The sequence below is a fragment of the Rattus norvegicus genome, chromosome 3, assembly GCF_021556685.1.
Source record: "Rattus norvegicus strain SHRSP/BbbUtx chromosome 3, alternate assembly SHRSP_T2T, whole genome shotgun sequence".
NCBI classification, from domain to species: domain Eukaryota; kingdom Metazoa; phylum Chordata; class Mammalia; order Rodentia; family Muridae; genus Rattus; species Rattus norvegicus.
This window is the reverse complement of record NC_141536.1, coordinates 45,392,053-45,680,410: the sequence shown is the minus strand read 5'-3', so window position 1 is coordinate 45,680,410 and position 288,358 is coordinate 45,392,053. Positions and strand designations below refer to the sequence as shown.

General features: G+C 39.6%; 2 protein-coding genes, 1 long non-coding RNA gene, 1 other non-coding gene and 1 pseudogene across 4 annotated transcripts; all 5 read right to left on the bottom strand.

Annotated features, from left to right (window-relative positions):
• Positions 1-37,853: 37,853 nt before the first annotated feature.
• Positions 37,854-37,959, bottom strand: Rnu6-249 (RNA, U6 small nuclear 249). Its single transcript, XR_015685208.1, has one exon. It is a non-coding gene; the product is annotated as a U6 spliceosomal RNA (small nuclear RNA).
• A 108,929-nt stretch (positions 37,960-146,888) lies between these two features.
• Tbr1 (T-box brain transcription factor 1) lies at positions 146,889-156,638 on the bottom strand. The gene is given in 6 exon segments (NM_001191070.2): positions 146,889-149,407; positions 152,384-152,445; positions 153,580-153,738; positions 154,284-154,405; positions 154,964-155,118; positions 155,693-156,638. Coding segments are annotated over 6 exon segments (2,046 nt in total). The 5' UTR covers positions 156,385-156,638; the 3' UTR covers positions 146,889-148,551.
• Positions 156,639-160,784: 4,146 nt separating this feature from the next.
• On the bottom strand, positions 160,785-253,516 carry Psmd14 (proteasome 26S subunit, non-ATPase 14). Its single transcript, NM_001025689.1, has 12 exons — positions 253,375-253,516; positions 245,206-245,340; positions 243,017-243,068; positions 199,417-199,488; positions 199,068-199,187; positions 196,321-196,391; positions 195,256-195,406; positions 183,377-183,484; positions 176,673-176,747; positions 175,050-175,175; positions 163,791-163,853; positions 160,785-161,177 (listed from the first exon to the last, which is right to left on the bottom strand). Exons 3-12 carry the CDS (start codon positions 243,062-243,064, stop codon positions 161,079-161,081), a joined length of 933 nt encoding a protein of 310 aa, NP_001020860.1. The 5' UTR covers positions 243,065-243,068; positions 245,206-245,340; positions 253,375-253,516; the 3' UTR covers positions 160,785-161,078.
• On the bottom strand, positions 212,764-215,585 carry LOC147995481 (uncharacterized). Its single transcript, XR_015683522.1, has 2 exons — positions 215,466-215,585; positions 212,764-213,821 (listed from the first exon to the last, which is right to left on the bottom strand). It is a non-coding gene; the product is annotated as an uncharacterized LOC147995481 (long non-coding RNA).
• On the bottom strand, positions 221,148-234,898 carry LOC103691831 (cation-dependent mannose-6-phosphate receptor pseudogene; annotated as a pseudogene).
• Positions 253,517-288,358: the final 34,842 nt, after the last annotated feature.

The window sequence follows — 288,358 nt, the reverse complement described above, 5'->3', positions numbered from 1 at the left end:
TAAAAACTCTGAGAAACTAACTACTTTCAATAAATCGATCACCATTCAATAGTGAATATCTCTCTGGGTCAGGTCACCCAGGAGGTACCCAGCTAAAAGTCTTAGCTACAGCACCAATTCCTGGACCCCTGTCTCTTATGGCCAGACTACTAGTCACATAGCACAAACTATGAAACCTTATATTCAAGGAATTACTTTTGCTATTGTACTCAGGAAAAGTTTAGAAAGCAAAGTAGTCATTTTTTATTCCTCTTTCATGTAAAGATAATAAAGTATACCTTTCTATTTGGCTTTATTTTCTGTTCCTACTAAGATCATATTGTTCAAGTCAATTACTGAAAGAACAAATAGAAACAGACTCCAAGAAAAGTCCTTTCTTTTGTCCAGTAAAATATTTGTCATATCACTCTTAATCTAATCATATTTCTAACCTCATACTTACCACATCTTAGTTTTATAAGGGATAATTTTCTAACCTATACATCCACATGCTAATGTATGTTATAAACTACTTTTCTAAACTTTTCATTTTGTTAAAGAATTATATTGAAAATACCTCACATACCTGTAAAAACTATTATTCAATTTAAGACAGAAATATTATGATGATTTTAGGGATAATTAATTGAAGTAATTAATAGCCTTACAAAAACTCCTCAAATAATATTACTTATAGTACTATTGCTAGCCTGTTTATGTAATTAATCGCTGTGTGTAAAATGTGAGATCCAATTGATAATCATTATTAAGTACCTATTAATGATATAGTATTATGCAGAGCTCTTGGGTCACAAATATGCATTTCTTGGTACAGAAAGCTTTTGTGTCTGGCAAAAATTAACCTTCCTAATTGTAGTGGTTTCAACAGGAAAGATCCCCCATAATCTTGGGTATTTGTACCCTTGGTCTCAGTTAAAGGCACTGTTTTGGGAAGTTGAATGATGCATCCTTGCTGCGGGAAGGTATGTCACTGTTAAGGCATCACCTCTCTCTCTCTCTCTCTCTCTCTCTCTCTCTCTCTCTCTCTCTCTCTCTCTCTCTCTCTCCCACCCCCACCCCATCCCCACCCCCACCCCCATCCTTCCCTCCCTCCCTCCCTCTCTGGTCATGATGTTGGTTGGGATGTGAGCTCTCAGCTTCCTGCTCCTGCTGCCATGGCTGCTGCTTGCTTTCATATCTCTGTCCATCAACATGGACTCTTTCTCATCTGGAACCATAAGCCAAATAAACTCTCTGTCCCTTCAGTTGATCATGGTGTTTTACCACAATGACAGAAAAGTAATTAATACACAAATATTATAATATTTAGAAAGGGAAGTCAAGTGAATGTGCTATGGGATCACTGCAAGTTTAGTCAAGAAAAATACATTTTCTACTTTAATCTATTTAACTTGCTCAACAAACTATATTTTTTAATTTTCTTTTTCTATAGCTGTCTCACATGATTTTTAAGTTTTTAGTCTTACTTTTATTTTATGTATATGGGTGTTTTACATGCATATATATCTATGTATCACATGTGTATAGTGCCTGTGGAGACCAGAACAGAGCATCAGGTTCCCAGACAGTTGTTCATCCCCATGGGATGCTAGAAATCAAACTTGGGTCTTTTGGAAGAGCAGCCACTGCTCTTAACTGCTGAGATAGCTCTCCAGATTCCACACGATATTTATCAAAAGACAGTAGTACTAAAATAGAGTACATATCTTGGTTATACTATTTATAAAGTGAGAATCAGAAAGGTAAAAACACTTAACTGAAAACCCCATAAATCTCTTTGACATTCATTCCCTTTGTAATAAAGGCAAAATATTTATATTCATAAATGGAACAATAGTTCTAATTTTAATCTGAAAAGCAATATTTTTCTTTATAAATATTATTTGAAAAGTGTTCACTAGCTTTAAAATTATTTCCCTAGCCAGTTTTAATATGCCCTATAATATAGCCACAATACATTATATTACCATCTGCACTAAATGCTATCCTCCCACTCTGCTGTGTTATTCTTACACCTAATCCTCTTTGTAACCCTTACACCTCCCACACTATCTATCCTAACTTCACAATTGTCAGAAAGGAAATGATCGTTTCATCTCACATACCATCATTTTCATCAAATTTTCTCATTTCAGTGATGTGGCCTTTAATTTCAGCCAGCTGACTGCTGAAGACAAGCTTCTCATACCATCAGTGGGATGGCACTGATGGTCTCTCCCAGACAGATGATTGCTATGTTTTGCTTTGATTCTTAGGCATACTGAACACATATATAGCATTCCAGTGAGAATATTAGACATACTCATGTCCATGATATTTTTATCTTCTGCAATGATACTGAAAAGACAAAATATCAAAACCTCAGATGGGATATATACTAATAGAAAGAAAGGTGTTGGGCTCAAGTGTTGGAACCAATTAATAGAACCAAAAACAAAACTCTTCAAGATCACAGACTATAACATAACAGTGGGCAAAAAGTTCAACACTTCTTCAGTGTTAGAGTAGGCAGCTAAGTATACAGATAAAGTATGGCAGATATAATATCATAGTACTGAACAGCAATTCATTCCAGCAATATCCTATTGGTACTGGATAAGTGACATAAACTTCACAAGCTAAGTACAATGTATTAAATGCATATAATTGATATTTAATATTAATAATATAACTAATTAGCATAGCATTCCTATCAATATACTTAAGCCCATGGAACAAACCTAGACCCATAGATAAGACCTATTACATAAATTAGAAGAAATTTGTGAGAGCTAATTTGATTCGTAAATCTCCTTTCCATGCAAAATGATATCTTAATACAAATTTATACCAGAAGGTGATGAAAATAGAGAAAGACGAACTATTCTTATAATTCAGAGGGGGCAGAAATCTACTATGTCTAAGGGAGGAGAAATAAGAGACATTGCAAAGCCTTCTTCATCCACAGAGAACTGATTAAAAAAATAGCAATTTTCTAAAGAATTCAATTCTCATAAAGGGATTATAAAAGGAATATATTTTTGAATATCTATAGAACTTTATCTATCATTTGGATGTCAGCCTGGTTGGATCTACAAAATCAAGCATACAATGCCCCTCAAAATGTTTCTATAACTATGAATGTGTATTTTATAGGTTTTTTAAATTTTCATATCTTTATTTTTTTAATATTTTTACATTATTATCAACAGTTTGCCTATCATTTGAATGCTTGAATTTCAAAAATAGTATCATGGAATTTCAGGACTTGTGATAGTTGTTTGTTTGGGCTTTTTTTTTTTTTTTTTTTTTACTGTCAACCTGTAAGATGGCTTGTGGTCACGTCTGTGAATAATTGTCATAATCACATTAATATATGTGGGAGGATCCATATATATTCAAACCAGTTCATTATCACTATTCCCTAAACCAAGAATCCTGGACTATATATAAGTGATTATAGTCAACTCAATAATAGTTATGTGTGTGTCCTTTGGTGCTTTCAATTATGGATGTGATGGACCAGCTGTCTCAAGCCTTGAAAGCTTGAGTGCTATGAAGGGCCATAACTTCCTGCTATGAAGGGCCATAATTTGAAATTGTGCAGTAAAATAAATGCTTCCTCTCCTAAGTTGTTTTTCCCAGGGTATTTTGTCATAGCAATATGGAAGGAAAGTAGGACAGTGCTCATATTTATTTTCTTTTTTATAATTACATAGTAGTTGTCTGTGAAGAGACAGGAAAAAGAAACTAGATATCCAGATGGTAAAGATCAAACTGGCCCCAAGAACTCAACACCCCTAATCTTCTGGAAGTAGTCGAATGGTATCATAGCCCCCTTCCTACTCCTGACTTTATTCAGGGTTTTCTTTCTGTCTCTCTCCTTCTATCCTTCTTTCTCTCCTACCTAATGTCAGGGAGTTGAAAGGGTAGAGAAGAGAGGTGGAGAAGGCCAAAAGCACAAAGACACACAAAAGTAGCCAAACATCTGGTTATATTACATTTTGTCCAACTAGTTACTTAATATGCCAGTATTGAATTTGTAATGTACCGTTAATGTTTCAACATGAACATGAGTAGGAATGTAAAGTAGCCTTACCTTACAATGTATGACATTCTTCTCCTCCTGCTTTACCCAACATCTTTGCTCCCTTCAATTTCTAGATTTTTCCACATTGCTGGTATCTACCATGAGATGACTGCAGGGCTACTAAAGGTACTGGCATCCAATATCAATTTACACATTGTCAGAGAAGTGTCATTTTCCCATTTTGTCATGTTCACACATGAGTTTAAGCAGCAGCACTTATGCCCTTAAACTCAGGGTACCAAGTATCCTTGGAATCTTCTTCAGCTACTACATTGAAGTTATTGATTTTTTCCATAACTAGATATGACTCCATTACGCCAAGTCATAGAAGTCAATAATTAAGAAAGTACATTATTCTCTCTTTGTTTAACAATTCAAAGTCATGACTTATCTAGGGAAAAAACATTGAGTATCAAAATGGCTTCTGTCACCCTTCAATCTCCAACTTTTAGGAACTCCTGAAACATTTCTAAATCCTAACTGAAATTCTAACCACATATATTGCTCTTCCTTCAACTCTTACTTCTTGGAATCTATTGTGAATCAAGACAGTCCACTGGGAGGGCGGTTTGAAACCTACAAGAAGACATAGGCATAAAAATATATTTTAAAAAACACTGTTCAAAGTAAAAGTATTTTCAATATACCACATTTCCAAATGTAGCCTACACCAGAGTATAAGTTATTCCTATGGTAAGTAGGAGCCTATAAACAAACTTTAAATAAGTTATTTTGCTCCTTTGTGAGTCTGGAAGACATATGACATTCTGGATAGTCTCCTAAGGAATCTACATAAATGGAAGAGATGAATTCTCCATCATGTTGTTGCAAATGCCATTCATGTTAATAGTTTACCCAAAACTAAAGTAGACCTGATAGGCCAATGCTTAGAGAACTGAAGTCCTGGCAAGAGACTGTAACTTTTGCTTTAAGAACGCATGTAAAAGATCATCTGGAAAGTTTAGAGGCCCAAAAATACTTCACAGAAAGTTAAAAGACAGAAACCAATGAAATTTTAGAGTTATTTCATAATTTCACACTTCAAAAACTTCAGGTTACATATGAAAATGGATACTGCTTATTTTGTATCTACAAACCCTTAAATTAGACATGCTAGCTGGGTTGTGGTGGCACATGCCTTTAATGCCAGCACTCAGGAGGCAGACACAGGTGAATCTGAATTTGAGGCCAGCCTGGACTACATAATTAATTCCAGGACAGCCAAGACTACACAGAGAAATCCTGTCTCAGAAAACAAACAAAAATTAAACATGTTAAATATATGGGCCAGCTCATGAGGAGGAAAAATCATACCTAGCCTTGAAAACCTAGTCAACTACCTAGGAATAGTGAAGAAATATATCATGGAGGAAAACCTGCAACCAACACAACCTCTAACTACATACTAAATATTTATCATTTTATACAAAGATGAGTGTAGTCTTCACCCTTTATCAAAGAAACCTCTCTTTGCAACAGATGGTGACCATTACAGAAAACTACAACCAATCAAAATGCAGAGTTTGTGGAGCATTGGTTCTGGAGCCAAGTCCAAACTTATACATCTACAATACAGCTCCTGCATATGAGACTCGGGAATCACTGCAAAAGAGGGGGCAGAAAGATTCTGAGAACCAAAGGATTAGGAATTTGTTGTGAGACTATGTCTCATAGAAATGTTAGAGAAGCTAAACCCATGAAGTCTCATCAACATGGCTGCCTAAATAAGACTTGAACAAGGATGACACCAATAGACACACCAAGGTGGAATGCAGAAAGTTCTTGAGGCCTCAACCCTAAACAAAGAGCTACAAGAAACTAAAGAATACTGAAAGCAGAAGAAATAGTCTTCCCTAGAGAAAAACATACCAACTGGTTACCCAATACCAAAGGGTCAGCCCTGAAAACATACATACAAATAACATTAAACATTTTTTCTTTTCAATTATTTATTATTTATTTATTCATATGTTCCAGATTTCATTCTCCTCCCATACACTTTCTGAATGTTCCATGTCCCATACCTCCTCCCTACCACCCCACCCCCCCCCAGCCTCCATCCCTGTCTCCACCAGGATGTCCCCAACCCACCAGACCTCCTTCCTGAGTCCTATAGTCTCTTGAGGATTAGGTGCATCTTCTCTGACTAAACCCAGAGTCCTCTGCAGTATATGTGTCGGGAGCCTCATCTCAGCTGGTGTATGTTGCCTCGTTGGTGATCCAGTGTCTGAGAAATCTCAGGGATCCAGGTTAATTGATACTGCTGGTCCTCCTACAAAGTTGCCCTCCTCTTCAGCTTCCTCCAGCTTTTCCCTAATTTGACCAGAGGGGTCAGCAGCTTCTGTTCATTGGTTGGGTTCACATATCTGCATGTGATTCTTTCAACTGCTTGTTGGGTCTTTTGGAGGGCAGTCATGATAGGTCCCTTTTTGTGAGCACCCCATATCCTTAGTAATGGTGTCAAGTCTTGGGGCCTCCCCTTGCACTGGATCTCACTTTGGGCTTGTCGCTGTTTCTTTTCCTTAGGCTCTTCTCCATTTCCATCCCTGCATTTCTTTCAGAGAGGAAGAATTATGGGTCAGAGCTTTGGCAGTGGGATAGCAACCCCATCCCTTACTTCATGCCATCATTCTGCTGGAGGTGGCCTCAACAAGTTCCATTTCCCCACTGTACGGCATTTCATCTAGCCCCCCGCCCCCTGAGTCCTGAGAGTCTCTCACTTCCCAAGTCTCTGGTACATTCTGGAGGGTGCTCTCAACCTCCTTCCTCCAGAGGTCTCCTGTTCCCATTCGTTCTGCTGGCCCTCAGGACTTCAGTCCTTTTCCCCCACCCAATACTAGACCATGTTCCCCTCTCCCCTACCCAAATCCCCTTGCCCTCCCCTGTCCCTCCCTACCCTGTCTTTTCCTCCCTTCCCCCTTGTGGTTGTTTTCTTCTGCCTCCCAAGTGGGACTGATGTGCCCTTACTTGGGCCCTTCAGTTTGTTGACCTTTTTGAATTCTGCGGACTGTATCTTGGGTATTCTGTACTTTTTTTTTTTGCTAATATCCACTTATTAGAACATACCATGCATTTTTTGGGGGTCTGAGTTACCTCACTCAGGAAGACATTTTCTAGTTTCATCCATTTGTCTGCAAAACTCAGGATGTCCTCGTTCTTAATAACTGAGTGGTATTCCATTGTGTAAATGAACCACATTTTCTGTAACCATTCTTCTGTCGTTGGACATTTCAGTTGATTCCAGTTTCCAGTTATCACAAATAAGTTTGCTATGAACATAGTGGAACATGTGCCCCTATGGTACAGTGGGGCATCCTTTGGGTATATTCCCAAAAATGGTGTTTCTTGGTCTTTAGGTAGGTCTATTTCCAATTTCTGAGGAACTTCGAAATTGGTATCCAAAGTAACAGTACCAGTTTGCAATCCCACCAGCAATGGAGGAATGTTCATCTTTCTTCACATCCTAGACAACATGTGTTGTCACCTGAGGTTTTGATCTTAGTCATTCTGACTGTGTAATGTGGAATCTCAGAGTTGTATTGATTTGCATTTCTCTGATCATTATTGCCTTTGAATATTTCTTTTTTTTTAACTTGGGGGTTTTCCTTTTTTTATTCTGAGGTAATTCACAGTTTATTTTTCTTTTTTAGTTTTATTATTAGATATATTTCTTTACTTAGATTTCAACTGGAATTCCCTTTCCAGGTTTCCTGTCCATAAGCCCACATCCCCACCCTCTCCCCCATATGGGTGTTCCCCCCATCCACCTACCCTACTTCACCCACCAACATTCCCCTGCACTGGGGGTCCAACCTTGGCAGAACCAAGGGCTTCCCCTTCCACTGGTGCCCCAACAAGGCTATTCTCTGCTACATATGCAGTTGGAGCCCTGGGTCAGTCCATGTATACTCTTTCAAGAGTGGGTTAGTCCCTGGAAGGCCTGGTTGGTCAGCATTGTCGTTCTTATGGGGATGCAAGCCACATAACCTCCTTCAACCCTTCCTCTAATTTCCCTAAATGGGGTCCTGTTCTCAGTTCAGTGATTTACTGTTGCACTGACCTCTGTATTGGACATGCTCTGGATGTGTCTCTCAGGAGAGATCTATATCCAGTCCGTTCCAGTATGCACTATTTAGCTTCATCCATCTTACCTAGTTTTGGTGGCTATATATATATGGACCACATGTGGGGCAGGCTCTGAATGGCCATTCCTTCAGTCACTTCTCTAAACTTTGCTACCATATTTCCTCCTATGGATATTTTTCCACTTTCAAGAAGTAGTGGGAGCATCCGTATTTTAGTCATCTTCTTCTTGAGCTTCATGTAGTCTGTGGATTGCATCTTGGGTAATTCGAGCTTTTGGGCTAATATTCACTTATCAATGAATGCATACCAAGTGTGTTTTTCTGTGATTGGATTACCTCACTCAGGATGATATTTTCTAGTTCATTTCACTTACCTACGAATTTCATGAAGTCATTGTTTTTGAAAGCTGAGTAGTATTCCATTGTGTAGATGTACCGTATTTTTTGAATCCATTCCTCTGTTGAAGGGCATCTGGGTTCTTTCCAGCTTCTGACTATTAGAAATAAGGCAGCTATGAACATAGTGGAGCATGTGTCTTTGTTGAATGATGGTGAATCTTTTGGGTATATGCCCAAGAGAGTTATAGCTGGGTCCTCAGGTAGTGGAATGTTCAGTGTTCTGAGGAAACTCCAGACTGATTTCCAGAATGGTTGTACCAGTCTGCAATCCCACCAACAATGGAGGAGTGTTCCTCTTTCTCCACATCCTCACCAGCATCTGCTGTCACCTGAGTTTTTTTAACTTAGCCATTCTGACTGGTGTGAGGTGGAATCTCAGAGTTGTTTTCATTTGCATTTCCCTTATGACTAAAGATGTTGAACATTTCTTTAGGTGCTTTTCAACCATTTGCTATTCCTCAGCTGAGAATGTTTCATTTAGCTCTGAACCCCATTTTAATAGGGTTATTTGGTTCTGTGGAGTCTAACTTTTTGAGTACTTTGAATATTTTGGATATTAGCCCTCTATCAGATGTAGGATTGGAAAAGATCTTATCCCAGTCTGTTGGTTGCCTTTTTGTCCTAATGACAGTGTATTTGCCTTACAAAAGCTTTGCAGTCTTATGAGGTCCCATTTGTCGATTCTTTATCTTAGAGCATAAGCCAATGGTGTTTTGTTCAGGAAATTTTCTCCAGTGTACATGTGTTCGAGACTCTTTCCCACTTTTTCTTCTATTAGTTTGAGTGTATCTGGTTTGATGTGGAGGTCCTTGATCCACTTGGACTTAAGTTTTGTACATGGTGATAAGAATAGATCAATTTGCATTCTTCTACATGCTGACCTCCAATTGAACCAGCACCATTTGTTGAAAATGCTATCTTTCTTCCATTGGATGGTTTTAGCTCCTTTGTCAAAAATCAAGTGACCATAGGTGTGTGGGTTCATTTCTGGGTCTTCCATTATGTTCCACTGATCTACATGTCTGTCTCTGTACCAATGCACAGTTTTTGTGACTATTGCTCTGTAATACTGCTTGAAGTCAGGGATGGTGATTCCCCCAGAAGTTCTTTTATTGTTAAGTATAGTTTTCACTTTCCTGGGGGTTTTATTATTCCAAATGAATTTGTAAATTGCTCTTTCTATCTCTATAAATAATTGAGTAGAAATTTTGATGGGGATTGCATTAAATCTGAAGATTACTTTTGAAGATATAGCCATTTTTATTATATTAATCCTGACAATTCATGAACATGGGAGATCTTTCCATCTTCTGAGATCTTCCTCAATTTCCTTTTTCAGAGACTTGAAGTTCTTGTCATACAGATCTTTCACCTGCTTTGTTGGAGTCACACCAGGATATTTTATATTACTTGGGATTATTGTGAAGGGTGTCATTTCCCTAATTTCTTTCTCATCCTGTTTACCCTGAACATTTCTTTAGGTGCTTCTCAGTTATTTGAAATTCCTCTGTGGTGAATTCTCAGTTTAGTTCTATACCTCATTTTTCTGATTGGGTTGTTTAGTTTTTTGGTGGTTAGCTTCTTAAGTTCTGTATATATTTTGGATATCAGCCCTGTATCAAATGTGAGGTTAGTGAAGAATTTTTCCCTATCTATATGTTGCAGATGTGTCTTATTGACTACGTCCTTTGCCTTGCATAAGCTTTACAGTTTCATGAAGTCCCATTTATCAATTCTTGATCTTAGAGTGTGAGCCATTGGAGTTCTGTTTCAGAAATTCTGCCCCGGGCCAATAAGTTCAAGGCTCTTTCCCACTTTCTCTTCTATTAGATTCAATGCATCTGGTTTTGGTGAGTTCTATATGATAAGAACTTCAAGTCTCTCAAGAAAGAAATTGAAAAAGATCTCAGAAAATTGAGAGATTTCTCCTGCCATGGATTGGCAGAATTAACATAGTAAAAATGGCCATCCTACCAAAAGCAATCTATAGATTCAATACAATACCCATCAAAATCTCAATACAATTCTTCAAAGACAGGGAAAGAAAAATTTGCAAATTCATCTAGAAAGGCAAAAAACCCAGAATAGCAAAAACAATCCTTAACAATAAAAGAATGGAGTTCCCTGCACCCAAATCACAGGGGAAAGAGGCTGAACACCAAGGAGTGCAGACATATTAAGACCACAGGACAGACTGCCACCTCTGCACACCTCAGCCCACATCCCTGGTCCAAGAGGAAACTGCACAGTGCTCTGAACACAGGGATATAGGAACAGACAGCCGCCAGTACACCTGGTTCTGATCTGTGCCCAGGACCGAATTGAACCAGGCAAACAGCTCCCTGGACCCAAATCTCCTGGGGAAGAGAGCTGGACCCTCAGAAGTGTGGATACTCCTGAGAAGTCAGAGGAGACAACCCTCCCCACAGTCAAGACCGAAGAGAGAATCGCCTTAGTACCAACTGTGCCCCCTGGGTGCAAGGTCCTACGAGCAGTCAAGGGCAAGACCCTTTGATTCCTGCCTAGAAACAGATGACAGTCTCCAGGAGTGCCAACACACCTGAAATCAGAACACCTGTTCTCAGAAAAGGCTGAAAGAAAACAGGAAAACAATTCTACAGAAGAGCTGACATAGAGGCCTACAGCAGGGTCAAGTCACTCTCATAAACAACAAGACAAGCAAACACCAGAGACAATCCAACGGCTAGATGCAATTGCAGGAACCTAAGGAACAGAAATCAAGAATATTTGGCATCATCAGAGCCCAGTTCTCCCACCAAAGAAAATACTGGATATTGAAACACACTGGAAAAGCAAGATTTAGATTTAAAATCATATTTTATGAAAATGATGGAGGACTGTAAGAAGGACATAAAGAACTCCCTTAAATAAATGCAAGAACACACAAGTAAACAATTAGAAGCCCTTAAAGATGAAACACAAAAATCCCTGAAAGAACTATAGGAAAACAAAACCAAACAGATGAAAGAATTGAACAAAACTGTTCAGGACTTAAAAAGAGAAATAGAAACAATAAAGAAAGCACAAAGGGAGATAATCCTGGATATAGAAAACCTAAGAAAAAGACAAGGAGTCGTAGATATAATCATTACCAACAGAATACAAAACATAGAAGGAAGAATCTCAGGAGCAGAAGATTCCATAGAAAACATCGACACAACTGTCAAAAATAATGTAAAAGGCAAAAAGTTCCTAGCCCAAAACATACAGAAAATCCAGGACACAATGAGAAGATCAAACCTAATGATAATAGATATAGAAAAAGTGAAGATTCCCAATTTAAGGGCCAATAAACACAATCAACAAAATTATAGAAGAAAATTTTACTAACATAAAGAAAGAGATGCCCATAAACAAACACAAAGCCTACAGAACTCCAAATAGATTGGACCAGATGTTAAAACACCAACTGCACAAAACAAAGAAAGAAAATTAAAAGCAGTAAGAGAAAAAGGTCAAGTGAAATATAAAGGCAGATCTATAAGAATTACACCAGACTTCTCACCAGAGACTATGAAAGTAAGAAGATCCTAGAAAGATGTCATATAGACCCTAAGAGAACATAAATGCCAGCCCAAGTTACTGTATCCAGCAAAACTCTCAATTAATATAGATGGAGAAACCAAGATAGTCCATAACAAAACCAAATTTACACAATATCTTTCTACAAATCCAGTCCTAAAAAGGATAACAGATGGAAAACTCCAACACAAGGAGGAAAACTACACTGTACAGAAAGCAAGAATATAATTTCCTTGCAATGAAACCAAAAGAGAGACAGACATACATTAATTCCAGCTATAACAATGAAAAAACAGGAAGCAACAATCACTATTCTTTAATATCTTTCAACATCAATGGACTCAATTCCGCAATAAAAAGACATAGACTAACAGACTGGATATGAAAAGAGGACCCAGATTTGCTGCATGCAGGAAACACAACTCAGAGACAAAGACAGACATGACCTCAGAGTAAATGCCTGGAAAAGAAATTTCCAAGCAAATGGCCCGAAGAAACAAGTTGGAGTTGCCATTCTAATATCAAATAAAATTGACTTTCAACCAAGAGTCTTTTAAAGAGATAAGAAAGGACACTTCATATTCATCAAAGGAAAAATCCACCAAGATGAACTCTCAATCCTAAATATCTATGCTCCAAATGAAAGGGCACCTACATACATAAAAGAAACTTTACTAAAGCTCAAAGCACACATTGCACCTCACACGATAATAGTAGGAGATTTCAACACTCCATTCTCTTCAGTAGACAGATCATGGAAACAGAAAGTTAAAAAAGACATAGTGAAACTAACAGAAGTTATGAACCAAATGGATTTAACAGATACTTATAGAACATTCCATCTTCAATGAAAAGGATATACCTTCTTCTAAGCATCTCATGGAACTTTCTCCAAAATTGACCATATACTCAGTCACAAAACAAGCCTCAACAGATACGGGAAGATAGAAATAATCCCATGCATGCTATCAGATCACCATGCACTGAGACTGGTCATCAATAACAACAATAGCAACAGAAAGCCCATGTATACATGGAAGTTGAACAACGTTCTACTCAATGACAACTTGGTCAAGGAAGAAATAAAGAAAGAAATTAAAAACTTCTTAGAATTTAATGAAAATGAAGATACAATATTCCCAAACTTATGGGACACAATAAAAGCGGTACTAAGAAGAAAACTCATAGCTCTGAGTGCCTACAAAAAGAAAAAGGAGAGAGCATATGTCAGCAGCTTGACAGCACACCTAAAAGCTCTAGAACAAAAAGAGGCAAATATACACAAAGGAGTAGAAGACAGGAAATAATCAATCTCAGGACTGAACCAAGTAGAAACGAAAGAACTATACAAAAAAATCAACAAAAGGGGCTGGGGATTTAGCTCAGTGGTAGAGCGCTTACCTAGGAAGCGAAGGCCCAGGGTTCGGTCCCCCCAGCTCCGAAAAAAAAGAACCAAAAAAAAAAAATCAACAAAACCAAGAATTGGTTCTTTGAGAAAATCAAAAAGACAGATTAACCCTTAACCAGATACACCAGAGGTCACAAAGAGTTGTTCCAATTTAACAAAATCAGATATGAAAAGGGAGACATAACAACATAATATGAAGAAATTTTTAAAAAATCATCAGAGCCTATTACTAAAGCCTATATTTAACAAAACTAGAAAATCTGCAGTAAATGGACAATTTTCTAGACAGATACCAGGTACCATAGTTAAACCAAGAACGAATGAACCATGTAAACATCCCCATAACTCCTAAAAAAAATAGAAGCAGTTACTAAAAGTCTTATATTTTTTTCTTCATTAAATTGAGTATTTCTTATTCACATTTTGATTGTTCTTCCCTTTCCCTGTTCCAGGACACCATCTACCTAACCCCAACCCCTCCCCTTCTATAAGAGTGTCCCCCTCCCCGTCCTCCACCGATTACCACCCTTCAACCAACAATCACGTTCACTGGGGGTTCGGTCTTGACAGGACGAAGTGCTTCCCCTTCTCTGGTGCCCTCACTAGGCTATTCATTGCTACCTATGAGGTTGGAGCCCAGGGTCAGTCCATGTATACTCTTTGGGAAGTGCCTTAGTCCCAACCAGAAGCTCTGGTTGTTTGACATTGTTGTTCATATGGGGTCTCGAGCCCCTTCAAGCTCTTCCAGTCCTTTCTCTGATTCCTTCAACGGGTGTCCCGTTCTCAGTTCAGTGGATTGCTGCTGGCATTTGCCTATGTATTTGCTGTATTCTGGCTGTGTCTCTCAGGAGAGATCTACATCAAGTGCCTGTCGGCCTGCACTTCTTTGCTTCATCCATCTTGTCTAATTGGGTGGCTGTATATGTATGGGCCACATGTGGGGCAGGCTATGAATGGGTGTTCCTTCTGTCTCTGTTTTAATCTTTGCCTCCCTATTCCCTGCCAAGGGTATTATTCTTCCCCATTTAAATAAGGAATGAAGCATTCGCATTTTGATCATCTGTCTTGAGTTTCATGTGTTCTCTGAATCTAGGCCAATTCAAGCATTTGGGCTAATAGCCACTTATCAATGAGTGCATACCATGTGTGTTTTTCTGTGATTGGGTAACCTCACTCAGGATGATATATTCCAGTTCCAACCATTGGCATATTAATTTCATAAAGTCATTGTTTTTGATGGCTGAGTAATATTCCATTCTGTAGAGGTACCACATTTTCTGTATCCATTCCTCTGTTGAAGGACATCTGGGTTCTTTCCAGCTTCTGGCTATTATGAATAAGGCTGTTATGAACATAGTGGAGCACGTGTCTTTTTTATATGTTGGGGCATCTTTTGGGTATATGCCCAAGTGAAGTATAGATGTGTCCTCAGGTAGTTCAATGTCCAATTTTCTGAGGAACCTCCAGACTGATTTCCAGAATGGTTGTACCAGTCTGCAATCCCACCAACAATGGAGGAGTGTTCCTCTTTCTCCACATCCTTGCCAGCATGTGCTATCACCTGAGTTTTTAATCTTAGCCATTCTGACTGGTGTGAGGTGAAATCTCAGGGTTCTTTTGATTTGCATTTCCCTTATGACTAAAGATGTTGAACATTTCTTTAGGTGTTTCTCAGCCATTCGGCATTCCTCAGCTGTGAATTCTTTGTTTGGTTCTGAACCCCATTTTTTAATAGGGTTATTTGTCTCCCGGCAGTCTAACTTCTAGAGTTCTTTGTATATTTTGGATATAAGCCCTCTATCTATTGTAGGATTGGTAAAAATCTTTTCCCAATCTGTGGGTTGCCATTTTGTCCTAACCACAGTGTCCTTTGCCTTAGAGAAGCTTTGCAGTTTTATGAGATCCCATTTGTCGATTCTGGATCTTAGAGCATAAGCCAATGGTGTTCTGTTCAGGAAATTTTCCCCAGTATACATGTGTTCTAAATTCTTCCTTATTTTTTCTTCTATTAGTTTGAGTGTATCTGGTTTGATATGGAGGTCCTTGATCCACTTGGACTTAAGTTTTGTACAGGGTGATAAGCATGTATCAATCTGCATTCTTCTACATGTTGACCTCCAGTGGAACCAGCACCATTTGCTGAAAATGCTATCTTTTTTCCATTGGATGGTTTTGGCTCCTTTGTCAAAAATCAAGTGGCCATAGGTGTGTGGGTTCATTTCTGGGTCTTCAATTCTATTCCACTGGTCTATATGTCTCTCTCTGTACCAATACCATGCAGTTTTTATCACTATTGCTCTGTAATACTGCTTGAGTTCAGGGATAGTGTTTCCCCCAGAAGTTTTTTATTGTTGAAAATAGTTTCAGCCATCCTGGATTTTTTGTTATTCCAGATGAATTTGCAAATTATTCTGTCTAACTCTCTGAAGAATTGGATTGGTGTTTTGATGCAGATCACATTGAATCTTTAGATCGCTTTTGGTAAAATTGCTATTTTTACTATATTAACCCTGCCGATCCATGAGCATGGGAGATTGTTCCATCTTCTCAGGTCTTCTTCATTTTCTTTCTTCAAAGGCTTGAAGTTCTTATCATACAGATCTTTTCCTTATTTGGTTAAAGTCACACCGAGGTATATTATATTATGTGGGACTATTATGAAGGGTGTTATTTCCCGAAATGTCTTTCTCGGCTTGTTTCTCTTTTGTGTAGAGGAAGGCTACTGATTTCTTTGAGTTAATTTTATACCCAGCCACTTTGCTGAAGGTGTTTATCAGTTTTCATAATTCTCTGGTGGAACTTTTGGGATCACTTAAATATACTATCATTTCATCTGAAAATAGTGATATTTTGACTTCTTCTTTTCCAATCTGTATCCCCTTGATCTCCTTTTGTTGTCTGATTGCTTCACTAGAACTTCAAGAACTGTATTGAATAAGTAGGGAGAGAGTGAGCAGCCTTGTCTTCTCCCTGATTTTAGTGGGATTTATTAAAGTTTCTCTCCATTTAGTTTAATGTTAGCAACTGGTTTGCTGTATAGGGCTTTTACTATCTTTAGGTATGGGCCTTGAATTCCAATTCTTTCCAGGACTTTTATCATGAAGGGGTGTTGAATTTTGTCAAATGCTTTCTCAGCATCTAATGAAATGATCATGTGGTTTTGTTCTTTCAGTTTGTTTATATAATGGATCACGTTGATGGTTTTCCATATATTAAACCATCCCTACATGCTTGGGATGAAGCCTACTTGATCATGGTGGATGATTGTTTTGATGTGCTCTTGGATTCGATTTACCAGAATTTTATTGAGTATTTTTGCATCAATATTCATAAGGGAAATTGGTCTGAAGTTCTCTTTCTTTGTTGGGTCTTTGTGTGGTTTAGGTATAAGAGTAATTGTAGCTTCATAGAAGGAATTCGGTAGTGCTCCATCTGTTTCAATTTTGTGGAATAGTTTGGATAGTATTGGTATAAGGTCTTCTATGAAGGTCTGATAGAATTCTGCACTAAACCTGTATAGACTTGGGCTCTTTTTGGTTGGGAGACCTTCAATGACTGCTTCTATTTCTTTAGGAGTTATGGGGTTGTTTAAATGGTTTATCTGTTCCTGATTTAACTTCGGTACCTGGTATCTGTCTAGGAAATTGTCCATTTCCTGAAGATTTTCAAGTTTTGTTGAATATAGGTTTTTATAGTAAGATCTGATGATTTTTTGAATTTCCTCTGATTCTGTAGTTATGTCTCCCTTTTCATTTCTGATTTTGTTAATTTGGTCACACTCTCTGTGTCCTCTCGTTAGTCTGGCTAAGGGTTTATCTATCTTGTTGATTTTCTCAAAGAACCAACTTTTGGTTCTGTTGATTCTGTGTATGGTCCTTTTTGTTTCTACTTGGTTGATTTCAGCTCTGAGTTTGATTATTTCCTGCCTTCTACTCCTCCTGGGTGTACTTGCTTCCTTTTGTTCTAGAGCTTTTAGGTGTGTTGTCAAGCTGCTGACATATGCTCTCTCCTCTTTCTTTCTGCAGGCACTCAGAGCTATGAGTTTCCCTCTTAGCACAGCTTTCATTGTGTCCCATAAGTTTGTGTATGTTGTACCTCATTTTCCTTAAATTATACCAAGTCTTTAATTTCTTTCTTTATTTCTTCTTTGACCAGGTTATCATTGAGTGAAGCATTGTTCAATTTCCATGTATATGTGGGCATACTTCCCTTAATGTTATTGAACACCAGCTTTAGCCCGTTGTGGTCTGATAGAATGAATGGGATTATTTCTATCTTCCTGTATCTGTTCAGGCCTGTTTTTATGACGAATTATATGGTCAATTTTGGAGAAAGTATCATGAGGTCCTGAAAAGAATGTATATCCTTTTGCTTTAGGATAGAATGTTCTATAAATATCTATTAAGTCCATTTGGTTCATGGCTCCTCTTAGTCTGTCTATGTCTCTGTTTAATTTCTGTTTCCATGACCTGTCCATTGATGGGAGTGGGGTGTTGAAATCTCCTACTATCTTTGTGTAAGGTGCAATGTGTGCTTTGAGCTTTACTAAGGTTACTTTTATGTGCGTAGGTGCCCTTGTATGTGGAGCATAGATATTCAGGATTGAGAGTTCATCTTGGTGGATTTTTCCTTTGATGAATATGAAGTGTCCTTCCTTATCTTTTTTGATGACTTTTAGTTGAAAATCGATTTTATTAGATATTAGAATGGCTACTCCAGCTTGGTTCTTCTGACCATTTACTTGGAAAGTTGTTTTCCAGCCTTTCACTCTGAGGTAGTGTCTGTCTTTGTCTCTGAGGTGTGTTTCCTGTAGGCAGAAGAATTCAGGGTCCTCATTGCACATCCAGTTTGTTAATCTATGTCTTTTTATTGGGGAGTTGAGGCCATTGATGTTGAGAGAATAAGGAATAGTGATTATTGCTTCCTGTTATATTCATATTTCGATGTGAGATTATGTTTGTATGCTTTTCTTCTCTTTGTTTTGTTGCCAAGACGATTAGTTTCTTGCCTTTTGTAGGGTGTAGCTGGCCTCCTTATGTTGGGCTTACCATTTATTATCCTTGGTAGCACTGGATTTGGAGAAAGATATTGTGTAAATTTGTTTTGTCATGGAATATCTTGGATTCTACATCTATGTTAATTGAGAGTTTTGCAGGATACAGTTACCTGGGATGGCATTTGTGTTCTCTTAGGATCTGTATGACATATGTCCAGGATCTTCTGGCTTTCATAGTCTCTGGCGAGAAGTCTGGTGTGATTCGGATACGTCTGCCTTTATATGTTACTTGACCTTTTTCCCTTACTGCTTTTAATATTCTTTCTTTATTTTGGGCATTTGGTGTTTTGACTATTATGTGACTGGTGGAGATTCTTTTCTGGTTCAATCTATTTCGAGTTCTGTAGGATTCTTGTATGTCTATGGGCATCTCTTTCTTTTTTTTTTTTATTAACTTGAGTATTTCTTATATACATTTCAAGTGTTATTCCCTTTCCCGGTATCCAGGCAAATATCCCCCTCTCCCCTCCCCTTCTTTTTGGGTGTTCCCCTCCTGACCCTCCCCCCATTGCCGCCATTCCACCACCAGTCTAGTTAACTGGGGCTTCAGTCTTAGCAGGACCCAGGGCTTCTCCTTCCACTGGTGATCTTACTAGGATATTCATTGCTACCTATGAGGTCAGAGTCCAGGGTCAGTCCATGTATAGTCTTTAGGTAGTGGCTTAGTCCCTGGAAGCTCTGGTTGCTTAGCATTGTTGTACATATGGGGTCTCGAGCCCCTTCAAGATCTTCCAGTTCTTTCTCTGATTCCTTCAACGGGGGTCCTATTCTCAGTTCAGTGGTTTGCTGCTGGCATTCGCCTCTGTATTTGCTGTATTCTGGCTGTGTCTCTCAGGAACGATCTACATCAAGTGCCTGTCGGCCTGCACTTCTTTGCTTCATCCATCTTGTCTAATTGGGTGGCTGTATATGTATGGGCCACATGTGGGGCAGGCTCTGAATGGGTGTTCCTTCAGTCTCTGTTTTAATCTTTGCCTCTCTATTCCCTGCCAAGGGTATTCTTGTTCCCCTTTTAAAGAAGGAGTGAAGCATTCACATTTTGATCATCTGTCTTGAGTTTCATGTGTTCTCTGAATCTAGGCCAATTCAAGCATTTGGGCTAATAGCCACTTCTCAATGAGGCATACCATGTATGTCTTTCTGTGATTGGGTTAGCTCACTCAGGATGATGTTTTCCAGTTCCAACCATTTGCCTACGAATTTCATAAAGTGGTTGTTCTTGATAGCTGAGTAATATTCCATTGTGTAGATGTACCACATTTTCTGTATCCATTCCTCTGTTGAAGGACATCTGGGTTCTTTCCAGCTTCTGGCTATTATAAATAAGGCTGCAATGAACATAGTGGAGCACGTGTCATTTTTATATGTTGGGGCATCTTTTGGCTATGTGCCCAAGAGAGGTATAGCTGGATCCTCAGGCAGTTCAACGTCCAATTTTCTGAGGAACCTCCAGACTGATTTCCAGAATGGTTGTACCAGTTTGCAATCCCACCAACAATGGAGGAGTGTTCCTCTTTCTCCACATCCTCGCCAGCATCTGTTGTCCCCTGAGTTTTTGATCATAGCCATTCTCACTGGTGTGAGGTGAAATCTCAGGGTTGTTTTGATTTGCATTTCCCTTATGACTAAAGATGTTGAACATTTCTTTAGGTGTTTCTCAGCCATTTGGCATTCCTCAGCTGTGAATTCTTTGTTTGGCTCTGAACCCCATTTTTTTTTTATTAACTTGAGTATTTCTTATATACATTTCGAGTGTTATTCCCTTTCCCGGTTTCCGGGCAAACATCCCCCTCCCCCCTCCCCTTCCTTAAGGGTGTTCCCCTCCCAACCCTCCCCCCATTGCCGCCCTCCCCCCATAGACTAGTTCACTGTGGGTTCAGTCTTAGCAGGACCCAGGGCTTCCCCTTCCACTGGTGCTCTTACTAGGATATTCATTGCTACCTATGGGGTCAGAGTCCAGGGTCAGTCCATGTATAGTCTTTAGGTAGTGGCTTAGTCCCTGGAAGCTCTGGTTGCTTCGCATTGTTGTACTTTTGGGGTCTCGAGCCCCTTCAAGCTCTTCCAGTTCTTTCTCTGATTCCTTCAATAGGGGACCTATTCTCAGTTCAGTGGTTTGCTGCTGGCATTCGCCTCTATATTTGCTGTATTCTGGCTGTGTCTCTCAGGAGCGATCTACATCCGGCTCCGGTCGGTCTGCACTTCTTTGCTTCATCCATCTTGTCTAATTGGGTGGCTGTATATGTATGGGCCACATGTGGGGCAGGCTCTGAATGGGTGTTCCTTCAGTCTCTGTTTTAATCTTTGCCTCTCCCTTCCCTGCCAAGGGTATTCTTTTTCCTCATTTAAAGAAGGAGTGAAGCATTCACATTTTGATCATCCGTCTTGAGTTTCGTTTGTTCTAGGGATCTAGGGTAATTCAAGCATTTGGGCTAATAGCCACTTATCAATGAGTGCATACCATGTATGTCTTTCTGTGATTGGGTTAGCTCACTCAGGATGATATTTTCCAGTTCCAACCATTTGCCTACGAATTTCATAAACTCGTTGTTTTTGATAGCTGAGTAATATTCCATTGTGTAGATGTACCACATTTTCTGTATCCATTCCTCTGTTGAAGGGCATCTGGGTTCTTTCCAGCTTCTGGCTATTATAAATAAGGCTGCGATGAACATAGTGGAGCACGTGTCTCTTTTATATGTTGAGGCATCTTTTGGGTATATGCCCAAGAGAGGTATAGCTGGATCATCAGGCAGTTCAATGTCCAATTTTCTGAGGAACCTCCAGACTGATTTCCAGAATGGTTTTACCAGTCTGCAATCCCACCAACAATGGAGGAGTGTTCCTCTTTCTCCACATCCTCGCCAGCATCTGCTGTCATCTGAGTTTTTGATCTTAGCCAATCGCACTGGTGTGAGGTGAAATCTCAGGGTTGTTTTGATTTGCATTTCCCTTATGACTAAAGATGTTGAACATTTCTTTAGGTGTTTCTCAGCCATTCGGCATTCCTCAGCTGTGAATTCTTTGTTTAGCTCTGAACCCCATTTTTTAATAGGGTTATTTGTTTCCCTGCGGTCTAACTTCTTGAGTTCTTTGTATATTTTGGAAATAAGGCCTCTATCTGTTGTAGGATTGGTAAAGATCTTTTCCCAATCTGTTGGTTGCCGTTTTGTCCTAACCACAGTGTCCTTTGCCTTACAGAAGCTTTGCAGTTTTATGAGATCCCATTTGTCGATTCTTGATCTTAGAGCATAAGCCATTGGTGTTTTGTTCAGGAAATTTTTTCCAGTGCCCATGTGTTCCAGATGCTTCCCTAGTTTTTCTTCTATTAGTTTGAGTGTGTCTGGTTTGATGTGGAGGTCCTTGATCCACTTGGACTTAAGCTTTGTACAGGGTGATAAGGATGGATCGATCTGCATTCTTCTACATGTTGCCCTCCAGTTGAACCAGCACCATTTGCTGAAAATACTATCTTTTTTCCATTGGATGGTTTTGGCTCCTTTGTCAAAAATCAAGTGACCATAGGTGTGTGGGTTCATTTCTGGGTCTTCAATTCTATTCCATTGGTCTATCTGTCTGTCTCTGTACCAATACCATGCAGTTTTTATCACTATTGCTCTGTAATACTGCTTGAGTTCAGGGATAGTGATTCCCCCTGAAGTCCTTTTATTGTTGAGGATAGCTTTAGCTATCCTGGGTTTTTTGTTATTCCAGATGAATTTGCAAATTGTTCTGTCTAACTCTTTGAAGAATTGGATTGGTATTTTGATGGGGATTGCATTGAATCTGTAGATTGCTTTTGGTAAAATGGCCATTTTTACTATACTAATCCTGCCAATCCATGAGCATGGGAGATCTTTCCATCTTCTGAGGTCTTCTTCAATTTCCTTCTTCAGTGTCTTGAAGTTCTTATTGTACAGATCTTTTACTTGCTTTGTTAAAGTCACACCGAGGTACTTCATATTATTTGGGTCTATTATGATGGGTGTCGTTTCCCTAATTTCTTTCTCGGCTTTTTTCTCTTTTGTATAGAGGAAGGCAACTGATTTATTTGAGTTAATTTTATACCCAGCCACTTTGCTGAAGTTGTCTATCAGCTTTAGTAGTTCTCTGGTGGAACTTATGGGATCACTTAAATATACTATCCTATCATCTGCAAATAGTGATATTTTGACTTCTTCTTTTCCGATCTGTATCCCCTTGACCTCCTTTTGTTCTCTGATTGCTCTGGCTAGAACTTCAAGAACTATATTGAATAAGTAGGGAGAGAGTGGGCAGCCTTGTCTAGTCCCTGATTTTAGTGGGATTGCTTCAAGTTTCTCTCCATTTAGTTTAATGTTAGCAACTGGTTTGCTGTATATGGCTTTTACTATGTTCAGGTACGGGCCTTGAATTCCTATTCTTTCCAGGACTTTTATCATGAAGGGGTGTTGAATTTTGTCAAATGCTTTCTCAGCGTCTAATGAAATGATCATGTGGTTTTGTTCTTTCAGTTTGTTTATATAATGGATCACGTTGATGGTTTTCCGTATATTAAACCATCCCTGCATGCCTGGGATGAAGCCTACTTGGTCATGGTGGATGATTGTTTTGATGTGCTCTTGGATTCGGTTTGCCAGAATTTTGTTGAGTATTTTTGCGTCGATATTCATAAGGGAAATTGGTCTGAAGTTCTCTTTCTTTGTTGTGTCTTTGTGTGGTTTAGGTATAAGAGTAAGTGTGGCTTCATAGAAGGTATTTGGTAGTGATCCATTTGTTTCAATTTTGTGGAATAGTTTGAATAATATTGGTATGAGGTCTTCTATGAAGGTTTGATAGAATTCTGCACTAAACCCGTCTGGACCTGGGCTCTTTTTGGTTGGGAGACCTTTAATGACTGCTTCTATTTCCTTAGGAGTTATGGGGTTGTTTAAATGGTTTATCTGTTCCTGATTTAACTTCGGTACCTGGTATCTGTCTAGGAAATTGTCCATTTCCTGAAGATTTTCAAGTTTTGTTGAATATAGGTTTTTATAGTAAGATCTGATGATTTTTTGAATTTCCTCTGAATCTGTTGTTATGTCTTCCTTTTCATTTCTGATTTTGTTAATTTGGACGCACTCTCTGTGACCTCTCATTAGTCTGGCTAAGGGTTTATCTATCTTGTTGATTTTCTCAAAGAACCAACTTTTGGTTCTGTTGATTCTTTCTATGGTCCTTTTTGTTTCTACTTGGTTGATTTCAGCTCTGAGTTTGATTATTTTCTGCCTTCTACTCCTCCTGGGTGTATTTGCTTCTTTTTGTTCTAGAGCTTTTAGGTGTGCTGTCAAGCTGCTGACATATGCTCTTTCCTGTTTCTTTCTGCAGGCACTCAGCGCTATGAGTTTTCCTCTTAGCACAGCTTTCATTGTGTCCCATAAGTTTGGGTATGTTGTACCTTTATTTTCATTAAATTCTAAAAAGTTTTTAATTTCTTTCTTTATTTCTTCCTTGACCAGGTTATCATTGAGTAGAGCATTGTTCTATTTCCAAGTATATGTGGGCATTCTTCCTTGTTTGTTATTGAAGACCAGTTTTAGGCCGTGGTGGTCCGATAGCACGCATGGGATTATTTCTATCTTTCTGTACCTGTTGAGGCCCGTTTTTTGACCAATTATATGGTCAATTTTGGAGAAAGTACCATGAGGAGCTGAGAAGAAGGTATATCCTTTTGCTTTAGGATAGAATGTTCTATAAATATCCGTTAAGTCCATTTGGCTCATGACTTCTCTTAGTCTGTCTACATCTCTGTTTAATTTCTGTTTCCATGATCTGTCCATTGATGAGAGTGGGGTGTTGAAATCTCCCACTATTATTGTGTGAGGTGCAATGTGTGTTTTGAGCTTTAGTAAGGTTTCTTTTACGTATGTAGGTGCCCTTGTATTTGGGGCATAGATATTTAGGATTGAGAGTTCATCTTGGTGGATTTTTCCTTTGATGAATATGAAGTGTCCTTCCTTATCTTTTTTGATGACTTTTAGTTGAAAATTGATTTTATTTGATATTAGAATGGCTACTCCAACTTGCTTCTTCTGACCATTTGCTTGGAAAATTGTTTTCCAGCCTTTCACTCTGAGTAATGTCTGTCTTTGTCTCTGAGGTGTGTTTCCTGTAGGCAGCAGAATGTCGGGTCCTCGTTGCGTATCCAGTTTGTTAATCTATGTCTTTTTATTGGGGAGTTGAGGCCATTGATGTTGAGAGATATTAAGGAATAGTGATTATTGCTTCCTGTTATATTCATATTTGGATGTGAGGTTATGTTTGTGTGCTTTCATTCTCTTTGTTTTGTTGTCAAGACGATTAGTTTCTTGCTTCTTCTAGGGTACAGCTTGCCTCCTTATGTTTGGCTTTACCATTTATTATCCTTTGTAGTGCTGGATTTGTAGAAAGATATTGTGTAAATTTGGTTTTGTCATGGAATATCTTGGTTTCTCCATCTATGTTAATTGAGAGTTTTGCAGAATACAGTAACCTGGGCTTGCATTTGTGTTCTCTTAGGGTCTGTATGACATCAGTCCAGGATCTTCTGGCCTTCATAGTTTCTGGCGAGAAGTCTGGTGTGATTCTGATAGGTCTGCCTTTATATGTTACTTGACCTTTTTCCCTTACTGCTTTTAATATTCTTTCTTCATTTTGTGCGTTTGGTGTTTTGACTATTATGTGACGGGAGGTGTTTCTTTTCTGGCCCAATCTATTTGGAGTTCTGTAGGCTTCTTGTATGCCTATGGGTATCTCTTTTTTTAGGTTAGGGAAGTTTTCTTCTATGATTTTGTTGAAGATATTTACTGGTCCTTTGAGCTGGGAGTCTTCACTCTCTTCTATACCTATTATCCTTAGGTTTGATCTTCTCATTGAGTCCTGGATTTCCTGTATGTTTTGGACAAGTAGCTTTTTCCGCTTTACATTATCTTTGACAGTTGAGTCAATGATTTCTATGGAATCTTCTGCTCCTGAGATTCTCTCTTCCATCTCTCGTATTCTGTTGGTGAAGCTTGTATCTACAGCTCCTTGTCTCTTATTTTGGTTTTCTATATCCAGGGTTGTTTCCATGTGTTCTTTCTTGATTGCTTCTATTTCCATTTTTAATTCCTTCAACTGTTTGATTGTGTTTTCCTGGAATTCTTTCAGGGATTTTTGCGATTCCTCTCTGTAGGCTTCTACTTGTTTATTAATGTTTTCCTGTGTTTCCCTAAGGGAGTTCTTCACGTCTTTCTTGAAGTCCTCCAGCATCATGATCAAATATGATTTTGAAACTAGATCTTGCTTTTCTGGTGTGTTTGGATATTCCATGTTTGTTTTGGTGGGAGAATTGGGCTCCGATGATGCCATGTAGTCTTGGTTTCTGTTGCTTGTGTTCTTGCGCTTGCCTCTCGCCATCAGATTATCTCTAGTGTTACTTTCTTCTGCTATTTCTGACAGTGGCTAGACTGTCCTATAAGCCTGTGTGTCAGGAGTGCTGTAGACCTGTTTTCCTCTCTTTCAGTCAGTTATGGGGACAGAGTGTTCTGCTTTCGGGCGTGTAGTTTTTCCTCTCTACAGGTCCTCAGCTGTTCCTGTGGGCCTGTGTCTTGAGTTCACCAGGCAGCTTTCTTGCAGCATAAAAGTTGGTCTTACCTGTGGTCCCGAGGCTCAAGTTCGCTCGTGGGGTGCTGCCCACGGGCTCTCTGCAGCGGCAGCAACCAGGAAGACCTGTGCCGCCCCTTCTGGGGGCTTCAGTGCACCAGGGTTCCAGATGGCCTTTGGTGTTTTCCTCTGGCGTCTGAGATGTGTGTGCAGAGAGCAGTCTCTTCTGGTTTCCCAGGCTTGTCTGCCTCTCTGAAGGTTTAGCTCTCCCTCCCACAGGATTTGGGTGCAGAGAACTGTTTATCTGGTCTGTTTCCTTCAGGTTCCTGTGATGTCTCAGGCAGGGGTCCTGCCGCTCTTGGGCCCTCCCCCACGGGAGCCCAGAGGCCTTATACAGTTTCCTCTTGGGCCAGGGATGTGGGCAGGGGTGGGCAGTGTTGGTGGTGTCTTCCGCTCTGCAGCCTCAGGAGTGCCCGCCTGACCTTGCGGTGAGGCCTCTTTCCCAAGGGGTCTGGGAGCAGAGAGCTGCTGCTGGCTGGGATCCGTGGGCGTGGGACCTCCGGCAAACACAGGACGTGCCCGGTCCTAGATGAACTCTGCCTCTGTGTGTCCCGATCTCACCAGGCAGGTCTCTTGCAGCAGACAAGTTGGTCTTACCTGTGGTCCCGAGGCTCAAGTTTGCTCGCGGGGTGCTGCCCACGGGCTCTCTGCGGCAGCAGCAACCAGCTCTTTCTTTAGGTTAGGGAAGTTTTCTTCTATGATTTTGTTGAAGATATTTACTGGTCATTTGAGCTGGGAGTCTTCACTCTCTTCTATACCTATTATCCTTAGGTTTAATCTTCTCATTGAGTCCTGGATTTTCTGTATGTTTTTGGACCAGTAGCTTTTTCCACTTTACCTTATCTTTGACAGTTGTGTCGATGATTTCTATGGAATCTTCTGCTCGTGATATTCTCTCTTCTATCTCTTGTATTCTGTTGGTTATGCTTGTATCTAAGGCTCCTTGTCTCTTCTTTTCCTTTTCTATATCCAGGGTTCTTTCCCTGTGTTCTTTCTTTATTCCTTCTATTTCCATTTTTAATTCCTTCAACTGTTTGATTGTGTTTTCCTGGAATTCTTTCAGGGATTTTTGTGATTCCTATCTATAGGTTTCTAATTTTTTACTTATGTTTTCCTGCATTTCTCTAAAGGAGTTCTTTTTTCTTTCCTGACATCCTCCCTCATCATAATCAAATGTGATTTAAAAACAAGATCTTGCTTTTCTTGTGTGTTTGGATATTCAGTGTTTGCTCTGGGGGGAGATTGGGCTCTGATGATGCCATGTACTCTTGGCTTCTGTTGCTTGGGTTCCTGCACTTGTCTCTTGCCATCAGATTGTCTCAGGTGTTACTTTGTTCTGCTATTTCTGACAGTGGCTAGACTGTCCTACAGGCCCGTGTATCAGGAGTTCTGTAGACCTGTTTTCCTGTTTTCTTTCAGCCAGTTATGGGAACAGAGTGTTCTGCTTTCAGGAGAGTATTCTTTCCTGTCTACTGGTCTTCAGCTGTTCCTGGGGGCCTGTGTCCTGAGTCCACCGGGCAGGTCGCTTGGAGCAGAGAAGTTGGTCTTACCTGTGGTCCCACAGCTCAATTTGCTCGTGGAGGGCTGCTTTTGAGCTCTGCATGAGGGTGGCAACCATGAGGGCCTGTGCTGCTTTTCCAGAAGCCCCCGTGCACCGGGGTCCTAGATGGCATTAGGTGTTTTCCTCTGGAGTAGGAATGTGGGCAGAGTATAGTCTCTTCTGGCTCCCCAGGCATGGCTACCTCTCTGAAGGTTTAGCTCTCCCTCCCACCTACTAAAAATCTTTGAACCAAAAAGAGCCAAGGTCCAAATGGGTTCAGTGCAGAATTCTATTAGACCTTCATAAAAGACCTCATATCAATATTGTCCAAACTATTCCACAAAATTAAAACAGACAAAGCACTACCAGATTCCTTCTATGAAGTTGCAATTACTCTTATACTGAAACCACACAAAGACCCAACAAAAAAAGAGAACTTCAGACCAATTTCCCCTATGAATATTAATGAAAAAATGCTCAATAAAACTCTTGCAAACCAAATCCAAGAACACATCAAAACAATCATCCATCATGATCAAGTAGGCTTCATCCCAGAGATGCAGGGATGGTTTAATATATGAAAATCCATCAAGGTAATCCACTACATAAACAAACTCAAAGAAAAACACCACATGATCATCTCATTAGATGCTGAGAAAGCATTTGACAAAATTGAACTCCCCTTCATGATAAAAGTCCTGGAAAGATCAGGAATTCAAGTCCCTTATCTAAACCTAGTAAAAGCAATATACAGCAAACCAGTAGCGAACATCAAACTAAACGGAGAGAAACTTGAAGCAACCCCACTAAAATCAGGGACTAAACAAGACTGCCCACTCTTTCCCTACTTATTCAATATAGTACTCAAAGTCCTAGCCAGAGCAATCCGACATCAAAGGAAGTCAAAGGGATACAAATTGGAAGGGAAGAAATCAAAATATCACCATTTGCAGATGATATGATAGTGTACTTAAGTGACACCAAAAGTTCCACCAGAGAACTACTTAACCTGATAAACAACTTCAGCAAAGTGGTTGGGTATAAAATTGACTCAAGCAAATCAGTAGTCTTCCTCTTCTCAAAGGATAAATAGGCTAAGAAAGGAATTATGGAAATAATACCCTTCACAATAGTCCCAAATAATATAAAATGTCTTGGTGTGACTTTAACCAAGCAAGTGTAAGATCTGTATGACAAGAAATTCAAGACTCAGAAGAAAGAAATTGAGGAAGATCCCAGAAGACAGAAAGATCTTCAATGTTCATGGATTGACAGGATTAATATAATAAAAATGGCCATTTTGCCAAAAGCATTCTACAGATTCAATGCAATCCCCATCAAAATCCCTACTCAATTCCTTATAGAGATAGAAAGAGCAATTGGCAAATTCATTTGGAATAACAAAAAACCCAGGATAGCGAAAACTATACTCAACAATAAAAGAACTTCTGGTGGAATCACTTTCCCTGACTTCAAGCAGTATTACAGAGCAATAGTCATAAAAACCGAATGGTATTGGTACAGAGACAGGCAGATAGATCGGTGGAACATAATGGAAGACCCAGAAATGACCCCACACACCTATGGTCACTTGATACTTGACAAAGGAGCTAAAACCATCCAATGGAAGAAAGATAGCATTTTCAGCAAATGGTGCTGTTCAACTGGTGATCAGGATGTAGAAGAATGTGGATCGATCCATTCTTGTCACCATATACAAAACTTAAGTCCAAGTGGATCAAGCACCTCCACATCAAACCAGATACACTCAAACTAATAGAAGAAAAAGTGGGAAAGAGTCTCGAACACATGTACACTGGGGAAAATTTCCTGAACAAAACACCAATTGCTTATGCTGTAAGATAAAGAATCGACAAATGGGACCTCATAAAACTGCAAAGCTTTTGTAAGGCAAAAGATACTGTCATTAGGACAAAACAGCAACCAACAGATTGGGGAAAGATCTTTACCGATCCTACATCTGATAGAGGGCTAATATACAAAATATACAAAGAACTCAAGAATTTAGACTCCACAGAGCAAAATAACCCTATTGAAAAGTGGGTTACAGAGCTAAACAAAATATTCTTAGCTGAGGATTATTGAATGGCCAAAAAAGCAGCTAAAGAAATGTTCAACATCTTTAGTCATCAGGGAAATGCAAATCAAAACAACCCTGAGATTCCACCTCAGACCAGTCAGAATGGCTAAGATCAATAACTCAGGTGACAGAAGATGCTGGTGAGGATATGGAAAAGAGGAGCACTCCTCCATTGTTGGTGGGATTGCAAACTGGAATCACTCTGGAGATTCCACAGAAAACTGGACATTCCACTACCTGAGGATCCAGCTATACCTCTCTTGAGTATATACCCAAAAGATGCTCCAACTTACGACAAAGACACATGCTCCACTATGTTCATAGCTGCCTTATTTATAACAGCCAGAAGCTGGAAAGAACCCAGATGCCCTTCAACAGACGAATGGATTCAAAAATATGGTACATCTACACAATGGAGTACTACTCAGCTATCAAAAACAATGACTTCATGAAATTCATAGGCAAGTGGAATGAACTAGAAACTATCATCCTGAGTGAGATAACCCAATCACAGAAAAACACATTTGGTATGCACTCATTGATAAGTGGATATTAGCCCAAAAGCTCAAATTACCCAAGATACAATCCACAGACCACATGACGCTCAAGAAAAAGAATGACCAAAGTGTGGATGCTTCGCTCATCTTAAATGGGGAAAGAAAAATATTCAGATATGGATATGGAGACAAAATTTAGAGTAGAGACTGAAGGAACTGCCATTCAGAGCCTGTTCCACATGTGAGATATATATAGATATATATATATAGATAGATAGATAGATATAGAGAGAGAGACAGAGAGAGAGACAGAGACAGACAGAGACAGAGAGAGACAGAGAGAGAGAGAGAGAGAGAGAGAGAGTGCTAGCCACCAAAACTAAATAAGATTGTTGAAGCTAAGAAGTGCATGCTGACAGGAACTAGATATAGATGTCTGCTAAGAGACACAGACAGAGCATGTCAAATACAAAGGTGAATGCTAGCAGCTAACCATTGGACTGAGAAGGGGATCCATGTTGGAGGAATTAGAGAAAGGATTGAAAGAGCTAAAGAGGTTTGCAACCCCATAAGAATAAGAATGCAAACCAACTAGAGCTCCCAGGGACTATTCCACTACCGTAAGACTATACATGGACTGACCCATGGCCCCAGCTGCATATGTAGCAGAGGATGCCCTTGTTGGGCACCAATGGAAGGAGAAGCCCTTGGTCCTGCCAAGGTTGGACCCCCAGTGTAGCAGAATGTACGAGAGTGGGAAGAGGGGGTGGTTGGGGAGAGGAACAACCTTACAGAAGGGGAGGGGAATGGGATGGGGGCTTATGTCTGGGAAAGAGAATAACATTTGAAATGTAAATTTTAAAAATCCAATAAAAGAAAAAAAAGAAAATAACCAATAAAACTATTAAAACTTCTAAATAAGATTCAATTTATTTTAAAAAATGGAATATATGCAACAATATTTTTTAAAAGAAGCAATAAATTTGAAGGAAAGCAACAGGGAGATGTACATGAAGACTAAAGAAAGGAAAAGAAAGGGGATGTCAAAAATTATAACATATATTAACTATCATATATATGGAAGATATTTATACTGGAAGAACTAGTATCTGTCTTTCTTAAATTAACTGGGCATCCTAATTCGTTATTTACTACCCTTAAAATTTTTATCCTCAGAAATGTACCATCAAGATTCTACAAAAATCCGTCAATACTTGCCTCTCCCACAGAGAACTAAGTTTCAAGAAATCAGTTTTGGTGTTGGATTGTAGTTCAGTGGGAGAACATATAAATAAAATGCAGAAGATCTTACATTCAATGTTCAATATCATTAAAAATCAAAAAATGAAAGATTGAAAAAGAAGAGAAGAAGGGAGGAAGAGAGGAATGGAGGGAAGGAAGGAGGGAGGAAGGAAGAGAGTCAGGAAGAGAGAGGGGGAGGGAATTGTGGGAAGGTAGAAAGAGCAAGTTTGGATAAACTGTATGATTAGTATGACTGAGACCCTGGGTTACATCCATAAATTCACAACACCAAAAATAAATTAAATGTAAGGGTGAAAGTCATATTTAACAGTTCCTCACATATGGAGAGTGTGGGAGACAGAGATTTAGAAGCTCAAAATTTTAGCCTTAGGGCTGGAGAGATGGCTCAGTGGTTAAGTGAACTGCTTGCTCTTCCAAGTTACCTGGGTTCAATTCCCAGCACCCTCCTAGCAGTTCAGAACTGTCTGTAAGCCCAGTTTCAGGAAATCGACATCCTCACGCAGGCATGCAGGCAAGCAAAACACCAATGTACATAAAATATTTTAATGTATTTTTTAAAATTGGCTTGTGTGATGTTTAATCTTGATTGCCAATTTGATTGGATTAAAAGGTACTTCTTGTTTAATTAATACAGTGCATCTCTTTTTCTAAAAGATTAACTACTAGAGTAGTGAATATCCACTTTCAGTGTAAGCAGTATGGCTCGATATGTTGGAAGACCAGTCACAATTCAAAGGAAAAAAAGAGAAATTAAGATAGTCTAGGAATAACCTCTTACTGCTTTCTGGCTGCTGTGATGTGAGCTGTTCTACTCCACCTCACTCTCCTTGACCTAATGGACTGAAACTATGAATATTTGTTCTCTATGTTGTTTCTTTGATACATTTTGTTATGACAAAAAAAAAAAACAGTCTAACACAACCTGACATGGCTGGAACTTCATGGAACTGTAAGCCTACCTCACAGTTTAGTTTCTTCCTCGTCTCAATATAGTTCCCTCTTTTTGCCTTTAAAGGGAATTGATCTTTATTGAACATCTTGCACCTCGAATTATATTTCAGTGCCAATTTTTCAGAGAACACAACCTAATAAAGTTGGTACTGGGAATGTTCTCAAAAAATGAACAACAAGATGAGGCTTTGGAGCATTGCCTGATCATGAAAATCCTGTGGCACATAAGTAGATGAAGCAACAAACAGAATTTACCCAACTGGAGACACTTGTTAAAATTAAAATGCTCCTTGGTAGTAAACTGGGGGGATACACTGATAGAAGAAAATGTACTATCATAGAAGAAATAGTGCGTATATGATGATGGAATTGTTTCTAAACCCCAGTGATCCTCTGAAGAAGATAATGAGAACATAAATATAATTGGAAACTGAAGGTCAGGTGTGAGAAATGGCTAGCCACTTTGGATGAATACAAAAAAAAATTTTAAAAATAATTTTTAAAAAAGCCAAGGAGATGGCTCTGCAAGTAGCCAGGGTATATACCTTGATGAAGCACACTATAGATAGTGTGAGATAAAATCTGAGAAAATTTACAAGTCTGAAAAACCAAGATTCATGCAATTGAAATGCCACTATATTTTCAGTGATACAGTAGTGAGGGGTGTAACCAAGTAAAAAAACAAACTAGAAAATGTTTTACCTTCTCCTAGAAAGAGAAAACTGTTGAACGTCAGGTTCTGGAAGCAGCATATCCACAGGTTGTTTTGATTTTTTTCTCTAATTGGCTATTTTATTTACATTTCAAATGGTATCCCCTTCCCCCATTTCCCATCCATAAATCCCCTATCCCATCTCCCCGCCCCCTTCTTCTATGAGGGTATTCCTCCACCCAACTACCCACCACCCACCCCCTTCCTGCCTCCAAGTTCTGACATTCCCATACACTGGGGGAAGGAGGGAGGGCAATACCGTCTTGAAAGGACCAAGAGCTTCTCCTCCCATTGCTGACCAACAAGGTTGTCCTCTGCGACATATGCAGCTGGAGCCATGGGTCTCTCCATGTGTACTTTTTGGATGGTGGTTAAGTCCCTTGGAGCACTGGTTGGTTGGTATTATTGTTCTTATGGGGTTGCAAGCCCCTTCAGATCCTTCAATCCTTTCTCTAACCCCTGCAATGGGAACCCAGTTCTCGGTTCAAAGGTTGTCTGCAAGCATTCACCTCTGTATTTGTCATTCTCTGACACAGCCTCTCAGGAGACATCTATATCCAGTTCCTGCCAGCATGCACTTCTTGGCATCAGCAATATTGCCTGGGTTTGGTGGCTATATATATGTGGGCTGGATCCCAGGTGTGGCAGGACCTGATTGGCCATTCCTTCACTCTCTACACCAAACTTTGTTTCCATATCTCCTCCTATGAATATTTTTGTTCCCCCATCTAAGAATGACTGAAGCATCCACTCTTTGGACATTCTTTTTCTTGAGATGAATGTGGTTGGTGGATTATATCTTGGATAATCTTAGCTTTTGGGCTAATATACACTTATCAATGAGTGCATACCATATCTGTTCTTTTTATGATTTGGATACCTCACTCAGGATGACATTTTCTAGTTCCACCATTTACATATGAATTTCATGAAATCATTGTTTTTTATAGCTGAGTAAGTACTCCATTGTGTAGATGTACCACATTTTCTATATCCATTCTTCTGTTGAAGGACATTTGAATTCTTTCCAGCTTCAAGCTATTATGAATAAGGCTGCTGCAAACGTAGTGGAGCATGTGTCCTTGTTATATGTTGGAGCATCTTTTGGGTATATGCCCAGGAGAGGTATAGCTGGGTCCTCAGGTAGTGGAATGTCTAATTTTGTGAGACACCACCAGACTGATTTCCAGAGTGTTTGTACCAGCTTGAAATCCCACCAATAATGGAGGAGTGTTCTTCTTTCTCCACATCCTTGTCAGTGTCTGTTGTCACCTGAATTTTTGATCTTTGCCATTCTGACTGGTGTGAGGTAGAATCTCAGGGTTGTTCTGATTTGAATTTCCCTGATGGCTAAAAATGTTAAACATTTCTTTAGGTGCTTCTCAGGCATTCCATATTCCTCAGCTGAGAATTCTTTGTTTAGCTCTGTACCCCATTTTTAATATGGTTATTTGGCTCTCTAACTTCATAAGTTCCTTGTATATTTTGTACATTAGCCCACTATCAGATGTAGGATTGGTAAAGATCTTTTCCTGATCTCTTAGTTGCTGTCTTGTCCTAATGACAGTGTCTTTTGCCTTACAGAAGCTTTGCAGTTTTATGAGGTCCCATTTATCAATTCTTGATCTTAGAGCATAAGCCACTGATATTTTGTTCGAGAAATGTTCCCAAGTGCCCATGTGTTTGAGGCTCTTCCCCATTTTCTCTTCTATTAGTTTGAGTGTACCTGGTTTGATGAGGAGGTCCTTGATCCACTTGGATATAAGCTTTGTACAAGGAAATAAGAATGGGTCAATTTGCATTCAGACCTCCATTTGTTGAAAATGCTATCTTTTTACCACTGGATGGTTTTAGCTCCTTTGTCAAAGATCAAGTGGCCAGAGGTGTGTGGGCTTATTTCTGGGTCTTCAATTATATTCCATCAATCTATTGCCTATCTCTGTAAAAATATCATACAGTTCTTATCACCATTGCTCTGAAATACAGCTTGAGGTAAGAGAGAATGATTCCTGAAGAAGTTCTTTTATTGTGGAGGATAGTTTTCCCTATCCTGGGTTTTTTGTTATTCCAAATAAATTTATGACTTGCTCTTTCTAACAGTATGAAGAATTGAGTTGGAATTTTGATGGGGATTGCATTGAATCTGTAGATTGCTTTGGCAAGATGGCCATTTTTACAATATCAATCCTGCCAATCCATGAGCATGAGAGATCTTTCCATCTTCTGAGATATTCTTCAATTTCTTTCTTCAGAGACTTGAAGTTCTTGTCATACAGATCTTTCACTTGCTTGGTTAAAGTCACACTGAGGGATTTTATATTATTTATGACTATTGTGAATGGTGTCATTTCCCTAATTTCTTTCTCAGCCTTTTTATCCTTTGAGTAGAGGAAGGCTACTGATTTGAGTTAATTTTATAACCAGCCAATTTGCTGAAGTTGTTTATCAGATTTAGTAGTTCTCTGGTGGAACTTTTGGGACCACTTAAGTATACCATCACATCATCTGCAAATAGTGATATTTTGACTTCTTCCTTTCCAATCTGTATCCCTTTGATCTCCTCTTGTTGTCCGATTGCTCTGGCTAGGACATCAAGTACTATATTGAATAAGTAGGAAGAGAGTGGGCAGCCTTGTCTAGTCCCTGATTTTAGTGGGATTGCTTCAAGTTTCTCTCCATTTAGTTTGATGTTGGCTACTGGTTTGTTGTATATTGCTTTTACTATGTTTAGGTATGGGCCTTGAATTCCTGATCTTTCCAAGACTTTTAGCATGAAGGGGTATTGAATTTTGTGAAATGCTTTCTCATCATCTAATGAGATGATCATGAGGTGTTTTTCTTTGAGTTTGTTTACACAGTGGATTACACTGATAGATTTCTCTATACTAAACCATCCTTGCATCCCTAGGTTGAAGCCTACTTGATTATGATGGTTGATTGCGTTGATCTGTTCTCAGATTCGGTTTGCAAGAATTTTATTGAGTATTTTTGTGTTGATATTCATAAGGGAAATTGGTCTGAAGTTCTCTTTTTTGTTGGGTCTATGTGTGGTTTATGTATAAGTGTGGTTTCATAGAAGGAATTGGGTAGTGTTCTTTCTCTATTTTGTGGAATAGTTTCTACAGTATTGGTATGAAGTCTTCTATGAAAGCCTGATAGAATTCTGCACTAAACCCATCTGGCCCTGGGCTTTTTTTTAAGTTGGGAGACTTTTAATAACTGTTTCTATTTCTTTAGAAGTTATAGGAGTGCTTACATGGTTTATCTCATTCTGATTTAACTTTGGTACCTGGTATCACTCTAGAAAATTGTCCATTTCATCCAGATTTTCCAGTTTTGTTGAATATAAGCTTTTTTAGTAGGATCTGATGATTTTTTTAATTTCCTCGGGTTCTGTTCTTTTGTCTCCCTTTTCTTTTCTGATTTTGTTAATTTGGATATACTCTGTGCTCTCTGGTTAGTCTGGCTATGGATTTATCTATCTTGTTGATTTTCTCAAAGAATGAGCTCCTGGTTTTGTTGATTCTTTGTATAATCCTTTTTGTTTCTACTTGGTTGATTTCAGCCCTGAATTAGATTATTTCCTGTCCTCTACTCTTCTTGAGTCTATTTGCTTCCTTTTGTTCTAGATCTTTTAGGTGTGCTGTCAAGCTGCTAGTAATTCTGTCTCCGGTTTCATTTTGGAGGCACTCAGAGCTATGAGTTTTCCTCTTAGCACTGCTTTCATTGTATCCATAAATTTAGATATGTTGTGCCTTCATTTTCATTAAATTCTAAAAATTATTTAATTTCTTTATTTCTTCTTTGACCAACTTATCATTGAATAGAGCATTGTTCAACTTTCATGTGGGCTGTCTTTTTTGTTGTTATTAAAGGCCAGCATTAGTTTGTGGTGATCTGATAGGATTCTTTTGTTTTCGAATGAAATGTTCTACAGATATCTGTTAAATTCATTTGGTTCATAACCTCTGTTAGTGCCTCTGTGTCTCTTTTCACTTTCTGTTTCCATGATATGTCCATTGATGAGAGTGAAGTGTTGAAATCTCTAGCTATTATTGTGTGAGGTGCAATGTGTGCTTTGAGCTTTAGTAAGATTTCTTTTATGAATGTAGCTGCCCCTGCATTTGGAGCTTAGATATTCAAGATTAAGATTTCATCTTGTTGGATTTTTCCTTTCATGAGTATGAATTATCCCTTCTTTATATTTTTTGAGGACTTTTGGTTGAAAGTAGATTTTACTTGATATTAGAATAGCCATTCCAGCTTGTTTCTTGGGACCGTTTGCTTTGAAAATTGTTTTCCAGTCTTTTATTCTGAGGTAGCATGTGTCTTTCTCACTGAGGTGTGTTTCCTGTATGCAGCAAAATTCTGGGTACTCTTTACATATCAAATCTCTTAGTCAGTGTCTTTTTATTGGGGAATTGGGTCCATTGATCTTAAGAGATAGTAAGGAATAGTGCTTGCTGTTTCCTGTTATTTTTGTTGTTAGAGGTGGAGTTATGTTTGTGTGGCTCTCTTCTTTTGAATTTGTGCAAGAAGATTACTTTCTTCCTTTTCTAGGTTGTAGTTTCTCTCCTTGTGTTAGAGTTTTTAAAACATGGAACTCTTCATGAACCTGTTTGTCATACTTCCTCAGGGCCATGCTAATCTTCTCTGTATCCTTCCAATTTTACTATATGTGCTGTCGAAGTGAGCACATATCCACAGTTTTTAAATGCTTCATGAGTCAATATATGACATAATAACTTTGAGAAAATACCACTATAATAAATACAAGCCAAACAACCCATTGCTTTGTTCATGCTATTCAATACATCCCATAGTTTTGTAGATGTCAGCAATGGAAAAGATGTCATAAATGCTTCTGACAGACTCAAGTAGAAACCGGTAAAACCATTACAAATGTTGAAGGAAGCCTTTTACAAACGCCATATATATATTAAAAGAAAGCATCATTGTCATTGGATCCTTATAAACAAAAATGTCTTATTTTGGAATAACAAGTATCCATGTGATTAAATACCTTCATTCATTAACTGAGTCCTTTCAGAAGCATAAAAATCTTAAAGTCATATTATCACAACAGTAAGTCACCATAAACAGAAGAGTAAATTCAGTGTATGAGCAAAGTTACACAATTAAACAAAATGATTTATTAGATAAATGCATTTTAGATGTCACAAAAAGTGAAATATACATACTAGAATAAAAAATCAGAAAATGTGTGTTAAATTAAATAACAGTATCTTTCTATGCAAGTAGCCACAGTATTACAATCCATTTGAAGATTTTTTAATGCCCATAAAAAAATCAGATGGTTTGAAAAACCCCTTGGGAGGGAGAGCTCATCACCCAGACCTGTGGGTACTCCTCAGACTGCAGGGCAGGAGAGAATGCCAATCCTGCCCACCTTTGCACACATCCCTGGCCCAAGAGTAAACTGTATAGGGCCCCTGGGAATAGTAAGATAGGGGCACTCAAGCTGCAGGAACCCTGTGGTCCAGACTGAGCCCAGATCTGAAGGGACCCAGTCAAACGGCCCCCTGCGCACAAATACCGTGGGAGGAAGAGCTAGACCTTCAAAAGGGAAGACAGGCCTGGAAAACTAGAAGAGACTACTCTCTGCCCATATTTCTGACTCTAGAGGAAAACAACTGGAGCCATCAGGGGACACTGTGCACAGGGAACAAGAAATAGGGGCAGGCACTTCTGGTTGCTGCCCTCACAGAGAACTGAAACCCAGACTTGAGGAAAGACTTCAGGCCTGAGACCAGAGGTAAGACCAAATTTTCTGCTCCAAGTGACGTGCCTGGTGGACTCAGGACACAGGCCCACAGAAACAGCTGAAAGCCAGTAGACAGGAATGACTACACACCTGAAAGCAGAACACACTGTTCCCATAACTGGCTGAAAGAAAACAGGAAAACAGGTCTACAGCACTCCTGACACACAGGCCTATAGGACAGTAAAGCCACTGCAAGAAATAGTAGAAGAAGGTAACACCAGAGACAACCTGATGGCAAGAGGCAAGCTCAGGAACCCAAGCAACAGAAACCAAGACTACATGGCATCATCAGAGCCCAATTCTCCCATGAAAGCAAACACTGAATATCCAAACATACCAGAAAAGCAAGATCTTGATTTTTAAATCACATTTTATCATAACGATGGAGAACTTCAAGAAAGACATAAAGAACTCCGTTAGAGAAATGCAGGAAAACAAGTAGAAGCCTATACAGAGGAATCACAAAAATCCCTGAAAGAATTACAGGAAAACATAATCAAATAGGTGAAGAAATCAAAAATGGAAATAGAAGCAATAAAAAAGCACAAAGGTTGACAACTCTGGATACTGAAAACCAAAGGAAGACACATAAAGCCGTAGATATGAGCATCACCAACAGAATACAAGACATAGAAGAGAGAATCTCAGGAGCAGAAGATTCCATAGAAATCATCGACTCAACTGTCAAAGATAATGTAAAGTGGAAAAAGCTACTGGTCCAAAACATACAGGAAATCCAGGACTCAATGAGAAAATCAAACCTAAGGATAATAGGTATAGAAGAGAATAAAGACACCCAGCTCAAAGGACCAGTAAATATCTTCAACAAAATCATAGAAGAAAACTTCCCTAACCTAAAGAAAGAGATGCCCATAGACATACAAGAAGCCTACAGAATGCCAAATAGATTGGACCAGAAAAGAAACTCCACCAGTCACATAATAGTCAAAACACCAAATGCACAAAACAAAGAAAGAATAAAAAAAGCAGTAAGGGGCTGGTTGCTGGAGCCGCGGAGAGCTCGTAGGCAGCACACCATGAGCAAACTTGAGCCTCTGGACCACAGGTAAGACCAACTTTTCTGCTGCAAGCGACCTACCTGGTGAACTCAGGACACACAGAGGGAAAATTCCTCTAGGACCGGGCACTTCCGGTATTTAGCGGGGGGGGGGGGGAGTCCCAAACCGCGGATCCCGGCCCTCAGCAGCTCTCTGCGCCCAAACCCCATGGGAGAGAGACCTCACCGCCTGGTCAGGTGGGCACTCCTGAGGCTGCAGAGCGGAAGAGACCACCAACACTGCCCACCCCTGATCACATCCCTGGTCCAAGAGGAAACTGTATACGGCCTCTGGGTTCCCGTAGAGGAGGGCCCAGGAGCAGCAGATCCACTGCGTCTGAGACACCGACAGAACCTGAAGGGACCGACCGGATAAACAGTTCTCTGCACCCAAATCCCATGGGAGGGAGAGCTAAACCTTCAGAGAGGCAGACACACCTGAAAAACCAGAAGAGACTGCACTCTGCACACATCTCTGATGCCAGAGGAAAACACCAAAAGCCATCTGGAACCCTGGTGCATGGAAACTCCCGAAAAGGGCGGCGCAGATCTTCCTGATTGCTGCTGCCGCAGAGAGCTCGTAGGCAGCACCCCACAAGCAAACTTGAGCCTCGGGACCACAGGTAAGACCAACTTTTCTGCTGCAAGTGACCTGCCTGGTGAACTCAAGACACAGGCCCACAGGAAAAGCTGAAGACCTGTAGATGGGAAAAACTACACGCCCAAAAGGAGAACACTCTGTCCCCATAACTGGCTGAAAGAAAACAGGAAAACATGTCTACAGCACTCCTGACACACAGGCTTATAGGACAGTATAGCCACTGTCAGAAATAGCAGAACAAAGTAACACTAGAGATAATCTGATGGCCAGAGGCAAGGGCAGGAACCCAAGCAATAGAAACCAAGACTACATGGCATCATCGGAGCCCAATTCTCCACCAAAGCAAACACAGAATATCCAAACACACCAGAAAAGCAATATCTAGTTTCAAAATCATATTTGATCATGATTCTGGAGGACTTCAAGAAAGACGTGAAGAACTCCCTTAGAGAAACACAGGAAAACATTAATAAACAAGTAGAAGCCTACAGAGAGGAATCACAAAAATCCCTGAAAGAATTCCAGGAAAACACAATCAAACAGTTGAAGGAATTAAAAATGGAAATAGAAGCAATCAAGAAAGAACACATGGAAACAACCCTGGATATAGAAAACCAAAGAAGAGACAAGGAGCTGTAGATACAAGCTTCACCAACAGAATACAAGAGATGGAAGAGAGAACAACAGGAGCAGAAAATTCCACAGAAATCATTGACTCAACTGTAAAAGATAATGTAAAACAGAAAAAGCTACTGGTCCAAAACATACAGGAAATCCAGGACTCAATGAGAAGATCAAACCTAAGGATAATAGGTATAGAAGAGGGTGAAGACTCCCAGCTCAAAGGACCAGTAAATATCTGCAACAAAATCGTAGAAGAAAACTTCCCTAACCTAAAAAAAGAGACACCCATAGGCATACAAGAAGCCTACAGAACTCCAAATAGATTGGACCAGAGAAGAAACACCTCCCGTCACATAATAGTCAAAACACCAAACACACAGAATAAAGAAAGAATATGAAAAACAGTAAGGTAAAAAGGTCAAGTCACATATAAAGGCAGACCTATCAGAATCACACCAGACTTTTCGCCAGAAACTATGAAGGCCAGAAGATCCTGGACTAATGTCATACAAACCCTAAGAGAACACAAATGCCAGCCCAGGTTACTGTATTCTGCAAAACTCTCAATTAACATACATGGAGAAACCAAGATATTCCATGACAACACCAAATTTACAAGATATTTTTCTACAAATCCAGCACTACAAAGGATAATAAATGGAAAAGCCCAACATAAGGAGGCAAGCTATACCCTAGAAGAAGCAAGAAACTAATCGTCTTGGGAACAAAAAAGAGAAGAAAACCACACAAACATAACCTCACATACAAATATGAATATAACGGGAAGCAATAATCACTATTGCTTAATATCATTCAACATCAATGGCCTCAACTCCCCAATAAAAAGACATAGATTAACAAATTGGATACGCAACGAGGACCCTGCATTATGCTGCCTACAAGAAACACACCTCAGAGACAAAGACAGACACTACCTCAGAGTGAAAGGCTGGAAAAAAACTTTCCAAGCAAATGGTCAGAAGAAGCAAACTGGAGTAGCCATTCTAATATCAGATAAAATCAATTTTCCACTAAAAGTCATCAAAAAAGATAAGGAAGGACACTTCATATTTATCAAAGGAAAAATCCACCAAGATGAACTCTCAGTCCTAAATATCTATGCCCCAAATACAAGGGCACCGACATACGTAAAGGAACCTTAATAAAGCTCAAAACACACATTGCACCTCACACAATAATAGTACGAGACTTCAACACCCCACTCTCATCAATGGACAGATCATGGAAACAGAAATTAAACAGAGACATAGACAGACTAAGAGAAATCATGAGCCAAATGGACTTAACGGATATTTATAGAACGTTCTATCCTAAAGCAAAAGGATATATCTTCATCTCAACTCCTCATGGTACTTTCGCCAAAATTGACCATATAATTGGTCAAAAAACGGGCCTCAACAGGTACAGAAAGATAGAAGTAATCCCATGTGTGCTATCAGACCACCACGGCCTAAAACTGGGCTTCAATAATACTGAGGGAAGAATGCCCACATATACGTGGAAATTGAACAATGCTCTACTCAATAATAACCTGGTCAAGAACAAAAAAGGAAAGAAATTAAAGACTTTTTAGAATTTAATGAAAATGAAGGTACAACATACCCAAACTTATGGGACACAATGAAAGCTGTGCTAAGAGGAAAACTCATAGCCCTGAGTGCCTGCAGAAAGAAACAGGAAAGAGCATATGTCACCAGCTTGACAGCACACCTAAAAGCTCTAGAACAAAAAGAAGCAAATACACCCAGGAGGGGTAGAAGGCAGGAAATAATCAAACTCAAAGCTAAAATCAACCAAGTAGAAACAAAAAGGACCATAGAAAGAAGCAACAGAACCAAAAGTTGGTTCTTTGAGAAAATCAACAAGATAGATAAACCCTTAGCCAGACTAACGAGAGGACACAGAGAGTGTGTCCAAATTAAGAAAATAAGAAAGGAAAAGGGAGACATAACTACAGATTCAGAGGAAATTCAAAAAATCATCAGATCTTACTATAAAAGCCTATATTCAAAAAAACTAGAAAATCAACAGGAAAGGTACAATTTCCTAGACAGATACCAGGTACCAAAGTTAAATCAGGAAGAGATAAACCAGTTAAACAACCCCATAACTCCTAAGGAAATAGAAGCAGTCATTAAAGGTCTCCCAACCAAAAAGAGCCCAGGTCCAGACGGGTTTGGTGCAGAATTCTATCAGACCTTCATTGAAGACCTCATACCAATATTATCCAAACTATTCCACAAAATTAAAACAGATGGAGCACTACCGAATTCCTTCTATGAAGCCACAATTACTCTTATACCTAAACCACACAAAGATGCAACAAAGAGAGAGAACTTCAGACCAATTTCCCTTATGGATATCGACGCAAAAATACTCACTAACATTCTGGCAAATCGAATCCAAGAGCACATCAAAACAATCATCCACCATGATCAAGTAGGCTTCATCCCAGGCATGCAGGGATGGTTTAATATATGGAAAACCATCAACGTGAACCATTATATAAACGAACTGAAAGAACAGAACCACATGATCATTTCATTAGATGCTGAGAAAGCATTTGACAAAATTCAACACCCCTTCATGATAAAAGTCCTGGAAAGAATAGGAATTCAAGGCCCATACCTAAACATAGTAAAAGCCATATACAGCAAACCAGTTGCTAACATTAAACTAAATGGAGAGAAACTTGAAGCATTCCCACTAAAATCAGGGACTAGAGAAGGCTGACCACTCTCTCCCTACTTATTCAATATACTTCTTGAAGTTCTAGCCAGAGCAATCAGACAACAAAAGGAGGTCAAGGGTATACAGATAGGAAAAGAAGAAGTCGAAATATCACTATTTGCAGAGGATATGATAGTATATTTAAGTGATCCCATAAGTTCCACCAGAAAACTACTAAAGCTGATAGACAACTTCAGCAATGTGGCTGGGTATAAAATTAACCCAAATAAATCAGTTGCCTTCCTCTATACAAAAGAGAAACAAGCCGAGAAAGAAATTAGGGAAACGACACTCTTCATAATAGACCCAAATAATATAAAGTCCCTCGGTGTGATTTTAACCAAGCAAGTAAAAGATCTGTACAATAAGAACTTCAAGACACTGAAAAAAGAAATTGACGAAGACCTCAGAAGATGGAAAGATCTCCCATGCTCATGGATTGGCAGGATTAATATAGTAAAAATGGCCATTTTACCAAAAGCTATCTACAGATTCAATGCAATTCCCATCAAAATACCAATCCAACCCGGCCCGCAGCAGCTCTCTGCCCCCAGACCCTGTGAGAGAGAGACCCAACTGCCTGGTCAGGTGGGCACTCCTGAGGCTGCAGAGCGGAAGAGACCACCAACACTGCTCACCCCTGCCCACATCCCTGGCCCAAGAGGAAACTGTATAAGGCCTCTGGGCTCCTGTGGGGAGGGCCCAGGAGCGGCAGGACCCCTGCCTGAGACAAGGCTGGAACCTGAAGGAAACAGACCACATAAACAGTTCTCTGCACCCAAATCCCGTGGGAGGGAGAGCTGAACCTTCAGAGAGGCAGACAAGCCTGGGAAACCAGAAGAGACTGCTCTCTGCACACACATCTCAGACGCCAGAGGAAAAAGCCAAAGATCATCTGGAACCCTGGTGCACTGAAGCTCCCGGAAACGGCAGCACAAGTCTTCCTGGTTGCTGCCTCTGCAGAGAGCCCATGGGCAGCACCCCACAAGCGAACTTGAGCCTCGGGACCACAGGTAAGACCAACTTTTATGCTGCAAGAAAGCTGCCTGGTGAACTCAAGACACAGGCCCACAGGAACAGCTGAGGACCTGTAGAGAGGAAAAACTACACGCCAGAAAGCAGAACACTCTGTCCCCATAACTGACTGAAAGAGAGGAAAACAGGTCTACAGCACTCCTGACACACAGGCTTATAGGACAGTCTAGCCACTGTCAGAAATAGCAGAACAAAGTAACACTAGAGATAATCTGATGGCGAGAGGCAAGCACAGGAACCCAAGCAACAGAAACCAAGACTATATGACACCATCAGAGCCCAATTCTCCCATCAAAACAAACATGGAATATCCAAACACACCAGAAAAGCAAGATCTAGTTTCAAAATCATTTTTGATCATGATGCTGGAGGACTTCAAGAAAGACGTGAAGAACTTCCTTAGAGAACAAGTAGAAGCCTACAGAGAGGAATCGCAAAAATGCCTGAAAGAATCGCAAAAATCCCTGAAAGAATTCCAGGAAAACATAAATAAACAAGTAGAAGCCCATAGAGAGGAGACACAAAAATCCCTGAAAGAATTCCAGGAAAACATAAATAAACAAGTAGAAGACCATAGAGAGGAGACACAAAAATCCCTGAAAGAATTCCAGGAAAACATAAATAAACAAGTAGAAGCCCATAGAGAGGAGACACAAAAATCCCTGAAACAATTCCAGGAAAACACAATCAAACAGTTGAAGGAATTAAAAATGGAAATAGAAGCAATCAAGAAAGAACACATGGAAACAACCCTGGATATAGAAAACCAAAAGAAGAGACAAGGAGCTGTAGATACAAGTTTCACCAACAGAATACAAGAGATGGAAGAGAGAATCTCAGGAGCAGAAGATTCCATAGAAATCATTGACTCAACAGTCAAAGATAATGTAAAGCGGAAAAAGCTACTGGTCCAAAACATACAGGCAATCCAGGACTCAATGAGAAGATCAAACCTAAGGATAATAGGTATAGAAGAGGGTGAAGACGCCCAGCTCAAAGGACCAGTAAATATCTTCAACAAAATCATAGAAGAAAACTTCCCTAACCTAAAAAAAGAGATACCCATAGACATACAAGAAGCCTACAGAACTCCAAATAGATTGGTCCAGAAAAGAAACACCTCCCGTCACATAATTGTCAAAACACCAAACGCACAAAATAAAGAAAGAATATTAAAAGCAGTAAGGGAAAAAGGTCAAGTAACATATAAAGGGAGACCTATCAGAATCACACCAGACTTCTCGCCAGAAACTATGAAGGCCAGAAGATCCTGGACTGATGTCATACAGACCCTAAGAGAACACAACTGCCAGCCCAGGTTACTGTATCCAGCAAAACTCTCAATTAACATACATGGAGAAACCAAGATATTCCATGACAAAACCAAATTTACACAATATCTTTCTACAAATCCAGCACTACAAAGGATAATAAATGGTAAAGCCCAACATAAGGAGGCAAGCTATACCCTAGAAGAAGCAAGAAACTAATCGTCTTGGCAACAAAACAAAGAGAATGAAAGCACACAAACATAACCTCACATCCAAATATGAATATAAAGGGAAGCAATAATCACTATTCCTTAATATCTCTCAATATCAATAGCCTCAACTCCCCAATAAAAAGACATAGATTAACAAACTGGATACGCAACGAGGACCCTGCATTCTGCTGCCTACAGGAAACACACCTCAGAGACAAAGACAGACACTACCTCAGAGTGAAAGGCTGGAAAACAACTTTCCAAGCAAATGGTCAGAAGAAGCAAGCTGGAGTAGCCATTCTAATATCAAATAAAATCAATGTCCAACTAAAAGTCATCAAAAAAGATAAGGAAGGACACTTCATATTCATCAAAGGAAAAATCCACCAAGATGAACTCTCAATCCTAAATATCTATGCCCCAAATACAAGGGCACCTACATACGTAAAAGAAACCTTACTAAAGTTCTAAACACACATTGCACCTTACACAATAATAGTAGGAGATTTCAACAACCCACTCTCATCAATGGACAGATCATGGAAACAGAAATTAAACAGTGATGTCGACAGACTAAGAGAAGTCATGAGCCAAATGGACTTAACAGATATTTATAGAACATTCTATCCTAAAGCAAAAGGATATACCTTCTTCTCAGCTCCTCATGGTACTTTCTCCAAAATTGACCATATAATTGGTCAAAAAACGGGCCTCAACAGGTACAGAAAGATATAAATAATCCCATGCGTGCTATCGGACCACCATGGCCTAAAACTGGTCTTCAATAACAATAAGGGAAGAATGCCCACATATACGTGGAAATTGAACAATGCTCTACTCAATGATAACCTGGTCAAGGAAGAAATAAAGAAAGAAATTAAAAACTTTTTAGAATTTAATGAAAATGAAGACACAACATACCCAAACTTATGGGACACAATGAAAGCTGTGCTAAGAGGAAAACTCATAGCGCTGAGTGCCTGCAGAAAGAAACAGGAAAGAGCATATGTCAGCAGCTTGACAGCACACCTAAAAGCTCTAGAACAAAAAGAAGCAAATACACCCAGGAGGAGTAGAAGGCAGGAAATAATCAAACTCAGAGCTGAAATCAACCAAGTAGAAACAAAAAGGACCATAGAAAGAATCAACAGAACCAAAAGTTGGTTCTTTGAGAAAATCAACAAGATAGATAAACCCTTAGCCAGACTAATGAGAGGTCACAGAGAGTGCGTCCAAATTAACAAAATCAGAAACGAAAAGGGAGACATAACTACAGATTCAGAGGAAATTCAAAAAATCATCAGATCTTACTATAAAAACCTATATTCAACAAAACTTGAAAATCTGCAGGAAATGGACAATTTCCTAGACAGATACCAGGTATCGAAGTTAAATCAGGAACAGATAAACCAGTTAAACAACCCCATAACTCCTAAGGAAATAGAAGCAGTCATTAAAGGTCTCCCAACCAAAAAGAGCCCAGGTCCAGACGGGTTTAGTGCAGAATTCTATCAAACCTTCATAGAAGACCTCATACCAATATTATCCAAACTATTCCACAAAATTGAAACAGATGGAGCACTACCGAATTCCTTCTATGAAGCCACAATTACTCTTATACCTAAACCACACAAAGACACAACAAAGAAAGAGAACTTCAGACCAATTTCCCTTATGAATATCGACGCAAAAATACTCAATAAAATTCTGGCAAACCGAATTCAAGAGCACATCAAAACAATCATCCACCATGATCAAGTAGGCTTCATCCCAGGCATGCAGGGATGGTTTAATATACGGAAAACCATCAACGTGATCCATTATATAAACAAACTGAAAGAACAGAACCACATGATCATTTCATTAGATGCTGAGAAAGCATTTGACAAAATTCAACACCCCTTCATGATAAAAGTCCTGGAAAGAATAGGAATTCAAGGCCCATACCTAAACATAGTAAAAGCCATATACAGCAAACCAGTTGCTAACATTAAACTAAATGGAGAGAAACTTGAAGCAATCCCACTGAAATCAGGGACTAGAAAAGGCTGCGCACTCTCTCCCTACTTATTCAATATAGTTCTTGAAGTTCTAGCCAGAGCAATCAGACAACAAAAGGAGATCAAGGGGATACAGATCGGAAAAGAAGAGGTCAAAATATCACTATTTGCAGATGACATGATAGTATATATAAGTGATCCCAAAAGTTCCACCAGAGAACTACTAAAGCTGATAAACAACTTCAGCAAAGTGGCTGGGTATAAAATTAACTCAAATAAATCAGTTGCCTTCCTCTACACAAAAGAGAAAAAAGCCGAGAAAGAAATTAGGGAAACGACACCCTTCATAATAGACCCAAATAATATAAAGTACCTCGGTGTGACTTTAACCAAGCAAGTAAAAGATCTGTACAATAAGAACTTCAAGACACTGAAGAAGGAAATTGAAGAAGACCTCAGAAGATGGAAAGATCTCCCATGCTCATGGATTGGCAGGATTAATATAGTAAAAATGGCCATTTTACCAAAAGTGATCTACTGATTCAATGCAATCCCCATCAAAATACCAATCCAATTCTTCAAAGAGTTAGACAGAACAATTTGCAAATTCATCTGGAATAACAAAAAACCCAGGATAGCTAAAGCTATCCTCAACAATAAAAGGACTTCAGGGGGAATCACTATCCCTGAACTCAAGCAGTATTACAGAGCAATAGTGATAAAAACTGCATGGTATTGGTACAGAGACAGACAGATAGACCAATAGAATAGAATTGAAGACCCAGAAATGAACCCACACACCTATGGTCACTTGATTTTTCACAAAGGAGCCAAAACCATCCAATGGAAAAAAGATAGCATTTTCAGCAAATGGTGCTGGTTCAACTGGAGGGCAACATGTAGAAGAATGCAGATCGATCCATCCTTATCACCCTGTACAAAGCTTAAGTCCAAGTGGATCAAGGACCTCCACATCAAACCAGACACACTCAAACTAATAGAAGAAAAACAAGGGAAGCATCTGGAACACATGGGCACTGGAAAAAATTTCCTGAACAAAACACCAATGGCTTATGCTCTAAGATCAAGAATCGACAAATGGGATCTCATAAAACTGCAAAGCTTCTGTAAGGCAAAGGACACTGTGGTTAGGACAAAACGGCAACCAACAGATTGGGAAAAGATCTTTACCAATCCTACAACAGATAGAGGCCTTATATCCAACATATACAAAGAACTCAAGAAGTTAGACCGTAGGGAAACAGATAACCCTATTAAAAAATGGGGTTCAGAGCTAAACAAAGAATTCACAGCTGAGGAATGCCGAATGGCTGAGAAACACCTAAAGAAATTGTTCAACATCTTTAGTCATAAGGGAAATGCAAATCAAAACAACCCTGAGATTTCACCTCACACCAGTGAGAATGGCTAAGATCAAAAACTCAGGTGACAGCAGATGCTGGCGAGGATGTGGAGAAAGAGGAACACTCCTCCATTGTTTGTGGGATTGCAGACTGGTAAAACCATTCTGGAAATCAGTCTGGAGGTTCCTCAGAAAATTGGACATTGAACTGCCTGAGGATCCAGCTATACCTCCCTTGGGTATATACCCAAAAGATGCCTCAACATATAAAAGAGACACGTGCTCCACTATGTTCATCGCAGCCCTATTTATAATAGCCAGAAACTGGAAAGAACCCAGATGCCCTTCAATATAGGAATGGATACAGAAAATGTGGTACATCTACACAATGGTTATTACTCAGCTATCAAAAACAACGAGTTTATGAAATTCGTAGGCAAATGGTTGGAACTGGAAAATATCATCCTGAGTGAGCTAACCCAATCACAGAAAGACATACATGGTATGCACTCATTGATAAGTGGCTATTAGCCCAAATGCTTGAATTACCCTAGATCCCTAGAACAAACGAAACTCAAGATGGATGATCAAAATGTGAATGCTTCACTCCTTCTTTAAATGAGGAAAAAGACTACCCTTGGCAGGGAAGAGAGAGGCAAAGATTAAAACAGAGACTGAAGGAACACCCATTCAGAGCCTGTCCCATATGTGGCCCATACATATACAGCCACCCAATTAGACAAGATGTATGAAGCAAAGAAGTGCAGACCGACAGGAGCCGGATGTAGATCGCTCCTGAGAGACACAGCCAGAATACAGCAAATACAGAGGCGAATGCCAGCAGCAAACCACTGAACTGAGAATAGGTCCCCCGTTGAAGGAATCAGAGAAAGAACTGGAAGAGCTTGAAGGGGCTCGAGACCCCAAAAGTACAATGCCAAGCAACCAGAGCTTCCAGGGACTAAGCCACTACCTAAAGACTATACATGGACTGACCCTGGACTCTGACCCCATAGGTAGCAATGAATATCCTAGTAAGAGCACCAGTGGAAGGGGAAGCCCTGGGTCCTGCTAAGACTGAACCCCCAGTGAACTAGACTATGGGGTGAGGGCGGCAATGGGGGGAGGGTTGGGAGGGGAACACCCATAAGGAAGGGGAGGGGGGAGGGGGATGTTTGCCCGGAAACCGGGAAAGGGAATAACACTTGAAATGTATATAAGAAATACTCAAGTTAATAAAAAAAAAAAAAAATACCAATCCAATTCTTCAAAGAGTTAGACAGAACAATTTGCAAATTCATCTGGAATAACAAAAAACCCAGGATAGCTAAAGCTATCCTCAACAATAAAAGGACTTCAGGGGGAATCACTATTCCTGAACTCAAGCAGTATTACAGAGCAATAGTGATAAAAACTGCATGGTAGACACCACCGGAACCTGAAGAGACAGGCAGGATAAACAGTTCTTTGCACCCAAGTCCCATGGGAGGGAGAGCTAAACCTACAGAGAGGCAGACAAGCCTGGGAAACCAGAAGAGACTGCACTCTGCACACATCTCTGACGCCAGAGGAAAACACCAAATGCCATCTGGAACCCTGGTGCAAGGAGGCTCCCGGAAAGGGCGGCGCAGATATTCCAGGTTGCTGCCGCCACTGAGAGCTCGGAGGCAGCACCCCACGAGCAAACTTGAGCCTCGGGACCACAGGTAAGACCAACTATTCTGCTGCAAGAGACCTGCCTGGTGAACTCAGGACACACAGAGGCAAAATTCCTCTAGGACCAGGCACTTCCAGTGTTTACCGGGAGTCCCAAACCCACGTATCCCGGCCCGCAGCAGCTCTCTCCTCCCAAACCCCATGGGAGAGAGACCTCACCGCCTGGTCAGGTGGGCACTCCTGAGGCTGCAGAGCGAAAAGAGTCCACCGACACTGCCCACCCCTGCCCACATCCCTGTCGCAAGAGGAAACTGTATAAGGCCTCTGGGTTCCCGTGGGGGAGGGCCCAGGAGCGGCAGGACCCCTGTGCCTGAGACACCGCCGGAACCTGAAGGGACAGACAGGATAAAGAGTTCTCTGCACCCAAATCCCGTGGGAGGGAGAACTAAACCTACAGAGAGGCAGACATGCCTGGGAAACCAGAAGAGACTGCACTCTGCACACATCTCTGACGCCAGAGGAAAACACCAAACGCCATCTGGAACCCTGGTGCACGGAGGCTCCAGGAAAGGGTGGCGCAGATCTTCCTGGTTGCTGCTGCTGCGGAGAGCTCGTAGGCAGCACCCCACGAGCAAATTTGAGCCTCGGGACCACAGGTAAGACCAACTTTTCTGCTGCAAGTGACCTGCCTGGTGAACTCAAGACACAGATGATATGATAGTATATTTAAGTGATCCCAAAAGTTCCACCAGAGAACTACTAAAGCTGATAAACAACTTCAGCAAAATGGCTGGTATAAAATAAGATGTCCCAACATATAAAAAAGACACGTGCTCCACTATGTTCATAGCAGCCTTATTTATAATAGCCAGAAGCTGGAAAGAACCCAGATGCCCTTCAACAGAGGAATGGATACAGAAAATGTGGTACATCTACACAATGGAATATTACTCAGCTATCAAAAACAATGACTTTATGAAATTCGTAGCAAATGGTTGGAACTGGAAAATATCATCCTGAGTGAGCTAACCCAATCACAGAAAAACACACATGGTATGCACTCATTGATAAGTGGCTATTAGCCCAAAGGCTTGAATTACCCTAGATCCCTAGAACAAATGAAACTCAAGACGGATGATCAAAATGTGAATGCTTCACTCCTTCTTTAAAAGTGGAACAAGAATACCCGTGGCAGGGAATAGAGAGGCAAAGATTAAAACAGAGACAGAAGGAACACCCATTCAGAGCCTGCCCCACATGTGGCCCACACATATACAGCCATCCAATTAGACAAGATAGATGAAGCAAAGAAGTGCAGGCCGACAGGAGCCGGATGTAGATCGCTCCTGAGAGACACAGCCAGAATACAGCAAATACAGAGGCGAATGCCAGCAGCAAACCACTAACTGAGAATAGGACCCCCGTTGAAGGAATCAGAGAGAGAACTGGAAGAGCTTGAAGGGGCTCGAGACCCCTTATGAACAACAATGCCAAGCAACCAGAGCTTCCAGGGACTAAGCCACTACCTAAAGACTATACATGGACTGACCCTGGGCTCTGACCTCATAGATAGCAATTAATATCCTAGTAAGATCACCAGTGAAGGGGAAGCCCTGGGTCCTGCTAAGACTGAACCCCCAGTGAACGTGATTGTTGGCAGGGAGGGCAGCAATGGAGGGAGGGTGGGGAGGGGAACACCCATAAAGAAGGGGAGGGGGAGGGATTAGGGGGATGTTTGCCCGGAAACCGGGAAAGGGAATAACCCTCGAAATGTATATAAGAAACACTCAAGTTAGGGCTGGAGAGATGGCTCAGTGGTTAAGAGCACTGTCTGCTCTTCCAGAGGTCCTGAGTTCAAATCCCAGCAACCATATGGTGGTTCACAACCATCTATAATGAGATCCGATGCCCTATTCTGGTGTGTCTGAAGACAGCTACAGTGTACTTATATATAATAAATAAATAAATTAAAAAAATTCTACCACTGATCTAGACTGTCAAACCTTCTCTCTCTCTCTCTCTCTCTCTCTCTCTCTCTCTCTCTCTCTCTCTCTCTCTCTCTGTATTGAAAAAAAAAAGAAACACTCAAGTTAATAAAAAAAGAGAGAGAGAGAGATAACACGCTAGACCTCCAGGCTAAGGAAGACTCAGGTACAGTGCAAACCCCATTCCAGAAAGTGCCCTTTTAGCTGTAGGAGGGGTTTGGGGAAGAGCCCCTTTAGAGATGCCAGGCTGCTGGGAACCTGTGGGCCCTTTATAAATCTGTATCCAGGCCCCAGATAGAATAGTGACCTCCCAATCATTGCGCCCTGGTGTCCCAATCCTATCTGCTCTGAAGCATGTACACACCTACATGAAAGGGTCTTTTTTTTTTAAAGACAAATCGTCATGCCCTGTTCCCATCATGCCCTGTTCCCATCATGCCCTGTTCCCATCCTAGCCCATCACTTACCTGTTTTACACAAAAAGTAGTCTTTAGAGTGTGATTAACTATTTCTTCTGTGCCATTTTAGGGTGGAGAGGAGCATGATGGAGCCAGTCATTCAGGACTTAATTCTTCCTTGTGTTGTGGTGTGGTTTTCTTTCTTTCTTCTATATTTTTTTAATTCCTTTTTTTACTATTGCAGCAGAGTATGAAATAGCTTCTGGGTTCTCCTGGGCAGATGATTGTGGTCACACCCTGACAACACTAGGGATCTCAACTGACTCCTCTTGTGGCCTCACCACTATTTTAACAGTTTAATGGGTTCATTATAGAGTCTTCCATTTTGGTTGGAATTAGCTCCTCTCCTTCAAATGCTGTAATTAACATCACTTAAAATAACACTTGAATAAAATACAAAAAAATTCCATCTAAATGGTTAAGCATGCTGGAGAGAACATTGAATAAATAATGTAGATTTTTGTACTGAGTACCATTTTTAGTCATGTGACCATATTTTCTATTCAAACTAATTTTTTGAGGCAAATCTTATTATGTACCCTTTGACTGGCCTAAAACTTGCTATTTAGACTAAACTGGCTCAGAAACTCACAGTGATCTGCCTGCCTCTATCTCCAAGTGCTGGTTAGTGCCACCATACCTTACATCAGAATAAAATTTTAACATAAGTTCTTTTTATACTCATCTTTCAAAAGAAGAAACTGTATGAAAGTTTACTCTTTCAGTTATTTTGAAGCATGTCTACCTGCACTGCTCTCATACTTCCTATCATGATGATAATGAACAGAACCTCTGACAGTGTAAGCCAGACCCAATTAAATATTTTCTTTTATAAGAGTTGCCTTGATCATGGTGTCTCTTCATAGCAATAAAACCCTAAGACAGGAGATGAAATAAAAACGTTTCTTTTACTTGTTCATTAGATAAATTCATAATCATTTTTAAAAGTGATGCTTGGCCATGCTTATGGGCACCCCCACAGCTTGCTTTGCACCAAGGGTGGCCTTGTAGTCAGCCCTGTTTCTATATTAGGCTACTTAACTTTCACACAAGGATATCAGTCCTACTCCAAATTCAACTGTCTGTGAAAGCATATGGGTACTTATTTAATTGGCAACATAGACTAACAGCACTCCAGGTAGTTGTCAGCAAATACAATCTTGAACTCATGCTGTCCAATACCAATCAAAATCTTGGCCAAGATAAATAATGTTTAGGAAAGATTGATTGATAGAATGGACATTTGCTATTTTTGGCAGATCAGTATCCAAATGCCCATTCTCTGCTAGAGAAATTTCAAGATAAAGGGAGGTATAGCCCTAATTTCCTAGAAACACTAGAGAAAGAACAAATGCTTCCTCTATACTCTAGACACTAGGAGTACACCCATGATCTGGGCTTGATCATTTGGATAAGCTGTTACTCTGGGATTTTATATTATGGGACAGTTAAGAAAAGATAAAAAGACAGTTGTGAATTCTTTATCACAGTAGTAGTAGCTGAAGTGAAAAGTCTGTAAAATGCATCTAGAGTGGCTCAGTGTCCTTTGCAGATTGTTCTTATGAAAAATCCTTTTTAGTATTTCCTCCTATGATTCAAATCCATTTATTAACACTGGTTTTCCAAGATTATCCTGTGATCAATTGTCTCAACACATACACATATACACACAAACACACATGTTGTAAGAGAAATGCCCTTTTGAGAGTGAAAAACATTCTCAACTTAGCTTCAAAGTATGAATTAAAAATAATAAAAGTTGGAAGACAAGAGTCAGAGAAATGTACCACTGTTATGGTTTAGATGATTCAAATTTGTCTTCTGTAAATTGTTCACTGTGTTTGGGAAGCTTGGTCAAGCTTTCAAGGTGGTTATGTTAAAAGCTGGGGCTTAATGAAAGGTCCTTAAGTTAACTAGAGTCTTCCACGGAGTAGGGGTTTTTTACACCTCAGGATCTCTCTGACTTTCTCTCTGACCTTAGGACATTTTGGTTCTAAATATGCTCTGGCCATTGTGATGTGATCCACCACAAAGCCTTCACCAGAGATAAACTAATGTCACCTTCAGTCCTAACTTTCACCAAACAAATCTTTTCTCCTTATAAAGTTATGAATTTAATGTATTTTATTATACTAAGACATAAATACAACCACATAAAAGATAATAGCAGTTACAAAATGCAAATGTTTATGAAAATGGGAAACATGTTGTGATGGTATTTGTCAATTTGACAAAAACAGAATCATCTGGGAAGGGAATTGTAATGAAGGATTGTCTGTACTGGGTTGGTCTGTGGGCATCTATGGGGAATTTCCTTGATTACATCAATTAAAGTGGGCAGACCCGGAAGGTGGGTGGTACCATTCCTTAATTCCTTAAGCAGGGATCTAGACTATATAAGAGTAGAGAAAGTGAGCTAAGTACTAATCATGTATGCATTTGTTGATCTCTGTTTCTGTATGGGATATGGTTAGCCCCCTAAGTTCCTGCTATTGTGATTCTCTGAAATGATAGACTATAACTTGACATTATGAGCTAAAGTAAACCCTTCTCTCTTAAGCTGCTTTTGTCAGGCATTTTATCACAGCAACAGAAAAAAGTAACTAAGACTCATATGAAATACAAAATGACCACTAAGAGCAATTAGAGAGATGGCTGGAAAGTCAGTGAGATCTAAAGAGCATAATTTATAATAAATGTTTATGGTGTTATTGTAGCAGGACAAAAGTCTGACCAATATTCAGCCAATACAGTAACTCAAGAGGAGGAAAGTAATGGTCCCCCTTCTATTCACAGGTTTGTACTGCTACTGAAGTTATTACTAAAATCTGTAATTTCTAAAGGTGGATATGAGTTAAATCATTAATGGTTTACAGGAACTCAAACACTTCATTAAAAAATTGCAAGGTTGACAAGTCACTAATGAAATAGAAATGTGACAAAGATGAATATCAAGTTTAATACAAGGATGAAAGACACACATCAAATGTATTTATGGCACTAAGACTTTTTTTAATTCAGCATGATTTTCTGATTCCAAAATTTAGTAGCTGAACTGAAAAGGATTATCGCTTCTAAAAATCAAATTGAAAGTATAAGTAAAAGAAATAGCTCAAAACACAGCACAAAAAACAGAGAAAGAGATGTGCCTCTGCTTCTACACACAAAGGTAAATTACTCTAGGACTTGCTCTCCCACTATAAACAGTGAGAACAGGGGGCAAACAAAACACCTAAAGAAACTAATTTTAAATGTTAGCCCACAAACATTGTAGGAGTCTGATCCTTAGAGACAGGAAACAGAGTAGTCTCTAGATGCCTGTCTGTAGCACCAGGAGAGAGAACCAAACTAGAGCCTACCAGCTGAGTTGAAGGAACAGAAATTAGAATTCAAAACTTTTAAGATGAGTAAAAGTTATAGAATAAAATTATATCCAATGGAAAAGGAAATTGAAGGGGAAATAGGAAGCCCATGCCTGTACAGCCAGGAATGAGAAACTGGACAACACAGAGACCTGTTTGCCAGCCAAACAGGACTGGCAAAAAAAAAGAGAGAGAGAGAGAAGTGTGGGGGGAGGAATGGCAGGAGGAGGAGAAATCAATGAAATGATCCTAATGATATTCTGCTATATTTATAGATCGGTGCCGTGTCCAGTCGTCATCAGAGAGGCTTCCTCAACACCTGATGAAAGACTGCAGAGAATACAGAGACCCACAGCCAGACCTTATACAGAGATAGTCTAGATGGGAGGTCTCCAGCATGTCTCTTCCCACAGAGCTAAGGGAATCCTGTGGAAGAGAGAAAGACTATGGGAGTCAGAGGGAATGGAGGACACTAGAACATGGCCCACAGAATCAACTAAGCAGGATTCACATGGGCTCAGGGAGAATGAAAAGGCAAGCACTGAAAAACTTGCATGGTTCTGCACCAGGTCCTCTGCTGATATGCTATGTCTGTTAGCTTGATAGTTTTGTGGGGCTCCTAACAGTGGAAGCTGATGCATCTCTGTGTACTTGCTCTTTCTCCTGCTGGACTGCCTTGTCCAGTCTCAATATGAGAGCTTTTGCTTTGTCTCACTGTGTCCTGCTTTGTCATGTTTGGTAGTTGTGTCTTAGGGGCCTGCTTTTCTTTGAAGGGACATGGAGGCAGAGTGGATCTGGGGAAGAGAGGTGATAAGAAGCTAGAAGGAATAGAGAAAGGGGAAACTGTGGTCAGGATGAATTGTAGAAGTGAAAAACCTATTCTCAATTAAAGAAAAAAAGAAAGAAACAAAGAAACCAAAAAAAATATGTCCAGTTATTTAATTATAAGATGCTAGAAGGAAATAAAAGAAATGCATAAAATTTGGCATTATAACAATAATGTTATGATTTTCTAAAAAAATCGATAATTAATGAAATAGGTAGTAATGTAGGTCTGTTAACCTTTACACAGAGTTAAACATGAAAATCTCTGGCAGGGTGCTTGACTGCATATATATAATTTTTAAAATATAATTACACAGGAAAAATAGAAACTAATATAAGAGTTTCAGAAATTTCTAATAGGATCCTCTCATCTTATAGCTAAATGTTAATCCCTGTGCCCAGGGAAGGAAACTCCACAAAGCCAGGCAAAAATACGAGCTTGCTCAGTGCTTTCCACATTAACACTAAATAGAGTGAAGAGATTTTGTTGAAAGATGAAATTTCTTATTCAAAACATTCAGGTAACATATGGATAGATATGATTAGTAATAAAGCTAAACTAGCCCAAGAATAAATGCTAACCAAAGCCAATCCCATAAAGACTCAGAACACCAAGACCTACAGGCATCAGCTTCTCTGTTGAGAGGAGAATTAGTCTTCCCCAGAGATTAGACTCCTAAATGGTTATTCACTTCCAGTGGTCATTCCTAAAACATACATACAAGCAACAGATTAAGTGGATTGTATTTATATTTACTTGTGTGTGTGTGTGTGTGTGTGTGTGTGTGTGTGTGTGTGTGTGTGTGTGTGAGAGAGAGAGAGAGAGAGAGAGAGAGAGAGAGAGAGAGAGAGACAATAATAATTAAAGATTTAGAGGTCGTGAGTTTGAAAGGAAAGAGGATGACATGAGGGCTTTTGAGAGAAGATAAAGAGAGCAGAAATGATAAATCTACATTTAATTAAATAAAAATGTTTAAATGATAAAATCATTGCTCTCTCAGCTTAAATTAATGCCTAAATAACTACTTTTGTGATAAAATTCAATATATTTAAAATGCATAAACAAAATCTATTGCTCAAGATATAAAAGTCACAAAGTCTGACAACTAATTGAAAATTCCTATAGGTCTGGTTTCTCCTCAGCAAGGTTCCTCCAAATTTTTATCTTTCCCAACAGATTACAACTTTTTTCAAGATTTTTTAAAATATATATCCATATATATTTAATATATATTCATATATTTAATATATATTCATATATGCATACATATATACATACATACATTCTTAAACACTGGGCCATCCCTCCAGTCCCTGATTACAACTTTTTTGTTCAAGATGTATATTGTTATAAAATCTGTCCCCAAGGAACTGGAGAGATGGCTCAGTGGTTAAAAGCACTTCCTGTTCTTACAGAGGACCCTGGTTCAGTCCACAGTACACACATGGAGGCTAGTGGTTACCTGTAACTGCAGTTTTAGAAGATTCTGACATCTGGAGGCACTGCATGTACACACACAGACACACACCCAGGCAAAATACATAAAACAAAAATCAGTGATTTTTGAAAGTTTGTGGGGGTCAAGTAATCTGTCCCTATTGTCTTGACAGGCAAGAAATGCTTACTGGCATAGCAGCAGTAGTGTCATTATTTAATAGGATTTCTAATTGGATCTGTGGCCTGCTCCATAGAAGGGAGTTCATGCCTTCTACCATGGACCTGGTCAAGCATCCATGGCTGGGGGATCATAGTCACTGGATATACTATCATTTAAATGTTTGTGTTTATATCCTTAGACTAGTGTAAAAAAGCTTCTCTTTGTAGTAAAGGCCAGTTAACAAGAGGCTCATGGCTGGCCAAAGTGCTACAAGAACAAGTGACTGCTAAGTGCTCAGATTAAATAGAGCACCCATATCACCCACTCCAAGACTCAAGGAACATTTCGGGAGGCTGAAATACTGAAAAACCCAAATCAAGAGTATTAAAGCATTTTCTTAGGCAGGACATGGCCAGGTACTCATAAACTCACAACGGCTACAGTATCTGCATAAATACCTGCATAAAACCTAAGCTGACAAATATTTGGTCCTAAATGGAGCAAAGGTTTATGGGTTCTACACCACCACCACCACCATCACCATAACCAAGGAGATCTAATAGCAATTGAGAGCTCTGGTGGAGGAGAAATAATTGCCTCACTGATCTAGTGAGTAGATCACTAGCCACACTCTAGTACATTGCTTCATACCTATACCCATGCCCTGGTTAAATTCAGCGGGTCACAAAGCAAAACTGAGATGTATATTTAGAGGAAGGAAGGAAGGAAGGAAGGAAGGAAGGAAGGAAGGAAGGAAGGAAGGAAGGAAGGAGTGAACATAGAAGGAAAAGAGAGGGTGGAGGCTTTTTGATTGAATTTAAAGCCTACTCCATGAGATGAAATCCATACCTGATTTTGTTTAAATACCTAGAATCTGAAACTAGATAGGTCAGGAGCCCTGGAAAACACCTTATTAGTATTTTTCTTAGTTAGGGTTTTATTGCTGTGAAGAGACACCATGACCAGGGCAACACTTATATAAGAAAACATTTAATTGTGGATGGTTTACAGTTGCAGAGGTTCTGTTCATTATCATCATGGCAGGAAGCATGACAGCATCCAGGCAGACATGGTGCTGGAGAAGGAACCAAGAGTTGAGCATCTTGATCCAACTGCATGAGATACTGTCTATCTCACACTGAGCAGAGCTTGAGCATCTATACTACCTCAAAGTCCTGCCTCCTCAGTGACACACTTCCTCTAACAAGGACACACCTCCTCCAATGAGGCCACACCTCCTAATAGTACCACTTCCTATGGGTCAAGAGTATTCAAACTACTACAGTAGTATTCTGCTAAACAGCAATAAAATGACTCTTAATGACACACTGCTATACTCATAGATCAGTGCCTCACTCAACCTTTATCAGAAAGGTTTCTTCTTGCAGTACATAGAATTAACACAGGGACTCACAATTGGACAATATACAGAAAGTGAGAGAATTTGGAACACTCAGTCCTAAATGGGATGGCTTCATCCAAACTCTCAAGGATCAGGGGGCTATGCAAAAGAAGATCTGGAGAGATTATGAGAGCCAGGGATGATGGATAACTTCAAGGAAACAGTGTCTTCCAGACACAACAGGACTCTCAGACAAATAAACTGTGGGAGGATACACAAGACATAGGCAGTTTCGAGCCAAATGGGGTCCACAACTAAGAAGGTGGAATGAACATAGCCTCCCACTCCTAACCGAGAAGCTACTTTGAACTGATTCGCACTGAAAAAGAAAACATTCTCAATGTAGTGTCACTGTGTTATCAACAACTCTCAGGGCAGTCCTCATGCCCAGAAGTATTTGGCCAAGGCAAAATAAACTCCACAGTTTGTTTAGAGGTTTTATTGGGAGGGGATATGCTTTGTTTTGGTATTTTTGTTTGAATTGGTCTTTTTCTCCTTTGTTCTGATTTTTGTATTTGTGTTTTATTGTGTGTGTAAGCATTTTAAAGGGAGAGAAAACAAGGTTAATGGAAGTGGGGAGGTTCTAGGAAAAGTAAAGGGATAAGAAAAAAGATGATCAAAATATATTTTATGAGAAATTTTAAATAAAATTTAAAAATATATAAAGCAGAGTGGAGGGATAAGTGTAACTGGATTTTATAAAATACAAATTGTCAGAATAATTTTATATAAATATTTTTAATCTGTCAACTATAAAATGTGGACAAAAGAAGGCAGGTTGTAAATACAAAAAGCAAATAAAATCACAGTAAGATATTAACCCACAACCAGAGGCATATCTACTGTTAGGAAACAGAAAAAACAAAACAAAAGTGTTGAGTAGAACATGAACTGGAACCTTTAGCTTTCTAAACACCTTCCATATTGATTTCCATAATTTACACTGCTATCAGCAGTACATACAGGTTCCCCCGATCCCTTCCCATCATTCTTACTAGCATGTTTGTTGGTGGTAATGTTTTCCAAGTTTCATACAATAAATTTTGATAATATTCACACACATCCTACTCCTCCCAGGTCCACCTTCTTCACCCTCACTTCTCTAGCACCCAACTTAGAGGTTTGGGATATTTCCCCCCATGAAGTTCAGCTTTTTACCCAGCTATTCTTAGAAAGGGAGCCTGTCATAGAGTGTGGTTTAGCTTACCAGAGGTCACATCATTAATGAAAACTGACTCTTGCTCTTCTAACAACTATCAAATGCTAATAAATCCTTAGCTAATGATGGGATTTCATGCCAGTCTCTACTCCTTCATGCTGGGACTTCATCTGGTTTGAACGTGCACAAGTCTTGTGTATCTTTGAGTTCATACGTACAACTTCCACATTGCTTCTGGAAATACTGTCCTTCAAGCTGTGGTGGTGAACTTTTTAATGATACATATTCTGGATGAGGCAAATTGGAATCTAGATGGAGTTTTATTTTGTACTTCCCTAATAGCTAAAGCTGTTAAGCACTTTACATGTATCTATTGGCCATCTTAGTAAGTCCTTTGACAACTACGTATTCATTTTGTTTGCCCATTCATTAACTGGATAATGTGGTTAGGGGCTTGCTTGGTTATTTTTTTCTTTATATATTCTAGATATTAATCCCATCAAATGTATAACTTGCCACAATTTCTCTCTCATTCTGCGGGCTTTTTTTTTTCAGATTTTGCAAATATTCTCTTTTTTAACTTGAGTATTTCTTATTTACATTTCGAATGTTATTCCTTTTCCCAGTTTCCGGGCAAAAATCCCCCTAATCCCTCCCCCTCCCCATCTTTTTTTTTTTTCTATTTTTTTTTTTTTATTAACTTGAGTATTTCTTATATACATTTCGAGTGTTATTCCCTTTCCCGGTTTCCGGGCAAACATCCCCCTCCCCCCTCCCCTTCCTTATGGGTGTTCCCCTCCCAACCCTCCCCCCATTGCCGCCCTCCCCCCATAGACTAGTTCACTGTGGGTTCAGTCTTAGCAGGACCCAGGGCTTCCCCTTCCACTGGTGCTCTTACTAGGATATTCATTGCTACCTATGGGGTCAGAGTCCAGGGTCAGTCCATGTATAGTCTTTAGGTAGTGGCTTAGTCCCTGGAAGCTCTGGTTGCTTGGCATTGTTATACTTTTGGGGTCTCGAGCCCCTTCAAGCTCTTCCAGTTCTTTCTCTGATTCCTTCAATAGGGGACCTATTCTCAGTTCAGTGGTTTGCTGCTGGCATTCGCCTCTATATTTGCTGTATTCTGGCTGTGTCTCTCAGGAGCGATCTACATCCGGCTCCTGTCGGTCTGCACTTCTTTGCTTCATCCATCTTGTCTAATTGGGTGGCTGTATATGTATGGGCCACATGTGGGGCAGGCTCTGAATGGGTGTTCCTTCAGTCTCTGTTTTAATCTTTGCCTCTCCCTTCCCTGCCAAGGGTATTCTTTTTCCTCATTTAAAGAAGGAGTGAAGCATTCACATTTTGATCATCCGTCTTGAGTTTCGTTTGTTCTAGGGATCTAGGGTAATTCAAGCATTTGGGCTAATAGCCACTTATCAATGAGTGCATACCATGTATGTCTTTCTGTGATTGGGTTAGCTCACTCAGGATGATATTTTCCAGTTCCAACCATTTGCCTACGAATTTCATAAACTCGTTGTTTTTGATAGCTGAGTAATATTCCATTGTGTAGATGTACCACATTTTCTGTATCCATTCCTCTGTTGAAGGGCATCTGGGTTCTTTCCAGCTTCTGGCTATTATAAATAAGGCTGCGATGAACATAGTGGAGCACGTGTCTCTTTTATATGTTGAGGCATCTTTTGGGTATATGCCCAAGAGAGGTATAGCTGGATCATCAGGCAGTTCAATGTCCAATTTTCTGAGGAACCTCCAGACTGATTTCCAGAATGGTTTTACCAGTCTGCAATCCCACCAACAATGGAGGAGTGTTCCTCTTTCTCCACATCCTCGCCAGCATCTGCTGTCACCTGAGTTTTTGATCTTAGCCAATCGCACTGGTGTGAGGTGAAATCTCAGGGTTGTTTTGATTTGCATTTCCCTTATGACTAAAGATGTTGAACATTTCTTTAGGTGTTTCTCAGCCATTCGGCATTCCTCAGCTGTGAATTCTTTGTTTAGCTCTGAACCCCATTTTTTAATAGGGTTATTTGTTTCCCTGCGGTCTAACTTCTTGAGTTCTTTGTATATTTTGGAAATAAGGCCTCTATCTGTTGTAGGATTGGTAAAGATCTTTTCCCAATCTGTTGGTTGCCGTTTTGTCCTAACCACAGTGTCCTTTGCCTTACAGAAGCTTTGCAGTTTTATGAGATCCCATTTGTCGATTCTTGATCTTAGAGCATAAGCCATTGGTGTTTTGTCCAGGAAATTTTTTCCAGTGCCCATGTGTTCCAGATGCTTCCCTAGTTTTTCTTCTATTAGTTTGAGTGTGTCTGGTTTGATGTGGAGGTCCTTGATCCACTTGGACTTAAGCTTTGTACAGGGTGATAAGGATGGATCGATCTGCATTCTTCTACATGTTGCCCTCCAGTTGAACCAGCACCATTTGCTGAAAATACTATCTTTTTTCCATTGGATGGTTTTGGCTCCTTTGTCAAAAATCAAGTGACCATAGGTGTGTGGGTTCATTTCTGGGTCTTCAATTCTATTCCATTTGTCTATCTGTCTGTCTCTGTACCAATACCATGCAGTTTTTATCACTATTGCTCTGTAATACTGCTTGAGTTCAGGGATAGTGATTCCCCCTGAAGTCCTTTTATTGTTGAGGATAGCTTTAGCTATCCTGGGTTTTTTGTTATTCCAGATGAATTTGCAAATTGTTCTGTCTAACTCTTTGAAGAATTGGATTGGTATTTTGATGGGGATTGCATTGAATCTGTAGATTGCTTTTGGTAAAATGGCCATTTTTACTATATTAATCCTGCCAATCCATGAGCATGGGAGATCTTTCCATCTTCTGAGGTCTTCTTCAATTTCTTTCCTCAGTGTCTTGAAGTTCTTATTGTACAGATTTTTACTTGCTTGGTTAAAGTCACACCGAGGTACTTTATATTATTTGGGTCTATTATGAAGGGTGTCGTTTCCCTAATTCCTTTCTCGGCTTGTTTCTCTTTTGTATAGAGGAAGGCAACTGATTTATTTGAGTTAATTTTATACCCAGCCACTTTGCTGAAGTTGTTTATCAGCTTTAGTAGTTCTCTGGTGGAACTTTTGGGATCACTTAAATATACTATCATGTCATCTGCAAATAGTGATATTTTGACCTCTTCTTTTCCGATCTGTATCCCTTTGATCTCCTTTTGTTGTCTGATTGCTCTGGCTAGAACTTCATGAACTATATTGAATAAGTAGGGAGAGAGTGGGCAGCCTTGTCTAGTCCCTGATTTTAGTGGGATTGCTTCAAGTTTCTCTCCATTTAGTTTAATGTTAGCAACTGGTTTGCTGTATATGGCTTTTACTATGTTTAGGTATGGGCCTTGAATTCCTATTCTTTCCAGGACTTTTATCATGAAGGGGTGTTGAATTTTGTCAAATGCTTTCTCAGCATCTAATGAAATGATCATGTGGTTCTGTTCTTTCAGTTTGTTTATATAATGGATCACGTTGATGGTTTTCCGTATATTAAACCATCCCTGCATGCCTGGGATGAAGCCTACTTGATCATGGTGGATGATTGTTTTGATGTGCTCTTGAATTCGGTTTGCCAGAATTTTATTGAGTATTTTTGCGTCGATATTCATAAGGGAAATTGGTCTGAAGTTCTCTTTCTTTGTTGTGTCTTTGTGTGGTTTAGGTATAAGAGTAATTGTGGCTTCGTAGAAGGAATTCGGTAGGGCTCCATCTGTTTCAATTTTGTGGAATAGTTTGGATAATATTGGTATGAGGTCTTCTATGAAGGTTTGATAGAATTCTGCACTAAACCCGTCTGGACCTGGGCTCTTTTTGGTTGGGAGACCTTTAATGACTGCTTCTATTTCCTTAGGAGTTATGGGGTTGTTTAACTGGTTTATCTGTTCCTGATTTAACTTCGATACCTGGTATCTGTCTAGGAAATTGTCCATTTCCTGAAGATTTTCAAATTTTGTTGAATATAGGTTTTTATAGTAAGATCTGATGATTTTTTGAATTTCCTCCGAATCTGTAGTTATCTCTCCCTTTTCATTTCTGATTTTGTTAATTTGGACACACTCTCTGTGTCCTCTCGTTAGTCTGGCTAAGGGTTTATCTATCTTGTTGATTTTCTCAAAGAACCAACTTTTGGTTCTGTTGATTCTTTCTATGGTCCTTTTTGTTTCTACTTGGTTGATTTCAGCTCTGAGTTTGATTATTTCCTGCCTTCTACTCCTCCTGGGTGTATTTGCTTCTTTTTGTTCTAGAGCTTTTAGGTGTGCTGTCAAGCTGCTGACATATGCTCTTTCCTGTTTCTTTCTGCAGGCACTCAGCGCTATGAGTTTTCCTCTTAGCACAGCTTTCATTGTGTCCCATAAGTTTGAGTATGTTGTATCTTCATTTTCATTAAATTCTAAAAAGTTTTTAATTTCTTTCTTTATTTCTTCCTTGACCAGGTTATCATTGAGTAGAGCATTGTTCAATTTCCACGTATATGTGGGCATTCTTCCCTTATTGTTATTGAAGACCAGTTTTAGGCCGTGGTGGTCCGATAGCACGCATGGGATTATTTCTATCTTTCTGTACCTGTTGAGGCCCGTTTTTTGACCAATTATATGGTGAATTTTGGAGAAAGTACCATGAGGAGCTGAGAAGAAGGTATATCCTTTTGCTTTAGGATAGAATGTTCTATAAATATCCGTTAAGTCCATTTGGCTCATGACTTCTCTTAGTCTGTCTACATCACTGTTTAATTTCTGTTTCCATGATCTGTCCATTGATGAGAGTGGGGTGTTGAAATCTCCCACTATTATTGTGTGAGGTGCAATGTGTGTTTTGAGCTTTAGTAAGGTTTCTTTTACATATGTAGGTGCCCTTGTATTTGGGGCATAGATATTTAGGATTGAGAGTTCATCTTGGTTGATTTTTCCTTTGATGAATATGAAGTGTCCTTCCTTATCTTTTTTGATGACTTTTAGTTGGAAATTGATTTTATTTGATATTAGAATGGCTACTCCAGCTTGCTTCTTCTGACCATTTGCTTGGAAAGTTGTTTTCCAGCCTTTCACTCTGAGGTAGTGTCTGTCTTTGTCTCTGAGGTGTGTTTCCTGTAGGCAGCAGAATGCAGGGTCCTCGTTGCGTATCCAGTTTGTTAATCTATGTCTTTTTATTGGGGAGTTGAGGCCATTGATATTGAGAGATATTAAGGAATAGTGATTATTGCTTCCCGTTATATTCATATTTGATGTGAGGTTATGTTTGTGTGCTTTCATTCTCTTTGTTTTGTTGCCAAGACGATTAGTTTCTTGCTTCTTCTAGGGTATAGCTTGCCTCCTTATGTTGGGCTTTACCATTTATTATCCTTTGTAGTGCTGGATTTGTAGAAAGATATTGTGTAAATTTGGTTTTGTCATGGAATATCTTGGTTTCTCCATCAATGTTAATTGAGAGTTTTGCTGGATACAGTAAACTGGGCTGGCATTTGTGTTCTCTTAGGGTCTCTATAACATCAGTCCAGGATCTTCTGGCCTTCATAGTTTCTGGCGAGAAGTCTGGTGTGATTCTGATAGGTCTCCCTTTATATGTTACTTGACCTTTTTCCCTTACTGCTTTTAATATTCTTTCTTTATTTTGTGCGTTTGGTGTTTTGACAATTATGTGACGGGAGGTGTTTCTTTTCTGGTCCAATCTATTTGGAGTTCTGTAGGCTTCTTGTATGTCTATGGGTATCTCTTTTTTTAGGTTAGGGAAGTTTTCTTCTATGATTTTGTTGAAGATATTTACTGGTCCTTTGAGCTGGGAGTCTTCACTCTCTTCTATACCTATTATCCTTAGGTTTGATCTTCTCATTGAGTCCTGGATTTCCTGTATGTTTTGGACCAGTAGCTTTTTCCGCTTTACATTATCTTTGACAGTTGAGTCAATGATTTCTATGGAATCTTCTGCTCCTGAGATTCTCTCTTCCATCTCTTGTATTCTGTTGGTGAAGCTTGTATCTACAGCTCCTTGTCTCTTCTTTTGGTTTTCTATATCCAGGGTTGTTTCCATGTGTTCTTTCTTGATTGCTTCTATTTCCATTTTTAATTCCTTCAACTGTTTGATTGTGTTTTCCTGGAATTCTTTCAGGGATTTTTGCGATTCCTCTCTGTAGGCTTTTACTTGTTTATTAATGTTTTCTTGTGCTTCCCTAAGTGTGTTCAGGTCTTTCCTGAAGTCCTCCAGCATCATGATCAAATATGATTTTGAAACTAGATCTTGCTTTTCTGGTGTGTTTGGATATTCCATGTTTGTTTTGGTGGGAGAATTGGGCTCCGATGATGGCATGTAGTCTTGGTTTCTGTTGCTTGGGTTCCTGCGCTTGCCTCTCGCCATCAGATTATCTCTAGTGTTACTTTGTTCTGCTATTTCTGACAGTGGCTAGACTGTCCTATAAGCCTGTGTGTCAGGAGTGCTGTATACCTGTTTTCCTCTCTTTCAGTCAGTTATGGGGACAGAGTGTTCTGCTTTCGGGCGTGTAGTTTTTCCTCTCTACAGGTCTGTTCCTGTGGGCCTGTGTCTTGAGTTCACCAGGCAGCTTTCTTGCAGCAGAAAATTTGGTCTTACCTGTGGTCCCGAGGCTCAGGTTTGCTCGTGGGGTGCTGTCCAGGGGCTCTCTGCAGCGGCAGCAACCAGGAAGACCTGTGCCGCCCCTTCCGGGAGCTTCAGTGCACCAGGGTTCCAGATGGTCTTTGGCTTTTTCCTCTGGCTTCCGAGATGTGTGTGCAGGGAGCAGTCTCTTCTCGTTTCCCAGGCCTGTCTGCCTCTCTGAAGGTTTAGCTCTCCCTCCCACGGGATTTGGGTGCAGAGAACTGTTTATCCGGTCTGTTTCCTTCAGGGTCCGGCGGTGTCTGTGGCAGGGGTCCTGCCGCTCCTGGGCCCTCCCCCACGGGAGCCCAGAGGCCTTATACAGTTTCCTCTTGGGCCAGGGATGTGGGCAGGGGTGAGCAGTGTTGGTGGTCTCTTCCGCTCTGCAGCCTCAGGAGTGCCCACCTGACCAGGCGGTTGGGTCTCTCTCTCACCGGGTCTGGGAGCAGAGAGCTGCTGCGGGCCGGGATCCGCGGGTGTGGGACTTCCGGTAAACACAGAACGTGCCCGGTTCTAGAGAAATTCTGCTTCCGTGTGTCCCAAGCTCACCAGGCAGCTTTCTTGCAGCAGAAAATTTGGTCTTACCTGTGGTCCCGAGGCTCAAGTTCGCTCGTGGGTTGCTGCCCAGGGGCTCTCTGCAGCGGCAGCAACCAGGAAGACCTGTGCCGCCCCTTCCGGGAGCTTCAGTGCACCAGGGTTCCAGATGGTCTTTGGCTTTTTCCTCTGGCGTCCGAGATGTGTGTGCAGGGAGCAGTCTCTTCTGGTTTCCCAGGCCTGTCTGCCTCTCTGAAGGTTTAGCTTTCCCTCCCACGGGATTTGGGTGCAGAGAACTGTTTATCCGGTCTGTTTCCTTCAGGGTTCGGCGGTGTCTGTGGCAGGGGTCCTGCCGCTCCTGGGCCCTCCCCCACGGGAGCCCAGAGGCCTTATACAGTTTCCTCTTGGGCCAGGGATGTGGGCAGGGGTGAGCAGTGTTGGTGGTCTCTTCCGCTCTGCAGCCTCAGGAGTGCCCACCTGACCAGGCGGTTGGGTCTCTCTCTCACCGGGTCTGGGAGCAGAGAGCTGCTGCGGGCCGGGATCCGCGGGTGTGGGACTTCCGGTAAACACAGAACGTGCCCGGTTCTAGAGAAATTCTGCTTCCGTGTGTCCCAAGCTCACCAGGCAGCTTTCTTGCAGCAGAAAATTTGGTCTTACCTGTGGTCCCGAGGCTCAAGTTCGCTCGTGGGGTGCTGCCCAGGGGCTCTCTGCAGCGGCAGCAACCAGGAAGACCTGTCCCCCCCTCCCCTTCTTTATGGGTGTTCCCCTCCCTACCCTCCCCCCATTGCCGCCCTCCCCGCAACAATCACATTCACTGGGGGTTCAGTCTGAGCAGGACCAAGGGCTTCCCCTTCCACTGGTGATCTTACTAGGATATTCATTGCTATCTATGAGGTCAGAGTCCAGGGTCAATCCATGTATAGTCTTTAGGTAGTGGCTTAGTCCCTGGAAGCTCTAGTTGCTTGGCATTGTTGTTCATAAGGGGTCTCGAGCCCTTTCAAGCTCTTCCAGTTCTTTCTCTGATTCCTTCAACAGGGGTCCTATTCTCAGTTCAGTGATTTGCTGCTGGCATTCGCCTCTGTATTTGCTGTATTCTGGCTGTGTCTCTCAGGAGAGATCTACATCTGGCTCCTGTCGGCTTGGACTCCTTTGCTTCATCCATCTTGTCTAATTGGGTGGCTGTATATGTGTGGGCCACCTGTGGGGCAGGCTCTGAATGGGTGTTCCTTCTGTCTCTGTTTTAATCTTTGCCTCTCTATTCCCAGCCAAGGGTATTCTTGTTCCCCCTTTTAAAGAAGGAGTGAAGCATTCACATTTTGATCATCCGTCTTGAGTTTCATGTGTTCTATGCATCTAGGGTAATTCAAGCATTTGGGCTAATAGCCACTTATCAATGAGCGCATACCATGTGTGTTTTTCTGTGATTGGGTTACCTCACTCAGGATATATTCCAGTTCCAACCATTTGTCTATGAATTTCATAAAGGCATTGTTTTTGATAGCTGAGTAATATTCCATTGTGCAGATGTACCATATTTTCTGTATCCATTCCTCTGTTGAAGGGCATCTGGGTTCTTTCCAGCTTCTGGTTACTATAAATAAGGCTACTATGAACATAGTGGAGCACCTGTCTTTCTTTATATGTTGGGGCATCTTTTGGGTATATGCCCAAGAGAGGTATAGCTGGGTACTCAGGTAGTTCAATGTCCAATTTTCTCCAGACTGATTTCCAGAATGGTTCTACCAGTCTGAAATCCCACCAATAAAGGAGGAGTGTTCCTCTCTCTCCACATCCTTGCCAACATTTGCTGTCACCTGAGTTTTTGATCTTAGCCATTCTCACTGGTGTGAGGTGAAATCTCAGGGTTGTTTTGATTTGCATTTCCCTTATGACTAAAGATGTTGAACATTTCTTTAGGTGTTTCTCAGCCATTCGGCATTCCTCAGCTGTGAATTCTTTGTTTAGTTCTGAACCCCATTTTTAAAAGGGTTATTTGTCTCCCTGCGGTCTAACTTCTTGAGTTCTTTGTATATTTTGGATATAAGCCCTCTTTCTGTTGTAGAATTGGTAAAGATCTTTTCCCAATCTGTTGGTTGCCGTTTTGTCCTAACCACAGTGTCCTTTGCCTTGCAGAAGCTTTGCAGTTTTATGAGATCCCATTTGTCGATTCTTGATCTTAGAGCATAAGCCATTGGTGTTTTGTTCAGGAAATTTTTTCCAGTGCCCATATGTTCGAGATACTGCCCTAGTTTTTCTTCTATTAGTTTCAGTGTATCTGGTTTGATGTGGAGGTCCTTGATCCACTTGGACTTAAGTTTTGTACAGGGTGATAAGCATGGATCGATTTGCATTCTTCTAAATGTTGACCTCCAGTGGAACCAGCACCATTTGCTGAAAATGCTAACTTTTTTCCGTTGGATGGTTTTGGCTCGTATGTTAAAAATCAGGTGCCCATAGGTGTGTGGGTTCATTTCTGGGTCTTCAATTCTATTCCATTGGTCTATCTGTCTGTCTCTGTACAAATACCATGCAGTTTTATCACTATTGCTCTGTAATACTGCTTGAGTTCAGGGATACTGTTTCCCCCAGAAGTCCTTTTATTGTTGAGGATAGTTTTAGCTATCCTGGGTTTTTTGTTATTCCAGATGAATTTGCAAATTGTTCTAACTCTTTGAAGAATTGGATTGGTATTTTGATGGAGATTGCATTGAATCTGTAGATCACTTTTGGTAAAATGGGCATTTTTACTATATTAATCCTGCCAATCATGAGCATGGGAGATCTTTCCATCTTCTGAGGTCTTCTTCAATTTCTTTCTTCACAGTCTTGAAGTTCTTATTGTACAGATCTTTTACTTGCTTGGCTAAAGTCAGACCAAGGTACTTGATATTGTTTGGGTCTATTACGAAGGGTGTCATTTCCCTAATTTCTTTCTCGGCTTGTTTCTCTTTTGTGTAGAGGAAGGCTACTGATTTATTGGAGTTAATTTTATACCCAGCCACTTTGCTGAAGGTGTTTCTCAGCTTTAGTAGTTCTCTGGTGGAACTTTTGGGATCACTTAAATATACTATCATGTCATCTGCAAATAGTGATATTTTGACTTCTTCTTTACCAATCTGAATCCCCTTGATTTCCTTTTGTTGTCTGATTGCTTCACTAGAACTTCAACAACTATATTGAATAAGTAGGGAGAGAGTGGGCAGCCTTGTTTGGTCCCTGATTTTAGTGGGATTGCTTCAAGTTTCTCTCCATTTAGTTTATAATTAGCCACTGGTTTGCTGTATATGGCTATTACTATGTTTAGGTATGGGCCTTGAATTCCTATTCTTTCCAAGACTTTTATCATTAAGGGGTGTTGAATTTTGTTAAATGCTTTCTCAGCATCTAATGAAATGATCATGTGGTTTTGTTCTTTTAGTTTGTTTATATAATGGATTACCTTGATGGTTTTCTGTATATTAAACCATCCCTCCATGCCTGGGATGAAGTCTACTTGATCATGTTGGGTGATTGTTTTGATGTGCTCTTGGACTCAGTTTGCCAGAATTTTATTGAGTATTTTTGCGTCAATATTCATAAGGGAAATTGGTCTGAAGTTCTCTTACTTTGTTTGGTCTTTGTGTGTTTTCGGTATAAGAGTAATTGTAGATTCATAGAAGGAATTCGGTAGTGCTCCATCTGTTTCAATTTTGTGGAATAGTTTGGATAGTATTGGTATGAGGTCTTCTATGAAGGTCTGATAGAATTCTGCACTAAACCTATCTGGTCCTGGGCTCTTTTTGGTTGGGAGACCTTTAATGACTGCTTCTATTTCCTTCGGAGTTATGGGGTTGTTTAACTGGTTTATCTGCTCCTGATTTAACGTTGGTACCTGGTATCTGTCTAGGAAATTTTCCATTTCCTGCAGATTTTCAAGTTTTGTTGAATATAGGCTTTTATAGTAAGATCTGATGATTTTTTTAATTTCCTCTGAATCTGTAGTTATGTCTCCCTTTTCATTTCTGATTTTGTTAATTTGGACGCACTCTCTGTGTCCTCTCATTAGTCTGGCTAAGGGTTTATCTATCTTGTTGATTTTCTCAAAGAACTAACTTTTGGTTCTGTTGATTCTTTCTATGGTCCTTTTTGTTTCTACTTGGCTGACTTCAGCTCTGAGTTTGATTATTTCCTGTCTTCTACTCCTTCTGGGTGTATTTGCTTCTTTTTGTTCTAGAGCTTTTAGGTGTGCTGTTAAGCTGCTGACATATGCTCTTTCCTGTTTCTTTCTGCAGGCACTCAGACCTATGAGTTTTCCTTTTACCACAGCTTTCATTGTGTCCCATAAGTTTGGGTATGTTGTACCTTCATTTTCATTAAATTCTAAGAAGTCTTTAATTACTTTCTTTATTTCTTCCTTGACCAGGTTATCGTTGAGTAGAGAACATTGTTCAACTTCCATGTAAATGTGGACATTCTTCCCTTATTGTTATTGAAGACCAGCTTTAGGCCGTGGTGGTCTGATAGCACGCATGGGATTATTTCTATCTTTCTGTACCTGTTGAGGCCCGTTTTTTGACCAATTATATGGTCAATTTTGGAGAAAGTACCATGATGAGCTGAGAAGAATGTACATCCTTTTGCTTTAGGATAGAATGTTCTATAAATATCTGTTAAGTCCATTTGGTTCATGACTTCTCTTAGTCTGTCTACGTCTCTGTTTAATTTCTGTTTCCATGATCTGTTCTTTGATCAGAGTGGGGTGTTGAAATCTCCCACTATTATTGTGTGAGGTGCAATGTGTACTTTGGGCTTTAGTAAGGTTTCTTTTATGTATGTAGTTGCCTATGTATTTGGGGCATATATATTTAGGATTGAGAGTTTATCTTGGTGGATTTTTCCTTTGATGAATATGAAGTGTGATTCCTTATCTTTTTTGCTGACTTTTGGTTGAAAATCAATTTTATTCCATATTAGAATGGCTACTCCAGCTTGCTTCTTCAGACTATTTGCTTGGAAAGTTTTTTTCCAGCCTTTCACTCTGAGGTAGTGTCTGTCTTTGTCTCAGGGGTGTGTTTCCTGTAGGCAGCAGAATGCAGGGTCCTCGTTGAGTATCCGGTTTGTTAATCTCTATCCTTTTATTGGGCAATTGAGTCCATTGATGTTGAGAGATATTAAGGAATAGTGATTGTTGCTTCCTGTTATATTCGTCTTAGTATGTGAGATTATGTTTGTGTGATTTTCTTCTCTTTGTTTTGTTGCCAAGACAATTAGTTTCTTGCTTCTTCTGGGATATAGCTTGCCTCCTTATGTTGGGATTTACCATTTTGTCCTTTGTAGTGCTGGATTTGTAGAAAGATATTGTGTAAATTTGGTTTTGTCATGGAATATCTTAGTTTCTCCATCTATGTTAAATGAGAGTTTTGCAGGATACAGTAACCTGGGCTGGCATTTGTGTTCTCTTAGGGTCTGTATGACATCTGTCCAGGATCTTCTGGCTTTCACAGTCTCTGGCGAAAAGTCTGGTGTGATTCTGATAGGTCTGCCTTTATATGTTACTTGACCTTTTTCCCTTACTGCTTTTAATATTCTTTCTTTATTTTGTGCGTTTGGTGTTTTGACAATTATGTGACGGGAGGTGTTTCTTTTCTGGTCCAATCTGTTTGGAGTTCTGTAGGCTTCTTGTATGTCTATGGGTATCTCTTTTTTTAGGTTAGGGAAGTTTTCTTCTATGATTTTGTTGAAGATATTTATGGTCCTTTGAGCTGGGAGTCTTCACTCTCTTCTATACCTATTATCCTTAGGTTTGATCTTCTCATTGAGTCCTGGATTTCCTGTATGTTTTGGACCAGTAGCTTTTTCTGCTTTACATTATCTTTGACTGTTGAGTCGATGATTTCTATGGAATCTTCTGCTCCTGAGATGCTCTCTTCTATCTCTTGTATTCTGTTGGTGATGCTTGTATCTACAGCTCCTTGTCTCTTCCTTTGGTTTTCTATACCCAGGGTTGTTTCCATGTGTTCTTTCTTGATTGCTTCTATTTCCATTTTTAATTCCTTCAATTGTTTGATTGTATTTTCCTGGAATTCTTTCAGGGATTTTTGTGTCTCCTCTCTATGGGCTTCTACTTGTTTATTTATGTTTTCCTGGAATTCTTTCAGGGATTTTTGTGATTCCTCTCTGTAGGCTTCTACTTTTTGATTTATGTTTTCCTGTGTTTCTCTAAGGGAGTTCTTCATGTCTTTCTTGAAGTCCTCCAGCATCATGATCAAATATGATTTTGAAACTAGACATTGCTTTTCTGGTGTGTTTGGATATTCTGTGTTTGCTTTGGTGGGAGAATTGGGCTCCGATGATGCCATGTAGTCTTGGTTTCTGTTGCTTGGGTTCCTGTGCTTGCCTCTTGCCATCAGATTATCTCTAGTGTTACTTTGTTCTGCTATTTCTGACAGTGGCTATACTGTCCTATAAGCCTGTGTGTCAGGAGTGCTGTAGACCTGTTTTCCTGTTTTCTTTCAGCCAGTTATGGGAACAGAGTGTTCTGCTTTCGGGCGTGTAGTTTTTCCTATCTACAGGTCTTCACCTGTTCCTGTGGGCCTGTGTCTTGACTTCACCAGTCAGGTCGCTTGCAGCAGAAAAGTTGTTCTTATCTGCGGTCCCCAGGCTCAAGTTTGCTCGTGGGGTGTTGCTTATGAGCTCTCCGTGGCGGCAGCAACCAGGAAGATCTGCACCACCCTTTCCGGGAGCTTCTGTGCACCAGGGTTCCAGATGGCGTTTGGTGTTTTCCTCTGGAGTCAGAGATGTGGGCCGAGTGTAGACTCTTCTGGTTTCCCAGGCGTGTCTGCCTCCCTGAAGGTTTAGCTCTCCCTCCCACGGAATTTGGGTGCAGAGAACTGTTTATCCAGTCGGCCTCTTCGGGTTCCGGCGGTGTCTCCTCTTCAGGTTCCGGCGGTGTCTCCGGGCTTTTTCTTCAGTACAATGTTTTCTTTTTTGTGAAAAGCTTTTCAATTTCATTCAATCCGATTTGTCAATTCTTGGAATTATTTCCTGAACTACTGGAGTCCTTTTCAAAAATTCCCTGCCAATGCCTATACTTAAAGTGTATTCCTTATGTTTTCTGCTAACAGTGTCTAAATTTCAGCTTACATTAAGATTTTTGACCCATTTTTGAATTAATGTTTATACAGGATGAGAGAAATAGAGCTACAATAAGATCTGTCTATTACCATTCCTAGAAATATACCTAAGAGATCTAAGCCAGCATACAATACATGCCTGCTCCTCAGAGTATACTGAGATATTAGTCACAATACCAAATTAAATTTCTACAATAAGTGATGAATAAAGATAATGTAACATTTATAGACAATGGAGTTTTATTCAAACAAAGAATGAGATATTGTTGTTTGCAGAAAAATTGGTAGACATAGAGATCATGATATTAAGCAAAACATGCCATAACCAGAAAGATGAATATCATGTTTTCTGTCATATGTAGAGAACATATACACATATATATAAACACACACACACACACACAGACAAAACATATGCAACACTGAAAACGGAAAGGGAGCAATTGGGGAAAGAGACCTCACCGCCTGATCAGGTGGGCACTCCTGAGGCTGCAGAGCAGAAGAGACCACCAACACTGCCCACCCCTGCCCACATCCCTGGCCCAAGAGGAAACTGTATAAGGCCTCTGGGCTCCCGTGGGGGAGGGCCCAGGAGCGGCAGGACCCCTGCCTGAGACACCGCCGGAACCTGAAGGAAACAGACCAGATAAACAGTTCTCTGCACCCAAATGCCGTGGGAGGGAGAGCTAAACCTTCAGAGAGGCAGACAAGCCTGGGAAACCAGAAGAGACTGCTCTCTGTACAAACATCTCGGACGCCAGAGGAAAACACCAAAGGCCATCTGGAACCTTGGTGCACTGAAGCTCCCGGAGGGGGCGGCACAGGTCTTCCTGGTTACTGCCGCCTCAGAGAGCCCGTGGGCAGCACCCCGCGAGCAAACTTGAGCCTCGGGACCACAGGTAAGACCAACTTGTCTGCTGCAAGAAAGCTACCTGGTGAAATCGGGACACACAGAGGCAGAACGCCTCTAGGACTGGACACGTCCTGTGTTTACCGTAAGTCCCACACCCGCGGATCCTGGCCCACACCAGCTCTCTGCTCCCAGACCCCGTGGGAAAGTGACCTCACCGCCTGGTCAGGTGGGCACTCCTGAGGCTGCAGAGCAGAAGAGACCACCAAAACTGCCTACCCCTACCCACATCCATGGCCCAAGAGGAAACTGTATAAGGCCTCTGGGCTCCTGTGGGGGAGGGCCCAGGAGCGGCAGGACCCCTGCCTGAGACACCGCCGGAACCTGAAGGAAACAGACCGGATAAACAGTTCTCTGCACCCAAATCCCGTGGGAGGGAGAGCTAAACCTTCAGAAGGCAGACAAGCCTGGGAAAACAGAAGAGACTGCTATCTGCACACACATCTCGGACGCCAGAGGAAAACACCAAAGGCCATCTGGAACCCTGGTGCACTGAAGCTCCGGGAAGGGGCGGCACAGGTCTTCCTGGTTGCTGCCGCTGCAGAGAGCCCGTGGGCAGCACCCCACGAGCAAACTTGAGCCTCGGGACCACAGGTAGGACCAACTTTTCTGCTGCAAGAAAGCTGCCTGGTGAACTCAAGACACAGGCCCACAGGAACAGCTGAAGACCTGTAGAGAGGAAAAACTACACGCCCGAAAGCAGAACACTCTGTCCCCATAACTGACTGAAAGAGAGGAAAACAGGTCTACAGCACTCCTGACACACAGGCTTATAAGACATCTAGCCACTGTCAGAAATAGCAGAACAAAGTAACACTAGAGATAATCTGATGGCGAGAGGCAAGCACAGGAACACAAGCAACAGAAACCAAGACTACATGCCATCATCGGAGCCCAATTCTCCCACCAAAACAAACATGGAATATCCAAACACACCAGAAAAGCAAGATCTAGTTTCAAAATCATATTTGATCATGATGCTGGAGGACTTCAAGAAAGACGTGAAGAACTCCCTTAGGGAAACATAGGAAAACATTAATAAACAAGGAGAAGCCTACAGAGAGGAATCGCAAAATCCCTGAAAGAATTCCAGGAAAACACAATCAAACAGTTGAAGGAATTAAAAATGGAAATAGAAGCAATCAAGAAAGAACACATGGAAACAACCCTGGATATAGAAAACCAAAAGAAGAGACAAGGAGCTGTAGATACAAGCTTCACCAACAGAATACAAGAGATGAAAAAGAATATCGGGAGCAGAAGATTCCATAAAAATCAGTGACTCAACTGTCAAAGATAATGTAAAGCGGAAAAAGCTACTGGTCCAAAACATACAGGAAATCCAGGACTCAATGAGAAGATCAAATCTAAGGATAATAGGTATAGAAGAGAGTGAAGACTCCCAGCTCAAAGGACCAGTAAATATCTTCAACAAAATCATAGAAGAAAACTTCCCTAACCTAAAAAAAGAGATACCCATAGACATACAAGAAGCTTACAGAACTCCAAATAGATTGGACCAGAAAAGAAACACCTCCCGTCACATAATAGTCAAAACACCGAATGCACAAAATAAAGAAAGAATATTAAAAGCAGTAAGGGAAAAAGGTCAAGTAACATATAAAGGCAGACTTATCAGAATCACACCAGACTTCTCGCCAGAAACTATGAAGGCAAGAAGATCCTGGACTGATGTCATACAGACCCTAAGAGAACACAAATGCCAGCCCAGATTACTGTACCCTGCAAAACTCTCAATTAACATAGATGGAGAAACCAAGATATTCCATGAAAAAACAGAATTTACACAATATCTTTCTACAAATCCAGCACTACAAAGGATAATAAATGGTAAAGCCCAACATAAGGAGGCAAGCTATATCCCAGAAGAAGCAAGAAACTAATCGTCTTGGCAACAAAACAAAGAGAGTGAAAGCACACAAACAAAACCTCACATCCAAATATGAATATAACGGGAAGCAATAATCACTATTCCTTAATATCTCTCAACATCAATGGCCTCAACTCCCCAATAAAAAGAAATAGATTAACAAACTGGATACCCAACAAGGACCCTGCATTCTGCTGCCTACAGGAAACACACCTCAGAGACAAAGACAGACACTACCTCAGAGTGAAAGGCTGGAAAACAGCTTTCCAAGCAAATGGTCAGAAAAAGCAAGCTGGAGTAGCCATTCTAATATCAAATAAAATTAATTTTCAACGAAAAGTCATCAAAAAAGATAAGGAAGGACACTTATTTCTTGTTTGTTTGGGAGGTGTGATGGTTTGTATGTGCTTGGCCAAGGGAGTGGCACAATTAGAAGGTGTGGTCTTAAGCCATATACAGCAAACCAGTTGCTAACATTAAACTAAATGGAGAGAAACTTGAAGCAATCCCACTAAAATCAGGGACTAGACAAGGCTGCCCACTCTCTCCCTACTTATTCAATATAGTTCTTGAAGTTCTAGCCAGAGCAATCAGACAACAAAAGGAGATCAAAGGGATACAGATCGGAAAAGAAGAGGTCAAAATATCACTATTTGCAGATGACATGATAGTATATTTAAGTGATCCCAAAAGTTCCACCAGAGAACTACTAAAGCTGATAAACAACTTCAGCAAAGTGGCTGGGTATAAAATTAACTCAAATAAATCAGTTGCCTTCCTCTATACAAAAGAGAAACAAGCCGAGAAAGAAATTAGGGAAACGACACCCTTCATAATAGACCCAAATAATATAAAGTACCTCGGTGTGACTTTAACCAAGCAAGTAAAAGATCTGTACAATAAGAACTTCAAGACACTGAAGAAGGAAATTGAAGAAGACCTCAGAAGATGGAAAGATCTCCCATGCTCATGGATTGGCAGGATTAATATAGTAAAAATGGCCATTTTACCAAAAGCAATCTACAGATTCAATGCAATCCCCATCAAAATACCAATCCAATTCTTCAAAGAGTTAGACAGAACAATTTGCAAATTCATCTGGAATAACAAAAAACCCAGGATAGCTAAAGCTATCCTCAACAATAAAAGGACTTCAGGGGGAATCACTATCCCTGAACTCAAGCAGTATTACAGAGCAATAGTGATAAAAACTGCATGGTATTGGTACAGAGACAGACAGATAGACCAATGGAATAGAATTGAAGACCCAGAAATTAACTCACACACCTATGGTCATTTGATTTTTGACAAAGGAGCTAAAACCATCCAATGGAAAAAGGATAGCATTTTCAGCAAATGGTGCTGGTTCAACTGTAGGTCAACATGTAGAAGAATGCAGATCGAACGATGCTTATCACCCTGTACAAAGCTTAAGTCCAAGTGGATCAAGGACCTCCACATCAATCCAGACACACTCAAACTAATAGAAGAAACACTAGGGAAGCATCTGGAACACATGGGCACTGGAAAAAATTTCCTGAACAAAACACCAATGGCTTCTGCTCTAAGATCAAGAATCGACAAATGGGATCTCATAAAACTGCAAAGCTTCTGTAAGGCAAAGGACACTGTGGTTAGGACAAAACGGCAACCAACAGATTGGGAAAAGATCTTTACCAATCCTACAACAGATAGAGGCCTTATATCGAAAATATACAAAGAACTCAAGAAGTTAGACCGCAGGGAAACAAATGACCCTATTAAAAAATGGGGTTCAGAGCTAAACAAAGAATTCACAGCTGAGGAATGCCGAATGGCTGAGAAACTCCTAAAGAAATGTATAACATCTTTAGTCATAAGGGAAATGCAAATCAAAACAACCCTGAGATTTCACCTCACACCAGTGAGAATGGCTAAGATCAAAAACTCAGGTGACAGCAGATGCTGGCGAGGATGTGGAGAAAGAGGAACACTCCTCCATTGTTGGTGGGATTGCAGACTGGTACAACCATTCTGGAAATCAGTCTGGAGTTTCCTCAGAAAATTGGACATTGAACTGCCTGAGGATCCAGCCATACCTCTCTTGGGCATATACCCAAAAGATGCCTCAACATATAAAAGAGACACGTGCTCCACTATGTTCATCGCAGCCTTATTTATAATAGCCAGAAACTGGAAAGAACCCAGATGCCCTTCAACAGAGGAATGGATACAGAAAATGTGGTACATCTACCCAATGGAATATTACTCAGCTATCAAAAACAACGAGTCTATGAAATTCGTAGACAAATGGTTGGAACTGGAAAATATCATCCTGAGTGAGCTAACCCACTCACAGAAAGACATACATGGTATGCACTCATTGATAAGTGGCTATTAGCCCAAATGCTTGAATTACCCAGATCCCTAGAACAAAGGAAACTCAAGACGGATGATCAAAATGTGAATGCTTCACTCCTTCTTTAAATGAGGAAAAAGAATACCCTTGGCAGGGAAGGGAGAGGCAAAGATTAAAACAGAGACTGAAGGAACACCCATTCAGAGCCTGCCCCACATGTGGCCCATACATATACAGCCACCCAATTAGACAAGATGGATGAAGCAAAGAAGTGCAGACCGACAGGAGCCGGATGTAGATCGCTCCTGAGAGACACAGCCAGAATACAGCAAATACAGAGGCGAATGCCAGCAGCAAACCACTGAACTGAGAATAGGTCCCCCGTTGAAGGAATCAGAGAAAGAACTGGAAGAGCTTGAAGGTGCTCGAGACCCCAAAAGTACAACAATGTCAAGCAACCAGAGCTTCCAGGGACTAAGCCACTACCTAAAGACTATACATGGACTGACCCTGGACTCTGTCCCCATAGGTAGCAATGAATATCCTAGTAAGAGCACCAGTGGAAGGGGAAGCCCTGGGTCCTGCTAAGACTGAACCCCCAGTGAACTAGACTATGCGGGGAGGGTGGCAATGGGGGGAGGTTTGGGAGGGGAACACCCACAAAGAAGGGGAGGGGGGAGGGTGATGTCTGTCCGGAAACCGGGAAAGGGAATAACACTTGAAATGTATATAAGAAATACTCAAGATAATAAAAAAAATAAAATAAAATAAAAAAAAAAGATAAGGAAGGACACTTCATATTCACCAAAGGAAAAATCTACCAAGATGAACTCTCAATCCTAAATATCTATGCCCCAAATACAAGGGCACCTACATACGTAAAATAAACCTTACTAAAGCTCAAAACACACATTGCACCTCACACAATAATAGTGGGAGATTTCAACACCCCACTCTCATCAATGGACAGGTCATGGAAACAGAAATTAAACAGTGATGTCGACAGACTAAGAGAAGTCATGAGCCAAATGGACTTAACGGATATTTATAGAACATTCTATCCTAAAGCAAAAGGATATACCTTCTTCTCAGCTCCTCATGGTACTTTCTCCAAAATTGACCATATAATTGGTCAAAAAACGGGCCTCAACAGGTACAGACAGATAGAAATAATCCCATGTGTGCTATCGAACCACCACGGCCTAAACTGGTCTTCAATCACAATAAAGGAAGAATGCCCACATATACGTGGAAATTGAACAATGCTCTACTCAATGATAACCTGGTCAAGGAAGAAATAAAGAAAGAAATTAAAAACTTTTTAGAATTTAATGAAAATGAAGATACAACATACCCAAACTTATGGGACACAATGAAAGCTGTGCTAAGAGGAAAACTCATAGCGCTGAGTGCCTGCAGAAAGAAACAGGAAAGAGCATATGTCAGCAGCTTGACAGCACACCTAAAAGCTCTAGAACAAAAAGAAGCAAATACACCCAGGAGGAGTAGAAGGCAGGAAATAATCAAACTCAGAGCTGAAATCAACCAAGTAGAAACAAAAAGGACCATAGAAAGAATCAACAGAACCAAAAGTTGGTTCTTTGAGAAATCAACAAGATAGATAAACCCTTAGCCAGACTAACGAGAGGACACAGAGAGTGCGTCCAAATTAACAAAATCAGAAATGAAAAGGGAGACATAACAACAGATTCAGAGGAAATTCAAAAAATCATCAGATCTTACTACAAAAACCTATATTCAACAAAACGTGAAAATCTTCAGGAAATGGACAATTTCCTAGACAGATACCAGGTATCGAAGTTAAATCAGGAAAAAATAAACAAGTTAAACAACCCCATAACTCCTAAGGAAATAGAAGCAGTCATTAAAGGTCTCCCAACCAAAAAGAGCCCAGGTCCAGACGGGTTTAGTGCAGAATTCTATCGAACCTTCATAGAAGACCTCAAACCAATATTATCCAAATTATTCCACAAAATTGAAACAGATGGATCACTACCGAATACCTTCTACGAAGCCACAATTACTCTTATACCTAAACCACACAAAGACACAACAAAGAAAGAGAACTTCAGACCAATTTCCCTTATGAATATCGACGCAAAAATACTCAACAAAATTCTGGCAAACCGAATTCAAGAGCACATCAAAACAATCATCCACCATGATCAAGTAGGCTTCATCCCAGGCATGCAGGGATGGTTTAATATACGGAAAACCATCAACATGATCCATTGTATAAACAAACTGAAAGAACAGAACCACATGATCATTTCATTATATGCTGAGAAAGCATTTGACAAAATTCAACACCCCTTCATGATAAAAGTCCTGGAAAGAATAGGAATTCAAGGCCCATACCTAAACATAGTAAAAGCCATATACAGCAAACCAGTTGCTAACATTAAACTAAATGGAGAGAAACTTGAAGCAATCCCACTAAAAGCAGGGACTAGACAAGGCTGCCCACTCTCTCCCTACTTATTCAATATACTTCTTGAAGTTCTAGCCAGAGCAATCAGACAACAAAAGGAGATCAATGGGATACAGATCGGAAAAGAAGAGGTCAAAATATCACTATTTGCAGATGATATGATAGTATATTTAAGTGATCCCAAAAGTTCCACCAGAGAACTACTAAAGCTGATAAACAACTTTAGCAAAGTGGCTGGGTATAAAATTAACTCAAATAAATCAGTTGCCTTCCTCTACACAAAAGAGAAACAAGCCGAGAAAGAAATTAGGGAAACGACACCCTTCATAATAGACCCAAATAATATAAAGTACCTCGGTGTGACTTTAACCAAGCAAGTAAAAGATCTGTACAATAAGAACTTCAAGACACTGAAGAAGGAAATTGAAGAAGACCTCAGAAGATGGAAAGATCTCCCATGCTCATGGATTGGCAGGATTAATATGGTAAAAATGGCCATTTTACCAAAAGCAATCTACAGATTCAATGCAATCCCCATCAAAATACCAATCCAATTCTTCAAAGAGTTAGACAGAACAATTTGCAAATTCATCTGGAATAACAAAAAACCCAGGATAGCTAAAGCTATCCTCAACAATAAAAGGACTTCAGGGGGAATCACTATCCCTGAACTCAAGCAGTATTACAGAGCAATAGTGATAAAAACTGCATGGTATTGGTACAGAGACAGACAGATAGACCAATGGAATAGAATTGAAGACCCAGAAATTAACTCACACACCTATGGTCATTTGATTTTTGACAAAGGAGCTAAAACCATCCAATGGAAAAAGGATAGCATTTTCAGCAAATGGTGCTGGTTCAACTGTAGGTCAACATGTAGAAGAATGCAGATCGAACGATGCTTATCACCCTGTACAAAGCTTAAGTCCAAGTGGATCAAGGACCTCCACATCAATCCAGACACACTCAAACTAATAGAAGAAACACTAGGGAAGCATCTGGAACACATGGGCACTGGAAAAAATTTCCTGAACAAAACACCAATGGCTTCTGCTCTAAGATCAAGAATCGACAAATGGGATCTCATAAAACTGCAAAGCTTCTGTAAGGCAAAGGACACTGTGGTTAGGACAAAACGGCAACCAACAGATTGGGAAAAGATCTTTACCAATCCTACAACAGATAGAGGCCTTATATCGAAAATATACAAAGAACTCAAGAAGTTAGACCGCAGGGAAACAAATGACCCTATTAAAAAATGGGGTTGAGAGCTAAACAAAGAATTCACAGCTGAGGAATGCCGAATGGCTGAGAAACTCCTAAAGAAATGTATAACATCTTTAGTCATAAGGGAAATGCAAATCAAAACAACCCTGAGATTTCACCTCACACCAGTGAGAATGGCTAAGATCAAAAACTCAGGTGACAGCAGATGCTGGCGAGGATGTGGAGAAAGAGGAACACTCCTCCATTGTTGGTGGGATTGCAGACTGGTACAACCATTCTGGAAATCAGTCTGGAGTTTCCTCAGAAAATTGGACATTGAACTGCCTGAGGATCCAGCTATACCTCTCTTGGGCATATACCCAAAAGATGCCTCAACATATAAAAGAGACACGTGCTCCACTATGTTCATTGCAGCCTTATTTATAATAGCCAGAAACTGGAAAGAACCCAGATGCCCTTCAACAGAGGAATGGATACAGAAAATATGGTACATCTACACAATGGAATATTACTCAGCTATCAAAAACAACCAGTTTATGAAATTCGTAAACAAATGGTTGGAACTGGAAAATATCATCCTGAGTGAGCTAACCCAATCACAGAAAGACATACATGGTATACACTCATTGATAGGTGGCTATTAGCCCAAATGCTTGAATTACCCTAGATCCCTAGAACAAACGAAACTCAAGACGGATGATCAAAATGTGAATGCTTCACTCCTTCTTTAAATGAGGAAAAAGAATACCCTTGGCAGGGAAGGGAGAGGCAAAGATTAAAACAGAGACTGAAGGAACACCCATTCAGAGCCTGCCCCACATGTGGCCCATACATATACAGCCACCCAATTAGACAAGATGGATGAAGCAAAGAAGTGCAGACCGACAGGAGCCGGATGTAGATCGCTCCTGAGAGACACAGCCAGAATACAGCAAATACAGAGGCGAATGCCAGCAGCAAACCACTGAACTGAGAATAGGTTCCCCGTTGAAGGAATCAGAAAAAGAACTGGAAGAGCTTGAAGGGGCTCGAGACCCCATATGCACAACAATGTCAAGCAACCAGAGCTTCCAGGGACTAAGCCACTACCTAAAGACTATACATGGACTGACCCTGGACTCTGACCCCATAGGTAGCAATGAATATCCTAGTAAGAGCACCAGTGGAAGGGGAAGCCCTGGGTCCTGCTAAGAATGAACCCCCAGTGAACTAGTCTATGGGCGGGGGGCGGCAATAGGGGGAGGGTTGGGAGGGGAACACCCATAAGGAAGGGGAGGGGGGAGGGGGATGTTTGCCCGGATACCGGGAAAGGGAATAACACTCGAAATGTATATAAGAAATACTCAAGTTAATAAAAAAAAAAAAAAAAAAGAACTTCAAGACACTGAAAAAGGAAATTGAAGAAGACCTCAGAAGATGGAAAGATCTCCCATGCTCATGGATTGGCAGGATTAATATAGTAAAAATGGCCATTTTACCAAAAGCAATCTACAGATTCAATGCAATCCCCATCAAAATACCAACCCAATTCTTCAAAAAGTTAGACAGAACAATTTGCAAATTCATCTGGAATAACAAAAAACCCAGGATAGCTAAAGCTATCCTCAACAATGAAAGGACTTCAGGGGGAATCACTATCCCTGAACTCAAGCAGTATTACAGAGCAATAGTGATAAAAACTGCATGGTATTGGTACAGAGACAGACAGATAGACCAATGGAATAGAATTGAAGACCCAGAAATGAACCCACACACATATGGTCACTTGATTTTTTGACAAAGGAGCCAAAACCATCCAATGGAAAAAAGATAGCATTTTCAGCAAATGGTGCTGGTTCAACTGGAGGGCAACATGTAGAAGAATGCAGATCGATCCATGCTTATCACCCTGTACAAAGCTTAAGTCCAAGTGGATCAAGGACCTCCATATCAAAGCAGACACACTCAAACTAATAGAACAAAAACTAGGGAAGCATCTGGAACACATGGACACTGGAAAAAATTTCCTGAACAAAACACCAATGGCTTACGCTCTAAGATCAAGAATTGAAAAATGGGATCTCATAAAACTGGAAAGCTTCTGCAAGGCAAAGGACACTGTGGTTAGGACAAAACGGCAACCAACAGATTGGGAAAAGATCTTTACCAATCCTACAACAGATAGAGGCCTTATATCCAAAATATACAAAGAACTCAAGAAGTTGGACCACAGGCAAACAAATAACCCTATTAAAAAATGGGGCTCAGAGCTAAACAAAGAATTCACAGCTGAGGAATGCCGAATGGCGGAGAAACACCTAAAGAAATGTTCAACATCTTTAGTCATAAGGGAAATGCAAATCAAAACAACCCTGAGATTTCACCTCACACCAGTGAGAATGGCTAAGATCAAAAACTCAGGGGACAACAGATGCTGGCGAGGATGTGGAGAAAGAGGAACACTCCTCCATTGTTGGTGGGATTGCAGACTGGTACAACCATCCTGGAATTCAGTCTGGAGGTTCCTTAGAAAATTGGACATTGAACTGCCTGAGCATCCATCTATACCTCTCTTGGGCATATACCCCAAATATGCCTCAACATATAAAAGAGACACGTGCTCCACTATGTTCATTGCAGCCTTATTTATAATAGCCAGAAACTGGAAAGAACCCAGATGCCCTTCAACAGAGGAATGGATACAGAAAATGTGGTACATCTACACAATGGAATATTACTCAGCTATCAAAAACAACGAGTTTATGAAATTCGTAGGCAAATGGTTGGAACTGGAAAATATCATCCTGAGTGAGCTAACCCAATCACAGAAAGACATACATGGTATGCACTCACTGATAAGTGGCTATTAGCCCAAATGCTTGAATTACCCTAAATGCCTGGAACAAATGAAACTCAAGACAGATGATCAAAATGTGAATGCTTCACTCCTTCTTTAAAAGGGGAACAAGAATACCCTTGGCAGGGAAGAGAGAGGCAAAGACTAAAACAGAGACTGAAGGAACACCCATTCAGAGTCTGCCCCACATGTGGCCCATGCATATACAGCCATCCAATTAGACAAGATGGATGAAGCAAAGAAGTGCACACCGACAGGAGCCGGATGTAGATCGCTCCTGAGAGACACAGCCAGAATACAGCAAATACAGAGGCGAATACCAGCAGCAAACCACTGAACTGAGAATAGGACCCCCATTGAAGGAATCAGAGAAAGAACTGGAAGAGCTTGAAGGGGCTCGAGACCCCATATGTACAACAATGCCAAGCAACCAGAGCTTCCAGGGACTAAGCCACTACCTAAAGACTATACATGGACTGACCCTGGACTCTGACCTCATAGGTAGCAATGAATATCCTAGTAAGAGCACCAGTGGAAGGGGAAGCCCTGGGTCCTGCTAAGACTGAACCCCCAGTGAACTAGACTGTTGGGGGGAGGGGGACAATGGGGGGAGGGTGGGGAGGGGAACACCGATAATAAAGGGGAGGGGGGGGGGAAGTTTGCCCGAAACTGGGAAAGGGAATAACACTCGAAATGTATATAAGAAATACTCAAGTTAATAAAAAAAAAAAAAAGAAAGAAATAATCCCATGCGTGCTATCGGACCACCACGGCCTAAAACTGGTCTTCAATAACAATAAGGGAAGAATGCCCACATATACGTGGAAATTGAACAATGCTCTACTCAATGATAACCTGGTCAAGGAAGAAATAAAGAAAGAAATTAAAAACTTTTTAGAATTTAATGAAAATGAAGATACAACATACCCAAACTTATGGGACACAATGAAAGCTGTGCTAAGAGGAAAACTCATAGCGCTGAGTGCCTGCAGAAAGAAACAGGAAAGAGCATATGTCAGCAGCTTGACAGCACACCTAAAAGCTCTAGAACAAAAAGAAGCAAATACACCCAGGAGGAGTAGAAGGCAGGAAATAATCAAACTCAGAGCTGAAATCAACCAAGTAGAAACAAAAAGGACCATAGAAAGAATCAACACAACCAAAAGTTGGTTCTTTGAGAAATCAACAAGATAGATAAACCCTTAGCCAGACTAACGAGAGGACACAGAGAGTGCGTCCAAATTAACAAAATCAGAAATGAAAAGGGAGACATAACAACAGATTCAGAGGAAATTCAAAAAATCATCAGATCTTACTATAGAAACCTATATTCAACAAAATTTGAAAATCTTCAGGAAATGGACAATTTCCTAGACAGATACCAGGTATCGAAGTTAAATCAGGAACAGATAAACCAGTTAAACAACCCCATAACTCCTAAGGAAATAGAAGCAGTCATTAAAGGTCTCCCAACCAAAAAGAGCCCAGGTCCAGACGGGTTTAGTGCAGAATTCTATCAAACCTTCATAGAAGACCTCATACCAATATTATCCAAACTATTCCACAAAATTGAAACAGATGGAGCACTACCGAATTCCTTCTACGAAGCCACAATTACTCTTATACCTAAACCACACAAAGACACAACAAAGAAAGAGAACTTCAGACCAATTTCCCTTATGAATATCGACGCAAAAATACTCAATAAAATTCTGGCAAACCGAATTCAAGAGCACATCAAAACAATCATCCACCATGATCAAGTAGGCTTCATCCCAGGCATGCAGGGATGGTTTAATATACGGAAAACCATCAACGTGATCCATTATATAAACAAACTGAAAGAACAGAACCACATGATTATTTCATTAGATGCTGAGAAAGCATTTGACAAAATTCAACACCCCTTCATGATAAAAGTCCTGGAAAGAATAGGAATTCAAGGCCCATACCTAAACATAGTAAAAGCCATATACAGCAAACCAGTTGCTAACATTAAACTAAATGGAGAGAAACTTGAAGCAATCCCACTAAAATCAGGGACTAGACAAGGCTGCCCACTCTCTCCCTACTTATTCAATATAGTTCTTGAAGTTCTAGCCAGAGCAATCAGACAACAAAAGGAGATCATGGGGATACAAATCAGAAAAGAAGAAGTCAAAATATCACTATTTGCAGATGACATGATAGTATATTTAAGTGATCCCAAAAGTTCCACCAGAGAACTACTAAAGCTGATAACCAACTTCAGCAAAGTGGCTGGGTATAAAATTAACTCAAATAAATCAGTTGCCTTCCTCTATACAAAAGAGACACAAGCCGAGAAAGAAATTAGGGAAACGACACCCTTCATAATAGACCCAAATAATATTAAGTACCTCGGTGTGACTTTAACCAAGCAAGTAAAAATCTGTACAATAAGAACTTCAAGACACTGAGGAAAGAAATTGAAGAAGACCTCAGAAGATGGAAAGATCTCCCATGCTCATGGATTGGCAGGATTAATATAGTAAAAATGGCCATTTTACCAAAAGCAATCTACAGATTCAATGCAATCCCCATCAAAATACCAATCCAATTCTTCAAAGAGTTAGACAGAACAATTTGCAAATTCATCTGGAATAACAAAAAACCCAGGATAGCTAAAGCTATCCTCAACAATAAAAGGACTTCAGGGGGAATCACTATCCCTGAACTCAAGCAGTATTACAGAGCAATAGTGATAAAAACTGCATGGTATTGGTACAGAGACAGACAGATAGACCAATGGAATAGAATTGAAGACCCAGAAATGAACCCACACACATATGGTCACTTGATTTTTGACAAAGGAGCCAAAACCATCCAATGGAAAAAAGATAGCATTTTCAGCAAATGGTGCTGGTTCAACTGGAGGGCAACATGTAGAAGAATGCAGATCGATCCATGCTTATCACCCTGTACAAAGCTTAAGTCCAAGTGGATCAAGGACCCCCACATCAATCCAGACACACTCTACCTAATGGAAGAGAAACTAGGGAAGCATCTGGAACACATGGGCACTGGAAAAAATTTCCTGAACAAAACACCAATGGCTTCTGCTCTAAGATCAAGAATCGACAAATGGGATCTCATAAAACTGCAAAGCTTCTGTAAGGCAAAGGACACTGAGGTTAGGACAAAACGGCAACCAACAGATTGGGAATAGATCTTTACCAATCCTACAACAGATAGAGGCCTTATATCCAAAATATACAAAGAACTCAAGAAGTTAGACCGCAGGGAAACAAATAACCCTATTAAAAAATGGGGTTCAGAGCTAAACAAAGAATTCACAGCTGAGGAATGCCGAATGGCTGAGAAACACCTAAAGAAATGTTCAACATCTTTAGTCATAAGGGAAATGCAAATCAAAACAACCCTGAGATTTCACCTCACACCAGTGAGAATGGCTAAGATCAAAAACTCAGGTGACAGCAGATGCTGGCGAGGATGTGGAGAAAGAGGAACACTCCTCCATTGTTGGTGGAGTGGCGACAGGTGTATTTGATCATGATGCTGGAGGACTTCAAGAAAGACGTGAAGAACTCCCTTAGAGAACAAGTAGAAGCCTACAGAGAGGAATCACAAAAATGCCTGAAAGAATTCCAGGAAAACATAAATGAACAAGTAGAAGCCCATAGAGAGGAGTCACAAAAATTCCTGAAAGAATTCCAGGAAAACACAATCAAACAGTTGAAGCAAACCACTGAACTGAGAATAGGTCCCCCGTTGAAGGAATCAGAGAAAGAACTGGAAGAGCTTGAAGGGGCTCGAGACCCCATATGTACAACAATGCCAAGCAACCAGAGCTTCCAGGGACTAAGCCACTACCTAAAGACTATACATGGACTGACCCTGGACTCTGACCTCATAGGTAGCAATGAATATCCTAGTAAGAGCACCAGTGGAAGGGGAAGCCCTGGGTCCTGCTAAGACTGAACCCCCAGTGAACTAGACTGTTGCGGGGAGGGCGGCAATGGGGGGAGGGTTGGGATGGGAACACCCATAAGGAAGGGGAGGGGGGAGGGGGATGTTTGCCCGGATACCGGGAAAGGGAATAACACTCGAAATGTATATAAGAAATACTCAAGTTAATAAAAAAAATAAAATAAAATGAAAAAAAAGCAAACCTAGGGGCTGGGGATTTAGCTCAGTGGTAGAGCGCTTACCTAGGAAGCGCAAGGCCCTGGGTTCGGTCCCCAGCTCCGAAAAAAAGAACAAAAAAAAAAAAGCAAACCTAACAAGCCAGTGGGGAGGAAGCCAGGAAGCAACACTGCTCTCTGGCCTCTGCATCAATTCCTGCCTTCAGGTTCCTGTCCTCACTTCCCTAGATAAATTACAAGCTACAAGATGAAGAGGAGTGCCTTATCTGGCATAACTGGGAGGGGAGCCCCTCCATCCTGTGGAGCCTTGATGACCCAGGATAGTGGACGTTAGACCCACTGAGGCAAGAGACAGTAGGGGGTTGTGGGGAAGGGTACCCTCATACAGGCAGGGGGAAAGGAGGCAGGGATACAGGGCTTGTGGAGGGGACACTGGGAAGGGGGATAACATTTGAAATGTAAATAAAGAAAATAGACAATAGAAAGAAAGAAAGAAAGAAAGAAAGAAAGAAAGAAAGAAAGAAAGAAAGAAAGGAAGGAAGGAAGGAAGGAAGGAAGGAAGGAAGGAAGGAAGGAAAGAAGGAAGGAAAGAAGGAAGGAAAGAAGGAAGGAAGAAGCACTTTCCTACCCCAAGTCGCTTTTGGTTATGGTGTTTTTACCCAACAATAGAAACCCTAGATAAGACACAGACATTGGAAAGACTAAAAAAATATATATATAAATAAAAGGAACAATGAGCCACAGATGCAGTGGGAGGATGTCCAGCATAAATGTACAAGACCCTGGGTTCATCTTTAGAACAAAAAAGAAGTGCAAATTCTTTACACAGGCAGCATTCATAAACAAACCTTAAGTGAAGTCTAGTTACATGAAGTTCCAGTACAGGCAAAAACAACCTAGCATAAAGAAATTCAAAGAACAGTTGATTAGAAAAGGGGAGATATTTTGAAAAAATATCTAAAAGAGGATTCACTCTACAACACTTTGTAGAGCAGGCTCTGGTACCTCACCTGGGCAACAGAGTAGAGCTGGATCTGACACAGGTTGGGAGTTCTGGGTGAGCTGGCCCTATGGGGGTGAGAACAGAAGAGCTGACGCTCCCTCTTGCTCTTTGTGGCATTGAATAGGCTATCCAGAAAAAAAGAAGAACAGGAAAACTTGCCTGAGTGGTATGGGTTTGGAAGAGCTGACAGGCTACTCAGATACATTTCAGGTCCAGATCCAGGGCTTTGAATTGGCCCACACCAACATCTACACCTTCTATGAACAGCTGGAATACATAAAGGGACCAGTCCTACAAATCCAAAACTATAGGCTTTAAATGACACAGGGCAACAAAAGAATGTCTTAGAGTTCCAATGAGGGTCCGCTGTTGATTGTGTAGCAGAAATCAGAGGCCTAATACCAAAAGACTCATTGCAATGAACATTTGCAAGCAAAGATGTGTGGACAAAAGGCTATATTATGGGACACACTGAGACACACACCAGCTTCCAAGGAGGGGAGGGGGAAAATGGATTTGGGGACATGATGAGAAATTCACAAAGAACCAGTAACGTTTAAAAAAGGGGAAGGGTCATGAGCATTTTCCTGGGATGATTAAAAAAAGATATGTTCTATACCTTAATAAGGTGTGAACTACAAGAACATAAGCATCTGCCAAAATTTAGAATTGTGTACAATTAAATCTAAGTATTTCACCAGACATAAATCATATCACTAGAAAATCATCCATTTATTTTTGATTTTCCAGTTTTGTTGAATATAGGCTTTTGTAGTAGGATCTGTTAATTTTTTTAATTTCCTCAGATTCTATTGTTATGTCTCCCTTTTCATTTCTGATTTTGCTAATTTGGATACTGTTTCTGTGCCCTCTAGTTAGTCTGGCTAAGGGTTTATCTATCTTGTTGATTTCCTCAAAGAACCAGCTCCTGGTTTTATTGATTCTCTATATAGTTCTCTTTGTTTCTACTTGGTTGATTTCAGCCCTGAGTGTGATTATTTCTTGCCATCTACTCCTCTTGGGTGTATTTGTTCCTTTTTGTTCCAGAGCTTTAAGATGTGCTGTCAAGATGCTAGTATATACTTTTTCCAATTTCTTTATGAAGGCACTTAGAGCTATGAGTTTTCCTCTTAGCCCTGTTTTCATTGCGTCTCATAAGTTTGGGAATGTTGTGCCTTCATTTTCATTAAATTCTAAGAAGTCTTTAGTTTCTTTCTTTATTTCTTCCTTGACCAGGTTATCATTGAGTAGAGCATTGTTCAACTTCCATGTATATGTGGGCGTTCTTCCCTTATTGTTATTGAAGAATAGCTTTAGTCTGTGATGATCTGATAGGATGCATGGGATTATTTCAATCATCTTGTATCTGTTTATGCTTGTTTTGTGTTGTTATATGGTCAATTTTGGAAAGGGTACCATGAGATGCTGAGAAGAAGGTATATTATTTTGTTTTAGGGTGAAATGTTCTGTAGCTATCTATTAAATCCATTTGGTTCATAACTTCTGTTAGTTTCACTATGTCTCTGTTTAATTTCTATTTCCACGATCGGTCCATTGATGAGAGTGGGGTGTTGAAATCTCCTATTATTGTATGAGGTGCAATATGTGATTTGAGCTTCAGTAATATTTCTTTTACAAATGTGGGTGCCCTTGCATTTAAGGCACAGATGTTCAGAATTGAGAGTTCCTCTTGGTGGATTTTTTTCCTTTGATAAGTATGTAGTGTCCTTCCCCATCTTTTTTGATAACTTTTGGTTGAAAGTCTATTTTATCAGATACTAGAACTGCTACTCCAACTTGTTTCTTAGGACCATTTGCTTGGAAATTTTTTCCTAGCCTTTTACTTTTACATAGTTTCTGTCTTTGTTACAGAGGTGTGTTTCCTGTATATCACAAAATGCTGGGTCCTGTTTATATATGCAGCCTGTCAGTCTATGTCTTTTTATTATGTCCATTGATATTTTAGAGATATTAAGAACCAATGATTGCCGCTTCCTAATATTATTATTGTTAGAGGTGGAATTATGTTTTTATGGTTCTCTTCTTTTGGGTTTGTTCTGAGAAGATTAGTTTCTTGATTTTTTTGAGTTCAGTTTCCATCCTTGTGTTGGAGTTTTCCATCTATTATCCATCTAGGGTTGGATTTGTGGAAGGATATTGTTCAACATCCTTAGTCATCAGGGAAATCCAAATAAAAACAGCCCTGAGATTCCACCTCACACCAGTCAGAATGGCTAAGATCAAAAACTCAGGGGACAACAGAAGCTGGCAAGGATGTGAGGGGAAAGAACACTCTTTCATTGCTGGTTGGATTGCAAGCTGCTACAACCACTCTGGAAATCAGTCTGGTAGTTCCTCGGAAATTGGACATAATACTACCTAAGGACCTAGCTATGCCAATTCTGGGCATATACCCAAAAGATGCCCCAAGAACACATGCTCCACTATGTTCAGGGCAGCCTTATTTATAATAGCCAGAAGCTGGAAAGAACCCAGATGTCCTTCATCAGAGGAATGGAAACAGAAAATGTGGTACATTTACACAATGGAGTACTACTCAGCTATTAAAAACAATGATTTCATGAAATTCTTAGGCAAATGGATGGAACTGGAAAATATCACCCTGAGTGAGGTAACCCAATCACAGAAAAACACACATGGTATGTACTCACTGATAAGTGGATATTAGTCAAGAAAAAGCTTGGAATACCCATGATACAACTCACAGACCATATGCAACCCACGAAAAAAAGAAGACCATATCAAAATATAGATGCTACAGTCCCACTCAGAAGAGAGAATAAAATAATCTAGAATAATAGAGAGGGAACTGGGAGGGAGATAGTAGGGGAAGGAGAAAGGGGGCTCAGTTCGGAAATGGAAGAAGATGGAGAAGAAGTACAGATGGTCAAGAATTTGAAAGAAGGTGTATAGTAGTGGATGAGGAGGAACTGGGGGTAGCCACTAGAAAATCCCAGATGCCAGGCCCTCAAGATGTTCCCAGGATCCAACCTGGAGCACATTAGCTAAAATATCCAACAAAGCCGAGATAGAGCCTGTAGAGAACATATCCAGTGGAGAGGCATGGATCTCAGTTGAGGAATGGAGCCACCCACATGCCTCAAAAATACTAATCCAGAATTTCTCCTGTCCAAAGGAAAGGTAGGGACAAAGAATAGAACAGAAAGGAAAAGTCATCCAGAGACTGCACACCTAGAGATCCATCCCATCTGCAGACACCAAACCCAGTCACTAATGATGTTGCCAAGAAGCACTTACTGAAAGGAATCTGGTATAGCTGTCCCCTAAGAGGCTTTGCCAGAGCCTTATCAATACAGATGCGAATTATGCAGCTAAACATCAATATCAGACTGAGCTTACAGACCCCAGTGGAGGAGTTAGAGCAAGGACTGAAGGAGCTGAAGAAGTTTGCAACCCAACAGGCAGAACAATATCAACCAACCAGACACACAATCCCCCAAAGCTCCCAAGGACTAAACCACCAAACAAAGTATACACATGAGGAAACCCATGACTCAAGCTGGATATGTAGCAGAGGGCTGCCTCATCTGGCATCAATGGGAGAAGAACCCCTTGGTCCTGTAGAGTCTCAATGCCCCAGGGTAGAGGAATGCTTTGGCACTGAGGAAGGATTGGGTGGATGGATGGAGAAGCACCCTTATAGAAAGCAAGGGAGGGAATTTAAGATGGGGGGGTGGAGAGGAAACCAGGAAGGGAGATAAGATTTGAACTGGAAATAAATAAAAGTACCAATAAAATTTTTTAAAAGGATTTGGATGTTGGTAAGGAGAAAATGTTATAATTAAATTGAAAACTCAGAAATAAATAAACAAAGGCAAAAAAGTATCACTAGTTTAAAAATCAAATTTAAAAAGTCCTTTTATTTGGATCAGTAGGAAAATAAGACTTCTGGTTTCTGCCTGAACCTGGAGCTGAACCACTCCCACAGTTTTCTGTACCCAAATCCCAAGGGGAAGAGAGCTGGACTGTCAAAAGTACAGATAATCCTGAGGGCTCGGGGGAAACCACCACTTCTGCTCACATTCCTGGCCCAAGAGGACCATGCCTAGTGCCCTTGGATACTAGATCCTAGGTGCAGTTAGGGGCAGGAACCTTCTAGTTTCTGCCTACGCTGATCGTCAAAAGCCGGTCAGTCACCTGGAGAGCACTGACACACCTGTGAGCAGAGGGAATACCAACTCTTCTGCTCCAAGCAACCAGCCTAGAGGTCATAATACACAAATCAGGAGCAGCTCTCTGTTCCCAGATCTGGCTGAAAGAAAACAGGTCTACAGGAGTGCTGACACAAAGAATTACAGGAGGGTCAAGTCACTGTCAGAGACAGCAAGACTAGCTAACACCAGAGACAAACTGATGGTGAGAGGCAAGCACAGAAACCAAAGCAACAGAAACCAACACTACATCAGAGTCCAGTTATCCCACCAAAGCAAATACTGGATATTCCAACAACCAGAAAAGCAAGATTTGGATATAAAATCATATCTCATGATGATGATAGAGGACTTTAAGAAGGACATCAATAATGCCCTTAAAGGAGGAAACACAAAAATTCCTTAAAGAATTACAGGAAAATACAACCAAACAGGTGAAGGAATTGAACAAAACCATCCAGGAGTTAAAAATGGAAATAGAAACAATAAAGAAAGCACAAAGGGAGGCACTCTGGAAATAGAAAACCTGGGAAAGAGATCAGGAGTCATAGATGCAAGCATCACCAACAAAATACAAGAGAGAGAAGAAGAATCTCAGGGATACAAGATACCATAGAAAACATCAATACAAAGGTCAAAGATAATGTAAAACACAAAAAGCTCCTAACCAAAAACATCCAGGAAATGAGAAGGTCAAAAATAAGGATAATAGGTATAGAACTGAGAAGATTCCCAACTTAAAGGGCCAGTAAATATTTTCAACAAAATTATAGAAGAAAACTTCCCTAATTTTAAGAGAGAGATGCCCACAAACATACAAAAAGCCTACAGAACTCCAAATAGATTGGACCATAAAAAGAAATTCAACTGTCACATAATAGTCAAAACACAAAATGCACAAAACAAAAAATAATGTTAAAAGCAGTAAGGGAAAAAGGTCGAGTAAGATATGAAGGCAAGGGGCTGGGGATTTAGCTCAGTGGTAGAGCGCTTACCTAGGAAGCGCAAGGTCCTGGGTTCGGTCCCCAGCTCCGGAAAAAAAGAACTGAAAAAAAAAAAAGATATGAAGGCAGACCTATCAGACTTACACCAGATTATGTCAGGATGGCCTAGCAATCTAAGGCGCTATGTTCAGAATTACACCAGACTTCTCACCAGAGACTATGAAAGCCAGAAGATTATGGGCAGATGTCATACAGAACCTAAGAGAACACATTGCCAGCCCAGGCTACTATATCCAGCAAAACTCTTAATTAACATAATGGCAAAAGCAAAATATTCTATGACAAAACCAAATTTACACAATATCTTTCTACAAATCCAGTCCTACAAAGAGTAATAGATGGAAAATTCCAACACAAGGAGGGAAACTACACCCTAGAAAAAGCAAGAAAGTAATCTCCTTACAAAGAAACCAAAAGAAGAGAGACACACAAATGTAATTCCACCTCAAACAACAAAAATAACACGAAACCACAATTGCTAGTCCTAATATCTCTTAACATCAATGCACTCAATTCCCCAATAAAAAGACATAGACTAACAGACTGGATACATAAAGAGGGCCCAGCATTTTGTTGCATGCAGGAAACACACCTCACAGAAAAAGACAGAAACTACCTCAGAGTAAAAGGCTGGAAAACAATTTTCCAAGCAAATGGTCCAAAGAAATAAGCTGGAGTAGCTATTCTAATATCGAATAAAATCTCCTTTCAACAAAGAGTTATCAAAGAAGGTAAGAAAGGACACTTCATATTCATAAAAGGAAAAATCCACAAAGATGAATTCTCAATCCAAAATATCTATGCTCTAAATGCAAGGGCACATACATTCATAAAGGAAATCTTACTAAATTTCAAAGCACACATTGCACCTAACACAATAATAGTGGGAGATTACAACAACCCACTGTCATCAACAGACAGATCATAGAAACAGAAACTAAACAGAGTCATAGAGAAACTAACAGAAGTTATGAACCAAATGGATTTAACATATATTGATAAAACATTTCATTCTAAAACAAAAGAATATACCTTATTTTCAGCACTTCATGGAACTGAAAGAATAAAGATTTTAAACTATCCCCCACTGACCCTGCTGTGAGGACAAGTGTACCTCACAGCAAAGAAAAACATAACATGTTTTGGGGATGTAGCCTGGCTATAGCCATCACAAACCATCTGGCCTCGATAAGGCCTGACTCAACAGTCCTGAGAAAAGCAAGAACGAGGGTCAGCTTGCCCCAGAAGCAGGGTGGCCTAGAATTGAACTGAGCCCAAGTTACAAACCAATGAAATTGCTTTGTGTGACTGTTGCCAACTGCCTATGTAATTTTCCCTATAAATCCCTTCCCCTAATTGGGTTTGGGGTCGACTCCTCTGTCTCCTGTGTGAAATACATGTTGTCCCCAGAGCTCTGGTTCCTCAAATACACCTCTTGTTTATTACATCAAGACCGGTTTCTGGTGAGTTCTTGGGGGGGGGGGGGTTGCGTCATCTCGAGATTTGAGTGAGGTCTTCCCCACCCCAGTGGTCTTTCATAACCTTCTCTGAAACTGACCATATAATCGGTCATAAAACAGGCCTCAACAGAAACAAGAAAGTTGAAATAATACCATGCATCCTATCAGATCACCATGGACTAAGGCTGGTCTTCAATGACAATAATAATGACAGAAAGCCCACATATACATGGAAGTTGAACAATGCTCTCTATATTCAATGATAACTTGGTCAAGGAAGAAGTAAAGAAATTAAAGACTTTTTAGAATTTAATAATAATAATAAAGGCACAAAATACCCAAACTTATGGGATACAATGAAAGCAGTGCTAAGAGGAAAACTCATAGCTCTGAGTGACTCCAAAACAAAATTGGAGAGCATACACTAGCAGCTTGATAGCACAAAAAAGCTCTAAAAAATAAAAAAAAAACACCCAGGAGGACTGGAAGGCAGGAAATAATCAAACTCAAGGCTGAAATTAACCAAGTAAAAATAAAAAGAACTATAGAAAGACCCAACAAAACCAGGAGATGCTTCTTTGAGAAAATCAACAAGATAGATAAACCCTTAGCCAGACTGAACACTGGGCACAGAGAATGTACCCAAATTAACAAAATAAGAAATGAAAAGGGAGACCTAACAACTGAATCTGAGGAATTTCAAATCCAACTATGAAAGCCTATATTCAATGAGACTGGTAAATCTGGATGAAATGGACAATTTTCTAGACAGATTCCAGGTACCAAAGTTAAATTAGGATTAGATAAACTATCTAAACAGTCCCGTAACTCCTAAAGAAATAGAGGCAGTTATTAAAAGTCTCCCAACCAAAAAAAGCCCAGTACCACATGGCTTTAGTGCAGAATTCTATCAGGACAATGTATTCCACAAAATAGAAACAAAAGGAACACTACCCAATTTTTTCTATGAAGCCACAATTATACTTATGCCTAAACTGCACAAAGACCCAAAAAAGAAAGAGAACTTCTGACCAATTTTCCTTATGAATATCACTGCAAAATACTCAATAAAATTCTCACAAGCCAAATCCAAGAACACATCAAAACAATCATCCATCATGATCAAGTAGGCTTCATCCCAGAGATGCAAGGATGGTTCAGTATACAGAAATCCATCAACATAATCCACTATATAAATAAACTAATTTTTAAAAGAAAATATAGGGGTTGGGGATTTGGCTCAGTGGTAGGGTGCTTGCCTAGCAACTGCAAGGCCCTGGGTTCGGTCCCCAGCTCCGGGAAAAAAAAAAGAAAAAAGAAAGAAAATATAAAAAACAATCATGAGAAAGCTTGTAAACACAGAAAGCAAGCTGATAAAAATGTTTATAATCACAACCCTAGTAAGTAAAATACTTAAAGCATAGAAGAATAGTAATAATTTTAGAACTGAAAAAAGAGAACCTTGCCTGAAGTAAAAAAATCTGTAAATTATAACAGTTAATGGAAATTATAACAAAGGAAAACAAGAAACAAAATGCAAGCATTCCAAGTCTGTAGATAGATGAACTACAAACAAAATTGAGAGGTAAAAATGAGTATTTACATATTAGATGAATTAACATAGTAATTATAAATACTGCAGTTCGCCCTGCGCTCCAGACACCCCCCGGACCTGAAGGGACCCGAACAACAGTTCTCTGCACCCAAATCCTGTGGGAGGAAGAGCTAAAGTTTCAGAGGGGCAGATACATCTGGGAAGCCAGAAGAGAGTACACTCTGCCCACACTTCTGACTCCAGAGGAAAACACCTAATGCCATCTGGGACCTGGTGCACAGGGCCCCGGGAAAAGGCGGCATAGGACCTCCTGGTTGCCAACCTCACAGAGAGCTCAACAGCAGCCCCCCACAAGCAACTTGAGCCACAGGACCACAGGTAAGACCAAAGTTTCTGCTCTAAGAAACCTGCCTGGTGGACTCAGGACACAGGCCCACAGGAACAGTGGAACACCAGTAGACAGGAAAGACTACTCACCCGAAAGCAGAACACTCTGCTCCCATAACTGGCTGAAAGAGAACAGGAAAACAGGTCTACAACACTCCTGATACACAGGCTTATAGGACAGTCTAGTCTAGGACAGTCAGAAATAGCAGAACAAGATAACACCAGAGACAACCTGATGGCGAGAGGCAAGCACAGGAACCCAAGCAACAGAAACCAAGACTACATAGCATCATCAGCGCCCGATTCTCCCACCAAATCAAACGCTGAATATCCAAACACACCAGAAAAGCAAGATCGAGATTTAAAATCACATTTGATCATGATGCTGGAAGACTTCAAGAAAGACATGAAGAACTCCCTTAGAGAAGTACAGTAAAACATAAATAAACAAGTAGAAGCCTATAGAGAGGAATCACAAAAATCCCTGAAAGAATTCCAGGAAAAGACAATCAAATAGGTGAAGGAATTAAAAATGGAAAGAGAAGCAACGAAGAAAGCACAAAGGGAAACAACCCTGGATATGGAAAACCAAAGGAAGAGACAAGGAGCTGCAGATACAGAACAGAATACAAGAGATAGAAGAGAGAATCTCAGGAGCAGAAGATTCCATAGAAATCATTGACAAAACAATCAAAGATAACGTAAAATGGAAAATGCTACTGGTCCAAAACATACAGGAAAAACAGGACTCGATGAGAAGATTAAACCTAAGGATAATAGGTATAGAAGACAGTGAAGACTCCCAGCTCAAAGGACCAGAAAATATCTTCAACAAAATCATAGAAGAAAACTTCTCTAACCTAAAGAGATGCCCATAAACATACAAGAAGCCTACAGAACTCCAAAGAGATGGACCAGAAAAGAAACTCCTCCCGTCACATAACAGTCAAAACACCAAATGCACAAAACAAAGAAAGAATATTAAAAGCAGTAAGGGAAAAAGGTCAAGCAACATATAAAGGCAGACTTACACGAGACTTCTCGCCAGAGACTATGAAAGCCAGAAGATCCTGCAAAGATGTCATACAGACCCTAAGAGAACACAATGCCAGCCCAGGTTACTGTATCCAGCAAAACTCTCAATTAAGATAGATGGAGAAACCAAGATATTCCATGACAAAACCAAATTTACACAATATCTTTCTACAAATCCAGCCATACAAAGGATAATAACTGGGAAAGTCCAACACAAGGAGGCAAGCTACACCCTAGAAAACAAGACACTAATCATCTTGGCAACAAAACAAAGAGAAGAAAAGAAAAGAAACATAATCTCATATCCAAATATGAATATGACCGGAAGCAATAATCACTATTCCTTAATACCAGTCAACATCGATGGAATCAACTTCCCAAAAAAAAGACATAGATTAACAAACTGGATACGCAATGAGGACCCTGCATTCTGCTGCCTACAGGAAACACACCTCACAGACAAATACTGAAACTACCTCAGAGTGAAAGGCTGGAAAACAACTTTCCAAGCAAACAGTTTGAAGAAGCAAGCTGGAGTAGCCATTCTAATATAGAATAAAATCGATTTTCAACTAAAAGTCATCAGAAAAGATAAGGAAGGACATTTCATATACATCAAAGGAAAAATCCACCAAGATGAACTCTCAATCCTAAATATCTATGCTCCAATGAAAGGGCACCAACGTATATAAAACAAACATTATTAAAGCTCAAAGCACACATTGTACCTCACACAATAATAGTAGGAGATTTCAACACCCCACTCTCATCAATGGACAGGTCATGGAAACAGAAATTAAACAGAGACATACACAGACTAAGAGAAGTCATGAACCAAATGGACTTAACAGATATTTATAGAACATTCTACCCTAAACAAAAGGATATACCTTCTTCTCACCACCTCATGGAACTTTCTCCAAAATGGAAAATATAATTGGTCATAAAACAGGCCTCAATAGATACAGAAAGATAGAAATAATCCCATGTGTCCAATCAGACCACCACGGGATAAAGCTGGTCTTCAATAACAATAAGGGAAGAATGCTCACATATACGTGGAAATTGAACAATGCTCTACTCAATGATAACCTGGTCAAGGAAGAAATAAAGAAAGAAATTAAAGACTTCTTAGAATTTAATGAAAATGAAGGTACAACATACCCAAACTTATGGGACACAATGACAGCTGTGCTAAGAGGAAAACTCATAGCGCTGAGTGCCTGCAGAAAGAAACAGGAAAGAGCATATATCAGCAGCTTGACAGCACACCTAAAAGCTCTAGAACAAAAAGAAGCAAATACACCCAGGAGGAGTAGAAGGCAGGAAATAATCAAACTCAGAGCTGAAATCAACCAAGTAGAAACAAAAAGGACCATACACAGAATCAACAGAACCAAAAGTTGGCTCTTTGAGAAAATCAACAAGATAGATAAACCCTTAGCCAGACTAACGAGAGGACACAGAGAGTGTGTCCAAATTAACAAAATCAGAAATGAAAAAGGAGCCATAACTACACAATCAGAGGAAATTCAAAAAATCATCAGATCCTACTATAAAAGCCTATATTCGACCAAACTTGAAAATCTGCAAGAAATGGACAATTTCCTAGACAGATTCCAGTACCAAAGTTAAATCAGGAACAGATAAAACATTTAAACAACCCCATAACTCCTAAAGAAATAGAAGCAGTCATTAAAGATCTCCCAACCAAAAAGAGCCCAGGTCCAGATAGGTTCAGTGCGGAATTCTATCAGACCTTCATAGAAGACCACTTGCCAATACTATCCAAACTATTCCACAAAACTGAAACAGATGGAGTGCTAACAAATTCCTTCTATGAAGCCAAAATTACCCTTATACCTAAACCACACAAAGACCGAACAAAGAAAGAGAACTTCAGACCAATTTCCCTTATGAATGATGATGCAAAAATTCTCAATAAAATTCAGGCAAACCGAATCCAAGAGCACACCAAAACAATCATCCACCATGATCAAGTAGGCTTCATCCCAGGCATGCAGGGATGGTTTAATATACGGAAAACCATCAACGTGAACCATTATATAAACAAACTGAAAGAACAAAACCACATGATCATTTCATTAGATGCTGAGAAAGCATTTGACAAAATACAACACCCCTTCATGATAAAAGTCCTGGAAAGAATAGGAATTCAAGGCCCATACCTAAACATAGTAAAAGTCATATACAGAAAACTAGTCGCTAACATTAAACTAAATGGAGAGAAACTTGAAGCAATCCCACTAAAATCAGGGACTAGACAAGGCTGCCCACTCTCTCCCTACTTAATAAATACAGTTCTTGAAATTCTACCCAGAGCAATCAGACAACAAAAGGAGATCAAGGGGATGCAGATTGGAAAAGAAGAAGTCAAAATATCACTATTTGCAGATGATATGATAGCATATTTAAGTGATCCCAAAAGTTCCACAGGAGAACTACTAAAGCTAATAAACACCTTCAGCAAAGTGGCTGGGTATAAAATTAACTCAAATAAATCAGTAGCCTTCCTCGATACAAAAGAGAAACAAGCCGAGAAAGAAATTAGGGAAATGACACCCTTCATAATAGTCCCAAATAATATAAAATACCTCGGTGTGACTTTAACCAAGCAAGTAAAAGATCTGTATGATAAGAACTTCAAGCCTCTGAAGAAAGAAATTGAAGAAGACCTCAGAAGATGGAACGATCTCCCAGGCTCATGGATTAATATAGTAAAAATGGCCATTTTACCAGAAGCAATCTACAGATTCAATGCAATCCCCATCAAAATACCAATCCAATTCTTCATAGAGTTAGACAGAACAATTTGCAAATTCATCTGGAATAACAAAAACCCAGGATAGCTAAAACTATCCTCAACAATAAAAGCACTTCTGGGGGAATCAATATCCCTGAACTCAAGCAGTATTACAGAGCAATAGTGATAAAAAAAAACTGAATGGTATTGGTACAGAGACAGACAGATAGACCAATGGAATAGAATTGAAGACCCAGAAATGAATCCACACACCTATGGTCACTTGATTTTTGACAAAGGAGCCAAAACCATCAAATGGAAAATAGATAGCATTTTCAGCAAATGGTGCTGGTTCAACTGGAGGTCCAGTATGTAGAAGAACGCAGATCGATCCATGCTTATCACCCTGTACAAAGCTTAAGTCCATGTGGATCAAGGACCTCCACATCAAACCATATACACTGAAACTAATAGAAGAAAAAGTGGGGAAGCATCTCGAACACATGGGCACTGGAGAAAATTTCCTGAACAAAACACCAAAGGCTTATGCTCTAAGATCAAGTATCAACAAATGGGATCTTATAAAACTGCAAAGCTTCTATAAGGCAAAGGACACTGTTGTTAGGACAAAATGACAACCAACAGATTGAGAAAAGATCTTTACCAATCCTACAACAGATAAAGGGCTTATATCCAAAATATACAAAGAACTCAAGAAGTTAGACTGCAGGGAGACAAATAACCCTAGTAAAAAATGGGGTTTACGTATGAACAACAATGCCAAGAAACCAGAAGGAGAATAACAATCGAAATGTAAATAATAAATACTCAAGTTAATAAAGATAAAAAATGAAATATAGCAACAAAATGATTCCTAAAAAAAAATGGGGTTCAGAGCTAAACAAAGAATTCACAGCTGAGGAATGCCGAATGGCTGAGAAACACCTAAAGAAATGTATAACATCTTTAGTCATAAGAGAAATGCAAGTCAAAACAACCCTGAGATTTCACCACACCAGTCAGAATGGCTAAGATCAAAAACTCAGGAGACAGCAAATGCTGGCGAGGATGTGGAGAAAGAGGAACACTCCTCCATTGTTGGTGGGATTGCAGACTGGTTCAACCATTCTGGAAATCAGTCTGGAGGTTCCTCAGAAAATTGGACATTGAACTACCTGAGTACCCAGCTATAACTCTCTTGGGCATATACCCAAAAGATGCCCCGACATATAAAAAAGACGTGCGCCACTATGTTCATAGCAGCCTTATTTATAATAGCCAGAAGCTGGAAAGAACCCAGATGCCCTTCAACAGAGGAATGGATACAGAAAATGTGGTACACAATGGAATATTACCCAGCTATCAAAAACAATGCCTTTATGAAATTCATAGGCAAATGGAGGGAACTGGAAAATATCATCCTCTGTGAGGTAACCCAATCACAGAAAAACACACATGTTATGCACTCATTGATAAGTGGCTATTAGCCCAAATGCTTGAATTACCCGACATGTACAGAACACCTGAAACTCAAGACAGATGATCAAAATGTGAATGCTTCACTCCTTCTTTAAAAGGGGAACAAGAATACCCTTGGCAGGGAATAGGGAGGCAAAGATTAAAACAGAGGCAGAAGGAACACCCATTCAGAGCCTGCCCCACATGTGGCCCATACATATACAGCCACCCAATTAGATAAGATGGATGAAGCAAAGAAGTGCAGGCTGACAGGAACCAGATTTAGATCTCTCCTGAGAGACACACCCAGAATACAGCAAATACATAGGCGAATGCCAGCAGTAAACCGCTGAACTGAGAACAGGACCCCTGTTGAAGGAATCAGAGAAAAGACTGGAAGAGCTTGAAGGGGCTCAAGACTCCATATGAACAACAATGCCAACCAACCAGAGCTTCCAGGGACTAAGCCACTACCCAAAGACTATACATGGACTGACTCTGGGCTCCAACCTCATAGATAGCAATGAATAGCCTAGTAAGAGCACCAGTGGAAGGGGAAGCCCTTGGTCCTGCCAAGACTGAACACCTAGTGAAGGTGATTGTTGGGGGGAGGGTGGTAATGGGGGGAGGATGGGGAGGGGAAGCCCATATAGAAGGGGAGGTGGAGGGGTTAGGTGTATTAGAAACCAGGAAAGGGAATCAAAATGTAAATAAGAAATATTCAAGTTAATAAAGATGGGGAAATAAAAAATACTGCAGTTCAAAAATCCAATACCAAGCCAAGATTTTCATTGTACAATGTTTTTAAAATTTAAAAATTATGCCATTCACCTTCTAGGCATAATAAAGATAATATAGATACATAATAATACAAGGATTCTATATCCAGCTGCAGCCATGAGATAATCTTTCTGTCAGAATCATGGTTTAAAAGCTTTTTAAGAATAGAAACCTGAGAAATCAATGAACCTTCCCAAACTTAGCATTATGGATCACTGTATGAAGAGTCTCTGGCTTCTGTCTACTAGAATCTAGCATTATTTCTTCTCCCCAGTTGTAAAAATTTGAAATGTCTCCCAATAAGGGCAAATTTTCTCTAGAGGGCAAAACCAGCCCCTAATTATCTGTGTAGTCTATAACAGATTGACAAAAAAAATGTAATTCAAGTGCTAAATAAGAATCCTTGAAATAGAAGAGACATGCTGCTATGAAAAACCTAATAACAATCTGGAACTAATGTAATAAAATTGTTAGAAAAGCCTGGGCACTGGGTACATATTACAAATGCAAGATGAAAAATGAAACATCAACAAGAAAAATACAAGGCTAGTTGTGATATAGTTACATAGCTCCTGTAAAAATATATTGCATGCATCTTTTTAACACAGGAAAACAACATCAAATTAAGTAATTTCATTATACCATTATGACAATCTAGAAATAGGAATAAGAAAAGTTCCTTATAACAATAATAAGAAAAACTATAGACTACTTAAGAGATCGTTTGATGTGTTCCCAGTACTTTTGTCAGGTTACTCACAACCGTCCATCACCCCAGCTCCCGTGTGTGTAAACCACCTCTTCTGGCACTCTAACACACATGCACATATCCCCACAGAGACACACATGCAGCCAAGTAAATTTTAAATCCTGTTTTAAAAAGAAAATATAAAAATCTTACTGAAGGACTTAGACAGATTCCTTCATTCACGGCTCTGCACTTGGCCAATAGCAGCACTAATGGCTTCCCACAGATGTCCATCCAATACTCCCCAGAGCTTCCGAGTATACTGCCTTACCTGATAAAAATGGTCTAGCAAATATGAGTAAAGGCTTGAGATAAAGAATTATCCTGTAGTCTATTTCTAACCACAAGAATCTTTGCAAAAAATGATACAGGAAGGTCAGAATCAGAAAAAAAAAAACTGAAGACCTTATGCAGTGGCTATGAAAAAGAGGGAAAAACTGCCAGTTAAGGATACAAATTCTAGAGGACAGAACAGAGAGAAACAGAATCTCCCATAGACACAGTCTCAAGAAGAAATATAATTCTGACAATACCTTAATTCTACAGTAATGAAATTTATTTCAAACTTCTGAGTTCCAGGACTGCATGGTAATGGATTTTGGTTGTTTTAAGCAAGCATGTCTGTTACTTAGTATGTAGCAATAGAAAACTAATACAAGCCAAACTCCTAGAAATTGTTTTAGCAATGGATTTGTAAGGCTCACAGAAATATAATAACTATAATCAGGTAGGACCACTGGATCTTTTCTACAATTTCTCTGTGCCTCTCTTCTCACATTGGGTGGGGCTGGAGTGACTACAGGTATAAGGGGAAAGTTGAGTCAGGAAAACATTTAATTTAGGCTTAGTTTTATACATGTGTGGTCATTTCCACAAGGTCTTGCTAGCTGCCTCACTGTTAGAATAACTTTCACAAATACTTCTATATTTCATTGTACCAACTCACCCAAGAAAGGCACTGAAGCTGAAGTCTCAGGCTAGCATGATGAGAAAAAGGAACCTGTAGCAGGGGAAGCTAAGCACTAATTAGTTACTACTCAATAATTTTCATAATAATCAATTAAACATAGTAAAACTGAAGAACAGTTTGCTTGCTTTTGATAAATTAAACCTCTCAGGCTGGTGTATGTGAATGAATATAAAAGTTAACAATCATTTATTAATATGTAGAATGATAAATGCAGTAATATTTTACAAATGGATCACTATGTAATTCCAATAAAAACAATTAACTTGACTAGCAGACCTGAAGTTTTGTTCATACAAAGATAGTGCCATGTATTGCCAACACTTTCAACTTCAAAGCTAGCAGAGGCAGAATGAGTTGTCATATTATGGAACTGCTTCCTCCAAAGGTTTCTCTTCCTTCATTTTTTGATTTCTATTGACCCTTGGTATTACATTGACCACCACACACATAACTCAAGAAAGCCTCCTGATGCAAGTCTTCCCTTCAGCCATCTCCTTTTTCTTCTCAGTTTCTTTTACCATATAAGATAATATAGTCATGGTCTCCTAAAACCTGGGAATTTTAAAGAAGCCAGTATAACATTATAACAGCAGTTAACGGCACAGCTGCAGGAGAAAAACACTTCATGTCTAAAGGTACCACAGTTTTCCTGCATATACTTAATAAAGTATCCTAGTATTCAAAGGAAAGGTACATAGATGGTAAACTTTTAAATGGATATACTTTGGAAGTATTGATGGTATTATTTTGCAAGGCTTGTGAGTACACTGATGAGAAAAAGTAAAGTAATCCTCTTCTGGAGATAGGAAACAGGTTTCAGGGATGATAGAAATGATACATACTTTCAATTGAAGATGGGTAAATAAAAACTATAGAATCAGGATTTAGAATTAGCCATATTAGGACAATTCTATAATGCATTTTATTTTATAACCTCATTGCATTTGTGTGTGCGCACCTATTTATGTGAATATATGTACAATTCCTTGGCAAGGTTCTGGAAAGAACTAGAACAGTAGCAATAAGCATCTAGATTAGGGTTTCTAATTTCCAATGAGGTATGGCTCATTAGTGAATATGTGTTGGGTGGGAAATGTAATTTAGACCCACCATGTCAGAATCAAGATGCAACAAAAGTATCTTGTTGTATAAAGGAAAAAATACTATCAGTGACTGGTGACAATCGTGGCAAAAGAAAATCAGATTTGGACCTAGAGATATAAGGCCTTGGGCTCAATCTTCAATAATGAAAATAAGATTTATAATGAATTATAGTCATCATGGACCAAAGGTGAAATACTTTGATAACTCTAATAGATTTAAATACATCATATATGTTTAAGAAAATATGTTATTGTTCACTTCAATATTTTGAATTGATTGATTCATCTTATTATAACCAAATAAAGTGACAATGTCTTTTATAATTATTTTAGTTAATAAATAAAGGACTAATTGCATTTTAGGTCTTATTTTGAAAAATCTAATGAATTGTCCTTGACAGTAATATCTTGCCTGACAGAGACAACACAAACATCCTTTGCTGACAGAGAAAGATGATCAAATATTATACAAGCGTGCACTACCACATTAATTTAGGATAGTTTTTTCCAGACAGGCTCTTACTCTGTAGCACTGGGTATCCAGAGATTCCTATCCAGATCAAGTTGGTTTCAAACACTCAGAGATTTACCTGACTCTGTCTCCCTAATACTGAGATAAAAGATGTATGTCACCATCCTCAGGCCCTAAAAAAGTAGTCTTGTCATCAAGAAATCTAACTTAATTCTAATAAATCCCCTAAATCTATTAATGGATAGATATGTGAGGTTATTATAACAGTTGTATGTAGTATTTAAATTTTCTTAAAATAAAAAATACTATCAGTCTGGAGGTTCCTCAGAAAATTGGACATTGCACTGAGGGCCCAGCTATACCTCTCTAGGGCATATACCCAAAAGGTGCTCCAATATACAACAAGACACATGCTCCACTATGTTCATAGCAGCCTTATTTATAACAGCCAGAAGCTGGAAAGAACCCAGATGTCCTTCAACAGAGGAATGGATACAGAAAATGTGGTACATCTACACAATAGAATATTACTCAGCTATCAAAAACAATGCCTTTATGAAATTCGTAGGCAAATGGATGGAACTAGAAAATATCCTGAGTGAGGTAACCCAGTCACAGAAAAACACACATGGTATTCACTCACTGATAAGTGGATATTAGCCCAAAACCTCAAATTACCCAAGATACAATCTGCAGACCACATGAAGCTCAAGAAAGACAACCAAAGTGTGGATGCTTCAGTCCTTAAAAGGGGGAACAAAAATATTCACAGGAGAGGATGTGGAGACAAAGTTTGGAGCAGAGACTGAAGGAATGGCCATTCAGAGCCTGCCCCACATGTTCCAAATACATACAGCCACCAAAACTAGAAAATAATGATGAAACTAAGAAGTGCACATTGACAGGAGCCTGATATAGCTGTCTCCTGAGAGGCACAGCCAGATCATGTCAAATACAGAGGTGAACGCTAGCAGCAAAACATTGATCTGAGAACGAGGTCTCTGTTGGAGGAATTAGAGGAAGGATTGAAGGAGCCGAACGGACTTGCAACCCCATAAGAACAACAATGCCAACCAACCAGAGCTCCCAGGGACTAAACCACTACCCAAAGACTATACATGGACTGACCCATGGCTCCAGCTGCATATGTAGCAGAGGATGGCCTTGTTAGGCACCAACGCACAAATAAGCCCTTGGTCCAGCCAAGCTGGACCCCCCAGTGTAGGGGAATGTTGGGGGAGTTCAGAAAGGGGTGTGCTTGGAGAGGGGGAACACCCTTATAGAAAAAGGGGGGTGGGATAGGGAACTTATGAACAAGAAATCGGGAAAGGGAATAACATTTGAAATGTAAATAAAAATACCCAATAAAAAATACTTTTTTACTATTGTGTTATTGGCAAAGGACTATGAAACCTCAAAAGAGATTTTGTGGAATCCATTATTTACATTGTGGGTTAAGAGTTGCAGTTTTGGCAGCAGCTCTCTGCTCCCAGACCCGGTGAGAAAGAGACCCAACCGCCTGGTCAGGTGGGCACTCCTGAGGCGGCAGAGCGGAAGAGACCACCAACACTGCTCACCCCTGCCCACATCCCTGGCCCAAGAGGAAACTGTATAAGGCCTCTGGGCTCCCGTGGGGGAGGGCCCAGGAGCGGCAGGACCCCTGCCAGAGACACCGCCGGACCCTGAAGGAAACAGACCGGATAAACAGTTCTCTGCACCCAAATCCCGTGGGAGGGAGAGCTAAACCTTCAGAGAGGCAGACAAGCCTGGGAAACCAGAAGAGACTGCTCCCTGCACACACATCTCGGACGCCAGAGGAAAAAGCCAAAGACCATCTGGAACCCTGGTGCACTGAAGCTCCCGGAAGGGGCGGCACAGGTCTTCCTGGTTGCTGCCACTGCAGAGAGCCCCTGGGCAGCACCCCACGAGCAAACCTGAGCCTCGGGACCACAGGTAAGACCAAATTTTCTGCTGCAAGAAAGCTGCCTGGTGAACTCAAGACACAGGCCCACAGGAACAGCTGAAGACCTGTAGAGAGGAAAAACTACACGCCCGAAAGCAGAACACTCTGTCCCCATAACTGACTGAAAGAGAAGAAAACAGGTCTACAGCACTCCTGACACACAGGCTTATAGGACAGTCTAGCCACTGTCAGAAATAGCAGAACAAAGTAACACTAGAGATAATCTGATGGCGAGAGGCAAGCGCAGGAACCCAAGCAACAGAAACCAAGACTACATGCCATCATCGGAGACCAATTCTCCCACCAAAACAAACATGGAATATCCAAACACACCAGAAAAGCAAGATCTAGTTTCAAAATCATATTTGATCATGATGCTGGAGGACTTCAAGAAAGACCTGAACACACTTAGGGAAGCACAGGAAAACATTAATAAACAAGTAAAAGCCTACAGAGAGGATTCGTAAAAATCCCTGAAAGATTCCAGGAAAACACAATCAAACAGTTGAAGGAATTAAAAATGGAAATAGAAGCAATCAAGAAAGAACACATAGAAACAACCCTGGATATAGAAAACCAAAAGAAGAGACAAGGAGCTGTAGATACAAGCTTCACCAACAGAATACAAGAGATGGAAGAGAGAATCTCAGGAGCAGAAGATTCCATAGAAATCATTGACTCAACTGTCAAAGATAATGTAAAGCGGAAAAAGCTACTGGTCCAAAACATACAGGAAATCCAGGACTCAATGAGAAGATCAAACCTAAGGATAATAGGTATAGAAGAGAGTGAAGACTCCCAGCTCAAAGGACCAGTAAATATCTTCAACAAAATCATAGAAGAAAACTTCCCTAACCTAAAAAAAGAGATACCCATAGACATACAAGAAGCCTACAGAACTCCAAATAGATTGGACCAGAAAAGAAACACCTCCCGTCACATAATTGTCAAAACACCAAACGCACAAAATAAAGAAAGAATATTAAAAGCAGTAAGGGAAAAAGGTCAAGTAACATATAAAGGGAGACCTATCAGAATCACACCAGACTTCTCGCCAGAAACTATGAAGGCCAGAAGATCCTGGACTGATGTTATACAGACCCTAAGAGAACACAAATGCCAGCCCAGTTTACTGTATCCAGCAAAACTCTCAATTAACATTGATGGAGAAACCAAGATATTCCATGACAAAACCAAATTTACACAATATCTTTCTACAAATCCAGCACTACAAAGGATAATAAATGGTAAAGCCCAACATAAGGAGGCAAGCTATGCCCTAGAAGAAGCAAGAAACTAATCGTCTTGGCAACAAAACAAAGAGAATGAAAACACACAAACATAACCTCACATCCAAATATGAATATAACGGGAAGCAATAATCACTATTCCTTAATATCTCTCAATATCAATGGCCTCAACTCCCCAATAAAAAGACATAGATTAACAAACTGGATACGCAACGAGGACCCTGCATTCTGCTGCCTACAGGAAACACACCTCAGAGACAAAGTCAGACACTACCTCAGAGTGAAAGGCTGGAAAACAACTTTCCAAGCAAATGGTCAGAAGAAGCAAGCTGGAGTAGCCATTCTAATATCAAATAAAATCAATTTCCAACTAAAAGTCATCAAAAAAGATAAGGAAGGACACTTCATATTCATCAAAGGAAAAATCAACCAAGATGAACTCTCAATCCTAAATATCTATGCCCCAAATACAAGGGCACCTACATACGTAAAAGAAACCTTACTAAAGCTCAAAACACACATTGCACCTCACACAATAATAGTGGGAGATTTCAACACCCCACTCTCATCAATGGACAGATCATGGAAACAGAAATTAAACAGTGATGTCGACAGACTAAGAGAAGTCATGAGCCAAATGGACTTAACGGATATTTATAGAACATTCTATCCTAAAGCAAAAGGATATACCTTCTTCTCAGCTCCTCATGGTACTTTCTCCAAAATTCACCATATAATTGGTCAAAAAAACGGGCCTCAACAGGTACAGAAAGATAGAAATAATCCCATGCGTGATATCGGACCACCACGGCCTAAAACTGGTCTTCAATAACAATAAGGGAAGAATGCCCACATATACGTGGAAATTGAACAATGCTCTACTAAATGATAACCTGGTCAAGGAAGAAATAAAGAAAAAAATTAAAAACTTTTTAGAATTTAATGAAAATGAAGATACAACATACTCAAACTTATGGGACACAATGACAGCTGTGCTAAGAGGAAAACTCATACCGCTGAGTGCCTGCAGAAAGAAACAGGAAAGAGCATATGTCAGCAGCTTGACAGCACACCTAAAAGCTCTAGAACAAAAAGAAGCAAATACACCCAGGAGGAGTAGAAGGCAGGAAATAATCAAACTCAGAGCTGAAATCAACCAAGTAGAAACAAAAAGGACCATAGAAAGAATCAACAGAACCAAAAGTTGGTTCTTTGAGAAAATCAACAAGATAGATAAACCCTTAGCCAGACTAACGAGAGGACACAGAGAGTGTGTCCAAATTAACAAAATCAGAAATGAAAAGGGAGAGATAACTACAGATTCGGAGGAAATTCAAAAAATCATCAGATCTTACTATAAAAACCTATATTCAACAAAATTTGAAAATCTTCAGGAAATGGACAATTTCCTAGACAGATACCAGGTATCGAAGTTAAATCAGGAACAGATAAACCAGTTAAACAACCCCATAACTCCTAAGGAAATAGAAGCAGTCATTAAAGGTCTCCCAACCAAAAAGAGCCCAGGTCCAGACGGGTTTAGTGCAGAATTCTATCAAACCTTCATAGAAGACCTCATACCAATATTATCCAAACTATTCCACAAAATTGAAACAGATGGAGCCCTACCGAATTCCTTCTACGAAGCCACAATTACTCTTATACCTAAACCACACAAAGACACAACAAAGAAAGAGAACTTCAGACCAATTTCCCTTATGAATATCGACGCAAAAATACTCAATAAAATTCTGGCAAACCGAATTCAAGAGCACATCAAAACAATCATCCACCATGATCAAGTAGGCTTCATCCCAGGCATGCAGGGATGGTTTAATATACGGAAAACCATCAACGTGATCCATTATATAAACAAACTGAAAGAACAGAACCACATGATCATTTCATTAGATGCTGAGAAAGCATTTGACAAAATTCAACACCCCTTCATGATAAAAGTCCTGGAAAGAATAGGAATTCAAGGCCCATACCTAAACATAGTAAAAGCCATATACAGCAAACCAGTTGCTAACATTAAACTAAATGGAGAGAAACTTGAAGCAATCCCACTAAAATCAGGGACTAGACAAGGCTGCCCACTCTCTCCCTACTTATTCAATATAGTTCTCGAAGTTCTAGCCAGAGCAATCAGACAACAAAAGGAGATCAAAGGGATACAGATCGGAAAAGAAGAGGTCAAAATATCACTATTTGCAGATGACATGATAGTATATTTAAGTGATCCCAAAAGTTCCACCAGAGAACTACTAAAGCTGATAAACAACTTCAGCAAAGTGGCTGGGTATAAAATTAACTCAAATAAATCAGTTGCCTTCCTCTATACAAAAGAGAAACAAGCCGAGAAAGAAATTAGGGAAACGACACCCTTCATAATAGACCCAAATAATATAAAGTACCTCGGTGTGACTTTAACCAAGCAAGTAAAAGATCTGTACAATAAGAACTTCAAGACACTGAGGAAAGAAATTGAAGAAGACCTCAGAAGATGGAAAGATCTCCCATGCTCATGGATTGGCAGGATTAATATGGTAAAAATGGCCATTTTACCAAAAGCAATCTACAGATTCAATGCAATCCCCATCAAAATACCAATCCAATTCTTCAAAGAGTTAGACAGAACAATTTGCAAATTCATCTGGAATAACAAAAAACCCAGGATAGCTAAAGCTATCCTCAACAATAAAAGGACTTCAGGGGGAATCACTATCCCTGAACTCAAGCAGTATTACAGAGCAATAGTGATAAAAACTGCATGGTATTGGTACAGAGACAGACAGATAGACCAATGGAATAGAATTGAAGACCCAGAAATGAACCCACACACCTATGGTCACTTGATTTTTGACAAAGGAGCCAAAACCATCCAATGGAAAAAAGATAGCATTTTCAGCAAATGGTGCTGGTTCAACTGGAGGGCAACATGTAGAAGAATGCAGATCGATCCATCCTTATCACCCTGTACAAAGCTTAAGTCCAAGTGGATCAAGGACCTCCACATCAAACCAGACACACTCAAACTAATAGAAGAAAAACTAGGGAAGCATCTGGAACACATGGGCACTGGAAAAAATTTCCTGAACAAAACACCAATGGCTTATGCTCTAAGATCAAGAATCGACAAATGGGATCTCATAAAACTGCAAAGCTTCTGTAAGGCAAAGGACACTGTGGTTAGGACAAAACGGCAACCAACAGATTGGGAAAAGATCTTTACCAATCCTACAACAGATAGAGGCCTTATATCCAAAATATACAAAGAACTCAAGAAGTTAGACCGCAGGGAAACAAATAACCCTATTAAAAAATGGGGTTCAGAGCTAAACAAAGAATTCACAGCTGAGGAATGCCGAATGGCTGAGAAACACCTAAAGAAATGTTCAACATCTTTAGTCATAAGGGAAATGCAAATCAAAACAACCCTGAGATTTCACCTCACACCAGTGCGATTGGCTAAGATCAAAAACTCAGGTGACAGCAGATGCTGGCGAGGATGTGGAGAAAGAGGAACACTCCTCCATTGTTGGTGGGATTGCAGACTGGTAAAACCATTCTGGAAATCAGTCTGGAGGTTCCTCAGAAAATTGGACATTGAACTGCCTGAGGATCCAGCTCTACCTCTCTTGGGCATATACCCAAAAGATGCCTCAACATATAAAAGAGACACGTGCTCCACTATGTTCATTGCAGCCTTATTTATAATAGCCAGAAGCTGGAAAGAACCCAGATGCCCTTCAACAGAGGAATGGATACAGAAAATGTGGTACATCTACACAATGGAATATTACTCAGCTATCAAAAACAACGAGTTTATGAAATTCGTAGGCAAATGGTTGGAACTGGAAAATATCATCCTGAGTGAGCTAACCCAATCACAGAAAGACATACATGGTATGCACTCATTGATAAGTGGCTATTAGCCCAAATGCTTGAATTACCCTAGATCCCTAGAACAAACGAAACTCAAGACGGATGATCAAAATGTGAATGCTTCACTCCTTCTTTAAATGAGGAAAAAGAATACCCTTGGCAGGGAAGGGAGAGGCAAAGATTAAAACAGAGACTGAAGGAACACCCATTCAGAGCCTGCCCCACATGTGGCCCATACATATACAGCCACCCAATTAGACAAGATGGATGAAGCAAAGAAGTGCAGACCGACAGGAGCCGGATGTAGATCGCTCCTGAGAGACACAGCCAGAATACAGCAAATATAGAGGCGAATGCCAGCAGCAAACCACTGAACTGAGAATAGGACCCCCGTTGAAGGAATCAGAGAAAGAACTGGAAGAGCTTGAAGGGGCTCGAGACCCCAAAAGTACAACAATGCCAAGCAACCAGAGCTTCCAGGGACTAAGCCACTACCTAAAGACTATACATGGACTGACCCTGGACTCTGACCCCATAGGTAGCAATGAATATCCTAGTAAGAGCACCAGTGGAAGGGGAAGCCCTGGGTCCTGCTAAGACTGAACCCCCAGTGAACTAGTCTATGGGGGGAGGGCGGCAATGGGCGGAGGGTTGGGAGGGGAACACCCATAAGGAAGGGGAGGGGGGAGGGGGATGTTTGCCCGGAAACCGGGAAAGGGAATAACACTCGAAATGTATATAAGAAATACTCAAGTTAATAAAAAAAAAAATTGCTATTTCAAAAAAAAAGAGTTGCAGTTTTAATGCTTATAATTTATAATTCCTTATTTATCTTCAGAAACATTAAAGTCTTAAATAAAATGCAAAAAAAGAAAGAAAGAAAGGAAGGAAGAAAGAAGGGAGGGAGGGAAGGAAGAAAGGAAGGAAGAAAGAAAGGAAGAAAGGAAGAAGAAAGAAAGAAAGAAAGAAAAGAAAAGAAAAGAAAAGAAAAGAAAAACCAGGGAATGATAGCTTACTCTCGTAGTTCCAGCATAAGAGAGGCATGAGGATTTCCATGAGTTGAAGCCAGTATGGATTACAAGACATTATGAAGGAAGAAAAGGATATGGGAGTGAAGGATGGAGAAAGGGAAGGGAGCAGAAAGTGAAAAGAGACATTATAAAAAGGGAAGAAAGGTCTAGAGTGGTGGCACACACCTTAATGTCAGCACAAGAGGTTGAGGGAGGTGGATCTCTAGAGTGTTCAAGGTTGACATGGTCTACATAGCAAGAACCTGGTGAACCAGGAACTTGTAAGACTCTTTCTCAAAAAGGAAAAGGGGTTTCTAGAGAGATGGTTCAAAGGTTAAAAGACTTAAATTGCTCTTGCAAGGAACCAAGATTTGGTATTAGCACCCACGTGGCATCTTACAACCATTTGTAATTCCAGTTCTAGGGGATCTGATGCCCTCTTCTCACCTCTGAGAACTCTCCACATACATAGTGCACTTACATATGTGCAGGCAAAATACTTACGTATAATAAATATATAATAAAAACACTTCTTAAATGGAGGAGGAATATAACAAAAGGTAACAAAAATGTCTTCATAATGTATACTCGTTTGGACATTTTAGGCTGTGGGGGTGTGTGTGCTTAGCGTCTTTTTTCCAAGTGTCTTTGTTATTGCCCATCTTATTTACTGAGACAAGTCTCTCATAAACTGTAGCTTGTCATTTCCTTTCAGCTAGGCTGGTTGGCCTAGAGGCAGGCACACAGACTCTTTCTTTAGCTGTCCCCAATCCCAGTGTTGTGGTTTCAGATTCATGCTGAGGCTCTGACTTTTATGTGCAGAGAATCCAAAGTCATATCCTATTGCTTACAGAGCTATCTCTTCACCCACTGATTCATCTCCCAGCCTCCTGTTTACAATTCTTAGGATATAAGATCTTCAAACAAAAAGCTTGCCACACAGAATCAAACTTAACACCATGTTATATAGAGTGCTGGAGTACCCCTCCCATCTGCCAGAAAGTCAGGTTCAAAGCAGGGTCTTTGTTTTCAGTTTACTATTATAATCCTCATGCTAGGGCTCTTGGCAGGCCCAAAAATCAAAGAAAGAAAAGAAAAGGTGAATTTTAAACAATAGCAAAATTTAAAATAATATTAAATTTAAACAAATTTAAAATAATATTTAAAATTATCTTTCTCATTGCTTATTCTTTATTATAGTTAACTCGATGTTACAAAAGTATCCAGCTCTCCTGATACAATATCTGGACAAAAGTCATCCTTCATCCTTGGGCATCTGTAGCACTGTGTTAGTTTTTACAAAAAGAGTAAGTGATGTAACAGAAAAAGGATGAAATAATGATAAAATCTCTTATAAGTTTCTTAAACATATAAGAGGTAAGCAGCTAAAATGCAATAAAGAGATCTGAGTGGGAAGCCTGTGACCCATGAAGGAGATACTGCAGAAGCTTGAATGAAAAACTGAAAGGCTTTATGAGTAGGCCAGACTAGATAGATAGATAGTGAGGCAATTAGAATCATTCATTGCTGCCAAGGCATCAGGCCAACATGAATTACAACCCAAACTGAATGAAGCAGAATAGAAAATAGAAAAGGCTTTAATGAAAATGTTGGAGAACTCACAAGGGATGGGGACAGTGCCAAATAACTGGAAGATGGCTAAGTAAACTAAAAGGTCTATTCTCCCATCAATGCATAAGGGATTTGCAAGTTTAACTCTCATTGCTGTTAATAGGAATTCCATGTGTGATCCAAGATTACTCATGGAGAAAATGCATCTATTAGTGTCTCGACTGGCCTCTCTTGAGCCAACACTGGTAAGTGATGCAAACTGTGTGGTAGTGTGGTGATAGGAGCTAACAGGACCTAGGATGGAAACAACTGTTTTTGCTTCATCTTGTAATCCTTTGATATGTACATGGCTCCTCACCAGCAGAGAATAAAATATATCTACTCTGGTTTTCACTTATTTTGAATAGTTCAAAAATTAATTTTCAGAAAATTAAAGTAAAAGAAAAAATCATGTTTCTATTCAACTGAAGATATTTTAAATTTATTTACCACTTGAAAATAATCCTTTTGCTAATGTACTTATTAAGAATGATCATAGCCATTATTGTATCCAGACATTATAGCAGATGCTTTCTAACATTCTACTTAATAGACAATTAGTTGTGAAGTATTTTTCCTACAAATAAGTACATTATACTAAAGATTTAAAAAGAAATTTCCCATATCACTAGGCTTGGAAGTGGTATTCAAATTGAGATCCATCTACCCTCAAGCCCATGATCTTTCCTGGGTACCACACTGACCACTATGAAACAGCAACGTTGATAGTCTACTAGATCATTTTGACAATATAATTCATACCTCAATCCAATATACTTTTCAAAAACAGTGAACTTAATAAACTTAAATTTGCATATTTTCAGACACAGAAAAATGTTTCCAAATAGCATCCTTTCCAAAAAAGAAATAAATATTACAATGATTTTTGTGAAACAATCAAATGTTTTTATTCAAGGTAATAAAGATGGTATTGAGTAACAGTGGATATTCAAGGGAAATGACGATAGTCTGTTAGTCTGAAGATCTCCATTGCGGAGAGTATCATTGTTTCACTAAGTAGTCATGCTACCCAATTGCTAGTTAATATCTATGTTTATACCCATAAACCTGGGCTGCTCTAGCAGAGAGGCTTCGTTCTGCACTGAACAGTAGTCAATGGAGAGATAAATAACTGGTCTGAGAATAAGAGCCTGACTACTCAGCCCTAAATAAGACACCTATATCAACAGTCCCACATACACACCCAGGTTCAGAAAACATGATGGAAGAGAAGACAAAGGAAATGTAAGAGCCAGAGAATGAGGAAGAGCTATGGCTGTCAGCACACAATCAAGCCAGCCCAAACCCAGGCACATAGAGACCTTACCTCCTAATGAGGCGCGAATGACAGCTGAGCTTCTGGAGGAAAAGGAATCATTCTTTATTAAGGATGTAGCCACAGATAGGATTCCCATGATCTAGTGGATGGTCCCATATGCATGCTTATATGAGCAACAATAACTGGACTTAGTGGTTTAAAAAAAGAGACATGAAGTTGGAAGGATGACGTGTTGGTAAACATAAGGGAAGATGAAGAGGTGAAATGGGAGTATATACGATCATATTTTATTGTATACACATATGAAATTCTCAAGAATAAAGAACAAAGGACATTAAGTAACTATTTAACACATGCCAAGAAATAAATACTAGAATCAATACAAAGACAAATAGATCTCTGCTTTAGAAATAAATAAAATCTAGTAGGAGAAATAGGCCTGAGCAAACCATTAAGATAGAGTCTGATGCCAGGCAGTAGTAGCTGCTCCTTTAGTCCTAGTACTGGGGAATCAGAAGCAGGGGGATCTCTCAGTTCAAAGCTGTTATACAAACTGAGTTCCAGGACAGACACGGGTACACAGAAAAACCTTGTCTCAGAAAAAAACACAAAAGATAGAGCTTGATATACAATACAGAAAAGTAGCACACAAAATGTTGTAAAACATGTGACACTTTTCTCGCTGTTGAATTCCTGTATTAACAAAATTTGCTTCTCAAATTTACCATCTTTAAAACACATTTTATTAAAATACTTCAACGAGGAACAAGAGAGATGGTTCAGTGGCTAACAACTCTAGCTGTTCTTCCTGATAGCCTGGGTTCAATTCCTGGTACTAAAGGGCAACTAACAACAGTCTGTAACTCTAGTTCCAGGGCATCTGACTTAACACATGGGTAGTACACAAGACAGGCATGCAGACAAGACTGTATACATTTTAAAAAGTAAAATACTTCAATAAGAATTACTTAAGACAGTAATATTTCATATACAGTGGGACCTTCGTTCCCCAAATCCCACTCTGATAAGTACACAGCATGCTCAAAATTGTTGATAAAACTAAATTAAATAATTTATAAAGCCAAAAAGTTATTATCAGTGCCACATTTTGTTTTGTCCAAATCAAAGTTAGTTTTATAACATGGCTCCAGCTGCATGTGTAGCAGAGGAGAGCCTTGTTGGCCACCAGTGGAGGGAGAGGCTCTTGGTCTTGCCAGGGCTGGACCCACCAGTGTGGGGAAATGTGGGGGGGGGGGGGCGGATGGGGGAACACTCTTATAGAGGAAGAGGAGGGGGACGGGATGGGGGCTTGTCTTCGGAGGCCGGGAAGGGGAAGAGCATTTGAAGTGTAGATGGAAGAAATATCCAATAAAAGAAAAAAAAAACAGTTTGAACACCTTCTATAAAGCCATCTGCGTAAGTTTAGTTCAACCAAACAGCAAAATAATTTCTAAAACTATAAGTAGGTATTGAATACTGCTTTCATTTGAGTTAATTAAAAGTATTTGATCCACTATGGTGCAATTCAGTGTAAGATCTTTAAAAGAATCGATTAGTCAGTGCAAGTTTCAGATTAACACCTAATCTAAATGCCAGAGCTTGTGCCTGGATTTTTATCAAGCTCTGGCTATTAATTATTGACTAATCTAAAAGGAGGAAAGGTTGTTTTTATTTTCTATGCTGCACTTCAATACTGGACACGCCGTTGATTTATTAAAATCAGCGTCAATTGCAGTTACAAGATATACTGAAATGTTTGTGAACACTAAGCAGAAATAGGCTAATTAAAGGCATTTACAATACCAAATGTTGAGAGAACTAGCAATGCAGGTTCTTGGGAGAGAGGACATATAAATCTGATAAACAGCTTCCTTAATGACAACTACTAGGATATTATAAACAAGAATAAACAAATCCTACAGTCTTTTGATACTTAAATACCAGGTGGCTCCAAGCCCCAAATCTCTTCTTCCTACCTCACTACCAGCTAATTATTAGAATTTTCTGGGGCATTTCCAAAACCACTAATGCCTTACCCTCTGCTCCAAAAATTTTGAGTTTAGTCTGGGTATCTGTTTTGTTGATGGTGATAGTGGTTATTGTTTAATTGGTGGATTGACTTTCATTACTTAGAAAGAACTAGAGACAGGATACCATTTATGAAAATAAAGGCACAGTTTGAAAAAGCCCAGAGCAGCAAAGCAGAGTTACCACTGGCCCTCCAGTAAAGTGCAAACCATAGCTTACCCAACAGATGTTCATGCTAAAAGGAGAGGGAGCAATACTTCTAGAGAAAAGACCATTTTACCACCGCCAACAGAGAAGTCTTGAAAATTTGAATCTTTCTACAATAAGGTATAAAATAATTTCTCTGGAAGCTGGAGAGATGGCTTAGTAATTAAGATCACAGTTACTCTTCCAAAGGATTATGGTTCAATTCCCAGCACCCACATAGCAGCTCACAATGGTAACTCACATGGTAACTCCAGTTCCAGGGAAACCTGACACCCTCTTCTGGCTTCTCAGCAGGCACAAGATACACACATGGTACACAGATATATACATGCAGGCAAAACACCCATACACATAAATTAAAATAATAGAATTTTATTTTTAAATAATTATTAACACATAAAACCATTAGCTCCCTTTTATATTATTTTTATTTGCAAACTGAGACAACAAAATAAAAGGCCCATTCATTAAAAAACACACAAGTATGTATTTATTTACTTTTGTTAATTAATTTTATTTTGATGTTGATCTTAATTTTTGTGGTGCTAGGGATTGAATCCACTAGTTAAAACACTGCACACAAAGAAAGTCTTCTACTACTGAACCCTAATCCCCAAACAGATATTTTTAAACCATGGAAGGAATTTTTTCAATTTAGATTTATATATACTGAATTGAAACTATACGAATAGACCCCACAAGTAAATAATTCTACTACTACTCTTTTTTACAGGTACTACTTGTATTTCTGCTCCTTAAGAAAATGAAAAGAAGATTTACATTTAAAATCTAATAAGAAAAAGCAACTAAAGTAGAGGTTCAATTTTACATTGAAAACCTTCTCCTACCCTTCCGCACCCCCCCACACACACACACGTGCACGCGTGCACGTGCACAGACACACACCTAGACCAGGTAGGCCAGGTGTTCTCTAAACATTTTCAATATTTTGTATATAAGTAAGACACCAGATAACAATAAAACATGTCTATTTTAGTAGTCTCCTACGTGGGTTTTCAACCACAGGTACTAGCCATATAAATGAAGGACTGGATCACAATACATAAGTTTAGCATACTTAACTAATTTTACAGACACTGTCCTTTCTTTAAAAATATGCTATGCTAGCCAGAGGTAAAGGCACACACCTTTAATCCCAGCATTGAGGATGAAGACATAGGTGGGTGGATCTCTGAGTTTGAAGCCAGCCTGGTCTAGAGTGAATTCCAGGACAGTCATGATTTCACAGGAAAACACAAGAGGGGGGGGGGACAGAGAGAGAGACAGAGAGACAGAGAGACAGAGAGACAGAGAAAGAAAGAGAGAGACAGACAGAGACAGACAGACAGACAGAGAAAGGTGCTATGCTATTGGTAAAAATGATTTTTTCATTTAAAATAATAACTATTTTACCAGATGTATTTTTTCTATTACACAAAAGAAGCTTATGACAAAAATATCATTAAGACATTGATAATTTTGAACAAAAGGTGAAACCATCTCAGTTCATTATCTGTACAAGAAATGCACACAGCTTAAATGGCTTTTAGTTCTGAAACAGTTTCCCCTACTGAAAATGATACAGAGTAATGAGAGCCTAATAAGGAGGAAATGTTGACATATCTATAAACAACATACTTTCCTTTCCCAACTGGAAAAATAATGGACATTACATACCTGAAATAAAACCCTGGTTCTTTTTTCTTTCTTTCTTCTTTTAAGACAGGATCTCACTATATACCCTGCCTGGGCTGGAATCCTCTATGTAGACCAGACTGGCCTCAAAATAACAGAGATTTGCCTGGCTCTGTTACCCTGTACTAGGATTAAAGCCATCAACATAACTAGGAAAACTCGGGTTCTTTATTAGAGTTAAACCAAAGCCTCCTTTTTTTTTAATACTTTCCATCACTAAATGAACTGAATCTACATACTAAAGACCTATTGGGGATTTATTCTTCCTTGAGTTCTTAACTCCAACTTGATCCCATTTTCCCCTTCATTCTGATTTTTTATAATTATAATTCAAAGAGATCAGATACATCATTTGTCCTTTTTAAAACTTTTTATGTTATCTGTGTGGTGTTTTAACTGAATGTATGTCTGTGCACCATATGCATGTCTGGTGCTCATGGAAGCCAGAGGAGGATGTCAAATAACAGGAGTTATTGAGTCAGGAGTTACAAACAGTTGTGAGCCACCATGAGGCTGCTGGGAATAAAACCTTGGGCTTCTGGAAGAGCAGCAATGCTTTCAATCACTGGGCATCTCTCCTGCCCCTTGGGTCATCTATCTTCACACAATTGCTGCTAATAGTTGTCACTTCCTAAAGGTAAACCCTGGCCCTTCTATTGCTTACTGTTTCTTTATGAAAGTTGCTTACCTCCCTGTGCCTCAATTCCTTCATCTACAAAAGAAAATAGCAATAATATGGACTTCACAAAATTGCTAATACTCAAATGAGTTGATATATGCTTAAGTAAATTAGAAGAGTGTCAACAAAAACATTCAACGAGTATTTGTTATTATTTTATCACTATAGTAGTTCCAGGTTAGTTTTTTTTTAACTTGGTTGGTTTCTAGAGTTACCAGAGTATCTTTAATAACCATTTTTGCTTCTTTTTAAATGCATTATTAGTTGATTTATATATACTTGATTTGAATTTCAAATCCACTTCTTAACAAATAAACCTAAGTGAATTAATTTAAGGTAAGATTGAAAGTATAACAATAACAGTTCAAAAAGAGTCAGATTTTAAACATTGAAAGTGCCATACAAATTCCAAAAGGTTATCTCCATTTCCTCGTTCTCTTTCCAGTTCCTACCCAAGTATATGCCTATTTCAGGTAGCCTTATCCTTCCCAGAAAAAAATAACACTTTACAGAACTTTAAAACACTTCAGTCAGAGCAGATTTCAGGTGGGCACAGTGATGCAAGCCTGTAATTCCACTACATAAGAGATCAAGACTAGCCTATCTATGTCTAGAGTGATTCCAGACACATACGCACACATAAATTCACCTTTCACACTAAAAATCTGAGACAGAAGTGTAATGAAAAAAGCAGGGTATCAGGCAATGCAGATCTGGAGTGAAAACCTTGCTTTTACTCACCAGCTGTTTCACTCTAGGAATGTTTACTCAGTCTAACTTTTGTAACTCAACTGGAAAGCACAGCTGCTACCCATCATGCACGGTTGATGGAGAAAAGTGGGTATATGCTTTGTAAAGCATCAGCAGTAATGGAGCAGTCCACAGCTGTGGATAAAGATGTGCACAGATCATACGTATGCCTCAGAATCATGTCAGTTGAGCATAGATGAAGGCAGAAATTCATTGAGGAGAAAAACGATGGGATAAACTAAACGAAGGTGTTTGAATAGCTATTTGTGGAAATAATCGATGATATAATTCAGTCTTTAAATATTCTTGATACTCTTGTACTCTGATCTCTAAAGTTACTAAATAAAATATAGTTTTGAGGGGTTGAAGAGATACCTCCATGGATAAGAGCACTGGCTGCTCTTCCAGAAGACCTGGGTTCAATTCCCCACACCCACAATGAAGTTCACAACTATCTCTAACTCCAGTTCCAGCAGGGATCTGACACCCTCACACCTATGCCCATAAAATAAAATTAAATTATTTGTTGAAGAATTAATTTCTTTTTATTGAATATTTTATGTATTTACATTTCAAATGTTATCATCCCCTTTCCTGGTTCCCACTCTCCCATCCCCCTCCCCCTGCTTCTATGAGGATGCTCCCCCTCCCACCCACCCACTCCCGCATCACTACCCTAGCATTCCCCTACACTGGGGAAAAGAGCCTTCACAGGATCAAGGGCTTCTCCTCCTATTGATGCCCGACAGGGCCATCCTCTGCTACATATGCAGCTGGAGCCATGGGTCTGTCCATGTATTGTCTTTGAGTAGTGGTTTAGTCCCTGGGAGCTCTGGTGGTGTCTGGTTGATGAAAGCCAGCATTTACAATTTTCTTATCAAACCCCCTCATTACAGATGGGCAGATGGTGATTAGGATGTGATTAGAGGTAGTCCATAAAATTTCACAAAAGTTCCCTATTATCAGCTAAGAAGGAATGTATTATGACAAAACTAAATAGGAAATTATCTGTTTGCTTGGTTTGTGTAAATACCTGAGATTTATTCCAGTGAGACAAGTAAGCCAAAAGAATAAAATTAAAAAGGCAGAAGGCCATGCTATTATAAATGTTGTTAAAATAGTTGATAAAAGCTATTCACTTGACGGTCATTGCAACACACTGAGAAAAAATCCCTAAACCCATATTTAGGCATAAATGATAGCAAGTGAACGCCCTAGCAAAGATGCGACACCATTGCACAACGCACAAGTCCTGCATATCACTGCGTCCTACACAGCCTATACACCCAGGACTGAGCTTTGCTTGATAACGGCGCTCTGACTCTTCTACCCCTAAACAAGAAGTCCTCAGCTTGGTACTTAAAGCTAAACCTTAGATCTCTGAATATTTTTTAAACAAACAATCCAGGACATGAATTTTTTCCAGAATTCTTCTTTTCAAAATTTACAAGATCTTTTCAGTCAATACATAAGATAGGGCACATATTGTCAAGAATAACTTGTCAAAGTGAATATGAAATGTGCTTCTCAAAATATCATTTACACATTTACCAGATGGTAAAATAAACATGTAAATTGTTATCAAGTATATACCAACTTTGTATTAAAATTTTACACACCACAGGAAGGGTGTAAAAATTATCACATATTGTATTACTTGTTCACTTAATAGTTTATTAGCATCTCATAAATATTTTCTTTAAGAAAATATTATTTAAATGGTCAGAGAATTCATATGCTGCTAGTCAGAACCATATTAAGTTATGAAAATCCAAAAAAATAAAAAATAATCTTTTTGCCTAACTAGTTAAGTGTGAAAGAACACTGAAAATAAAGTAAAATGGATTCATAAGTGAATAGTTAATAGCTTTATGAGATCCAGGATTATAAAGGTAATTAGAACACAGCATGGTGGGCAAGCATTTCATCTTAGCACTAGGGATGCAGGTACAGGATGCAGAAGCAAGCATAATCTCTGAGTTCAGGCCATCCCAGGCTATGTATGTAGAGAGACATACAAACTTATATTAACCATTACCCAGAACATTCAAGGGTATAGAGAGCCCTATTGGTGACAACTACTACACTAACTCCAATAGTAAGTCTCAACAAAAACATAAATATTAAATCTGTTAGTTTTCAATCTTTTTAAGTTTCTATCTTTTTGAACCTAGACTTATACTTCTAAGGTTTGAACACCAATAGGAACACATGGCTCCTTCGACCTTCAAGTTCAATAACAATTTTTTTCTTCCATTTTTATTAAATTGGGTATTTCTTATTTATACTTCAAATGCTACTCCCTTTCCCGGTTTCCAGGCCAACATCCCCCTAACCCCTCCCCCTCCCCTTCTATATGGGTGTTTCCCTCCCCATCCTCCCCCCATTACTGCCCCCCCAACAATCCCATACACTGGGGTAACCATTTTTAAGGAGTTGTTTTTATTTGTGTGTGTGTGTGTTTGTGCATGCGCGCGTGCACGCGTGCACACGCATGGGTTCAAGTGCACGTGCACATGCCTGTGTGTGTATGTGCATGTCTGCCACATGTGTGCAGATGCCTACAAAAGTGAAAAGGTGTCCCGGGATCTGGCATCACATACACACACAGTGTATATGAGTTACCTGATGTGGTTGCTAAGGAGTACTCCAGTCCTTCAGAAGAAGCACAGCCCTCTGAGCTGCTGAGCCATCTCCCCTACCCCTCAAAAGTAATATATAATGCATAGGACCAGCATTAGTATCATTATTCATTTGTCACATGTCATTCCATAGTGGACAGATCTATCAGAAACATGATCATAAAAGAATGGTATTTTAAAAACAAACTGAGGCAGAACGTCTGAGAATCACCATTTATCTCTTATCTCAGAATGAATACTTCAGTTCAGGAAAACCTAACAGTCAGCAGACCCAAAGCTTCTAGTGCATGTGAAACTTCTTTGAAGTCACATGGTTTTAATCCATAGAAGTCAGACATGGTGGCATATACCCATAATCCCAGTACTTGAAAGGTAGAGGCAGAAGGATTAGAAATTCAAGGCCAGATTTGGATACAGACCAAGCTTAAGACCGATGTTGGCTGCTTACGATCCCATCTCCTTTTTTTCATAAACAATGTGTGAATCATGACAAACCCAAGTGGTTTGCAAGCCACAGAGTAACTGTGTTTGCTATTATGTTTGCCAGCCCATATAAAATCAATGAAGTATATGTATATCGACAAATGAAAGTAAAGGTCTAGAGGGCTAATATCCAATATATACCAAGAACTCAAGAAGTTAGACTCTAGAGAACCAAATAACTCTATTAAAAATGGGGAACAGAGCTAAATAAAGAATTCTAAGATGAGGAATATTGGATGGCTGAGAAGCACCTAAAGAAATGTTTAACATTCTTAGTCATCTGGGAAATGCAAATCAAAACAACCCTGAGATTCCACCTCACACCAGTCAGAATGGCTAAATCAAAAACTCAGGTGACAACAGATGCTGGTAAGGATGTGGAGAAAGAAGAACACTTCTCCATTGTTGGTGGGATTGCAAGCTGATACAACCCCTCTGGAAATCAGTCTGGAGGTTCATTAGAAAATTGGACATTGCACTACCTGAGGATCCAGCTATACCTCTCCTGGGCATATACCCAAAAGATGCTCCAATATACAACAAAGAAACATGCTCCACTATGTTCATAGCAGCCTTATTTATAATAGCCAGAAGCTGGAAAGAACCCAGATGCCCTTCAACAGAGGAATGGATACAGAAAATGTGGAACATCTACACAATGGAGTACTTACTACTCAGCTATTAAAATAATGACTCCATGAAATTCATAGGCAAATGGATGGAACTGGAAAATATCATCCTGAGTGAGGTAACCCAATCACAGAAAAACACACATGGTATGCACTCATTGATAAGTGGATATTAGCCCAAAACCTCAAATTACCCAAGATACAACCCACAGACCACATGACGCTCAAGAGGAACAACCAAAGTGAGGATGCTTCAGTCCTTCCTAAAAGGGGGAACAAGAATATTCACAGGAAGGGATATGGAGGCAAAGTTTGGAGCAGAGAATGAAGAAACGGCCATTCAGAGCCTGCCCCACATGTGGCCCATATACATAAGCCACCAAAACTAGAAAATATTAATGAAACTAAGAAGTGCATGCTGATAAGAGCCTGATGTAGCTGTCTCCTCATGTCAAATACAGAGGTGAATGCTAGCAGCAAATCACTGAACTGAGAACAGGATCCCAGTTGGAGGAATTAGAGAAAGGACTGGAAGAGCTGAAGGGGCTTGCAACCCCATAAGAACAACAATGCCAACCAACCAGAGCTCCCAGGGACTAAACCACTATCCTGAGACTACACATGGACTGACCCATGGCCCCAGCTGTCTATGTAGCAGAGGATGGTCTTGTTGGGCACCAATGTAAGGAGAAGGCTGCCAAGGCTGAACCCTCCAGTGTAGGGGAATGTCATGGGGGGGGGGGGGCAGGTAAAAAGGGTGGTTGGTTGGGGAGGGCAACACCCTAATAGAAGAAGGGGAAGGGGTGGGATAGGGGGGTTATGTCCAGGAAACGGGGAAAGGGAATAACACTTGAAATGTAAATTTAAAAAATCCAATTAAAAAAAAAGAAAAAAGAAAAAGAAAGTAAAGTTCTCTTCAGCAAATAAAACCTTGTGCCTTTTGAATTTTGTACATTAAACCCAGTAATCACTACCGTCCTAGGAATAAACTGATCCATTAGGCAGTATGGAGGTTTTCATCTAGTGTCTTCTATGGCAGAGCACCTGAAGAACACGTCTGTGCACTGTATTCTCAGTAACAGTGATGGTGTTGGTAGAACCAACATAAGGAGGCACTGGAGAAACAGTGAGAAAGTCAGTGAGCAGGAAACCAGAGTTTTACCCTGGGTCAACAGAACAGGTTCATATTTATTTATTTCATATCTGCATGCCAGTGCATCCTGATATAATGAAAACATTTCACAAGATTCAAGAATCCTATTCTTATTGGAAATGATACACAGAAAATTCATGACATTTTATAGTGCCTCTTTACTTTTTAATATATCTTCAGAATGAATTGTTCTCTGTTCAGCTGCAACTTGAGAAATAATACAATATGTAGTAACAGAAAATAATGGATATATTAAAGTTTAAAAAGTAACATTCATAGGCAAATGGATGGAACTAGAAAATATCATCCTGAGTGAGGTAACCCAATCACAGAAAAACACACATGGTATGCACTCATTGATAAGTGGATATTAGCCCAAATGCTCGAATTACCCAAAATGCCATGCATGGACCACATGAAACTCAAGAAGGATGGCCAAAATGCGGATGCTTCACTCCTTCTTTAAAAGGGGAACAAAAATATACATAGGAGGGGATATGGTGACAAAGTTTAGAGCAGAGACTGAAGGAACGGCCATTCAGAGCTTGCCCCACATGTGGCCCATACATATACAGTCACCAAAACTAGATAACATGGATGAAGCTAAGAAGTGCATGCTGACAGGAACCAGATATAGATCTCTCCTGAGAGACACAACCAGAGCATGTCAAATACAGAGGCAAAACCACTGAACTGAGAATGGGACTCCCATTGGAGGAATTAGAGAAAGAGCTTGAAGGGGCTTGCAACCCCATAAGAACAACAATGCCAACCAACCAGAGCTTCCAGGGACTAAGCCACTATCCAAAGACTATACATGAACTGACCCTGGGCTCCAACTGTATATGTAGCAGTGAATAGCCTTGTTGGGGCACCGGTGGAAGGGGAAGCCCTTGGTCCTGCCAAGATTGGACCTCCAATGTAGAGAATTGTTGGGGGGCTGTAGAGGGGGGATGGATGGGGAGGGGAACATCCTTATAGAAGAAGAGGGGAGGGGTTAGGGGGCTGATGGACAGGAAACCAGGACAGGGAATAACATTTGAAATGTAAATAAGAAATACCCAAGTTAATAAAAATGGGGAAAAATGAAATGGGGGTGGGGTATAAAGATTCAGGCAAGAGAACTGCAAGACCAAGGCTGGCCTAGGTTAAGTAGCAATAAACTGTCTCACAAAATAAAAAATAAAAGCAAAACATGTAATTAACAAGTTATAATTATTTATGGCAATGTAACAGTTTGCTTACAAACTGAAAGGACAACGTGATGAGCTAACTTATGATGCCTTTTGATCAGTATATTATACCTCAGTCAGAAATTTCTGAATGAACGGTTTGCTACTCCTTTCTCTTCTACGTTGGTCATGTGTTCTCTAATAGGTTGTTAGATAATTTAATAATAGCATTTGGTGTTTTTGTTTTGGTTTGGTTTGGGTGTTTTGGTTTTTTGAGACAGGGTCCCACTCTAGTTCTAACTGGCTGTCCTGGAACTCACTATGAGAACCAGGCTGGCCTCAAACTTACAGAGACCCTCATGCCTCTGCCTCCCAAGTGCTGGGATTAAAGGTGTGCACCACCATGCCCAGCTCAGCATTTGTATACTATATTCCAATGTGCAAAATGCTCTCATACATGAACCTTACTAATATAATAAATGCTCATTTATTAATAAAAATTACATTCTTTCTATATTCTACCTTCAGTTTTTTCATTTTTTTCAATGAAAATAATATACATTCCTCCCAATTCCTTTTTAAACGTGTATGAGTGCATTGTGGTACTCACAGAAGCTAGAAGAGGTCATCATGTCTCCTGGAACTGCAGTTACAGGCAGTTGTGAGCTGCCGAGTGGATGCTGGGCACTGAACCTAGGTCCTCTATAAGAAAGAGGAGCAAGTGCTCTTAACTGTTAAGTCATCTCTCCAGCCCCATTCTTCCCAAATTCTTCAGAAAAACTGTCAGTCTAGAAAGGCATCTCACCTTATTCCTTAATGTTTTTCCTCATGCTATCCCATTCCAAGATTACAAATTCCCAGTTATATGTTCCCTAGTTAGTAGATACCTCCCAATTTTAGATGCCAATTTCTAAATTTATCAATACTATAAAAATTTTAATTATGTCAAGACTGACATAACTGGAACTGATAAGAAAATGGAGAAGCAAATCTTCATATATTTAGAGAGTAAGTACAAATTTTGTATAGCTTATAAATAAAATACTTTTAGAACTTTATTCTATTGATACAAGAAAATATGGATAAATATATAAAATATAGCTTTCACAGTAGAAAAACCTAGCAATAACTACAATTCATAAAGAGCTGGCTATATCAGCTATGATTTCTCCACACAACAAAATGTAAAGGTATTAAAAGAATAAAATAGTGTGTACTGGATGGAAATGCAGCCTAAGTATATTAAGTAGGAAATATAAATTGTATACTAATACACATTGTTTCTTACAGTATATACTAGAAGTCATTCAAGCTTATGGATGATTCCTATTGGTCATAGTCCAATTGTTCAGTGATGGGATAAAATCCAGGACCTTGTTAATCCTGAGCCAGAGTACAGAAGTTCCCAAGCATGTCTAATAATCCAGGGCCTTGTTAATCCTGAGCCAGAGTACAGAAGTTCCCAAGCATGTCTAATAATCCAGGACCTTGTTAATCCTAAACCAGAGTACAGAAGTTCCCAAGCATGTCTAATAATCCAGGACCTTGTTAACCCTGAGCCAGAGTACAGAAGTTCCCAAGCATGTCTAATAATCCAGGACCTTGTTAATCCTGAGCCAGTGTACAGAAGTTCCCAAGCATGTCTAATAATCCAGGACCTTGTTAATCCTGAGCCACAGTACAGAAGTTCCCAAGCATGTCTAATAATCCAGGACCTTGTTAATCCTGAGCCAGAGTACAGAAGTTCCCAAGCATGTCTAATAATCCAGGACCTTGTTAATCCTAAACCAGAGTACAGAAGTTCCCAAGCATGTCTAAATTACCTTCTGTCTGCCTCCTGACACATTCTGTTTCCCAAGCATCAACATTTCTTTTTCTTTTTCTGTTTTTCTTAATTATGTGTTTGTGTGTAGGGGTAGGTGCTGTGCCTATGGAGACCATGGGGGCATCTGATCCCCTGGAACTGATTCAAAGGTAGTTGTGAGTCACAGAGTGGGTGTTGGAAACTGAACCTTTCCCCTAGAAGAGCAGCCAGTGACCTTAACTGCTTAGCCCTTTCTCTAGCCTCTCACACCATTGTCTTCTCCATCTTCCTGACCTCACTAACGATTATTTTTCTATCCAAGTGTCTCTCCATGTTCTGAACTTTTTGTGTAAGTCCAGCCTCATCAAAGCCATCATGATTCCTTCACCTGGATATAATTATACCAGGTCCTATACTCTCAAGGATTTTACTCCTATTCTTCTTCTAGAACTTACCACTTAACTATTTTCTATCATGTAGATCGATGTTTTCAGAAGCCACAGAAAACATGCATTCAACTCATGCTCCAGTTTCCAGTGTCTTACGTATGCCTCAATCATAGCAGTCAGCAAAGGCTCACTAAATTAAATAGTAATTAAACATACATAAGAAGTTCTTGCTGTTTCAGTTTATATTGAATAGGAAATAAATATCCAGGTTTTTGTCTTTCTGTAAAGAGATGCTACTTTTTGACAAAAAAAAAAAAAAAAACAACAACAACAAAAAACAAAAAAACAAAAAAACAAACCAAAAAAAAAAAAAAACCACCACAATGAAAGGAAGAAAGTTCATGTCATCTACAATAAGCCTCACTGGAGTGCCGCACTACTACCATCACCTGCATGAAGGAAAAAAATGGATGCAATATTGCCTATTATTACTCCTCCCTCAGTGAGTAAGTAGCCCATAATGGGGAAAAGAGCCAGCGGGACGTTTAGTTTGAAGTCTAGCCAAGAGAGCCTTTGCCTAATAGCAGAGAAATTCTGAGGTTTGGTTCAAGTATTTGCATATTAAACAGTACACCTTAGTGAGACATACTCATTAGGATATCTAAGGAAACGATCGGCAGTGTTGCTTTTGGTTTGCCAAGAACAAACTAAAACCTTTTCATTTAATTATAGTTTAAACTGCAAAAAGAGCAAGCATAAATAAAACCCATTAGTCCAAAGATTTTATTTTAGAAATATTGTATCTTCTCTCTTGCCAAATTGCATTCACTAATAAACAGATTTCATTTTTACCATAATTTCCCTTTTTTATTAACAAGTGAAACTAAGAAATAAAATAATCAAAAGATTGGCAGATGGAAACAAGTGAGAAGCAATGTATACAGATAATCAAAAACAGGAAATGCCTCAGTAATAAAAACTTAACTATTTTTCTAGGAATAAGACTAAGTGAACAAACAAAAGAAGTATAATTTATACAAAGTTTAATGGTCTTACATTATTCTAACATAATTTTGAAAGGATAGATATAATATGATTAGAATAATGAACCATAATTTCAAAAAATAGAACCCAAAATAAGGAATAAACTAAAAGCTGTGCATTTGTTCTAATCCTTTTACCATTTTTCAATCTGGGAACACATCTAAATTTAGGAGTGAGCTATAATAAGCTATGGTCACATGACTGCCTAGTTTCTTGAGCATTAATAAATACTTAATTCCAGCACAGATGACATACTGCATTTGAGAAAAGCAAATCATAGAAATAAGAACCTCAGAAATAAGAATCAATAAGTTTAATTTTTCTTCTTGTTCATCCTCTTAGTTTTAAGTCCTAGAAGCTGCAGATTTGCAAACACAGCAGAAGCTCAGTTGAGCATGACAAAAATCAAGTAGGGTATGTGTTGCACTCCTGCAATCCTAGCACTTGGCATTCAGAAGCAATAAATGGGGAGCTCAAGACTATCTTGGGCTACACAGCATGGCCATGGAAAAAAGTTACACACACGCACACACACACACACACACACACACACACACTCATGAACACACACAGGCATGCACACATGCACACAGGTACACACACACACACACACACACACACACACACACACACACACACACACTCACACCTAACCAAGCCCTTTTTTTTAGCCTTCGGATTTTAGGCATTTTGAGTCCGACAGCTGGTAAGGCTTTATAAGCTACATTATATTTCTCAGCAAAAGAACCGGCCTTATTTCATCCTGTAGTTTTAATTCTTCCATATACAAATAGTATACAAAACACAAAAGTACATAAAATAGACTTTTTCCTAGGAATAATAATATTGAATAGCCCTCTGAACTTTAGGGGATTCTGAATCTGAATAAATAAAAATGCAAGTTTCTATGATATTTGTATAATGAATATATATTGAAAATATATTGAATAAAACTTCTCAAATATGTAAGTTACTGTTTGTTTGCTGAGTGATGTGACCATTAAAAGTAAATGACTTGGGAGGATACTGGGAACTATGAAGCCATCTGAATAACTAAACAGCGTTGCATCTGGCTTGTGCTGATAAGAAGAAATTACTCTATCTGGCATATTTAGACATCAGATGCCAAGTAGAAAATACTTCCAGAATGTTCTCAATTTCATTTTCCAGGTAAAGGTTACTCCCCAGCTGATGTAGAGTCCCCGAGACAGTATTTCCCACTCCTCTCTCACACAGAGCTGAAGAGAGAAGAATGTACCTACACAAGAAGTGAGGAACCTGTACTTCAGAACGCTGTTCCCAAGTCAAGCAACGAAACTGCCTCCTCTAAAAGATGGCCACACTGATACAGGATTTTTAAAAATGAAACTGGGCTAGAGAGGTGGGCCAGTGGAAACATACTTATTGCCCTCACAGAAGACCTGGGTTCAATTCCCTGCACCTATATGGTAGCTCATAACCCCCTGTAATTCCAGTTCCAGAGGATCCAACCTCCCTCTTCTGACTTTCAAGAGTACCAGACCCTCACAAGACACATACATACAGGAAAAACAGTCATGCACATAATATAATAAGTCTTTAAAATGCAGTTTTTAAACAAGAAAATAGTTATTTTAAGGACTATGGCGTATATCTCAGTGACAGAGCACTTGGCGAACATCTAAGAGGTTCTGAATTCAATAATCACACCATATGGAAAGAAAAGGTTTAGAGTCAATGATCTTCAATCTATGTGATCATTTTTACTTTTAATTACTATTACACTACTCTTTAGGTATGAGATTTATAATGGACAGGTACCATTTGCCACCATTAGTAGCTGAAAAATTAAAACAAAGCATTCAACCTTTCTTACTACTAAAAAAAAAAAATAGGTAAGACCCAGGGCACGCTAATACACACCTCTAATCACAAAGTACTAAAATTTATATAAAAAGATATAATACAAGAGAGAAGTAGGACATGCTTGACTGATCAAATTTTGTTACGTTGTCACAGAATACTTGTAAGAGAATCCTTATTTTTTCAAATGAAAAGCCACTATCCAAGAGAAGCATGAACTATGTTTTCTAGGTCATATCTAGAATCTTCTTTTTAATAACATCCAAGGTAAGTTTAAAATATTGAAACAAATTGAATGTGGTAAAGATAAATAATATTTTGGGAGACTTTGTGTGTTTCCATTTTTAAAACTTTGAAAGTCGCTCTGTAGCAGGAACTCTATCCTAGCTCATAAGATTTGAATTTGAACTCCATTAAGAAGCCAGATTATCATCAGCTGGCCAGTGGTGGCATACATCTTTAATTCCAGCACTCAGGAGGCAGAGGCAGGTGAGTCTCTGAATTTGAGACCAGCCTGGTCTACAGAGTGAGTTCCAGGACAGCCAGGGCTACACAGAGAAACCCTGTCTCAAAAAGACAACAAAAAAGAAAAGTCAAATAGCCACAAACAGATCAACTCATTAAACTGAAATGCATTTTAAAGATTTTATTTTACAAATGAAAATAGAATAGATCACTTTAAAGTGTCTTTTTTGTAGCTAGGCACAGTGGCACACATCTTTAATCACAAGAACTTGGAAAGTAAAGGCAGGCATATTTCTCTGTGAATTCAATTGATGTACACAGTGAATTCCAGGCCATCCAGAACTAGGTAGTAAGACACTAACAAACAATAACAATAAAATCTTGCTTGTGTTCACTGTTGTTACAAGCCACTCAGATACAAATTTCCTTGAACTCTATTTTTTAAAACCAATGAATATAAGTAACTTATATTCTATTTCTTTTTTTTTTTTTTTTTTGGGAGCTGGGGACTGAACCCAGGGCCTCTACCACTGAGCTAAATCCCCAACCCCGTAACTTATATTCTAAAAGTCCATAGCATCAACTTCAAATTTTCAGTTACATTATATGAATATTTCTTTAACATAGTAAGTTTTCACCAGCTTATTCAAATTATACTGTGTGAAAATTAAGCAATAATAAATTTAAAGACTTCTAATCCTTACTTGGAAGTAATTATTTTCACAAATACATTGTTAAAAATGTACTATATGATCTTTTAGGTGGGCATAGGATGTGAGTGTGTGTGTGTGTGTGTGTGTGTGTGTGTGTGTGCGCGCGCGCACACGTGCGCGTGCGTGTACACACACACACCATTTTATGACTATATAAAAATGGAGCAATAATGATGTGCATATTTTAAAATATATAGTATGTATAATTATACAGTCATGAAATCTCTTGCTTTTTGATGATGCATACATCTCATGTTGCTGCCTTAGAAGGGTTGAATTAACACAAAGGGAGAATTAACTTTTAAAGCCTCCACTTTCAGCCTCATCATATTGAACTTGAGGCAAGAATAAAAAGAACATGACTTTTATATCAGAAGCTTCCACAAGGAAGGCCAAATAGGGAAATGTAGAGTATAAATTAAACTATCAGAGTAAAAACATCATCAGGTAGATGAAGACAATGAGATGAAGAAGAATGTGAATAATAATGCTTTAAAAAATGAAAGCCATTTTTTTCAGCACCTGGACACCAAGGAAGAACTAGGTGGGGTGGGGGCAAGTGAAGGACTCTGCATAAGATCTTAGATTACCCTCTCCTAGAAGTCTCTTGAAGTCCACTACCACCAACCAATCCAACTGTCCTACATAGAGCTGTAAGATAAATAAAGAGGACTGTTTCTGTAAGAGAACAAGAGTACTACCAGATGTGCCTTCTCACGGCTCTGCTTCCACATCACTTGGGACACGACTAGCAAATTACCTTATGAAAGATGCATATATGTAGTTAAACACGTTGAAAAGTAAAGTTTTTTAGAAAATGAATTGATGAATGAAGGGGCAAGCAAACAAAACAGAGAAGGCCAGAAAAAAAAGTTAGCGGCAGAAAGTAAAGGAGTTACAAAATCTATGACATCAAGTCACAAAAGGGCTAATTATGGCCTAAAATAGCTAAGAAAATAAACTATATGGTAACAAGGCCATTGCCTTTAATCGAGAGTGCACTAGTGAACACAGTAAGGATTGTAGTAGTGTCCATACAAATGAGGAAGCCGAATTGAGAAAGATCAAAGAAAGCATTGACAGATGGATCTAAGAGATAAACGCAGTAGCTCACATAGCTAAGGATGTCCTGTACAAAAGGATCCAGACCAGTAATACACAAAACAGTAGCTAGTGCTTTCCCAAACACAAGGGGAAACCAGATCATAGAAAAGTGAATATCCAGATGAACTGAATACAGAGATGTATAGAAGAAAGGAAAAACATAATTTTAAAGTATGGGAGGGGCTAAATAAAAGGACCACTGCACGTAATACTTGTCTCCCATACTTTAAAATTGCTTTTGGGGAAAGTGTAAAAGTCTTAACCTTAAATAAGCAAGCTGTGAGTCAGGACAGAGTTTATAAAGACTCAGATTGAGGATGGTAGCAAAAAAAAAGTTGTTGGCAAGAGCTGCAACAAGGGCAAAATGGGTGTCAGAGAGGGAGCAGAGATGGAGGATGGAGAGCCACACTTGCTGAGGAAAAAGTCAGTATGTTTCTTTGACTTTCTCCACAGGAACAAAGCAGAATGTGAGCATAAGTCAAGAGAATGAATGTCAAAGGTGAATGAGCTGTAAGAATCATTAGCAATGTAGTCATTTTAAGGAATAGCAAATTAAAACAGGGATAGAAAAAGATTTTATTTGAACAAAATATGTAGCATTCTATGTTAAGTAAACCATGAAAGGATAAATTCTCATGAAACTATAATTCTCATTATAGTTTCTGTTTTCTCAAAAGAAGGCTTCTGGGCAGTAAACAGTGCTATTATTTGGTAAAACTGTATCCAAACTTTTAATTTTTCATTCAAACCCAGAAGTTATAAATGCACTAGCCACTTTGGAAACACTTTAATTAGAAATACTGCTTTGTCGTCCATAAATTTTTAATCTAGTTAGACATCTGAAATAACAGAAACATATATTATAACCGAACAGCCTCGAAAAATTAGTGTGCTGACTGCAGACAGCCTAAACTTCATCTACATAAGGCCCATGTATATTTTATTCATGGAAGTTCAAGAATATTAAGCTCCATATATATGTATATACATATATATGGTAGGTTCGTATTATAAACAGAGAGGTTAAATTTAGAATTCCACAAAGTAGCCTATAACTGACTGCATTTCAAAGAGGGTAGGTGACTTTACTCATTCATATTGTAGATACAATCAAGAAAAAGTGTTATCTCCTGTGCATAACAAGATATTCTGGAACTCTAGAAAGAATAACTTTTTGATGATAGAAGATTACAAATGTCTAAATGTTCGTGTGTGTGCTTATCATAGTGAAAGGAGCTATTTAAAAAGCACAACTAAAGTCTCTCTGAGATAATGGGGTTTTCTACAAACTTTCCAAGGCAGACTTACATGTGCCCACAAATGATGTGCCGTACAGTGTGCACTGGAGTGCAGTGTTCTACTTGTTTGCAATGGTTTTATTTTTCGACTAGTTTTTATCACACTTGGCATGAACAAGGGAACATGTGCTTTGCTAAATTTGAACTTTTAAGATGAAACTGAATTAACTGAGAACCAAAAAATTGCTTCTGAATTTTCCTAAGACTGAAATGCCTTTCTTTCATGGTAGGAATGGCAAAATAAATGACAAATACCTGCTGAAAGTTCAGATGTGAATTAGGAAGGCCCTGAAGTTTTAGAACAATGCTGTTGGCATTTTTTAAGACCTCTGAATGATAAGATTGGATTGAAATGGCTTTTCTCCTCATATAGTACACTTTTTCTAGGAGAAATACTCTATAGCAAAACCTAAAGGACCTAATGTAAGTAATAAATCTGATATAAGTAAAAAAAAGTTCTATTTTCAACCAGAAAGTTTAATTAATTTACTATTTCTTGAAACTTAGTATTCAGTCATCAAAACACAGGTCCAACTCTTACCTTGAAATTAATCCTGTACTTTTTTTTTCCTATTGGCATTACTTAGACTGGCTAAAACCAGGTCTTTCCAGAGATGCCTTCCCATCCTAATTCCCATCAGCCTCCTCATTAAAAAGGTGTGCCATGATGCAAAATACAAATGCTTCTCTGTATATACAATGAACACTCTGTCATGCAGATATTTTTAAAGACTTGAAATCCAAAACAATTTAAAAACAAAATTGAAGTAGAAAGTTCAGGGTATGCTTATAAGTAATCTGGTGACAAGTAACAGGTCAAACATCTGTGAAGAATCAGCTTGTGGTTCAGCATCATTGTACTAATAATGTCACAGCTAGTATATATATTAAATTAAATATTACCAGCAAGGGTCTTTTAAATGCCATGCTCCTAATACTAGATTATATATTTATTTCAGAGTTAGCTTAGTAAGAGGGGGAGCTATCAGCAGAAAGTCTATTAAGCCATATTTTCCCCCATTGGATTAATGGAACTATTCAAATCAAATTTTTCACGCCAAGCCTTGAACACCGCTGCAAAGCATACTGTGGGTGTAAAATACACGCAAGGCACACATAATCAGCTCAGATGAGACCAATGACTTATACACCATCAAGTTTACTTCACTGTGAAAGCGGTGGGGCTTTCTTTCAAGTGAATGGATTTCTCTAAGTGTGACAACCTAATACACAAGCCAAAGAGGGAAAACAAGACATACAACTCTCAAAACAGTCGATCTACACTAAGTATATAATGCAATGGCAATGGCTCTTGCCTGTTTTGTCTGTCTTCTCAGAGAGACTCTCATCTTCTTGATCTGGGAAAAGAAAGTCTAACTTCAATGACTTTAATAATTCACAAAGATTTGAAGTACTTAAAAGGTCCCATTTTAAAAAACTATTTCAGATTAGGCTACAATATTACTCATTTCAATATTAAAATTAGCCACACAGTTGCCACCATACTAAATTAAATACTTTAAAAGTTGAATCAGTTACTGACCTCAAAGTTTTATACTTCATACATAAGCTTATCTGTTGTTGCTATTTCTTTCAAGGGAATCTAGACAGGTTCGTTTTAACACAGGATCATGGGTTCTACTCTTTTTTTTCTATCCCTGTGACTGACTACCCAGACACATGTACACAAGGCGCTGCACTTGAGACCAAGTTCATTGTTTTCATAAAATCATTTATAAACATGCATTGTCGGAATATCATATAGTTTTCTCTTTAAGAATAAATATGGCCTCCATATATGACCTCCATTCAATCGAGCTTTGTTCCTAACCTGGATCTAAATGAGCCTTTAAAACCTCGCTGCTAAAAGAATAAATAATATCACCCCTCAAAACGTGAGTCACTTAAGAATTAAGAACTGTTAACAGTTGGATTTGTGAGGAAATATAACTTCAGTATTTAAGGATGTAAAGTTGTCCACATGCCCTAAGATCCTAACTGCTAATAGCTCCCGTTATTTGCTTTAAACACCACGAACAATGTGATTCGTGAAATAAATGCATAAGCTCCAGCAGATCAAACAATAATGATTAAAATGCTGTTAGAGGTTGAAGGCTATTGAGTACAGAGGCCTGGCTTTGCATCAGGCAAGAAGAGCCTGAGGTTGGAGGTGGTGATGCCCTGACCCTGCAGCATGACCCCAGGCTTTCCCTCCACCCATGTGCCCACTGTCTTGCAAGTTCGCTGAGCAGCTTGTTTAGGCCTGAGGCCTAAGGCTGGGCTCCACATGCGTGCCAGCCTGGTAGGCCCTCGGATCCCGCCGCCATCGCGGCCTCAGGCAGGCATCCGCTCGCGGGTTAGGCCTCAGGGCGGCGCCTCACGGCCCCAGCAGCTCTCCACGACCAGCGCAGGGCGAAGAGGTTGAAGGCCTGCAAGATGGGCGCGGGTGGCTACAGGCTGGAAGCGGGCGAAGGAAGGCCAAGGCAGTGCGCCCTTGCCTCTTTTCCTGCATTTCCTTGTGTAGAAACGCGCCATTGAGAACTGAGGGGACTGAGTTGACAGCTAGGGTCGGCCATCCCTCTCCGGCCATCCCTCTCCGGCCTCGACTTGGATGAGCCGCCTGGGGCGTGACCTGGGCCGCCCCCGGGGCCAACATTGCCTGTCCTCGGACCGGCGGCGTCTCAGCAGCCACAGTCCCCTCACTCCGCCGACACCCAGGCTCCTCCTGCAGAGGAGGAGAAGGGCTCGTGCTGTCAAGGGGACCAGAAAGCATACAGCCCCCGAGAGGAGCGCGTGGCTGCAGATTTACCTCACGCTGACTCAGTCCACACAGCAGATGGCGGAGCTGCGAGGGAAACGACCTCCCCGGTGTTTTTAAGCTTGCTAAGAGCAGCTAAGGCTCGTCTTTCAGCACGAGGCGCTTCGTTCCTGTGAAATCTCTCCTCGGAGGCTAAGGGCTTCGCTTACGCACTTGACACCACTCCCGGCCTCGCCCCGACCGGGCCGGGGAAGCGGCGGGGGTCGGCATGGAGGGGGACGCAGTCGGGGAGGCGCGCTCCCGCGAGTGGGCTTGGGGTCGGAGCGCGCTCGGCCAACCCGCGGCCACGCGCCCTGGAGCCCTGACCCCCGCGAGAGCGCGCTCGCGCACATGGCTGCACGTGCTGCTGCTGGGCCTGGGCGGGCAAGCGGGCAAGCGGGCGGACCGGCAGGCTGAGAGTGCAGCCCCGGGCGGGTGCGTGGTCACGGGAACACACTGCTCCACTCCTCTCCCTACACACACACACACCATACGCCGTGTTTGGTGTTTTTTTGGTCGTTCGTCTTTACTTCTTAGGTGAGGAGAGGGGAAAAGAAAAACAAAGGAAAAATCAGTCATCATTTTTTTCCCTCTCCGTGGCACACAAGACTCCACGGAACGCCGTCTAGCGGCAGGATTGTCCAGGGAAGGCAAGTCAGTGTAATCTCCCTCACGACTTTTCATGTTAATTGCAATTTTGAAGCTTCTTTACATCTGTCGCACCACAAAGGGGACACGGATGGTCTCTGGGTTCTGATAAGTTTACTTCTGTCACCCCAGGCCAATTGAGACTAACGGAGAAGGTTGAACCATTTATCTTGTCCCTTTCAGGAGTCACCCTCTCTTTGGAGACCAAAGTACAGAAGTCGCCTCTATGAGGTAAAGATAGACTTGAAAACTTTCTCATGTAATTCCTCATCGCCATTTGCTCTCAAGGGTGGGGACCTGACCTGGGTAAAACTGTGGCAAGAATCCCATTACAGAAGACACCGAGAAGGCGACCCCAAGCATCACCTCCAATCCCTAACCCAAAGCAAGTTTTTAACTCGGTTCTTTCGTGTATTGGTTCTGTGGGTCTTTCTCCACTGCACCGGAAACAATACTCTGAAACCTCCCTCTCCAGAAATGTAGGCCCTTCCAAGTTTGCATTTATAAAGATTCACCAGTCACCTCCAAGACCTCTTTGTAAAACCAAAATGTTCAGCATCTGCGGGCAACAGTTTATCTTGACTTGCCTTAAATTATACCCTACTCTAACCTGATGCCTCACAAACTACTGTATGAATTTTAAAGAAATCCTTAACTCCTCTGCAGACCCTCCTTTTCCTGTTATTCCCCCTCCGGAGAGAATGAGAACTAGGATAAAGACAGTTCATATATTTTCCTAGAGAAAACATACAGCAGTAAAGAGAACTACACTCATAGGGAATTGAATAACTGTAAATAAATAGGAAAAAAGTAATCCCTGGTGGTACTATGAAACAACAGGGGTGTGGGAAGTGGCTACTGTAAGACTGCCCAGAGCAGAAGGAAGAGGGGCTAGTCTTCTTAACCCTTAAAAGCCATAACCTATAATAATTCTTTGCAAACTGTAAACTGCTCTCAACACCATATTTAGCGTTTTACCAGATTTATTTTACTTGTTATACACAGACGATACAAACGAGCAGAAAACAAAACGATTCTCAGTGGAGTGTGTACTTGTATAAATTATTCAATTCACAGACAAAACAAAACAAATATAAAAATCACAACATTTGATTTACAGAAGAGCCAAAGTATACACACGTTTAGACCCTGAATTCCTATTAGGAAAAATCCCCCCATAGACTGGAATCTAGATTGAATATTGTGTATGATGCATATTTCACATTGATTTTAAAGTACAAAAAAAGTATAAGTTTGCTACACAACATTAGAAATCCTACTAATCTATTTCCAGGGGGATTAATGCTCCTTATCAAATATAACAAGACTTGGGGGGAATCAGTCTTACTTGCAATAATGCTAAGTGTTTTCCCAAGAAAGTCAAATTTCAGCTGTCTCTAAGTGGCGGGGGAATTGTTTTCAAACTAAAATGCAGTAAAATATACAACTCACACAATTCATCTTCACTAGACTACACTATAGTTACCAACAATTCAGTCATCTCTATCATTAGTAGATTATTCATTACAAAGATTTACAGCATAGAAAGGTGGAGTGGGGACTGAAAAGATAGTCGGAAACAGTTTATCAGCATATTTGGCACCTGCACAGACCAGTAGTGGATTTGGCACTTTGGGGAAAAACAAATAAGGCAAAATAATATTGCTGATGTGGAGCTATTCCATTCAGGAGGGAGGGAGGGAGGGACACATACAACTCCAGTTATGTCTGTGTGGCAAGCATGTCGCTTAATCGACTCGCCTAGGAACAGACGACTAGCTTTTATAGATGTTCAGGTGGATTCTCCTTAGCTATGCTGTGTGCACTGGGGCACATAGTGGTTACATCATGCAACGAACTGAGAAGTGAGAAAGCCACCACTATGAAGTGTTGTTTCGTGTTTCCAGAGCCTCTTAGAATATCTTTAATATCTCACAAGAAAACAAAGGGGGCGGGGGAAGAGAAAGAATGAGAGGAGAAAAAGAAAAGGAGAAAAAAAGGAAGGGTATAAAAAGTTAAGCGTGAACTGGTTTTGTGCCTTGACGATGAGAATAAAAACTAGCCATTCGTTACAATAAATTAACACTATATACAATCATTTCACAGGCTTTGTTCCACTAAAAGTATTAACATCCCTACCATCCATCCATCCATCCATCCACTCGGGTATAAGAAAGGACGCGCTGGGTGGGTGCAGGTTCTAGAGTCAACATCCTACGGTTAATAGGGAGGCCAAGACAAGGCGGGTCGGAATCGCTGACGCCTGGCAGGATTGCCCAGGTCTCCTAAAGTTGAAGAGTTTCATTCCAAGAGAAAGAAGGAGAGAGTGAGGGGGGACAAGGAGAGAGAAAAATAAAAAAGGGAGGATCATAACTTCATAGACGAAAAGTTGGAAAACCACAAGGTTTACAGCCAGGTTCAAGGTCGGTGCGCTAACTGCAGAGATGGCTGTGCAGAAAGAAAGAGAAAAAAAAAAGTTTTAAAATCATAGTGGGAGACCTGCACTTATCCCCGCAGACGGTCATCGAGCGTCAAGTGAAAGAGCGAGTGCGCAAGAGCGGGCCTGGGGAGGAGGACGTGGGGCCGAGCTGAGGAGGGGCCGGGGGCACGGGCGAGCGGGCTGGCGGCCTAGCTGTGCGAGTAGAAGCCATAGTAGCCGCCTATGTCCTTGGCGCAGTTCTTCTCGCAGTCCCGCTGGGCCAGCACCTCGCTCTTGAGTGGGGACGAGCTCTCGGACACCGGCGTGTCGGCCGGAGAGATCCGCCTCCGCTTGGCCTGCTCGTAAATCCCCGAGTCGCTCGAGTCGATGGACTTGATCGAGGAGGGCGTCTCGATCCAGCTGGAGTCGGACAGGTCCTTGGGCTTGGCGTCCTCGGCGGCGGGCGCCAGCGGAGAGCGCTCGGCCGCCAGGCCCTCGGCCTCCTCGCCTAAGTAGGGGTTGGCGCCCGCCATGCGCGCGGCGGCCGCAGCGCTGTTGGGCCAGCAGGGGAGCACGGAGCCCGACTTGGCGCCGCAGTACTGCGGAGGGCTGCGCGCGCCCCAGCCGGAAGGGTCGGCGTAGTAGCCGAGCGGGCGGCCCGTGCAGCCCGCGGCCTGCAGCGGCAGCGCCTTCACGCCCGCGGCCGCGTACGACAGCAGCGTGGCCGCGTTGCCGGCGAAGTCCGTGGCCGTATCGTAGGCCGAGGCCGCGAAGTCCAGCCGGTTGTTGGCCGGCGTCACGAACCAGCGCTGCGGCGACGGCGCGCCCGGGTCCTCGGCCTGTTGCGGGGACAGTAGCCCGTTGGTGTGCGGCACGCTGCGGTCCGTGCCAGGCCCGGGGCCCGCGCCGGCGCCCGGGTGGAAGCGGGCCTTGGCGTAGTTGCTCACGAATTGATCTTGCAGGAAAGAGCCGGCCATGGCGTAGCGAGCGCCGGGCACGATCTGAGAGCGCGGAGAGTCGTTGGGCGACGGGGTCAAGCGGTCCATGTCGCAGCCCGTGTAGATCCTGGGGGGGAGGGAGACAGAAAGAACCGAGGGGTGGTGCGGAGGTCCCTTTAGGGTCCTGGAGGGAAAGCCACCTCTAGTTTTTTGCCCACCCGCACACCGTCTAGCTGTAGGTTGCGCTTGCCATACTGGATGGGGATGGCAGAAGGTCACACACCCGCAAGTTGTCTGGCCTAAACTGCAAAGATACCAGTTCAACTGCTGGAACCTGAGCGGGACGCAAAAAGAAGAGTGGAGGTCTTCCATGGTCCCCTGTTCCCGCTAAATGCACCAGGACCAAGATGGGGCCTAAATACACTTAACCAGCATTGTGCTCACACTATGACAGAGTTATACAGGCATCAAGGTGCTATTTGCCCGTTGGGCCTTTCCTCTCTGATAAATTTCTGAGTGAAGTTTCTAAGCAAGTGACATACTCTCTCCACTCATTTAAGACCTCCTGGGTCCATTGAGTTCTTCAAACCATTCCTTTCCCTTTGGGGGGGGGGTAGTTTAAGAAATCCCCAGAGGGGAAATCAGCATGGGAAGGATGGGGACCTATATGTCCAGGTAATATCCTCAAAGGTGGACTTCCACTGACCTTCAGAGCCCCAGAGGATTGCTGCTGGAATCCTCTAAGGTACTTTTCGACTTTCCCTTATGTAAGCCCTTTAACTCCAGCCTCTACCAACGCAGGCAAACAAACTACTTCTTGGAAGAAATACTCATTGATCAATAAAATTCTTTAGAAAGAAGTGTGCTTTACTCTCATTTTTTTCCTACCCAGCTTTTGGCCCATTACTAGAAGAAAACGTGGAGGAGAAAGACCCTCTGGGGAAACTCTTGCAGCTATCACCCTAGATCCAACAGCCTAGCACTAACAATGGCTAACCCTTACAGAGTTTAGCTGCGCCTGACTGTTAGATAGAGATTGTTTACATGAGCACAGATAGATTTGTGTCGCTCACAGCAATCCCCTTAGGTGCTGTGTATGACTCTTACTTTCCTGAGGAGGAAACCGAGGCAGCGGAAAGTTCAAGAATTTGATCACTAATCAAGAGAGAATGTGTTTGGGGGAATTACTTTAGATAAAATAAACATTTATTAACAGGGCTAGGAGACCCCATTAGGGTTGGAGTTGGATAAGAGTTTCCTCCAACACATACACACATACCTCGCTCTTTAGCTCACACACAAGTGTTTGCATCTTTAATCAACACACTGTTTGAAAGAGTGCCTCAGTAGTGTCAGATCTTAACCCCAAGGGGGGAAAACCTCCCCAGGGTGTGGCCAAGCAACCTTCTAGGATCCTCTGAACTCTCATGCCCTCCCACCATTGCTCTCTGATCAAACAAGGCCCACATTACCAACCTTAAGGAGGAAAGAGATTGTTGAATTTACTCAACTTTCATTCCCCAGACCCAGGGATTACTTTTACACAGATCAGGAACTTGCATGGATTTAAGAAAGGAAGGGGCATATCCAACGGAAGGCAGCTACAGGAAGAGGGGTAGATGGGAGTAGCTATGGCTGCTCAGGTGCATTCTGTTTATCCCTCCCCCCAAAAAAATCCTCTCCTGAAACTTAGTTCCAGTTTCAAATTTTAAAAAGGGAGGGGGGAGGGAAACAATTAGCAAGGTACAAATGTCTTCTCTGTTTACCACCACAATATCCGTCAAAAGAAAGAAGCAGCCTAAAAAGATAGTTTAGATGCCTATCCAGGTCTCAGACCACTTAGGGTTACTGAATTGATTTGTGCAAAATAAATGCTATTTTATTTTAACAGAATTAAAAGTCCAGAACCTATACAGCTATCTTCCAGCATCCCAGGTCTCTCAGGCCTCGTTCTTTCCACTGTATTGGGCCCACCTTTTTCCTCGTATTTTAAGACTTGGAGTGGCAAAGTTTCAATGCAGAGAATTATATTCATGAGGTTGGGCTCCTTTGAACTGCCTTTGGGAGACACATAAGAAAGTTGGAGCTAGGAGATAGCACTGACTTTCTCAGTTGGACATCTTTGGAATGGGCTAAAGGGCTACCTGTCTCTTTCCCCAACACGTCTAATTTATTCCTAGTCAAAGACTTTAAGGCTTTAGCTCTATCCCAAAGCCAGAAAATTAAAGTACATATTTTTCCTTTATGTTTTCTAGTCATAAAAAAAGTAGGTGAATCGCGCAACCCCACTTCACATTTTGCTGTATGACACCATCTGAAAACTCTTAGGGACAATAAGTCCTGGGTGAAAATCCCACAATGAATCTAGAAAGCGTTCAGTTTACACCTCTGGCTGTCCCAGAGGACAGCCTTGCTCTGAAAAAGACCTAGAGATGGGTAAGGGGACCTGAAGAAAGGGAACCAACACATTTAATTAAACCACAGATGCAAAAAGTGAGATAAGACATTTTTCTTCTGAAGCTTAGAAATAAGAGGCAACCATAGCTCAGAGCTGCCCAGAGTCGGCAGTGACTGTAAGTTAAGTTCTGCCCACCAACGTGCCCAGCGAAGGCACATTTTCATTCAGTCCATAGTAAACGTCACAGGAAATGCTTCCACATAAAACTCAGAAATGGGTAAATAAAAGCCACATATGCCAAGAAGACTGTAACAACTGCCAGAGACCCATGCACTCTCAGGCAGAATTGCCCGGTTTAGACAGACGGCTAAGCTGAGCATCTGCAGCCACACGTACAGCATGCACTGGGGGGAACCAGGGCAGCTCCCCCAGCCAGCCAGCCAGCTAACACCAGAGGCCACCATAACTTTGGAATTTGAAAGAAAGCTACAGATGAGTACAGGAAACTTTTAACCAAAATCACACAAATACCAAGCCATGAGGTCACCAAAGGGCGAACCAACAAAATAAGGAAGGGAAGATCACCAACAATTTTCTCACTCACTTCGACTTTCGAAATCCTTAAACACAACAATACACCCTAAGCTAATGGCCAATTTAGCAGCTATCTGAGGAAGAAAAAAATAAACATGTAAAACTACTTACGTGTCATAGTTATCTCGAAATCCTTTTGCAAAGGGGTTATGATCTATTTTTAGTTGTGTAATCTGCAAAAAAAAAACAGAAGAGTGATTGTGACCTCATCTTCTACATTAGAAGGTGTGTGTTTGAAAATATATCATCTGCTGTTTGGCAGGGGCTTGGGCCTACTGAGTCATTAAATAGCAAAGTTCTCTAACAAAATTTTAAGAGACTAGCAGGAAAGGAAAGTGATAAAGTATTCGGAATGTTATAAGAACCAGGTTTAAATTGATAATACCTAAAAGGCATTTCAGTTAGCACTCCTGTGTGCTATGATTTAATTCAAATAGTCATTCCAAAAACCCTTAAAAACTTTAACTCATTACTGTCTTCAAGAGTTTGACCAGAGATTTTTTTTAATGAGCTAATTCTGATTCTCAACACACACACACACACACACACACACACACACACACACACACAGGCAAACAAGCAAACAAACAAAAACTGTAAGCTGCATCTTAAAATTAGATTGATATGAAATAATTATTTCATTTCTGAAATAATTTTCACTTACTTGACAAAACATAGAAACACAGAACTTTTGTACCTCTAAAGTCACAACAGCTACTAAAATCAGCTTTTGCAAATACTTCGAAAGTTCATGTGCTAGGAAAGTCCATCAGTCCCTATAATTTTATTTTATTGGCCTTCGCACATTTCATGTCTACGAATGTGTCTGTGTGCACTCTGTTTTCTGTGTCGAACTCTCAGAACAGTAGTATCTGTTCATTTTAGCCACCAGTTCTGAGATTTTAGAAACATATTATTCTAGATTTCATAGCTTGCTAATGGAATTCACGGGGTAGATCTGCCTGTTTGTTGAGAGAGAGAGAGAAAAAAGACATTTTTTTTCTTTGAAAGGAAGAAAATGCACGTTTTAACGTATTCTAGTTTAAGGACCAAACTAAGGCTCCAAAAGCATTGGTCCTAGAAAGAGGTATCCAAAACTCAGCTGGGCCGGTCGATACCTTAGACCTGGAGGCAAGCAGGCAGAGCTTTTCCCACCAGCTTGGTATCTGGAGGAAGGGCCTAGCAGGCCCCTAGCCCTACCCTAAATCGTGCTGTAGGGCCAGCTGTGGCCCAGGTTAGTCCGCGCAGAGTGGACTAAGGACTATGGAGATACCACTCGCCCCGTGCCCAGCCCCGAGCTTCCTTACATCGGTGTTCTGATAGGCGGTGACAGCGATGAACTGAGTCTCTGGGAAAGTGAACGTCTGGACGCGGCCTGGCTGGCTGGTGTCCTCTGTGCCGTCCTCATTCACTTCCACCACGTGCAGACGGGGCTGGTACTTGTGCAGGGACTGTAAAACCACCATCTGTCCGGCGAAGAGAAAGGAGAGCGAGCGCTGTTACCGCGCCTGTTCGCACCAGCCCGCACCAGCCCCGGGGCTCGCTCTGGGCCAGGCTGAGCCAACTGGAGGCCGCTGCTCCAAACTGGCTGTGGGACTCGCCTCCTGGTGACAGGGTAGCCAGGATACCCTGGCCCAGGTACCTTTGGAAGCCAGGATCCTCCGGGCACTGAGGATAATGAAGCCCGAAAGACAATCCTTTCCCCTGGTCCTCCTTAGAAGAGGAACAAAGATTTTTCACAACCTACAAATCTCAACTCTGTTTCCTTTCGAAATCAACCAGTATTTGCTTCTGGAAAGGTGAATTCCAGAAAAAAGTCAGATAGGAGGCAAAGAGAACAACTTTATGGGTTAAATATAATTTGGGGAGGCAGAATTGTGACATTTGAAGTCTTCATTGATCGAAATAAATTCTACCGTGTTTCTTTGCTGCTGTAAACTAAAGAAGGGTGTGTGTTACAGAGAGAGAGAGAGAGAGAGAGAGAGAGAGAGAGAGAGAGAGAGAGACTGACCTGCCCATTGTTGTTTGATGCTCCCTTGTTGTTGGTAAGTTTTAATTTTCCAAACGAGATTTCTTGCCGCATCCAGTGAGCCCCAGTGTTGGGGGAATCCGGATGCATATAGACCCGGTTTCCTTAATAAAGAAATAGCTTGTTTACATATGCTGCTCTGGGCACTGCCCAGTCCCAACTCCTTAATACACGAAACACTCACACACACACACACACACACACACACACACATACACACACACACACACCTCACTTCACAATGAAACCCATTACCTGTTTTTTTTTTTGGAGGGGGGCATACTTTCTTCTCTTAACTGGAGATTATTAAAATAGCTTTACTGTCCAGTCCCAACTCTGTACCACATCACACACACACACACACACACACACACACACACACACACACACACACACACCTTCACAGAGAGGACCATTAGCTGGGCTTCTTTTTTTTTTTTTTTTTAAGCCGCGATTTCTTCCCATTAACTGGGAATGATTAAAATAGCTTTTGCATAATCCTCCCCTTTCTTGCCGCTCAGTCTGTCCCCTGTCCCTCTCTTCTTTAGGAAGTCATTGGCCGACCGTTTTAAAAAGTCGCTCGAGCCAGTCCACAAAAGGCTTTAATTAATCATTCTCACCTAAATAAGTGTCAAGAAAACGTGTTAATTGGAAGGACTTGCCTTGCACATTGGTGTCCGCTTTGCCACAAGGAACCCATTTGCCTCCTTGAAACCTCCAGTGATTGGGATCCGCCAAAATCACATCCACAAAAATATTGTAATGAGCGGTGGGATCGAGACCAGAAATGTTAAAACTCAAAAAGGGAAACATGCGCCTGTTTGAATTAAAAAGAGAGAGAAAGCAAGGGGGAAAAAAAGAAAATAAATGTTAAAGATTAAATGCTGCAAGAAGCGGGGCGCCAGAAAGCTAAGCAAAACTTGTCCTCGCCGCGTGTCTGAACGAATGTTTGCTGATCTAGAAAGGGAGAGTGGGAGAAGGGAAGATGTAGGACCGAAGTCGGGGAGAGCACCGAGCGCTCTGGAGTTGGGGGACGGATTGCTCGGTAGAGAGCCGGGTTGGCGGCCTGCTTCTCCACCTGTCGGCACAGGCCAGCTTCGATGAGTTGCTCTGAAAGCCTGTTAGCGGCCACGGCTCTTCGTCTTGCTCCAGCCACCGACTGGTTCTCCGACCGCATTGGCACAGCAGGCTCCCCGCCACCAAACATCACCACGGTGGTTATTATCCCTTCCACTTTCCCCTTTTCCAAAACCAGCCAACTCCAGGGCGCACCCGAGCGCCTTTCCACTCCGCTCCCCGACCCCACATAGTCGCTGCCCGGCGGTCACAACTTGGGTGCGTTCGCCCAGGGTCACGCCTGGAACAGCGGCAGCCAAGAAAAGTAGCATTACCTTCCCTGTTTAGTGATGATCATCTCCGTTTGATGCCGATGAAATTTCAGCCAAAGTGGCCTGTTGCACAGGTATACCTGCGCCTTGCCGGGCACCAACCCGGGCTGGGTGGAGGAGAACTGGTAGAATGGGGCTCCTTGGTAGGAGTGGCCGTACTGCTGTGGGTAGGGGTAGCCGGCGGTGGGGTAGCCCTGCGGCGAAGAGTTGGACAGCAGGCTGTTGTAAGCTCCGTTGGTGATGACCGGGTGGTGGGCCATGTAGCGACTGGGGCTGCCGATGGAGAAGGCGGGATGCGCCGGTCCGTGCTGGCCGGGGTACGGGAACATGGCACTGGGAGCGGTGGCCGCAGACTGTGGCTGGCTGGACTGAGAGAGGAGGTAACGATCTGCAGCAGAGCCATCGAAACTGTGACGAAGCTCAGAGACCCCGTCCAAGACAGGAGAGAGTTTACTTCTCTGGACGTCCCCTGGTGAGTCCTTGGAGTCAGGAAAATTGTCTGTATCTGACTGATTCGTCATCCCCCTGGTAATTTTTTTCAAAGGTGAACTTCTCTCCAGGTTGTCAGTGGTCGAGATAATGGGATGATCATGCAAGACAAGCTCAGATCCGCCCGAATGTGGGTAGCTGCTGCTCACATTGAGAAATTTCTTGGAGAGCATGATAGAAGGAGAGAGGCAATGCTCCAGCTGCATAGCTCTAGAACCTGAAGGCTGGCCCTCCCGTCCCTGGGTTTTAAAGTCCTGTTTATCATAAACTAGGAATCCACAGACCCCTCACTAGACAGAAAGCACTTCAACCAGCAAATGCTTCTCAAAGGTTTGATTTACTTTTTTTTTCCCTGGGAGAAGAGATTGGCCAATTGACACTATGCAGCAATCAGAAAAGGCTCACTTTTGATCTTGCTGCTTATGCAGCCGATGAAACGGCTCCTGCCATTGGTTAGCTGCTGACAGTAATTTAATTAGATAGACATTAATTAGGATAATCACCTGGCTCCTGGTCGCGACGATCATGGCAAATTGAAGGGGATGATTTTATTGTTGGCTTGGGGGGTGGGGAAAGTGTGTTGGTTTACGTGAGCTCTGTTATGTCACCTTTAAGCTTTGTGACCACTGCTTTAGGAAGATTCAAAGATGTGCAATTTACTAAACATTTCCTAACCCCCCCCCCTTCTCTCTTTAGAGAGGAGGGGTGGAGGAGGGAATTCGATGATGCTAGGAGACTTTTCGGATCTGAATGAGCCAAATATTCAGTTGAATGTAACGATTTCAAGTGCAAAGTATACAAAGCGCGAGCCGGTGGCCTCTTCTCGCCCTGTAAAACTTCCAGAGTCTGTCTTTTCCAGTTAATACGCAGAAGCATACACACCTGAGCCTGTGCTTTGTTGAGTCGGTGCTGCGTGTCCTTGACGCCCCCTCCCCCACTTTAAACTACACGAATAAATAAATAAATCAACAAACCTCCAGCCGCTGAAAGCCACAGCCTTAAGAGAGATAAGGAGGCGAAGCGGCTAGCCCACCCATCAACCCACCTCAGGAAGGTTCGGTTTCCGGCTAGGGTACAGAAACAGTGACAATCTATGATCTCCTTTTTAAGTTTTGAAATAATCATAAGCCGTGGCGCTGAAGTGCTTTAATGTATTTGCAGTCATGTTTACTGGGTCGTTACTAAATATTTTATCAGCCAACTTGGTTGCAGATCATCTGAAGAGCAGCTAGCTGGGGGCGGGCGCCATGTATCCTTTGAGTCCCACCGCACTTCCTCCTTTTTGGAGGCACTGGCTTGGTGACAGGTTCATAAGCCTCGCCAGGAAAAAAGAGAGAGGGCTGAGTCCCCAGCGCAAATGGGTTCGCTAGAAGCGTTGATCTGGGGAGACAGAGTGGAAGTGGTGTCAACGCGATGATCTTACTGGTGTGTGTGTGTGTGTGTGTGTGTGTGTGTGTGTGTGTGTGTGTGTGTGTGTGTGTGTGTAATGTTTACATAATCCAGAGGGAGAGAAAAAGAATCCATGCCAGTAATTTTTAAAAGAGGATTAGCGAAAAGAATCGATTTAAGGAAATTTTGGCACAAGTAACATGAGTCCCCAAGCAACTGAGTTTTAGGGAGAAAAGATCTCCTACTATCTGCTTCACGGAGGCCAGCGGCCAGCCTCAGGCCAAGAGCACCTGAGATGACAAACCCAGAGCTGCTGTCTAGACATGGCCAACCTGCTCCGTAGCTTTCCTTCCTGAAGGCAAGAGGCGCAGAAATGCAAAGCCAACCCCAGGCATAGCTCAGCTTGGCCTGCAAGGTGGTGGAGAGGCGGCGAGCTCGGGGGACTTAAGAGAGTGCCAGGCGACCTGTCTGGCTCAGGCTGGAGAGGCTCACACTCCACCCTTGCCTCAGGCAGGCGGGGCCTGGGAATCTATCTCCTCCAGCTGCTGCCTCTGCCTTTGAGATCGCAGACAGTAGCCCCGGCCAGAGCAGCAGAGTTCAAAGCTGGGTGGAATTTGGGTATGGTCAGAAAAGAGTTAACAGATTCAAGATGTGCTGGAGTTTGGTCTGCAGCGGCCAGCACTGAGCACAGACTGCACCACCTCCCTCAGAGGCTAGACTCCGTGGCTGCAGAGGGTACCAGCTGCAGGCTCCCACAGGGCACAGGAGCAAGACCTGGCACTGATGGCCATCGGCGGACAGGTTGATGATCAGATGTTTGGAATCAAGTAGAAGCAATTTTCTGGGAGAAAAATAACGCCAGACCCTTTTTCCCTTTGCAAGCAAACCTCAGCTCCTCTCCAGAAAGCTTCATAAACAGGCTGGGTTTTAGCTGTGCAGGCACTGGAGCACCTAGGTTGGCGGCCGTGGTGGGGTAAATAGGTATGATGGTATTTGATGTTTTCCTCCCTTAGTCATTGCTACAACTTTTGCCCCATTTTACCTGGTTGTGTCCTCCTGTTTGTATCATTAGCTTCTGTCACCAAGTGCCTCTCCTCACCCTCCTGCTTCTCATACCATCTTGCCTCTTGTCTTGAACAGGACACAGAGCCTTAAATACATATATGAAGGTGACAGACCACCTGAGCTTTTGGAAGCCTTTTGCCATGCTGGACACTCCGAACTGGCTTCTTAAAAACACAAGGAATAACAAAGCACCCATCTAAGTGTCGAGGGGATAGAAAAGGAATGCACATCCCTTAGTTTTTAAGGAACTGATTCTGGAGGTGAACAGGCACTGTGTGACCCATTTTCAATAGTCAGCCCCGAAAGTAGTTCCTCAAATATATATAGGCTTTTCCTCGAGATCAACGTATATTCACAAAGAAAATGAGGACTGTACAGTCTTGTTAATCTTAGGTTTAGGGTGGACTTGGGCTGGGTGTATGAGCTTCCATAGCTCTGGTCCAGGCAGACCACTTGCACAGTGTGTAGTTACATCACTGCACTGTCACTAGAGCAGCCTCAGCTCCTCACTGCTTGTGTGCGTTGGTGGTGGTAGTGATGGGGTTACCTTGTGTTTAACAAGACCTTCCATATCAGGCCACTGATAAAGGGGTTATACATTACTAGATTGAGGTGTTCATGGAGTGTCTATTGCAGCGACTTGATTCTGATCACTTAAAAATACAAAAACAAATGGTTTTTGGTATGAGGGATTGTGTCAAGGTTCTGAAACTAATACTGTTTCCAACATGAAGAAGGCAGGAGGAAGTGTTACCTGGGAAATCAAGGAAACCCACAAGGTTAAGTAGCCAGGTATGAGGCAAGCCCTCCCAGCCACAGACTCTAACTCAGTCTGAGTACTGAACCTAGTCCCAGAAATGCTTAGATCTCTCCTTTTCAAAGGGCATACTCAACTTAAAACACTCTCTCTCTCTCTCTCTCTCTCTCTCTCTCTCTCTCTCTCTCTCTCTCTCTCTCTCTTTCTCTTTCTCAACTAGTTCTTCAATATCTGTGAAAGTTGTCATTAATTATAAAGGGTGAAAACCCGGTATTTAAAAAGAAAGATGCCCATAGGTGTGAATTAGTCAAAAGGGAACATTCTATCCCTTTTTAAAATTTTTAAGTGATTAGATGCAATCACAACAACTTACTGTTACAGTTAACAAGACACTATCACTACATTTAAAGGATGGGACAAGCAGTAAGTGCCCAGAGCATCTCATTCCACCAGAAAAAAAGGGAAAACAAACAAACAAACAAACAAATCCATTGAAACACACTGGACACTTAAACAATTCTACCCCCAACTCTGACAACTCCATCAGACGGTTAAGGGCACAGATATTTACTGGAACAGTATCTGGTATACCATGCCACTTGTGGTACCCACCCCCTAGTAGGTGAAATCTCAAGTTACCCAATATAATCCTCCTTTAACAAAGAATTGGAAGTACTTTGACCATATTTTTACAAGGATACAACCTAAAAGTAAATACTTGTCTCCGTCTGTCAGACACTCTGTGGAGTACTCGGTACGTTTTTCAGTAAGTATTAACAAGGAGGGTAGGGTTATTTGTTTCCTTGAGAAGCTATGATAACTGCCAAAAATCAACACTATGGTACCAACCACTGAGTACTTCAAACTTAATTCAGGAAAGAAAACAAAATTATTGTTTATAAACTCATGGTATTCAATTTATACTAGGCCTTTTTTTTTTTTCCTATTTACCTTTGAAGGGAACATATACCTTCTACCACTGGGTTACATGAATATCTAGTGATCTTTCCAGAAGCCAACTTCTAGACAGTTTCAAATTGTTTGTAGAATATACTCTTCTAATTGTGATAGTTTAAAATAAAACTGCCTGTCTTCTAAATGTAGTTTTCTGAAACCCTAAAAGTGTGTAGTATGTTAAGATATGAATATATAATATTGGATTGAGAAAGGCTTTAAAAAAAAGACCTCAGCATTTTATCTGGGTGACTCACTAATGAGGAAGGCACTCACTAATAGTAGTCATTAATTTGCGAAGTTTTGTTATCACAGTGATGTGTTATGTGTTATTAGATTTCAAAACGCAAAGAGAAACATAGCTTTGTGTGAGATTTCCAAAGCGCTGTCAAATGTTACTCTTGTCACTTCCACCCAGTGCCAAAAAGACCTCGGGAGACATGGATTGTAAATGTATTTTATTTTGTAAGCAACAATCAAAATATATTTGTGCTACTGATTTTTTTCAAATAGTAAATGGGATCTTAACAAAATTTGTTCACTTTGATGTATTCCTGAACAACTTTGGAATCTGCAAAATCCTGACAAAATAAACAGAAGTAACTGCACAAGTGAGATGGGAGGTGGCACAGGCGTCTCATGTCACCAGATCACCTTCAGAGTTCCCGTGACTATGAGCATTGGGAACAAGGAAGGACGATGCACTGAGTGTCGCCGACAGCTCTCTACTCCGCTTTATTTAAATACAACGGTATCCAACATTGCTGCCAAACACTGGACAATATTTGAAGTCATAAGCACATCCACATGCTCTTCCAAATGACGTTTGGGATCCTAAAAGGAAAAAAAATGTAAAAGAAGAAAAAGAAAAGACAGCTATATTACTGGTAAACTAATTTTTTTCAAGAGCAGATTAAATTAGTAATGAAATCTAAATTTACATGTACTTTATCATTCAGCTTTTCCAACACATTGTTATATTCTTGTGGTTTCTAAATTTAAGAAGCTAAAATAACGTACCCAATGAAAGTCTGATCTGTGCAGTCAATGCTAGCCACAGGTCTGTAACAGGCTTTCATAAAGGAAAACAAGTACAATTCACAATCACCTGATTTTAAGAAGGTGCATGTGTATATGCCCAAGTGACATGAATATTCTGTCATCATATTTTAATGTCTGATACTTTCATGGATAAGGTTATAATATGAATTCTTTTATCTTTGTAAAAATAAATATGAATCCCATATAATTTTAATAGTTCAAGAAAATGGTTAAAATATTCTTGGATCATAAGTCACACTGTAATTGAAAATTTTAAGTATAATTTGGACTAATTCTAAAATAGTAAGAATGCTTCATCCAGCTATTCTAGAAAATTGTATTAGAGAAACTTATATAGGTACAAATCTTAAACCTGAACAGATCCATTTTAAAATAGGACAGGTTAAAAATGAAACTTAAGATTGCATTATAATAATAAATTAAAATGTTTAGTCAAGTTTAAGGACAAATAAGTTATTTCATCCAAATTTGAAAGTTTAAAAGGTAAATATTATATGCAATGAAAACTATTTTAAAGTATTATTTTCTTACCTGTGTTTAAAATAACAAAGATTTGTAACTTTACATAAGACTTCTTCCCTGAATTATGCCTTGGGTCTGCTTTTCTTACCCATAATTTCAATACACCAATTTCTTACCACTGAGACAACACATGCTAAAGTAATTCCCAATGACTAGACTATATTACTATTACTTAGGGATTAATTCCTAACACATTCCAGGTAAAGGTCCTAAGAAAGACCAACAGTACAAAAACAGGCCAGTGACCTATTTACCACATTTAAACAATGGGCTCAGTGCTCATGCCTGCAATTCCAGCACCTGGTAAACAAAGGCAGGAGGATCTCTGTGAGTTTGATGCCATTCTGATTTATACACAAAGTGAGTTCCAGGACAACCAGGGCTGTTACACAGAGAAATCCTGCCTCAAAAGAACTAAAACATTTAAAAAAAAACCAACCCCCCCATGATTCTCATGATAACTCTTTTGTTTGTTTGTTTTTTGAGACAGGTTTTATATGTGTGTACGTAACAGCCTTGGCAATCTTGGACTCACTAGGTAGACCAAGATGGCCTTGAACTCAGAGATACAACTGCCTCTGCCTCTGAGTACAGGGATTAAAGGCCTGCACTGTTACTGCCTGGCAATCCCGATCACTTCCATGCCACATCAAATTACACATTTTCCAGTTTCAATTTTAACTGAGTCCTTTTAGTGGGCTGTTAAAGAAGATAGGTATTACTACAAACCACAGCCTCAGAAAGTAATTTATTTAGTGAGTTCTAGAAAGGGTAAGGCTCCAAACTGGTAATCTAACATATTAGATGAAAATAAATAGTCGAAAATGAAAACAAGGCTAATAACACACAGACTGGAAAAGAAGATGAACTATTTTATTTTGGTTTGAGGGTACTCATTTTTAAACTGTAATACTAAGAATGTACTCATATTTTAGTTCTTTATAATAAACGATAAAGTCAGATCTTTGCCCTACTACTCTGTGGGATTAATTGGTTTTACAGTGAATTGGTAACTCATTTATCAGTTATCTACATTACTTCTTGTGGCAGCTGGGTGATTCTTAGAGATTTCCCATCCAAGAATGGTCCTGGCCCAAACCTACATAGCGAGCGTGTGAGATGTGATGGGACCAGAGCATATGGTAGGATGGCTGAAAGCAAAGGCAGCTCAGTGTCTTGCATCTGAAATATCAAGATTCTGCCAACATCAGCAATATGATAACCATGTTCCATGAAATGGGGAAAAATGTAATCAACATTCTTTAGAAAAACAGTCTAATTAATCTGTAGATTCTTTTAATTGCTGGGTATGTTCCCCCATCCTCTGATAACCAGGCTTAAATATATATTTCATCTTAGAAGAGCAAAAGAATCACTATTTAAATCCTTTCTCACAGTGCAGTCAAGAGAATTCTAAACTTTCCCAGGGAATCAGCTATACAGTAACAAAAATGTACCTTTAAAAATGGTTACACATGAAGAAAATCTGTAGCAGCACTACCTACCTACTGATAAAATGTATCGTTGATAAATAAATGAATAAATAAATAAATAAATAAATCTGCCACATCCTTATTATTTTATCCCAACTATAGTAAAATTATCTCTGGACCAAAGGTTCCTTTATTTTTAGTGTACTATTTTCACTAAGGACAGTATGGCATAGGTAGAGAGTCATGATTTATTCTCTACAAATAGCAAAGAGAATTTGACATCAAATAAATACACTAGCCTTTAAAAATTAGTATGTTTAAATAAGAGAAGAAAAATGTAATATAAACTAACAAGAAAAAAATACCATGGCTAAGATAGTTTGAGCTACAAGAGCACGTCACACAGTGCTGTGTGTCTGGGTCTCCTCACCTGCTTGCCCACATTCTTTATTGCCAGCTGTTCAGGCGTCATCTTATCTTCCTCTTCTACAGCCTGGGAATGAACACAAAGGGCAGAGTTTCAAATTCTGTCTCTACTTTTCCCACTGAAGAAGAATCACCACAGCAAAGATGATCACAATCTTCATTCGGAACACATTTTACTCAATTTGTTAGAAAAAGTAATTTTGTTTCAATCCAGAACAATCTACAGGGTAATGAAAACTATTATTACTATCATTTAAAAACACAAGAAAATATAACAATGCTAAAAAGTATCACACTGGTTCATTAAATGGCACCGAGAGATGAGGAGATGAGAGTCTGAGGAATCTTTGTTTAATCCCCCTCCCCCAAATCCCTTCCTACTCCAAGTTCCAATTTCTTCTTCATGTCTTTCAACAATCTAACCTGTGTTTATCTAGTAGCTACTTAATATCATTGAGGACCAAAAAGAGCTGCTGTTTTAATCTAATACATGCATTAAGTTAATCTACACATCTTTAAATCTCTTCAATATACATTTAGAGAAAAAAAAACATTTCACATGAAGTAACCATTAAGAATTTCAAGCTTTTAGCATCAAATTAATTATGTAAATTAAAAATAAAATTAAAAGAACAAAAAAAAAACCCATTTCTATTCCTTTAGAGTTATCCACAAATTCTTTGTGTCTAGTCATAAGCTTTCTGTCAAAAGCACACAGCAATGAGAACGTTTAGGTGGAATGGCAGGACTGCACTCCCAATCAGCACATCCCACCACGCCCTCCACAAAGCACTGTAACCTAAGAAGTCTGCAACATGAGCAGTGTGAGCATATTACAGCCTCCAGACAGAATCTGTATTTGGTAAGCTTGTGGTCTATAATTTATTCATGGCATCTGATAAACAGAAGATGAAGAAAACTTAGTGATCCCCAACGTCCAAAAATGCTACCACAGCATTACCACCAAAACGGCTATAAATGGGGTAAAATGTGGTATCAGAAAACAGAAAACCAAACCCCACTGAGGATTCAACTTGGACACTCTAAACTTAATAATCTCACAGCTGCCAAATTTCTTCATGTGTGAACAATGAACATGTAGGAAATGCGATCATCAGACATCTCCCATAAACTGGGAAGTTTGGCTGTATTTCACACCTTCTTAATAGTTTTGTAAACAGAGAACTTGAAAATGAGCAAAGATGGCAAGTGTCTAATTTTATAAATGGACAAACTATCTAGAGAATTTCGCCAGTAGAACCTGCCTAAAGAGAAAAGATGGTGACTATCCTGGTGTCTGCTGATTACTGGAGGGTGCTTATTTGTACCATATTAGAAATTACACTCAAACCTGAAAGCAGGAGAAATAAAACTCACCAACATTCCAACTAGAACTCCCCAGACAGAGAATATGTTCATTTTTGAAGTCAGATGTCACTCTATCAGTCTGCTAGTTATGAAAGTATTTTCTAACTAGGAAATGGTTTTTCCCACTTTTCAATGTCTTACAAAAATAGAAGCACTGAAAGGCAATATAGTTTATCTTTCTAAATTACTTTCACAATTGTGACACTCTACTTTGCTGTCTTGAAAACATGTTAGATGAATGGAACAATTCTCCATACCCACTCAGTGTGAGCCGCTCTACACACGGCGACAACAGCACTTACTACAGTACTGGAAGGAGGCAAGAGTTTTGGAATTTGGCTCAAAACACCAATCTACATAAATAATCATTAGAGAGTATTTTGGATCAAGTGCAAATATCAGAGAGAGCAAATATACACAGATGAAAGTCAAAAGCACTTAAAGTTTTTTAATATTACTTGAAAGGATAGGAGGATATAAAAAGCGCTGATAAAATTTAAAAATCTTGTTCAACATTTAACCACTTTACCAATTAGTTTTTCTACTCCCAATAATTAAAAGAGAGTTCACAAACTCTTGGAGAAGTGCAGATGGTGACAAGTACTCCCAGCCATGGCTGCCATCTGGGAGGTGCGGAGCAGCTGTAGGGTTCGGCGTGCACTAAGGTTGCCACCCCCCACGACAGAAGACTAAGTACACCCGCTGCAGTGTAAGGCAGACCGGGCCATGGCCCCCAAGGCCTCTGTGCCTTCTCCTACCTGCATCACCTACAGTTCATCTCCCATCTGCGCAAGCCGGGTCTGTCCTCACTCGCAGTGCTCATCTGGCTAGTCCCCAGGAAACATGAAGAAATGGTAGCGCAGTAACAAATGAAATTCAGCACAGGCAGTGTCCTCACTAGGGAACTTCTGTGTTTATGGCAACTTCTGTGATTTGGCTTCAAAATTTGCTTTTGCATCCGTGCTCTTCGGTTTACTCAACCAACAAAAAAGCGCTGAAAATGTTTGTGGCTATTCACACTAGAAACGTTCCTAACAGTTTATCAACAAAGACCCCCAGATGGCTATCCCATCATGCACGGCTGCACAGTTCTAAGAAATCCTTGGAATTTGGTGTGTTAAGTGATCATAATCCCCTCATATGTACCCTCTATCTTAAAGAGATTTTTATTAACACTTTAACATCATTCTCTTTTTTTTCTACTAATGATCAAAATTTTTAAATGAACAATATCTCAAATTTCATCATTATTTATCTTTTAATATAGTCTGAACTCTTGGCATGTCACAAGCATTCAGATATCCACAGAGCAGCTCCAGTTCTCTGAACACCTGTACAATTAATTACTCTAGCGCCTGTTTTCTCTCCCATCCCTTAAGATGTCTTATTCCATATATTTCCTCTGAATAGCCCTTTGGCTGCTGTTTGTTCTTTACTGACATTCTCCTTCTTTCTACAACATGCTTAAAATTCTACTTAAGTATATGCTTTCAAATATCAGCAATAGAGCATTGATTTTAATGTAACAAAGGACAAAAGAGCTGCTAGAAGAACATACATTGTTTCCACCAGGAAGCAACCTTTGTATAGCTGCTAAGTATTTACTTGGTTTTGGGATTTTTAAATTTATTTTTCATAGTAAATATAAGCCAAACAACACTGTGAGTTACAGAAGCAGAAAATCTAAATAAATAAATTTTTTAAAAAGCATATTTTGAAAAGCAAAAATGAACAAACATGAAGCAATTTGTAAAACTTTCTAAGGAAGAGACTTGACTATGCTCGAATTACCCAAGATGCACAGACCACATGAAACTCAAGAAAGATGACCAAAATTCGGATGCTTCACTCCTTCTTTATAAGGGGAACAAGAATACCCTTGGGAGGGGTTAGGGAGGCAAAGTTTAGAACAGAGACTGAAGGAACACCAATTCAGAGCCTGCCCCACATGTGGCCCATACATATACAGCCACCAAACTAGATAAGATGGATGAAGCAAAGAAGTGCAGGCCGACAGGAACTGAATGTAGATTTCTCCTGAGAGACACAGCCAGAATAAAGCAAATACATAGGCGAATGCCAGCAGCAAACCACTGAACCGAGAACAGAACCCTCGGTGAAGGAATCTGGGAAAGGAGTGAAAGAGCTTGAAGGGGCTTGAGACCCCATATGAACAACAATGCCAACCAACCAGAGCTTCCAGGGACTAAGCCACTACCTAAAGACTATACATGGACTGACCCTGGACTCTGACCTCATAGGTAGCAATGAATATCCTAGTAAGAGCACCAGTGGAAGGGGAAGCCCTTGGTCCTGCCAAGACTGAACCCCCAGTGAATGTGATTATTGGGGGGAGGGCGGTAATGGGGGGAGGATGGGGAGGGGAACACCCATGTAGAAGGGGAGGGGAGGGTTAGGGGGATGTTGGCCTGGAAACCAGGAAAGGGAATAACAATTGTAATGTAAATAAAAAATACCCAAGTTAATAAAGATGGAGGAAAAAAAAGACAATAAAACTTTTGACTACTATCACTACTAAATAGCAGTGTGTGTGTGTGTGTGTGTGTGTGTGTGTGTATGTATGGATAGGATATATTCTCACTATATACCTTGGCTGCCCTACAACTCACTATGTGAGTCCTATCTTAACTAGGTCTTATCTCAAAAGGAAAAGAAGGTTTGCTGAAAAGGTATGGCTTTTTCAGATGGCCAGAAAAAACCAAAGGATAATTTAAGTCAGCCAACCATCTAATATTGAGACAAATTCCAAAGGCAAGCAGGAGCCAGTTCAGGTTTGACCTTCAATGAAGGGCACAGATTTCAATTTTCAAATGCTTTCAAAAAGCAAAGGAGTGGAATCTGGAGCGATGCCTCGGCGGTTAAGGCGCAGGCTGCTCCTCCAGAGGACCTGGGTTTGGTTCCCAGCACCACATGATAACTCACAGCCATCTCTAACTTTATTTCCAGGCAAATTTGATGCCCTCTTTTGGCTCCATGGACTCTAGGGATGCACAAGGTACATGTCAGCAAAATGCATACACATTCCAAAAAAAAGCAAAGCAGTGACATGAACCAATTTATATCTTAAAAACTAAAGTAAGTTTTACTCAACACAAAATTAACTACTTAAAAGTAAAAAAACATTTTGTATATTTGTTATACTGTATAACTATCACCCATATCCTAAATCATCACACTATCCCAAAGATAAACCTACTGAGGCTGTTACTTCCCGCATGCTGCTCTCACCTTGAGTCCCTGGTAACTACTAATGTGACTGCTTGTGGCACAGAATACCTCATACAGGCATCAAACAACACAACCTTTGATACCCAACTCTTTCATTTACCATGCCTCAGAGGTTCATCTACACTGTAGCATGCATCAATCATACTTTATTTTTGATGCAGTCAAGTAACAGTTCATTATTTATGTCACTTTTAGTAATCTCCACCTTTTACTACTGTGAATAGTGGCTAATGGACATTTGTGTACAATTTCTGTTTGAATACATGCTTTGCTTCTATTGTGCATATTTTAGGAGTAGAATTATTAGGCTATAAAGTTACATATATTTTTAACTTTATGAGGATTGCTGAACTGTTTTCTACAACAGTTGCCTGCAGTGAGAATTCTGAAAATTTGGTTTCTTTAAAAAACAAACAAAAAAATAACCCCAAAAACAAAAACACAGAAATACTTCAAGAATATGATTTTACTTTAATCCCAGGTGTGGGTATGGGACTGACTGCAGCTGACTATGATTTGCCTCATGCTCTACCAGAGGCATGGTTACACCAGCCACAGATACTTTCTGTGATCATGTGACCTTTGGATTGTGGGGCATATAATTCTAGGGCACCAAGAGACAGAAGCGGGTGGTTGTTGGTCCTTTAGGGGTTGGTTATGCTGTATTAGTAGTCATGCTTGGAGATGAAACAAAGAAGAAAGACATGAGATTCAGAGACCAGCTGCAGTTGCCCTGTTTTGCAGTATTAGTAATCAGGTTCCAGTTCCTTTATAGCCTCAGCAATATTTCTACTTTTGATTATCTTGACTGAGGGAAATGATGTGTCACTATGGCTGTTTTTGGTCTGCTCATTTCCTAGATATCCTGGAACTCATTTAATGTAGGCCAGATCTTGTAATAGTTGTTTTGTCCCTGCCTCCTAGGAGCTAAAATTACAAAGCAGTCCCCCTTCTCACTGCGCACTTCTCTAATGACTGATGGGGATGCTTCTATGCTTACTGCCATGTGGAGAAATGACTATTCAAGGCATTGCCCACTTTGAATTGTTAAAAGAATTCTTTGTTTTAGAAATTGGTCTCAGCAGGTATACTTTACAGATATCTATTTATTCTATAAACTGATCACTATACTGATTCTATGCACATAGTATAGACTTGGCGTTTTAGTTAAGACAACACGTAGCACTCGTCATACTATTTCTGTTTCAGTCTGGTTACATAACCATGTTGATATGGAAAGACCAGGTGGCTCTGTGAGAACACCACTTAAGTGGGAGGGACTCGAAGAACATGAAGGATATTGGGAGCTAAGGCAGTGACAGTGGAAATATAAAGATGCAAAGTAAGGGTTAATTTAGATAATTGAATGGACTGTTGATTAGCAAGATGTCAAAAAATAGAGCAGTTAGGAAACATATTAACGAGGCTGGAGAGAAGGCTCAGTGGTTAAGAGCATTTAGGGCTCTTACAGAGGATCCAGGTTCAATTCTCAGCATCCACAAAACTGTTTTTAACCCTTCGTTAACTTCGTTTCCAAAGGATCTAATTCCCTCATCTATATTCCATCAGCATGCACACAGTATATAAACATCCCAAAAACCTAATATCAAATACATAAATAAAATAAATCTTAAAAAAAAAAAAAGCAAAAAGAATGGCATTAAAGAGCCAGGAAGGTGGTCAGCAGATAAGGCCAAACCTGACGACCTAAGTTCAATCCCCAACTCCTACGGGCTGCCCTCTGACCACCACAACTTCGTCACAGCACACGCTCATCCATAATCCACCTATAAACAAATGTAATTTAATTTTTAAAACAGAATGACATTAAAAACAGCAAAAGCACTTGTGCCCATCATTTCAGATGCGCCCATGCCAGGGATTTCACAAGTCATTCATAGCCCTCAAGACAACCTCTCTTTAGAGATAAGGGAATATTTCCAAGACCACCTTGTTTCTAATCACAGAGAGATAAGCAATGAAAATATGACTCCAGCAAAGTCCTATCCAGGCTTCATGGCAACATCTGGTTTTGTTTGTTTGTTGAGTTATTTTGTTTTTGCTTTTTTGTTTTTGGTCAGGTTTGTCTGGGTAGCCCTGGCTGTCTTTTAACTGAAGAGCTCTGCCTGCCTCTGCCTCCTAAGTCCTGGGACTAAAGGCATGTCCCTCACACCCAGACTCACAGTAACATTTGTTACTAAGGAAACTCATTACTTTAAATGATGCATCATGTATAATAATAAAGACAAATCTATAATATAAAGACAACCAGAACAACAGAGATCCTTTGCAAAGATCTTAACAGGAAATCCAATTTAAAATGTAATAACACTAAATAAGGAATAGAAAACAAAGATCACGTGAGTATGCAAGCACTTAACTTTCATGTATAGACAGTAACAGCAATTTAGAGTAACTCAGCTCTTAGACAATTAAAAGTTTTTTGGTAAGCTCAGTAAACACATGCCTTTAATCCCAGCACTTGGAAGGCAGAGGCAAAGGATCTCTAAGAGGTCAAGACGACCTAGTGTACATAGTGATTCCAGGACAGCCAGGCTCTATAAAGAGAGAAACTGCCTCCCTACCACCACCACCAAAAAAGGGGGAAGGGGGTTTGTAGTAGTATCTTCAAATTACCAACATCCACCTTCCTCTTATTATATTATATATAACTGTGATTTTCCTAAAGGCACTGATGCTCACAGCGCAAGATCTCACGATACGAGCTTTCTGGACTTTCTGGCTGCCAGAGGCTCGTTCATGTGGCTATGTCTTGCCAATGGGAGATGACCACATTGGCTGGACTATAGACACAGGCTCCTAAAAAGGAATGATTCCTTTCATTTTCCGTTCCTCCCAGCTATTTAAATATACATAAATAATATCTATGTATAATATATGTATAGATAATGGCTAACGTTTAGCACCCTGCAGTGCATCTTAAGCTGACTTAAAAGATGTATGTCAATGCAATGAACGCAGAGCAGAGGATAATCAGTCTGACCCTCGAGTTCTAACTGGCCTTGGAGTACAGTTTCCTATCTCCTACTCTGAAGATGACAATGTTATTAAAACAATAGGACACACAACATATATTTAAAATAAAGATCACTTTCAAGGGACTGGAAAGCTGGCTCAGCTGTTAGAAGCCCCCAGCAACCATATGGCAGCTCACAACTTTCTGTAACTCCAGTTCCAGAGGAGCTACCATCCTCTTCTGATCTCCCTGGGCAACAGGGGAGCACATGGTAAACATATACGCATGTAACATACATGGTGCACATAACATACATACATATATATATACACACACACACACACACACACACAAAATAAAATACAACCTGTAGAATATTACAGATTACTCTCCCACTGGTAGTATCTTTCATAAACTTTAATATTGAAAGTTATGTCTACTTAATATGTTTTTTTCTTTAATAAGGTTTAAAGTTTCTCATATTTAATACCTTTTCCCCATAATTCTTGTCCTTTGTTTTTAAAAGCATTTTAACCACCTACATCATTCTTGACAAAACAGTTCCTGAAATTACCTTTTATTCTCTTGGATTTCTGGGTGACTGCAAATAATCTATCACATTATATTCTAATAATGATGATTTGGATAATTCTCCTCAATACTTATATTTTCTTTTGTTTTTATCTAAATACACAACCACAAAAATTCTATTTAATAAACAAAACCAAATATATTTACAGTTTATATGAAACATAAAAATGTCTTATCTTTCAGGTTATGAAGTTTATCAATATATCAACTGACAAGGTAGCTGTAAGGTCTCAGAATCTATAGCGCTATATGCGTTAAAAGGCAAAATTTTGTTTCTGTGTTATTCTTAAAACGATCTTTTGCAGTACACTTTCACCTATGCACTCATTTACAAGTATGGATGAAAAACGCACAGTTTTCACATCCAGTAACAGCATTCTGGCCTGTGTAGCTGGGGTCTGGAGCAGTGCTGCAGGTGTCAGCGCAGTAATTAGAAAACCCAATGAGTAATAATCAAGCAGAACTCCTGTGTGAAATTCAGACTCGAGATTGAAAACTTGGAACATAAGAATTTAATTATCCTCAATCTCCTTTTACTTTAGGACCTAACTGGCATCTAACAATAATTACCTTAGCTTAAAAAGCCAACCAATTAAAAAGAATGCAGTGAAGAACTGTGGTAGCACGGGCCTTCCTTGTATATTTTAAGTGTTACTATAAAAACTTCAACGTATTTCTTTCAATCATAGAGGGAATTACATTCCCAAATCTGGACTCTTGGTATCACAGCTTACACACTGTTTTCATTTTTAACCAAACCTTACAAGATTTTTAGTACTACAGAGATTTTTTAAACTGTAATATAGGAAAAAAATTCTATGGATGGGCAGCAGTAACCATAAATAGGTTATTTCCTGGCAGAAGGAAATATAAATTTACTTAACTGTAATGTTACAGAGAAATAAAAACCATTCCTACGCTCTACTGAATAACAAGTTGTTATACTTTTCTTTGACAATAAAAGGTTAACTATTTTAAGTGATAAACTCCTTTTTGTCTCTGTTCAGGCCTATAGCAGCATTTGACTTTGCACCTCTCCAGCATGAAAGCAACACCAGAAAGAAAAGAAAAGACTCTCAACCTAGTACTGGGGGAGAGGGAGTCCAGGTCTAAAATATTATATTCTAGGACATGCCTGTCAAAACCTGACATACCTCTGCTGGAAATTTAGTTTTAAAGACTCTGCTTGCTGTTAACATCTGATAAATCTTATACACTTTCTTTTGTATAATATTTTATATGACATAGTGCTTAATTTAAAAACAGAAATATTATAATTTCAATAATCGGTCTTAACTATGCCTCTTAAATCTTGAGTTTTAGCCTTTACTGTTAATTCTCAATATTTCAAGTTGTGCTTAAAAGATGTAGCTTTGAATTTTTATATGTGAATATCTTTGGGTATATAGACCATGGAACTAAAAAGGGAGCTTGGGAGGGTAAACAGTAAGGTGGCAGGGAGGGGAAGAGAGCACATGTGACATGCAAAGAGGGGACACAGGGAGTGGCAGGGCACAAGCAGGGGTGAGAGACAGAAGAGTTGGTGCATGGACCAAACACCACAAGGAGATCTGCTATTCTGAGCATCAATTAAGAAACAAAAACAGTAAACAAAACAGTTTCTTCATTCCTGCCTTCCCTACCTACACTGAAAAGGTTGTTATCAGCACACATGTAGTTGAGTAAGCAGGAAATGTTGAGTTCAATTTTGATTTTCCTCTTTTTACATAATCCAATCAGTGACATGCCTCATTTACTATCAATGCCTTCATTACCACTGTCACTACACAACACGGCCATTTAGTTAACTCCCATTCAGATCTCCTTACTGTGTCTAAAGTCAGGATCCAGGTGTACCATGCCTCTGATCAAAATTAGCTCTGTGACTCTCTCCCACTCCTCCTCATATACACCCTAGCCACGTCCACCGCTTCCTAAACATATCCCAGGCCTTTTCTTTTTTCCCAGCCCTCCCAACACCAGCTTCATGATTCTGAAAGCCATGATTTTATATTTTTTACTGCCGAGTTTGGGATTTTGGACTTTACATGTGAAGATTTGTTTTTAAGTGTCTAGTTTATTCCATCTAACCATTTCTTCCAGGATCATCGTGTTACAGTGGTAGGATTTCTTTTTTTTTTTCCCCCTTAAATAAAAAACAGTATTACACTGTGAACACACACAAGGACACAGAGAGAGAAATCTTACACATGCATCTGTGGCTGGACACTAGTTGATTCTGTGTCTTGGCAATTATGAATCTTGGCTATCTTTTAAACCTCTTCAGCACTGGGCAGCAGCACACCCAGCTTCTTGACATGGGTTACGGATGCGACTCAGACCTTTACACACTGAGCCACCTCTCCAGCCCAATAACCACATCTATTTTAGCATTAAATATTTTCAGGAGATTGCACACAATGATTTTTTGATAAGACAGATTTTTTTACTGGCCCCATACAAAGGCTTCTAGTCACTCACTGCTTGTGTGCCCATGGCACTAACCACAATGTACTATGCTGTACCTGTTCACGTTCCTTTACAGAAAGTTCTCTGGGCAACAAGGACTTTTATGTCTTTCTTTTTAACATGTACCAGTGCTTGGCACACAGAAGATTTTCAGTAAGTATTGATTAAATAAAAAATATAAAAGTTTATTAAACGTGCCACCATGCCCAGCTTAAAAGAATTATTTTGTTTGTCATGTATCGGTATGTGTATTTATGTCTGTATGCCATGGGAGCTCAAGTTTAAGCAGTTGTCAGCTGCCTTCCATGGGTACTGGGCACCACTCAGGTTCTCTCTAAGAGAAGCAAGTGCTCCTAAATACTAAGCATCTTTCTAGCTCCCCAGCTGTATATTTAAGAAGAACCTAATTGTCTTTCTGTACATATTTTCTATGGCTACATTTACATAATGGTGGTAGGTTTTAGGAAGGGACCAGACTACCTATATATTAAGTGTTTATTATCAAATCTACAAAAGAGGCTTCTCTATTTTTAACTACTTATTTTGTATAACCATTCAGTACCTAATTATAAACATTTCGACAACTGTGAAGGAATAAATGACTTTTACCTTATTATAATTCTTGGCTAATTCCAACATCTCTTTTACCACCGATTCATTGTGTTTACAATGTTCACTGTAGTCCTGAAGTGTCAATCCTTCCATCCAACTCTTCTTATGCAAATTTAACAGCATCTAAAAATATAGGAAAAACATTGTTTTGTTGCTATAAAGACATTTTCTCTGTCTTGTTAAAAAAACTTCACAAAAATTAATGAATTTAAATATAATTTTATTCATTCAAATAAGTACCAGCTGGAAATATCCTAAATTTATACTAATATACACTGGTGCTCCATGCCTTTGTCTCTCTCTGGTACCCACGTCAGTTAGAGCCAGATGCCTTTCCTAATAAACTGACTAAAGACTAAAGACAACTGTCTCACATTGCTTTAACAAGAATCTTTCTCCCTTGCATGATAAGATACTACTTTTATAGTCTCTACGGACACTTTTTCCTTTACTTTATTCAGTTGCATTTAAGATTGCCAAGGTCTAGCTAGATTCTAAAATATCTAACCACAGCAGTTAAAAAAACAAAACAAAACACAATGAACTGAAGGATGCATTGAACTCTCATATTACACACAGGTTTGCTATAAAAACGTAATACTTATTACTTACTGACAGGACTGACAAAATAAAAGTAGAAAAAGACTCACAGACATGTCCCATTTTCAAATACACCAATACACTGGGACTGAGTTATCAGTCAACAATTTAATAACTACACAACTACACACTCAAACATTTAAAGAAGAGGTTTATATGCAGATGCATGTGTGCTTTTGGGAGGGGGGGTTCGGGGGAGTCATACAATGTTGCCCAGTTTGACCTGAAACTCACAAACTTCCTGATTTGATTCAGCATCTCAAAAGGCTATGACACCTCACCTGCCTTACAAATTTGTGATTTTCTCTTACTACATTTATTTAGTGTTTTTGGATGGGCACACGTGCCACAGCATGCATGGGAAAGTCAGAGAAAAACTTTAAGGCGTTAGTCCGAGCCTCCTACCACACGGGTCAGAGACACTCCCCTCTTGCTATCATGCCCAGAAGGAAGTCTCTGTACCTGCTGAGTTGTCACATGTGACTGAGTTTGTATTTTGTTCTTGTTGTTCTGTGCTTCCCTAAATGTCCCCTGGTAATTTTTCATATGATGTAATTTTTAAGACGTTATTGTACGTGCACGTGTCTGCAGAGGCCAGAGGAGGGCATCAGTTCCCCTTGAGCTATAGTTACGAGCAGTTGTGAGCAGTGTGATATGGCTGCTGGGAACCAAACTTGGGTCCTCTAAGAGCAGCACCAATAAATAAGCTATCTCTCCAGCCACAAGTTTATAATTTTAAGATAACTTTTTTCAAAAGTCATACTCTAGAACTTACCTTCAATTAAGTACTACCACTGGAAGAAAGTTAATTTTTCTTTTGATAATTGAATACTTTATGACATGTGAAAAAAAGAAAAACAAAACAAACCTCACAGCACAAGACTGCTCCCTGCTGTGTACCACTACCACCACACTGTGACTGCAGTTTCGGGGGTCCACCCCCGAGGCAACAAATATACATACGGACATAAAACACATCACAGACGTAAAAGAAAAGGAAAAAGATTTTCATAGACTTACCTTCTGTTCCAGTTCATTTTTCCGATAATTAATAGTGATGGAGTAGTAATGTCTGTTTAATCCGTGAATTAATGCCTAAAAACAATTATTAAAATAATAAATTAATGTTTCATCTAAACAAACTATTGATATATCTTATGCATGGCACAACCACATCTAACCATGCATCCATCTGTCCTTCCTTCCTTCCTTTCCTTCCTTCCTTCCTTCTTTCCTTTCACAGTCTCATGGTGGACCTCTACCTGGTTTAAACTCAGTATGTACATTAGGCTGCTGGCCTTGAACTTAGAGACCCACCGGCCTCTGTCTCAGGGTCCTGAGATTAAGGCTGTGTGGCCACCATGCTCAGCTTTCCTGAAGGATTACTTGGTAAAAGCCTTGTTACCAAGCCTGAGACCCCAGTTCAATTCCTTGGACCCACAGGTAGAAGAATAAAACTGACTTTTGCAAATCCCCTCCCAACAAAATAAATAAAATGTAATACATTTTAAACAAAACTAGAAGGGATCTTACTGTAAATGAAGAGTAACTTAAAACATTTTTCTCGGGTGCGGGTTTAGGAATAAAGTTTAAAGAACTACTGACAAAGTCTTTAAAGCACTCCAGGTGCTTCACAGATTGAAAACTCCCCACAGCCATGACAGAGGCTTACCACAGCAATGAAGTCTGAGCTTATCACAGCCTGCCACAAACTAACTACTCATAGCTATTATCCGATTTTGATGTTTAGAGGACAATGTGCTTTTCCAGAAGAAAAATATAAAACAAGTCAATAGTACACATGCTTCTTCATTCACATTAATCTGGCTTCCCCTTTTGTTAATTCAGTTCTCACTGGCTGTGTCCAGGCGAGTCTCCAAACTAGCACTGAGAAGGTGGGTGGGTGCACGTGCAAGCGACTGCATGCACTAGTCCTTATGTATGCTCACTGCAGTTGTTTGTCTTTTTAGGTTAAGGCTTCTGGGCATCTTGAGGAGTCTTCCTAAATTACTCTCCACTTCAGCTGTTGAGACAAGACCGAGTCACAGAACTAGGAGCTTTCTGACTGAGCTATGCTGGCTGACCAAGGACCTTCGGGATCTTCTGCCAGGATAAGGCACACACAGTCTTTCCCAGACCCAGAGGCTCTTTCTTTACCATATCCATTTCACTTATGTCCTTCAGAGACAACAAATTGAAATCCCACCTATCAGAATTTATTTTCATTGGACACAACCTCTAAGATAAATAGATCAATCACGACAGAAACTTAAGCAATTTTTTAAAAAGGAACTACAAACCAAGGCTACTGTTCTGTAAAGGAATGTACAATGAAACGACTAACTCTGCTCTGCTATGGCCACACATTCATCTGTCAGCTAACAGCAGAGGCTTCAAGCTCTTGCAACAGATGGGAACTAACACAGAGACCACAACTCTACAATGTGCAGAGAGGCTTTAGAGCACTCAGTCCTAAAAGATGTCTTTATCACACTCCACTCCTGAAGGGATGGATAACACCAAGGAAACAATGTCTTCTAAACACAACAACTAACACACGCATGAACTCAGAGACTGGGGCAGCAGCACAAGGCCTGCACTGGTCCAAGACAGCCAGGGTTCCAGTGCTTAGAGCGGGAAGTATGCACAAGCTCCCATCCATGCTAAGAAGCTATCTCCAACTGACAATCACTTACAAAAGACGATGTATTTTTCTCTAATAGAGACTCACAAACCACACATAAAAAAACGCTGGCTCAGGCCCAGCAGCAGACAACCAATACAAACTGAATCCAATGGTATTTTTGCTTCAAATTGCTTTATTTCAACATTTTCCTCTTTTCCTTATATAATATAGTTGCCAATTTTGTGTTTTGTTTGTATGTACGTGTGTTTCTAGTGCCTTTTCCTTTTTCATTTATCTGGTTTTTTTTGTTTTGTTTTGTTTTTTTTTTTTTTTTTTTTGCCTGTTTTCTAAAGAGGGCTTTGAGTTAGGTGGATGGGGAGGTAAGAATGATCTAAAAGCAGATGGAAGGGTAGAAACAGTGGTCAGAACACACTGTAGAAAAAAAAAAAGAATTATTTTCAATTTAAAGAAAAGTGAAAGAAAAAGAAACTATGCTATATACTACAAAAGTATCTAATACTAGCAACTTAGGTTCGACTGTGGTTCACAACGGCATTAAGATATGTATCATATCCACCATTAGCGTCTAAAACATAAAAGCATAGAATTATAATTTATATATATTTTAAAACAAATCTAAAAAATAATCAAAATAGTTTGGAGCTTACTTTTGGGAAATAAAGACAGGCTAACCAAATAACCACCACTTTCTAACTAGGGTTTTGCAGTCTAAGTCGTAAACTGGCTAAGAGAAGGTGGGGAAGTGAGTACCCAGTGACTGCACTGCCTATCATGCACTTTATACCCCATGCGTTCTAGTAGGCTCGTTCTATGTGCACATGACAGATGGGTATAAAAGGACATTTAAATATAAAAATCAAATATCAATCACTTGTACTTCCTAGGATAATCAGTTTTCACATTACTAAGATATTCTATAAAAGTAACCTATAAAGTCAAGAGAAAGCCATTGATTTCATGAAGAAATGCAAAGTTGATTTCAAATGGTTGGTGTATGAATTTAGTCACTGTGAGAATCTATTAAATCCTTATCTATTTCAAAAATTCCCGGATGTAGTAAATCATCTTTTACTGAATAAAAATGCTGTACCATAGCAATCAGAAACTGGAACTGCTCACGATTCCCTCAACCTGAACTTACACTTGTACACATTAGGAGATTTATCTTCTAGTGCAGATTTTGTTAAGTCTGATCATTTCTCAAAGCGGACACAGCCTGACTGGGCAATGAAACTTGGTTGTAATCACAATCTTTGTGCAATACACTAGCTGCGCTAAAGACTACATGGTGGCAAAACTAACAATGGTTAAAACCAATAAATCCAGAGGCCAGTCACTAAATCCACAGACAGGCCTTCATTACAAAGACTAATGAAATAACCCAGTGTTTGGTGGCCCTATTTGGTTTTCAAATATATTACTTTGATAAGTGTAATAAAACTTATCACAAGCAACATGAAATATTAGCAGGTACATGATAAAACGATAGTCAGTGGTCTTACAACTTCACTCACTTACTCAGCTACTGAAACAAACTGACCAGAAGCTTTGACCTCACACAAGAGGACTGACTGCATACATCAGTGCTTCTCAACCTTCCTAATGCTATGACCTTTTAATACAGTTCCTCATGGTGTGGTGACCCCCGCCCCCAACCATAAAATTATTTCTGTTATTCATAACTGTAATTTTGCTACTGTTTTGAATCGTAGCAGAAATATGTTTTTTTCTGATGGTCTTAGGTGACCTCAGTGAAAGGGTCATTTGGCACCCAAAAGGACAGATAGAAAGACCCCAAGGTTGGGAACCACTGGTGTAGATCCAGTATACTTGTGGCTAAACCTCCGTACATTATCTGTTGTGGATACAGCAGGGTTTTATAAATCAGTTTGCTGGGCATTATAGCACATATCTGTAATCTCGGTACTCATTCAGGGTTTGAGGCCCACCTGGACAACATGGAGCCAGGTCAACCTGGACACAGAGTGAGACTGTCTCAAAACAAACCAAAGTATCACACAGGCAACAAATGAATTATGCCAAAATTGTATAAAATTTCCAACTATAATATAAGAGAATAGAAAGGTCTACCAGGTCTTGCATATGTCAAGAGTAATTTAAAGAGCTCAGTTTCGGAGTCTCAGCTGCCTCATCTAGAAAACGCCTACGACCGTCAAACTGCTGCTGCTGTACAGCTCTGCATCTTATAATTATTGAAAATAAGGTTTTCAAATACTTTTAACTCTGCTGTACAATGAAAGCATGCTCAGAGGTACACTTAGAGATTCAAGCCCTGGTGCATGTATTGAGTACCAATGTTTACTAAATGTCCACGGGATAACAACATCAAAATTAATCGCGACTTTTAAGGAGTTGAAATATCAAAAAACCAGTAAGTTTTTAATTGAATACTTAAAATAGAATTTACTGTTAACTACTTCAATACTGCCATGAGCACATACAAATAGTATTTTCTTGGGCTGGAGAAGTGACTCAGAGGTTAAAAGAGCTTGTTGCTTTTGTAGAGGACCTGGCTTAATTCTTAGCACTCACCTGCGGGTTTGCAACCATCCCAAACTCTAGTTCCAAGGGATCTGATTCCTACTTTCCAACTTCCAAGGGTATCAAACACAAACATGGTACGCACACATACATGCATTCAAAACACTCATACGTAAAATGCATAAAAAACATATAAAATATTTTAAGTATTTGGCTTTACTGCAAAAAGTTTTTGTTTTTTATTTTTGTCTTGCTTCTGTTTTTTGAGATAGGATTTCTCTGTATAGCCCTGGCTGTCCTAGAATTCACTCTGTAGACAAGGCTGTCCTGGAACTCAAAGAGATCCATCCATCTCCTGGGTGCTGGGATTATAGGCATGTGCCAATATGGTCAAGGAAAAACAAGGGGGAAAGTCCCATTATTGTATTACCTAGAGATAATCAATCCAATGTGTTGGTATAAATATATAGCGACAAGCGCTAAAACATGCACTTATTAAAGGGAGAACTTGTATATTCCATTTAAACTTCCCTGTGACTATTAAATAGTTTACAATGTAATCATAACATTCTCGTCTGTCATTTAAATATAACAAAGAAAGCAGTGCTAGAAAATCACCAAAGATTTCCAGAATGCATGCTAATGCCCACGGTCAGATTCTACTACTTCTTCATTGTCTTAGGACCAAGTTCCCTATTAACACCAACTAACTTTCCTTCAAAATAAAAGGCGTGGTATTTCTGAAAGTTTCTAATCAACAACTTAAAATTTGACACACATACCTTCAAATTCTATTATGGACTTGCTATCTAGCCTGTCTTACAAAATTTAAATGTGTTAAGGTGTGTCTCTTTTTGGCTTGTTGCATTTGTGTACTTTAGTGTAGAAATTGTCTTAAAATTGTAAAGCACCCAGATAGATGTCATTCCAATGAGCACTACATAAACTATGAAATAAATATATTTACAGATTCTAATTGGGAGACAAGACAAACTTAAAATAATAGGAAAAACAATGCCAATTTAGCTTTTGTATAAAAGTCATTTAACTTAGGCTGGAAAGCTGTTTCAAAGGGCCCATTTTTAATTAAAGATAGAAGGTAGGATTAAACACTACCAAGTAGATTAGTGCAGAAGAAACAGATTTCAATATCGATTTTTGTCTTAAGTTAAAAGGCAGTGTTTTAATTTAAAAAAGGAAATATGCAACAGGTGGCTGCTGACTTGCAATTAGTAAAAACTTCTGGCAGAAATATACCATGTAGTAGTAATCACAATGATTCTAGATTGTGAGATGCTATTTAACCTTTTGTAGAAAATAATGAAGCGGGACGATGCTATGGGGGTGTATGAGAAAGGTCATTATCACGGGCTAAACAGAACCAATAATATATTCTCTTGGAACATGCAAGTATGGGCTTGTCTGTGCCCAATCAAAAAAGCTGGTAGCTTATTTCATACTCATTATTCTCTGTAGTTTTGCCCTACCTTGTTTTTTTTTTTTTTTTTTAAATTGTTTCAAAAGCCACATACTTCATTTCTTTGAGACAAAACATTTCACTATGATGAAGAGCTAGAATAAATGCTATCAGCAAAACTGCCTAAAACTAGAGTTATCAAGTATAACCAAAGCTGGACCATGGTGAACTGTTAATGCCACAACTCCCCAAAGACAACCTTAAGGCAAAACAACATTTCAGAAGGGGAATAGCAGTAGCTACTATAATGTCTTTGTCCTGAGTGTCCTATTTAATCAAACATGGTATTTTTGTCCTATTAATTAATCTTTAGAGAAATAATTACCTACACAGACACACAGACTGTGCACTTAAAACACATTTAACATAATTTCTTACAGACAATAAAGACTTGTACTGAAACAATGAGGCACATGAATGGAACAAAGAAAACACTATCACTCAAAGGGATATTAGGTGTTTGAATACCAAAGTAACAGCAGTTGATACCACTAGACAAACAAAATGTAAATTTAATAAAAATAATAAATATCCGTTTTAGGTGAATTTAATCAAAGGTGAGGATAAACCAAAAAGGTAGACAGAATTACATACTACCTAAGCTATTTCTTGGGACCTCTTAAGACATACTGCTTCTCTCCCCTTTCTATTACTCTGAAGACTGTTTAGATCCATCTGATCTAGGTTAGCTAACTGCTCTCCTGAAACTTTTATTAGCCTTCTTCTTAGATGCTAACTATACAGAAGATATGATCAATACAGAGGTTCTCTCATATTCCCATGATAAAAAAAAAAACTTAAAACATTACTGAAAATCGTCTCGTATGAGGCAAATGTAACTTTTTGCAATAGTATTTCCATCTCTTTTTGATACATACATATACACATACTGACATACACACATGAGTTTTGTTCTCTCAAACAGGCTTGGTTCAAACCTGTAGCCTCAAAAGGAGCTGGTATTTTCTTTTAAAACAGCAATAAGAAAAAAGACTGCTTTTAGGAAAATTAAAATGATTATGAATTAGATCTAAAATGATGGCAGCACATTTAAAATTACAAAACAGACTTTAATACATTATCAAATATTGTCATTACCTGGATAGATGGCTTGTTTAAGTGGCCCAGATTGGAAGTCGTTTGTCTCGGTTCATGTCCTAAGACCATCATATTAGCATTGATCAGTCTGAAGGCATCAATAACAACCTGTAAAACAAGGTGTCAAGTCAGTTCCTTTTTAAAACAAGTGATGGTGCCAAGCAACAGTGGACAAGGCAAGATCAACATGCATCTGTTTCTGGCCTATTTCCAGACAATCATTTAATTATAATATTAATAAAAAGAGCCTCCTGCTGATAGTGCCATCAGTATACCACCTTCTATCTTGTAATGTAAGGTGACACCAATTATTGCGATTTTCATGAAGCAGCAAAATATTAACTTAGCATCTTTATTATTAAAAATATGTCATTATTAAGCGCACAGCAAATAACCTTCATTGCTGTGCTTATTTGATACCTAAAGTTTTCCTAGTCAAAATGAATGATGGGGAAGCTAAAACTGAAAGTGAGCACAAGCTAAGGGACTACAGCTAAGACCCAGTCCTGTCACATCAGTTACGCCGTCGCCATACTTGAAATGACAACAAAATTGCAGCCAGCACATCACTTGCCCATGTATTCTCTACTAGTCAGATACCCTTTACTTCTTCTGACTCTGAAATACTTTATACCTTGTCTAATGGCTTTAAACATCCAAGCCACTGTCAAGGATAGGAGGCACAATTTAAGAAAACCAAGGTCACCCATGCTTTCAGTCAGAAACAATAGGTTACAAGTTCATAGAAAAAATTCTTTTTGTTTATTAAAGACTCAAATTCCTTCACGACCCATAACATGTTATTTAGCTCTTCCATATCAAGAGATTAATGAGAGTCAGCTATTTCCCACTATCTTATTGCTTACATACTTATCCTTCAAGTTTGAAAGAACATAAAGCTTTAAAAATGTGGCATTTTAGGTAAAACCATGTGATACTAAGACAGACCACTTTTCCAAGACAATCTTGAAACAACAAAACAGCACTTCTTGACTCACCTTCACAAGTATTAAACAACTAAGACTATCAGTGTTTTCAAAACTACTGTTACCTGGATTCATTTTCAGTTATACAACTGTTGTATTAATAGACTGAAATATTAAAAACTATAATTTTCATGCTAACTGAAATACAATCAATTCTAAAAATGCATGCCTACAATACCAGCATGCACACATTTAATCCCAGAATTTCTGAGGAGGCAGACACAGGCAGATCACGGTGAATTTGAGGCCAGCTAGAGTTAACATGTGAGAGCCTGACTCTATCAGGAGTCTAAAGATAATAGTTATAGCAAACATAAAGTTATACCAAAGCATACAAGATAGCTAGGTCTAGTATATTCCTGCTGTCCTAAGGATAATAACAGTCAAGCTTGGATGCTGCTTTTAATTCTGTGATCTGAACTTTCTCCAAAATTTCTTTTGCTTCAAAGCCAAGTGTTTAATCAGAACCCTAAACACTTGCTTTCAACTATTAATTGTAAATATAAAACAGCATTATCATTGTTTTTGTCAACTGCTTTATGATTCCATCCTTAGAGTTCAGTAAGAATCATTTCTAGGGAAAAATTGTAAATTATGAAAATTTCGTATTATATCCCAATGAAATGCTTACATACATTTTTATGCCAACTGTTTTCAAACTAAAACATTAGACAGCAAGTTTCATGCAAAAATTCATCATTTCTATGAAATAGTGTAAGCAGGTGTGACGTATCATTAAAAAAAATGCCAGTTAGGTCACAGCTAAGTGAATACCATGACCTACTTTTGTTAACCCTGAAATTAAAAAAAATACAACAAAACTTACAGATTTAATATGTTGTTCAACTAGTAAATTATGACCCAGATGAAATGACGTGCTCAGATTGATAGTTCCTGAGCAGCGATAGAAATGATTACACTAAAATTAAAGGAATTTTCTGCCATCACTATAGCAACTGTCTTAAGGAAACTAACATGTTCAAAAACCTGCAGACCAAAATTAGATTTAACATGCAATAAAAAGTAAATATGGCAATATATTCTACATTTTAATTTCTGTACAATTTTATAATTGCCTTCTCTGCTGTGAGAATAAGTAGATTTCTCCGTTAGGACAACCTATCAAAGTAGACTCATTAATGTCCAGTACGCTAATGAGCAACGGGTGAAGAAGGTGTTAATTATGCCACAGTAAGATCCAAGAAAAGCCCTAGTGAGAACTTGAAGGTGTGTTTAAGCTCAGGGCGTTTCTCCATGTTTGTGTATTTACAGAATGATGCAACAGAATGACAGCAAGTGGTCACTCATTGTTAGGAAATAAATCAAAATGCAACATACTAAACAAAGAACCTCCAAGAATTAAGGCACTGAAGGGAGAAGAAGAAAGAATGATGCATTCTTAAAGCATTCTGTTTTTTTATGGCTTCCTCTGAAATATGTATACATGAAACCATTTTGTCTTGTGAACCTCAAAATTTAACCCAAAGAAAAAAGAAAAAAGAACGACTACATCAAATTCACCTCCTCATGGCAACAATAACCTCTACACTGTAGGAAGAAAAATAAAAAAATTCCTGTCTATATCTAAGCCCTAAAACCCACTGGATCTCTGTTTACCAACCTGACCGGTTAATTTTTCCTGGTACAAGTGCCTTGAGACTTTTCTGAGGTCAGCGCAACAGTAGACAGCTTATAACAAAACCATTAGCAGTTTGGCTAGCTTAGGGAAACCTCTTACTTTCCTTTTTTTGTTTATTATCACTGCATGAATCTGCAGCATATGATAGTTTATAATTTCTCAGGCTTGTTAAATTCATGTTAAAGGTCTGTTTTCTTGTTGAATAAATTTTGTTCATATAATGCTGCCTATTTCATACACTCAGTCTTTAATAGCACCTTTGGTCTATGCGCAACTCACAGATCAAAACAGAGGACTAAAATAGGGGTTGATGATGCTATTTACATGTGTGATTCCTGCTGTCTTCTTGTTAGTAGCTTTAATATAATAGAAGACCTTGTCTGTTTTGTAATTAACACATCTTTACTGGAGAGATATTTGGAAGTGATTGCTGTGAATATACTGGTTAGTAAAATAAACACAATCACACACCACTTTCTGTTATCAGACAAATTTGTGAATTGTACACATTATACTCCAGATCAACAAACTGTGATATAACAGCCAAGTAGAAGACACATATTTATATAACCCTTTATTTTTCTGAAAATATGTATTCACTCTGACCTTGCAAATATAATTAGCTGTGGGATGTGCAGACTTCAGTACCATGGTTGCTTTACTAATTGCAACTCTTGGAAATAGATACTAAATATTTGGAAGCTGCCAATACAAAACAAAAACTGCATCTTTCTTGTACATCTGTCTCAGCTTACAAAAGCAAAATAGTTTTGAAAACAATACTGAGTTCCACGTTTATTCCAAGCACACCCAAGGGTCAAGGACCTATCATTTCCATTTAATGGTGAATCTGGCTTAGGATTTAAGCTGTAATTATTTTCAGATTCAGTTTAATCCATATTCTTGACTTCTTCTATGAGCATAACAACAGTTCATTCAATATACTATTTTTAATCCATATTTCTCTGGGTCACTAAAAGACCAGACTAAATTTCTAAAGCATCAATTTGCAACCCTGATTTTTACATTCAAAGGAAGGTTTTTTTTTTTAAGCAACCCTCATTGTAATTTAATGAAAAGGTATTTTATTGCATATATCCTTCCAGCAGGGGCTACTATTACTCTCCTCCTCATCTCACTGTGGCTTCTAGGGGGCACTTCCAATGGTACTTACATTGAAGTCAATGACCAATGGAAGTGTTTCAAAAACACAACAAAAGTAAGAACTGATGCTAAAACATTTATGATGCAGTCATTTTCTTGAGCTCAAAGGGGTAGGAAGATGTAAATATTTAGAATCTTTTATAACTATAAGTCATCCTAACACCTATAGCTAGAAAAAAAATAGAGGGAGGGAGGGAGGAAGGACGGAAGGAAGGAAGGAAGGAAGGAAGGAAGGAAGGAAGGAAGGAAGGGAGGAGGGAAGGAAGGAGGGAAGGAAGGAAGGAGGGAAGGAAGGAGGGAAGGAAGGAAGGAGGGAAGGAAGGAAGGAGGGAAGGAAGGAAGGAGGGTAGGAAAGATTAAGAGCAAAAGCAAGGCTAAATACTGTAAAAGCATGTAGACAAGTGACCCCACAATCCGCCTCTAAAGCACTGAGAAAACGGGAAGCACTGGAAGAAGAGCAGAGTCACACCAAACACTGCTGCCTGGAAATGGCCTGTTATCAGCTGCTTAGTTTGTTTCTAGATTCTTTAAAAATTAAGAATGAATGTGACCTGGGGAATACTATGCGGGTTTGTGACCATTTCGTTACTTCTGCTGCTATGCACTGCCATTCGTCTATAAGATAAAAACATTTTCCATCTCTTGTAAGCCCACAGCATAAAAAATTCAAAGATATCTTACTTTTTATGCCATTTCCAATGAAAAGCACTAAGAACTAAAACTGAGTCATGCCAAATGCATATCACTGATTTGCTGTGATTTCTTGGTCTCAAGTTTGCAACACGGAAATTATTTATAAAATGTCAATTTTAGCTCTGGAAAAGAAATTCCTATGTGAATGTACTGTTTCTTTCTTCCTCCTCGGAGAATTGCTTACTGTAGCTACAGATCTGTAGTACAATTTCAGTACAGTGAAGAAGAGGGAAGGGGCAGAACCAGCAGAGTGCACTTCCCTGGCAAGTGAAGAGACGGATCAAGATCAGGAGCGGGCCCACAAGTTTTGTACATACATCTCTTAGTAAAAGCAAGTCGAGTTAGAATCTAGTAATGCAAAGGTAGTTAGATATTTCTAGATTCATAAAACATTGTTAAAAGAATTTACTTAAATAATACAAAGAAATTGAGCACAACTTTTTAGTGTTTGCACATGGCCAGCATAGTATAGGAATTTGAGTGCTTACCCATGAATCAGTCTCCTCTCAAAGTTACAATTCTAGATCTATGACCTGCTAGCCAAGTGACCTAAAACAATTTACTGAATGGCCCAATCTCTTTGTCTGCTCATGAATGATACTTCACAGAGCTGGTGCTAAGATTAAATAATACATGTGTGCTTGTCATTACAGTTCTTGTTAACTGTGCTAGTCACAGAGCTGTTCCTTTTAGATCTCGCTCTCTCTAATAGAACCTGCTGGGGACAGCACAGCTGACTTCTAAACTCCAGCTGCTGCACCTTTCAATCCACTGAGCATCACACCAGCAATAGATCCCCAGAGCTGCTCCCAGCCAATGACTAAACACAACCATGGAACAAGAATTTAGCCATCTCTGCCAAAATCAAGACACCTTTGAAAGCTGTGATTCAGCTACTCTCTAGAAACCTATATGGTCAGGCCTTCCCTCCCAGAACCACATTCCTCAAGCCCTTATCCATTACAGTATTTTCTCCAAATAAATCTGTCATGTATGGTTTATGATCTGTACAGCACCCAACCTTAACATAGTCAACAAAGAGTAGCACTGTGAGGGTAAACATTGTGAAAAGTTACTCTAAAAATCAAATCAAAATTATAAATTTGCTATCCTGAGACACTTGATACATGAAAAAGAAATGAGGAAGTTAAGAAAATACATTTTAAGGTATTTTCTTTTAGAAAAGTCTTAATTAAAAATTAAAAAGAATATAGCTGAAACAATGCTATCCTTTAAGAATTTGGAGGGGGGGGGATTATACATCCCCCCCTTCCCTTTCCTTTCAACAAACCCTTTAATACATACTCACAGTCTTTGCTTTCTTAAAAATTCATGGCCATTTTCTTTGTTACACACACACACACACACACACACACACACACAAAATAGCAAATGTCTAGAATCTTTATTCATGCTAGACGTTTCTCAGTGCACAGGTGACAAACAGCACACTTAATACTGAACTCCTTAGGGGACTTCTAATGAGCTTCAAGAGCCCAACACCTAAAGGTTGCTGGTCTGATACCAACGCAGGAGTGCCAACTGTCTCTGGTAGCTATACAAAGTGAACAAGTGATTTTAGATCTTGCTTTAATATCAGACTGTGATAATAAAAGTGATGTTCCTACTAATAGGCCCATAGAAGTAAGCGATGAAAAAAAGAATCCCAGATAGTAAAGATTAAGGTTTAATGGGCAAGTAAGGTATCTGTGTACATTTATTGTACTATACCATCATTTTAAAAGAAAACCAAGTTATGTCCTTCACCCTAGCATTACTCAAAAGGCATGAAAAACATCATCTAAATTCCTACATATAACATAACCACTTTAAAATTTGCTTATTAATATCTTTCCAAACCATTTCAATTATCAAGAAGTAAACTGTAAACAGCAATAACCAAAACTCTATCAGTTTATAAATGAAGAAACTAAGGCTTATATATAACTCAAAATAAACGATATGCTACAATGTGTAAGAGAAAGAACTATGACTTATGCCTATATAGACACTAAAACCAGAATACTAGATTACTATCACATTAGCAAACTATGTGATATAATAACTACAGCAACACGAAAGCTAGACGAGGTTAGATTTCACTTATACCAATCAGGGTTTATGGCTCACTGATGGACGGCTGCTCTGTAACAGTAGCTATGGGATGAAACTAAAGCCCTTCACAGTGGCATAAAGCAAATACATACAAAACGGAAAACTCTAAGAAAATATGTGTGTGTACTATCTCATGTATAAAGAGAAAGCTACCAATCATGATTTTAAAATCCCTGTCATTCGGTTTGGCCATATATTCTCATTTCCTTACTACTGCTTAGTTTCCATGCACTCACTACATCTAGAGGCAGATTAAATTCAAGTTTCACAGAACAGTTTCATTTCGAATAAAAACTATGCAGTAAGTTCAGTTGTGATGTAAAACATGGCTGTGAACATGTTTCCCTGCTAATAATCGAACAATACCCTGATGTCTTGAAAAAAATATGCCAAAATCAATTCTACTTTCTTTAGAAAATCGTAGAAACACATTAAACCTCTCAAAAGTAAGGCCTAAGTTCAGAAAGACTTTCGTAAGAGCTAATGCCACATCAATATGATCTTAAAAATTAACACGTGACGCTGCAGGAAAGATTCTTAATTAAACCACTGTTTACCCACACACAGCTAGCACTAAGGGGGAGAGGCAGAGCCTCCTCCTTTCTGTATCTCCAGTGCATACCTGGCACACAGTGCTCGTCCACACGGGTGACCGACTAGATAATTAGATGACTACGAAAGCAAAAGCATCCAGTAAGCCAAACGCCTGTAAAACCCTTATAGGTAATGGGTCGTTGTCTTAAATTCCATTTTTCCTAAACTAACACAGCTGCTGCATTCGAATTACTTTAAACATAATCACAGCACTGAGAACAGATAGCAAGCACTGAGGTAAATCCATCAGCTCAGAGCGCATTAACACACTAACTTTAGATTAAAATACATTTACCTCTATACAACATTTATTCCTTTAGCATTTTAATTTTAAAGTTGCCATTAAAATCCTAATTGGAAATGTATAATTATATCATCTTATAAATGTGGCCTATTAATACCTGTGAGAATATGATAGGTATTCTCATACCTAAGAGTCATAAAACGTCGAAGTGTTCAAGCCCATAGGCCAGAGTTTCAGCAAAATATATCTATCCCCTTTACTCTTCATTAATATATCTGGAGAAAATATCCTTGAAATGGTCTATGCCCACTAAAAAAATTAATTCTGCAATGAGAAGGCTCTCTTCTTTTGTAGGTGTTACCATCAATTTCCTAAAGCATGAACAAATTAAGGGTTAACTCAGATCTATTTTTAGTAAGATTTCCAGAGATATTAATATTCTGTATTTTTTAAAAAAACTAGTTCTTACTTTCCACACTAATAAAATTCCATTTATCACATGGCAACTAAGAGACATGTACATCAGTATCACTATGAGCACATGATGCTTACTCTCTAACCAGTGTGTGCATCACTCCAATATATTCAAAAATTACAAAATGGACACAAAAGTCTCTGTAACACAGATAACAAAATGAAGCCTCACAAAAATTAAGTACCTGGTTTCAGGTCATGTTGCCCTTCACTATTTTATGTCTCCTTACATAATTTATATGTATTTTTTAATAAGAAAAAATAGAGCTGTTATTTAAGTAACTTGAAAGTACCACAATTTTAAAATTAACATGTGAAAATTACATTTTCCAACTCCTAAATATCTGGAAAAAAAAGACAAACAGGAAAGCCCTTAGACATATCCATTTTCTAATTCACTTTTCCTATATTTGTATTTCTTTCCTGTGAGAGTTCCATGTTCAGTGAAAGATGTCCTGTTGAGTTCTAGGATCTGTGAAAGCACCTGGTGCAGTGTTCCTCCTCCGCTCTCCGCACAAGGCAGGGCCTCCTCTGTCCTTCAGTGCGGAGCCCAGCTTCCTAACCTACTCTGCCTTCATCACGGGGCTGTGCTACCACAGTACACTCTACTGTACATGGCAAACATGGGATTCGGGTTCGGGATCAGACTCCATTTTCAAAGCTCGTTGAACATTCCTTATCAGGTGAAATAAACATGTTTCAGAAAACCTCAACCACTGTTCAGATTACGTGGTCATTAGCTTCTGTAAGCTTTCCACAGAAAGCAGTCACTGTGACTACTAGAGTTAGTGACAGCACCTACATATTCACTAAACGCAGTCTCGGCAAGGGAAGTTCTCTAAATCTAGTATTTTTTAAACAGTAAGTTTAAGACCACACTGTACAGTAGTTTTCAGATGTTGCTCAAAGTAACCCCATATGAAAAAGAACAGTAGCAGTGTTACAGGTTGGATCAACTTGTGGAGCTGCCACTGTGCTGGATCAGGTCCTGCTGCAGGGTGACTACATGGCAAACCAGGCAAGAGGTCATCACTGTGCCCCTTGGAGCTGAGTATAAACATTTGGTATGCATACCTTACAAATAAACTGAACACTAAAGCAGAATCTTGAAACTATGTCACTACATAGTTGAAATCAAGAGCTCACTGGCAGTCTCTATGAGTTTACTCTATTACTTCTATTATGAACTTAAGTGGCAAATCATTTCCTATCATTTAAAAGAATTTGTGCTATATAACTCGGCATATAATATGGACTCTTTATCATATAGTATATTTTATTATTCTGGTGGTCTTTTTTGGGGATAGGGATGTCACCAAAGTCCAAGGGAATAAACTTGTATAATATTTTTAACTTAACATTACTCCTAACATATGGGAAAAAATTCACATGTAACACCTACTTTAAATAAGATAAACTACTGTTTAAGATTAGAGAAAACTTGAAGTCCTCTCCCCTGACTTAGGCTACAGGAAGCTAAAGAGAGTGATAACCTTGTCACGTGAACTTAAAAGGCTGTACAATGACCTCTAGCGCTCACATCCCATTCCTGAGTTGCTCTGGTTATGAAGGACCTATTAAATGTAGTGTTCACGAGCAAATAAAAAAGCTTAAGTGCTGTATAATTTTATAGAGTGGGATTTCTGTTTTATTTTTCAGCAATAATAATAATAACAGTAACAGTAGTGGTGTCTATTTCTAGGATTAAGTCCAAATTGTTATTACTTTAATACCTGGATGTTATTCAATTAATAACACACTCAGGTCACCCTAAATGAAAACTGAGCTTACCGGGAATAAGCTCATACCGGGAAAGAATCCATACTTATTTAAATTGCTAAAAAAAATAGATAATATTGAAATTTATAAAAATAAAAATATATAGGAAAGAGGTTTTCAAAGTATAAGAGTTTCAACTTTAGTTATTTACATATAGACTGTCATTTTAACTCTTGATCTAATCACAGTTTTATTAAATATTTTGACAGTTTTGATAAATCACATACATGGAATTCTTTAATTTTATAAATTATATTCTTAACTAAAACATCCCAGCATGGATTTACTAGCATTTAGATGACTTGTAATGTCAAAAATTCTTGACAATTAAAGAGTAATAAATCACAACCAAACTCAGACACCATAGAGATGGACTATATACTGACAAAGGTGTGTTCATACAGTGCAGGTAACAGAGTTGTATGAATCCGAGTATAAGGCAGTAAGGATCACTGACTGTATATAGTTACATTTTAAAAATTCAACAATATTGCATGACCTAATAAAGCTAGGTAATAATATATCTGATTTCGTAATTTTACATATTTTTTAAAAATTACACAACAGTCAAGTCCTTTGCTATAAGTGCAGTTTTAAATGTTATTTTCATTTTTAAAATGAATTACAACTAATCAGGACTAATGGGAATTTGATATTAGACATAGACATTACTTGAATGCAAGTTTTGAAGCTAAAACTGCTCTCTAGAATTATACTTCAGAGATAAGACATAAACACTGCTTATAAATTACTGTGGTGGGAGCTTCACAGGTTTTAATTCTTTATTTCTAGAATAATAATTACTATTAAATTATGTTACTGAAAAGATACCTTAAACATCAGAAAATTATATTGTACTTTAAATCTGATAAGCAATAAGGACTTCGATTTCTCCATCTGTATTAAGTAACAATTTACTTAGTAAAATAAAGGGCAAATAAATGGAAACACAGCAAGCATTCCAAATTTCCTTAAATTGCCTAGTATCTCAGTTGGTACTATTATTGTTTTGGGGGACAGTTTCTGCCTTTGAAAAGCTATATTACATCTCACAGGATCAAGCTTTAAATAAGACCTCAATTTTTATACATCATAATATGGTATCAGAAAACATTCCATTTCAAATTTGAAGCACAAAGCATCCATGTTTTAACAATCAGATTAGTTTGCTTCAGCCGCTGCGTACATGTAAATGTAATCCACACACTATAAACTCCAGGTCTGAGAGATATCAAGCTAATATTTATTTCTAAGTGCTTTACAGATTATTTGTAAAACCTGCATAAAGAGGATTCGGTGAGTGTGTGTGATTTTACTCTAACAATGACTCTGCACCACAGTGGAAGTACATGCTCAAACAAGACACCTCAGCAGCATTTTAAAGCAGCAACCACCTAGCCAATTTCTCTCTGTTCTGTAGTTTTCTAATCCACTCTCCCTGTGGTTGAGCAAAATCGAATTGCCTCTCACATTTGCAGACAGCTCTGTGAAGGTGATAATAGAGCTGCACCCTGCTGTCAGGAGGCAGGAAATAGGAAAATGGCATATGGGGCTAGAAAGAAAGAAAGAAAGGAAGGAAGGGGGAAAGAAAGAACGAAAGAACGAACAAAAAAGAGAGAGAACTAAACAAGAACAAAAGAGATTTCAACAAAGGACAATATAACCCAATGTGCTCTGCAAGTTAACCTCTTTTTAGAATCAGTCAGCATATTTAATCATTCATCTGGGACCTCACTCCAAATACATGAATGGCTGATTACCAAGTCTTTGGGACAAGTTTTCATTGTCTAAAATATTTAAAATAACCAACTCCAGAATACATCCTGTATAATGTCTGAAAAACAAAGCCCTTTAAAATAACATGCTATTAAATATTAGTGAAATGTATGAAGTAGGCTTTTAGTATGATTTAACATTCAAATTTATGAAATTTTTAAAAATTAAGGATAAACATTCATTCATGATTACAAATTAAAAATAAAACCCCTACGTTAATTTTTTAAATTGCTAATACCATGACATACATTTAAAGTCTTGCATAATTTCAATTAAAAAAAGCATTTGTGTGTGTGTGTGTGTGTGTGTGTGTGTGTGTGTGTGTGTTTAGTAAGGACACTTTCAAGTAAGGATTTTATTACATGCATGTGAATAAAGTGGCAGCAGACAACAATGAAGTTAGAACTGACTCTACCTTTCCTTTCACACTCTGAATGGGATCCACAACCACTGCCACAGCTCTCTCCGACAAGGCTTCAAAGCTCTGCTGAGTGTTGATGTCCACACCAGAAAGCCAACAGCCAAAGCCAGGGTGACTGTGATACCAACCAACAACCATCTCGGGCCTGAAACGAAGGGCACTCGGACTCAGAGCACAGCAATGCAGAGGAGAGGAGAGAAACAACACACTAACAGGGTATAAATTAAGAGAAGATGAAGGCACACAGGTGTGAAAAAGCACCATTAGAAACTCTGAAACCGGACACCATATTCTCCAGCAAGCATGGAAATGAGTAAGTGTGACAAAGGAGGGCTATCATTAAGAGACGCACATTAGCAGTGGTAGAGAAGGCTTTCAGACTTTCACCTTGTTACCACACTTCCTCAGAGCCAGCTTTTACCCTTTCAGCATTCGGTAAATATCTACTCTTTAACTCCTTAGCTCTGGGAGCTGGATTTCCAAGCACAGAGTACAGTTCTTAACAATGGACACCAGGATCCACTGTTGTGAAAGGATTAAATATCAATTAAACCAGCAGTACAACTAGGAACTCAGTCAAAAACCAATTTGCACTGCTCTGCTCAGCTGCTGAGCCTTTTGCTAACATTAATTTTGAAGTTTTCTCCACAGTAGAAGAATCTGAGCAAGAGAATGACAACTACTGGAGACTTAGCTTGAAGGGGAAAACACTTGGATTACTGTCTTTAAAAACTCATGTCTACACACATTTATTCAGAAAAACATTCGGCTGCAATTCTCAAATACACAGAACAGACCAGGCTTGTTGTTTACAAGTGAAGAGAACATAATTCTAGATGCTACACAGAGGAGCAGTAGGCCCAAGCCTATGACATGACAGCTGAGTGTCTTAATACAAGGCAGTTTTCTGATTGGTAGACTTCCACTCAGGATGTCAAGAGGCATCATACAGGCAGATCAACTACACTGATTCCTCCCCTAGGAATGATATTACAAATACCATTGACTTTAAAGTACATTTCCAAAATTATTTCTCATTCATTAAAAAAAAATACCCACCTTCCTGTTTGTTTCAGCATATCCAACATTTTGGCTTGGAACACTGGATCAACTGCTTCTACACTGACACCCTATATTAGAAAAAAGAAACTTTTTTTTTTCTCTGAGTAAAATACATACCGTAAATGAACATATAACCCTACCCACAATTTTGTATTATAATTTATATCTATAGGTTTTGATACATTTGGTGATAGCTACTCAAATCACTGATTTCTAAATCTGTCAAGTACCAAACTGCTGTTAGCTAATGATTGAGACAATATTCGGAGTGCTAAAAGTTTATGGCTGTTGCTCTGTATTTATAAGCTGTGCCAAATAACTGACAAACTACGATTTTTTTCAGTTATACCTACCTGTGGTAGGCATACCTCCTGATCTCATTCTCTGACAAGAGAAGGACTACAACTGGTCAGTTATTATACAATACTATTTTTTCAATAATATGAATAATTTGAAGAATCATATATTGCCTCATAAAACAGCAATCACAAAACTCATTACTAGACACAAACCACATAATCAATTCTCTTAAATATTGCATTAATTTGCAAGTTTACTAAAAAGTATGATTTTAGCACACAAAGACGCTTTATGTTAATAAAATGTCAATATGAAGGATGACCTATTATAGGTCAGTGCCATTTACCTCCTATAAGGCTGTCTTTCAACATCAGGAATCTAAGTCTAATCTAGCTATGCAAGCAGTTTAACAGAATCATTTCCTTCCCACCAAAGCAAATAACGTACTGAATTCCAAAGACAGCATCCTTGGAAAATAAGAAGGTACACTCTGTTGCTGGGCTATATCTTTTTGGGGCTTTGTTTTCATTGAAGAATGAAGAGGGAATGAAGAGGAGTGGAGGAGAGGTAGCGTGTAGGGAAAAGGAGGAGAGGGAGAAAGAGGGGATGACTTTGCAGAAATACCCTTTACAGAAGAGCCTCTTGATTCTTGAGCCAAAAGAAATACTTTCTGATTCTACTACACAGAGTGAATATAAGAATCAAAATAGCCTATCGCACACCATCAAGCAAGCATTTACACGGAGGTGTAGCAATAATATATAAGAAATCATTTATTATCCTGATTTTATAAATAGGGACTACCTATAACAAGTTAATTTTATGTATTATATATATTCTGATAGAAAAAGAATAACAGCAGACTAAGATTTAAATATAAATTTGTGGTTAACATAGCATTTACATATCCATATGAACAAAAAGTATAATGGATATCCAGAAAGACAAAACAATTCCAAATCAATTTACCAAAACAAAAACTTATCTCATCTAGAAGTATTGTAGATTTTCATATTGTTTTGTATTATCTGCAAATATGTTGCATGATATAGCAGATGCTCTGCAGAAAACACTTGTCTCATATGTGTATGTATACATGTAGCTATATGCATGTGTGTGTACACACATACAATGGCATCACTTAAGTGTTTATAATTTGTTCCTCAGTATGTGCCTTATCAAAGCAAGCTCATAGTAAGGCCTTTAAACAGAGCAAGCAGCTTTACCATTAAGGCTCACCCTTAATAGGAATACTGGTACAGTAAAGGGAAAAACCCACCAGAGAAACACAGTGAGAGTGGTATATATCAGGTTTTCAACAGTAAGTAGAGTTAATGCTGACAATCTTTGGTTTGAGTTTCAATGTGGGGCCAAATGGCTTCAAAATGTCTATTCAAGACAAGGAAGACCTTGAATCCTTCATCTCCTTTCTCCACCTCTCAAGTGCCATGACTCAAGGCATAAGCTACTGTATTGGCTTTTAATAATGCTTTTTCGCATTTTCTTTAAATCCAGCAGGGTACCATAGCACACACCTTTAATCCCAGTATTCCAATACAGAGGCACAGAGATCTCTGTCAGTTACAGGGCAGCTTACTCTATATACAAAATTCCAGGCCAGCAAGGGCTATATGGGAAGACCCCAATCTCTAACAAACAACAACCACAAAAAAATAAATAAATAAATAAAAATAAATAAATAAATAAATAAATCCAAAGAGGACTGGAGAGATGGCTCAGTGGTTAAGAGCACTGACTGCTCTTCCAGAGGTCCTGAGTTCAATTCCCAGCAACCACATGGTGGCTCACAACCATCCATAATGAGATCTGATGCCCTCTTCTGGTGTGTCTGAAGACAGAGACAGCATACTGATAAAATGAATGAATAAATCTTTTTTAAAAATCCAAACAAAAAGGTATAATGTACTACTTTTTATAAAAATCTACTGGCATAAATAAAAGGCAAAGCAAAATTACCATTAGAAAGAACCCATTTTAAACATGTAGTAGATTGCTTTCAAAACCTACATTTTACTACTTAACAACTGAATGTCACTCAGTACCATATATAGCACACAGACTTCAAAACAATAGAAACCTATGGGAGGGCTAATTCACATGTATTCCAATTTTATAGTTTCCAAAAACTTTGATCAAATGTTCAAAGTAATTAACTTTTATAGCACCTTACTTTTATAGCAACCAATTTTTAAATCCAGTAAGTAATTTAGTATTACTGTCATTCAGTTTATAAGAACTCATGGTGCATTTAAAGGACTAATGATTTAATTCAACACAAAATAAAATTTGTATTAGTAACCTTGTGATTGCTGCTTCCTAAAGCAAAGAAAAAAACATTAAAAAATGACAATTATTTTGAATTAAAAAAAGGAAAAAGAAGAAGAAGAGGAAGACATGTAGCAGTCAACATAAGTAATACTCACAGTTCCTGATTGTGGCATAGCAAACACATCAATCACTCTGACGGTGTAATCATCAACAAATTCGCCAAGCATTAGACCCATAACTTCCATAGGAACCCCAGCACGGCCATGTTTTAACATCTGTAAAGAGGAAGATAATTTGAACACATTTAATTGAAATCTTGACACACCCACCCACTCTGCCAAATAACCCATTTTGCTTCTGTGGAAATAAAAGCCTATTTTACAGATATACCCTAACTGATACTTAGGTCACCCTTACGCCTGAGGGAATTAGGGTGACAAATATACCAAAGGAAAAGAGTGAATGCAAAGGCAGCTCTGGAGCAGTACCTCTGCCCCTCCTTACCTTTAGCAACGCCAAGGAGGAGATGTAAACTTGTTCTGCTGTGTCTACGGCAGGGGCATCTGTAGGTGGACCCTAAAAACAAGTCCATCAGTTACTACAATACACAGAATACTGGAGTTAAAATTAAACTTACATGTAAAATAAACTTGATTATTATGAGAGCTTCTGGAAAAACATCAATTTTTATCCAACTGCAATGCAAATAATCATGAAATATCAAGCATGAAGGCAACTGTTAAAGCTCAGTATTCTGACAACTTCTCAACAGCCGTAAAGTTTACTCCCATGGTCTTCATCTACCTTGGCTACAAAATAATTACTGCCAATTACTGCAACATTAGTTAACATTACATCACAAGCCCATAGATTCTGAATGCCAACTGCTATTGGACTAGCTTGATAAACCCAAGATCAACAAACACAGCAGATCCTCAGAGCTGCTTCAGCGTTAGCTACAGACAGCGTGCAGATTAGGAACTGGGATCACTCTGCAGACTCATAGATACAGCGGGAGGGAAAATGGAAGAGGACTTCTAATCCCTAGGTGAGAGAGCTGTGAACAACATACTCTCTACACTTGCCTAATGAAGTTGTTGCCTTTCCCACACACAACAAATTTAGCACAACCACTTCAGGTGTGAACAAACTAGATAAGGTCAGTTAGGCACGAAAACACTTACAGCGGCTGACCACTGCCTTTAATGCTACTACAGATCAGTGAATCAGCTAAGTTTCTCCCTAAAAGATGCTATTTATTCACAAAAAAACATATCTCTCCTGGTTGTCACAGTGAGCTGCACAGGGGAACTTGTGGTCTTCACCCTCACGGTAGCCTCATCCAGCAGCCAGTAAGTGCAGATGCCATGCCAAGCACTACACGTTCTTTCAGGGTTTTTTGGTTTTTTATTTTTTTTTAAATACTGGGCAGTCTAGAACATAGTTTCTTTTCATTTTTATTTATTTTATTTCTTCTTCTCTCATATATTTTATCCCATCTACAGTTTCCCTTCCCTCCTCCCAGTCCTTCCCTACACCTAGGTCTCCCCCCCCCCCCCCCCCCGCTCCCGCTGTTTCCCTTCACAAAAGAGCAAGCCTCTCAGGGATATCAACCCAAGATAGCATGACTAGGCACAAACCCTCATATCAAGGCTGGACACGGCAACCTAGGAGGAGGAAAAGGCTTTCAACAGCAGGCAAAGAGTCCAAGACTGCTTGGCTCCCACTGTCAGGAGTCCCACAAGAACACCAAGCCACACAACCATAACACATATGCAGAGGGTATAGTCAGACCCATACAGACTCCTCAACTGTCACTTCTGCCTCTGTGAGCCTCTATGAGCCCCGCTTAGTTGATTCTGTGGGCTGTGTTGTGGTGTCTTTGACCCCTCTGGCTCCTACAATCCTTCCTAACTCTCTTCCTCAGGATTCCCAAGCTCTGTCCAATGTTTCTGACTTCTTTGACCGGTTTTACTTCTCTATATCATGTCAATTATGTTAACCATTCACTCTCTCTTGCTTTTGTGCTTTTACTTGTTGAAATTAAATTAACTGCTTTACTCATACCCCACTAACAATCTATATGTATTTCTATTTATACACTAAATTTGTCACCTTTTGAGGCTGTTAAAAAATCTTACTATTGTCATCGGAAGCATTAAAGCATAGCCAGTTCCCAAGTGCAATACTTCCCTTATCACTGAATGCAGTTTCACTGTTTCTTTCAAATGAACTTTCAAAACAAAAACTTGGTGGTAAGCTCAAGTACTTTTTGATGAAGTTATAGAAGCTTTAATATTTTCTATCCTAGCTAAGAAACTTAAGAAAGATTAGAAATGGAGCTGGAAAGATGGTTCAGTGGTAAGAGCAGTGGTTCTCTCTCAGAGGACCCAAGCTCGAATTTCAGCACACACATGCTGGCCCATGACTGCCTGTAGCTCATGTTTCTGGGAATGAAACATCCCCTTCTGGCCTCAAAAGGCACTACACATATGTGGTACACAGACACGCATGAAGGCAAAACCCCTATATATAAAATAAAAATAGATAAATCTTTAATAAAAATCTTAAAGATTAAGAAAAATTGAAGACTGTATCCAGTTAGATGTGATGATGCATTTGTGGAAGTTAAACTTTATCCTTAAGATGATAAACACCACATTCAAATGATTTCTTGGGCAATAACAACTTTAAAAACTGGTTGTCATCTGAAGATATTAAAATAGCCTTTTTCAATTTGCCAGAAAATAATTTTTAAAAAAGATCATATTTTTACCTTAAATATATCACTGATAGAATCCAGAAACTCTTCTCAGTCATCAATGAAAGAAAACACCCTGCCGTTGTTGGGTGTTATATATAATCAGTACTAGCAAAGCACATAGCAAGAACTCAGTAATATTTGCTGGAAAAGAATGAATCAACAGAGATGGTCCTGAAAGCTAATAGAACTGAAAAGGAAAGTTTCCAACAGTTGTCTGTAAGAGAGAGAGAGTACATGCAAGTGGAGGAGATCTGAGATTTTCTTATCATCTATTTTCTTAGGGCTCAAAACCAGACTAGAGAAAGTCCTATGTTAGGAAAAAGTAAGACCCTCAATCCTTTTTGGTACTGATACACGTACTGTTCTGCTCTCTTCTCTCTCTATCTCTCCGGACTCTGCCCGCCCTCTCTTTCCCCCTTCCTTCAAGTACTTGCTAAGTGATCTTGGTTGGTTTCAAAACCTTTGACTGCTCAGGTGTGGCCCACCTGTTTTATCTCTTCATTATGTATGTGAGTCAGAGACTAAAAATCCTGGACTGGGGTGCTGGCTAGAAGTAAAGAGGAATTGGTAAGTTAAATTTACAGAGACAGAAAAAAGCAGAGGGAGAAAAAACTGGGATACACACACTACCTTGAGAGCAATGAGTATCTATCTGGCTACAGTATTTCTACACACTCACCTGCTCTGACTAAGACTCAAAGGTGTAATAAAGAAGAGACCTCATTAAAGACCCTGCAAACTGAGTTCAGAGAGAAATGTAAAAACTTACAAACAGCTTAACAACAAAGATGACCTGCCTCAAGAGGGGAAAAAAAATATGTCTTTTGGTAAATAGTTCTGTGGACAAGCATATGGGTTCATAATTCAATCAGTAAGTTGTCTAAAAATTAGAGTAACAAGCAACATTTTAGAAAGCCTTTCTGTAAGTAGAATATGATTTTCTTTGTAATAAAGCATTGGAGGGGAGACAAGATTTAAAAATTAAGAATTAAAATTGCACAATAAGAAAATAGGACAAAATAACATTACTGTTGGTAGGTTCCATACAGTGGCACAGAATACAACATTCTCTCTTACAAATGGAGAGGGATAGAGCTCATTGTGACTGTTCCAGAAATAAAAATTTGAAAGATCTTTGAACTTTAAATTAACTGCTTAAAATGAAACCATGGTAAATATTTGACCAAGACACTTGTGGGGGTGCGTGGGGAGTAGACACAAGGCTGACGGTAAAGCACTGGAGAACCCAGATGCAGTACATTCCAAGTCTGCTCAAGGCTGCCCGGGGAGCCTGTGGGTTCGAGGCCAGCGGACTCGTCACAGGGAGTCCGGGGTTTCTGCTTTCAGGAACAGACTGTTAGTGCACTGCAAGAGTCAGCGTTCTGAACAAGACAAAGTTTCACCTATAGCCATCCCTTTAGGTCTTTAACAAACACATGCACATGCCTGTGTGATCAAAAGACATAAAACACTAAAAACTTAAGATACTAAAGTAAGATGAAATAAAACTGTTTACCGACAAATCAATGATGAACAACCGCCAAGTGGATTTAAAGTAGAAATTCATACACACACACACACACACACACACACACACACACACACACACACACACACACACGTACTGCTTAAAAGTAATAAAGTAAACACTAAGAAAGTTAGTCAACAGAAAAAAGTAGCTTAACTGAATGATCAGGACCAGACATGTTTCGTATTTCAGAGTATCCACAGTCTAAAACAGTTAAGCACCCACAATCCAAAAAAACCCAAATGGCTACAAATCGGAAATTTGTTTCAACACTTACTATTTTGACTTCTAAACATTTTGAATATTGGGTCTGGGATGCACACCTGGGGCCTGAATGTTTCTGTGGAGGCCACAGTGCTGCTGCTATGGCTCCCTTGGTCTGTGCTGCTCTGCTGAACAGAGGAACACTGCACACTGTTAGATCATCTCTGTGTCTGAAATCAATGAGGGAGTTTGCATTTACAGTTCGTTTTTCAGAACAAAAGTGACATTTGGCCATTCCTCTTTTCTGTTAACTTTATTAGGTTTTGATATGATTATAAAGAATTTATAGAATATGGAATTACAACGCTTTCCATTTTTATATCCTGCTGTGTATGTACATTAACATTACCTAGCATTTAAAAATCAAAGCATTCACTATTAAAACACTTGACTCTAACGCATCCTTTAGAGCTAACTGCTGTAATCAGTGTACCAAGAAATTCAGGTTCTCTCTATCTTGACCCTAACCAGACCGCTATATTACTGTAGACATTGCATTTCATTAGCTTTCCAAGTTGTCACCATAGAACTGAATATACTATTTCTTCTTATCCTGCTTAAAAAAAGGAAGCACTTCAAACTAAATTTGTTTCTCTATATCATGCTATAGCGTTAACCAGTAAGATTAAAGAATTACATTAAAAAAGGAAACTGAAGCGCGGCAGTAACTCATAACTAATATCTGTGCGATCCCGGTGCAGGAACACAGATGACAGGCACAAAACACAATATATAGTTTCTGAATATTAAAAAGCAAAATACGTAGTTGCCTCATTTATGTCAAAAAAAAGTCATTAAGTAAATAAATTTTAAAAATTACTAAGCCCTTAGCAGAAACACAGGCAAAGAATATAGAAGCTAATTATATAAAAAATACAATATGATATAAATATGAAATATGTCCAACCTCCCTAGCTGACCTTCTTTAATTAAAGAAATACCAATTAACACATTAAGACTTTCCCCAACAAGACAAGTTTTACAGTGTCCACTTTTGGAAAGGACGATGAAGGGGACCCTGAGCAGCACTGGCAGCCATCAATATGAGCTGGTATAACCCATCAATATGAACTGTCATAACCCATCAAAGCAGCTCAACAATGGATAGCAATAGCATTAGGGTTGCACAAACCTTGTGACTCATTTTTTCACTCCTACAAAATTTTTGAGTAAATAAAGAATGTTTGCAGGAACCAAAATGTTCATAACTGTCTTTAAACAATGCAAATAAATCCAAGAACTTAAACTACAAGTAAAGAACATTAATGAAAGCCTCGCCTTCTAATGGCTTTAGTCACCTTAAAGAGCGACAGCTATACATTTAAATCCAAGTATCTTAATCTGTTGCTATAGGGACAGGGTTTCTCTATGTACCTCAACCTATCTTAGAACTCACTACATAGACCAGACTACATCTGACTTCATCACAGAGGCACATCTGTCTCTGCCTCCTGAGTGCACAGCAGTAGGGGATATTTTAATTTAGAATCTTGGAAGAAGCCTACATTAAAGTAAAAGAAAAGAAAGAAGATAGGTCAGTCATAGGGAAAAGGGATAACGCATATAAAACTACCACGCCTGTAAGAATCCATTCACGAAATAGCAAGCATGTCAAATCATCAGACATATGTATATCTGAAGACCAAATTTGTCAACTGCAGCTCAATAAAGCTGAGGTAACAAAAATGAAAGCTACAAGAGGGGCGTGGCCACCAACTACACTACCATGAAGGTAGATCTTCCACAGCTTTGATGGAAGGGAAGCTAACTTGTCATCAGTTCATATAACAAACAGGCAGACTTAGTGTTTACTAATGCAAAGTATTCTAAAGCACTCAAGGATACATATTTTTGGCCAATTCTTGACATTTAAATAAGAGATTCCACTTTTAAATAATTACTTACTCTCAAAATCTAGAGCTCAACAATGATCATGACAGGATCATGACAGAAATCACAATACACATAAAATATTAAGAAAACTGAGGATGTTCGGAAAGGATCCAAGATACAATACAGCTCTTTAAATACCTGAAAGAAATGACAGAACACAGCAGCTGGCTGGACTAATAATTCTCAGGGAATGGTACAGACTCCAAACCAGCCCCACTTCTATCTTATGGAAACTTGTGAGCAGTACACATTTTTCTAAGTCACCAGAAATCAGGGTTCTAAAAGGCCCTACGGTGACTCTGAATCCTGATGAAACTTCAGGATCATTGAGACTACATTAACCAACACTACTATAAACCAATGGGGAAATTATCCAAGCTAGTAGACTGGGGTTCAGTAAGAGAAAAATCTTGTAATAGCCCAAGATACACAGAAAATTAAGAAAGACTCCCTGTAACTAGAGTTAATCGGCTCTGACAGACTTCTGAGCTTCTGAGGCGGATTAGCTGAAACAACACAGTAACCCCCTAACTCCATCATCACATTATTTCCAACACCAAAGTTAACGTGTTCTCTATAAATTAATCTGTTCAACCTATTTTATTTAATGTCTTGACTCTGATACTAGATTAATACGTAAGTAAGATTCCTGCCAATTCAATTCAGTTCTTATACCCAACATAAAACCAAGTTTATGAAAAGTTTTATTCTACAGAATGGCAGAGATTTTGAGAAAAGAGCTGCAAAACATACTATCAAAAAGTTTCCTCCTGGCTGTGATGGCTAGTTTTGATGTCAGCTTGATACAAGATTAAATAACTAAGGTTAACTAAGAGAGCAGAGGTGAGGAAAGTCTACAGGGCACTTCTTTTGAGATTGATATGAGTAGATTCGGCCCACTGTGGGCGGTGCCACCCCCTAGAGACTGGTCCTGAGTTGTTCAAGGCAGGTTGAGCAAGCCAGGAGGAGTAAGCTCATATGTAGTTCTCTTTCCCAGCTTGTTTCAGTTCCTGCCTCTGGGTTCTTGTCCAGCCCTGATCTCCCTCAGTCTGTTGCCTGGAAGTGTAAGAAGAAATAGTCTTTCTTCCCTAAATTGTTTCTGGTCCTGATGTCTTATCAGAGCAGCAGAAACCCTAACAAAAATATGTATCAAATAAGTTTAGAAAATACTGTGTGCATCTACCTGAACTCCCATGTTTATACTATATGCTGAACTCTTACTATAAACATTCACCCTGGGGAGAGGGAGAAGAAAAATATGTTCATCTAAACTTTTCAAAATCATACAATCCCATGAAGAAAACCTGAGGTTTCTGTTTCAGGGTATGGAGGAATTTCCAAATGTGTGACCAGTTACCATTCATTATTTAGTTAAAATGTATAGCACAAAAGTTTCTCTTGTGAGACAGCTAAAGCATATACTGACACAGACTGGAAGCTAAAGCTTATCACCCACTAGAACTAAAGTATGATTCTGATGGACAGTGATGTGCGGTTTCCACTACAGCACACCAGCAGGCAGGCAAATCAACTTTTCTCTGATAGCTGAGCTGTCATGCTTTAGCTTTAGGATCTGAAACCATTTCTACTAAGGAAAGGGAAAGAAACATGGGGTACCCTTCCTATTGAAGGGCAGTTAAGATGCCCAGAGAGGAGGAACACCTGTGTGTTTCTGTGTATTTTCTGAAATGTGGATGAGTGCACTGAGTTATACAGTGCAAATGCAATACTGAACACACTTGTATGTGTGTGTGTGTGTGTGTGTGTGTGTGTGTGTGTGTGTGTGTGTGTGTGTGCATGTGTGTGGGTATGGGTTGGGGGGTTATTGATAGGGAAAAAAAAAAACAGATTAAACTCCACCAGGAGGAATTAGACTCTAACAAAGCATTTAGGGTATTTTTAAAACCTCAGCATACGAGTAAATAGTAAAGAACAGTTCTTTACTCCCGTTTCTCATCACAATTTCTGCCATAAAGTCCTTCAAAAGCCCCCAAAGTACCTTAATGGTGCTCTCTATTCCTAGACACCTGCTACTGAGAAGCCTGAAACTCTGTTTTCCTCTCTCTTAAGCTCCTATCTCTGAATCTATAATATTTGTCTTCTGTGGTCTTTTGAATTTCACTATTCAATTCATGAGACAAGAACCCGAAATCGCTTGCTCTCAAATACAACCCCAGTTTTCTCATATCATTAGTTTGATACAATGGTCCTCCACCTTCTTAAGGCTGTGACCCCTTAATACAGTTCCTCATGTTGTTGAGACCCCTCCCCCAACCATAAAATTATTTTTGTTGCTACTACATAAGTATAATTTTGCTTTTATCTAAATTGTAATATAAGCATCTGATATGTGGAATATTTGATATGTAACCCCAGTGAAAGGGTGTTTAGCACCCAGAGGTTACAACCCACAGGTTGAGAGCCATAGCTTTAATACATTTTAAACTGAATAAATTTAAGCCACAATAAAAATCAGATAATGGTTTATCTCAGAAGCAGAGATCTCAAGATACTTTATGGTAGCCTGGTGTGGAGGTGCACTCCTTTAATAGCAACATTAGTGAAGCAGAGGCAGGTGAATCTCTGAGTTCTGGGTCAGCCAGGACTACAAACACACTGTCTTTAAAAAAGAGAAAAACAAAAGAAAACCCCCACACAAAAGATATTTTACAGCTATTTCCCAGGCAAATAAAAATATTAACAGCTCTACTTCAAATATTAAGTAACTTAAATGTGTATACATTTAAGTCAAGAATCCCTACATTCTTGGGGCAGAGGCTGGAGGACAGAGATACAGTGAGACCATGATTCAATGACTCAGTGAGGGAAAACACAGGACAATGATTTGTCCAGGTGAAGCCTAGAGCAGCAGGTGGTTCTTCCCCTGACTCTCAGAGACTTCCTAATCCTCTAGCTTTTCCTGCCCTCATGCCTCATTTTTCCCACCCTAAGACTATAATGGGGGAAAAAAGTATGAACTAATACAAACTGTTCCCCCCGCCCCAAGGCAAACTTAACTATTGTTAGGATAAACCTACACTGGATTAAAACATACAGAATGGGAAAAGTTATCTATAATGTGCCAACTATTCATGTGAACTCTACTGAGCTTATGACAACTATTTTACCAGCATACTAAGAATGTAAGGCATTTTTTTAATCTTTATTAACTTGAGTATTTCTTATTTACATTTCGATTGTTATTCCCCTTCCCGGTTTCCAGGCCAACATGTCCCTAACCCCGCTCCCTCCCCATCCTCCCCCCATTGCCGCCCTCCCCCCAAACAACCACATTCACTGGGGTTTCAGTCTTGGCAGGACCAAGGGCTTCCCCTTCCACTGGTGCTCTTACTAGGATATTCATTGCTACCTATGAGGTCAGAGTCCAGGGTCAGTCCATGTATAGTCTTTAGGTAGTGGCTTAGTCTCTGGAAGCTCTGGTTGCTTGGCATTGTTGTTCATATGGGGTCTCGAGCCCCTTCAAGCTCTTCCAGGTCTTTCTCTGATTCCTTCAACGGGGGTTCTATTCTCAGTTCAGTGGTTTGCTGCTGGCATTCGCCTATGTATTTGCCCTTTCCTGGCTGTGTCTCTCAGGAGAGATCTACATTCAGTTCCTGTCGGCCTGCACTTCTTTGCTTCATCCATCTTATCTAGTTTGGTGGCTGTATATGTATGGGCCACATGTGGGGCAGGCTCTGAATGGGTGTTCCTTCTGCCTCTGTTCTAAACTTTGCCTCCCTATTCCCTGCCAAGGGTATTCTTGTTCCCCTTTTAAAGAAGGAGTGAAGCATTCACATTTTGATCATCTGTCTTGAGTTTCATGTGTTCTGTGCATCTAGGGTAATTCGAGCATTTGGGCTAATAGCCACTTATCAATGAGTGCATACCATGTGTGTTTTTCTGTGATTGGGTTACCTCACTCAGGATGATATTTTCCAGTTCCATCCATTTGCCTACGAATTTCATAAACTCGTTGTTTTTGATAGCTGAGTAATATTCCATTGTGTAGATGTACCACATTTTCTGTATCCATTCCTCAGTTGAAGGGCATCTGGGTTCTTTCCAGCTTCTGGCTATTATAAATAAGGCTGCTATGAACACAATGGAGCATGTGTCTTTGTTATATGTTGGGGCATCTTTTGGGTATATGCTCAAGAGAGGTATAGCTGGGTCCTCAGGCAGTTCAATGACCAATTTTCTGAGGAACCTCCAGACTGATTTCCAGAATGGTTGTACCAGTCTGCAATCCCACCAACAATGGAGGAGTGTTCCTCTTTTTCCACATCCTCGCCAGCATTTGCTGTCACCTGAGTTTTTGATCTTAGCCAGTCTCACTGGTGTGAGGTGAAATCTCAGGGTTGTTTTGATTTGCATTTCCCTTATGACTAAAGATGTTGAACATTTCTTTAGGTGTTTCTCAGCCATTTGGCATTCTTCAGCTGTGAATTCTTTGTTTAGTTCTGAACCCCATTTTTAATAGGGTTATTTGTCTCCCTGCGGTCTAACTTCTTGAGTTCTTTGTATATTTTGAATATAAGCCCTCTATCTGTTATAGGATTGGTAAAGATCTTTTCCCAATCTGTTGGTTGCCGTTTTGTCCTAACCACAGTGTCCTTTGCCTTACAGAAGCTTTGCAGTTTTATGAGATCCCATTTGTCGATTCTCGATCTTAGAGCATAAGGTAAGGCACATTTTAGTAACTGAATACGATATAGGTTAAACTTCAACGTTCTTTAACAACACCTTCAACAAGAACTGAAAGCATTAGAATTTACTAAGGAGGCATCTAAGCAAGAAAAAAATCCGGAAGTAAAGAAAGCCAGTCTATGTTTAATACAATACCACTCAAAATAAACACATGCACACATATCCAGCAGGCCCACAACGTAAGGCACAATGCTCTCATTTTTCATATATTCCATTACCAAGTCCTTTCAGTAAACAAGGTCATGGAAGAGGCTTCTGTTGTCTATTATCAGTTATACATACTCCCAAGTGCAAAAACTGACTTAGTATAACTATTCTGGAAAAAAAAGTTTGTATTAGGCTCATAAGAAGAACAGAGAATTAAAAACCAGACGAGGAAATTTACAAGTTAGATTCAAATTTTTCCTTTAAGGGTTTTTTTTTTTTTTTTTTTTTTTTTTGGTTCTTTTTTTCGGAGCTGGGGACCGACCCAGGGCCTTGTGCTTCCTAGGTAAGCGCTCTACCACTGAGCTAAATCCCCAGCCCCCCTTTAAGGGTTTTCAAATGCCTTATAGCAATGAGTATCTTTTCTCAACAGTTGAAGTTGTTTAACATGAACTGAAGTGAACAAATGGCTGGGAAACAGGAGCTTGGCCAGACTGAGAGGATACTGTATACTCTTCCCAAACCCTATTTCTGTTAACAATTCAGACTTCAGAGCAGTCTCCATTGCTACAGTTCAGTCTTTCTTGGGCTTTAAGAGCTTCAGTGTTTCTATGCATATTTTTACAGTAGTATCTGGTGACTGAAAATGGAAACATGCAACATTTAGTGCTGTCTCTTTGGCAACTATTTAAACTACTTGCCGGCCGCACCACCATGTGCCACTAGTAAAGTCAAGAAGAAGGGATAAAAGGCCAGCTATCTTACTTATTGGTGGACCTGTCTAGTCTTGTATTGTCTAAATGTATTAAACCATCCACTATTTAAGTACTTATTTGTTTCTATTTATGTGCACAGGTTGGTGCCCTCTGTGCGGACACCTCCAAGCAAACTGACGGTGGGGCAGTGGTTAGCTTACTATTTTTACCCTAAATCTTAAAAAATAAGGTTTGGGAATTTGTTTTCACTATCCATTGCTTTAGAAGAATCTCACCTTTATCATCCCGCGTTCTATAATCCTACCTTTTCTTCGAGCTTCTGCTTTTTATTAGTTAAACTTCATAACTGAAGTGTTTTTCCCCACTGTCTCTCCTTCAAGATCAGACATTCAGTGAAGGGCAGACCACAACTAAATGACAAGTATCTCAGTCTGAATTGAGTTGACACTGACGTGCTATAATAAACAGCAACTTTCACTTTTCACACTTAATGGCTCACCTTATTCAGTAAAAATTTGAAATGTGGTTTAAACAATACTGTGTTTTAAGTCACTGTACAAGTTTTATTTTACTTGTTTCATTTCTATCTTTTTTATTTTGTTAGAAAAACTTCCAAACTGTTGCAACTTGGAAGTATGCTATGTTAATCTAGTTAATAAAAGGTAATCTCTTCTAACATATTAGGTCAAATAAAATTTATGAATAATAAAAAACAAACAAACAAACAAAACCTGAGAATCTGTCAGTCATGGTAGCACAGACCTGTCACCCCAGAACTCAGGAAGCTGAGGCAGGAGGACTGGTACTTACTTGAGGCCAACCTGGGGCTACACAGTGAGAACACAGCCAGCATGGAATATACCGAAGACTCTGTCTCAAAACAAGCAAACAACATAAACCAGAATATGACTTATAGTTATATAATCCTATAAATCCATGATTTTATTCAAAGAGTAGAAATGAAAATGCTTGTGTTACTAAATCTGCAGGACTCAATTCTTATAGGCCACTTTAAAATTACTTAAATCTGACTGCTTGAAGTTTGTTTGCTTGAAAGTTTTAAAATGGGGGGGGATGGTATCTACACTGTAAGCTGAGTCAATGGCCTGAACACCTGTACATGACTGCCCACAGGCAACACCACCAGCCAGCATTCACCAACGCCCACCCTGTGGGGACAGAAACCAATGCACTCCACAGCAGCACAGAGATCACCTAGCACAATGAATTAAACAGAAATGACCACAGAGGTCCACAAACATTAAATACGGCTACATTAAATGATACTTGAGTTTTCTGTTTTGTTTTCTCCTCATTTAGAAGGTTAAAAATCTGATCTAGCATAAAAAAGCTGTGACTTTTACTTGGGCAGCCCTTGTTGACTAAGTGCTAAAAAAAAAAAAAATTAAAAAATTAAAAAAAAAGACATTTGCCATTATAACAGCATAAAAACCATCGCCTCGAAGTGTTACCTACTCAGGCCTTTTAACAAATTTGTTAACACTATTAGTTATATTACTCCACCTTTCTCTTAGTGTGAACTGGTATCAATTATTTAGCCAATTTTACTATGTTATTAAAATACCTGCTGATTAATCATGAATCAAAGTGTCACATAAAAGAAATGTAAAATAAATAGTATCAGTGAATTGTAACATTTTCCAAATATCTAAGACTATAAATTTACTTTGGAAAATGACATGAAACGCTTTAAAATTGCAATTAAAATGTTGCAGACTTTTTTTATTATAGCTGTCTAAGGTGTACACTTGATCTTGAATTTTAGAATGATCATTAAAAGTGTATTTAAATGTTTTTTAAAAAAGAGAAGAGACTTTGTTAACAAATGAATTTAATTTTTTATTAATGAAATTAATTTAAAAGACATGAGTAGGTACAGTTAATACAAAACAAAAGCTAACTATATACAGTACTCCAAACAGTTAACAGAAAATATTTTTAAATTTTATAGTGCCTAATATGCCTCAATTCTATTATAAAATTCATATGTTTCCACAATTAAAACCAAAACTAAGCATAAAATAATATATGAATCCAAACATATACAAATTAACTACCGCTGTATTGTTTATCTCTTACCCAGCAAGGTAAGAAAGAACCTTTTAATACTTTAATTTTTGAGTATTAAACAACTAGTGTGAAAAACAAGCTGCATGTAAACTATTCCTACTGCCTGAGCTTCAATGACTAGCTGAAGCAACCTGTTCTAGGAGGTGTTAATTGGCAATAGGAGAGCAAGTCAGAAGCATGTTCCCCACCGTCCTAACCCAGCAAGGCTAGGTCATTAAAGTGGAAATGAATTCTTTCATGTGGACTTAACTCTTTCACTACATGATTTCAGCTGTTTTCTCTCAATTAATTTTTTAAAAACTTGTTACTTTTTAGAGTTAAAATTGTTCCAAAAGAGGGAGGAAGGAGTCCTTTGGCTGACAGTTCCAGTGACTGTATTATTCAGAAAAGAACACAGCAAGTTAATTGCAATGTAAGTGCAACTCTCTTCTTAGATAAACATATAAACTAATTGTATTTGCTTAACACCAGAATAAAAATCTAGCATACAGTGTTTAGAAATAGCTCAGAACCATTTTAGTCATAAGAAATTTCATTTACATTCAGGCTTAAGAATCCAACAACTATATAATTAATCACCTTAACACTGAGATAAATTTTCAGTCATTTTTTTTTATTTTCAAGGTGCACATAAAATTCCAAATATAAAAATTCTTTGAAGCACAGGAGTTAATACACCTTTCTAATTATGTTTCATTATTCTGATAAGGTGCAGTCACAGCATATCCTGATGACTGGTTGCCAAAAAAAGCCAAAATTCCTTTTATGGCATGATCTCAGGTTTCCAGATGGCACATTAATTCTTTAAAAAAAGAGAGAGAGAGAGAGAGAGAGAGAGAGAGAGAGAGACAAAAAAAAAGGGAAGAAAATAAGAATGGAAATGTCAAAATAATGATGCACTGCCTTTCAAATGCCACATTTATAAATACTAATATTCCCTATATTTTTATTTTAAGAATTTAAAACAAAAGTTATATAGACAAGATACTAAATCTTATAATTAAAGAGTAATTAATGTGTATGCCACTGTATCTCAATTCTGAGTAATTTTTAAAGTACTGACTTGAATGAAAACATCAGGCTGAAAAGTAAACATTTGAAAACTTTACTTTATATCTGACACTAAATATCTGTGATAAATTGATAAATAATTAGAATATGATGATGGAGGCATAATTTTACTCATTGTTGAAATACCTCTGGACTCCTGAATAACTCTAACCAAAAAAAAAAAAAAGTGCTTATTTATTAAAAGCTGCATTAGTGGAGATTGCAAAGGTTCAAGGATATCAAACCTGAGATACAGCACACTCCTTCCTATATATACATTATTCCTTTTATCCTTTGCCCTCCTTACTCCTGTCAAGTTCTCTAATTTATCTGACATACTCAGCTCCTTGTTGAAAACACTGCCATCCTAAGCCTACTGAACTTCTCTAATACAACACACTAAGTGGCTGCCTTAGAACCAACATTTTAAAAATATAAAAATTTCAATGGGGAGCAGGCAGTGAGGTGAAAGTGATACACTAGCAAGAGAGATAGGGAGATAACACCATTATCTAGTTATAAAAAGATCTAAGTAAGAACTGGTGGCCCAGTGTCTGGTACACAACTGACATTTCTTTCCCTTCAAGACCACTCTGACAGTCATTTTGAGACAATTTTCACCTATTTAAAAGTGTGTGTGTATAAGATATCATGAATATCAGTCACATTAGACATGTATAAACTGTTCTACCAGAATAACTAAACACCCTCCCTTCTGGGTCACTACGACTACCATCCACACAGTAGGCAAGATCAAGTACAGTGGCTGCTTTTCAAAAGAAAACTTTGGGTTCAAACTTTAGAACCCAAAAGATAACTTATGAACTTCTGAGAAACGAATTATGTTGTTTTTTATAACTCAAGAGGGGACCAAGAAAAGCAAAATCCTGAATTCCCTATAGCAGAACACTGAGGCATCAGAACTGTTCTAGTAACAGACACTACATACAAACATTTGTATTTCTCTTCTATATTTATATTATTTGTGTGTGAATGCATCAACTAGGCTATACATACAGAGGTTGGAAGACAACTTTTAGTAGTTAGTTCTTTCCTTCCACCATGTATGTGTTCCAGAGATCAAATTCACACTGTCAACTTTAAGTAGCAAGCATTTTTATCAGCTAAGCCATTTTGCTTGCCTGGTCCCACTTAAAAATACTGTTCAACTAGTACTGCTTATTTTAAACGTTTAAATTACACAAAATTACAAATGAAGTGATCATTTTGGGAAGTTTATAAATCATTACTTCATACCCTAAATTAGGCAAACTTATCACCCATACATGCAATATATATAGGGAGATATATATAGTCATATATATATGTATGTATGTATGTATGTATGTATGTATGTATGTATATGACTATCTTGTGTATTGTATGGCTGCATTACCTGTCAATTAAATAGAAGGTGGAACATCAGGGAGGCAGAAAGAACTCTGGGTTAGAGCCAGGTGAGGAGTAAGACAGACACACGGTACCTGAGCACGAGTAATCAGCCATGTCGCAGAATGTAGGCTGGAATAAATGGAATGTTTTAAGTCATATCTAGTCAGAGAAGAATCTAGCTATATGGCTAAGGTGTTTGTAAACATATTTTGAGTCTGAGTCTTATTTCTGGGAGCATGGGGCTGGGAGGAAGAACCAAGGTCAAACTCCAGACACATAGAATAAATGATTTCATCTATTCACTCAATAACCATAAGCTTAAGGGACCTCTGTCATGTGTGCTACACAAAGGCAGGCAATTCTCCTCCTTTAAAAGGTTTACAAAGTAGAAGGCACCCAAGAAAGCAACAATAAAAATTCCAACACAGTAAGATAAATACAAAAATACAAGAAAGCATGTAAGTCATAATAGCCAATTTGATACATCTTCCCTTATGCTAAGAACTGAAGAATATGCAAGGCTTTCCCAAGTCAGAAAGGAACAGTACAGAGCAAAGCAACAGACAGAAACACACTATCAGGCACAGGAGACATGGTAGCAATTGTCCTATGCATTACTGTTCAAAGAGTTCCAAACAAGAATATTAGCTGGTTAGCTTAAGAAACTTAGATGTCAAACATAATTTAATGCCACTTCAGTCTGAATGGATGCTTTTCTAAAGGACTCTTTTAAAGAGGAGATACTTTGGGGCTGACAGTTTGGCTCAGTTAGTAGAGTGCTTGCTTTGTGAACATGAGAATCTAAATTTGAACCCCAGGACCCACGTAAAAAGCTAGGCATGGTAGGGTACACTTGGAAAGTGCTTGTAATCTCAGCACCAAGGAGGCAGAGAGAGAGAGAGGAAGATTCCCTGGGGCTCGCTTGCCAGTCAGTTAAGCCTAACTGGGTAAGCTCCAGGTCAGTGAGAAACACTATTTCAAAGGAAGAGGATAGCATTTCTGAGAATGACACCCAGAGTTACCTCCTTGTTTCACTCACTCGTGTACACACAAAAGCACAGACTCCTGCAAATTGTTCTTTGATCTCCATGGTGCAGGTGTGCATGCATGAACAATCACACACACAAATAGGCAAACTTGTTACTTGTACTTGGCATTTATGGAAGTAGTTTAATCTTAATATAAATCTTAATATTAAAAAAAAAAACAAAACCAGGAGCTGGAGAGATGGCTCAGTGGTTAAGAGCACTGACTGCTCTTCCAGCGGTCCTGAGTTCAATTCCCAGCAACCACATGGTGGTCACAAACATTTGTAATAGAATCTATTGCCTCTTCTGGTGTGTCTGAAGACAGCTACAGTGTACTCCTATATATTAAATAAAATAAATCTTTAAAAAAACAAAACAAAACAAAACAAAAAACCTGACACATCTGAAATTCTTGGGATTCCCAACTGGGCTCAGAAATCCAGTTAGAAAAAATTCAAGAGCTGTGCTCACTCTCCAGAGATCTCCAGGCAGCTCAGTTCTCCTAGAAAAAATTCTAAAGAACTGCTACCATTTTTTGCCCAGGTTTTTATTTACATATCAACCCAGTTATTTATTCCAGGTTACTCTTGACCATCCCACGAATCAGCACTTGACTCTTACGAAAAGGACAACAATATTCTTTTTAAAAAATTACAAAAGAATTGAGAGATCTGACTGCCTTTGTAAACTTAGCTAGGTGAGACATTGTCCTGAGACTAACATTCTAACCATACCTCAACCTAAATTAGCTCTGTCCCAGGTTGACCCTAAACTCAGGAATCTGCCTGCATTTGTAATATGAGGATGCATTTGTACACTGCATCCTCATATTTTTTGCATAGTTGAAAAGTTACATACTTTCAAATTCATGCTTTTAGAGCTCTTTTCCATAGCTATAAGGGCTGTCCTGAAGGTCCCAGAGGTTATCATTTGCTGAGACATTAGCCACACCTTCCCCTCCCAGACTCATGCTGCCTCTGATCATCATGGAGTTGTTAACAAGAAGGACATTCCTTGAAGGAGAAGCATAAGAATATGTACATCATTATACAAACGAGCTTTCCACCCACAGCAGCCGTCCACACTCATGGACGCCCATACCCTGCTGGCTCTGTTCCAGGGACAGAAACCATGTCACTCTGTCCCTGACACATGGCACAAGTCTCAAACCTGGGGTTCCCTTTAACATGCTGTTCTCAGAATATAGTATTCTTTCAACACATACTGTAAGCAGTAAGCAACGGATTATCAGACATCCAAGCAATGGACACCCCTGGAAGGGAAAGCAGAGTCAAGACGGGATTAGTTGCATCACTGATCAGAAAGCTGAAGGTTAAGTGGATGTTACTGTGATCAGCTGTTAGAAACAGCAGCCACAAGAGCCAGGCCCTGGGTGTTTAAAGGAATACTAATAGCCTTTCTGTATGTATGCAGTTTTTGCTTTGTATTTTTAAAATGCTATCCTCATGCTGCTTTGTCTCCCAAATGTTATTTATCTCATCTAATGAAAGAAAAAGACAAAAGAACATGTAAGAAAGACGTGCATGTGGGCATGGGTTTCAGAATATGGAGTTTAGAAAACCTGTGTGACAGACAGTATGACAAGCACTAGATATGTATATGATGATCTAATTAGATGTAGTGCTAATTCTTAAATGTAGTGTCTCCAAAACTACATATTATATTTATACACAAATATAAAAATGAATATATAACACAGGTTTGGGGCCAAAATAACAGGAAACGTGATAAGCTTTAGGAATAATAAAAGCAGAACAAGGCCTGATGTTCAAAGAGCCTCTCCAGAAAACATGCAAGGAACATAGAGGTGCTTTTTAGTCCTGTGTATATCTCAAAACTGTGTCAAGTGAAATAACCCTGATGCCTGGGTCCAGTCAGAGGTTCTGATTTGACTGCTCTGGGGTGAGGTTCAAGTACCATTTGGTTTTTACTGTTGTTGTTTTTGTTTTTGTGGTTTGGGGCTTTTTTCCTTTTCTAAGACAGGCTCCCACAATCCAGCCCCTGCTGGCCTAGAACTTACTTAAGTAGACCAGACTGACCTAGAATTCACAGAGATACTGTCTGCTGCAGTTATACGAGCTGAGATCACTATGTGTGCTGGGTTTAAAGGCTTGCACCACCACACTAGACAAAGCAAGTTTTGTCTGTAGATGCCAGGTGATTGCTGGCAAAGGACCACTGTCCTAAACTTATAAAGGAAAGGACTGCACTGCTGTCAGCCAATGAAATGATTGACACAAGTTTGCCCAGCTAGCTGTCTTGAAATTTCAGAAGTTCAGAGCCAATTTCAAAACACATCAAATTCTTCACCACTGCAATTTATTATAATTTCAATTCAGTTAGGCAGTGACAAAATATCACAGAAGTAGGAAGTAGTTTGATATTAGTTAGGTATGGAGACATTGCATGTGGCAATTCTTGTCATGTATAAAATACTCCTGAGTCTTGAGTACACAAAAATGTTGGCCCCCTTCCTCTTGTAGTTAGGTGTGAACAAGTAAGCAACTAAGAGAAATGAAACTGCCTGACCTTTACTGCATTCAATGAGAACTTTTAAAGAGTGACTATGCCATTACCTGGAATCTCAGAATACTGACAATACCACAGAACAGAGATCCATCACAGTGTGACAGAAAAGAGTTTTGTCACGCTGAGCCATTAAGATTTAGTTGTTTCTAAATCATGACCTGACACCAAAGTAACTTTTAAGGGAAGAGAAAACCAGGCCATTTCAAAAGACTGGAAAGAAAGTAGCAAATATTAAATAATGAAAGAAAGCAGAAGAATTTTAGAGAGAAAATCTTGCAGTCCTACAAGGGATGACCAAAATAGCATGGAACATTAAAGTAATTAAATAGTATACGGTAAAATGGCTACCTGAAGATATCAAGGAACCTACAACAGGAGCTCAAACTGTTTTAAAAATACAAAACAAACACAAAGTACCTCACGAGTCAAATAAATAAGTAAGTAAAGTCCTCTCTGTCCTATCCTAGCATGCCTTGTTAAGTGAAAAGACCGCTGGGCTTCACAATGGCTCTAGTCACACATCAAACAACACTGGTAACAAACACTCCCTGAGGAAAGATAGTTCTCCTTGGTCATTTTCCACGCAAGAGAATCATTACTTCTTGACCAGAGTAGTATAACTTTATCCAACAGTGAAGACAAAATAATGTGTAAACGTAACTAATGTTTAAATACAGGAGTGAAGTTATCAGTTGCACATTATTTTAAAGGGCCCTTGGGTTTCTGACGGTAGGTTTACTAAGAACACTAGTAGTGACACCCACCCAGCTAACAACAGACAACCTGCTGAGTTAGCAGTGGCAACACTGGAAAGAAGCAGTCAGATCAGTGTGAAGAAGTATGTGCCATGTCCCAACACTGGAGGACTGCCTATGTGGGGACAAGAAAGTAGAGAAGTACAATATGGTTGTAGGTGGGGCTTAACCAACTAGGTAATATCAATACTATTAAGGAAGCTATGTATGAAGTACCTATAGGATGGATCTCAAAACTCAAGAGTCTGACTACTTACTAAACCTGCAATAGAATACTCAAGCATATTCAAGTAGTCATGAAACCCATTTTATCTCACTTCATTGAATTTTTGTTTCACTCTTACTGGAAACTACCCAAGACCCCCCAATTGCCCTAAAATCTGAAATATAAACCCAAAGCTTAATTAACACACTATGGAATAGTAACATGGTATCAAATCTTCAGACAAGTTAGCTTGTGTGGTCTCCATTAAAATTTAGGTCCACACAAAAGAATAAGGATATCCAAAAAATAAGATAAAGAAGCTAGAGAGAAAAGTACTATCCAGCAAACCAAACAGGCAGCAGACTGGGGAGAGGCCCAAGGAGAAAGCTGCCTCTAGGAGAACAGCAATGTAAGAAATGTAAAAGTCTGACTTGTATAATAAATCACTATCTAGCTTACAAAATAAAACATCAGCTAAAGCAGCTGTATCCTTGTCCCTTGACTGACTGCATCCCCACTCCACACCCGGATGGAGCACTATTCTGAGCATGCTTTACAAACGGGGGTAAGGGTGGAGTCCTGTTTTGTTTTGTGGGTGGCTACATGCACCACTGGCCTCAGGCATTTTATTCTCTGTCTCACAAGGGCTACGACTAATAGGCGTATACCAATTTATCTTACTTTATCATGTACTTCTTTACATTTTCACTACATAACGGTATAGGTGATATAGTATTATTTTTAATGTTTTTAAAATTATTTACTAAAAGTCCACATAATTTCTCGACTTGCCTTTCATTTATTATGTTAGCATAAAGTAGTCCCTAATATATGTGACGATCATCCATGCATTTTTACTACTTTATCTTACTTTTTATTTTTTTTTACAAGTAATCTTTGTTTTTTTAATTAAAGAATCCAGTGTCTTAACTTACAAAAATGTTTACAGCCAGGACTCATGTCCTTTCTCTTCCTGGGGTGTAGGAGTCTGCCCCACAGGCCGTATGTCTGTCTGCCTTCCACTGTACTAGTGCAGAGGCAAAACAATAGGAGCAAAGGGAGGCAGGTTCGGGTCAAATCAAAAGCCAACTGGAAAGAAGGAAAATTAATGGCAAGGTGAGAGAGGGAGAGACTGCTTGAGAAGTCTACCAAGGATGCTTTGGTCTGGAGACTGAAGAAGTGGCTGGACATTAAAAGTGCAATCACATTGGTAGCAAATGATCATCCCTTTCTTCTGACTCCATGATATGCTGCAGGCACACTGCAGGGTTTGGAATGGCACAGAAAGTCACAACTGTCAGCTACTAGGTTACCAAGATCCTGCCAGAAAGTCAGATGAGGAAACTGCTCCATTCCCTTGGCCCTCCCACTATCAGTCACTGGTATAAGAAACCCCCAATGACATAGACAGCAACCAACGATGCAAATATGACAAGTGTGAGACCTCTGGTGAACAGGCCAGGCTGCTATCCATCTCAAAGAGGTAGAGGCAATCCTGGACTTTGCCTTGCTCCTCAGACACTGGGTTAAAACTATCCACTGGTGTGTGTCGATCGCAGGAGATCACCACTGCACGACACTGCTCTTGGCCACAGTGGTTGTCATATTTGTCACCCCCCCCTTTATATAACAGCATGATCCAGTTACTTCCATTGAAGATGTGAGTCTTGTTGATTCTCCCAACCACCATCTCCTTCTCATTACTTTTGTTGATCTGGACCAGTCCTGCCCCTGAGGAGTGGTTGCCAGCTTCCCGGTATACTCTTGAATATGTGTATGAACCCTGACCCACAGTACTCTCAAAACTTTTGTTAAACAGCGGCTGGCTGTAACCTCTCTAGGAGAGCCACCTCATTTGTTTGACTCCTTATCCTTTTCTCCTACCAGGTCACGAGATTTTTCTTCTATCTGTCAGGATTCTCTCACAGCCACAGCCAGGAGTAGCCACAGTAACAGTTCAGTCCTCCAGCAGCCAGAGAAGGCTTCAAAACATCCTTCAAAACATCTTAAATCCCTTGCTGATCTTGGAACTATTCTTCCTGACTCCTAGAGGTCTGACATTCTCATGCCTTTTGCCTCTGGTCCACCCTAGGGCTCCCTAGAAGGAATTCCAGCTAGAATGAAGGCCAAGCGAGACTGCTGGTCCGCATCTCCTTCGGTGCAGAGGTGTGCCACTACTTTATAATACCGTTAAACACAATCATATACACTTTCTTCTGCTGCTGAGACAATGCTACAATCTGTGAGACAAACCAGCTATTTAATTTTCTTTTTTCTTTTCTCCCTGTCTCTACCACAGGCTTTCATTGTTTGGTCTAGATATGTTTCAAGTTTGCTAGACTGCTGTTTTACTTTCTAGAGTACAGGATTACAGACAGGCGTGTGCCACCATGGCCTGCCCCTGAAAGTTTTAAACATAGTGGGGATTAATTAGGATTTCACTTATACATGTGAAAAATCAAGCATATAACAATAGCACAACTACAGGACTGTAAACACACTAATTACTTCATAATTGTGAGACACTTACCAGAGGCTCTTGTACATAGTAAGTGTTCCATAAACTCTAACTAAAGGAAACTCCTCAGTGTGTTATTGAGAAAACAGGTTTCAAATGTCACTGTAAATGGATCAATCTGTCTCTACTATTAGTACTACCACACTTAAGAAATCTTGCCCTATACATCAAACTTAAATTACACACAAAAACATATACGCCTCCTCCTCACATTGTCTGTCAAGTTGAATTAAATTAATTCTTCAATTTGAGTGCATTCTCTTATAGTCTAACTAGTATTACACAACATGAAGAACTGTATTAAAGGGTCACATGTCACTAGGAAGGTTGAGAATCACTCTTCTAGAACATCTATTCCAACATCATTTATTTTTCCATTAAAAATAAAGTATGGTGGTACCTGCCAGTCATCTCTGCACTCAAGGTTGAGGCAAGAAGACCAAATGTTCAAGGCCAGCCTAACTATGTAATTGTTCTGTGATATCACCTTCTCACAAGAGAGATGATAAAAACAAAAACAAGAACAAAAACCAACAAAAATAGCCTAATTTAGATTTCTGTCCTCACCTGCAAAGGACAAAGCCAAGTGAAACAACAGTTTGTGACAAGGTAGCAGACAAGCCAAGGTAACACCTGGGAAACAAATGGGATGAACCTTCCCTTCCCAGTGGTCATCCAAGTTTCCCAAGGTCCTAAAGTGCAGGACGGTAAATCACAGAAGCTGATGCACGCTATGAGATGAAGCGAGCTGGCCAAGATTACAGGAAGACTGAAACAGCTTGAGCCATCTTAAAATTCTAGGGGTCCTCAGATTTTCTGTACTCAGTTATGTGACAATCATATGTATGTATAAGGAATCTATAGAATCACCCAAAAGGATTAGCGGGAAAAGCAAAACTCCCAAAGAGCCCTGGGAACAAGTATCCTTTCACCAGTACACTAGGGAAAGACTTAAATTAACATGACACAGGAAGGGACAGTGTTCCTAGAGCGGGAGGAAAAAGAGCCCAAGGCAAGACACTGTACATATAACTAATACAACATTAAAACCAGAAAACTGAGAAGTTTATAATGTGAGATGATAGAAGACCTCAAAGTTAAAGCTTTTGTTCTTCAAAGGTCACCACCAGGATGGGGAAAAGAAGAGTCACAGATTAATAGAAAATACTTGAAATTATGTAAAGGTAGTTGTGCCTACAGAAAAGACCCCTAAACCCAACAGTTTCATTTTTTTAAAAAAAGTCTTAAAAAAAAAAAAAGGTTTTCAAAAAGTAAACATAAAAACTTAGCTGTAAAAAGGGTGGGAGGATTGGCTAACTGCTAAGATGGGCAGCATATGTGCATCACAAAATTTTATGTCCTTTGGGCAGAAGGAGAATGATGCTAGAGAGAAATGCACAAAGGAAAGAGCAACTGGAAGTGAAACTACTGAGTCATTGTTTCCTCTCCTAAGTCTTTTCATAAGGTAATGGACTGCTGAGAAAAACACATTAGTCTTTCAAAAACCAGCAACTCATTTTTGATTACATTTACAAAGAAAAACCTGAATATACAGACTCAAGCAGATAAGTCTTCAATTTTTTTTTTTTTTTTTTTTGGTTCTTTTTTCGGAGCTGGGGACCGAACCCAGGGTTTTGCGCTTCCTAGGCAAGCGCTCTACCACTGAGCTAAATCCCCAACCCCGGTCTTCAATGTTAATAGCAGCATTAGTTACACTAGCCAAGAGTAGGAGACAGCCCAACTAATCATAGTGGATGGATGGATAAGCACAAGGTAGTACACACACACTGTCAGAACACAGGAAGGAATGAAAGTGCGAGGGGAATTCTGAGTGCTGGTGAAGACACCTCGGTTTCTTCAAAACATGGAGTTGTTCGTGGTACCCCTCACAGATGTAGCAGATACAAGAGTTTACTCCAGACTACTCATTATTGCTTGGTGTTCCTACTTAATTAAATGTTCAAACTATCCTTTATATTCCTTCATGGAAAAACAGTTTTCCCATGGGTGGCTTGTCATTGTGACTGTAAACAGCTTAACTCATGAGAACTTTACTCGGGTAACCTTTTTTTCCCCTCTTTTTTTTTTAAAGATTTATTTATTTATTCATCACTTTATGTATATGAATCAGAAACTGTAGCTGTCTTCAGACACACCAGAAGAGAACATCTGGTCCCACTACAGATGGTTGTGAGCCACCATGTGGTTGCTGGGAATTGAACTCAGGACCTCTGGAAGAGCAGTCAGTGCTCCTAACCACTGAGCCATGTTCCAGCCCCCAGGTGACCTGTCTTAACCCTGAGAGTATAAACTGTCTAAGACTTGAACTAAAGTTGACTCCTGCATGAGTCTTTAGTCTGCCTCATTTATTGGCTCAATTTTCCCAGGTTCTCCAGTCAATTCCACTGACTAGAGCGGTGACAATGTATGATGAAAAACTATTCAGCAGTAAAAAAGAATAAAAATTCTGAATTTTACAATGCATGTGAAATATGCCTCAGTCACAAAAGGACTTAAAAGTAGTCATAGTCAAAAATAGAAAGTGCAATAGTAATTGACAGTGGGTACAGAAAAAGTGTTAAATGTAATTTAAATGTAAAATGTCTCCCACGTGGATATGAACACCTGGTCCCCAGCTGGTCATTCTGTTTGGAATGCTGTGGATTCGTGTGGCTGTGGAGCCGAGCTCTCAGGCGAAGGGCCATATGGCAGGGCTAGAGGATGACAGGTAATCCTGTTCTGGCCTCAAGACCCAGTTTCATGATCAGACTGGATGTAACAAACTCCGTGTGCCACAAAGGCAGGAATCGCCATCACTGTCTGTCTTCACTCAGTACCTTTCCCCCAAGGAAATAACTAAGGAAGAGCAAGAGGCAATTCTTGTTTAATGGGAAGAACTACCGTTAAGGAGATAAAAAGTTCCAGAGAGGCACCCTGATGATAGTTGTAAAACAACTGGACTGGTGACTAGTTTTATTTAACTTGACACAAGCTCACTGGCTGGGGGAGCTGCACCTATACTGACCTTTTCTCTCCCTACACAAGATGGTATGATGACTACTAATAAAATCTTAAGCAATCTAGAGATGACTTCAACTATACAGGAGTCTATGCACACATACTAATAAAAATATCATGACCTTTCATAAGGTACTTGTGCACCAAAGAGTTTACCTGTAGGGGATTCTAAACTTGTCCTCCATGAATATCTGGGAACAACTGTACACACTTGTGAAAGCACCACTACAAGCAAGAAGTTAAACATTCATCATTCAGTGTGCTTAGTATGCTCCTGGGTAATCTATTCGTGATCCTTTTACTAACCAATAACTTCTGCTGTGCTGTCATTATCTGTTAGTTTTCATTTTCTCTATGGTGCTAGTAACAGAATCACATTGCACATACCCTTTATTTGGTTTTTATTACTTTAAAGACAGTCCCTGACTTAGTGTGGTTCTACTGATATTTCTTAGCCCTCCTAACACATTTACAATCATCAGTAGTCAGAAGAAACTGCATTTCACACTTTGAATTCTGATTTTCCTAGGTTGCTATGATAACAGTCTTTAGAGGCTGGTCAGCTGCCTCATCATGAATATAACCCAGAGGGCAAACTGTTGTGGTAAATATTATTTAAGGGTTTCTACCCTACCTTAGATCATTCAGTTCCCAAATAAAAGATACAAAGCCTTATATTTATAGTAAGCCTTAAAGCACTAGAGCTGGGCAGGCATCGACTCTCTGCTGTTCCGTCTACTTCCTGTCAATGACCCTGAGAGATCACTGCCATGTTCTTCCTGAGCAGCTCCTACTCCAACAGGTCAGCCCTCATGGCCATGTCATGATTCATCTACCCCTCCACACACACACACACCCTTCCTGGTCCCTGCCTGAGACTCCAAGCCTGTGAGCCTTTGTTCTGCCTTTCTTCAGCCCAGCCCAGGCTGTAGGAATCTTTATTAACCAATCAGATATAACTTGGCGGACAAAGTTTATTCAGCAAAAGCTGGCATACCTGAGATCTCCTAGTTGGGGTGCAACCAAATCTTGGGGGTACAGAATTTAGAATCTGAATACAAGGAGCATCAGACTAATCCCCTATGCAAACAATGGACACTCTACATTGTGATCTGTTACTAAGTCTGATACCTAGGAGGCTGTGGTGGCAAATGCACTTTTGTTCTCTTTTTAATGAAAACAAGAATTATACATACTTATAGGACATTATATGATGCTTTGATATATAGAGTTCTACTTCTGAGATTGTTCTTCTACATGTGTGTAAGATCATGTGTTATTTGTGTTTTTATGCCTGGCTTAATTTACATAATAATGTTCTCCAGTTCTACCACATTTTGTTTTTTCCCTACTGTTAGATAATACTACAATATGTACACATATCACTTTTTAAAATTGTTCATCTACTGTTGGATACTCACTTTGATTGTTTTTTGTTTCCTCCCCATCCCCTTGCTATTTATAACAAGATACTTGAAGTTAAGAGGCTTATAAAGAAAACTGATATATTTAGCTTAAGCTATAGAGGTCCAAGAAATTTGTTCTGCTGGGTTAATGGCATTTACCATGGCAGTGTATGCTAGGACAGCCAACAAGCTCATGTGGGAGAATACATGCATTAAAGATGCTCAAAGGTAGTATGAGAGGCTGGCTTTAAAACAACTTAGTTTGGTGGTTAACTAATCCAGCCTCAAAAGACTTAATTTATTCTCCAGAGACCGAGACATGTCCCTGAAGAGAATGACTATCTGTTGTTTTGTTTTAAACACAGGAAGTTTTCTTAGCCTTTTAGCTAGATCAAATGCAAATACAAGAAAATATAGGTAGATGAATAACTTGTATAAGCTACAACTCTAAAGACACATTCAAAATTTTAACTCATATTCCTGATCCAATTTTCTTTCTGCCAGTTACCAGTTACTTCAAATAAGCTTTCTTTCTTCTTTTAAGAGAAGGCTTCACTGTGTAACACTGGCTGGGCTACCACTGTCTATGTAGACTAGGCTAGCACTCTCTATGGAGACTAGGCTACCACTCTCTATGTAGACTAGGTTGGCCTCAAACTCACAGAGATCTGCCTGCCTCCCAAGTGCTGGGTCTAAATATGTGTATCACTATGTCCAGCAAATGTGCCTTATTTATACACTCAAAAAAAAAAAACATTCCAATGTTTCAGAGTTAACTATGGTGGCAGCTGTGAACGGCAATTCACAATGCTAACCTTAACTACCTAAGCCTCAAATTCAGTATATAAGATGACATGCCTGGCAACAATCTGATTAATCCTTAATCCCTCCCCAAACTAAAATATCAGTGAGGATATCAATGACATATAAATATTTTAAATCAGAAAGCATACATCTGAGGTTGCATCTTTATTGCTTAAAACTAAGACTCACTTTTTTGTGAATGGTGCTAATCATACCACATGGTCCTTACTGGTTAATGTAAGGATTAAATGAGATAACATATGGAATACATTTGGTATAGAGCCTGGCACATAACTGCTATTCCTCCTACTACTTCTAACAATAAACCTTTAATACTTAAGATTACTGGCGTCTACTAAAAAATAGCAAATCTAATTTCAATATAACATGTACACTTAAGAAATATGTACTAAATTCAGATATAAAGTTCAATACTTTGTTTTTTTCCTTGAGCTGAGTTTAATACACAAATATGCTTTTTAGGTAGAGACTAAAAAAGAAAGGAAAACAAACTGAATACATTTTCCTCTCCCCCCATACAAATACAGAACATGTCTGAAACTGATTCTTAAAGTAGATACTTAGAAAACTTTAGGCACTGATTTCAAACAAACATCTCATTGAAAAATATAATTTTAGGGGCTGGAGAGATGGCTCAGTGGTTAAGGGCACTGACTGCTCCTCCAGAGGTCCTGAGTTCAGTTCTCAGCAACCACACGGTGGCTGTAAAGGGATCTGAAGCCCTCTTCTGGTGTGTCTGAAGACAGCCACGGTATACTAGCATAAAACCAACAAATAAATCTTTAATATATATATGCTATATATAATTTTAGTATGTTATAATATCTTTGTTTCTTTGTGCTTATGTGCACGTCATGCCATATATATAAGAGATTAGAAGACAACAATAGGAATAGGTTCTCTCTTTGTACCAAATGAGTCCCAGTGACCAAACTCAGGTCAAGAAAGAGCCTTAGCAGCAAACGCCTTTACCTGCTGAGTCATCTCCCCACCGTGAATAAGTTGCTTCTACAGTTAAACATTCAAATGGCAGTGCTAAGAGCTGACCCAAAGCTTTTAATATGAGCTCATCTGTGGCTAAGGAAACAAGTTATAAATTTTAACTTTCTAATACAATTCTAGGACTTTTGTTTCAAGTAAGCAAAGTTATTGAAATAAACTGTATCTAAACTCAAACAAATTTCAGACCAAAAACTTGCTATTCTAAAGATCATGAGCTTTTCCATTTTCTATGTTCTATTGAGAAATCACATGCTATTCAAATACATTCAATCCTATATCAAGATTGGCTGAGAAGCAAAGCACCATTAACAATGTGAAATGCAGTCTTGCCAGTTGATACACAGACTCTAACATAAAAACAGTTTTAAAATGACCCATGCAATTCAGGGAGGTCCAGTAAGATGCAGAGTGGCTGGCTGTACTTACAAATCTGATGAGTTAGCTAAGGCTATTCCAAATGTTCAACCACATCCACCTTTGGGCTTGTTTTATGTTTCATTGTCAGTTAAGCAAGTAACAGAACTGCCATTGTCACCACCTCTCACTTGAACCTCTAGCACCATTTGGCAGATCCACCATTGCATTAATAACTGCAAAGTATCTGGTGATTTAAATGAGATGTCCCCCACAGTCATGGGCATCTGCATACTTGGTCCCCAGGGGGTGTTGGCATTTGGGGAGCTTGAGAGATGTGGTTGTGTTGGAGAACATATGTCACTAAGGGTGGGCTTTGAGGTTTCAAGGCCTGCTACCACCTCCCAGTTTGTCCTCTTTGCTTACAGTTTGAGTATTATGCTCCAGCCACCATAGCTGCTGCACTACTTGTTACCAAGCTTCTTTTCATTCTGGACTCATAAACCCAACAAACCCTTCCTGTTATAAATTGCTTTGTTCGGAGTGTTTTAGCATAGCAACAGAAAAGCAGCTAATAGTAACGGTTCCAAATGAAGATGCTCAGGCTTGAGTTAACCAGTGTTCAAGTACACCGTAAAGCTTAAATTCAGAGCCAAAGCCTGGGATATTTCTAGCACAAGCTAAACCTATTGTGATTAACATGACCATCAATTCTAGAAATTTTAGCTTCTATACATATGCATGTATACCTTGGAGAGAGACTGTAAACCAAAGGATAACAATCACCTGAAGTATGATAGGAAACAAGTATTTACCAATAGAGGACTAAATCATAGTTACTCCAAAGATTAAAAGAACAGCAAGGTATGAGTTAAGAAACACAAGCTCTAGAGCTGAAGATCTAGCTCCGTGGTAGAGCACTTTGCCTAACATTCACAAAGCCCTGAGTTCTATAGCCAGAACTTCGGGAGGGGTCCTTTATACATACGAATATGGGACAAAATAACCCCCAGTATACACTATAATATGTACAATACACCATCTACTATAGTAACCGCTGCTTCAAGAAGCTATTTAAACAACTTATTTAAGGTTAAATAAACATTTAGTTTTCAGTCATGATCAGTTATATATGGCTTTAGCCATATGTGGCTAAAGGCTACAACACATTATTTCTATATATTTCTGCCTTCCTTTCTATTTCACTCAGACACAACTGATAGGCAGTATCTTTGAAAGGCCAAAAAGAATCAGGAAACAGTTTTTTCTAAAGAAGGGAACAGGGAATGGTAGGGGCACGCAGAATTCAATAAATAGAACTTCTAAATTCTGTAACAAATCATATATACATTTAATACAGGTATATTTAAAAGTAATTATTTACTTATAAAAACATCTTATTTCTCATACAAAAATCTACTCGTTTATGTTGATTAGAAGCACAAAGGCTGAGAAGTTCGCAGGCATAATAAAGATTAAAGAATAAAACCCACTTTTTTGGTACTTCCTAGAAATACTATTACCTGCAATATCATTAAGCACTGATTTATTCAAAACATTGCTTAGGAAGGAAGAAAACTCCCACACAGTTCCTACTTCTGAGGAACTAAGGGGAAAGGAACAGAAAAACACATCAGAAGAAACATGCTTACAAAGCATGCAAGTGACAGTGTTCAAAGGCACAGGGAATGTCCTATCATTCTGTGAAGAAAATTATAGGTCACACTGTGGTGTCTATTTCTTGTCTCCTTTTTTATACTTCTGCTTATTCACAAAAGAGGCACAGTTAAAAGCAACAGTCTCTCAGTTGTGTCATAAAACTGTTTTTTATCAAATGTACTATTTTTTCAAAGATATACTAAAGTTACTTGTTACAAAGCATCAATTTCCCACCTATGAAGGGAAACCTCCTGGTTAGTTAATGTTAAATAACATTTATTATCTATTTAATACTGGGCATTTTCTTACAGAGGAGAAGCACTACCACCCAAACTTAACAAAACAAAAAGGAAATACAACCCACAATTCCAAATTACAAGAGTTTGTCACTTCCTCACTGAGACTGTCTACAAGTGAAAGCTAGGGGCCTGGGGATGATACCAATATCTGAAGAAGATCTACACTGGGAATAAAACACTAAACCCAAACTGCCTACAAAGTTCCCCAACATTCTCATTTTCTTGCCTTTGCCATGGATTTCAGCCCTGTTTAGATCTTACCCAACTCCAGAGCGACTGTCAACTATTCCCCAAATAAAGACACTCCCTCTGCCAGTGACTTTAGCAACCCATGCCAGGACGGCAGAGAGGGCAGTCTCAGATTTCTTTCCTACACAAACTAGAGACCAGGAAGATGGTTCAAAATCAGGATCCCCTGAGAAGAGAAGAGAAGCCTGGCACAAGCCTACACACAGGTCTGTCACTCAGATTCTGGTGTCTAGACACACCCACAGGCACTGAAAGAGTCAACCAAGGAAAGCTTCCTACATGCAGACGGCCAAGTCTGAAAGACAGAGAACAATGAGAAGGGGTTTTAGTTACAGAAATATATACTCCTAAGTTATTGAATAAATTTTAAAATATAAGTTGTAAGCAATTTAAATTCCTTCAAAATGTAAAGGAGAGTGCAAAGTCATTTCACACAACTGCTATGAGAAATCTCAACACTCACATGGCCTTAGGCTACTCTATACTTCTATAAAGGAGACATTTGAAAAGGAGCTTTTATTGATGGCAAAGTACAAAGAAACTTGCCAGTGTGCCAGTTACATGGCCAACAGGCAATGCACAGTGCCTGCCTGTGCCAGTCAGATCACCAACCAGCATGACTGTGAAGGCCATGAAAGAAGCTGTTACCAGCGTAGTTTAAAGGCAGCCCAGGCCAGAGCAGCAGATTAAGCAGAACTTTACATCAGTGGCAGGTCTCCCAAGTTCTCTGGATGCCACAGAATTCATAAGTGGGATCAGTATGTTCTAAAAAAACATGGTGCTGCAAAAGGAAAAAAAGGTTCCACAGCACCAAGCAGTTTAATACTTGAAACCCATCATCAGAGTGACAGTTTTCAAGTGCCATTTATGATGCCCTAGTCTGGAAACAACCCAGCGAACCCATCTGATCAACAATCTCACAGATGGGAGCACTTGATGGCTAATTGGCAAGTCGATTATTCAAATAAACCAGCTCTCTGTGCCTCTTTCACTACACAAGTCAAGGTACTACCTAACGGTCATTGTACTAACATGAGAAGCTTCTTTCCCAAAATAATTTTTTTTAGTAAAACAACATATTTTGGCAATTAGTTTAGAGCAATAACCCAACTGTGAGTAGCAAGAAAAATGTGGAGTTTTTTATTAGTCAAAAATTCAAATATTCTTTTAAGAGTTGTACTATTTGTAACTTCAACCTATATCAACAAGCCCAGATACACATTATCACAGGGAAAAAAATTTTAAAAATATTATCATGGTTTAAATATTCCTAACACAGAAATCAAATATTCTATGCCAAAATAAACAACAGCTCTCTCTCTTCTATTTTTAGGACTTAGGCTCATTATTGTAGTTCTATGTTTGAGCTCAGGTTACCATAGAGGCCAAAAGCCCCTGAACTGGAGTTACTGGTGACTTCGAGCTGCCTGATGTGAGTATGGGGAACTAAAGTCAGCTCTTATGTGCTCTTAACCATTAAACCCAAGAATAACCCTTTAAACACTTTACATTTTATGTTTTAAAAACATAAGTATATTACCCATCATCTACATTTTGTAGTATAAATCATGAGTGCTTCAGTTTTAATAAACTTTTGAGGCATATAGGCAGTAACAATATAGTTTATCTATAAGGGAACATTAACTATTGACATAACATGAGCATCTGAAAGACCTGTAACTACAGTTGCTATTCATATAAGACTCGACCCATAGTGTGGGAATAACAATCCCTACCTTTGCAAGGCTGGAATGAAGAATGAGTGAAAAGGTGGAACAGAAACATCTCACATCAAAACACCTAATGTTCTACCAGCCCTGTACTCTCTTGACACATTTCTGTTAAGTACTAGACAAGAATCTTGACAAAATGTTCAACGTTTAAGTAGACTCTTTTTCAGGACCCATACACTTGCTCTAAATTCCACCAGCAGTGACTCATAATTCCAAGTACCTGATTGTCTGTCTATGTGACTACAATTTTTATAGAGGATCAAACTGAAAGCCTTCAAGTTAGCGTACTATAGCAAATCAGCAATCAAATATTCAGGGGCCCCTTTGAGTCTATGAAGTAGAAAACAGGAAATGTGTACAGTAAGTAGAATCCACACATGAGAAGATCAGAAACAGGGAAGAAGAAACATACTAAATTAAAACCAACTAAATTAAATTAAATTAAAAACATACTAAATTAAAACCATACTAAATTAAAACACATCAGGTTAAAAATAAAAAAGTTTTCAAAAGAAGGTAAAAACACAAGTACCTATCTGGATTAAAAACTATCCATAGAAACAATACAAATAAAGGCAACTAATTAAAAAAAACTATCAAAAAGCCTGTTCATTTCATGATGCCACACCAGTGTTAACAACAAAATTAAAACTTTTATTTCAAATGTAACAACTATAAATATTAACCTTACACATTAAACTATGCTGGCTCATGCCATTATGTGATAGCTAGCATATTAAGGTTAAAATAAAACTGCTATAATTATCTATAATTACTACACAGCATCACTGCAGGATCTGCTTGTCTCTACTTACATTCTTACTCACCTATATCCCATCTTCAATATTCTCACCTATATCCCATCTTCAATATTCTTCCAAAGCATGAACTCTAACCAGGCATGGGAGTTACATGGGGGAGCCAGAGACAGGTGCATCTCTGAGTTTGAGGCCACTCTGGTCTACACAGCAAGTACCAGGCCAGATAGCCAGACCACATGGTAAGATCTTGTCTCAAAAAAGATGACAATGATTTAATGGGGTGTGTGTGTGTGTGTGTGTGTGTGTGTGTGTGTGTGTGTGTGTGTGTGTGTGTGTGTTGGTTTCTTTGAAGACAATCCTGTGCTGGAACTGACTCTGTCAATCAGGCTGGCCTCAAACTCAGTAATGTCTGCTTCTGTTTTCCAAGTGCTGAAATTAAAGGTGTACACACCCAACTCTGTATATTTTTTAAACTAACATTATATATAAAGCTCAAATACCTTGTGCTTCTCATAACTTGTGAAGAATATCTAAGTTGTACTATACAATACTATGAGCCATGAGCATAAAGCATTTTAATGCAGTTAAGTCATACTAAATATGCTATGATCTTGAAAGGTATATAAGAAAGTGGATATAAAGTTCAGTTCTTGGGCTGCACCTATCATATTTTAAGTGCTTAACTGACAGGACTGATATAGCAAACATTACCATCAATGCAGGATGCTATAAAGCTGAGTGTTTCCATAGAAACCGTAGTACTTTACTCAGTTCTGTCCACTTGAAAAGTATTACTTATTGTTTTTAAATAACCTTAATTTTTCTTATACTATGTTTATAAGGTTTACTGCACATATTAATATAGATTCTAGTTCATTTGCATTCCTACATAATATTGCCTTATATATTTGCCCCACAGAGACATTTGTCAGTTTGTCAATATTTCTAGTGTCCCTTGATAGACATGTTTCAAGAATCTCTAAAGTGAAAACTGTACTTGCTGAATCATGTAAGTCTGGGGTACTTCCAGCTCTATTAGATATGTCAAAATCATCTCCAAAGCGATGCTAACCATTTCTAGTTCCTATACAATGTGTTCATTTAAAAGCTATTTGCTAGTTGATGTTTTAAGCAACCTTAACTAGCTCCTCCTTCTCCACATACCATCACTCCTCCAATAAGAGAAAATAGCTTTTACAAGAATTTTTTCCCTTAAATTTTCATTACCATACAACACAAGAGACTTCTTTTAAAACATCAAAACTGCTTTGGGGTATCGTGCATTAGTTACATTTCTATTGGTATGACAAAACACTGTGACTAAAGCAAGTTAGAAAAGAAGACATTTAATTTGGAGGCTCAGGTCTCCAGAGGGTTGGAGTGAGTCCCTGACCATCATTACAGGAACCATGGCAGGCAAGGCACTTGAGCAGTAACCGAGAGCTTACATGTTAAGACAACCATTAAGGTGGGGGAGGGGCCGCATGGGCTTTTGAAACCCCAAAGTCCACCTTCAAGGACACATTTCCTCCAATAAGGTCACACCTCCTAATCTTCCTCAAGCAGGTCAACCAAATAGGGACCAAGTATTCAAATGTATGAGCCTAAAGGGGCTATTCTCATTCAAACCACAACAAAGGACAGTACATGACTGAAGTCCCAGGACAAAAGACACAGAAGCAAGAGGACAGTGAGTTCCAGGCCAATCTGAGACACCTGTCCATTTAAGAAAACTACCAAACTAATTGTGGTTGTCCTCTCTCTGATTTAGTGATAATAAATTTCTTTTCATATTCATGTTGGCCATTCTTAACCTACAGTTAAAAAAATGTGTTCTTTTTCTCACTTTTTAAAAATAATTCTTAATGACTGTAGTTCTACTAAATGTGCAGTATTTTTTTTTTTCTTTATTGCTAGTCTTTAAGTCTGTCTTTTTGGGAAAGAATTAGTAAGACAGCTAGCTAGCCAAGCATAGTGGTACACACCACTTTTAATCACAGCAGTCAGGAGGTAGAGGCAGATGAATCTTTGTGAGTTCAAGATCAGCTTGATTTACATTGAGCTCCAGGGCAGCCAGGCTACATAGAGATACCCTAACACACACACACACACACACACACACACACACACACACACACACACACGAGATAGAAAAAAGAATTAGTGGAATATTATCTAAACACATACAACTTATGACGTTGTACTTTGTGCTACCCTATCCTAAGGGTGTAAGGACATAACAAAATAACTTAGGTCTGGCTTTGATTCATTTAAACTGTAAGTTTAGCAGTCATGGTGGCACACACCTTTGATCCTATGGATTTGTGTAACCCGCCCACCTGCTCTACATGGCAATTTCCAGTCTAGGTATACCTATGCCCCAAGTTCACCCAAGTTCATTCCTTTCAGGTTGAATAAGTAAGACTCCAAACATGCCACATCTCATTTATCACTCGACTGCTGGAGGACATTTGGATTGCTTCGATCTTTTGGCTGTTATATAAAAATTGCTTTAAACACTGGTATTCAAATATGTTGTATGTAGTCTTGCTTTCAATTCTTTGGTTCCATACCAAGAAGCAGGAGTGCTATATTATGTGGAAATTCTGCTTTAACATTCTGAAGACCCACACTGTTTCTATAACAGCTACACCATTTCATGATCTCCGTCAAGGTACAAACACTCCAATTCTCCATTCCTAACAATGTCTACTTTGGTTTGAGCTGATAATAGTTATCCAATAGGTATACTGTCCAAAACTATAGTTTGGTTTCCTATATAGATGGCTCAACCACCTGGAAAATACTTTGTATATATATAAGAATGGGATCTAATTTCCATTTTCCCACACTGAAAGCTACTTAATTCGATAGCATTCACTGACTTTACTTCTACTTCAGCAGAAATGAAGTATTATAAATCACGTTCCCATACATACATAGTCTATTTCTGGACAACATCTTCAACAAATGGTGCTGATCAAACTGGACAGCTGTATATAAAAGAATGAAAATAGATCCATATCTATCACCCTACACAACTCAACTCCAAATGGATCAAAGGACTGCAACATAAGACCAGTTACCCTGAAACTGATACTTTTAGAAGAGAAGTGGAGAACAGTCTTGAACTCACTGCCAAAGGAAAAGAGGAAACTAATAGCACAGGCACTAAGAACAACAATTAATGAATGGACCTCATGAAGCTACAAAGCTTGTTTACACCAAAGACACCAATATCCAGGCAAAGCGGCAGCCTACAGAATGGAAAAGACCTTTATCAACTATATATCTGAAAGAGGGTTAGCATCTAGAATAAACAAAGAAAACTGAATACCATGAAAACAAATAACTCAATAAAATACAGAACTGAGAATTCTCAAACAATGAAACACAATGGCTGAGAGACACTTTTAAAATGTTCAACATCCTTAGCCATCAGTGAAATGCAAATTATAAATACTTTGACATTTCATCTAACCCCAGTCAGAATGGCAAAGACCAATAAATAAATGACAGCACTTATTCACTGCTGATGGGAGCATAAACTTGTGTGGCTACTATGGAAATCAGGGTGGTGGCTCCTCAGGAAGGTGGGAATCAATCTACCTCAAGATCCAGCTATCCCACTCTTGGCATATACCCAAAGGACTCCACATCCTACCACAGAGACACCTGCTCATCCATGTTTAGTGCCGCTCTGTTAATAATAGCCAGAAACTAGAAATAGCATAGATGTTCAGCAACTGATGAATAGATAATGAAAATATAATTATTTACACAATCTGCAGGTAAATGGATGGAGCTAGAAACCATCATCCTGAGTGAGGTAACCCAGACCTAGGAAAGGCAATATTACAAGTTTACTCCATAGAAAACCTTTCTTAGCTTTCAATATTTGTATTATAATCCAAAAACCAGAGAGATTAGGTATACAGTAAAGGACTAGACGGTAGGACAGCATCTCTCAAAGAAAGGGAAACAGAATAATATATTGTTATGGCAAGACAACAGAGAAACTAGGATAGGAGGACTAAACAAGGGGAATATGGTGAAAAAAGGTGATATTGGGAAGGGGCAACTAACACTAAAGGCCACCTGTAACACCATAGGAAAACTTACTACTACTGAGGTTTTCACACACACGCACACGCACACACACACACACACACACACACACACACACACACACACACGGGGCGGGGGTAGAGGGGGGGTGGGGTGGGGAATCTAAATGTAGAATGGAGTCAACAACTAGTCAGGGAGATGATGTCCCAACTAGATAGCTTATGCAATCTAGTAAATCCTGCAATGCCAGGAATGGGTTACATCTTGATTCACTGACCAAAGGGGCCAAACATCACAGGCTATTGCCAAGGCTACTGGTTGATCTCTACAACTTGGAGGTAAGGTCCTACTGCTAAAGACAACACTTATATTTACATCATCAAAGTCAGAGAACTTGGTCCCTAACTAGAAGTTTCACCCCCATTGGCTAGCACTGATGACACTAGAAGGTATTCTGCATGCTACTGGGTGAGAAGAGTAATTGTCAATCTCACTCATGTACTAACTCATGTCTATAAGAATGACTGTCCTGCAAAGTATACTAGTGTAATAGCAGCACAAATGTTACAGGACTAACCCATCGCTTATTGCTTAGACTCAAGGACCACTTCCTTAGATAGAACTCACCTACCACTGCCTAAGTGATCAAGAACCTGAGATCAGACAGGTCATGAGTCTAGGGGAAAACCTAATACTATTATTCTTCTAGAATAGCATAGCAATAAAATGAACTCCTAATGACATATGGCTACACCCACAGATCAAAGCACCACTCGACCCACATCAGAAAAGCTTCCTGTAGTAAGTAAGAATTAACACAAACCCCACACCTGGTTACTCTATAGAACGTGCTTTGAAGCACTATGTCCTAAATAGTATGTCTTCATCAAAGCCCTCAAGGATCAGGGAGCTATAAGGAAAAGGAGACAGAAAAACTATAAGAGCCAGAGGTGATGGATGATTCCAAGGAAACACAGGGTCTTCCAGACATAGCAGGACTGATGCACACTTCAACTCAGACTGCGCCAGCGTCCAAAACCCACAAAAGGTCAAGCCAAAGGAGGTTCCACCACCAAGAGGGGGATGTAAACTCTGGGTCCCAAGAAGTTATATGCAGTTGATACCCACTGGCAAAAGGAAAATCATTTTTGCCCAGCAAAGTGTCACTGGGACTCACTTCCTCACTTCAGCGTATGCCCTACATCCAGGAGTAGCCAGCAGCAACAACAAAACCTCAATGGTATTATTATGGGGTGTGTGTGTGTGTGTGTGTGTGTGTGTGTGTGTGTGTGTGCGCGCGCGCGCGGCACATGCATGTTTTCTATGTATGATTCTGTTCTTTATTCTTGAAAAGGAATATAAAGTTGGGTGGGTAGGGAGTTAGGGAAAATCTGGGAGGGACTGAGAGGGGGAAAACAATCAAAATACACTTCATGAAAAAACATTTTTCAATTAAAAGACAGGGGAAAGAATACTTGTCTAGCACTTGTGGGAACCTTGATTCATTTGGGGAAGGGGACTGTAGGTTGGCCAATAGACTCAGTAACTTGAGTAATTCAGCTCAGTAATTGTAAAGTACTTAGAATACACTATTATGAGAGTGAATAGTTAGTGAAATATCAAGTATGAGCCTAAGTTGTTATTTCAGAAAATCTAGAAACAAATAGAGGAAACTCACAAGCAAGCTGCCCTGGAGTTTGTTTTCTAAATACAGTCCCTGAGGCTGACAGAATGGCTCAGTAGGTAAAGTGCTTGCTGCACAAACAATAAGGCTTTGAGTTCAGTTCTCCAACACACATGTACAAACCCTGAGATGGGAGCACATGCCCATAACCTACCACTGGGAAGACAGACAGGGGCACTGAGGGCTTGCTTGCCTGCTAGCCTAAAAGCCAATGAGCTAGCAGCTCAGTGAGAAGACCCTTCTCACACTGGGGAGTGACTCAGCAGTTGTTTTTCTTGCACAGCAGGCTGGTTTGGTTCCCAGCAACTGCACAGCAGATAACCTCTTCTGGCCTCCAAAAGCACTACACAGCCGTGGTTCACAGACATTCCTGCAGACAAGCCACCCACACATACAAAATAAAAATAAAAATAAACCTTCAAAACAAGTTTTTCTAAATAGGATTTGACACCAAACTCTCTCTACCAGATCCCCAACCCCCCCAAAAAAAGGTTACCCCAGGTAAGTTTCCTTTACAATGAACTACAGTGAACACCAAGACAAATGGCTGCTTATGGCAGGATATCTACACCAACCCATTTAAGGCTCAGAAAACATAGCAGAAGAGAGGATAGAAAGAATCCATGAGCTGGAAGATAGAGATGGGCTGCAGAATACTATATTCTGGACACAACACAACCATTGTAATCACGATATCACTGCAGTTAGAGCTGCCTGTACTGGGTCTGCATGAGGCCGCCACTCTCAGCACATCAAGCACAGGTCAGAGAGGGAGTCCTAACAGGCCCTGATGAATCACTGGATGTCAGTGAATTCAATGGCAGAATTTACCAGTCATTGGCTTCACTTCTGTTCCCACAGGTGAACCCATTAGGTTCCAACCATAGTTTGATCCAATGGTCACACAGATGGCACCTGGTTAAACTCAGTTGTTCACAAACAAAACATGAAGACATGAATGTGAAGGAATGAGAGTAACTAGAATACATACATACAACTATCAAAAGAAAAAGACATATACATATATATAAGAAAATAGTGCAGCAGAAGATACTTGTTACTGACTTCAAGTGTGCACGCCTACACACATGCATATAGTACACATGTTACAAAATGCAATATACACATTAACAACCTCACCAACAGAGAAGAGTCAGTGGAGGTAAGAGAGCTTACAAGAGGTTGGATCCTCTGATAATATGTAAGATTAGCCTCGGGAAAGCAAACAACTAGCATTAAATACAAACACAACAACATTCAAATGGAAGACTGAATTATTACCATACAAATAATCAGACTAAGTATGAAAACATATCCTGGTTATATAATTTGCTCTTTGATTTCTCAGCAAAAAGCCTCAAAAATCTTGGACTTTCCAAAAGACGGTGATCGCTGATAGTAAGTAGTTCTTTAATGACTCTTAGATGGCATCACCTAGCCACTTAAACACCAAACAAGATCAACTACATAACTTAAATATGGGAATACTGGATTGACCAATTTTGAGAAAGGAAAAAAGGCTGGAGATTTGGCTCAGTTTTGGTCAATGGCAGAATCAAGCAGCCCAGGTAATGAAATCTGAATTAAGACCCTTGCTATTCTGAAGCACATGGAGCTTCCTAGCTGGTGAACAAACTGAATTGCAAAAGTAAAATTTAAAAGAGAAACAAAAGAATTGATCATCTAGTATTTTTAAAAAGAGACCACAACGGTTGGAGAGATGGCTCAGTTGTTAAGAGCACTGACTGCACTTCCAGAGGTCCTGAGTTCAATTCCCACCACCACATGGAGGTTCACAACCATCTGTAATGGGATTCAATGTTCTCTTTTGGTGTGTTGAAGACAGCAACAGTGTACTAGCACAAAATGGGGGGGGGGGGGGCAAAAAACGAACTCTACACATTACTCTTCTGAGAGTTTTCCATCTAACTGGAGAGAAAAATATATGGAATAGTAGGTCATATTAAAGTTCTAACAAACACCCAAACTAAGCTCCCCGAGGCTAGCTAATAAAATCAGAAACAGAGATTAGTGGATAAACACTGGATTTCCCATACAAAGGTCTCTGTGAAACAGTGTATCTCAGTCTGTGGCCATTATTTCATGTGCAGTAATTTTCAGAACAGATTTACAAGATGAATAAATAATATATCTAATAATTAAGGAAAGCTAATTTGGTATGCAGATATGATTCAACTTCAGTTAAGAATTTTGCTAAGGCAATGACTTAATAACTTGCACATAAATTTGTAGCATCTCCATGACAGAGAATGAAATACATCATCCAAAAAAATGAAGTGCCATGATGAAACTGGCTAACAATAAGCATGAGAAATGTTCGAAGCTAACAAAAATGAAAAATAAGTCTGCTGCAGCACACGGTAGAGAATCACGAAAAGATGGCACCTTTCTAAAAGGAATTCTCAGTGACAAACCATGACAGGCCTAGTCAAGATTCTTGTAGGTGTGCTTTTAAAACACACACAGGCAGGCAGGCAGGCAGGCATGCACACACACAAACCATTAAGTCTCAAAACTGTATTTCTTCCTCTAAATACACCTTAATTTGAATGAAGGAAGACAAAATTCTGGGAGTAATAATATAGAAACCAAGGAAAGCTGGTAAGTAAGAGACTAAAGTTGCAGAGAGAGAATGGTGCCTAATAACCCCTTCTATTAATTAAGGAAAAGGATAAGCAGAAATATAACCAAAACTTAGAGACAAAGCAATAGGTGTGGTGAGCACAGCGGAGCCCTTTCTTAGCATGTGTGAGGCCTGGGCTTTGATCCTCAGCACAACAAAAAGGAGATTCCTTAGCTGAAAGCAAACAGATGGCCTTCTGACCTATCTACCTAGAAATCAAATGCCCAGTAATAACGAGCAAAATAAGTAATACTAATACAACTGAGAAATCATTGAATAGTTAATTAACAGTATAAAAGAAACCATAAAAATATCAAACTTAAAAGGAAAAAAATAGCCACTATCAATTCATCCATGCACAATAATTACTAGCAGAAATTTTGAGTTAAGAATACATACAAGTTGTTTTCAGAATCTACAAAAAAAAAGTATGCCATATTTCCATGTATAACATAAAAAGTTTACATTATAAACTCAAGAATATCATGTTTTAAGTTCTCTCTCTTTTCTTTTTTTCTTGATGTTGTTGTTGTTGTTGCTGCTGTTGTTGTTGTGAGGGTTTTTGGAAAAGGCAGCTTTTAAGTTTACATATCTCAACATTTTAAACCAAACAACATCTAGAAATTCTTATTCCTAGGAGAAAAGGATAAAAATCTTTCCAATGTTACTTCATGTAGTGCTTTAGTAACCACCAATAAGGTGTTCCTCTTACCATGAGGTGATATGTTGGTTCTTTTTCTAAGATAACTACATAAAAGATTGTTGCTTACACACTAAGAAAGTGTCTGCATACTAACCTGGCCCAGTCCAGGCATACCTCCTCCAAGTCTAAGAAGTCTGTCCATATTTCTAGAAAACAGAAACAAAGGAAAACGTTCCTCAGCACAAAAGTGTTTACTCAATTGCTATCTATATAATTCACCTTCAGTCACTCAGTATGTCAAAAATATTGGTGGTAATTACAACACAACATCAGACTTCCTGTTAATTAACACCACATATTAATTCAAGAAGCTGTCTTCCATGCTAATTAACAGACCTTATTTTACTGCTTTGGTTTTGGGTTATCCAGAGTTTTAAAGACAAGCAATCTTAGCATACTTTCAAAACTTTGCTATCCTTAAGTTAATTATATTTTCTTATTGTTATCTAATAAAGCACCTGGATGGGGGGAAAGTGCCTAGAATGCTTATCATATGTATGATTGAATTTCCTTCAATTTGTTCAGAGTGTACAAATAAAAATCTACACTTTTAAATTAAATTTTAACATCCTCATTAGTAAGTGCTGTGCTAATTAACTTACAGCTTGTCAGTTATCATCAAAACTACATGTGAAAGACATTGTAAGTAGATTACAGATCTCTGAATTAGCATCAAAGGCTTTTTAAAAATGAATTCATTATATTAAAAGAAAATACTATAAACATAAAATGCATTAAGATAGTGTTCTAAGGACCACAATGGATACACTTCTATCAGATTTTATAGAGAGACACATCCCTTCACAGCGCTATTCTCAATCCTAATTTCAGAGTTAATGACTACAACTTTGAGATATCAGTTTATCTTCAGCATCTGGAATAACCAGAGAAGATGCTCGTAAGCATGAGATGCTCACAAAAGAAATACCACAAAGAAATGGCAGTTGTACTTGCATGGCCTCAGAACAAGGAGTCAAATTAGTCACATGAATAGCAGTGTAACTAAGCATATAAAAATGAAAACAAAGCATTTTTAACTTTAAAACTAATACTGAGCCTTAAAATTTGTCTTCTTCCTAAATGTATAATTTAGATCATCACAAATTATAATCTAAACTAACTGCTAAGAGATTAGGAATTTTGTTCAATTGGAAAGGCTGCAGACTGAAGCTCAGTAACTTACTCCATCGCTACAATTCTGTGCAATGATGTTTGCTCAATCAATTGGTGACAAACTTTATTCAAGTCTGCATACAGAAAGGCACACAAATGATAAAGACATGGACAGCACAGTGGTTGATGTACCCTTCACCTATATCAAGAAACCACATGAAAGACCTCTCGAGCCCCCTTCCAGGTTCTACCCTCCGGGCAGGTGGGATTCTGGCTTCTAACAGTACAAAATAGTTCTGCTGCTTTCAAATTGAATAAAAACAGAATCATAGATTATTGGGGGGGGGGTGGTCTTTTTCTTTCACAAAACATGTTTATGAGATTCACAACAGATGAATTCATCTGTACAAATGAAAAGGCAAGAAAATTTGGTGTTTGAGACAAAATCTAATCTTCACAACCATACTTAACTGCCTAATTATAATTACAAATAACATATCCATCAAGTTCCTCAACTCAGTCACTCAATACAAATCTTTTAAGATAACCCCGTGTATTTTAAAATTGTTTAATTTAAAATTATTTTAAAATTGTTTAATTGTTTGATTTAAAATTGTTTAATTTAAGATTGTTTTCTCTAAAATATTTCTAAAGAAGAAAAATTCTTTTGGACCGTTTCAAGTTCACAAAACTAAAGAATCAATGGAGGTGACAACATACACTTCGGAATACACATACATATATGTATATATCCATACATTCATTCTAGGCCAAAGTCGACTCCCAGCTGTGTTAGTTTATCTACTTTCCCTGTGCTGTCTCTGCTGACATCACTCAGACTCCAGATGCTGTGAATATACATGAGCGATGTGGGGAGCAGAGGGAAAGAAAATCTGGCAGGTCAAATTTGTGTTTTTCACAAAATTAGATGTCTGAGCAAACAGGAAAAGATATTTAACAAATTAAAACACTTAAGATGAACACATTTTATAAAAATACTAACATTTGGAAATGAAATATATTGATAAATATTCTAAATCACCCAACTTTGTAAAATCTGGTTATCACACATATTCATAATTTGATGCCTGTTAAAAAATGATACATTTACATAGTATCTACCATATCCTAAAACAACAGTTAAGAATAAAATACATTCTTAAACCTCACCTGTTCAGTAACTGCAATTCTTATGGAGTTAAGCTTCAATTTGTTGAATTTGACAAATTTCTTATTAACTCCAATTCTTGCTAATTCTGGCAGATACAATTTTCCACAAGCAGTTTTTTTTTTCTCTCTCTCTCCCTAAAAAAGAAAGGTATTTAATTATTTTGAGAATTGAGAGCACTATATTACTCCCCCCAAAAAAGCAGCAAAATCCTGCAAATGAAATAGAAGTCACCATTCCCCCAATGCTGAAGACTGGACTCAGGGTAGCACCCATGCCAGGCACACACTCTTACATCATCAGCTCTAAACCAAGTTTTAATAATTATCTCTTGAAAGCATAGACTTATTTATCACCCAAGCACATGTTATGCATCAAGATTACTCTGCTACACTGTGATTAAGAATTGTGCTTTCTCTACTGACTTTGAAGACTAACATTTTATAGCTCTCATTACTCCTTGAGGTCTCTTAAGAATAATATTTACTTATATTTTTTAAAAAAAATCAAAAAAAATCAAATTATTATATAATAGTATAGGTTCAATGCAAATTTCTATACTTATGCATACAGGACCCTACTAGTGTTATTTTTCTTTTATCTAGAAAACTTGACCACTATGATCCCCACAATTAGTTCATCACTTAATTATTTACAAATATACTGAAGATAATAACATGCAAGATGCTAAGAGTTGTATAAAATGTACAAAATGATAGTGTTATAGCAACACTCTCATCCTTTAATTACTACTGTGTTGCCCAAAGCATTATTTTTCAAAAAGATGCTGGACACCCTGAGTTTGAAGTCACTCTAACATAGTGAAATTCTGTCAAAAACCACAACAAAACACTATTACTCTCTCTACTTTTCTCCTTCCCTCTCTGAACACACTTCAGAATTTAGAACTTTAGATTTTCCACCCATAATCGCAAAGGGATAAACACTGAGGGAAAGGAGTTTCATTTTATTTGCAGATCACAAGCGAATGCAAAGTGGCAAACAACTTTGTCTCTGATAAGAGTAAATTTCAGGCCCTGGATCAGAATATTAAGTCTGGCATTGCTGACATTCAGAACCATGCGGGGGCTGACCAGTGTATAACAGAGTGTTTAGCACTATCTTTGACCTCTATACATTATATGTTAGCAGAAATAACTAACTTGTGACAATAAAAAATTTCTCCAAATATTGCTAAATGTCCCTTGGAGGGCAAAATCATTCTCAATTGAGAAGCATTTCTATAAAGATAATCTAAGACTATGCATCTTGAGACAACAATATCCTTACTTATTGAACTTATGAACCAAGGAGTTCTGGAAACAATTTGGCAGTTGTTGAAAAATTTAAACACAGAATTACTAACTATATGGTTCACCAAATCCATTCTTTGAAATATGCTACAAAGTATTTAAGACATGTCTTTAATGCAAGACACATACATGCATGTGTTTAGTGGTGGGATTCACAATACTCAAAATATGGAAATAGTCCAAATGCCCATCACATGATGAATAAACAAATTCCATCATATATACATACAATAGAATGTGGCTATAAAAAGGAACATAGTTATGACACATGTATGTTACCATTTGGCTGACCCTGAAAACAGGAAATAGTATGTAAAGGCTGGAAATGTAGCCCAGCCAGAGTGCTTGCCTAGGTGTATAAAAAGATCTCAGTTCAATCCCTAGCACAAGAAGGAAGGAAAGAAGGAAGGATGGGAGGGAGAAAGGGTGAGAGGAAGGGATGAAGTAGTAGGAAGTCAGGTCTAAAAGGTAACATGTGTACTGGTTTTAACTTCCTAGCTGACACAGCCTAGAATCACTTGAGAAGAGTTTGAATAAGAGATTGTCTACATCAGGTTAGCCTGTGGGGGGACTGTCTTGATTGCCTTTATTTATATGGAAAGACACAGCCAGAAATTGGTGATACCATTACCTGGTTTGGGACCCTAGACTGTGCAAGAATAGAGAAAACTGAGTACTAGGCATACCCTCACTCCTTACTCTGTTACTGTGGACGTAAAGGGTCTACCTGCTTCAAATTCCTATGCTGACTTCTCCAAAATGACAGACAACTGACTAGATTTATAAGACAACAGTAATTCATTTCTCCCATAAGTTGCTTTTGTCAGGGTGCTTTTATAACAGCAACAGAGACATCATGTGAGTCATTATAAGTAAAAAATATAATGACCTGCTAGATGAAATGTAGACAATTGAACTGGTTGCACCAGTTTGGACTTCTCATCAGTGTGTGCGGTCATTATGCTAGTCATTCGTTTAGAGTAGCTATACTTTGTTGTTTCTCTGGTGGCTAAAGTGATTGCAATTTTTAAAAATAGCTATTGACCATTTGGGTTTCTTCTTTTAAGAAACACTTTGTTCGACTCATTAGCCCATTTGTTGAATGGCAGCTTTTTCTTATTTATGTGTGTGTACATCATTTGTGTGGGGAGGTGTGGTTTTAAATTTTTGATATTTAATTTATGTATTCTAGATATTAACCACTCTGTCTGAAGTATAGCTGGCAAAGATTTTTCTCTAATTCTGCAGGCTGTCTGTTCACTCTGTTAAGTTTTGGGTTTTTTTTCTTCCCCTATATAAAAGCTTTTTGATTTCATGTAATCCAATTTGTCAATTCTAATGGGTATTTATACATCTAAAAATAAAATGTTTTACAACTGAGGCAAATATAATGGCCCTCCTCCACTCAACAAAATTATGAGCTATCATATTCTTCAAAGTTTTACAAGTGGGAAGATGAAAAGCTCTAGAAATGGTTGGTAATAATACGGTGATTCAACAAAGCAAATATACTAAACACTTCAAACACTTCAGAACTACATACCAAAAAGTTAAAATGATACATTTTACCAGGTCTATTTTATACCACACCCCACCCCAAGACACACACACGCGCACGTGCACGCGCGCACGCACACACGCACACACACAAACGCACACAACACAACACAACAAAACAAAAAAAACCAGAGTCTACTACAAGTGTACCTGTATTTCAGGATTTTTTGGCAGTCTTGAGGATTGAACCCATTGAACCTAGAACTCTGTCCATGCTAGGTAAGCATTCTATTACTGAACTCCAGTTCCTATTGAGGTATTTAAAATACAGAATTCACTTTCACAAGAGACATATATTCCAGGTTCATGCATGGAATAGTGAGCAGTTAGCTACACTCAAAGGACGTTGCTTCATCTGAGTTACCTATACTCTCAAAATCAGAAAAATACAGAATATGCTACACGTACAACTCACATCTCAAATTTAATTTTCACAATCTTTATTTCATATAGTTATTAAAGGTGCAAAAAACAAAAACAGCCCAGGGGCTAGGGATAAATGATGACAACTACTTTCCTTAGCATATGGGGGTCGATGCTGTCATCCTGCAGCAAGAGCCAGGAAGGCAGCACTGCCTCTAACACTCACTCTTCACTCAATTACCTCTCCTCAACTTTCTCATCCACAAAGAATAAGAGAACGTCTGTTTCACACAGCTGTTTAGAAGAAATCAATGCACATAGAAAAACCACAATGCACATTTAACATAACCACAGGCATAAAACAAACAATGGATGCTACCTCTATAATCAGCACTCACCATCTTAGAATAGTCACCACTTAGAGGGCCTCAGAACACCAGGTACACTCACAAAAATAAATCTATCATATCAGAGACAGGGACATATATGTTCAGAATTTAGCAAAAATGTTCACTAGTTAAACTGTACACAGTAACATAAAAGAGATGTGAGGGTTTTGCTGTTATTGTTTTGGAGAGTGTTTTTTTTGGGGGGTGGGGTTAGAGACAAGGTTTCACTGTGTAGTCCTGGCTGTCCTGGATCTCACTCTGTTGACCAGGCTAAGCCTCAAACTCACAAAGATCTGCCTGCCTCCCAAGTCATGAGCCACAACCATCTGGCTAAAAGAGAACACCTTCAATTCTCAGAAACAGAAGCAATGTAAAAGGTTTCTAGATCAAAACTAAGTTTCCACCTATCAAAAAACCGAAGATTTAAGAACCCACTCATAATAGATTCACTTTGATATTTTCTCTAATATATTTTATTTTGATCTGTGCATTTTGCCTGCATGCATGTATGCACACCACTTGAATGCCTGGTGCCCCTTGAGGTCCAGAAAAGGGTGCCAGATCCTCTGGAACAGATGTGCAAACATTTGTGTGTGGTCCTGTGGGTGCTGGGAGCTGAACCTGAGTCCTCTGAAAGAACAAGGGCTGTTAAGCACTGAGCCCTCTCTCTCTCTACCCCTGATATAACTTCTCTTTAACACATTTCTTACCACAATATGAAGTGTTTTACATAACCAGGATGACATCACATAGACACAAATACTCAGAACCCTTATTAGCAAAGTGTATAAAGCAAGTATCTACTTAAAGCTTGCCACTTAATCTCTCAGGGTAGTATTTGACCAGAATGTGATTATTTTAAGATTATGTTCATGTTAGCTTTAAATCAGTTCTCAAATATTTATAGGCACTATACAGAACAATGGCTACCACAAAAGCAGATCTTTCAAAGTGGAATTAGTCTGGATTTTTCTAACTTTCAACTTTTCCTAGGGATACTAACATATCAAAAATGCCTAAACTTCATTTAAAATCATGAAGCATTAAGTCATTCAGGCTTCACGTTGTGTCTCCTACTTCACTGGTTTACTCCCCACTCCTCTATGTAAATATTAATACTCTCAAACTAACAGTAAAATATTTCAAACAACTCCAGATTTGGGATCTCACTATATTTCTACATTCAATTCCTCTATTTTCTGACTTGTGGAAGACAGGAACTTTTTTCCTACTTTTTCCAGTATAATCAGAACGAGAGATAATACTAAATACTAATTCTTTAAGTAGGATTTTGTTCCCACCTTTTGGTTTTTTTGGGACAGGGTCTCACCAGCCAGGACCTTGTTATAGATGGGCTGGCCTCATTCTTGCAGCAACCCTACCACTTCTGTCTTGGGAGTACTGGAATTACATTTTAAAAGCAAGTGAAGGGCTTGCTGAGTAGCCTGGTGTCTTAGTTTGAGCCCCAGAGCCCAAAAGGTTGAAGTGCTGAACTGACTTCTGGAGGCTGTCAGACTGTCTCTTCTCTCCTCCTCCAACCCACTGTGTCTGTCTGTCTCCACCCGTGTCTGTCTCCCTCTCCTCCCCCACAAACACCAATCAAGAAACCGGTATTTTAAAAATTAAAAACCCACTCCAACTTCCATGTACAAGACTAAGAATTTAGTCTTGGAATATAGCTATCTACCACACTGTCACTAATTACAACATCTAAGCAAAATATTTGCTAAGTACTACCATACAGAAAGACAGTAATATAAAGTAAAAATGCCTCTAGGATCAATCAACTTAGATTTGAATCCAGACTTCACCATCTACCCACTGTTCTAGGTAGAAGAAGATATTTTGTTCTGGAGCTAGATGCTAAAGTTCACCTACAAAACACACAGCCCTGCTAAGTCTGTTGCCCCAATACATCCAAAATGTCAGACAGAGCCTGGACGGACTATCCTAGATACTAATCAACACTGCCACTGTGCATTACCGCATGAAACCATCACTACGGTTACAGCCCTCTTAAAACTGATAAAACCATTCAACCAAATGTTTTTTTTTGGCAGCTGAGAATACCAAACTGTCACAAAGCAAAGTATGGATTCTCCAGTAAGAGCAGCAACCCTACAATAAACTCATCCCAAGGGACCTGGTGTGTGTACTCAGGTAAGGCTTTCATAGGTAGAACCATCACGAAAACACTGTTGAAACACTGAAAACCAAAAAGGCCCAACTGCTTCCTGTTCCCGATTTTCACACAAATGAACCTAGGTACTAGGTATAGGGTTCACATGGCAAGTATGAAAAGATGACTCCGGTCCTTGAGGTTAAACTCTAGCTTTCTAACTAGACTAACAATGCTTTATTATCAAAGGTCTTAGCAGGTGGGATGGACGTCCCAAATCTAATAAAGGAGACCAAAGTAAAAGATCATAAGTTGTTCTTTTGACAAGATTTAACTTTGTTTTGGACAAAGTCAAGACAACTTTCAGCTCTTGTTGTTAACCATCTCTACTACGTACTTCATATGAGTTACTGGCATTCCTTTAATTGTGTGGTGGGGGTGTCTACACATTAGCACAGGCATCTGAGAGCATCTGCAGAGCTGAAGTTACAAGCCACTGTGAGCCGCTGGATGAGGGTGCTGGGAACAGAACCTGGGTGCTCTGCAAGGGCAGCACACCTTCTTTACCACTGAGCGCTCTCTCAAGCCCTACGCAATAAAATCAAACATTAAAAACGAACCACTTATCGAGCCAACATGGCAAGACGGGCACCATTATATTATCTTCGTTGACAATCTGTCCAGTTTCTAACTTCAACCTAAGCACTTGTCCTGTTGCCTTACTTACACTAAGTTTGCAGCACTGCAACAGACTTTTAGGCTGCGTATTGATGCACATACCTACGGCAGGAAGATCACAACGGTCAGTCTGGGCTGTGTAGGGAGAAGCCATCTCAAAAACATACAAACAGAAAAGCAGAACCACCGCCACAGAAAACCCCAGGGCTACTTTCAATCAAAGTTAGAGAACAAGGTTAGAGAACATCTGTCCCTGCCTGACCTATAATCAGTTACACAGACCAGGCCAGCCTCAAACCTCCAGATTTCCCCCGACCTTTTCCTCCCCATACTGAGAACTGTATTTCTTCGCTAATTTTTAAGGCCTTTTATATTAAACCTTTACTAGTGTTTGGGGAGTGTGTGTGTGTGTGTGTGTGTGTGTGTGTGTGTGTGTGTTTGTTGCTGTTGTTGTGAGACAGGATCTCACTATATGGCCCTGACTGGCCTAGAACTCATTTTGTAGTTCCGGCTGGTCTTCAACTCAGAGATCAGCCTGCCTCTGCCTCCTGAGTTGTGGGATTAAAAGTGTTCACCACTGTCTTGGAGTTTCTATTGCTGTGAAGAGATGCTATGACCACAGCAACTCTTATTGAAAACATTTCATTGGGGCTGGCCTACAGGTTCGTTATCATGGTGGGAAGCATGACCGCACTCAGGCAGACATGATGCTGAAGAGTTCTACAGCTTGATCCACATGCAGCAGGAGACTGTGTGCCACTTCTGTGCATAGGACACCCAGACCAAAGTGACCCACTTCCTCCAGCAAAGCCACACCTAACAGAACCACTCCCTCATGGGCCTATGGGGGCCAATTACAAACTACCACGGCCACGAGGTCGAACTTGGTTGTCATTTTAACTTTTTTTTTCCACTCTGTGCTAAAGTGGGATTAAGAGCCTTTAACTACAACACTTGGAAAACTGAGGCAGGATTGTAGAAGTTTAAGGCCAGTCTGGTGTACATAATTAATTTTAGACCAAGCAAAGATGCTGAGTAAGAGCCGATCCCCAAATTAGTAAGTAAACAGTCACAAAATTCCTTAAGACTCCTTTGAAATGCTGGCATTAATTCTTTGACAGACACTGAGCTCGACTCACAGGAAAACTGAGTTCCAATAACCTACAGCAGCGGTAGCTCATTTCTACTTTACTCAAAAATGGAAATGGAATCAATTCACAGACCAGTACTCAAGTGGAGCAATACGGCAGTAATGGTACAGCAGGAATAATGAAACTTTAGTCTGAAAACATTCAGGATTGAAAGTAATGCTTCTCTGAAGGTTTTAAAGCCAGTGAGTCAAACAATTATGCGAGCATGCACTCTCCTGAAATTCGGTCCATCCTCTCTCCTTTTCTTCCCTAAACTGTAAGTTCTCCAACGAAGGAGGAACTAAAGACAAACACAAGTAGACCATAAACAGGGTTCTGCCAGTTGATAGGCTAAAGGTTGCCTATCTAGGGGGATGCAGAAACGTTTGCAAGGAGATGACATCCAGACCTAAACCAGTGAGAGACCCAGAGGTGAGGGGAAAGACCAAGGGGCCCGCGCTCCCCATCATGCCCCGGACTCCACCGGCAACCTGGCTGGGCAACGTGACTCAGGAAAGCCCAGGGCTTGCGGCGGCCTAGCGAGTTAGGCTTCCGGACGTCCCAGGCCCGCCTCGGGGCTCGGCTGAGGCCTTCTGAAAAGAGGTCGCAGTCTGCACCCTACCTGGCCTAGTGGCGACGCGGCGGCGAGGGCAGCGCCTCACAATCAACAAGGACCTGGCTCGGAGACACAGCGATGAATCAGCCCGATTCCATTCAAAAGAGTCGCCCAGGCCTCTGCTGAGAAGTACTTCCGGGTTCCCGACTCTCCTTCGGCTTCCTTTCCTCTACCGCCAATTGGAATCCGCCGGGGAGTGAAGCCGGCTGAGGGGCGGGAGGGGAGCTCAGGGCGCACGCGCGGGCCGGCGCTGGTCCCAGTCCCCGGGAGGCGGAAGTCAGGAAAGCTGCTCCGCCCTCCTGACTTTCTCACCGGACCAATCCTACTCCATGAGGTCTCCCTGTTTTGGAAATTTTTGGAGGTGTCAGCGTTGTGGAGCTCAGAATCTCCTTGGTTCTATCCTTCGCCTTTGAAGCCTTCCTCAAAAAGTAAAAACTTGAATTAAGGTTGTCTTGGTCACTCGAAAGGCAAAAATGAAAGGGGGGAAGGGGAGATGGTTAGAGATAAACAAGCTCTTTCCATATCCAAGTTTACCCCTTCTTGCCTTCACTGCCTAAAAAGGGTTATAGAGCTCAAGGAAATCGACGTTTTTACAGTGTTCCTGCCTCTTATTTTAGCTGTTTCCCTATGCATTGAAAAATACTTCTCTGCATAATTATCAATAAAAGACCTTTTATCTTTGCTCTGTGTTAGATTTTCAAAACAAAGTTACTCCAAAAATTAACTGACAAGTTTATATCACACCAGAGGACTAGATATAATCTCCATTTAGGTCACTCAACATGTTTATGTTACGACTCCCAGTTTCTCAACGCATCTTTAAAGCGTTTCAAATAAAAAAAAAAATTCCTGAATCAAACATCCTAATGGAACTACTGAATAGTAGAAGAGAACAGATTACAAAATCATTCCCCTTTAGTAAAGCTCACAAGGAATATGATTATAACTCACAAATATACGGTTGTGATTGTATATGCTTGCCCCAGGGAGGGGCACTGTTAGAATGTGTTGCCCTTTTGGAGTAGGTAGTAGTGTCACTGTGGGTGTGGGCTTTAAGACCCTCATCATGGCTGCCTGGAAGTCAGTATTATGCTAGCAGCCTTCAGATGAAAATGCAGAACTCTCAGCTATTCCTGCACCATGCCTGCCTAGACACTGCCCTGCTCCCACCTTGATGTTAATGGACTGAACCTCTGAACCCGTAAGCCAGCCTCAATTAAATGTTATCTTTATAAGAGTTGTCTTGGTCATGGTGTCTGTTCACATCATAAAACCCTAAGACAATGGTTAAAACTTACCGGCCTGGAAACTAAGCACTCTTGCTTTTGCTGTTCTTCCGGAAGACCCTAGTTCATTTTCCAGCAACCACAATGGGCTGCTTACATACAACTGCTTGTAACTTCATCTTCAGAGGATTCAATGACCACTTCTGTTCTCCCAAGAGCACCCCACCCTCACATGCATACATAAACATACACATTTTAAAATAATGATTTGGAGGCTGGAGAGATGGCTCAGCAGTTAAGACCACCGACTGCTCTTCCAGAGGTCCTGAGTTCAAGTCCCAGCAACCACATTACAACCATCTGTAATAGGATCCAGTGCCCTCTTCTGGTACTTCTGAAGACAGCTACAGTGTACACATATAAATAAAATAAATAAATAAAGTAAAAAAAAACAATGTTTGTATTAATTCTCAGAGAATTAATAAACATTAATTTAAACATATCCACTTTTCAGCTCATTCTATAGCCCCTCTCTCAAACCTTCCTTCTCTTCCCGCCCAACTTGGAAACATTCCTTCCCATCTAGTACAGTTTATGTTGTTCATCTAGTCTTGGGAATGTGGTTGACCTACCAGGGAGTCACATAATAAAAGAAAATTATCTCTTCCTCTCCCTTTCCTTTGCTAGTGGTGGGATCTGATACCCACCTTTCCACCGCTGTGCTGGGATTTCGTCTGGCTTCTGCTTGCTTAGATCTTATGCATGTTCTTACATCACTATGAGTTCTTATGTGCAATCGTGTCTAGAAAATGGTTCTTTTGATCCACGACCTCTGCGTCTGGCAATCTCTCCATCTACTCTTCTAAAAAGATCCCTGAGCCTTGGAGGAAGGGGTAAGATATAAATGTATGATTGAAGGCTAAGCATTCCACAGACTCCTATTCCCTGTGCTTTGTCTAACTGAGAGGCTCTGTGTTAATTGACATCTACTACAAGAAGCATCTCTGATGAAGGTTGAAATATGCTCTGATCCATGCTATGTATTAGAAGTCATTTCAATACTATGTCCATTCATTTGGCAGAATAACAGGATTGAGCTCTTTCTTAAGGCCTATGACCTATCTAGACACAGTTCTCGGCCCCTTTAACAGTCCCATCTAATGGAACAGACCTTAGATACAATCAGAAAGTGTTGGTTACTCTCATAACATCTGTGTCACTATTGCGTCAGTTGACATATCTTGTCAGGCCAATTGTTTCTGTAGTTTGCAGAGTTCAGGACTAGGTGAGACTGATGATTATTTTTCTCTACTCGTAGCATGTGGGATGATGTCATCATGCAGGTGTAGGCAGGGACAAGATAGAACGAGGCCTATTGTTGGACAAGAAGGAAGGATGGGCAGGAGAAAAGTTTGAGGGAAGAGAAGGAGACTGGAACGGAAAGGACTGGAGACTAGAAGAGACTGGAGAGAAGCTGGGGAGAGAATATGGAGGCTGATGTTAAGATCCATTCTGTGTATTTACAGGTTGTTATGAATATTCTTAAGGAATGGATGCATATAGGGCTTTATATGTTTAGGTGGGCAATTATATCTTATCAATTGGATCAGATGTTATTGTGTTGTTGTTCTTACATGTGGAGAATTGAGTTTGGGAGAGTGTGTGGTGGCAGAGACACTGGGCTGCCACAGAGTTAGGATGTGTCTTTCTGGCAAGATATCTACCAGATACCTTGGGGTACTGCAGTGTCGGATCTAGTGGGGGTAAAAGAAAACCATTTAATATAATTTTACAATAACAGTAGCATACATTGCATCTTCTAGCACCATGAAAGTTAGCCAATAGAAATGAAGATTTCAGGTGAGTATGAGTTTGGTTTCTCTGTGTTCTTTGTGTCCAGCATGTGGACTCTTCAACAACAGGACAGGCTACCAAGTTGTAGGGAATATTCAGGCGTATGGACAATAGCCTGAAATGCTTGGGTGTTGGAACATATGACTGCATTGGCCAACAACTGAAAAAGAGGTAACACATTACTGGTTTTTATTTATTAGCATGTGGTGTCTACTTGAGGTACTACTCTGTATTGTATGGTAATACCATTAAACCTCTTTTCATGTATGTATTTGTATATATTTTAGCAAGTTTCTTAGTAGAAGGATTTTTTCAAAGATTTATTTTTATTATTTTTGTTTATGTCTGTAAGTATGTCTGTGTGAATCAATGCCACTTCTGTACAGGTGCCTTCAGAGGTCAAAAGTGGGCATTAGATCACACATAGAGTTACAGAGTAGTGAACTTTCTGACTTGGGTGTTGGAAAGGGAACTTATATTCTGGAAGAGCAATAAATATGCTTAACCACCAAGCCACCTTTCCAGTCCCTAAAACATTATTTTTAATGTGTTGAGTCTAGTGCTCAACATTACATGACGGAACCTTTTAATGTGTTCAATAAGCTAATGGAAACAACTTCTGAAGAACTAAAAGAATATAAGGGAAAAGAGTACATCAAAAATTAGTAAGAACTAAATAGCCTGAGTGTGCACACCTTTAATCTCACCACTGAAGAAGAAGAGGGGCTGGAGGAGGAGGAAGAGGAGGAGGAAGAGAAGGAAGAAGAGGTGGAGGGGGAGGAAGAAGAGGAAGAGGAGGAAGAGGAGGAAGTGGAGGGAGAAGAGAAGGAGGAGGAAGAGAAGGAAGAAGAGGTGGAGGGGAGGAGGAGGAAGAAGAAGAGGAGGAAGTGGAGGGAGAAGAGAAGGAGGAGGAAGAGAAGGAAGAAGAGGTGGAGGGGGAGGAAGAAGAGGAAGAGGAGGAAGAGGAGGAAGTGGAGGGAGAAGAGAAGGAGGAGGAAGAGAAGGAAGAAGAGGTGGAGGGAGAGGAGGAGGAAGAGGAGGAAGAGGAGGAAGTGGAGGGAGAAGAGAAGGAGGAGGAAGAGAAGGAAGAAGAGGTGGAGGGGAGGAGGAGGAAGAAGAAGAAGAGGAGGAAGTGGAGGGAGAAGAGAAGGAGGAGGAAGAGAAGGAAGAAGAGGTGGAGGGGGAGGAAGAAGAGGAAGAGGAGGAAGAGGAGGAAGTGGAGGGAGAAGAGAAGGAGGAGGAAGAGAAGGAAGAAGAGGTGGAGGGGAGGAGGAGGAAGAAGAAGAAGAGGAGGAAGAGGAGGAAGTGGAGGGAGAAGAGAAGGAGGAGGAAGAGAAGGAAGAAGAGGTGGAGGGGGAGGAAGAAGAGGAAGAGGAGGAAGAGGAGGAAGTGGAGGGAGAAGAGAAGGAGGAGGAAGAGAAGGAAGAAGAGGTGGAGGGAGAGGAGGAGGAAGAAGAGGAAGAGGAGGAAGTGGAGGGAGAAGAGAAGGAGGAGGAAGAAGAGGTAGAAGGGGAAGAGGAGGGAGAGGGGAGGAGGAGGGAGAGGGGAGGAGGAGGGAGAGGGGGAGAGGAGGCCAAACTCTGTTAGTTCTAGGACAGCTATGAGTTCCAGAGCTATGTAATGATACTCTGTCTCAAAAAAAAACTTAAAATTACTTTTAAAAATGACAATTATTTTAAAGATATAAGTTGTAGAATTGAAAATACATTAACAAAAGTGATAACTTTACACAACGGGTCTTGATAGCAGGTTTAAGCAAGGGAAGAAAGAAAAAGCAATTTCAGTATGGGTCATTGAAACTCTACAATTTGAAAAACAGAAAAATTAATGAAGAAATATGGAAAGCTCTTCAAAGACCTGTAGAACACATTCAAATATTAAAAACAAAAGTGACAACAGCGCCTTGGAGGTCCCAGGGATCTATGTCTTGCTTCAACAGTGTTTGGACAAAACTGACCCCGGAACTCCCTCTTTGTTAGCTTCCAGCCTTACAATCTCTTCAGTTGCAGGACCTCTTCATCATCTTTGGCTCCTAGGACCAGCCAGCACCATCTCTTCGCAGTTAGGTCCATACTCATGGGTCATCCATGACTTCTCAGATTTCTCAGGATTATTCCACCAAATTATTATCCCTGTGAACTGCCTGATCAACTTGCTCCCAGAGGCCTCTTACACCTACCTCTATGGGATACTAATTTGATCAGATGGCATAGCTCTGGTGGGTGTAAGCCACTTCTTCCTCCAATTGGGAAAGGAGAAGCCAGAGCACACCAAGTAGCTTCTCAGGTTGTAGAACAAACGCCGGCTGTGTACTCTTCCAGGATGTGCAGAAGCCATCTCAAGATGAGTGGGGTAAAACCCAGGAAGCTACAGAGGCTGCCTAGGTTCTGGAGAAAAACCTGAATCAGGCCCTCTTGGATCTTCATTTCCTGGGTTCTGCCTGCACAGACCTTCACCACTGTGACTTCTTGGAAAACCACATCCTGAATAAGGAGTTGAAGCTTCTCAACCACCTGACCAACCTCCATTGGATGGCTGGGCCACAACCAACAGACTGGTGTGTCCCAGCCATCTCTGGGTGCATATCTCTTTGAGTGGCTCACTCTCAAGCATGACTAGAAGGCCCCCTTGCCTTCCAAGGGGCTCACTCCTCTGCATCGTACCAGCCGCCTCAGGACCTCCACCTGGATGAACCACTCAAGTCACTAGGCAACTTTCTAGTCACTCTGGAGCCCCTCCCAAGTCTTGGACCAGGTAAAAAATATAAAGCTTTTTGAAACAGAAAAAAAAGAGCAAAAGAATCCTACATCCAGGATTATTACATTTCAAAACCAGAGGAAATATTAATACATTTTCAAAATGTATTTAATAAAGAAAATAAAGAGAATTTGCCAATAAAAAAATCTTCTCAATAGGAAATACTAAAGAGAGTCCTTCAGTTTCAAATAAAAAGGTACTAGATATTTCAAACCACATGAAGGAGTGAATATTTGTAAAGACAGTTGAATAAGTAACACACACACACACACACACATATGATTGTAACTCATTTTTCTATTTGAGTTAAAGGACTGAGTGTGATGGTTTGTATATGCTTGGACCAGGGAGTGGCAGGATTAGAAGGTGTGGTCTTGTTAGAGTAGGTGTGTCACTGTAGGCTTGGGCTTAAGACCCGCATCCTAGCTACCTGGAAGTCAGTATTCTGCTAGCAGCCTTCAGATGTAGATGTAGAACTCTCAGCTCCTCCTGCACCATGTCTGCCTGGATACTGCCATGCTCCTGCCTTGATGATAATGGACTGAACCTCTGAACCTGTAAGCCAGCCCAATTAAATGTTGTCCTTATAAAAGTTGCCTTGGTCATGGTGTCTGTTCATAGCAGTAAAACCCTAACTAAGATACTGAGTGAAAGAATTATAAATCATAATTGATAGAAGTATTCCACATAAAGATGTAATTTGTATGATGACAATTAAAGGTAAGAAATGAAGTCACATAGCACGAGGCTTTTAAACAGTATTGAACCTAAGTAGATTTATCTAAACCATAGTTGAATTATAATTTCCAGGGCAAGCACTTAGAAAATAGTCAAAGACAGGGAGTTAGATGGGCTGCTTAGCAGCTCAGAGTGCTTGTTCAGTGACCATGAAGACTGAACTCAGATCCCAGCACTTACTCACAAGCCACCAGACAGTCCCTGCAACCTGCTGTGACCCCTCCTGGCACAGGGTCAATATAAGAAGATCGCTCAGGCTTACTAGTTTTCACCTAGCTAAGATGAAAGCCCCAAGTTCAAGAAGAACCTGCCTCTGAGAAGCAGGGGTGGGGATGATGGACACCTAATGCCCCCTTCTTGCTCCTGTGCACACATGTGTAAATGTGCATGTATGCATTTACACATGTCTATAAACATACATGTTTGTGCACACACATGAATTGAGTGAATAAATAAAATATTAAAAATAAAATGCTCAAATATGTCTTTGTGCTTATAATCAAAGAACAAGATTGTTAAATTAATATATATACATACATACATACATACATCTCCAGAGGTGTGTTTCCATGGTGATTCTAAATATAGCCAAACTTACAACAAAGACTAACAATCACTGTGGTACATCCTGTTGTAATCCCAACACTGTGGAGGCAGAGGCAGGAGGATTGCCATCAACCTAGTCTATATACCGAGTTCTAGATCAGCCAGGGTTACAATATAAGACAGTTCTTCAAAGCTAGAGAGAGAAGCAGAGGTGGGCCAGATAATGTTAAAACTAGCAGCAATGAAGAAATAAAGACATGACATGAAACAAATAGCTGCTCTTGGGATGCTGGGGATGGAACCTATGCTATTTAAGTTCTTTCGAGTTCCTTGGGACCTACCCTCTTCCTGCTCAGGTCATTCCCTCCCTTAACTTCTCTTCTGATAGTTTTAGTCTATTCCTTTCCCTCTGATTGGAGCACTCTGCTGCTTCATCCATTTTCCCCTTTCACTTCTCTAATCTCTTTCAAGTCTGAAAAGTCCAGTGAGCGGCTCTTCTTACTCTTTCCCAACCCCACACCCATGGTTTCTGCTGTTGTGATACCTACCTTCTTTGTACTGGGAAATGCTTCTGGAGGAAACATCCATGGCTGTCTGGTTCATTGTCATCTTTTTAGCAGCACCTTACTGGGAGACCTTTTCAATGGATTCAGAATCCAATATTCACTGGATTTGTTGCATAAGCCATACGGAGATATTTTTTAAATGTTTCTTATAATGCACAGTGATTAAGAACACTGGCTGCTCTTCCAGAGGATCCAGCACCCACGTGATGGCTCTCAATCATCTGTAACCCCAGTTCCAGGGAGTCTGATGTTCTCTTCTAGCCTACTTGTAGCCTCTTTGCACACTAGGTACACATGTAGTGCACAGACATATATGCAGGCAAAACGCTTTTACAAATAAAAAATACTTTAAAAAATGTTTAGAAATTTAAATAACTTTCTCTTAAAGCTTCTTGTCTGTTTGAAAAATATATGTGTTAAAATAAAGACTTATTAAAAATTGGGAAAGACGCTCTCTGCACCCAAATCCCGTGGGAGGGAGAGCTAAACCTTCAGAGAGGCAGACAAGCCTGGGAAACCAGAAGAGACTGCTCCCTGCACACACATCTCGGACGCCAGAGGAAAAAGCCAAAGACCATCTGGAACCCTGGTGCACTGAAGCTCCCGGAAGGGGCGGCACAGGTCTTCCTGGTTGCTGCCGCTGCAGAGAGCCCCTGGGCAGCACCCCACGAGCGAACCTGAGCCTCGGGACCACAGGTAAGACCAAATTTTCTGCTGCAAGAAAGCTGCCTGGTGAGCTTGGGACACGGAAGCAGAATTTCTCTAGGAGGCACGGTCTCTGTTTACCAGAAGTCCCACACCCGCGGATCCCGGCCCGCAGCAGCTCTCTGCTCCCAGACCCGGTGAGAGAGAGACCCAACCGCCTGGTCAGGTGGGCACTCCTGAGGCTGCAGAGCGGAAGAGACCACCAACACTGCTCACCCCTGCCCACATCCCTGGCCCAAGAGGAAACTGTATAAGGCCTCTGGGCTCCCGTGGGGGAGGGCCCAGGAGCGGCAGGACTTCTGCGCCTGAGACACCACCGGAACCTGAAAGAAACAGACCAGATAAACAGTTCTCTGCACCCAAATCCCGTGGGAGGGAGAGCTAAACCTTCAGAGAGGCAGACAAGTCTGGGAAACCAGAAGAGACTGCTCCCTGCACACACATCTCGGACGCCAGAGGAAAAAGCCAAAGACCATCTGGAACCCTGGTGCACTGAAGCTCCCGGAAGGGGCGGCACAGGTCTTCCTGGTTGCTGCCGCTGCAGAGAGCCCCTGGGCAGCACCCCACGAGCGAACCTGAGCCTCGGGACCACAGGTAAGACCAACTTTTCTGCTGCAAGAAAGCTGCCTGGTGAACTCAAGACACAGGCCCACAGGAACAGCTGAAGACCTGTAGAGAGGAAAAACTACACGCCCGAAAGCAGAACACACTGTCCCCATAACTGACTGAAAGAGAGGAAAACAGGTCTACAGCACTCCTGACACACAGGCTTATAGGTCAGTCTAGCCACTGTCAGAAATAGCAGAACAAAGTAACACTAGAGATAATCTGATGGCGAGAGGCAAGCGCAGGAACCCAAGCAACAGAAACCAAGACTGCATGCCATCCTCGGAGCCCAATTCTCCCACCAAAACAAACATGGAATATCCAAACACACCAGAAAAGCAAGATCTAGTTTCAAAATCATATTTGATCATGATGCTGGAGGACTTCAAGAAAGACATGAACACACTTAGGGAAACACAGGAAATCATTAATAAACAAGTAGAAGCCTACAGAGAGGAATGGCAAAAATCCCTGAAAGAATTCCAGGAAAACACAATCAAACAGATGAAGGAATTAAAAATGGAAATAGAAGCAATCAAGAAAGAACACATGGAAACAACCCTGGATATAGAAAACCAAAAGAAGAGACAAGGAGCTGTAGATACAAGCTTCACCAACAGAATACAAGAGATGGAAGAGAGAATCTCAGGAGCAGAAGATTCCATAGAAATCATTGACTCAACTGTCAAAGATAATGTAAAGCGGAAAAAGCTACTGGTCCAAAACATACAGGAAATCCAGGACTCAATGAGAAGATCAAACCTAAGGATAATAGGTATAGAAGAGAGTGAAGACTCCCAGCTCAAAGGACCAGTAAATATCTTCAACAAAATCATAGAAGAAAACTTCCCTAACCTAAAAAAAGAGATACCCATAGGCATACAAGAAGCCTACAGAACTCCAAATAGATTGGACCAGAAAAGAAACACCTCCCGTCACATAATTGTCAAAACACCAAACGCACAAAATAAAGAAAGAATATTAAAAGCAGTAAGGGAAAAAGGTCAAGTAACATATAAAGGGAGACCTATCAGAATCACACCAGACTTCTCGCCAGAAACTATGAAGGCCAGAAGATCCTGGACTGATGTCATACAGACCCTAAGAGAACACAAATGCCAGCCCAGGTTACTGTATCCAGCAAAACTCTCAATTAACATTGATGGAGAAACCAAGATATTCCATGACAAAACCAAATTTACACAATATCTTTCTACAAATCCAGCACTACAAAGGATAATAAATGGTAAAGCCCAACATAAGGAGGCAAGCTATACCCTAGAAGAAGCAAGAAACTAATCGTCTTGGCAACAAAACAAAGAGAATGAAAGCACACAAACATAACCTCACATCCAAATATGAATATAAAGGGAAACAATAATCACTATTCCTTAATATCTCTCAATATCAATGGCCTCAACTCCCCAATAAAAAGACATAGATTAACAAACTGGATACGCAACGAGGACCCTGCATTCTGCTGCCTACAGGAAACACACCTCAGAGACAAAGACAGACACTACCTCAGAGTGAAAGGCTGGAAAACAAATTTCCAAGCAAATGGTCAGAAGAAGCAAGCTGGAGTAGCCATTCTAATATCAAATAAAATCAATTTCCAACTAAAAGTCATCAAAAAAGATGAGGAAGGACACTTCATATTCATCAAAGGAAAAATCCACCAAGATGAACTCTCAATCCTAAATATCTATGCCCCAAATACAAGGGCACCTACATACGTAAAAGAAACCTTACTAAAGCTCAAAACACACATTGCACCTCACACAATAATAGTGGGAGATTTCAACACCCCACTCTCATCAGTGGACAGATCATGGAAACAGAAATTAAACAGTGATGTCGACAGACTAAGAGAAGTCATGAGCCAAATGGACTTAACGGATATTTATAGAACATTCTATCCTAAAGCAAAAGGATATACCTTCTTCTCAGCTCCTCATGGTACTTTCTCCAAAATTGACCATATAATCGGTCAAAAAACGGGCCTCAACAGGTACAGAAAGATAGAAATAATCCCATGCGTGCTATCGGACCACCACGGCCTAAAACTGGTCTTCAATAACAATAAGGGAAGAATGCCCACATATACGTGGAAATTGAACAATGCTCTACTCAATGATAACCTGGTCAAGGAAGAAATAAAGAAAGAAATTAAAAACTTTTTAGAATTTAATGAAAATGAAGATACAACATACTCAAACTTATGGGACACAATGAAAGCTGTGCTAAGAGGAAAACTCATAGCGCTGAGTGCCTGCAGAAAGAAACAGGAAAGAGCATATGTCAGCAGCTTGACAGCACACCTAAAAGCTCTAGAACAAAAAGAAGCAAATACACCCAGGAGGAGTAGAAGGCAGGAAATAATCAAACTCAGAGCTGAAATCAACCAAGTAGAAACAATAAGGACCATAGAAAGAATCAACAGGACCAAAAGTTGGTTCTTTGAGAAAATCAACAAGATAGATAAACCCTTAGCCAGACTAACGAGAGGACACAGAGAGTGCGTCCAAATTAACAAAATCAGAAATGAAAAGGGAGACATAACTACAGATTCAGAGGAAATTCAAAAAATCATCAGATCTTACTATAAAAACCTATATTCAACAAAATTTGAAAATCTTCAGGAAATGGACAATTTCCTAGACAGATACCAGGTATCAAAGTTAAATCAGGAACAGATAAAGCAGTTAAACAACCCCATAACTCCTAAGGAAATAGAAGCAGTCATTAAAGGTCTCCCAACCAAAAAGAGCCCAGGTCCAGATGGGTTTAGTGCAGAATTCTACCAACCTTCATAGAAGACCTCATACCAATATTATCCAAACTATTCCACAAAATTGAAACAGATGGAGCCCTACCGAATTCCTTCTACGAATCTACAATTACTCTTATACCTAAACCACACAAAGACACAACAAAGAAAGAGAACTTCAGACCAATTTCCCTTATGAATATCGACGCAAAAATACTCAATAAAATTCTGGCAAACCGAATTCAAGAGCACATCAAAACAATCATCCACCATGATCAAGTAGGCTTCATCCCAGGCATGCAGGGATGGTTTAATATACGGAAAACCATCAACGTGATCCATTATATAAACAAACTGAAAGAACAGAACCACATGATCATTTCATTAGATGCTGAGAAAGCATTTGACAAAATTCAACACCCCTTCATGATAAAAGTCCTGGAAAGAATAGGAATTCAAGGCCCATACCTAAACATAATAAAAGCCATATACAGCAAACCAGTTGCTAACATTAAACTAAATGGAGAGAAACTTGAAGCAATCCCACTAAAATCAGGGACTAGACAAGGCTGCCCACTCTCTCCCTACTTATTCAATATAGTTCTTGAAGTTCTAGCCAGAGCAATCAGACAACAAAAGGAGATCAAAGGGATACAGATCGGAAAAGAAGAGGTCAAAATATCACTATTTGCAGATGATATGATAGTATATTTAAGTGATCCCAAAAGTTCCACCAGAGAACTACTAAAGCTGATAAACAACTTCAGCAAAGTGGCTGGGTATAAAATTAACTCAAATAAATCAGTTGCCTTCCTCTATACAAAAGAGAAACAAGCCGAGAAAGAAATTAGGGAAACGACACCCTTCATAATAGACCCAAATAATATAAAGTACCTCGGTGTGACTTTAACCAAGCAAGTAAAAGATCTGTACAATAAAAACTTCAAGACACTGAAGAAAGAAATTGAAGAAGACCTCAGAAGATGGAAAGATCTCCCATGCTCATGGATTGGCAGGATTAATATAGTAAAAATGGCCATTTTACCAAAAGCAATCTACAGATTCAATGCAATCCCCATCAAAATACCAATCCAATTCTTCAAAGAGTTAGACAGAACAATTTGCAAATTCATCTGGAATAACAGAAAACCCAGGATAGCTAAAGCTATCCTCAACAATAAAAGGACTTCAGGGGGAATCACTATCCCTGAACTCAAGCAGTATTACAGAGCAATAGTGATAAAAACTGCATGGTATTGGTACAGAGACAGACAGATAGACCAATGGAATAGAATTGAAGACCCAGAAATGAACCCACACACCTATGGTCACTTGATTTTTGACAAAGGAGCCAAAACCATCCAATGGAAAAAAAGATAGCATTTTCAGCAAATGGTGCTGGTTCAACTGGAGGGCAACATGTAGAAGAATGCAGATCGATCCATGCTTATCACCCTGTACAAAGCTTAAGTCGAAGTGGATCAAGGACCTCCACATCAAACCAGACACACTCAAACTAATAGAAGAAAAACTAGGGAAGCATCTGGAACACATGGGCACTGGAAAAAATTTCCTGAACAAAACACCAATGGCTTATGCTCTAAGATCAAGAATTGACAAATGGGATCTCATAAAACTGCAAAGCTTCTGTAAGGCAAAGGACACTGTGGTTAGGACAAAACGGCAACCAACAGATTGGGAAAAGATCTTTACCAACCCTACAACAGATAGAGGCCTTATATCCAAAATATACAAAGAACTCAAGAAGTTAGACCGCAGGGAAACAAATAACCCTATTAAAAAATGGGGTTCAGAGCTAAACAAAGAATTCACAGCTGAGGAATACCGAATGGCTGAGAAACACCTAAAGAAATGTTCAACATCTTTAGTCATAAGGGAAATGCAAATCAAAACAACCCTGAGATTTCACCTCACACCAGTGCGATTGGCTAAGATCAAAAACTCAGGTGACAGCAGATGCTGGCGAGGTTGTGGAGAAAGAGGAACACTCCTCCATTGTTGGTGGGATTGCAGACTGGTAAAACCATTCTGGAAATCAGTCTGGAGGTTCCTCAGAAAATTGGACATTGAACTGCCTGAGGATCCAGCTATACCTCTCTTGGGCATATACCCAAAAGATGCCTCAACATATAAAAGAGACACGTGCTCCACTATGTTCATCGCAGCCTTATTTATAATAGCCAGAAAATGGAAAGAACCCAGATGCCCTTCAACAGAGGAATGGATACAGAAAATGTGGTACATCTACACAATGGAATACTACTCAGCTATCAAAAACAACGAGTTTATGAAATTCGTAGGCAAATGGTTGGAACTGGAAAATATCATCCTGAGTGAACTAACCCAATCACAGAAAGACATACATGGTATGCACTCATTGATAAGTGGCTATTAGCCCAAATGCTTGAATTACCCTAGATCCCTAGAACAAACGAAACTCAAGACGGATGATCAAAATGTGAATGCTTCACTCCTTCTTTAAATGAGGAAAAAGAATACCCTTGGCAGGGAAGGGAGACGCAAAGATTAAAACAGAGACTGAAGGAACACCCATTCAGAGCCTGCCCCACATTTGGCCCATACATATACAGCCACCCAATTGGACTAGATGGATGAAGCAAAGAAGTGCAGACCGACAGGAGCCGGATGTAGATCGCTCCTGAGAGACACAGCCAGAATACAGCAAATACAGAGGCGAATGCCAGCAGCAAACCACTGAACTGAGAATAGGTCCCCTATTGAAGGAATCAGAGAAAGAACTGGAAGAGCTTGAAGGGGCTCGAGACCCCAAAAGTACAACAATGCCAAGCAACCAGAGCTTCCAGGGAATAAGCCACTACCTAAAGACTATACATGGACTGACCCTGGACTCTGACCCCATAGGTAGCAATGAATATCCTAGTAAGAGCACCAGTGGAAGGGGAAGCCCTGGGTCCTGCTAAGACTGAACCCCCAGTGAACTAGTCTATGGGGGGAGGGCGGCAATGGTGGGAGGGTTGGGAGGGGAACACCCATAAGGAAGGGGAGGGGGGAGGGGGATGTTTGCCCGGAAACCGGGAAAGGGAATAACACTCGAAATGTATATAAGAAATACTCAAGTTAATAAAAAAAAAAAAAAGATTTATTTAAAAAAAAAAATTGGGAAAGACCAAGTTGCACACCTGCTACAAATGTATAGATCTAACCCACGCAAGCTCTCTGGTTGATGGTTCAGGCTCTGTGAGCCCCCACAGACCAAGTCAGTTGACTCTGTAGTCCTCCCGTGGGGTCCTTGGCCTCTCCAGCTTGTTCGATCCTACGTGCCCTCTCTTCCACAAGTCTCCCAGAGCTCCGCCTGATGTTTGGCTGTGGGTCTCTGCATCTGTTTCCATCTACTACTGGATGAAGCCTCTCGGGAGACAGTCGTGCTAGGCTACTGTCTGTAAGCATAGCGGAGTATCATTAATGGTGTCAGGGGTTGGCTCTCTCCCGTGGGATGGTTGTCAAGTTGGAGCAGGCGTTGGTTGGCCGAAGTTTCCTCCATCTCTGCTCCATCTTTATTCCTGTACATCTTGTAGGCAGGACAGATTTTAGGTTGAAAGTTTTGTGGGTGGGTTGGTGTCACACTCCCTCCCACTGGAAGTCCTGCCTAGCTACAGGAGATGGCCACTTTAGTCTCCATACCCCACCCTCACCCCACTGCTAGGAGACTCAGCTTGGGTCACCCCTATAGATGCCCAGGAGTCTCCCGGTCCCAGGCCTCTGGCTAGTCCCAGAGATACCCCTCTCGGATTTCTACTCAGTCACCCAGCCCTATCCTGTCTCCTATCCCCATGTCTTCATGAGTCCCCTAACAGTTGGAATGGGCATTGTCTCTGATTCTGTTGCCTGACTTGGGATCCCCTTCCCCTAACTGAAATGGCTAGTAGGCCTCAGTGGGAGAGGATGTACTTAGTACTATTGCAACTTGATGTCCCAGGGCAGGCAAGCACCCAAGGGACCTTCCTTTCTCTGAGGAGAAAGGGAAGGGGTAATGGGGAGAGGAATTTGTGGGGGTAGAACTGGGAGGAGAGGAGAGAGGAAGAGCTGCAACCAGGATGTAAAGCACATAAATTACTTACTTACTTAATTAATTAATTAAATAATCATTGGGAAAGAAGGGGAAAATGACGGGAGAAAGAGAGGGAGGGAGGGAGAGAGGAAGGAGAGGGAAACATCAAAATAACAAATGTAAATCCTGCCTTATCAGTAACCACATTAAATGTAAATGGAAGAAAGATTCAGATATGAAGCAGAAATTAGCAAAACAGATGTTTAAAAATGTTCTAAATGTGTTCCATCCATAAAAGATTAATTTTGTGTTGAAGAACAAGTCAAGCAAACAGCAATTTAAAAGGCACAACAATTATTTTAGACCCTCTTTTCTTTCTTTTTCTTCTGTGGAATGGGTCTCACCATGTAGGCTAGGCTGGTCTTGGACTTGCCGTGTGGTCCAGAAGAGCCTCCAGCTCAGAATCTTTCTGCTTCAGCTCCTGAGCACTGAGGTTGGTGATTCACAGTGAACTTAGGTATGAGTCACTGGACAGGAGCGCAGCAGAACGTTCTGAGTTGACATTAGTGTTTAATGTGTTTACTGTGGTAGGGGTTTGTCGGGATTCATCAGCCTCAATCTTTGGGTTCAAACTGAAAATGGGTTCAGTTTATTTAAATCATGTTTTTTTTCATACCTTTAGGATTTTCAAAAACCTATAGTTCCTCCTATCTGTTGTCTTTTCTCTCTACTCCCACACTGTATCCTACATTTGAGGGTTGGGGGGAATCAATCCATAGCATCTTGTGTAATCAATCCTCTCCTATAATCTCATTTAAAAACTCTGGTTTACTTAACCTGCCTTTCGTCTGAATTTTAAGTTTTCTTAAACGAAGAAAAGATACTCTGCTCATAGTAGAGATTAAAATTTAATATCTAATACTAGACATATCTATCCAACTACTCTACCCTACCTACAGAGAATACTTTAAAGCACTGAGAACATTTAAAACTGAGATGAAGTTCCTCTTGAAATAATAAATTCCTTAAAAACAAACAGCAGAACTTTTATTGCTACATATCTGATAGGAGTATTATACAGTAATGATAACACATTCTCTTTGAGGTCCACAGCGGTTTTAAGAACACGGTAACATAAAGTATATTATGTTTAACATGCTTCTTAAAACTTCTGTTGTCAAAAGTTCACATCACTAAATGTATCGTGTGCACTGTATTTTGTCAGAGAGGAACTTTTTTTTGCTCATTTAGTATTCTCTGAACTTGGTGTGTTTATTGAATGAGTGCATGAGTAGTGATTAACATTACTACAAGCATGTTCAAAACATGCTCTGTTAAGGTGCACTGACCCATGCCTTTATAATAAAAACCCCTTTCCTATTTTTTTACTTACATATTATTTATTTATTTCTCTTTATTTGTGTGCATATATGATGTGTGTATGTGAATATGAGAGTTCGGGTGCATGTGTGACACAGAGCACACATGGAGATGAAAGGACAGCCTTGGGTGTCAATCCTCTCCTCCTCCCCTTCCGCCTCATTTTGAATAAGTCTCTCTGGTGTTCATTGCTGTGTAAAAGAGGCTAGTTGGGTCATAGCTGGCTTATGAGCTTCAGGAGATTTTCCTATAACAACCTCTCATCTTGTCACAGAAACTTTAGGATTAGGAACAGGCTTCCAATTTATCTGGCATTATGTGGACTCTAGGGTTCAAATTCCGGTCCTCATGCTTGTAAGGCAAGTGCTTTCCCCACCAGGTCACCTCCTCTATCAGGCCAGATTAATTTTTAAAAGCTACTGAATGAAGTTTATCCTTGCACTCTGGTAAAGATCTATGTAGATGACCATGCTCCAAGACCTTCTCTGTAGTTTTATGAAAATGAAATGTACCAGTAAAAGAAATCTAGGGGGGTTGGGGATTTAGCTCAGTGGTAGAGCGCTTGCCTAGCAAGCGCAAGGCCCTGGGTTCGGTCCCCGGCTCCGGAAAAAAAAAATCTAGGACTAGGGATGTGGTTTATCTTTTTTTTTTTTTTGTAGGCAAGGTAGTAGAATATTTTATTATTTCATTTATAATTGACGTGATAGGGCTCAGGGTAGGATGGGCAGTATCATCCCTGGTCAGATGGTCTTGAATGGTCTAAGAACTCTGCTAGCAAGTTGTAAGGAGCAAGGCAGTGAGTATTCTGTTTCAGAGCCGTGGTGATCTGATAGCACGCATGGGATTATTTCTATCTTTCTGTACCTGTTGAGGCCCGTTTTTTGACCAACTATATGGTCAATTTTGGAGAAAGTACCATGAGGAGCTGAGAAGAAGGTATATCCTTTTGCTTTAGGATAGAATGTTCTATAAATATCTGTTAAGTCCATTTGGCTCATGAGTTCTCTTAGTCTGTCTACGTCTCTGTTTAATTTCTGTTTCCATGATCTGTCCATTGATGAGAGTGGGGTGTTGAAATCTCCCACTATTATTGTGTGAGGTGCAATGTGTGTTTTGAGCTTTAGTAAGGTTTCTTTTACGTATGTAGGTGCCCTTGTATTTGGGGCATAGATATTTAGGATTGAGAGTTCATCTTGGTGGATTTTTCCTTTGATGAATATGAAGTGTCCTTCCTTATCTTTTTTGATGACTTTTAATTGAAAATTGATTTTATTTGATATTAGAATGGCTACTCCAGCTTGCTTCTTCTGACCATTTGCTTGGAAATTTGTTTTCCAGCCTTTCACTCTGAGGTAGTGTCTGTCTTTGTCTCTGAGGTGTGTTTCCTGTAGGCAGCAGAATGCAGGGTCCTCGTTGCGTATCCAGTTTGTTAATCTATGTCTTTTTATTGGGGAGTTAAGGCCATTGATGTTGAGAGATATTAAGGAATAGTGATTATTGCTTCCTGTTATATTCATATTTGGATGTGAGGTTATGTTTGTGTGCTTTTCTTCTCTTTGTTTTGTTGCCAAGACGATTAGTTTCTTGCTTCTTCCAGAGTATAGCTTGCCTCCTTATGTTGGGCTTTACCCTTTATTATCCTTTGTAGTGCTGGATTTGTAGAAAGATATTGTGTAAATTTGGTTTTGTCATGGAATATCTTGGTTTCTCCATCTATGTTAATTGAGAGTTTTGCAGGATACAGTAACCTGGGCTGGCATTTGTGTTCTCTTAGGGTCTGTATGACATCTGTCCAGGATCTTCTGGCCTTCATAGTTTCTGGCGAAAAGTCTGGTGTGATTCTGATAGGTCTCCCTTTATATGTTACTTGACCTTTTTCCCTTACTGCTTTTAATATTCTTTCTTTATTTTGTGCGTTTGGTGTTTTGACTATTATGTGACGGGAGGTGTTTCTTTTCTGGTCCAATCTATTTGGAGTTCTGTAGGCTTCTTGCATGCCTATGGGTATCTCTTTTTTTACGTTAGGGAAGTTTTCTTCTATGATTTTGTTGAAGATATTTACTAGTCCTTTGAGCTGGGAGTCTTCACTCTCTTCTATACCTATTATCCTTAGGTTTGATCTTCTCATTGAGTCCTGGATTTCCTGTATGTTTTGGACCAGTAGCTTTTTCTGCTTTACATTATCTTTGACAGTTGAGTCAATGATTTCTATGGAATCTTCTGCTCCTGAGATTCTCTCTTCCATCTCTTGTATTCTGTTGGTGAAGCTTGTATCTACAGCTCCTTGTCCCTTCTTTTGATTTTCTATATCCAGGGTTATTTCCATGTGTTCTTTCTTGATTGCTTCTATTTCCATTTTTAATTCCTTCAACTGTTTGATTGTGTTTTCCTGGAATTCTTTCAGGGATTTTTGTGTCTCCTCTCTATGGGTTTCTACTTGTTTATTTATGTTTTCCTGGAATTCTTTCAGGCATTTTTGCGATTCCTCTCTGTAGGCTTCTACTTGTTCTCTAAGGGAGTTCTTCACGTCTTTCTTGAAGTCCTCCAGCATCATGATCAAATGATTTTGAAACTAGATCTTGCTTTTATGGTGTGTTTGGATATTCCATGTTTATTTTGGTGGGAGAATTGGGCTCCGATGATGCCATGTAGTTTTGGTTTCTGTTGCTTGGGTTCCTGCGCTTGCCTCTCGCCATCAGATTATCTCTAGTGTTACTTTGTTCTGCTATTTCTGACAGTGGCTAGACTGTCCTATAAGCCTGTGTGTCAGAAGTGCTGTAGACCTGTTTTCCTGTTTTCTTTCAGCCAGTTATGGGGGCAGAGTGTTCTGCTTTCGGGCATGTAGTTTTTCCTATCTACAGGTCTTCAGCTGTTCCTGTAGGCCTGTGTCTGGAGTTTACCAGGCAGGTCTCTTGCAGGGGAAAAGTTGGTCCTACCTGTGGTTCCAAGGCTCAAGTTTGCTCGTGGGGTACTGCCTAAGTCCTCTCCGCGTCGGCAGCAACCGGGAAGATCTGTGCCGCTCTTTCCGGGAGCCTCCGTGCACCAGGGTTCCAGATGGCGTTTCGTGTTTTCCTCTGGCGTCTGGATTTGCGCAGAGTGCAGTCTCTTCTGGTTTCCCAGGCGTGTCTTCCTCTCTGAAGGTTTAGCTCTCCCTCCCACGGGATTTGGGTGCAGAGAACTGTTTATCCGGTCTGTTTCCTTCAGGTTCCGGAGGTGTCTCAGGCGCAGGGATCCTGCCGCCCCTGGGCCCTCCCCTACGGGAACCCAGAGGCCTTATACAGTTTCCTCTTGGGCCAGGGATGTGGGCAGGGGTGAGCAGTGTTGGTGGTCTCCTCCGCTCTGCAGCCTCAGGAGTGCCCACCTGACCAGGCGGTGAGGTCTCTCTCCCACGGGGTTTGGGAGCAGAGAGCTGCTGCGGGCCGGGATCTGCGGGTGTCCCCTTTCCTATTTTAAAGAGCTTAACAGACAACTACTCTCAAATACAGGTCTGATGGCATACCTAATAAGTGACAATAGTCAAATTTTTATTAACCCGGCTTTATAATTATGAATGTTTTTAAAAAAAGGCTGTTTCCACTTAAAATTTTAAGAAATGTTTGTTATGAATTTAACGAATACTTTCTGTTCAAAATTCAAAATTGGTTTTAATTGTTATACCTAATTATAGTTTTTGAGTTATGCAGTTTGTATTATAAATAAATATAGATCCAGCACAAGGAAAAGAAAAAATAGGAAAATATTTACATTTTAAAGTACAGTGAATTAATTTAATGTATAAAGCCAATAGAATAATTGTTACTTTTGCCAGATGGTATTTTACATTTTGATAAAAAGATATATTCTTAATCATATATGTCAAGGAAAAGAGACCATATGTTGTTAAACACTTCCAATTTGTCATTTAATTTAAAAGGCACTTACTGATATTGCCATGATTTTTTTTTTTGATGATGTAGTATAAGTATCCTTGATGTCAATTAAATTTCATCTTTCCAAGTAATTTTTTTTGGTATTCCTCAACTCTTTGGGCAAATAATTCAATGAAGAATTGTCTTAACGTCTACTAAGAAAAAGACACCCTGCAGAGGACGATTCGGAATCTACAGTAAATGTTCAAATTGCTACTGGGTGAGATTATCTCTGCTTCAAAAGCTTTTAGAACTTTACTTCTTGTTCTAGAAAAGCAAGCAGAATGTACAGAGTAACTCAAATGATTCATATTTACTTGCCTTACATGGAGGAAGCCAGGATTATCTAAAGATTATTTTTTCAAAAGTGGTGATTACATTACAAACAACTTCCCAGTATACAGAAAGGGTTTGAATGAAACAGACCTTATGGATGGCACAGAAATAGCATTTAACGTACATGAAGCAGTATTAGGCATTGGCCATTAGGTAGTTATTAAAGTAAACGTCCTTGGGGCCTTTATTTCCCTTGCTTTTTCCAATAAAAGACATTGATGGGTCCTTTTGCCTTATTGGCCTTGCTCTCCTCTCTTCTCATGCTATAGGGCTCCGAGGAAGGTTTCATGAGGAATAGAGTCTTAATTACCACGGACATGAAAGTTTCTGTTGTCTCTATATACATACAGAATTTTTATTGCTTTATGGCTGGATCACTGTCTATTTTTCAGCTGATGGATATTTGGATAATTTCCTATTACTCGTTACTGTAAACTTCTATGAATATTCTTAGAGTTCTTCCTCAACAACAGTATCTGAGCAAAGGTCTCATGAATGTGCCTGCAAATAAAACTAATAGATGGTAATATATATTATTATATACTAATAATATATAATAATATATTTTAGTAGATATATCAAATTTGTACTTGTGGGTACATATATTTCTAATATTAGAAATATTCATAATATACTAATGATACATAATATATTAAATTATACTGTATTATACTTTTCATAGTATATTATAATATATTAAAATATGCAAATAGCATATCAGAACTATGATTTAGTGGTCATTATCAGAAGCAGTGCTCAATTAATTTTAAAAGCTTCTAATATTAAAGTCAGTAATACCAAAAGCAGTATGTGAATGTTTAAAAGTGTGGTGAAGATACATGCTGTCTTAGAGTTTACTACTGTGAATAGACACCATGACCAAAGCAATTCTTATAAAGGACAGCATTTAATCGGGGCTGGCTTGCAGGTTCAGATATCTGCAAGCCAGACTGTGCAGTCCGTTATCAAGCATGGCACCTTCAAGCAGAGATGGTGCTAGAACAAAAGCTGAGAGCTCTATGGGTTGATGCAAGGTGGTCAGAAGAAGACTGCCTTTCTCCCAAGCAGCTAGGAGAAGGGTCCCATAGTCCACCCCAACAGTGACACACGTCCTCCAACAAGGTCACACTGATTCCAATAAGGCCACATCTCCTAATAGGGCCACTCCCTGGACCAAGCATATTCAAACCACCATACATACATAACCCAAATTGGGAAAACTATTGAACAATGATTTTGAGGGAAGACAGGTCAGATTTCAAAAATCAACTCCATTACTGCCAATTCACATGAATTTGACTAGGCTACTTGTTTGGCTGAATGGATTTGTACATTAGTGACTTTATCAAACTTTGTTTTTAGCAAAGACCAAATGGTAATGGCATAAACAAATTCTAATGTTTCTGTCTTTCACGTATGAAAAGCTAACATTCAAGGTAGTGAGGATCACAGTGACATCGTTCTCTCACCTTCTAACACTACCATATGTGAAGGGGGGGGGCAAAGGTGATGTATTAAAGCATGATCTAGGACTTATGCACATAATTTGTTTGCAGTTTAATGGCTAATTACAAAAGAAATTGCCATATGGAATAAAAAGGAATAAAATGAAAATCAAGATATTGGACAGCAAACAAACAACGTCTCTGAGAGGTATAAAACAAGCTGCCAGAGGACTGTTCCTTGTCTTGTCCCAGCTTGCCGTCTAGAAACACGTTTCATGCCTTAGCATGGAAAGGAAGAAATCAGAGCTCCATCTGAGTTGAAGAGACAACCTGGGCAGGCAAGACTGCAGGGCAGAGCATTCAGGGCATGGCACATGAAGGAAAGAGCTTTACGGAGGTACCGTAGGATGAGCAGAGTGATGCCTCAAATATCCAGAAAAATGGTCAACCGTGTGTGGGTGTGGCTAAGAGGAAGAAGCCGGTGAAAGGTTTTGGGGGAGGAAAGGATACTCCAACATAAGCTTCGGTGGAGATTCATATGGGTAACATCAAGTAGAACACCAAGGAGAGGATATGCTTCAAGAGTGAGGAATAATTAGCACTAGATTAATCATAAGTCTGTTTCTGTTTAATAGGCTCAGGAGAAACACTTGCAAAGATTAGTTTCCAAGTAGCTGAACCAGTCTCAGTGCTGAGATATCAGTTTCAGGCAAGCTGAATCAAATGGAAATACGTAGTACTTAGAATAACTAAATCAATAGCAAAAGCACATTTATATTACCTGACTTCAAACTTTATCAAACATGAGCAAGACTGTGGTACTGGACAGTTCTGAATCTATCCCAATCTATTTCTTACCTTTAAGGCATGTCTTAATTACTTTTCCATCGCTAGGACAAAATACCATGACCAAGGTAATTTATAGAAGAACACATTTAATTGGGCTTGTGATTTTAGCCCAGGTTAGAATACGTGATGACCTGAAGTGGAAACTTCTGGTTTCTCTGGAAAGTCGATTATGTCAAATGATGTTTTGCTAGGGCACACAGTAAAAGATGCCATGCTAAAGCAGACACATGAAAGATTGTTTCCCAGAGGCAGACATGGGTCAAAGGATGTTTTGCTATAGCAAACACGTGATGTTCAGAAGAAATGTAAATATGACCCCACATACAGTGGGAGCTCCAGTACTGGTTTGCTTTGCTCCACCTTGCTATTGTCTGCTGACAACACACTTACTTGTATTGGTTCACTTTACATTGTGTAGCTGAGCTCCACTTGTGGTGATGCCATTGAGAGAAACTCACCAAAGATCTTCTTGTGAGGTTCCTCAGTCTTTTTGTGGCTTCTTCTGCTGCCTTGGGCCTACTGGCGAGCCTTGCAGTTTCTTCTGGATTGAACTGCCCTTGCTGGTTTGCTTGTGGTGTCTACTGAGAGGACTGGACTGCAGCTGCTGATTTGCTACTGGGCCGAACTGCTGATATCCTGACAATGAAGTTTGGATTTGTTCCCAAAAAACTATTTCTAAACAAGTCTACTTCTCCCATGTCCTAAGAACTTTATTTTCTATTACCTCTGGTGGGTGGTGGACTAGAGAAGAGGTTGAACCATTATTAACATAGGTTGGAAAAATTGGACGCCTACAATGGCCAAGCAAAGGCATGGTAGCAGGATGAGCTAAGAATTCACATTCTGGTCCACAAGCACAGGATGGAGGGGGTCACATTAGAACTGATAGGAGTCTTTTGAAGTCTCAAAGCCCACTCACAATGACATACCTTCTCCAACAAGGCCACACCTCCCAATCCTTACTAAAAAGTTCTATCGACTAGGGTCCAAGCTTTCATGGATATAAGCTTATGGGGGTCATTCTCACTCAGATCATCACAAATGGTAAAAAGTGTTTTCTTATGTTTGAAATTGAAATAATAAAATTAACAACATAGTTATATATAAATAAATGAAGTCACCTAGGAAGTTTTTAGCATAACCTCTGTAGATAAATGCCAACTTTTATCATTTACTAAATACAGGTCCTGATGGGCTCATTTTTGGAGAGAAGTCAATATTTGCTCACAGAAATGATAAAAAAAATCCATTGCAGATAGATTGTAACTTTTAAAATAAGTGCCAAAAGTTCATTGGAAAGGTTTGAAAATAGTAATTCTGATACTACAAAAAAAATTGACAAAGTGCTTAAGGAAGAAAAGATCACCTCTTCTTACAGAAAACTTTATTTTATGTTTCAAAGCATAATTGAATCATTAATGCTTAATAAGAACAATTATGTTATAATTCTATTTTAAAATCATGTTAACATACAACTCAAAATGAGGCACACATATTTGCATGCAATAACTTTTGGTGGTGGTGGTGGTGGTGGTGGTGGTGGTGGTGGTGGTGGTGGTGGTGGTGGTGGTGTTTGAGATGGAGGTTCTCTGTGTGTCCTACAACTTGGTCTATAGACCAGGCTAGCCTCAAATGTGGGATTGGTCTGTCTCCACTTTCTGAGTGGTGGGATTAAAAGTATATATACCATGCTTAGTTATGAAATAAGTTTATGAGATGAGAATAAAAAGGCCTTGTTTGTATTTTAATGCCAATCATAATGTAAATACTTTGGAGTTGTTTCTCTGGTGACGCTATGTGAAACAATACTTTGGAATTTAGATGGAATCAGTGCATTGTGCTAATGTACATAAATAATAAAAATAAAAGAGCCCAGAGAAGACATCAAAAGACAAGGGATCCCTGAAAATGTTGCTGAGATTTTCTGTTGGTCATCTACCCAACCTCATGGCTGGGCATGCAACCCACCCTCAATTTGTTTTCCCAGTGAGACTTCCCCAGAGGGAACTAAATTTTCATTTGCCAGTGCTTATCAGTTGGAGATTATAAGTTGATCATTATGCAGGTGAAGGCAGACAAGTTAGGTAAAGGCCATGATTGGACAGTAAAAAAATAAGGTGGGGACAAAGCTTTTGTAAGGCAGGAGAAAAGGAGAAGAGAAGAATCAAGATGGAGACGGGGAGGATGACCCAGATCCGGGTGGTCTTGAATTGCCAAGTAGCTGGGATGGATTTCTGTAGACAAATTTATCTTATCTAGGTGGGCGGTTTATATCCTTATCAATTGGTTGTAAGTTTATTGTGTGGATGTATTGTGGATTGAGAATTTAACATATTAATCTGATTGTTGGGTTACAGTTTGTTGAGTCTTGATTTCACCGGGTAGTTGGGAGTTTATATTTTAACTACCAGGGAGGTGGTTTCCAGGAGTATGGGCCGAGTCCTGTGTCAGGGAGCCGCAATAGGTCAGCCGCTGCTGGACTTCTAGAGCCCTGATTTTACCTGTTAGCTGGAACCAGAGTGTTTGCAGCTCACAGAGAGCCACCAGGAGAGATACTAATCTGAGATGAATTAGCAATAGTTCCAATGGTCTGTTGGAGCTAGAACTAACAAGGAAGGGAGACAGCCAGGGTACTCTCAGGAACCATCCCCCCAACCCCCACCCCAGGTTTTTATTTTTGCTGCAACAGGAGATAGCTTCTAGATTAGGGATAGGGGAACGTGTCCTCTTCTTTTGGCTCTAAGACACCACCTGATACAGACTTGTGGAGGCCCAGTAGGAAGTTGTTAATCTCATCTTTGTATTTTGATAGTTTCATCCTTCTAATTCTAAACTTTAAATTTTTAAAAATATGATTAAAATATTTTATTTTTATGTGTATAGATGTTTAGCTTATAGTGCCTACACACACAGGCCTGAAGAGAGGGTCAGATCTTCTGGAACTGAAATTACATAAGTTGTGAGCTGCATGTGGGTGCTGAGAACTGAACCCAGGTCCTCTGGTAACCACCGAGGCATCTAAAATTCTTAATTTTATCGTAACTATCATTTTGTTCACCATTTCTCTTCTTGAATCCTAGCTTTACATTTCTTTCTTTTTTACTTCAAGACAGGAAGCTCATTTTGTAGACCAGTGTGACTTCAAACTCATAGAATCTGCCTGCCTCTGCTCCCCATGTGCTGGTATTAAAGGAGTGAGCCACCATGCCCAGCTGATCTTACATTTCTCCTGGCTCCTTTTCTTCACGTTGTCTGCTCCACTCTACCTGTGTAAATTCGGGAAGGGTAGCAATTCAGTTTCCCCATTTTAAGTCATGGCTCCAGTTCTTCCTGCTCCTGTCTTTGAAGGAGTTTGGTTTAGGTCTCTTATTTCAATAAAGGAGTTGAATTCTATTTCCCATCCTATTTGGTTTGTGTTCTGGTCTGATAACCCCCTTTATTGCCTTGGCATCTGTACTAGTTTCTCATTGTTGCTTTAATAAATTTCCACAAAGTGACTAAAAACCCCAAACATTTATTCTCTTATTAAGAGTGCTAATGTCCAAATGAATTCTTTGGGCTAAAATTAAGGAATTGTAAGGATGAATTCCCTCTGAAGGCTCCAGGAAACAGCCTATTCCTCTGAGGTGGCCAGAAACCTTGGGCTGTGGCTATATCCTTCCCATGTGTTTCTTTATCACCTCCCGGTCTCTCCAGCCTCCTTCCTCTCACAGAATCCAGGACAGTTTCAGCTCAAGTACCAAAAACTCAGCTATATTTGGAAATTCCCTTTTGCAATTAATAAGAGGCAATTTATTCAAATTCTTGGGATTACGACACAGATTTCTTCTGGAAGGGAGAAATTCTTTGACTTTACAGTTTTATCATTATGGCTAAGAATGCCCTCCTGTAGCATATTAAGATTTTCCCAATATTTTTCTTCAAGCACAGCTCTATATTCAATAAATAATATTCTCTTACGAATTTACATTACAGGTGGGGAGAAAGACAGAGGGTAGATTTTTATTCATTTTAATACCATGTCATCAGAATAACAGTTTTATAAGAAACTATTATAACAATACCTGGAGACAAGCCCTGAGTCTCAGCTGTGAGGCAGTTCAGACAAGAAGATCATTTGAATACAGAAGTTTGAGGCTATCTTGATCAACATAGTGAAATCTTGTCTCAAGGAAAAAAAAGCTATAAATAAATTTATGTTCATTTTGAATGCAGGAGTTTCAAACACTTCAGAGTGTGAAAAGTAAAATATGCCACATACATAATTTTGTATAAATAATATACCTATTCCCTCTCGCTTAGGATAGCTTCCTTTTTAATAAAATTCTTCTTAGAACTCTGACTAGAGGCCTTATATCAGTCAGCATCCCAGCAGAAGACACATATATTCAAAAGATGCCATTAGAAGACATTTTAATGAGGACTTTTAAGAGATGTGGGCAAGCTTAGGGGAGTCCAGCAAGATGGGAAACAATTTGTGCTAACAGGAAGCCTTCAACTCACAAAAATCTTATAAAACATAGGTTTTTCTCTCCTGTTTTGTTATTTTTCAATGCGTAGGACCATATTTAAGTAGAATGACTAATAGGTTTGAAGATGGGTATCATTTATATATAAATTTTAATTAGAAAGAGTGAGTGGAGTGAGGGAAAACAGTGGACAGATATTGAACCATGTGTCTAGAAAAAGAATAAACAAAGAGATTGTTAGCTTTTCCTTCGTGTTCTCTGGTTATTTACACAGACAAGAAGAACTTAAGCCTTTGACTTTTATTTTCTTGGAAAAACTGATGTCACCGTGTTAATAGAGTCAGTTTAATGACAAAATAAGGTAAGAAATCAGCTATCCTGGGTATCCCCCCCCCTCCCCAAATGCAGTAGTCTCCTGCTGCCTATCATGTAACATACATCTTTTAGAGATGACTCCTTATATAACCTTAATGCCATTCTCATGTTATTTTTTTCTTACTCTCTACCTTGGCTTCTGCATCAATATTGCATGTTTCTTCCAGTTTCGTGCTCCTGGCTAGCATGCAGCCTTGCTTTCTCTTTGTCATTTTATATCTGTCACTAGGCTTTTAGACCTTGCTCAAAACATCTTAAATCCTCCGTTGTCGAATCATATCCCATTTAAGATATTTGCCTCCAGTAGTATTTTTCTTTTCCTCTCCTTCCTTCCTCCCTCCCTTCCTTCCTTCTTTCCTCCCTTCCTTCCTCCCTTCCTCCCTCCCTTCCTTCCTTCCTCCCTTCCTCCCTTCCTCCCTCCCTTCCTCCCTTCCTTCCTTCCTTCCTCCCTCCCTTCCTTCCTTCCTCCCTTCCTCCCTTCCTCCCTCCCTCCCTTCCTCCCTTCCTCCCTCTCTCCCTCCCTTCCTTCCTTCCTTCCTTCCTCCCTCCCTCCCTCCCTTCCTCCCTTCCTTCCTTCCTTCCTCCCTCCCTCCCTCCCTCCCTCCCTCCCTCCCTCCCTCCCTTCCTTCTTTCCTTTCTTTCCCTCTTTTTATTTCTTTTGTTCTTTCTCCCCTCCCCTCAACTATAAACTATCCTTTAAAAAAAAAATTGAGCCGTTAAAAGAGCCAAAAGATGTAGGCACCAAGGTTAAGCAGATACTTAGCACAGCCATGCAGTGTTGTGTATGGACTCACACAGCTATTATTATGTATCCTATATGGTACACAAGGCTGTGGCCCAGAGTTTGCAGATACAGACTAAACATTGGCAAAACAAGGCTTCCGTCCAACACCCACCTGCCTCCTTCTCCCTGACTTACACACTGCCCCTTCAGCCACAATGTTGGCGGGGACAAGAAGAATACGTGCCAATGTAGGAATGGTTGAGGATGTTTAACATGCTTGTTTTCTTGTAAACTATCACAAAGCACCACAAAAAGCAAGGAAACCCTTTCCTGACCTTTGAAAACAAAAATTATAGGTGTGGGGTGCCTTTTAAATAATTTTTCCTATTAAGTTTACTTTTCCTACTTAATAACTAAATGTTGTTTATCAAATGTTAACAAATCACTTAGAATATAAGTAAAGGTGATTGTCTTAGTTAGGGTCTTATTGCTGTGAACAGACACCATGACCAATGTAAGTTTTATAAAGGACAACATTTAGTTGAGGCTGGCTTACAGGTTCAGAGGTTCAGTCAATAATCATCAAGGCGGAAAGCACGGCAGCCTCTAGGCAGGCATGGTGCAGGAGGAGTTGAGCTCTACATCACCTGAAGGAAGCCAGGAACAGACTGAGCATCCTCAGGCAGCTAGGAGGAGGCTCTCCAAGACCTCCAACAAAGCCACACCTTCTAATAGTGCCACTCTCTGGGCCAAGCATATGCAAACCATCACAGTGGTTTTTTTTTTTTCTTTCCATCTCATTAATTTCCTGGAACATGTATCTAACAAATAAATTTAGTTAACCGTAAATAATCAGAAAAGTCATTTTTGCCTCACGAAGGACTAACGTTTGGTTATGCAGTGTCTCATGAGTTAGGATTGGAAATGTATGTCCCTGATACCAACATTTGTATGTGGAAGCAGGCCAGAAGTTTAAGGTCAAGGCCTTGGCTACGTAGCAAATTTAAGGTCGACGTGAGCTATCTATTGAGCTTCCTGTCAGTCCAAGCTGCAGCGAAAGACCTTATCTGAAAAAGAGAAGGCCGGAAATTCCACTCAGTGGTAGAGCACTGACAATAGCATGCTTGAACAAGAACACACACACACACACACACACACACACACACCCTAATAATAATTCATGTAAACACCCCATCAGAGAACTTCTTCCGATGTTAATGAAATGTAAAGAAAATAAAATCCCCACAAAATATCTATATGTATAACAAGCATTATATTTACAATAAGCACTGACTTAATTTTTTTCTTGAACTAGACCGGCATTGTTCTTCTTCGCATGTCTTATATCACTGCAATGTTGACAGCACCTGTGCCAACTTCAATTTACTTTGACACGTTCCTTATCCTCTTTCTTTTTAGTTCAAGTGTACAACTTTCAGGGGAGTCTATGCGGTGGAAGCTTCTAGCAGCGCCCTTGGATTTAGCCCAGTTCCTCATCGTCCTAGTCCAGATGACAAAACCTGGGAACTGTTGGTGTTTGTCAGTTTATGATGCCTATGTGTAAGTAACCCAACCCACTCCTGAATTAAACTATATGGGGAAATCCTTGTCTTCCTTTGCAGTAAATCTGACTAGAATTTCTCTTAAAATTAAGAATTGGGGCTGGTGAGATGGCTCAACAGTTATGAGTACCTACAACGTTTTCAGAGGACCAAAATTTGTTTGCAGAATCAACATCTGGCAGCTCACTACCTGTAATTCTAGGTCCAGAGGATCCCATGCCTTCTTCTGACCTCCTGAGGCACAAGGGTGTGTGTGTGCACATTTCGCGTGCACATGCGCGCGCGCGCGCGCACACACACGCACACACACTCAAATATAAAAACCTAAAGAGTTACTAGTTCTTTGTAAAATGGGCTATATAGTCGCCTTCTCAAACCAGGGAGATGAACCTCTGTATTTAAAATAAGTTGTCCAATGGAATCTACCCTTTACTTCTGAATTCTTTTTTTTAAAAAGATTTATTTATTTATTTTATGTATATGAGCACATTGTAGCTGTCTTCAGATACACCAGAAGAGGGCATCGGATCCGATTACAGATGGTTGTGAGCCACCATGTGGGTGCTGGGATTTGAACTCAGGACCTCTGGAAGAGCAGTCAGTGCTCTTAACCACTGAGCCATCTCTCCAGCCCTACTTCTGAATTCTTAGCTGGCCCTGAAAAACTAATTCACAATGGAATGGCATAGAGCTGAGTGCATTCCCTTGAATTCAGAATTAAAGTGTGTTATACAACCACAGCTTACAAGAGAAAATGTAGTTTTCCACATCAAAGACTTGTCCAAAGTAGAACAATCCTTAAAATATCATTTAATATTTACTTTCTCAATAAATAATGTGTTGGCAATCGCTTTATATCTGAGGATGATAATCTAAAACTTGTTTCAGATTATCATTTATTAGAAAGGTTTTCTAATATACAATTAGAAATATTTAATTAGAATCAAGGTAGCTGTTTTAGGGTTTTTTTTTGTTTTTTTTTTTACACCCATCCTCTTTGGTAAAATGCTAACTCATTCTAAACACTGACTTTTATCCTTCGTACCTTGTAGTAACACTTTCCTATGCCTCTTAAGCGACCCTGTTTTGAGCAGTGCTAACACTTCAGGAAAATCTCCAGATGCGTGCCGTGCATCTTTTGGTCTACTTTAATAACAACAACAACACACAAAAAAGAGCCTCCTTGTTATCGTCACTTGCTCACCAATGCACAGTTTTTTGCCCCTGTGTTTATGCAGTGCATTCATTAGCGGCTTTTACTTGTCTAGTCTTTGGGGCCATAAAAACTAGAGTGTATTATTCTCCAGGTGATGAATTTTCTTATTTACAAATTACTTGCAGATCATGTGTGGGCAGCATGATTGCTGATCCTGCCTAACGAATACATTTAGTGTTTAATTTTTTTTTCTGTTGCTATTTCTAATTTGAAGTGGGTAGACCAAAACCAATTAATTCTATTCCCGTTTCCCCGTCCTTTGCTGCATGTCTCTTCTGTCACTACAGATGCTTATGACTGTTAATATATGGCTTTAAATAACATCGATATTAGAATGCGCTGATATTAAGTTGCCCGCTCCTGATAACTATATCTTTCAGGTAAACCAGAGCTGCTAATTACTGTAAAAAATTTTAGGTCATGGACTCATAAACTGAATTAATTTGTCTTCAACAAGACTGCTTATAGCCAGATTGTTTTAATGATAGTCATACCATAGAATTAAAAAATCTTTAAGGACCTTTGAAAACACAGCCCCAAAGGCTGTGGTATCAAGCAGAGTGCAACTTTACTTTTTTCTATCTATTTATGAAATTATGAAACAGACACATGGGATACTTTCCACGTCAACGTTTATAGTTTTTGTTTTTCTACTTCTCAGTGTCTAGACAGTCAAAAGGCATGAATGCAGTTGAAGAAGCTTCGATTTGTAAAGGCAATATATGGAAACTTACTGCAAGATTCTAGAACTTCCCGCTACGTTTGTAGTTTGGGACTGTGCTTTATGTAACAGAGTGAGTTGGAATTAAACGGACATGTGAGTATTCACACAAACTCATTTTGGCATAGCCAAAGCCCTAACACCACAGGAACCTAGCCTATGACAGAAGTATCATCCTTTTTTTCTCTTCATTTAAAAAGTCGTGAATTGTTTCTACATGATGATATTAGACCAGTGACACTTCAGCTACCTCAACTTTAACATAATGGCCACAAAGAGTCAAACTCTTCATGTGAACAAGAGTGTGTGGTAGTTCTGTGTGATGCTACTTGTACTCTAAGGCTAAATACTAGCTCTCAAGATCCGGGCTGCCCCTGACGAGCAGATAACCTCACATACACCTAGTGACGCTGTGTGGACCTTGCCTTCCAATTTAACTGGTCAATAAAGCTAGAGCCTGTGATTGGGTGGTAGAGGGAGAAAGGTGGGTTAACATTGGAGGGAAGGAAGATGACGGAGGTGGAGGAGGCTGCCATGAGAGGAGACAGAACATGAGCACGTGACCAGGGAAAACAGCAAGTAACAAGAGACTTAATCCTGGGACTTACGTGAGAATAGCTCGAAAGCTGCTCAACCTAAGCTTACAGCTTGTAAATAAAATAACCAGGGTTATGAGTCTTTTCTATAAACTAGCTAGAATTATAAATTCATTTTACAGAGCATGATGTAAGTGGATTTAGATGTAACCATCTCGAGTGCACTCTACATTTCCAGCACCCTACTAGGCATGTTTATATAGGTTAATTAATTCAATCCCCAGTTTTATAAGTCTTTCACAGAAAAAAAAAGTAAGTAGTAATTTATTCCTGGCTTATTAGCTTTCTTATTCCTAACTATATGTGCTCTAGCGATAATCACAGTGATTAGTGACGCCGGGATGCATGCGTTCTTAAGGGAGTTCAGGCATCAGATGGGCGCTTGAATTCATCCGGTTCTGAGATTTCTTAACTTTATGTATCAGGGCTATAATAAATATTAGAGAGCCTTAAGACTAATGGAGATAGGACACAGCAAGCTGAGATGACGGTGTGAGGACCCCATGCCCTGATGCTCCAGGTAGGCCACATCCGTGGCACCCCGAAGAGGAGGATGTGAATGAGGTTACGAGTGTAAAATTAGTTGTATATCCTACTCTACGATGTCTACATCATAGTAGAATAATCACCCGGGAACTAAAACACAGGGAAGAACTGACTTTCCCTAGTTTTTCCAGTCAGTTTAATATTCTCACCTACAGAATGAGCAGAGGTTAGAACATTCTGATTCTGTTTCTCTGTAGGACACCAAAAATAGAAGCAGCTTGCATTGAAATAGTCCTGTGACTAAGCCCAGCCTCACTGTTGCATGCTTCTAATTGCATGCATCTCAAGGTTGGAGCTTTTTTAGAAAGCTATTAAAAAAGTGGGAAAGTAGGCCCCAAAGTATGACTTAGAGTTTACTTTTAAAAATCCAACTACTTAAAATTCATTAGTGTGTAAGGCAGTGCTATTTTCGGTCCCTCTTTCCTTTCCATTTTTACCAATAGTCATAGAGATAAATTACATGCTCATGCCTATGGACTTTAAAAAAAAAAAAAGCAACCTGGAGAAAAAGAGGCCCAATTAGAAAAAGCAAAGAGGACTGGGATAGGTATGGGGAATTGATTGTCTAACTCTAATGTTGTCTTTTGTGACTTCTTTGATAATTGGTCCTTGAATGAATTCCTGCGGCAAGTGCCACTCAAGCATTGGCTCCAGTGAGTTGGAAGGAAAGCTTGGTCTTCCTGCTTGCTCAGCCGTACATGCTTGCACCCTTTCTGCGGTAAGCATGCTCTCTTTGAGGGGCGAGTAGCTTCTTAAATCAGGTCCCAGATGTCTTATCTAAACTAATCTTTATTTCTTTTATCGTGACAAAACACACATCGCGCACGAGATTTGTTGTTTTAAACGTTTCCACTGCGGTCCGCTCACTATCAGCTTCCAACTCTAGAACCTTGGGAACAGTCCTCACTGTTAGGGAAGCAGCATTGGGCCAATGCCGCAGCTTTAGTTCCCCGCGCCTTTGGTCGCAGGACTCACGGGGCAGAGGCAGGCTGATCTCTGGTGAGTTCAAGATCATCCTGGTCTATAGAGAAAGCTCCAGGTCTG

Bases quoted from the DNA above. Each gene is read 5' to 3' on its own strand.
- Psmd14 (NM_001025689.1), bottom strand. From the start codon at position 243,064: ATGGACAGACTTCTTAGACTTGGAGGAGGTATGCCTGGACTGGGCCAG. The intron at 183,485-195,255 runs GTAGAGTCAGTT...CTTGTTTTACAG, and splicing joins TTCAGAGTGTGAAAGGAAAG to GTTGTTATTGATGCCTTCAG. The intron at 161,178-163,790 runs GTGAGGAGACCC...TTTTCCTTTTAG, and splicing joins TAAAGAATGTGGGCAAGCAG to GATCCCAAACGTCATTTGGA.